Here is a 288,358-nt window from a genome sequence, read left to right on the forward strand (position 1 = left end):
AGTTCATCCATTTTTTGGGGGGGGGAATCCCTCCCACCTGCACCTATTTTTACCTATAACCAACCCCCCAACCACGTATCTGCCCTTTCCCATCCCCCATAAAAAACTCTGTTGAACTGTCAAACACGTTTAAACGGCAGGCTTTGAAATGCCGGACGATGAAAGAACGCTGTACCGCAAAACTTCTGTATTGTTGCTCATTTCATGTCTAGGGTACAAATAACATCCGGTGATATTAACAATATTAGTACAAAGTTATTAATCAAATGATTCTGTTTGCTAATCAAAAACATGTTAATTAGCAAACTCCGCTAATCAATTTTTTAAAATGAATGTATGCCATGTCATTGTATTTTCCCTTGTTCCCTCCCTTGCCTTGAAGCGCTTTGAAACACATTGTGCATAGGCGCTATATAAATCAATTATCATATCATATCACATCATCCTGAAAAATAGTAAAGACTTTCCTTTTTCAAACCAACACTGTGGAAAAAAATACTTTGTTTGACAATTGTGAAAGATCAGGAGAGACTGCCTCTTTCTCTCATCAGTCTCATGGAAAGAACATTTGTTTAAGAACCTTGGGGAGAGTATTGGGAGAAAGAGACAACTTTCAGCTCTTCCTTCTCAAAGGAATTCTCCCTTTTCTCACTTTTCCCCAGAGGCTCAATGTTACCCGAGCCCTAGTTCTCTCTAGTTCAACTATTGCAATAGCCTCCTCCTGAATCTACTTTCTTCCACTCTGTGACCCCTCCAGCTAATTCAGAATAGGGTAGCAAGACTTATCCTTGGCCTTAAGCCCAGGGACCGCATCTGTTCTGCCCTAAAATATCTTCACTGGCACCCGGTTGCTGCACAGATTAAATTCAAATTCCTCTGCATCATCCACAAGGCTGTCTGGGCCCAGGGACCATACTATCTCCAACTTTATCTCACTAAATACTCTCCCTCTAGACCTCTACGTTGCTCCGGCACCAACTCTTTGTGTGTAAAGTGTTTTGCTAAACAGAGTGTAGGTGGTCGATTGTTTTCCTCTGCTGATTCCCTCCTATGGAACAGTCTCCCCCTCCCTTGCACCTTGAGCAGGACCTTCTTAAATTCCAGAAGTTCAAGACTTTCCTCTTTACCTCCTCCTTCCTTTCATCTCTTGCCTGCTAATAACACAGTTGTTGTGATTGGTGTCCTGGGCCCTCAAGCATCCCCAGGCCCCTGTCCTCCCACACCCAATCGCCCCAACCCCTGTCTACCCTTTGCACTTGCACTGACACTCCCTCTGCATGGTTGCTCGCACTTATACCCAACGCAGCTCCAGGACGCGTAGCACTCTCCATACCATGCACTTATTTGTGGCTCACCCACGAGCACGGACACTCTAGCACTTCCCCCCTTTGCCCTCTTCCTTGTTGCACTTGCACATTCCAAACACTTACAAGACATAGTAGGTTTGTCCTTTCTCTCCACCGTTTTCAAATCTTTTTTGTGTTTTTAGTGTGTTTGCTCCCTTGTTCACTCACTTTGCCCAGTGGGCGCTTTGAAACAGTATGCACTTGCTGTATAGACGCCTAACAAGTGAACAATACATAAATAAATAGTCTTTAAGAGACTGGTCTTGACACAGAATATTGTGAATAGTTTGCTTGAAATAATCCAGGGGAAGGAAGCCAACACTGAGGAAAATAAATGAGTGTTTTGAAGTTATATGTTTGAGTTATTGCAATTTTCTGTTGATTTGAACTTTTAAAAGATTGCCCTTGCAAATTTCTTTTGTATGTATTAGTGGGAGGATCAGATTAAGTTTGGACACAAAGTAATCTTGCTTTAGTTTTAGTTTCATAGGAAGGGACATTCTTGTTAGGATAGGGAAAGTTAGGCCTTTATCCAAACCCCTTTTCATTAATAAAATGGCTAACGTTGAGAATGATACCTCTTTGTGTCCGAGTCTCATTTCTGTCTCCTCACAGTACCATCTCCCTGCAACATTCAGACAAGAATGGGACATGGATTATATGGCAACAGTCATGCCACAGTAAGAAAGGGCTAGACTGGCTGCCCCAAAATGCCAGACTAGGCAGGTAATATACCATACTTAGTTGATCGTGGACGCCCAGAAAAAATGTCTCGATGTGAGGCTGGAAATGCATTGGAGGGACAGGGCCTCCCTATCCTTGTTCTGTAGTCCTTTTTCCATGTGGGTCTCCTGGCAGTGCGGCTCTTCTTTTTGGTTTGGTGTACAGACCCTTGGGATACCCTTATGGCATCCATGGGTGGGGGTACAACCCTGTACCCCTGGAGTATGTTTTTGGGCACCTGTGTGTGACCCACGGAGCAGGGTATGGGCTGGTGGCAGTTCCATGCTGAATTTGACAGGTGCTCCGAGTATCCTCCATTTTGGGGATACCCAGGCACTGCCATTGGAATCATTTGATTCCTGATAGAGACAAGATGGCCCTTGTGGCCTCTTACTTTCTATTGCCTGTTACCTTGTTTTTCCCAAAGTCCTGGGAATCCCTGACTCTGTCCCTTCCCCTGACTGGCTGTTGGGGGGAAGTTCTATATATGATGTTGTGGGGAAGTCCAGGCCAGACCGGCTGGAGCCTTGCCACTGACTGTATGTTGTGTGTATGCCCTTGGGGTGGGACCTGGCTGAATGGAGTGTGTGACCAATATGCACTTCATGTTATGGGTGTCTGGTTTCTAGTATGTGACACAAAGACCGAGACAGCCCTGCCCGAAACTGGTATGAATGCAGTGTGGAGTACTGAATGGCTGGGTACTTGTCCCAATACGAATTTCTTGTTGTGAGTGTCTGGAGGGAGGACAATGGCCTGAATGAACTCTGAGCCAACTGCCTGCATGAATTCCCTTCTGAATGATTGGTTGTCGGAGTCTGACCCAGCAGAGTGAATGAGAGACCAAACAGTATATCTGGGGACCTCTCACTGTTGGAAATTGTTCAGAAGCTGAAGTTGATACTTGATGCTTAACCTTGATGCCCACTGGAAGAAGAATTGCTGCTGCTGTCCTTCGCCAATCTGAAAGCTGCTGTGCCTTCAAGGAACTGATCCAAGAGAGGACCTGGCTAGGAGACCTCTTCCCGAGCTACGAGTGACCATTGTGCACTTCTAACCTTCGCCAAAGTGCCCTGGAAGCCAGCCTTCGAAAGACTGTCAACCGGAGACGGGACCGCCGAGGAGAACGAAGAGAAGCACCGGACAGCCGTCCACAGTCGTCAACCAGGGATCGCAGGTTTGCTATAACCGCTGGGGCCCGTCGAATCCGCGTTGCCCAGAAGTGGGAACTGATTGACACCGAGCCGCTGACTACGGGAGCCGCAACGCTCCATTGATTAAGACGCGTTGAACGAGACTCCCTCGCTCATCACTGACGACCGCTTTGTCCCGCCGGAGAATGACAAAGTCGCCGACTTTCCAAGGAGAATCTGCCGGTGGGTTTCCCGCCACCCAAAGACCACAAAGACCCTGACGACCTGACGCCTATGCTGGGCCAAAGTTCTTCAGTAACTCTTTGCGGCAATGAACTATCGTCGTCAAGGCGCCCAGCATGCCTCATCTTTGCAGGACGTCCTCGACCGATCATCGACGAGCACCGCCAGGACCAAAGCTGCTGCCTCAATGCCTTTGTTCACCATTTCCTCGTGGGATCTAAACGATCTGTGGCTCCTGCCTTAAAGGGAGCAGCTCAAGAAGGATCTGTCGACAACCCGATGTCGAACTCTGCTATTTCAGGTACATTGGGGTGGTAGAACCTTTCTAGGGGGGGAATAAGACTAATAGACAATATATGGACTGGGCTTGTCTTATATCTTTATTTACAGCTTGCTTAGGTGGGGTGATCCTCATACAGAACTGTGCTTAGTTGTAGGGGCCCAGTATTCTGCCAATTGTTTAACCAACCTGCTTTCCTTCAATGTTTATTGTTGGTTCACTTTATTAACTGATGTGTATCACATTTTAATTGAGTATAGTTGATTCATTTGAATGGAATCAAAGAGTGATTGTGGTACCACATAGAAACTGTTTATATTTACCATTTTAGATTAACTTGAGCACAAAGTGTGTGATTGTGTACATACATTGAGCCTATTTATATAAAGAACTGTGTTTTCACTAACATAGGGTGTGGACATTCCTTTATGGGTGCTTGGGGACTACACTGTACTTAAGTACCAGCCCGCATCATCTTCTGAGTGCTTAAGACTTGATTGCTTGTCCACGATACTAAATGGAGAATCTTGGCTGGGGTACCCTGTGCCTCTACTCTGCCATATAGAGAGCAGGAGTACAGACACCCCCCTCCAGTCTTTACACACGCTACAGTAAGAAAGGGCTAGACTGGCTGCCCCAGGCCCGACTGAAGATGTGCAGGGGCACATTTCAACATGATGATTGGGGGCCCCCTGCTTAGAGCGAAAACATTCTAAGGCACCAGTTGGGTGCATACATTGCAATGGTGGAGATAAAGATAAGGTTAATAGCTGCCGATTATCCCTCTACGGCCAGCCAGTAGGAGCATAAACATTAAAGGCCCATTGAAGAGCTCTAAAACCCTTCTTTGTCAGCAAGTGGCTGATGTGAAGGATCCAGTGTTAGAAGGGAATTAGGTGATAACACTTTTGTATATCCTGTGGGAAAAGAAAGCGCAGCTTGTAAAGCGAGCTCTGCAAAGCGCACTCTTAAAGCCCCAGGAGGAAAATAGAGAAATTAATATATTGCCAGGTTACAAGACTGCTGACGGGCAACATGGCAGTTGCTGGAGGCTCCCGTGAGACTCAAGGATCCTTTCATTTGAAAAAGTTGAAAAGCCCAGACGCCGTCCCGGGCTGTCCCCAAATGCAGTCTTGCCAAGAAATAACACAAATCATACTTGGTTTTAAACCAAGTATGCTAGGCGTCATTACTTGGCTAGACTGGCATTTGGGGGCAGCCAATTGTTATGTCTCCTGTGGAATCATCATTGATTCCCCGGTGATGATCTCCTCCCCATGGTAAAGACCGGTCTGCAGTCAGGGCCATCACTATCCCATCCTCTTTGCCATTTATTATAGGACCCCCACCTGCGTGCTCTCGGGAGTTTAGAGGTGGAGCCAAGTATCCCACCCAAAGGTCCTCCCACATGATGCCTATTTGTTGGGAGTTGTGTGAGACATGTGCAATACCAGTAAGGCTACCTATACCAAATAGAGTCTTGGAAGTAAGGTTTCCATTGAGAAAGCCGTACATGCATATACAACAATATGATGGTCTTTTGAATGAAATCCCGGAGGAAGTGGGAAAACCGAGCAAAAGAGCAAATATGTGACATCACAGAGAAGCAGAGTTGATGCACCTAGAAGAGATGCAGAGGCGAGAGAACATAGACATTCTATAGGCTCTAAAGAAGAGATGACAAAGATGAGCAACATTTCAAGCTCAAGATGAAGCTGCTTATGCTACAGAATAAATAAAGAAGATAGGCTGGCTATGTAGTGAATAGATTGCGGCGATTCGCCAATGTATAGGTATAGGGAATAAATAGACTTCAGATATTCCACAATGCACTTTTAGCAGAGTTGGATTCCATGAACAGAAATACTTTTTCAGTGTGTCGCAGTAAGAAATTTAAAGCTGAACCATGGAGGTGAATCAAAAGAAGGGTTTGGCTGGATCAACACCAAGAAGTCAATGCTACCTTAGGCCTGGATATGCGTGCAAACAATTACAGAATGTGTGAAAGAGCAGAATTCCTGTTTCCGGTGAGGGGCGAGAACATTGAAGACGTCAGAGGTTCATTGAATAATAGTATTTTAAAAGCAGCAAGACTCAAAATTCGTGGTCTACGTCACAAGGTTGGATGAAAATAGACACGAGGACGAGTTGTACCGAAAACAAGAAGACAGAGTATGCTATACTCACTCTTATTCTCAAGCACAGAGAACAGTTCCAAGGCCAATCTTCAAAGGGCTAATTGACTGGCAAACTGCAAGAGTGATGATGAAAGACAAATTAATTGGTGGGAAGCTATGGTTAGGTCCAGCCCACTAGCACCTGGATGCCAGCCTGCGTGCTGCTTACGCATGTGGAATTTTACAGAGGGGTACAAGGGTGCCAACCTATTATAGCGGGACACATAGAGGACCCTATAGTTGTGTAACCAATGGGATGTTGTGTATTTGATGACGTTCAGAATGACCTGCAATAGGGGAGGGCTTAGTTGCCCACCTGATGTTAGATACCCAATCACTTGCTCTGACCAGCATGAAACGTATACCTAGATGTTCCTTGTAAGCCTATCACCATTCCAAATAGGTTTTTGTAGTCTGCAAAGTAGGTAGATGTCAATGATGACGAGTTTAAAGTACATAACCTGTTTTTTTAATGTGTTGAATTGAGTGTGAAGATCGAGCAAACGCGTTGCAGTTAGTTGTAACTCCCTGTTTTAGACAACTGATATTGAAACAGTCTTATTTTGCCAACTATCTGAGTCCGTTTTGATTATTGATGTTTGAGTATATTCTGCATCTCCATCCATCTCAAAGTATTGCTACCTCGTCTTAAAGGGATGGGTCGGTTACCCCAGTTCAGGAGTAACACACAGGAGCCTTGAGTTTCAGTGATAACTGGTACACGGGAAGCTGTGCACCCCTTTTATGGAGACCAGGAGAGGGTGCACCACATGCCAGTGACACGTGACGGTGCAAGAGCACTGGGTGGGGCCAGAAATCATAACATACTCCAGATCTAATGAAAATCTATTCTCCAATAAAGCATACATGCCAACATTTCAACGCACGTAGGAGAGAGATTTTGAGTATGAAATAGGGAGAGGTTATTTTCCCATAGGAATTCATTGGAATTCTTTTAGGCGGAGAATGTGCAAAAGAGCAATATTTTTCACTGAAAATTCAGGAGTCTGCCACCTAAATCGGGAGGGTTGGCAGTATGATAAAGAAACTTTTCAGATTAATTATTTGAGCTGAGCATCTAATCCCGGACTTGGGAGTCCCTCAGTTCCAGAAAACATACTTCTAAACTCACACGTTTTTTGGCGGATGTCACCTGTCCTGTAATCCTTTTACTCACCCGTCAAGCCCCTCATGTACGTCAGTTGGCTATCACCCGCCAAAAAAACAAAACCGGGTGTTTCTATCCGCCTTGGGAACACATCCCGTGAGATCTCTGCTCCGTGGGCCTCACGGTAAGCTAGCTGGAAGGCGGAAGCAGGAGAGAGCTGGAGCAGGACCTGAGTGAGAAGGACGTGCTCTGGCGCTCCTCTTCCAGAGAGGCTTGCTGCCTCTATCCGTCAGCCAGAAACCGGTAAACACTGACACACGAAGCCAGCAGAATGCCACAGCCTAGCCCCAAGGCTGCTGTTTGCCCCATGAGAATTTGGTACGTGAGATTCCACACCAGCATACATAGTCCCAGAGCAGTGACAATAACTGCCTTGGTTGTGTGTGGACTTGTGCTTCGTATTGCGAATACCCTGTTGATAGCCCTGTAAATAAAGCCCACCACTCTAAGGTGATCGTATCCAGGGACCATTGGGCCTGTAAACATTGATACACAAAAGGTAATTACGATGATAATCTGTGGCTAAGGGCCCCAAGACAAAGGGCAGCTCCAACAGAGGTGGCTCCAGGTTGTGTCTGCAGGTGTCAGTAGGAGAAGCCAGTGAAGCTGGCCGTCAACAACAAAAAAGTGAGTGTGGCAAAGGTGGGGAGTAGAGCAATCATCGGTTCGAGACAGGAGTTTATTTGCGCCTTGCGTCGCATCTACACATATTTGTGCATGTTAGCAAGTTCCACACTCGCATAGAATTTCGAGTTTTAGTAGGAACCATATTAAACAGAACTGTGAACATTAGCCTGCGTCGCATCTGGATAGGGTTGTGAATGATGCATGTGCCACACTTAGCAGGAACCACGATTGTTAGAACATGTCACACCTAGGTAGAACTATGAATGCCAGCATGTGCAACACTTAGCTGGAACCATGACTGTTAGACACCTCTCAAACTAGACAGTGATGCCAATAACCAACCCACTAACAATTTCACCCCTCTGCCTACACCTCTCAAACTCCAACCAAACACAACCACAACAAACCGCACAAACTTCACTGCACGACAACAAAACAAACTGCAAATAGACTCACACAACAGCACACAACGTTTATCGACCGGAAAACACCCCAAGCCCAGCAAACAGTGTTAACCAGGTTGAGGCTGCCAACAGCACATCACTGCTCTCTTGCACTTTTTCCGCTTATTCCCATTAACTCACCCTCCTTCACTTTTCAGAGCCGCCAGGGGGCCACTCCAGTGGTGATAGTGCACCGTACAAATATCCTTTAACATTATGATGGACTCATTGTGAACATTTCCACAGCTGCAAAGTGATCCCACTTCCTCAACTAAGCCCCTATGCTCTGAAAGGATGGAGGGGGTGCCTGCGGTACTGCTTTCTCCTTCCCCTCACCCGAGTGCAGGATAATGATTTATAAGGACATGGTCCGTCCACCAGAAAGATGGCTGCTCTTCAACCCTCAGGAATGAGCAGTAGTAAGTTGCTGTCTAAAGTACTGTACAGGACAATTTTAACAGACGATTGTGGCACGAGGAGTTGGTATACCAGTATACCGCTATATGTCAGTGTCGGAATTCGTTGAATTGGAAAACTGTCCCAGTCACGCAGGCTTGAGTAACCGGATTTAAAGAAGATGGACGTAGAGGGGCCGAGGGGGACGTCATGTGCTTTCGAAGAATTTGCTAGCCAACCATACATCGACACTTATGGAGATGCGAGTTCAGAAATGCGGAGAATATCTTCGCGACAAAAAAAATGCGTGAGCAGAAATGGCGTCCATTTATTACATCAATCGAAAACCGCGATTTCAAAATGGCCGCCGAACCAGTCAGACTCGGCTCTTTAGGCAGAAATGCACACCGCCTATGTCATTTTTCCTTCTATTGCCCCTGCTCAGTATGAACAATGTCGAGTCGTCATTGAAAATGTATTTAAGAGAGTAACAACACAAGAAAGGTGAACATGTCAAAGGTCCATGAGCTGCCCTTCCCAACAGTCTGTGTGAAAATGGTAACTGTTTTAATTGATATATTTAACAGGTATCACCTAAGCAAGCACTCCAACCATAACATGGTTAATGCCAATCTAACCTTTACCTAAAAAAACAAGTATTACAAGATGTATACATACGAACTAAGGAGAAAATCATTTTTTGTACAATCTTTGTGTTGAAACAGGTTCTTGAGGCATTTACTGTGCAATAAAAACAGCTATCCGACATTCAAACATGTCTACCTTATTTGCACAAACAGCCACGATTTTTACTTCTTTATGTCTATGATGACGTACACGCCTAGTAGCGGGTTTTCTCAACGTAGCCGGCGCGTTCTAGTTTCTCGCTACTGGATAGCAGTATCGTCGCGCCTGCCTCGTCCTTTCTCTATTGTTAGTTTTCATTCTATCGTGCGATTCTGAGCTTGGCTCCTCTCTCACGTCCCCGACGCACAGTGAAGAGGACCCCTAATTGTAGCTGCCCCGAGTTTCCAGGAGTCAACACCCTCCCCTTCTACAGGCGCAGCGCCGGGTGAAAGACCACCGGAAATATCAGGTGAGAGACCCTCTACAACCAGCCACCGGGTATTGAGGCCGACTGTGAGAAGATACGCCATGTCTAATACCAGCGGCCTCTAGCGCGCCTACCAACGGACAAAGAAATATGCGGCCCAGGCTCCCGCAGTAGCGCAAGCCACAACACGCTCGAGCTCTGTTGCACCAACTGGGTCGTGCTACGGTTTATCGGTGCCGATGGCCCTCGCTACCCTCTTCCTTTTAATCGCGCGGCCTTTCTTGCAGTTCATGTTGCATGCATCCCCGTAAGCTACCAACGGGCCCGTCGCCGTTGATATGTTATCGTATTTGTATCGCTCCCATATTCAATTTCAGAGCTCGACGAGGCAAGGGAGGGGATGTTTTAGCCCATTCCGTAAGTTTCCCGGAGACGCACGTTGCGTGCCCGCAGCCCCCAACGCCCCGATTCATATTTTAATGTTTTTCAAAAGGCCGTAATATTAACTGTTATTACCCAATTTATTTTTCGATTTCCGAAATTGGTATAATAAAGGGCGGAGTAAGCTCTACTGCAGAGGTTTGAAGTGAGCACCCAGCTCACTGTCACATGTTCTGTGTTTGGGAACGGGTGTACAGAGCATTCGGACCATTAACGTGGGAGATGGTAGGGTACTGAAATAGATTTGAACCCGTATATATGACTTCACCAGGTGGTTTTTTTTTATAAAAAAAGTCAAGACACATGCACCACAGGAAGGTTGCATAGAAGGCACACTTTTTTGGGCAAATTTTAGTAAATGTTCTAGACGGCCGTTAAGTTCACTTAAAGATCCAAGCATGATCATTTGGAGGGATTAATATTGGCGAGTCCCTTCCTCCCCTGAACATTAGTCTTGTGACCAAGTGTTGATGGGCATACGTGGGTGATCAGAGTATTAGAAACTCATGATTATGTCAAAAGGCTTTACAAATACGGAGGGGGGGGGGGTTACAAAGTTGTGTGTAAAAGGGAGGGATTGGGGGAGGTTAAACCCCCGATTTAGGACTATTTAGTGGGAGAGGTTGCGGAGGGAGCAGTCCTTTTTCGGCATTTTTAAGAAGGCACAAACGGCTGAAAAAAAATCGGTCATTTTTAGTGTGCCACACTTGAATGCGAAAATACGACGTAGAACCGGGTATTTACATGCGATTGGAGCTAAAATCCACTTCATTTGCTTCACAGGTGGTTTTTACAAAGAAATTATACACCGCCTGTAATATTGTAGAGATTCTTGTGTTTAGATGGCATTGAAACTAATTTGTCTAACGGATTCCCCCAATGTTTGACAATGTCGGGTATCCCCTGAAGTTCCTATTGGATTTCTGGATTGGCAGAGTGAAATATATAAAAGTCAGATACATATTTCATGTTGAATGGGCAGACAATTTGAAAATTGTTCGTAATAAGAAAGTACAATCCGGACTAAGAACATTGCACACGTTTGCGTATTTCGAAGTGTTTTTTCTATAAAAAAAGGTGTATTATTGCGCGCACACACCACCCAGTGAGTCATTTAGAGGAGTTCAAATATTTGTCGTGGAGGTGCATTGGGACGCATGCAGAAGCACGAATTACATACATTAAATGTACAAGAGATGCATGTGGAAGTTAATTTGTGACTGACTTTGTACCAGTTCTTAAATCCTGGAGTTGGTTCATAGCTTCTCAGTGTTCTTAAATACCCAAAAGCTGTTTTTAGCTCCTGCCAATCAGATCAGGATTGTCATATATGCATGCTGAGCTAACTGAGATCCAGAAGGGTGTGCTTCTTGAAATCACGAAGGAGACGCAATAGGCATATGCATTTCCCCTCACAATGATACTACAAAAAAACCTCTCCACCTCTCACACTCTAACCAAACACATCCACACCTCTTAAACCCGCACGCACTTACCCAGATCGCAACCACACAACAGACCCCCAACCACACAACACAGACCCCCAAACAGCACGCAGTAGACTCTAAACTGAATAACGCACCACGATGCTCGGCGAACAGTGAGCTGCCAACAGTACTTGACAGCTCCCTTGCTCTTTTCCAAACTTTGTCCTACTAACACGCCTAACCCCCTTTCTTATAGATCCGTCAGAGGACCACTCTGGTGGTGATAGTGCGCAGTACAAATATCCTTTCACGTTATTGTCCTAATATTTTTAATGCCACAAATTATTTGTGCCCAATACATAAATGAACATCAATACAGCATTTGTGTACCACTGAAGTATAACATTAGTGAGAGGAGTGCCTTGCACTTAAAAATTCTGCTAGATCTGCAGGTCGAGCAACTTGGTTCACCTACTCGGCCTAAAAGAAATGCACTTGACCCATGGCACCGGGTGACGCCACAAATGTGTTTTCTGTAACATGGTGCATGTCAACATAAACCTGCTTGGAGGTGTAAAGCTATTGTTACTTTTATCGTACTCTTCTAGTCTGAGCAGCAAACATTTGGTGATCTCTAACTGGCAATGTCCGGTAGGTAAATTAGCATAATGCCTGTGTCGACAATTGCATTAAACGTAAAAATGTGGCCCTCTAAAAGCTGAAATGTTTTATGAATTGCAGTGTCATTTTTCAATAGCTGTTTACTGGGTAGTTTGAACCAAATACTCAAACTGACGCTTTCCTTCTTGGCCTTTATACTGTATAAGTAAGTTTAAAAAGGGCATATCAAAATGGGGGAAACAATAGATTTTAGAGGGGGCAGTGATTTCTACCCTCTGGAACTGGATCCCCGTGTTTGCTCAGAATGTCCCCACAAATCTCCAATTTTGCAAATCTCTGTAAACTCTTGACCAAGGGCTAATTCCAATGGATGTATAGGACTCAACTCAAAGTACTGCACTACTGCTAAAAGATGAAAGACCAAATGCTGGCTACCCACGCTGTACAGCACTTGCAGCTCTCGAGCTAGTTCCGTGCTTTAAACAATGAAATTTTTTCATTTCTTGTGAACTAGTAATTCTTTCCAATGCCTCCCTATCAAGCTGTGATATCGTCAACCAGCCCCCCTGGCTGTCGGGACGTAGGGTATAGTGATTGCTCTGATCAAATATATATGCAAAAATTATGCCTGAAAAAGAAGAGGAACCGTTATTACTGGTCTTGCATGCTTGGGAATGTATCATTTGCCATTAAAGGTCCCAGAAATTCCTCTGGCCGAACCCCAAATTACACCTAAAAACCAGTGTTCCATTTGTCCCGAAATGTACTGTCCAAACATTTGCACTCATCAAAACATTCATTTGTGAAACTGAAGCCCCTAGTGATTTAGTCCTAGCATTGTTTTGAACAACTTGACTGGCCGCATCTGGCTAAAAATATCAATTTCTTCAACATTTCCTGTAAACAACCACTTGACGTTAAAGGCCATTGCAAATTTCCTTTGCTAGAATTGTACCTGGTCTAGATAAGTACCGCAAATTACAATGTTCAATTAGCAGTCTTGAGTCTATTACATTTCTATTTTGTGTTGCAATGTTTCCACCAACTGAGCAATGTTATGTTAGGCCGAGCAGATGTTGCTTACCATTTCATTTGATATGCGCATTTTGCTCTTTGCGCAAGAAAGGTTTTGCGATCCCTGATATGAAAGCTCTGAAAACATTGCCCAGCTCTCTCCTGCAGGTTGTAGTATATGCCATCCTAATCGTAGAGCAACATGACCTCTGGAGGTACCGTGTATGGTATTGCAGTAGATCTGTAGATTTACAGACTAGATGGAACTATTGATCTACGTAAACCTTATCTTGTGTATTCCTTATGTAAGGGACTAAGCAGAGTAGATGCAGTAGCAGGCAGAGAACTGGGCAAACTGTCATTTTGAAGTTGGCTGCCCTCTTTTCCAGGCTATCTGGTATTATGCAACAGGATAAGATAGGATGTCAAGGGGTGGGATCAGCTCATGGGTTGAGCACCAGTTTCACAGATGTATACAACCAGAATGCGAATGAACTGTTAATGATCCATGCTCCACCCCCCCCCCCCGGTCTTGTTGAGCCATGAAACACGTGCATAGGAACAATATAAACTCCAATAAATAAAATAAATCTCGTAGTTACCCTAAAGTCTTAATGACATGTATACACCCAATCCTACTAACTGTAGCTACCCTGATCAGATAACTCGGGGGCAACACGCCCGCCTTGGAAATAAGAATGTTGAGCAATACAGGTTCGACCCCCAGAATCACGCTTCGAAACATGTGGGTTTTTGCCACCAAAAGCATTTGACTGTGATTGTATGCATTTTCAAAAGTGCTTACTTGACAATGTTAGATCTTCCCCAACACAATGAAATAGTTGACTTTGAAATTTGGGTACTAAACTTTGATGTAAAGTATTGAGACACTTCTGCAATTCCAATTACTTCTGGTTTTCAGTTATTTGAAAAACAAAATCTTGCCTAGCACAGACTTTTTATAAAAAAAATGTATAACACGCTTATTACCCACATGTTTCGAAGTGTGATTCTGGGGATCGAACCTGTATTGCTCAACATTCTTATTTCCAAGGCGAGCGTGTTGCCTCCGAGCTATCTGATGAGGGTAGCTACAGTTAGTAGGATTGTATTGTGAGAATTAGTTTCGATGGTAAACTCGTCTCCCTCTGGGTGCATACATGTCATGAAGACTTTAGGGTAACTACGAGATTTATTTTATTTATTGGTGTTTATATTCCTATGCATGTGTTTCATGGCTCAACAAGACTGGGGGTGGGGGGCATGGATCACTAACAGTCCTACTAGGCCTTGTGATGTTGGGATTGTGCAGGGAAGAGGGGATTGGGCGGTGCGAGTGCCCATGAGAAAGCGAGTGCCCATGAGAAAGTTCACAAGGCAAGGGGCTGGAAGGGCTCAAGGGGTGCAGGATAGTACAGGGTGCCCAGAAGGACAAGGGCAAGTTCAAGGGTGGGGCACAGGTTTAAGGGTGGGGGCTATCAGGGACGACAAAGTGCAGGGGTAGAATGGACGGAGAGGGCCTGGTGCCCTTGTTAGACTCTAAAGGAACCAGGCAGGTAGATGGGGACATTAGCAAGGAAAAAAGGATGCTCTTGGGCCTTCAGAAACTTGAGGAGATCCGGCTCAAGTCTGGGGGGTGGGGTGGCATTCCAGAAGGAGGCATCTGCGGAGGGGAGATCTGCCTCCATTATCTGCTTGGAAATGCGTCTGATCTGCAGAGTTGGCACTAGAAGACCGTAGGACTCCAGTGGGAATGTATGTAGGGAGAGGAAGTTGGATGTAGCAGGCCCCAGCAAGCCTTGTGGATGTTGCAGAGGTTCTTGAACTAGGTTCTCGCAGCAACTGTGAGCCAGTGGAGATATTTTGGGGCTGGATAGATTCAGTCCCTGTGCTTGAGCCCCGGGATAAGTCTTGTAGTCCTATTCTGGATCAGTTGAACAGAGCGAAGGGAGGAGTTGGGCAGATTGAGGCAGAGGCTGTTGCAGTAGAGAAGAGTACCAGCTGTGTTTCTGGGGGAAGTTGAGGAAAGGGAGTGCCTCTGAGGAGGTGCAGCTGAAAGTGCAACTTCTTGGCCAGGTCCGTGATGTGAGGAGAGAGAAGTCAGACGCCAAGATTTTTTGCCTCATGAGATGCTGACGAGAGGGGGCATGGAGGGCGGCCAGAGGGAAAGGGGGAGCAGGGGTCCAATAAGGATCCATCTTACTGACATTAAGGCGGAGTTTGTTAGCAGTGCACCATTCATCAATAGCAGGACAGACAGTCTAGAAAGAGAGGCAGAGGAGAGAAGCTTGAAGGAGAGCTGTGTGTCGGCCGCATAACACTATGGGGAGATGGTGGAGATCAAATGGGCTACAGGGGCCAGGTAGATGTTGAAAAGGCGAGAACGGAGACCTCGGGCAGTGGGGAGTACTCTGCGGGTGGAGAGTGAGATGGAGGGGAGCTCTGAAGCCAGACTGATGATTGTGGAGACAACCCAACAGATTCATTGTGGTGGATAAACTGGGAGATTGCAAGGTTCTCCAAGAGTTTGCCCAGGAAGGGGTTACTGGAGATGGGCGGCAGTTAGCTGGACAGGAAGGGTCGGCAGAGGGATTTTTAGGAGATGGTGCACAAAGGAGTGCTTGATGAGTGAGGGGAAAGGATCCAGTCAGCCAATGCAGGAGCCAGGGAGAAAATGTTGTCTTTGATCAGGGTTCGAAATAGCCAGGTGCTGGGAGCTGGTTAGCTCTTGGGTCTAACCAAGAAGAACCTGAAGTGGTGACGTAAAAAAAATAAATAGCTGTGACATTAACTGTATAGGTTTGGGAATGTGTATAAAAGAGTACAGGCATAAGGGACTTTATTGGATATATAATTGGGGGGGGGGAGGGGGGGGGGGTTCGCGTTTCTAACTAGCGCACAAGTTAGTTTGCTGCTCACTGTGTACTTCCCCAGTGGTAGCTCCTGCCTAACAGGAGCTGTTTTTTGCTCCTGGTCAACAATTCCTAATTTCTAGCCCGGTTGGTCCTAGACGAGCAGGGAGCACCTGTTTCGTAGATTGAACTTGTTAACCTCATTGGTTGATGCAGAAGAGGGAGTGCAGTGGGCCAGGAAGGCAGAGGAGAAATGGAGACTGCAATAGGATTGTCGAGTTCCTTGTAGGTTTTGAAAAGTTTAGCTTTGTTAGTGGCCCCAGAGATTCAGGCTTGGTTATAGGTTTCCATGTCGTTATTTTGATTTTGTAGGTCGTTTGTGTCTTGGCTTTTTTAGAGGGCTTAACAACATGGAAATTACATTTGTTGACCCACCCCACCATCTTCCTGGTTTTACACCTCCCCTCCAAACCACCACACCAAATGCACACACATACCCTTTCTCCCTCGTGGCTGCTTTGGGATCCGGGGTGCTTTTCAGTGCGCACTCGAGTATCTGATTTTAGAACGGCCGCTCTTTGGTCAGAGCGGCCTTTCACATTTTTTTTTAGTTTTTTTTACTGGTCTATTGGCTCTATACCAGTCTTCCTAATACACAATACAATTATAAAAATAACAGAATATACCCATTAACACGCAGAAAAGGGAACGCTTTTCCAAACTCATCCTCCCCATGCTGTACAATCACTTTTACAAAAATGTCCAGTAATTTGCTCAGCGCTAGTATTATAGCTTGATTATTGGTCATCATAAGCCTATCCCATAATGGATCGTTCAGGACCAATTCCATGAAGTGTACAAAAGAGCCTAACAATGTAATTCCGGAAAGGCTAGACACTTTAGTACTAGGTGAAGTGATTCCATCTCCGAGTTGCCACGTGCCAACACCCGCACAACGTTCTTGGCAATTCCAGTGTTTAGCCGTAATTTAAAATGCCAGTTCCTGTATTTTTTGGGAAGGGAATATTCTTGGGTCAGATTCTGACATTTCAAGCAAGGTTAACTCCTCAAACAGTACAGTGATGCAAAGAAAGGACACAACTCAACTGGTTTGTTAAACCCTCACTCAGGTAAAACCCCAAACTAGGCTCTTCTGCCAATAGTGGATTATAGAACAGTCAAACTGCGTTTCATATTCTGTGCCCATAATGATGAATTGCACTAATTGGTGTTGACTTGGTGTCCCAGGACTGTCCTGCAAGTTCCAGAGTCTAGATTTTTAAAGGCAATCAATTCACATCCATATAACATGGTTGATGTTGTACATTTCATTTAAGTTGAGTCTACACAATTTCCTCTTCAAAACCTTAATGAGAGAGATGCATGGCTGCACCTTCATTTTCTTATTTTGATTCTTGACTAGGCATTTAGAATAGACCAGCAAACCCAAGTAGCTTATGGTTACCCTGGTAACCGATTGGTCATTCAGTCTTCAAACAAAGTTTATCTTACTTTTAAAAGGTCATTATGAAAGATTTCAAGGGAAGGGAATCTTTCTACCCCCTCCAGTGTTATCTGTAATCCTGCCTGTGTGCCCTGCTTGCGTGTAATCTATCAAAACAAGATAATCTGCGTAAGCAAGGATATTGACTGATAAATCTCTCCCTTTTGGTGCGAAACTCTCCACCCATGACTTCCTCCCAGAGATTTGCCAGTATAAGGGGCCATGGCTTACCCTTGTCGCACACCTTTAACTCCAATAGCACTGGACTGAATTTCCTGTGTTCAATAACTATCATTTCGAGAAGGTCCTTGTATACATTCCACTTTGATTTTTTTTAGTCTATTAATATCAATATTGTCAAAAGTTGTCTGACTGCAATATAGTGATTTGCCAAATTTCCTGCCTATGCAGGCAGTGTTGGCACACTCATGATGGTCCCAATCCCTTTTTCGAAAGCCAGTTTGCAAAGGGCTAACTATCCTGTTTGACTCCACCCAGGCGATCAGATGCTTGCATATAAATTTAGGCAACATGTTTGCAGAAGTCAATTGGGGTGATCGGACGATAATTAGCTGGCATTGGAACAATCAATGCTCTGTCAAGAAATAGGACAAGCAGTACCTTCTGCATTGTGTGTGAAAGCCTGAATCAGATGTCTGACCACAGCCCTGGATTTGTTTTTATAGATGCAATTTGAGATCCTATCCACTAGCTGAGTTCTTTAGATCTCAGCCATTTCTAGATCAGTTTTTCTCAAATAGAAATTTCCACCCAATCCTCCTCCTGGGGCTCTTAAAAGGATTTAAGATATCCTGGATCCGTTTTAAATTTGTTGGTCAGATACTCCACCCAGGCCCTCTGGCATGCAGCAACTTTGTAGACTAACTTGTAGGTCATCTGTCCCATTTAGGGTTCTTCAGATAGCCTGTCTCCTTACTGAAGATATTAAAGTGTGCCTGATTTTTCTTAAATGTGTATCAAATTTATGGAATTTTAGCCGCCTGCAGTAAGCCTGTCTTGCCCATTTTATTCCACTTTTGAGCTCTAACCTACTTAAACTTGGGTTGCGCCCAGACAGTGCCTTGATGCACTTTTGCAGAGCTTTCCTTTAACATTTAACTTTTTGACGCTTATGAACGTTCGGATCTTCTCCTTATATAGCAAATGATGGGTCAAGCATACCATGCTAATGTGACTTGTGCTGCGCAGTGTTGCTGCTTGCGCGGTCTCTGACAATCAGGTGGGTCTGCAATGGAAGGGGGGTTGTTAGTGGGATTGAGAAGAGCAAGAGCTTTTATGTGCTGTTGACTGCTTCAGTACGCAGACACCGGTCACTGAGCATGGGTGCATTTTCGGTTGGTAGCAGTCATGTGCTGTGGTATGATTGTTTTCTTTTCATGTTGGTGGTTCACAATAGGTATGGTTCTATTTAGTTACATTTGGGGGTGTTTATGCAGAGTTTTTTTTTTTAGTACAGTTAGTGGCGATACATTTCCTGCAATCCATCAACGTGACATTCCCGTCCCTAATATTTCATCCAAGTGCTGCACAAATTCTGCCTCAAGTGTGACGCACTTCTCACCCCCTGTGCAACGCATCTCCTCGCCCAGCAACCCATCCAGGTGCAGCACAATTTCCAGCACCTACAGTCCATCGCATGTGTGATAAATGTCCTGCCCCCAAGTCTATTAAGGTGCATTGCATTTCCCACCCCAACAATCCCATCTCGGGGAGCAGAACTCGGCATGGTACAGCTGTTGCACAGTGCCTGTCTCGGGGCGCAGCAAAGTACATAAGGCTTAGAAAATTTTGCATGGTTTAGTGAGTTGGGTTCATGGTGCTAGGTCCTTTTGCTTGGTCCAAGTTGGGTGTGTTCGATTTTGGCACTGGTTTAGTTGGATTCCTTTGCATTAATTTTGTTTTATTTCAGGGCCCTTTTGACTTCTTTTTGTCCATGCATGCAGCTAACATTTTAGACACTCCTCTCACCTAAATCTTCAGTGGTACACAAACTACAAAAACAACTGCTGACGTTTGAAATATTATACAAATTGTTAGCCAATCAAGAAGACTTTAATTGCCAAATTCTGTTATCCATTTTTGAAAAAAAATTAGTGCTATGTCAAGCATCCATAAGTTCCAGAAAGAAACGACTGATCAGTGAAACCTCCTTTTTCACATTAAGCAAAGGCACTTTGGTGTATAATAAGACTTCTTTAAAGCCTGTTCTTGCAGATGCTGAGATTGCTGTTGTGGGTATTTGGAACTCTCTCCCCCTCCCAATCCGCTCTTCCTCTACCCTCCCCTCATTTCGCACTTCCCTTAAATCCCTCCTTCTCCATTCCCCACCTTGAATCCCCCCTATCCTCTCTACTCCCCCTCCGTTTCTCCCCTCTTTTAATTCCTCTCTCCCATTACATTCTTTCTCCCTTCCTTCTACACTTATTCTATCCTTCTCCTGCCCCCCTCAGCACTCCTATTCCCACTCCCCCCCTCAGTTAATTGCTCTTTGCACTGTTTTGTAGAATGATTCAAGTTGTAATCTTGCTCACAATGTTAATTGTTATTTCTCTGTATTTGTTGTTCCATTGTACAGCGCCTTGGTGTAAGGCGCTCAATAAATCAATCCAACAATCAAAAATGAATCCTAAGTTGAATTGTGGAGTAAAGGGCCCATGCTGCCCCGTTGAACCAATTAGTTCCTGGACCGAGGTGCGTTTTTAAAATCTCCATTTCACTGCAACCAATTTCACTATTGCCTCCTCTTGCGATTGGGGCGGAAGTACTGTGACTTATCTTCAACCTTGTCATAATTGATGTTGCCTCATATCTAGTGTGGTCAAAATGTTGGGTCATTGGTTTTTGTGCATATGAAGCATCTTGCCCCATTTCTGATTTCTGCTTTCCTTAGGTGTTTAGTGTTATATATATATTTTTTTTTTTTTACACGGGTTTTTTCTTTTTCTGGCATACGAGCAATTAAAGCTCAGGTTTTTATAAAGGTGAGATGCAGCCAACCAGATTGGGGGTTACAAACTAAATATATCGTCTGATGAATTCAGGAATTGCGCATATCGATGCCTGAAACAGTGCAAAATTTCAAGTTGTAAGCTACTAGCCACGCAAGTCACTTGCCCTTATTTGTTAAAGGCCATTGCATGACGTGAGTGCGTGTGCACTCGACCACAAGTGTAGTCCTAGCACCATTGTGAAGTTTGATGCCCCGATTGTCCTTGTAGGCATGGGGTGGGCCCCATCGGCCGCAACCAGCCAGTCTACACAAAGATAAAAATCCTGCCAAGCCAACTGATTATAAAATAGACATCCAGTTCATGGGCAGGATTTACACCAGCAATGGGTGTAAAATTGTGTGCGTGAGCATGCATGCCACTCTTCAGCAGCCATGTGAGCGAGGTTATATATAGCCGAACATTTATAGATGAACGACAGTTAAAGAAATTACTTCCTGTGTCCCAACATTAACATGTTCCTGTGGACATTCACTAATTTTAGTCTGATGGACTGGTTATTGTAAATATGTACCCATTTTCTGCAGGGTTTGTTTCTGTGCACTGTTGCCACCTGCGAGGTTGGCATTCTGGCAGATCTGTAAAAAAAGGGGAGGGGGTGGGATAAGTTAGTAGGACAAAGCGGGAGAAAAGAGCAAAAGCTGTTCGGTTTAGTTTGCTGCGCGTAGGTGTTCCGGTTCGTAGCTGTCATGTGCTGTTGGGTGAAGCTTTTTTGCCTTCAAAATGTGTCCGCCCCTGCCCTCACATGTAACAGCGCCTCAATGCCCTTGGGCTGTTTGCGCGCTATATAAATGTGTAGTTTGTTTCGTTGTTGCGGCTTACTGAATTGCGTACTGTTTGTTGTGCTGTAGAGGTATGGTTGTGTTTAGCTCAGAGTTTGAGCGGTGTATGCAGAAGCATGATTTATTTAGTAGTGTTGGTTAGTGGCAGTACTCTATCCTCTGTTTTGATTGCCTCTGACTCATATCTATACCCCCCTCTCGTACATTCTGGTGTTCTACAATAATCGCTCCTAATATGTGCAGAAGGCTGGGTCCTCACCGGGCTATTCGGTGGCTGCACCCTCTCTACCCCCAGTGTTGACCAATTGCCGCTGACAGCTCCCCGCAACTAGCACACCCGGTTGTGCAACAGCCACCACCCCCACGGGCTCCTCCGGCGTGGCATGTGGTCCATTGGTTCTGAGGTGTCCTGACCCTTCACCCCTTTTTCATCTAAGGCCCTCTATCTGTGGTCCAATGTCAGTTCCATCTCACTCCCGAATCCTGTTTGACCCCCTATGGATACAGGTATACCTAGCTCTCCCACTCATTCAGATGCTTCTCCACTTCCCATCACTCCACTCCTCCGGTATTTGTTTCCAAAATGCACGTGACCACAAGCCAAACATGTCTCTAAACGAGTTGTATGTCTTTAAGCAAAGTGCCAGTCATCTGACGAATGTCCAGGACTCTTGCTGATGGGACGTTCATTAGTGGTAGAGTAACAATAGCGTATCTCTAGAGGGGTAAACGTGAGCTGTACAAATGAAATTCGTAAATAGAAGTAACACTTACACTCAGTTTCTGTTATACATTTATTCAATGAGCATCATTTTTTTTAAATGAGCGTGCTTTAAAGGCAGTTCATGTAATGTAAATGTACTTTAAAAATACTTTTCAGAATCAAGACAAGTTGGTGGATAATCTTTGGATATGCTGAGGTGACTTCAATCATAAGGACAGTGATGGCATTTCTACTTTGCAGATTCTGAGGTTGCAGAAAGGTTTAAGGAAGGAAAAAGGTTCAGTAAATATGACATCACTTTAAATCTTCCAATGAAATCTAGACCAGCCTTTCCCAGCAATAAGTCCAAACCAAGTTACCACCTATGAGGGATAAACAATAGCAAAGTCAATGGGCTCGAAGAGTCTTCAGGAAACTAGGACAGCCAAAAATTTGAAACAGTCTATGGAGCTGAGGCACTTCTTAGAGTTTGTACAAAAATGTGTGTTTCACCTAATTGAAACCTTTTGACTTGAGATTTAGCATTGCTACCAGCCCTGATTTGAAAAAGACACTGGTGTGTCGAAACATGTCATCCGTAAAGGGCATTTTCAATTCAATATAATAAACCAACTTACCCTTCACAAATACCTAGTGTGGCACTTTTTGGAGTGTGGAGAAGTACTTTCAACTTTTGCTTCAAGGGGTCGGGGTCACTAGTGTCCCCTTTTTTCTTGCTCCACACAACCTGCAACACCTTCTCGAATTGGAATAATAATCGGGCGCATGGTAACTTTGTAAGTTGGTACCAAACAAAAAACCCCGGAGTTGTGGTACAGCCTGTTGTGAGATAGAGTTGGAATCAACTCTAGAAAGTAAGCCAACGCAATTCCCACCTGCTGAAAGACAATGAGGTAAGAACCCTAAGCCTAGACAGTACCTCTGGTTTGAAGAAAGTGGTCCAGCTGGTTTCTGTCTTGCTGCAGCGGTGCAGGCCCTGTGTTCCTGAGCCTCAGTCGTGGGGACAAGAGGCAGGACATCTAGAGGGCTTCTGTGGGGGCAATTGTGAATTTGACAGCTACGGGTTCTTTTTGGTTCAGCAGCACATCGTGGTTTTAGCGCTTAGCGAATAGCATCGTCGCAGATTTCCTGGTTAGGCTTCCTGCACTCTTTTGAGGGGACTCGAGCTCTGGCTGTCCTGCTTCTGGAAGGTCCTTAGACTCCTGGAGCTTCTGGATGGATTTCAAACGTTGCACTTGACTACGGATTACTCGACCCATGGCACTCTGTTCTTGCAGCAATGAAGTACAGCCAGTCGGGGAAGATGGTCCAGTGGAGTTTGTCTCAGGGTTAGTTGGTCCCACTGGGGAGAAGTCGTCCCTTCCGACGCTTCTGTCGAATTGAAGTTTCAGCACAGCATCAGAGCTTCACTGGGCAATTCTGAGTTCCACCAGGACTCGGCAAGCTTTGTTCAGCTTCTTTGGATCTTTCTCACAGTGGTCAACTCACTCTAGTCCCAAAAACCTCACCTTTTAAGCAGATTTCTCCCATTCATGCTCAGCCTAGGCTGTCAATCACACAGCAGGTGGCCGTCTTGGAAGGACAGCTAGCCAGTCCAGACTGGTTGCATTCCTAGAGACAAAGGACATGAGTTTGTGGAACCTCGCTCACATCTGCCTTGCCGCACAGAGTAAAACCCAAGAAAGACCCCCACAAACGGAAAATGGTGAGAAGAAAGTCATGCCATTTTGACAAAATGGTCACCCATGGGTGCTGTTCTGCAGCTTGAGGGTTCAGCCTGCGGTAGAAAAGCACATTGGTAGGAAAATTAAACCACTGCCGTCAGCCTTTTAAAACAGTGAGGGGTAACATAGCAAAAAGTTACATGAAAATGTCAACTAGGGCCCCACTTGCCCCCACACGTAATGTCAATTTCACGTAACTTTTTTTTTTTTTATTGACCCACCCAACCCATTCCCTCCCTTCCGAACAGAAGTGCTTACAATTTACACATTCACAGTATAGCCCTTTGTTTACATCCTAACATTATTTGGACACCATGCTGTACAAAGTCCCCATTAAGATATTCCAGCACAACAGCCCAGTGCTGCTGGAATTTTCCTTTTTCTCCTTGCAAATTGTCATCCACTCCAAGGCTACAAACCCCCGTAGCTTAATCGGCCAATCCCGAACGCCCAGCGGCTTCTGCTTCCAGGCGGTCGCTATCATTAATAACTTGGCTGTCGCCATCAGCATAAAGGCCTTCCACTGCATTTTAGTATGTATGTTATTCTCTTGGTCAAATAAACCACATAGCCACACTTTAGGAGACCATTTATCTAAATGAGGAAAAGATTTAGTTACCCGTTGCGTAATCTCTCCCTGAAAATGTTCCAATTTTGGGCAATCCCCCCAAATATGCCACCCCCTTGCCAACATTCCTCTGAAGAAGCTGTAAACATTTGTATGGAGTTTTTAAGGCATATAGTGCCATTGATGCATAACCTTTACCATGCCTCTTTCTCTGTATAGATCTCGTTAGCTTAGGTATATTTTTCTACAAAAGTTCACAATATTCCTTCGGTAGGGCTGTCCCCAAGGTTTTCTCCCACTTGTGCGTGTATCCTCATCTGTTCCTTTTTCTCTTCCAGAAGGATTTTTAAGTTACTGCGACATCCTAATACATACACTGTACGCAAGTTTTGCATACAGGTAACCACGTTTCAGCCATCCCATGAGTATAGTAAAGGAAGAACCTCTCATTTCAGTAGTGGGAGTAGCTTATCCCTAATGTGCATTGCGGCCACTGTAATTACTAAAGACTCGGACCCCATTATAATTTCCCAGAATTGGTCTTATCTATACTTTTGATACACACCACCTATGGTAGCTATCGAAGTAGCATCTCTGCAAACTTGCATCTGGCTGGTATGACTCGTGTCAATTTCTTGGCTGCATAATCGGCACAACCTACATTCTAAAGGTATACTATACCTCAGTCAAGGGGTGAGCAGAGCTCACTGTACACTGAATCGACAGGAAGGGCTCTTGCGAGCTGGAATAATCTCGCCTATTAGTTTTGTGCCGAATTACTCTATCGTATAAGCGCTGTTATAGCATTTGTTCATTGTATGCAACAAATTGGCTCTGAATGTCGGCAGAATAAATGGGTGAGTTTGGCTAGCAGCCTGTGAACACAAATGAGCAGAAATATATGGGCTAATGCGTAACGCGCCTAACTTGCCTTCAGCAGTGACCACAGTTAATATAAACTCATTCAACGCCATGGAGCAATGTTTTTTTTCTCACATTTTAATGGGGTATTGGTGAAACACTTCGTGCCGCGTCCCGAGGATGAAGTCGTTGTGACAACTAGGAAAGGTATACCTTTTTGTATTACTCAGTTCAATGCTAAGGCAGTTTAAAGTTTCAAATACCAAAATTGGATGCAATTGCTAGTCACCGAAATGCAAGCATGAAGGGCCAGATAGGAAATATGCATGTGACTAAAGATGGTTCCAGTTCTCAGCAGTGAACGCTAGACTACTGGCTATCGCATTACAAGCCCAGGGTGGGGTTGGGGAGTGGGTAGCAAGTAGGGGTCTGACGATTGGATGTTGATGGTCACAAGCAGTTGTGTGGTGAGACGGGTGGGGTGTCGGTTGGTTGTTCAATGGGAAAGGTCATCTGCTGCCAACAGGATCCCTGGGCATCTTGCGCTCTCTGCTTTGACAGCTATTTAGATTATGGCTATTTAGATTATGGTAGATCTACAGAAGTGCAGGCCAGAGCAAAAGCAAGCAGCTGCCAGTATAATATGAATATGGAAATGGTGGATGCCCACTGTCTCATACTAGGCATGGCGGGGGTTGGGGTGGGGGGGGGTCCCTGAATTCCCCTTTCCCGGTGCACTCCATTGCACCAGTGCAGTGCTACTCTGCAATGTCTGAAGACCTTTCTTCAGCCAGGGGTGCACAGACGGGAGGGGGCGTTAGTTGTCCCATGTTTTTTTTAACTCGAGATGGGGTGCCTATGATGTTGCCAAAGCAACCTCTTGTTACCTCGTTAGTCGTGTGCATCTCACGTCCAGATAGCTCTGGCTAGCTGTGATTGGCTGGGGTCATGGCTTGTTTCAACTAGCATCTGCCTGCCCCTACCACAGGCGACATCAAACTAAGCACTATGCATTTCCAGCCCATCTGCCCTAACATTGCCAAAGGGAATAAACCACTGGTCCCAGTCTTATGCTAAACCCTTAAAGAACACTTAATCACCTATGCCTCCTGCCTTATGACTTGCTGTTTTCAGTTTTTACCTTGGTCTGAGTACTGTTGCTATTTCTGTCCGAATCACGTCACCGCGAATTCCTGGTTTTACGTTCTCTTACGATTTTGAAATTTCGAAGGAGGCCCATCCGTACCTACTGTAAATATATACCATATATACTTCGTCTTTTTGGTGTTGGCCATACATTTTTCTAATTGGTTTATTGCATTTATGCGCAAAGTTTTTCCGATCTCGCCATTTTCGCGTTGCAAGTAGTATTTTAGTCGTACTTTTCCGTTTGTAAGCCCAACTTGGACTGCTGGGAGCTATTGTATATAAAGTAGCTGTCTTTTTTAAAATCAGTTGATTGCTGATAATTGACGGGTGCAGTCTGTGGAGCATGTGGTGGGTTGAGCACTGTTCATCTCCTCGAATTCCTTAATCTCTAGTGCGAGTACACATTTTGCAGCCTGATTTAAATTGTATGATTTAGAGATTACCTTATACCCGTGCTTGTGGCACGTTCTACAACTTTTATTCAGCCACCAGTATTACATTTTGTACAGTTTTCTTAAATTGCCATATGCCAGCTCCAGAGATGTTATGATGTACGTTTTTCTTTTTAGCTTTTTTTTGTCAGTGGCATGTAATAAAAAAATGGCCCAATCAGGATTGTAGCGATGCATTTTCAAATTGGCTTATTTTTACGTGAAAGTGCTGTGACTTGGCGTAGATGGTATGGGAGCTTACTAAAGTCTACTCGACCCCATAAGATCTGTGATAACCAATTTGTGTTAATGTATTTTGACATTTTATGACGTTTGCTATGGCTGGAATGGAAATTTGCTTATATACTGGTTTTACTACTTTTTTTTCCTCCACTCTTGTCTCGTTAGGACTTACCATGTCCTCCTGGGTGAAGGTCACTCGGGGACAAACTCAGAAGACGCCTGCTATTGAGAAAAGGTGAGTGGTAGGTTTGTTTGAGGTATCATTTTTTTTTTTCCATTCTTAGTTGTGCCATGCAGTGTGACATGAAGATTCTGCTAATTGGTGAACTAATGCAGATAGTATCCTACTATAAATACGTTCTTTTATGAACAGAAGTTGCCATCCACGTTTGAAGTACAATATATTGGTTCCTTTTGTTTCAGGCATAGACCAGGATGGATTCCAAGACTTCTTGAGTAAGTAGTTACATTTAAATGTCCATAATGAATATTGGAGATTTTGCGCACCCCATGTCTCCCAGTGGCCACTTAGATTTGTCGGCCAGAGGGAGACTGTAGAACTAGGGTGCTAATTCTCTGGTTCACTCGCTTCATGATTACCAGAGTGGCTTTCACAAGGATTTCAAATGGGAGCGTCCAGCATCTCTATTTGAGGCTATATGTCTTGCCTCTGTTGCTGGATATGTAACATACAATGTTTATGGCTGCATGGATTTGTGTAGAAACACAATTGCACCATGGGTTGTAGTGGTTGGCCAACTTGTTTTGTGTGCACATTAGTAATGTGAGAGTCCCTTGTACTTTCATTTTGCTGTTAGTTTGTAACACAGTTGCATATATATTGGGTCAGTTATCGACACCCCAGCTGATTACATTTTGCGATCCTGGTCTTACTGGCTATCAAATTATGGATTCATGAATATCCGACATTAAAATCATTATTTTGAAAAGCGATTGATGTGGAGGTTTTGATTTTGAGCAACAATCCCAACAATTGTCCCATATCTACCAATCCTTGTACAGGATACAGTAAGCTACAAAGTTCATCTAAAATAAGAGCATGTTGCAAAATGATCTCCTCATGTCCTCAGCCATCCATCTAGATCTCGGTGCAGCACCCTGGCTGATTAACCTGCTATGTTAAATATGGGTTTGACCCTCTACAATCCCTCATGCCCCTTCAATCACTACCTTCCAAAAGCATGATCAGTGTCCTGAGAAACACTTGGGCATATTGCTTTCCCTATGTGTAGCTTAACGGCGCTACAATTGGGTTGCTGCAATGAGCGCCTGAGGCTTTGTTTACTCCTACAATTTCCCAGCAGTGTTACTTTGGCGGATATTATTGCAAATAGATTTTTTTTTCTGGCAGCAATTCAGTGTTTCACATCCATGATACATTTATAGGCATTCATATAAAAGGAAATTAGAAGAAACATTCTTTCATTAAGTACATGTTTAAAAAAAGTTAGCAGGCGCCCCTCTCCAGAAAGAACATGGCATGATAACCTGTTCTGTGTGTTTTCCCACTTTCGAGTTTGCAGCAATCGCTTTTTGCTCACTGTACTCTTCACAGATGGGGAAATTAACATCTGCATATCAGTCTTTGGCCAGCACCGAAATGCTAAGGCAATTCCCTTCTGAACAATAGTACCAACAGCAACCCCATACGTGTTTCAGCCTTGTTGGGCCTAATCAGTGAGGTGGAGCCGTGCTGAGCAGTAAATAAAGCTGCTGTTTGAAATGCAAGCATGTCCTTTATGTTTCTGTCCTGTTAGTTTAATTGATTTTTATTTATTTTTTCCCCGCCATGCTAGTGGAGTACTCTGCCCAGATAAAATGATCATTTTGTGAAACATTTATTGGTAAAAATGGAGTATACTTGCATGGTTTTGTTTACAACATGGCATCACTGCGGCCCTCACTCTAATTTGCTGTCCAGACGTACCGTTTCCCCATGCAAGCTTCTTTCGGCTGGCCCTCAATCGGCCTCCCAGCTATTCTGGCATAAACTGTCATCATTAAGTAATTGTGTGCAGAGGGTGTTTATCATTGACCTTGATTGTTGCTATAATGATGCCTAGTGATGTAGCAGTAAGCACCGTTATTCCTTATCTGAGTGCCCCAAGCACGGTTTACTACGCTTTTGACCTGGGCTACGATCCCCGAGAGCGTCCCACCCACAGCGCTTTGAGATAATAACGATGGCATATAAGGCGCTATACAAACGAACAATAACTAACATAGTTTGCTTCACTGACTCACTTATAAGAAACGTATTTGAACGTGGCCTGTGGTAACACTCAAAGCCAGTGTGGAGATGTATGCTACTTGGAGCTCTTTCACCTACTTCTGTGTTTTGAGACACACTATTCTAGTCCATAATTTTCCCAGTTCTCCCCCATACCCTGCATGTGTTGAGTTTATATTGATGCAGAAGAGACACATGATGGGCCCCATAGCTCCCCAGGATGAACCCGTATTTTGCAACATATCTATTGTTGCAAATGCTCCACGAAAAGCGATATGACGAGCGGGGGAGTAAGGGTATGCCCAACAATTTACCGAAGTTATCAGTAGTATAACTATTCTGCTTCTGTTTTTTTCTTTCTTTTTAGTATAAATCCGTACAAACCATATCCGAAGAGTGAGTTTTCTGGGCAGGATGGCTATTCAAAGGAGTTTGAGGAAGTCAACAGGTATGACTGGTTAAATAACTGCTTTTGTATTGGTTTCTTTCGCTATTTTGTGACCTCTAAAACTAAGTTATATTTAATTTTTCTAAACCTTGAACATGCTGAATGAGAATCAGCACCGGGGAAACATTCTGAAAGGCCACCCCTAATGTAATGAACAGGGGACACACACTAAATTGTACCGAAACTATCAAGTTAGGTGACTGAGCAGTAAGCCCTAGACTAGGAAGGATGTGGAGGTGGTGTATTGGGTCATTGAGACACGCACCGATCATTCTAATATTAAGTTGGTTACAAATACATATATTAGGCCTGAACACCCTTTGCAATGAGAATTTTACTAAATCCACAATATGCACATATATTCCCCCTGCGGCTTTTTATTTAAGAATACCAAAACTTTACTCCTAATATAGTTAGGATGGCAGTAAAAAACCAGCAACCTGTATGCAGTAAAATAAGTGAAAACAGGTAAGCATTGTAAAAGCAACGGCAAGTATTAAGGGAAACAGCAGAAACATTGATACTGTCTTCTAAAGTAAGACCCACGCACTTCAAATTCTTACCTATGTAAGAAAATGGGGCCTTGTACCTTAAAAGCCACAAGTTCCAGTGTTCACCCTTTGTAGTAAGGAGTCGTCGTACAGGTTAGTGTAATCGTTAAACGAATGCAAGAGAAGAGGTAAGTTGTTAAAGGTGTGTTTTTCAATATCCCACCCACGGAAAGCTACGGAGATCCTTGGTCTGAACTCCAAGAATAGCAGCCAGGCAAGGGAGAGTTTGTGTGAGGACGTTATTCCTGTACAACCATAAGGAAGGGTAGAAATTGGTATGCCAGCTTGGCCCTTCAATACCAACCCTGTAGTTTCTGAATCCACTGGCTGCACATACTGTGTTGTGTGAGACTGGGGTGGGGGGCTAGAGGGCGTGTAGGTGCAGTGGTTACTCTTGGCATCTGGATTGGGTCTGGCTAGTCAGTGGTTTTGCGCTGTTGAGGCTGTTTCTGTGGTTGTCAACTGGAAGCCTCAGGCATGACTGAATGAAGACTAGCATGACTGAAAACCTTAGGAGATCCCCTGGGTACATTGTGGGCAGTCTGAAGCAAAGTTCGCCATGCTTGGTCCTGCAAGCCTCTCTCAGTTCAGGAGAGCAGCAACATCAGGGGGTTGTGCTTCTCGTAAGCAGAGTCTCTGCAGAGTTCCAAGTAGGAACGTGTGCTAGTCACTCCACCACAGGCTGGTCCCAGGGCATTTCTGAAGGCTTCCAGGGGCGGCTGTCTGGACAGAAAATTCCTACTGGTCTAGATGGTGAAGCACAAATGAAGGACTTAATTGGTGTGCTGCAGCAATCTTGTGATCTTCAGTGAGCTGTACCCCTCAGTCGGGGGCTGTCCTGCTACGACCATCTGAATGGCTGCAGGAGTCATCCATTTATTTAAAACCAGCTACAGTTGCCCCCAAGCCCACTGATAGTAAGCATCTGCACCATTCAAACTGGCAGGAGCTGTCCATCGTCGACCGCCTCTGGCTCTCGCCCAGCAATAGAAACCAATTGACCAAGATTTGGACTTCAGACAGTCCCAGCTCTCGTAGCCAACCAAGGATGTGTGCCCCTGCTTTTCCTGGGAAGGGATTTGCTTGGGGTTTCCAGACTGCAGGCAGGTGGCCAAAGCACAGGGAGAAAACAGTTTGGAGTATGTGATAGTCCAAATGCCATTTTGTGGTAAAGTTCTTGCAAGAATAATAAAAACCAGTTTAAAAATAAGGTCGATTTGGTGGTTCCTTCCATCCATAGACTTAAATGGAACACCGCCTTTTTATAAACCTGTTCTAACTTTTGGATGCCAGTGAAGTAGTTGGGATTTCACTGGCCGCTGTACTAGGCACATCTGTTTGGGGGACACTTGTGGCTATACGTGCAGGAGAACTGTTCTCCATAGCAACATTCTGTTTGCACACCGCCCCTGAAGTGACACTGTGAGTGATTTGTTACTTGATGGTTGGTTATTTGATCTGTCCAAGATGGGCCAGTGGCAGCGGATACTGCACTTTTGTCTCGTGCACTGTTTCTCTGCTAGTGTGCCATATACAAGTGGCATGCCATGATCATTTAGCCAGTCTTATGTATCCTTTTTATTTTATTTTTTTTGGCTTTCTTCCTGCATTTGAGCCAGAATTGCCACATATGGAAAGCACTTTGATGGATAAAGCTTCTGCTTTCCTGAGAAAAGTTGGTTGGTTTGGCTGTATTTGCAGGTGGTGGGGACACCGTCCAGGTAACAACCATACCAAGTGTGCCTGTTGCTCGGTAGATTTTGGCAAGACACGGTCATGTATTATACAACCATAGCCCCTGTCTGTTTGGTGCACCCCTTCCCCACTTTTATTTTTATAGGTCTTATGACCAGGATGAAGAAGTACAATAAACTATGCAACTGCAAGTTACAATTCTGTTTTTTTTTTTTTTAAATTTTTAAACCAATCCGCCCCAAACCAAAAAAGGTATTCAAGCCATCCCACTCTTTTTACAAGCACGTGTGGCCATCCCACCCTTTTTACAAGCACGTGTGAATCCCATGTGTTCTACTATTCAACATTAATGTACTTTTCATATTGATATTTTATTTATCACGTTCGTAACCAAGTGTTTAAGAGCGCGGCAAGGGAGGGGAACAAGGGAGAACAAAACCGCGATCTTGCTAGGCCCAGTGATTTGAGAACGCGCAAGTGCATGGGGAGGGGAAAAAGTGCATGGAAGCGGGAGAAGTGGAAAGTGCGAAGCAGAGGAGAAACGGATAAATAATACATAATAAAGGCAACAAACAATGTTAGTGCAGCCAGCAATTTGCAAGTGCTACGTTTAAGGCAGCAGATAGGATAGGTCTGATAGTGCAGGAAGAAAGGGGGTGCACGGTGCCAAGAGAACAGATCAGCAGGGGAGAGGGGAGGAGCGAAGGCAGAAGGAAAGAGGAAGGTCTTGAGGTGCTTCTGGAACCAGAGATGGTTCTCCTAAAGTTTTGAGTGGCATGGAGGCAGGCCCCAGCCGAAGACTGGGCTAACCCCAGCTTGTTTCTTTGAAAGCCGACTGATCCTGAGGGAGTTGGAGGTAGAGGAGCAAAGAGCCAGAGAGGGGAGGTATTTACGGAGCGATAGCTGAAGGTATTTTGGACCCAGGCCCCAGAAAGCCTTGTGGACAATGCAGAGGGTTTTGAATTAAATACTTGCATCCACTGGGAGCCAATGGAGAGATTTCAGAGCTGGAGAGATACGATCCCAGGGCTTGAGGCCAAGGACAAGTCTCGCAGTCCTGTTCTGGATTAGTTGCAGAGGGCGTTGAGTAGAGGCTGTTACAATCGTCCAAGCTAGAGAGAACCAGAGCTTGGGATACCATGAGCTTCTGGGGGTAGGGGAGGAAAGGCAGAGTACCTCTGAGGTGGTGCAGTAGGAAACTTGACTTTTTAGAGACCTCAAATGTGGGCGGAGAAGGAAAGGGAGTCGAAGACGACCCCGAGGTTCTTAGCCTCGCAGGTGGGGGTAAGAGGAGGGCCAAGGGAGGCCAGCCAGAGAGTGAGGGGAAAGGATGAAAGGTGTGCCGATGAGGAGGATCTCCGTCTTTCTGGCATTCAGACAAAGATCATTGGCGGCACACCAAACTTCCATGGCAGTTAGGCAATCATAGATGAGATAAGGGGAGAGATGGCCGAGGGCAGCCTGAAAGAGTCGTCAACATAACACTGGAAATTGGAGCAGAAAGTAGCAATGCAGTGGGCGAGAGTTGCCAGGTATTGGTTGAAAAGCCAGGGCGAGAGGTTAGACCCCTGGGGAACACTACATGTAGAGAGGAAGATAAATGAAGGGAAAGACCAAAGTTGGAGCTGGGAGGGTCGATCTGAGAGGAAATAGGTCAGCCAGGCCAGAGCCTGATCAGTGATACCCAGGTTTTCACAGACGATTGAGCAGGATGGTATGGTTGACCGTGTCGAAGGCAGAAGAGAGATCGCAGAGGATGAGGAAAGAGGGAATGTTAGGCAAGGTTGGAGAGCAGATCTTCACTGATGTTCAGGAGAGCAGTTTCCGTGCTTTTGGCAGCTCTGAAGCCAGACTGGTGGTCATGGAGACAGCCAACAGAATTGGAATGAAGGTTAAGCTGAGAGATGGCCAACTTTTCCAGGCGTTTGCCCAGAAAGGGAGTAATGGAAATAGGGCGATAGTTAGCTGGACAAGAAGGATCAGCTGTGGGTTTCTTGAGAAGAGGATGCACAAAGGAGTGCTTCAGAGGGGAGAGGAAGGATCCTGCGGCAAAGGAGTGGTTGCAAAAATCAAGGGCCGGAGTGTCAATGTGGTCCTTGATTGTTTTAGAGGAACTAGGATGAACCTGTTTTGATGAGGCTTTCATAGATCTGACTTGTCTAACTACCTCGTCGGGGGAGAAAAGAGGAAGGACGAGAAGGATGGTGGGGGGGTGGCTAAAGGAGGGTCAGCAAGCACAGATGGAAAGGGGTGAGTGGAGAGGGTGCACAGGATGTCCTGGTTTTTTAAAATGAAGTGAGGGGCAAGGGCATTGCAAAGAGCCTTGGAGGCAACAGGAGGGGTAGAGACTGCAGCAGGGTTGGCCAGCTCCTTGCAGGCAGAGTTTAGATGCCGCAGAGACACAAGCTTGAATGTGGACTCTCTTCTTGGTGAGGACAGAGTCGGTATTGCCTTTGTAGCAGGCGACAGGCCAGTTTGTCGGAGGATGAACAGGAAGTCCTCCATTTCCTCTCAGCCGCCCTACACTTGAGTTTAAGTGTAGCTAGGTCCGAGTCATACCAGGATTTGCACTTGGCTTTGGACTTGAAACGGATCCTCATGACGTGGGCAAGAGCATCAAGCGTATCAGAAATTGAGTAGAGCAGAGGCAGGGCTGTGTCAGGATGTGAGACAGCAAAGGTGGATTGGGTAGGCGAGAGAGAAAGCCTACAGACCAGGCATTCAAAAGACTAGTAGGCCTGAGTGGGAATGATGGAGGCAGGAATCCACTCGGGGAAAGATCAGGGCTACACCCCCCACACCCTCAACTGGACCGGGAGGATCTGGGTGCTGAGAGGCCATGTCTCTAAGACAAAGGCTATCAAGGTCTAGTTGTCGGTTGTCTACTTTGGTTGTCAGGACTCCACTGTTCTGGCCCCTCCAGTGTTAACCTCTTCCAAAGACCGATATATTTATTTCTGGCATATGACGCATAGGTTTTCTATTCATACTTAGTCGAGAAAGGGTGTCCATGTGCAATGTATTTGGGCATGGTGTCTGATATTGCCGCAGAGATTCTTTCCATTGCTTATGATCTCACATATCTTCACCTACAAGTATGAAATTATTGGACCCCTCTTGTTTCCCAGAATCTCAAGATGCCTCGCCCCTACCCACCCACAGGCTAACGCTCATCAAACCTCCGCCCCCCTCCGATGCAAACCTTCTGCTTTTTCTCTCCCATCAGAGTTCACCTCGCTCGTAGCACAAAGCAGCCCGTTGGGCTCCCTTGAGGATCCCTACCCACCTCAAAAACATCCTAACCGCTACCTGTGCAATGTTTACGTACTGCCTTATTAGCAGTACATGAAATTAGTCACCTTTGATGTACTAACCCACCTATATACATAATCATTTCACGATTTGTTTGTTTTCTGTGCCAAGGATGGCATATGTCGCTGTTTTAAAACATTACTGAAAAATTAATAAATTGCAACTTTTTATGTTTGTAAACATTCTAATTTTCCTTGTGTTTGTTTTTAAAGAAAATCTTAATTTCCTTGTGTTCATGTCAAGAGCTAATTGATGGGTGCTACTTTAGCTCCACTGTTTTCTGAAGAACCCTACCATAATGACAAGGGTAGCTTTTGACTCCACTCTCTTCCCAAAAAACCTTTGCCTTACCCTCTCGAGTCAAGCCCCCTTAAAAAAAAGAGGGTTCCTTGCCTTATCCCATATGAGTTTGATTAGTGGCATCAGCTATATATTGAAGAGCAATGGGGAGAAGGATGATCTTTGTGGTACTCTGCAGTTGGATTCCCTTGTAGTAGATTTGAAAGGTTTGATCCAGACTGTTTCTGTCCTGTTAGGAAGGATTTAATCCATAGTAGGGCTGTCAGTGATTCCCGTTTCTTCTAGTCTCTCGATGAGGATTTTATGGTGGACTGTCAAATGCAGCAGAGAGGTCTAGAAGGATCAGAGCTGTGCTTTTGAGTCTGCATTAAACTTTAGATCATCTCCGATTGAGAGCAATGCCATTTCATCCCCCCCTCATCGGTCTGAAGCCTACTTGTGCTTGGTGTAACAGTTGGTGCTCCTCTATGAATGATTGTGGTGTTCTGTAATCGCGAGTAGTTTAACTGGGTAGGGGATTTTGGATATGGGTCAGTAGTTGGAGAGGTGTTCCACTTTTCCTGCTGTGTTCTTGAGGAGCAACTTGATGTATGCTGCTTTGAAAGATTGCTGTACTTTCACTGTTGAAAGTGATTGCCTAGGTTTCTGTAGTATTCCATGGGTGTTTTGTGAGTATTGATTTGTGTATGTCTGAGGGGGCATGGATTCATGGGGGTGCATGCTTTGTTGCTTACCAGCTTTACTAATATCTCTGCTGATAATTGGGGGAAAGTCCTGAGTTTGTTTTGGTGATCCTCGGGTGTCTGGGTGTGTCACATGTAACTTTTTTTTGCTTCATTTTTGTTTCATCCCCTCTCCTAATGAGACCGCGAGCACTTTTTGCTGTACTTCTGGACCTCTTTGCTTTAAATCCTGAATGAGTGGATCCTTTTCCACTTTCTTGTGGGCAGTCTTTTGGGACTCTGTTCGATGGAGCTGTTTTTTACTACTGCAGCACACAGCTCCTTATCGGCAGTGTTGCGGGGGACCCTTGGGGTCCTCCTTTAAGATTCTGTATCCTTAAGTAACTACAGTTAGTATCTGTCCCAAAACTCTATAGTTTGAGATAGGCACACACCACCTTCAGTGAGTGCCAAAGGGATACCTAGTAGCCCCCTTCTCTCTAATCCTGTGACTTTTTAGACAATCTTCTAGTTATGGCTGGTGGCAGTGGATGTGTTCTAAAAAAGATTGTGCAACATGTTATACCCTCCGGCTATGTACCAACTTGGAGCCCTCTCATTTTACTCGCCATTACTAGCGTGGTTATCCGTTGTTAGCCCATGTACCATTCTGGGAGGGGGAGGGTCTGTGTGTTGTCTGTGGCAAGAACCCTTGGGTATCCCCTCCTAGGCTCCAGTGTCTAGGCATGAGTCTTCCCCCCCCCCCCTCCCCCCTGTCCTTTGTCTGAGTGCCTGAATAGGACCAACTCCCACAGGTGGTCTGGCTGTCCTGAACTCCCTTTTCTGTTTAATGCTGATATATTGCAGAGGAATGTGTGCTGGAACTTCATAAAAGGCGAGACTTCTGGAGTGAAAAGGAAGTCCACGAAGCTGAAGTAACCGGCGACGCCAGCAGACTCTTTGCAACACTGTGAAGTGACCACTGCTGTCCTGACCCATTTTCTTAGCGACAGAGGAGCTCTGAAGAGGGCGGCTCCTTCCCTTTGGCTGGTGGGAACAGCCAGTCCCAAGACTACTTTTGATGTGTCCGGAGGTCCTTGGAGTTTCCAGAGCCGCAGAACCCCAATACCAGTGGACCTGCCCATTTCGAGTGCATAGTTGTGGAAAGGTCGATGTCCATATTTGCTGAACCCGTAAGGACCCTCCAGAGATCCGATCCAACTCTCCTAGACTCCTTAACCAGAGTGCAGGAAGCGAAGATTGACCGGACGATCTGTGTCCCTTGGTGCTGCAGAAAAGCCACCAAAATCGCAGTGAACAAGTTGCTGAGTTGTGCCACAGGTCCTCCCTCTAGACTGCTGCTGAGGGATGCCATCAATTGGCCTGCCTTCAGTCATCAGGCCAACAAATCTGGAGGTCTGGTCCAGAGCTGCAACATCGCAGACCATCCAGCATGAACATTTTCTTCAAACCTAAGGTACTGTGGGTAATAAGGTATTGCTTACCTGATTCCAAGAAGTCGCTCCAGAGCGTTCAGTGCACCCCCTCTTACCTCCGACTCAAGCCGCTGCTTGTGTCACTTCATAGACTCCTTTTACAGGTCTCCCTTGTTAATTGGTAACTTGCTGCTTCTATTATAGACTAGAAAAAATCCTCCGGAACCCTTTGTATTCTGCTGCTCGTCTCCGAACTGCCTTTAGCTAGGGTTATTGGACTTAAAAGACATGCTGTGCGAAGAAACCCTCTGTAGAGCCTTGAACCAACTGTTACACTAACACGAAAGTGTCCTTGTGTGCTCAAGTATTCCGACGTGTTCTCGGTCCTGAGATAATAGACTGCTGTAAGAGATGGAGATGTACAAACCACTGGGATAGCTTACTACCGGTATGACTTTAGGTAAATTCTCTTTAACTGCAAAGAATTTGAAAGGCTTGTAGCATGTGTGCTCATTAACCTACATCCCAGAGAACACAGCCCTACATTAAGTCCTCCATTGGCTCCCGATTGATAGACTCACTACCTTCAAAGCTATGTGCATTACCCACCGGGCCATCCACAACACCGGCCTGGAATTCCTTCAAGACAAAATCACTTGCTACCACCTCAAGGGTTCTTGGACCTCGCACAGCATCTCTAATGGTTCCACTGTATAACTCCTCATGACTGGGTGGATCATTGTTCTCTGTCCAAGCGCCAATCTTGAACTCCCTACCTCTAACGATTCGCAATATTCAAAACCACCTGGCATTCAGAAAGGCCCTCCAAACCTGGCTGTTCCATCCCTCCTCTTGAACCCTCCCCCTATAAACTAATCGCCAAACACAACATACCTATCTACCGATGCTGGCAGCGGCTCGCTGACTCCTGCCTATCGACACCCAGGGATACCACTAGCTTTCACTTGGGCACACTGTAATAAACTTTGGTCCTCCAGAGAAACACAACACTCCTACCCACCAATAACTTACAAATGCAAGTAGCTTTCCCTGAGGCACTCTGTAACATTGTCGTCCCTATCATCCTCCCCTCGTTCTCCCCCCACACCCACTCCCCGGCTCTCCTCCCTCCCGGCCCCTCTCTTGCTGCTCAAACTTTTAATCTAGGGAGAACTAGATAAGCGAGAACAGCCGTCCTCATTGGACAAAGAATACTGCAGTCAAATTCCATCCAAGCATACAGTACACATCTTACACCACGTCTGTGGACATAGGCCACAGGCACGGCCATTCATCCATGCACCTTAGCATGCAGCTATGGCTATGTCATTCTGGTCTAGCAGCACACATGGCCGCCCACACAAACCCCTGACGTAGTTAAACTCAGTATACAGCCACAATAGCGCTCGTTCCTCTAAACTGCCAACAGCACCCACCCACGTGCCTGACCTCCAGGCTGCTTACTGGAGCCTAGCCAGCTGAAGTCCTAAACATGGCAAAAATGCACACAAGCATCTTTAAATTAAACTCTTAAACTCCTATATATGGGCTGTGGTCACAGAGGGCGTTGCAACCACAAGCGCATTGAGGCCATACTAGTGGGGAACGGGCGCTATTTAAATGGAATTATTCTCGCTGCCATGAGCAAGTGGGAGATGGTTCTGCTTTGGTCCCTCGACATAGGGTGAAGTATCGTCCTCTGGTGCGTCCCCAATACTATTATTTTTGGAATCAGAGTAAGTGCAAATGTCCTTATTTTTGCCAAAATGTCCTTCCAGTAGACTTGTATTGTTGGGCAACTCCACCACTGATGCATCCTTCTTTTGACCAGTTATGCCAGCAGTAATCTGTGTTTTCGGGATAGATGAGTCTGGGGGGGGGGGGGCAGGAGGGGTGTCATATACCAAGGATGGCATTATTATGAGCCACCTTATCTGGCTGCACCTTGAGCTTTTATGGGCCCTCTTCCAGATGTGATGCCAGGGATTCACATGGTATGTCCCATTCCCAATTCTTACCATTTAAGCATATACAGGAGTTGCTCGCCCTCAGATCGATTTTCTAGAAGTCGACAAATTGGATATCCTTTACTCTCAATCTATCCTGCATTACGAATTCCAACTCAGTTGGGACCCTGGTACCAGCTTTCTTCGCCCCTCCATTAATAATCCAGCGTCTAATTTGCATACAATGGAAACGTTCAGTCTCTGGAAGAGTTTTTGTATAGTTACTCGAAGTATCAGCATTCCATGTCTCTCCCAATTTGCAAAAGCCCTCTTGTTCAATCCCAATGTAAAATTCCTGGTTCTGGCTGACCCGTTGTAAATCCTCCTGAGCCTGCTCCTCGGTCGCAGTGTTGTAGAGTGCAACTAGTAGTTTGGAGGCCTCCAGCCTATCTAGCTTCCTTTGAAAGGAAGGGGAAGGGCTTGAAAGGAAAGAGAAGGGCGATAGGGGAACTCACATGTGTCCAGTCTCCCATTTTGGATCTCTCCTCGTTTGTTTGGGGGGGGGTTCATAGAGAAATAGATCGCCCGGACAGACTTCTAGTAGGCCCCTACCTCTGTTCTGAGAGCCTGGAATACATAAAGTAATTTCTGGAGTAGGGTTAACTTCTAGTACACCACTCAACCAGGAAATCTGTGTCCAAACGTGTCAATTGTTCTTTGGCCTCTTTCCATAGTATAGGAAGATTGGCTTTTATCCTTGTTGAATTTTGAATCCTTTAACTCTCAGGAGTCCACCGACCATCACTTTCATGTCGGGGATTTTAAAGTTGTACATAATGGATCTAGAGATGCTTGGGCCCAACACAAACGCCTTCACTAGAGTTTCCAGGTATTTCCAGCCTATGCTGGCAAATGCCCTATGAGCATCTAATGCAGTGCGATCGGATGATATCTGCACTCCTCAGGGTCTTTCCCTGGTTTCAAGAGTAAAGTAGTTCATGATTGAGCCATGGATTCCGAGTTACTTTTTTTAAAAAAAGTAAATAAAGTGGGAATTATTATATGGGCAAGAGTCTATTATTTGTGTAGCCATCTCTGCCTGTGGCTTGAACATTTGGATGTGAGCTGTGATATAATTACGCATGGATAGTTTGCTTTGCCAACTGTAGTTTATTGGCTTTATAGCCCTTGGTGTAAAAGTGCTGTTTCCTGTGTGTATATATAGGATTGTCTGCGCCATTTTCTCTCGTCGCGTGAGCCAACGCCGTTCTCGCCAGCCGTAAATCTATTGGTTCTCAGATTCTGTTTGTGCTATTCCCCTATGTGGCCTCCTTTAAGGGAGCCCAGTGGGCAGCTTACTCCTTCTGGTAGTCTGTCAATTGCCCCTGCGTCCCACTGTCCAAAGGTGAAGGTCTCCCATGTGAGTCGCTGCAAAATAATTACACAGAGTTAGTGATGTGGGTTTTGATCGCTGTATCTCACAGGAGAAAATCATTCAGTCGCCAAGACAGTCTGCTAGGCTTGACTATTCTCCACAGATATGTTAAAGGTATTTGTACCGCGCACCGTCACCAACGGAATTGGTCCCCAGGTGCTCTGGCGGATCTGTAAACGATAAGGTGGGATGTGTTAGTAAGGTGAAGGAGGAGTAGGATAGCGAGAAGAGTGGTGTTCTGTTGGCAGCTTCAACTCAGTATACACCGGGTGCTGAGCTTTGGTGCGAGTATTGGATCGGTGTCAGTCTGTGTGTGCTGTTGGTCCGGTTTATGTGTTGTAGTGTTGTGAAGTGTGTGTGGCTTGTTGTGCGAGAGATGGTTGTGGGAGTTTTTTGATTGAGATAATGCAGAGTTTGAGCTTATATTGGTTAGTGGGTTACCTGACCTTTAGCATGCTAACATTCATAGTTTTGTCTAATTGTCTATAGCAATATCTTCACACTGGAATGTTGTGAAAGACCCATTGGAACGATCTCTATCGCCGTTACGGTATTATATAACAATAGCAAATCCGGCCTCGAACCCCTTGTGAACTGCTGATGTGTAATCCTGCTCCTTTGGGTCAAAAAACCTCCAGGCATCCATAAGTATTTTTTTAGAGCCCCTACTTGCAAAGTAAGCAGTGGGATATATACTCTAATTGAATAGTTGTGCTTGGGAGTAGATGAGTGTCCTGAATTACTGTGGCATCCTGGGACGACTATCTATGGATCACTGACTTTTGTTTGATTAGGGAGTTAAGCCCCTGAACATTCAAGCTAACAATTGCTAGGTCAGGAATCGCTATATGCACTTCGGGTTGGGACTATGCCAGTCCCAAAACTTATATATGGTGCACACAGTGCCTCAGTACGGCTCCATTGCAAAACCAAACACATCAATCCTTGTAAAATACCATTGACAAGGAATAACCTCATATGATCTATCACATTTTAGGGAAGGGCTTTTTTAAAGTTTGCCTTAATTTTCAGTTTTTTGTTTCTGAACTTCAAAGTATCCATTCTCTTACTGATAGCAATTTACTCAATTGCTTATTCAGTTAAGGTATTCAACTGCCACAATGTACTGAAAGTGCTAGTGCTCGAAGATGAGCACACCACGGTGAATGTTTTACTTGCCTCTGGTTTTTCATTGGTAAGTTTGTATACAGCCTAAATAAATATTTGCAGATGTTCTACTGAACTTGGAGTAAATAGTGCTCTGTGTGCTTAATTGAACCTTTCGCTACTCTCTTCCTAAGTGCGAGCACTGCTGTTCAGTCACATTATTGGTGCCTTTTTTTACCCGAACAGTGTAACCTCAATCTGTCCAAGGGTGTTTCTGACATTCCATCTCAAGTTATTAAAAGAGAATAAAAAATGCCTGTGCCGCACCCCATTTTAAATTGACGAGCAGCTTAAACACATTCTAATGGATCAGGCCTCCCTGTACTGACGCCATAGGGACTGATAAATGCCCAGAGAATAGATGAGGTGAATGTTGGGGAGAATTTTCATTTCTCCAGCATTTCTCTGACATGGATTCACGTGCTCATGAATATTCCCCGTCAGGCTGGGGAATCCTTGGTAAAAGAAAAATCAGTTTCATTTTGAACTTTCTCCTAAAAACCAATCACTGAGCTCTCGGTCATTCTGCCCCAGCCAATGAGTGTCCTCTACCCAAGCCCCTCTGGCAGCCATCTTCAGATTTTTACAGCACATTCAAGTGTTGGGAGTCCTTGTTCTTAGCTCGCAAGATTTTAGTGAGATTTCGCTTTTCGGTCAATCGAGCCTGTGTGCTCCAATCATCCTTCCGATTAGCAGAGATCCGTTTTGTGGATTCTTCAGTGCCCCTCGAGCGTATTTCGAGTTTCTATGTGGAAGCTTCCAGAAGATGCTTCAGGCCTATACCATGTGGATCATGTTGGGACGAGGATTCTCCCCTTCCCAAGCTTTGCCTTGACTGCGGTTTACAGAATGTCCATATGAACGACAAACCTTCCCAGTACCTGTACCCAACGCATAAGGAGGAGGATTGTGCGTTTTGCCGTGCTATCTCAAAACGCACATTGAAGGAGCAGCGTAAACGGCTGGAAGAGTGGCTGCAGGCCAAGGCCCTGCACCGGGTGGTTCCCAGGGGCATGCCTGTCCCCGATCTGGTAAAGCTGAGCAGGCTTCTAAGTCCTTTGAGGGCGCCCCTCCCGTGGGAGTCCAACAAAAGGTCAAGCACTGCGAGTCCGCTACCGTCGGGAGAGCTACTGCGGCGGGCTCTGCAACGGACAGGACGCACTGGACATCCCCCAGCTGAATCAGTCTCCAGTCAACGCTCTGGGTCCTCGGATCACACGGTTAAGCTAAAGGTGACCCCGGAGGCAAGGAGGCCACCCAAGGGTCCAGCCTACCCTCAGCAGGGAAGGCCAAAGGGGATTGAGGGTCCGTTCTGACCCTAAGGAGAAGCCCAAGCAGGACAAAGGTGTCTTGAAGGCCAAGCAGGACAGCTCCCCGAGACGTCCCCTCGATGTGAAGAAAGGGGTGGGGGGGTGTTGAGGGCCTCCTCTGCTGAGGAAGATGAACTTGTTTACCTCCAGATCATCCAGCAGGGCGATGGCAACAAGGGGTTGTACATAGTGGCCCATTTGGGGGGGACCTGAGTGGCTGTGCACCCTCTGGCAGCAGGGATCAGTCTCGAGTTGGCCCTACCATGGAGTAGGCTCCCCGCTCACCTGATCCCATGTTCCCATTGTTTGTTTTTACCATTGTTTTTTGGTGGTAATAAAGCTTGTGGCCAAAGTTTTTCCACCTTACCTGGCTATCTGGTCTCATTATTATGGTACTGTCATTAGTGTCACTTGTCACTCACCAGCACTGCTTCCATGCACTAAAACACTTCCAGGCTTTGTCACATGGGCCCCGGAGATGGAAGGCCCAGAGACATCTTTCTCTCGACCCTTAATACTCTGGTATCCGAGATAGAGGAGCGCTGGCGACCCAGCCACCCACTCCTCCTGCAATGCAGGAGCTGGCCACCCTGCGGAGGAACTGCCTGCCAAGAAGAGGCACCCAATGCCTCCTTGCCACCCTTTACCTCCTTCTACCCCACCCTGCTCAGGGGAGACAAAGGACGAGATGGTTCCACGCCATGATCTCCAGGGCTTCAGAGCGTTTCCAGCTTACACCGGAGAAGGAGAACTTCTTGTACCAGCACCGCGAGGCAAAGAGGAAGACCATCCTTCCGCTCCTGGATGACATTTGGGATGATGGACAGACTCGTGTGAAGAACCCTTCTACAGCCCAGCAAAGAGACTGGCTGAAGTACAGGGAGCCGGACTGTCTTCGGACTCTGGTCTCCGCAGCGGCCAAATAGAAATCCATCGAGCTCGACGTCTTCTGCAGCGTCCATCCCTCCCGACACCGAGGGGAAGAAGTTGGATGCAATGGGTAGGAAGCTTATCTGCTCTGCAGCGACTACCGTCAAGGCCGCCAACACCCATGCTATTGTGGCAAGATCCGACCAGGAGCTGTGGTTTTAAGCTCGCCCCCCTCCCATACAAGAGGGTAGAGGCCTTGGAGATTCTGGAGGGCTAAATGGCATCGGACCACGCCCTCAGGGTGGCCATGGACATTGCAGACACACGTTTCCGCCAGATGGGCAATGGCATTAGCCGTCACAACTTTCGACATGAGGTCCAGACAAGGGTTTTGGACATGCCCTTTGACGGGGACAATCATTTTGGGAAAGCTGTGGATGAGTCCCTATAGGCCCCCCAGGTAGACATGGAGATGGCTACAACAGCGACTGCTGTCTTTTGGTACTCGGGGAGGCAAGTCTAGCTGATCTTCGAGAGGTTTCGGCGGGGGCTCCTCTTACTGCCAACCCTCCCACTCCTTGGCTCAAGAAACCAACCTGGGCTGCTCCAAGACTTTCAGAGGATGTCGGCGACCGCAAGGTGGCCAGTCGACTTTGAAACAAGAATGAGCCAGCCAGGACGTCTGGCCTCTACCCGTGCACACCAGGCCCCCACCATGCACCCTGGTGGCAGGCCGGTTGGCGGACTTCCGTCAGCGTGTGGAGGACCATCCCCGCCGACTGTTGGGTGCTTGATGCTCTCGCCCAGCAACACATGCTAGAGTTCCAACTAAGTGTCCCCAATACCACTGGTGGCCCGGTACCACGTCCCTCAGCTGCTGGAGGTTTTGGCCATGTTGAAGGGGGCGATGGTGCTAGTTCCACATCGGCTATGGTGTACCAAAGGTTCTTCCTCGTACGAAAGAAAACCAGGGGGTGGAGGCCCATTCGTGACCTGCGGCGACTGAACAATTGCATAAAGTCCCAAAAGTTCCGAATGGTCACTCTGCAACATTTGCTCGGACAGCTGGAAGAGGGGCGCGGAAGTTCTGTCGTTGCGTACTTCCACATCCCCATTTACAAAGGACACCAAGTTTCTGCGCTTTGTCGTTCATGGGAAGCATTACCAATTCAAAGTCCTCCCATTCGGACTGAAGTCAGCGCCCAGTCTCTTCAAGTGTCTTGCGCTGGTGGCGGTCCATCTACGACTGCAAGGGATCCACGTCTACTCTTTCTTGGACGACTTGATGAGGACCGTCCGCCTACTGACACATCTGGGGTTCTCTGTGAACTATGCAAAGTCCTGCTTTACTCCATTGCAGGATGCACTCTTCTGGGCTCCTGGCTCAACACTGTCATGCCTGGCTTCACCGTCTGAAGAGGATAGCGGCCATCCTTGGCATGGTGCAGTGGCTGTTAGCACTGAAGATCGCCACAGAGAGGGCCATCAAGTCACTGCTCGCCATGATGTCGTCAGAAGGGTTTCCGTTGAGCGGTAAGGTGGTGGGGCGTGATGGACGCTTCCCTGGAAGTATGTGGAGCCCACACAGAAAATCTTCACGCCTATGGCTGCCGGAGGAGATGACGTTGCACATCAATGTTCTGGCGCTACGGGCGGTGTTTTGGGCCCTCAAGTCATTCCTGCTGTCCCTCGGGGGGCAATGTGGTGCGAGTTTTCACATACCACACCACCACAATGTTTTACATTCGAAAACAGGGGCACCAGATACCCAGTGCTCTTGCCACGAGTGGGAGTTTCAGCAGGACCAGGTGGACATCCTTTTCCTCAAATGAGGCAGTCCCCGTTTGCGACGAACACCAATTGCCGAGGTTCGCCAGCAGGTTCCCTAGCTGGGGAGCATGGGGGACGCATTCTCATTTCTTTGGGAAGACTTGTTTCTGTACAAGGTCCCTCTTTTGCCGTTGCTTCTTCGAGTCATCAACTTGACACCTCCAGTCAAGCAGCTGCCAGTGGTCGTGGATCTTCTCACCGGGAAGGCGGCTCCAACGATCCAGGATCTCTGAACCTGAAGGCCTCGCTCCTGCAGCACTAGAAATCGGTGGCTATGATCTTAGTGGACTGCAAGGAAGTCCTCGCCAAGGCTAGAGCATTGTCTACTCTTAAATGCTACGGACACAAATGGGAAGCATTTTATGATTTGGTAACAGTCACAGAAGATTGACCCCTTGCGGGTCACAGCTCAAGTGCTGCCATATTTGCTGTCATTGGCAAAATCGTGACTGGTCCATGCCTCCATTGTGCATCTGGCAGCTATTTCCCACTACACCAGGTCTCCAGTATGGTCTGCTCTGTGGTCGCACCGTCTGGTGAAGGTGTTCATCAAGGTACTGTTCCGCTTGTTCCCGCTGGTGAAGGCTTCGGCCTCGGCGTGGGAACTCAATGTGGTGCTGACCAGGCTTATGGGCCCTCCTTTCGAGCCTATGCATTCAGCTCCACAGGTTTGTTGTGGAAGACGGCTTTCTCGTGGCCATCACCTCTGCACGACGAGTGGGATATCTAGGCCCTGTCATGCAAGCAGCCTTGTCACGAGCCATGTGGCTCAGGCCTGAAGAACCTTCAGGAAGCCTCCAGAAAGAAATTAGACTAAATCCACCCTTGAGGGGCACTGAAGAATCCGAAAAACGGGTCCCTGTTGATCAGAAGGTTGATCGATGGAGCACAAGGCTCGATTGAGTGAAAAATAGTCACTCTTCCAAAAAGACAACTTAGTAAAAGCTTGAGAGCTAAACACAAAGACTGTATAGGATGTGGTCACGGTTGCCGCTGTGTACCTTAATGTGCTGCTCATGTAGATTTTGCCAGAACGTTCGAGCAGCAGTCATTTGCTGATAACTTTGTATTCTGTACAATTAACCACGTTCTCATTGCAAGCAATCTCTTGGCTTCTTTCCTTAGGGGGTTGTATTCATTCTGGCGTGAGCTTAAACAGGGACTTGCCTTCACTAGTCAGGAAAAACCACAGGAAGGTGTGAGAAAAATGTCCCACTCAGGAGATAAAGTCCTAAATCCAGCAAAAGGGCTGGGGTCTCTATGGTGGCAGGAAATTGGCACATAAATGAAAATTCTCCCAACACCAAGGCATCACAAATATTGTTCTTTGTAAAAAAAAATACATAGAAAGTGGTTGTGTTGTCCAAATTAAATACCATAATGCGTCTTGCCTCACGTAGTGAGGTAATCCCAATTGCCTATTCCTTACCAATGTAAAGCAGCAAATTAGGGAAAACTTTGGTCCTTGTATAACTACTGTACAGCCCTGTTGCCACGCATCCCACCAACCAATAAAATACTTGCTCTGGAACACAGTCCAAAGGCTTTTGAACTTCACTTTAAGAAATAGTTTTTTATATGTAAAAAGAGAGCTAGCACACATGGTCATATAACACATTTTGAAATCAAGGGTGTTGCAGGGGCACACCTACCAAACGGGTACTTACGACAACCATCTTATCTGGCACCCTTTGACGTAACAAGGTTCCTAACTTGTTACCTACGCCATGGGTCTCTTCGGAATGCCATAGCCATATACAAAAGTGTCCACCTAGGGTGTAGTTGTTCAGGAGGGGCATACTATCAATGTTTGCAGCAATCTGTCGTGCCTGTTGCAGAACAGCAAAGACGCAGGATTTCATGCCCCCATGTTGGTGCTTGTGCTTAGGCTGCTGCTCGGTACCAGCCACAGTGCTTGGGGACTCAACAGCACACCTAGGCCAGATGGTCAAGGCTTGGAAATCTCCATGCGTACACAACTGTACAAACTGCGGCAATATTGAAAATGTGTTAATATTGAGAAGGAGCCAATATTGTTAACTTGCAGAGGGTAGTAGATTGCAGTAGTGCTACCTTTACAGCTACAGGGCCTAATATGCTTCGACCAGTCTAAGAATGTTTGTTTGCCGCTTTCCAGAGGCATCTTTGAAATTCCTACTTGGTGTGATGTTCACTGTTAAGAATTAGTGCAGTTGAACTGGTATGGGACTACACAATTAATCTCTTGGTATTAGGCAACCCACCTTTAATATAGGCAATTACTGCAACTGAGCAGCCAGGCTCATTTTAAGAGGGTTAATATTAGCTGTAAAATTAAACCAGTAAATGCAAGTATCCAATTAAACACTAACATACATATTTTACACAAAGATATTTAAAGCACTTTAAAAAGCAGTAATTGGCTGTAACAATTCTCAGGTGGATTCAATTCAAAAAGAATAAAGCATGTGGGTAATTAATTCATGTTACACATGTTCCAACGCCTGGAGGGGATGTCATTTGAGGTCAGTATAGCATATATAGTATCACTTTTGCAATATTGAGTTTGTCAAGGAAGGAACAGTTGCGGTTAAATCAGAACAGACTTATGAATTAAGATTCTCCCAGAGGGATGCAGGCAGTTGTTATCCCAGCATTAAAGTGTTCAGCATTTAAAACATGTAAAACATGGGAACAAGCGCTGCCAATAGGTTCAGAAGGAGACCTTTTCCGGAGCCAGGACAGCCAAAGTCAATGGACAAAGTCAAAGTTCTGATGCTCTTCTGTTCAATCACGTTCATAAGAGAAATCGCAGCATCTCAGGAGAAATCAACTTTACAAAGCACAAGCTGTAAGGCCACTGTAGGTAAGTTGAGGTCAACTTAGTGTAGGGTTAAATCGCACTCCCAAAGATGGGAAGCACACCAAATGGCAAAAGTAAAAGTACCACAGTACCTTCAAAATGAAGTGTTCCGGCACACCAGCCTAATGGAGAAAGTCTTCCTTTATGGGGTCTTCCCTGTCGATTCAAAAACGGGGTCAGCACAGCTGCAGGGCTTCACCGGGCACTTCGTGGTCAAGGAGGGTAGGGCTGGTGTCTTCTCTTGTCTTCGGCTGTTGTCCTCTAGTGGTCTCTCCTAGTCCCAAAAAACCTTGCTTTTTATGCAAGCTCCCATTCATGCTCATCCCTAAGCTGTCAATCACCCAGCATGGTGGCTGCCCTCCAGGCCAGCCAGCCAGTCGGAATGGGTTTCACTCGGGCACACCAAGAGACCAGGGCCGGGAAGTTTCTGGACACTGCCTCACGTCCTGCCTTTTCTGTCCCACTGGAGCGTGGGCTGGCTTCAGGGCTGAAGCCCGCCAAAGAAACTACACAAAGGACTCGCACCTGATGCAGAGTAAAAGCCCATAAGAAACAAGAATGGCAAAGACCAGGGCCATTTTGAGAAAAAATGGTCCCCCTTGGGTGCAGCATTGCAGCTGAGGCATCAACCTGCAGATACATGTCACTAGGTAGTAAAAAAAAGAAACCACTGCCACCAGCCATTCAAGTGAGTTAGTGTAACAATGTTACACGAGGAATGGGTTAAAGGAATTACTAGGTAACCCCAGCACTCTATGGGTCCAGCACACACAACCCTAAAGTAAAGCCAGACGGGGGTTGTTTTACTATTCTTGGGAACAGTAGTTTACCCAAGAACATGTAGTTGCACAAGTCCAAGGGACCGCAGTGGCACTGCACAAAAGATGGTGTCAATGTAAAAGCAGATGCATATGGAGTTTACCAACTCCATAAAACCGTAAGCAACATAGAAAATGATAGTCAGAAAAACATGAGTGAGAAAAAGGTCACCTAGGAGTAAAAATTTAAAAGCCCTGAGTCCAGCAAGAGCTGGGGTCTCTAAGGTTAAAGGCAATTGGGCACAGAAGGAACAAGTTAATTAACTGTAACTGTTCTCCAGCATGGGTCTGGCATGGATTCACATGCTTGTGAATATTCCCCGTGGTCAGGCTGGGAATCCTTGGTGAAAGAAATCACTTTCTCCTAACAACCAATCACTGAGCTGGGTCATACTGCCCCCCACGCCAATGACTGTCCTCTACCCTCCTCTGTCAGCCATCTTCAGATTTGGTAGCATGTAAAGTGACAGTAGGACCAAGAGAAAAGACGCAGAGGGGTGGGCGGGAGGGTTTGCATGTGAAACCATGCCAGACCCATGCTGGAGAACAGTTACGGGTAAATAACTTGTTCCTTCTCCAGCTTGGGGTCTGGCATGGATTCACATGCTCATGAATAAAGAAACATAGCAGTACACGCACAACCACAGGAGGTGGCAAGGCTCAACAGAAGTAATCTCTTATCTCACCAGGCTCACCTTCAAGCGAACAGTTTGCGCAGCACTGCTTGGCCGACTCTGGACTCCTTCCTGTTGATGCAGTAGAATTTTGCGAAGGTGTCGGCCTCCACGTCACAGCCCTGCAGATGTCCAGCTGGAGAGCCACTTGCAAACGGAAGCCTTGGACAGGGCCTTCCCATGATTCACAGGACCAAAGTTCACAAAAGTTGACTAGTGTTACCGGAAACCCTTCGTGCGGGCCACGTAAAACTTCAGCGCTCTAGCCACATCCAGCGAGTGCAGGTAACGCCAAGGGCTCGTTGGGGTGAAATTCAGACAGAATCTTGGGCATGAAGGAGGGGTGCATCTGCAGCACCACCCTTGTTGTGAAAAGTCAAATAAGGTGGCTTACAGGACAGGGCCTGAATCTCACCCACTCATCGTGCAGAGGTGTGATGGCTACAAGGAACGCTGTCTTCCACGACAAGAACTTCGGTGGAACTGTCTGCATGGGTTCGAATGAAGGGCCCATGAGCCTAGTCGGCACCACATGGAGTTCCTGCGGCGGGGCCGGAGCCTTCACTGGTGGGAACCAATGGAACAGTCCTTTAGCAAACTCCGTAACCAGACAGTGACATAACAACTATAAGGTTGTAGCATATCTGTGTGCCATCCCAAATGGGTATGTACTGATTTACAGAAAGTGTGTATTCTGAAGTATATTTTGGTTACATATATTTGCTCCCTTCTAAAGAAGGCTTATTCAACTGACAGTTAAATAATTGTTTAATCAAAACTTGAGTGTAAGTTTATTTGGATACTTGTCACTGAATCTCATGTGTAACCCTACAGCTCAAATTGCCCCCTCTTGAGATGAGCCTGGCTGCTCAGTCACTCTAACAACTTGTGTAGTACATGCTTATACCAAAGGGTGTTTTAACTATTGCCAAGAGGACAAGGCTGGTGCAGTCTCCCACAGGGTACTGCATACAATCTTACTTAACACCCGGCTTGACTTGGCTCTACTTCAAATAGAGCCTGTTAAGCACTGCATCCAAACTGTGCCTAGCAACAATTTGAACCTGCTTGATGCCCACTTCCTTTTGGGCACACAAATGCAGCATATCCGAAAAGTTTGATCCGCTTGCATCATTGATTTCAGCTGGGTACAACTGAAACGGCCTGATGCCAAAAAGCAGTGATGTCAAGGTCTGGGAACACAGCTCGCCTGTGGGGGCTGTTTGGCTCTGTTCCAGGACACCTGGAAGTGCATTTTCAGCAACCCATGCATACAATATGTAGTCTCCACTGGCTTGTCTTCTTCCTTTGCCTCTCTTCCTCTTCGCCAGATTGGGTCCCTGGCTCGTTTACAGGAGGTCCATTTGCTCTTCGATATGCAGGTGATGGAACCGGTTCCTCTTGTAGGCAGGGGCTGCGGGTACTATTCCAGGGTGTATGCAGTATCCAAGAACAACCAGGCTGGCCTGATGGTTGCCTTGAACCTGTCATTTCTGAATCTCTTTACTGCTAGAACGCTTCAAGATTACTCCCATGCTCATTGCAGTCTCTGTGCAGGGGACTGGATGTGTCGCCTGGACCTCAAGGATGCATCCCTGCATTTTCCCATCTTCCAACTGCATTGAACATTTCTGTGGTTCACGATTGGTGTACCACTTTTAGTACAAGGTGCTGCTCTTTGGCCTGGACTCGGCCCCTCGTGTCTTCACGAAGTTGATGAACACAGTGGTGGGCCTTCTCCGCCTTGAGATGCCATCCTCTGTATCCTTATTTGGATGACTGGCTGGTGAGGGCAGGGTCACCCAAAGGGGTGGTGCACTGCTGCCAGAGATTGGCAGATATCCTTGATCAGCTGGGGTTCTCCCTCAACCAGACCAAGTCAGTTGTGCCCATCTCAGGGACTGGTCTTCCTAAGTGTGCTTTGGAACACGGTTTCCTATGCCCGAGAGGCTTCTGTCCCTCCGCAAGGTGGTGGGGCACTTCCTGGCCAACACAACCAGCTCAGCATGGTGGTTCCAACTCATACTGGGCCTGATAACCTCCTGCGTGTTCCCCTTTCTGCCAATCGGACAGTATCGCAATTCCCCCGCTCATACTGCCCGATCTTTGCTGGTGGCTGGATGGCAATGTTTCAGTGGGAGCCCCCTTCACCTGACCAGAGCCTACCCTGGTGATGACGACTGACTTGTCTCGTGCTGTGGGGGCTACTCTGGTAGCACACAGGACTGTCCTTTTGTCTCGGCGCCGGTTGGGACAGTTTTTCTGAAGTCCAACTAAGGTCTCAGTAAAACCATTTTAACTGAGGCAGTACTAGACTCTACTCTTAGTACAAGGCTGTACCCCCTGAGTTCATGGTAGCGGGCAGCCAGGCTTGTTTTAGGAGGGAGAGAGGGCTGTAGAATCAGTACAAAGAAATTGTAAGACAAATGTAAGACAAATGCACGTTATGTATTGTAAAAATAAATGGTTTATATTACATGTAGCTACAAATAAAAATGGGGTGGAAATATATATCTTTCTGAATTTTGTTAATCTGCTTAGAATCACATGCTGTGCATAGGTCCGACATCCAGTGGTCACTGCGGAGTATTGCATTTTGTTTTTCGTAGTCGAAAAGGGGGTGTCGACAAGGCGTGTCTGTAACACTATCCCTATAGTGACGTGCGTTGTACCCAAAATCCCTCACGCGTCGAGGTCCCTCAGATTGTTTTTTTCCGCCCAGTTTCTGGTCGCCTTTCGCGGAGCTCCTAGAGAGACATTGCTATACTTGCCACGGACCTCGGTCCTTTTGTCATAACTTAATATACTGATAACGATCCCTCACCCTCGACGTTAGCTGTGAAGCTGTTTCTCCGCCGAACTGATTTTCGACGGAGAATAAGAGCGGAGGAGATCCTTCGGCGCTGCCGAACACGTGGCCTGGCCTCGACGGCCAACTTAAAGTAGGGAGAGTGGGGGTTAAAACTTTGTCTCTTCTCTTTGAGAATGTCTTTCTTTCTCCCCTTTCTTTCCCTTGGGGTTGTTATCGCCAGCTATTATTGCCTCAGCTATGGAGAGGACACCATTTAAGTTTTGCCCACGCTGCAGGGGCAAATATACTTGGAAAGATAAGCACAAGCTCTGTAATCGTTGCTTACCCCTCGATCACATAGAGAACAGCTGCGCAGCCTGCAAGCTCTTAAAACCCAGGACTCTTAAAGAACGTAGGGTTAAGAGGTGGGCGGACTACGCGATGTCGAAGTCAGTTTCCTCACCCGCTGTTACTGAAAGTGACGAGGAGTGCGATAACTCGACGTCCGTTACGGAAGTCATGAACCCCCAGAAGGAGCGCTCCCGCTCCTCGTCGTCCGTCCCCGGCCCCGACGGGCTCGGCTCACGCCCTGCTTATGGGGATGAACACCCCGGCGACAAGGACGCACACAAACCCCATAAGGCTAAACACACTACCCACGGCTCTTCTTCGTCGAGAACGAAGGATCCATCAGCGCCGAAGGGGACGCAGGGCACTCCGGCGTCTACCGCAGACCGTAAAGGTCACAAGCCCCACCCGCAACCGCGACCAGCGATTGGGCTTCCATCTAACACGGGCGCTACCCCAAAAACATCCGACGCAACGCTCCATAGAGCGACCGTCGAGGTACAACGTGCAACGCACACAACGTCAACACCAGAGCCCTCGACGGACAAAATCGTGGTCGAGAGCCTAGCGAGAATTGTCGCCGAAGACAAACGTACGCGGACGACGAAACAAACGTCGAATACCGCGTCGAAAAAACATAAAAGTAGCCAGGAACTCCCCCTTTCTCCAAAGGACGCTTCCGAACTACCTGAAGGCTTTTCAGAAGGAGACGGGAACCTCTCGTCGACGTTGTGGGAGCGTTCGACACGATTCGAAGGCGAAAACACTAATTTCCCCCCTCTAGACTATTCAGGGGTACCCCATGAGACCCTTGAAAGACTCCATTCTTGCATGGAGAAAATGGAAAGGTTTCTAGGAAACCAAGACCCACCCACTCACAAAAGACAAAGAGAATGGCCACAGGATGACCCTAGAGTCAAGATTCCTAGGCTGGTTGACCTCACTGAGGAGGAGCAATACCTCCAAGAAGATGAGGAGTGTTTGGGTGGAGAAGAAGAGGTAGAATTTGAGGAAGAGGGGTTCGAAGAAGATCCTTACACCACTGCTACAGGGTTTGAAGAGGATACAGCTACCTCGCAGCCCTGGCATTCACCGTCAGTGCAGCCTTGGCAATCCCCATCAGTACTTTCAGACCCTGATGCCTTTCTACCTTCTCCTCTCAAGGATTCACACGGGAACTCCTCTCCCATAGATGACCAACCTTCCCTCAATGCACTATTGCGCAAGGCAGCAGCGCATTTTGAGATTGATACAGGGGAAACTCTTCCAGACATTGACTTTGTAGAAAAAGTCATCAAAGAAAAAGCCCCTGTTAGCCAATCTATTCCACTTCTGGCTTCTATTAAAAGAAGAATTTCTCCTTCCCTTACTAACTCAGCTTTAGTAAGAGGGGTCAACCCTAGAATAGAAAAGCTCTTCAGCCCTTCATCCTCTGACCCTTTATACATCAGAGGACACTCTATTCCGGACTCCCTTGTGGTTACCAACACAAGAAAAAGAGCAGGGGTGCCACTATCCACTAGTGAAGCACCTCCAGACAAAGAAGGCAAAAAACTCTACGCACTGGGGAAGAGAATCACGACCTCCGCCGCCTTCTCTACTAGAATTGCTAATAACTCACTTTTAGCTAGCTACGCAGATGCACAGTGGAACAAGCTGCGTAGCGAAGCAGAGGAAGCACCTGAACCTCTGCGTTCTCGCCTGCTAGCTATAATATCAGAGGGCACACTGGTAAACCAGGGCATCGTTAAAAAATCCCTAGATGCCGCTGAGACGGCTGGCCGCTCCCTAGTGCAGGGAATACTTCTCAAGCGCCACGTTTGGCTACGCAATTCAGGTTTTAAGCCCGAAACCCAAGCCTCCCTCATAAATAAACCCATTGAACAGACGCATCTGTTTGGGAAAGCAGTAGATGAGGCCCTAGAACATGCTAAAAAAGAGTTTGATACCATCAAGACTCTTGATCAAATTTCTAGGCCCCCTAACAGGCGAGGCTATGGTAATAAACGCTTCTTTCGTGGCCAAAGACAGCAGCAGAACCAACAACAACAATATTACTCTGGCTCCAACTGGCCCACTAACCAGGGTAACACCCAGTTCAGTCAAAGAGGCCAACGCCGTGGCAAAGGAAGAGGTCGTGGCTCCAGCCCCAGAGGTTCCACGCCCAATACCAGCAAATGACCCGATAATTCGGGTCCCCTCCCATGCATCACCGGTCGGGGGCCGGCTAACATCGTTCCTTTCAGCATGGGAGGGAATCACGTCAGACCGTTGGTTATTATCCACCATAGCCCACGGATACTGCATCGAGTTCAACGGTTCCCCGAAGTACAAACCCCCACGGAACCGACGCATGACACCGCAACACCTCTCCATTCTTCTTCAAGAGGTGGAAGAACTACTGAAGAAAGAAGCTATAGAGCCCGTCCCCCTATCACAGGTAACAGAAGGTATTTATTCAGTGTACTTCCTTGTACCCAAAAAGGACTTAACCATGCGCCCTGTATTAGATCTGCGCCCAGCGAACATATTTGTCAAACCCCAAAAGTTTCGTATGGTGACCTTACAGGAGGTAATCCCACTGTTATCACAAGGGGATTACATGACAACACTGGACATGAAAGATGCATACTTTCATATTTTAATGTTGACATCGCACAGAAAATACCTCAGGTTCAAAATAGAGGACAAACACTACCAGTTCAGAGTACTACCCTTCGGGATAGCATCTGCACCAAGGGTATTCACGAAAGTACTGGCAGTGGCAGCGGCCCACCTGTGCAGATTATCCATCCCGGTATACCCTTACCTCGACGACTGGCTCATAACAGGGGATTCTTACGAAACATGCTTCTCCAATACCCAAAAGACCGTAGACCTTTTGTCCCAACTGGGCTTCTCCATCAACGAAAAGAAGTCCAGCTTAGACCCCAGCCAAACCAAACAATTCCTAGGGGCTCTAATTCGAACAAAGGACGGCCTCGTATTCCCCTCCAACGAGAGGGTCCAAAACATGCTGTTTCAAATTCCCCATTATGTAGCAGGCCGAGAGGTGACGGTACGCAAAGCAATGCGCTTGCTAGGGATGATGGCGTCATGTATTTATTTGGTACCTCACGCGCGCCTGCGCATGCGCCCAATGCAAGAGTGGCTCTACAGCCAGTGGTGTCAGGCCAGCGGACAATGGGACGATCTAGTGGTGGTCTCGCAGGCCTTGGTTCTCTCGCTACGGTGGTGGACAAAAGAAAACCTGTTATTAGGGAAAACTTTTGCCACACCCGCAGTGGAAGCCACTCTAACCACAGACGCATCCCTTACAGGATGGGGGGGCTCACCTATTCCATCACACGGCCCACGGAGTTTGGACTCCGAGCTTAGCATCCAAGCATATAAACCTGCTGGAACTACTAGCGGTGTTCAAAGCACTAAAAGCCTTTCAGAAACAGCTACAAGAAAAGACAGTGATGGTCCTCACAGACAGCACCACAGCCATGTACTACCTCAACAAGCAAGGAGGCACTCACTCTCCAGGACTGTCCAAACTGTCCCAGAATATATGGAAGTGGGCTCTCAGACACAACATGTTCCTACTGTCACAACATGTACCAGGGGAACTCAATCTTCTAGCAGACAAACTCAGCAGAGACTTCCCCCTGCCCGGAGAGTACGAATGGCAATTACACAAAGACATCGTCTTAGACGTCTTCACTCAATGGGGTTTCCCGGAAATAGACCTGTTAGCAACTCTGGAAAACTCACAATGCCCGCTCACTTGATGGAGATGTCCCTATCTCCCCCAGTGAAACTACAACATGCTGTCACAAGACAAGGGCAGAACACTGCATCCATGCCCTCAGACCATGAACTTAGCAGCCTGGCTCCTGAGATTGTAGAATTTGGACATTTACAACTCCCACAGAGATGTATGGACATCCTCAGGGAAGCCAGAAAACCTAATACTCGACACTGCTATTCTAGCAAATGGAAAAGATTCGTTATCTGGTGTAGAGGTACTAGCATCAACCCAGTTGACTGCTCTCCTACTGACATTATTCTGTACTTGACCCATTTACTGGATTCAGGTTTAGTGTTCAATTCCATTAAAGTCCACCTAGCGGCACTTTCTGCATACACCACTTCCCAACTTAAAGTGTCGTGGTGGAAGATACCAGTTATCAAAGCATTCATGGAGGGGGTAAAGAGGATACACCCTCCGATAGCTAACCCAGCTCCCGGATGGGACTTAAATGTGGTACTTTCCAGACTCATGGGCCCTCCCTTCGAACCCATGCACAAGGCAACTCTTAAAGATATCACCCTTAAGACTGCTTTCCTAATAGCTATCACCTCCATTAGGAGAGTAAGTGAACTACAGGCTCTTTCTGTACTAGACCCCTTCGTAACAGTTCACAAAGATAAGGTGGTTCTACGCACACACCCAAGGTTTGCACCTAAATTCATCTCGAAATTTCATGTAAACCAAACTATAGAACTACCAACGTTCTTTCAAAACCCTTCCAGCTCGGGAGAAAAAAGTCTGCATACACTAGATGTACGCAGAGCTGTCATGTTCTACATGGAAAGAACCAGACCACTGAGAAAGACTAATCAGTTCTTTGTCTCGGTGGCAGCAGGAAGAGAAGGAGATGCGGTCTCAAAATCCACTATATCTAGATGGATTGTTCAATGCATCACTCTCTGTTACACTCTTGCTAAGAGAGAACTACCCTTCAAGCCAAGAGCACATTCCACTCGAGGCACGGGGGCTTCCATAGCATTCATTGCAAATGTTCCCCTTGAGTCCATCTGCAAAGCGGCAACCTGGAGTTCTGTGCACACATTTACAAAACACTACTGTCTAGATGCACACTCGAGATCTGACTCCCAGGTTGGGCAGGCAGTATTAAGACATCTTTTCTCTACTGTTCCTTCTCATAACCCACCGCCAACTCCGGGTACTGCTCGCTAGTCTATGCACAGCATGTGATTCTAAGCAGATTAACAAACATCAGAAGACGATGCATTACTTACCGTAAAAGCATTTCTGATGGTTGTATCTGCTTAGATTCACATGCGCCCACCCTTCCTCCCCGCTCGGATGGAAGGAACATAGACATCCTTTTATATATATTTCTCTTTTCTGTACTCACTCACGGCTAAAAGGCTCCCTCAGGGCAGAAAAATACAGAGGGACCTCGACGCATGAGGGATTGTGGGTACAACGCACGTCACTATAGGGATAGTGTTACAGACACGCCTTGTCGACGTCCCCTTTTCGACTACGAAAAACAAAATGCAATACTCCGCAGTGACCACTGGATGTCGGACCTATGCACAGCATGTGAATCTAAGCAGATACAACCATCAGAAATGCTTTTACGGTAAGTAATGCATTGTCATACTCGTTCACAGACCAAAGCATACAACTTTATTTGGAATATCTAGCAGTAATTGGTCAAAACCAATAGTTACTTTTGGATTACTTACAGTGATACACTGTTAGTAGACCACTAACAGTTGTACCATGATTCTCTGCAAGAAATCATAGTAAGTCAACTGGACAAAATACTTTTCAGAATAGTTATTGCAGGAACAGTATGAGCCTATAACTCTGATTCAGGATGTTATTTTAGGGGAGTTCGACCTTGGGGTGTAATACTCAGTCTGTGCACTGAAAAGCAACTACAACTAAGGGAAGCAATAACATATTTTAGCATAACATTTGTGCTCAAGGTAAGTAAACTCTTTTGATGTAATCCATTGCAGTTGCTTTTCAGTTCAGTCTAAGGGAAGCAGTAACTTATTTTTTGGATGGCACACTGCTATGCAAGGTAAGTAAAACCCCTATATACTTGTGTAAGGAGCTAACAGCAGCCTAAACGTTGGGTATGTCCTAGGCACACTTATTTTGGACAGGCTCACTTGTATAATTATCCTAAGCGGAATAAAGTGAAACCAGCAGCATTAGTTTTGGGAAGAGTGGGGGACCCAATTCACAGGTGAGTAATATAACCTTGTATCTAATTTCTGTTAGAATGACTAGACCGTTTCTAAGGAAAGTAAGACTTGAGAATACTAGATACACCGCTTATTCGAGGTAAATCCTGTATGTTTTTCAGAATGGCAGAACATATCTGAGGTAAGTCACTTTTTGTAACTTCACTCTTCAGTTTTATAGTTGCCAACTCACCCATTCAAAAGTAAAACTTGTCAACACGTGTTTTACTTTAAGGCAGATCCCTTTTTAGTATTCAGTGTATAGTATTCAGCCCTTCCCAATGAGTTCTCTCAGATGCAGAAGAGGGACCCTAGTGGTCTAAGATCCAGCAGTAGGCAGTGTCAAATAGGGCAGAGGAACACTGCTGAAACAAGTATTTTACTTTAGTTAGTTGAGGTTCTAGGGTCTTCAGAGAAGACACCTTAGGGGATTCTAGCAGCGAACTAGACGGAAGACCTCACAATCAAAGAAAATACCCCATAACTTGAATCACAAGAGACTTAAGTACCCAAGTCGGCACAGTATCTCAGCACAGAAGATTTTGCAGCAGGAAGACTTGGGACCTGCAGCCAAAAACCCAGTAATTGAATTCCTTCATCAAGAAGACTACACTGTAAGGACTTTGGCAGCAAGTAGACTCTAGGCAAGGTTTTCCTCGCGGCTTTGTGGATTTGTCCCCTTTTTCAGCGGCACAGAAGACCTGATCACTGGTTGGATTCTTGTTGTTTGCAAGGTCCAGCACTCTGGTGATTCATGTCTCTGGAGCTCCAGCAGGGTGCCCATAAAGTTTCTGCGAGATTTGGAATTTGGAAGACTGTGTACTGCACAATGGCTCTAGCCTAGCTCCCAGGGTATTGCGGCCCTGCAAGGTCACAGCATGGGATGGCTCAAAATCTGTCTATTGGTTCTCGCCAGGCTCGAGGTTGTTGTTTTCGTAGTCCCCAGGTCAATTGGAAGGAATGGCCACAGCAGACTCTCCGGTCGCTGGAAATCATCTCTGCCGCGTTTCCTTCATCCTTCCTGTTTTGGTTCCAGGGGTAGACTACTTCTTCCGCTTCCAGGATCAGACTTTCTTTTTTGCATGAACCCAGCCAATCAAACAGCCATGCAACATTCAAACTGGGGGAGATTCGCAGTCCTTAGCACAGCCAGCCTTCAAGTTTGAACTGGATTCTCACATTCAGGCTGGAAGACACAGCACTGCAGAGTTTTGGACTCCTCCCTCGCTTACTGCCTCCTGGGCAGGGAGTCCTCAGGACTCCTGCCGAATTTGCAACTAGAACACATCTATAACCCTGATTAATTCGGCCTAGCTGTTAACATTCAATTATGACCCTGTGAACACCATCACGGTTCCATCTGCAAAAATATTTCCATACAAAAATGCTGCCATATTTATGCAGCGATATTTAGGCATGGAACCTGCGGGGGAAACACCCCTGCAGTCCACGCTCCCAAAAAACCCAAAAATTATTTTTAGTAGCAAGCTGAGCAGCCAGGCTCGTCTCAAGAGTGAATGTGAGCAGTACAAAAAGTTAGGGTATTACCCAAATTGTTAGTTTACAATTGTTCGAATGAACAATTGACCGCATTTAAAGGGTCACAATTGACCTTGTCACAATTGACCATATATTATATATATATATATATATATATATATATATATATATATATATGTATGTATGTATGTATATATGTATGTATGTATGTATATATATGTATATATATATATGTGTATATATATATATATATGTATGTTTTGGGGGGGGTTTGGCGTTAGGTGGGGGTTGTGGGGGGGTTTCCCCCCACATGTTACAATTGACCTTCACAATTCGGTCAATTGTGAAAAGGTCAATTGTAATTCGAGCAATTGTCAAACGAACAATTCGTATACATCCGAAGTTAGAGGTCTTTCAATTACAGTGGTTAAAGTAGACACTTGTACTCAAGGTTTCTTGGTAAAACAATTTATTAGTCATTTAGAAAACAATTTACTAGAAGAAGGAATCTTAATATTATATACCAACAGTTTGAGCTCCCCTGAAATAGGAGTCAAATGGCAGTTCAGTTACTTGTAAGTGAGCAAAAGGGATAAGGTAAGTAGAATAGATCACATACTTATTCGACAGTGCAAATAGTTTCAGTTCACCAGAAGAGTTCAATTCAAGTCAATAGGCCAAAGTCAATGGTCTAGTGTTCTGGTATCAACCGGTAAAGGCTTTGCGAAAGTTCTCAGTAGTTTAGGCGAAAAAGAATCATTTGTTGGGTCACAAGCTGATTAGGCCTGCAAGTTGGGAAAGTTTCACAAACTTTCCTCGCAAGAGTGGCATTCTCTTAATCTGGTTGGCACAGTACCTTTAGTATGAAGAAACAAATGCAGCTGAAGTCATTGGTTCCTGGTAGTTGCTGCAGATCTCACTGTTCCTGAGCCTCAGTTGTGGGGAAAAGAGGGGGGGCGTCGGACTCCTGCACTGCACAGGATCGTCGAAAAAGCAAACCATATGGAGTCACTTCAGTTCCAGTAGCTGTAGATTAAAGCACACAAGCTGGTGTTCCTCTGCCTGGTTAATCCTAACCAGCCTTGAGAATGGTATGCCGGTGGCTTGCGAGTTGATTGGTCCCACCAAATCAAAGGAAGAAGTCGTCCTTGAAGGGGCTTCTCTGTCGAAATTAACTTGGCACTTCGGACCTGCAGGAGGGCTTCACTGGGCAAACCAACTGTCCAGGAGTTGCAGCAGCCGCCTTCTTCCAGCTCGTCTTTGGTTCTTTCGCTCCAGTGGTCGACTTGTGTTCCAGTCCAAGACTCTCCTTTTAAAGTTTTCTCCCTTTCATTCCAGCCTAGCTGTCACTCAGCCAGCTAATCATGCCAGTGCATTGGGGTCTCCTAGGAGACTAAGAGTTTCCGGCACCTCCCTCACTTCCTGCCCACCCCAGACACTCAGACGCCAGAGATGGTTTTCAGTCCTGAAGCCCGCCAAAGGCATACGTGGCTCCTGTGATTTAGCTACCGGTGTTCGCAGTAGGGAAAAATCATGGTAGTTTGTTGTAGTACCACTGCCACTAGCCTTTTCAGTAGGAAAGGGTAGCATTTGACTGCTACATGAGTAGTTGTACACAAAAATTAGTAATAATAATTTTTTTTAAAATCTTCCAAAAGCACATGAGTAATTTGTTGGCATTGTAAGATGGTGTGTGCTGGGTCTATACATTTGGAAAGACTAGTAAAGTCAATTTCAAGGTATTTAAACCTTTGGGAAGTCTAAAGAGACATCCCTGTGTCACTGCACTGAGGGTGCTGTGTAACACATGAAAAGATGCCTATGGAGTTATCTTAAAACTCCATAATCCAAGAACACATCAAAACACATGAGTGGAGGGGGGGGGGGGGGAGGATCTCTCTTTCCAGGTAAAAAAATCCTCATAAATCCAACAAAGTTGCTGGGGTTCTCTAAGGTGAAGGAAATTATCACATTTATGAGAATTATCTCGAACACTGGCAATATTTTTGGTGGGGTTTATATGTAATGATACCCTCATCACCCTAATAAAACGCAGCTAGCTGAGCACATTCCGGCCTTGTTGCTCACATATGCGTCCTTCAGTCCTAACGCAGCCAGAGCCCAGTCTGGGTGTCCACCCACCAGGCTGCACACAGCCAACTGATTTCTTTAGCATCACACCCAACGCTAAGATGCAGCCACAATCTGACATTTACATCAGCTGCTCACCTATCTGTTGCACCCACGCACCCTACGACTCTACCTCTACTGACCAGTACTACGGTTGCCGAGGGCGTTCAACCTACCAGCGCTTTGAGGTCATACCAATAACATATAGAGTTCTATATAAATCCCAAGTAACAACATAAAAATCACACAATTTCCCGCCCTTGCTGTCTGGGGAAGGAACAAGAAAGGACGAGGAACACTAAAATGGAGAAAAAAGGTGACTGGGGCCCTTTCACTGCCACCAGCCATTAAAGGTAAGTTTGTCCATTAAAATGAGAGGGGGGGATACTTGGCATCTCCCCAGCACTCCAGATAGGGTGGGTGGTGCTGGTCTCGCCTAATAAAATGTAAAAGGATCCAAAGATCCTTTTTACCCTTGGGAACTGTAGTTCTTAAGGTTAGCCAGAGAAAGTTGAGAGGAGCGCCTAGGGCAACCAATCACCAATAGGCACTTAAGTTTTCAGAGGATAATTTTAAAGAGACTATGGAGTCTCTTAAAAAATGAAACCCATAAAGAGTAAAAGTTTCTGAGTGTGGAAAAAGGTTCCCACTCAGCGGTATAAGGGAAAATAATCGGTTGGTAAAAGCAAAAAGTTCTAGGGTTGACCCAGGTCAGCAAGATTTATTATTGGCTAAGATTTGCGACTGCTGACTATCTGCTTCCTGAGTCTACTACACAGGCCTAGCTGCCTCCTGTGCCATCTCCCCGACTACAGCTATCATGAAAGGCGAGAATCTATTCCGGAACAGTGGACTCCACATCCACTCCAGACACTCGGCTCTCCTATCAATATGCGCACTCTACTCTACAACACACAATAGAGCGCAGCTATGCCCCTCGATCAATTTCGGCCTAGCTGCTCGCATACGAACACTACTAGAACACCTCAACATCCTGCTAGAACACAGCTATACACCACACAATGTCCTATATAAGCCTAATGCCGCCAGAATGCAGTCTGAGACCAACCACCAGATTGCACACATTCAAGTGATCGCTCAATACCACCACACCCTAATGTTATGCAGCTACCATCAGGCAAGTGTATCGGCTGCTCATATTGAGTGCACCCTACTCTACTCTTTCGACTGACCTGGACGAATGGTCCCTGAGGACATTCAACTCACTGGCACTTTTAGGTCCACCAATGAGATAGAGCGCAATATAAATGCCAAATAACCTAACATTGCTATGAAAAGCTTGCCTGACAAAGATGAGAAACCTATTTTGTGGTGTGGGATGTGATGGAGCCATATGGTATGGGTTTAAAGTTTGTTTTTATATTTTCGATTGGTAAAATATCAGGAAGTATTACCTTTTGGGTTTCAATCGAGGGAGTTTTGGTTGCCACGCCGGGTTCAGTTGAATAAAGTATGCCGTGATCTCCCAACCTTGAAGTGTGTTAAAGGGGGTTTTGTGTGAAGAGGATGAATCTTTCCACGAATAAGGGGTCGCTAGAGGAAGATGTCTACTGTAACCTTGTGGTTCCAACGTCGATGTAAGGTTGCTCTCTGGGTGTTTGTGTTGCAACTGTTCTTCCTGGGGATGTTCTTGTGCACTTCAAATTTACATGGGAATTTAATATTTAGTTATAGGTGCAGCTTTTTGTATACCACTTACACCTTTTTTTTTTCTTTTTCTCAGCTTCAAAGACTTATTTGGGCAACAATATAATTATTCGTCGGGGAGCGATGCTTATTATGAAAGATATCAGTATTCACAGAAAGGTAAGGACTTGGGAAAATTTCATACTTGGGCAGTACTGTATTACTCTAGGGTTGTTCCTATTGTATTACTTTGTAATTTAGTATTTTCTGTGGCTACATTTTTTTTTTCTTCTCTGTAGGTGCAGAAGACCAGTACTCAAAGGCTAGTCGCAGAGAGAAGTTGTATGTGCAGTTCTACGAACAAATACACAAAGAATATACTAAGGAAAGACCATCCGACTGTGTAGTTGTGGGCATAAACAAGGAACAAACGTAGGTTCTCATACCCCACTGCCACTCCTGAATTAATGTCTTGAGTCAAACTCTGAACTTACCTTTACCAGCCTTACATTTTGTTTGCACCATTACCCTGTGAAGCATGCGTCATGATCTGCACTTAGCCATTGATGATCAGGCTGGATGGGATGACCATTGCTCGGTTTAAAAGTTGTTTCAGTCTGTCTTGCTCACTTCTTTTTCTAGCAATAGTTTTACTGTCGTATAATTTAATAATGCAAAATTTGTTTTGACCCCACCCCAATTCCAACTGCAATTGAACTAATTCTGTTTGTTATTGGGCATTTGTATAGCGCCTTAGCGCTGTGAGTTGGGGTTGCAATTGCTTATTTGTGTACTTTGTTGGAGGATGACTGCCAGATCTAGCCCAAATCATATAGTTTCAATACATGTCCTGGAGGTTCTTGGTTGGTAGTTTTGCTAGATACCTTCCCCGATAGGATTAGCAAAGATCTAATCCAATATTTCCAGTCGAGTAAGATCTGCAAAGATGGGTGTCTCCTGGAGTGATATCGTAGTGGCCCCTGCCACTACTATGGCATCAGTGCAATCACTAGGACTCCCTGCCCCTGCTAAATCCCCTTTGACACCTGCACTAGCACCCACCCACTCATGTAGAGCTCCACGTCACACCATCGACCCTCCACCAACACGCACTCCATCCACCCTTAGTCCCACGCCTCCACACCACTGTTAGGCAAGACTGTATGTAGTAACCCTATGGGAGACTACACCAGCCTTGTCCTCTTGTTAATGGGTAACTCACCTATTGGTATAGGTCTGTACTACATAAGTTGGTAGTGACTGAGCATCCATACTTATCTCGAGAGGTAAATGTGAGCTGTAGAGATGCAACACAGATTCACAATTACAAATATCCAAATAAAATAACTTGTACTCAAGGTTTTCTAGTAAAATAGTCTGTTTTTATATAAGCCTTTAATATGCAACAATACACTTCACAACATTTCCTCAGATTAAAGAGTAACCCTTTTGAGAGACACACACATCCCCCCCCCGGGGACTTCAATTACTAGGACACTGTGGACATTGATATCACTCAACACTTAATGCACTACTGAGGTTGTGGAAAAGGTTAACACGTTTTCAGAGCATGTGAATACTTTACAATTCCCCAATGAAGTCTGGGTTAGACCTTTCCCAGCAATACAACTTATGTACCACCTATGGCGGACAGTTAAAACCAAAATCAATGGGCCGGAATAGTCTGCAGGGAGCCAGAACAGCCGTAGAGCTGAGGCACTTCTTTCAGATAGCACAAAAGTCTTGCACAAGGTTATTGAGTGTTTGTAGGAAAGAATCCATGTTGGGCCACAAGCTGTTGGGCTTGTGGAAGGCAAAGCTGCAAGCAACTCTGCAAAAAGCAGCTACTGCAAGTCTCCAGTGAGAACCAGCAAGCTACAGACAAGTGTTAGGCAGAGTTTGTATGCAGTACCTTTTGGGACTACTACACACAACTAAGACTACAGGTGTAAGCAAAACAAAAGTTTTGTGGTAGCGCTGCTGAGCAGTCGGTCTCATCAAGAGGGAATGTGAGCTGTATGGGTGTTACACAGAGGTCTATAATTAAGAGTATTGAAATACTCTTGTACTCAAGGTTTCTTGGTAAAACACAGAGGCGCTCAACCTCTCCCTGCATACCACAGGTCCAACCCACTCTGGTGGTCACACCCTTGATCCAATCTTTAGCTCCTATGACCTAGTCTCTATATCTAACTGCTTATATGGACAGACCACTCTGCCATCTTTCTGTCCACACACCAGCCCCTCCACCCATAGCCCTCCATTCACACATGATCACAAATGCTGGAACAAAGTCCAGTTGCTCCCCGACCTAGCTGAAGCCCTGCTGCAGTCTCCCAGGACCGCTGACATCTGATAGACCCTTAACGGAATGAAGTGCTCAAAATAATTGTCCCAAAAAATGGCAATAATCCAAAACATGCATTAAACCTAATTTTAATGAAAGTTCCTATGTAAACTTTTGAGCAAACGAGAAGCGTTTACATGGAAGCCTCCATTTTGCCATTTCAGGCAGCCTCCTCGGCTCATGTTGAGCTCTGCCCTGGCGGCACTAAACAAGCAGCAAAAGCCCCCTAATGGCAATCATAAATACAACATTGTATTTGCTTTGAGTCTCCTGTGCGCCCCTATGTGAAAGCCGCCACAGTCAGAAATACGTTGTTGTAGTTAAATATGTTGCGGTTATCTTTCTAAGTTTCCCGGAGCCCGAGAAACTTGTTGTATTTAGGTTTGCTGTAGCTTCAGCTTTGTCTACTGGGCTCCCCTGAACTGTCAGGGGAGCCCAGGAGACCCAAAGCTGAAGCCACAGCAAACATGGACGTTAAAAATGGTGTGGTTTTCTTTGTAAGTTAGCAAGAAAACCGCAGCATTTATTTTGCAGTAATTTTCAAAAAAGAAATGTGAAGCACTTACCAGCAGCAGGTTGTTACTTAATCTCTGCCCTCTGCCACTAATGAAGCAAAAGCCACTGGAAGCTTTTGTGTATTACAGCGGGCTGGCTTCTGCTTCATTAGTGCCGCAAGGGCAGAAATTAACACAAGCACAGGAAGCTCATCCATTTCACAAAATGGATGCCTCCTAGTGCTTTGAATCTGTGCCTTTGAGCCTCATTTGCTCAAAAGTTTACATAGCAACTTTCTTAATGAATATTTTTTATATATATTTTTGATGGCCCATCTTTAGGGCCAATACCATTTTTGATGGCACTATCCCTTTAACAGTTGAATCCTTTGACTCCTGGCTTAAAGAATCGCTACTTCCTGCAGCCTCCCGCAAAGCACTGTCCCCTAAATGGTTCACGCCCCACTTGAAGACGTTCAAAAGTCAAAATCACTCTCTTGAGCACAAATGGCAAACATCTAAAACATCTCTCCAGCAGGTTTGCCCACCACCACCGTAATTACAAATCCGAAAGGCCCAAAAGCCCGATTACAATAAACTAATCCTGAACTGCTGCAGCAAAGAACTCAACAGGATCATCTAGGAATTTGTGAAACCCATCTGCACCTCTGCCAAGACCATGCAAACTATCTGCAACTCCTCATTTCTACAGCACTAGACAGGATTGCAACCCTTAATACCAAACTCTCCACCCTCACTCCTGCCCCTCCTGATTCTGTTGCTGTGACTACTGCAATGCCACTTTTCGACTTCTCAGAAGTTCTTGGGTCTAGTATCCAGCAGCAGACCCTCCAGATGACCCCTGACCCACCTCTCTTCTGAAAGAAATATTCTCCTTCACTTGTATATTCTCCTCCACTTGTGCAGTAGAACAAGCAAGGTCCATACTAAATGACTTCTTCACATCTGGCATCTTTCCAGAGGCCTTTAAAACAGCGCATGTCCAACCGCTTCTAAAAGTAATCGGTAGAACCACCCCCTCCACCCCCACACTTGACCCCAAGAATTATAGGCCCCAAGAATTACAGGCCAATCTCCCAACACCTGATTTCAGGCAAACTTGTTGACCGCATTGCATACACTCAGTTAAACCGCTTCGTAGAAACCAACAAACTACTCAACCCCGCTCTGTCAGGCTTCAGAGCACGGCATGGAACAGAAACCACCCTGATCTTGGTCTGGGATGATCTCATGGTCTCAGCAGACTGAGGGTTGCGCAGCACTGATTCTCCTTGATCTGTCTGCAGCCTTTGACACAGTTAACCATTCTATCCTCCTTGACTATCTCCACTCCCTAGGAATGCGAGGTGCGGCACTCAAATGGATTGCCTCCTTCCTCAACAGGAAACAAATTGCTCTCTCCTCCCTCACCCCTTTTGTCTCAACCACTCGCACCGTGAACAAGTGCCCCAAGGGGCATGTCTCTGCTCTCCTTTTTCAACCTCTATCTGACCACTCTACCAGAATCATTTGTGCTCACAACCTCACCTGCTACAAATACACTGATACCCAAATTATTTTAAGAATTACCAAAACAAGCTCAAACCCACATCCTGACCTTGAAGCTTGCCTCGGATACTGACCGATGGATGACAAGAAACCACCTCCTTCTGAACCCAGATCAAACTGAGATCAAGGTGAGCAGCAATACTGCCATTCTCGTGCAATGGCCCCTGTCCCTTGGCACCCCCACCCCTCCAAAATAGTGAAAAGCCTTGGCTGCACTATAGACTCAAATGACAGAAGGATAATTGTTAACAGTTATTCCTACAGCTGGGTCCCTAGCGATATTTGGTTAGCCCTGTGTAAGGAACCTCCTACAGAGGAGATACCAGCCCTAGTATGTGCTGGTGTGCTGCCTACAAATGAGGTGTAGAGGTCCTGACCCTTTCCTCCCTCACTACTTTCCTAAATTCTAAAAAGTGCACGCATGATGGGGGTCGGTGTTAATCTTTAATGGTACCGCCTCCAGTATGTATGTCTTATCGAAGATAGTACTATGACCCCATGTGGTCAAAGAATATTTTAAAAGCTAGTTTTCTATTCAACAATCAGTTGATTAGATATAAGTATCTGTGATAATTTCCTTAAATGAGCCCTTTAATCTATGTATATGGGGGGGGGTATAGGAGCCTGGGTTATCAATTCAGTACTACTTGGGTAAAAGTCAACCGGTTTCAGCGGGATTAGTTTGTAGCCGCTTTCTTCAGGACGAATATTTGTAATTGTGGTATTCTACGTGCAATCTCCAAATCTTAAAGGTTGAAGGAGCAGGTCCTGCCTGGCTTCCGTTGATACAAGAAGGCTGAAAATGCAGTAGCATTAATCTTGTAGTACAAACTAAGGGTCATCCAAGTTCCAAAGATGCACTCTGTACGGTGACTGCTGCAGTGGGGTAGCCCAAAATAATTGGTCCAGGGACTCGTCTGAAACCACAGATCTTGGAGCATGACTCGAGACTGGCTGTTCTCATCGGGTTGCCACCAAGCTTTTCTTCTCTGTAGAGGACTTGGCTCCACCAAGCTCTACAATGGCTGCAGGAGCCCTCCTTTTGTCCAATATCTAGGCTGGGAGCTTGCCAAAGTCCAGCAATTTTAATTATCTGCACCATTCAAACTGGCAGTGGCTATCCAATTGCAGCTAGCCATTGGACCAGACAGTCCCAGCCCCCACATCTGGCCACATGCAGAGTTCACCCCTTAGCCTGCAAAAGCAGAAATGTTCCCTAGGAAAGAATTTCATATAAAGCATTCTGACCTTGAGGACAGGAAGGTCGAACAATATGGCCATTTGCGCTAATTGCAAATGCGGACGAGAAGTTCAAAACACTGTACGAACCTATCCGTTTCCACCAGCCCATTCTGGACACGTTGCATTTGTAACACAAGTTACAAAAGCTTAACCTTGGTTCAGTTTGGGAGATGTGTGCATTTTTTTAGGAACTCCATAAAGAGAAGAGTTGATATCTCGCCATTTATAGTCATATGTACAGGTCAGTCTCCCCATAAAAATGACCACAATTCAAGTAAAGTAAAGCAGGTGGCATTGCTTGCCTGCAAAAAGTCATGTTGGGATCAAAAAGAAAGGGTGTCCCATAGAAGCTTATGGGTGGAAAGGAGCAAAAAGATCTCTACCAACAGTCAGGATGTGTCAAGTGATGTTGGCTTGATTCCAACGAGTAGCAGGGTATACACCTCTTGTAGGGGTCTTGGCTCCCAGCAAGAAGAATGGCAGCAGCAGTCCCCCCCTCAAACACCTATGATTAATGCTGAAGTCCATACCTCCACCAATGGCAAGGATCTGCATCATTCACTGGCACAGGATATCGAATCCTACACGGCACATCTGATGAGCAGCAGACACGTTTGCATGGATGTGCAGCTTACCCTGGCTTAGGGCTTTGCATAAGTTGCAGTTCCTACTCTTCGAGAGGAGGAAGAAGGCCAAACAATATGGACAGCTAGAGGCACAGCCAGTGCTCCAGATGTACTCACTATTTTTAAACTGAGGTTAAATGCAATTTCTAGGGATTACAAATGAGCTCTCGCCTTCACAAGAGTGAAGTATCTGTCTTTCAGACGATGCATGTAATGAACTGTGTGGAAACATTCTCGATGGCTGTCCACATGATAAAGCAGGTTTTGCTCACAATTAATAAAGCGGAGTGCAGTAGAACCAGTACCCTCTCTCCAGTGGGAAATATGAGAACCAAGACTCTGAACTTCTCGTGCATGTAACGAATCTCATGGTCAAATGCTCCCTTCAGATGTCGGTGAATTATTTACTGAGTGGGAGAATTTTAATTTCTGTGCTAATTCCATTTAACCTTGGAGACCCCAGCTCTTTTGCTGGACTCAGTGCTTTTTGATTTCAACTCAAGTAAGTGGGACTTTTTTTCTCACTCGTGTTTTTTCTGACTAGGATTTTTGTTTCTTACTGTTTTATGGAGTCTGGTAAACTCCATAGGCATCTGATTTTTGCATTGACCTTTAATGCAGTGGCACTGAGGTCCCTTGGACATCTCTTAATGTTTAGCAAAATTGTCTTGGGTGAACTACTGTTCCCAAGAATAGTAAATTGCCCTTGTCGTTTGTAGGTACAGCACACACCACTATAGAATGCAGGGGGGGGGTTACATAGTAACTCCTTCATCCCACCCCAGATGTACCATTCTGTTAGACTAACTCACTTGACTGGCTGGTGGCAGTGGTTTCTTTTTTACTTCCTTGTGCCATGTATTTGCAGGCTGAATCCTTGGCTGCAGTACAGTGTTGGGAGAGATTTCCCTTGGGTGCAACTTTCCCTCCATTTGTGAACCCCCCCACCCCAAAATGTTTCCCTTAGTCTGCCATTTCTTGGTAACTATGTGCCAAGTGGAAGAGTACTTTACAGTACCGCACATAGGGGTCCTAGCCACCCTCTAAGGATTTTTTGGTGTTGGTACAAGTGTGCCTACAGTGAACCGGTGGCAGCAGTTTGCTTAAGTATTTTTAAATGCACACAGCCCGCGGTAAAGATGCTCCAAATTAATCACTGCCCCCAGCCATTAAAGGTAAGCTTGTACCTGTAACAGTTGTTAGTTTTAGTGTGTTAGGGGATGCAAGGTGTGCTGGCTTCACCAAATATGTAAAAGGATCCAAACTTCATTTCTACCCTTGAACTGTAGTTGGCCAGATAAAGTTAAAAGGGGAGCCCAAATAGCAACCCAGCAACAATAGGCAGTATGTGCCAAAAGTTGTCAAAGGCGATAGACTTAAAAAGAATGTGTGGAAAAAGGTTCCCACTCGGAGGTATAAAGAAAAAGAATCCACCAGTAAAGCAAAAAAGTGCTGGGGTGGACACAAGTCAGGAATAGTTATTACTAGGAAAATCTTCCCTAACACAAGGTCCTTAGCTCACAGGAGCTTATGCTAGCAAGTAGCCACATTAGTTGTGCTCATTACTGCCTGCCCATCCTGTTGGTTTGAGTAAGTTATCTCTGCAGCTGGACTAACCTGAAGAATTGTGTTCTACAAAGAACCTTTTTTATTGCAACATCGGTGGAGTATTGAGGAACTTTGCCCATCGCTTTACCACAAACTATTCGTCAGTCCATCAGGTTGCCAAGATGGAAATCAATGGGCACAGTATCCTGAAATCACATCTCCTGTGACCACAAATCTGTTCATATTGAACACCCTTAATTATTCTCCTCTTCCACACCCAGGCACTAGGCTCAACATTTTCCTTTGCAAAGTGCCCAGGCGCAAGGATCTGTTCCCTCAATCATGAAAACTTGTCCTATGCAATGGGTGACTTGCCACTCAACAGTACAAACCATGTGGACTTAATGGACTTAATCGAATTTGTGGTATAAATCCAACTCTTAAGGCGGCGGTTTGCTGCAATTTTCTCAGTGAGACCTCAGTCCTACCCCTCCTCTGATATGCTCAGGAGGGGTGGGTGGTCAATTCACCCTATTGCAAGGGCTGACTAGAGGGAAATGAGTAAACACCTGCCCTTTAGTTGTTTAAATCGCTCCAAGCTGACTGTTCTAAAATGTCAACTTGGATCAAGACCTACTCGCTTGGGATTCTTTTGTCCCTTACACCATGCACATTTTCTTTTATACCAGTCTTCCACTGATGAAGTTAAGTAAGTACAGTCTGTTCTTATGCCACTAATGGCAAAGCCTTCACGGTAACCTGTTGCAGCACTTGGACAAATACTTGGGGGCGAACGCTTTCTTGCAAGTACATTTTTCAATTTGTGCCAAGCACGGCTGTTCTTTCCAACTGTGACACACATCGCAATCTTAACTTCGTAGGTTAGCAATAACCAAAGTAAAATGTACTCCATGCAGTGAAATCCAACACCACCGATTTTTCTTCAGGTGGTGATCATCATCTCTGATACAGGAAAAAGATGTTGGAGGTGGGTATACTTAAAAGCATTGAGGTGTTTTTTTTTTATTTTTTGTCAACTACCTTGCTGACTCGACTGTTTTCGGTTACTAGACTGCAAGTGTGCCTCTTAATCAGTGGGAACCCATTATCTTATAACCTTTCTTTCTGGCTGAAGAAAATCCATTTTCATTTCACAGTAACCGCTAGCTTTTAAAATTGATGTATATCGTAGAGCACTTGATTGCATTGCAAAATTCCTGATTAAATGATACAAAGTTTTTCAATGGGCATGTCGTGATCTTTTGTGATGTTTGAGCTCTAGCACAGTTACAGCTTGGAATCTTTCAGATCAGCCATCCCATTTTGATATGAATATACAATATTGTGTTTTGTCCAAATGTTATCTGTAGTTTACTTAACATATGTGCCAGTTTAAATGTACCAAAGGACCATTCAATTTTACATCCAATAGTAAAAGCCTCAGTGTGCCATAGGTTCAAGTAACGACCAGTGTGGCATTCACCCAGTGTGGCCAGTCCTCACTGCTACCTCCTAGTTGTATGAAAGCCTACTTTCAATGCGCTCTTCATTTTGCTTTAGTCAGATCAGGCTTTCTGCTGTACATTAAAAAGTAACTGCAGTTTCAGTGTTATGTTTACTACTCAGTATCTGAGCTGCATTTGTTTTGGTTATGTTTAATGGGTTCTAAGGGAAGTGTGCCAAATTAAATGCTGCCTTGATAACGGCATTTTGCTGTTATAATTGAGTGATTTATTCAATTAGCTTTGTTGGCAAATTCCACATTTGCTACCCATTCCTTTCATAATTAATCCTAACCAAATATCACTGATCACAGGATTGATGGGCTACTTGTACATTTGGGGTGGAAACAGGTTTGTGGCTCATGCCGAAATACCTCCATGGATGAGTGAAAACCAAAATTATGCAAATAGGCCTATCGAATGCATAGGCGTAAGATGGTCCTTAAAGTTTAGTAATTTTTTGCCACAAAATATCAGTCCTGTAAATAACTCGGTGGAAAACCTTTCCCACCATACATGTCCAAATATTAGTGACCATTTTAGGAGCTTCCCCTATGCCGCCCTCTCCTTCGGTCAACCTATCTAATGCTAGGATGAAACTCTGCAAGTTGTCAATTCAAAATCTCACTATTGTACGCCCACTTTACCCATAAAATCAACCTCGTTTAGGGCCTTACTATTTAAAAAAACATTGGTAATTTTCCATCCAAACAACCGTCCTTGTAACCCATAATTTGTAAGGACCCAAATACATAAAGGCGCATCATGACAACTTCATTGCTACACATTTCTTTGTTTGTAAATAACCAGCCTTTTTTTTCTTTAAGGGAATATGCAACTGTCATAGGCCACCAGTTGCAGGATCATGGCCTTGTGGTGGAAATGATATACCTTGCCTCCGAGTCGGGTCTCACACGCGCGCTCCAGGAAGTTAAAAATGATGGGTCCCCATTTTGTATTCTTGTTGAGCAGTCCAATGTAGCGCTCTCCTCTTGCACCGTAATCATGCTTCATGAGTCCATCAAAAGTAAGTTTAGCTTCATTCAGATGTCACTTAAAGTAACACCCCCATTCAAATATACAACATACATTTCTCGATACACCTAAATGCTACACAATACACTGCCACATTTGCCAATTAATATACATTGAATGTACATAGATAAACCTGAATGCTTTCATAGGATCACACAACTACATTATTTCCGTTTCACGTTTTTAAAGTTTTTTTGGTTACAAAACAAGTCTCATTAAAGTTTATTCAGTGACCCATTACTTTTTTAATGGAGAATCAAATCTCAGCTCTTATTGATAACACACTTAATCTTTCACTTTATCAAAAAACATTCACTTCACTAATGTACATATTCTGTTCTTGCATCATTTCTTGTTTGCATTTTTTCTATTTCATTAAGTTGAGAAATGTCATTCTGGTTTACTTGTTTGTCTACTTTTCTACTTCGAGAAGTTGGTGAAATGTTAGTTTTGCAAATTCTAGTTTTAGCATCCTTCCATTGGTGAAGTTGGCACAGACTGTTTTGTTGAAAGTGTAAGATTAACATCCATAGTGGTGTATGTATGTTGGGTAGATGCGTCTCAATAGTGTATATTTTAATTCTAAGTGCTGCATCTTTTCTTGAGTTGTCCCCTCAATCCTTTAACTCTGAATTTTCTTTAGACTACCCCCTGTTTAGATCTTGACACCTATGGGAAGATGCTTAACAGCCTTCACTGTTTTCAGGCAATGTTTTTCCAACTACATTTCTGGTAATTCCATCGAATTAAGGTAACTCAGTTGCCATGCGTTTTGTTTGGTAACGGAGCAAGCGCTACACTTCCTTTTTGTAATGAAGGTAGGAGTAAATCGCTGCTCTAATAAAATATGGAAGAAAGTATTTGAAGCAAGTGGTTTTGGGGCTGTTTTTAACCTCATGGTTTGTTTGGGCTCTACCAGAAATATGTGGATCAACATTTAATGGAAAGGAGTGGTTCCCCTAACATTTGTGGTGCACTGAGACAGGCAAATGGCATTTTGAGTAGCTAATAGTGGGAACAGACAATAGGTCAAAAGGCATCTACTCCACCTAAAAGCTTGCACCTGATGCCCAATGCTTTTGCTTAATTTTGTTTTTTGACTGCAATGCTGTGAAGTATCGCTAGGCCAAAAAACACTAGTGTTTGGTAGGTTAGTAATGGTAACTAACACTTAAATTGCTTTCCCGTACCCTTTCGTCCATACTGTATGGGCGTCCCTTGCTAGGGATGGGAGACTGATCCTTTTTCACCTTCCCCTCTAAATTCCCCTTTAAATTTAGAGGCATGCAGGGGGTGCAGCCCTGGGAGCATGCGCTCACCTCACTCCACCCACTGGTGCCACTCTTCAGTCCCCTTTTCCGCATCGACCGGACTGCTTTCACCAGCACTCTTCGGCCTTGTAATTCCACGCGCTCTTTCCAGATACTGTCTTTTGTCGAATCCTTAATCGGTCTTCTGGCGCATGTCGACGTCCTTTGGCTTCAGCAGGTGTCCAGCCTGTGAAGGGCTCTTCCCCCACACTCTGTGCCTTGTCCCTGACCACGGCTGGGAAGGTTGTACTGCTTGCGCGCTTGCACCGCACTATCTGAAAAGGTTAGCTCGGTGGAGGCATCTCTTCGAGAAGTCTCCTCCAGAAGACTTGAATAGCTTAGTTGAACACAAGTCCAGGCCCAAGGTAGGGACGCTTTTTCCCATCGCACCCCGCAAGGGCGACTCCTTTCCTTTGAAACGTCTGGGTGGGAGGGACCGTTCAGGTTCTCACACCAGCAAGGATACCGAGGCTCATTCAGCCGCCAGGCCGAGGGGGGGTCACTAGCTCCTTCCGGAGACGGTGCTGAGGGGCCGCAAGGTTATTTTATCAGGCTTTGACCTGAGGGGGACACCCTATTATGGGACAAATGTCCAAGAGGGTGCCAGTACGCAGCCCTAGCAGTGACTCAGCCAAGGGTACCAGGCCTCGAATTGAGGTGCAGGGTAGGCCTCATGTTCTATCTCCAAGAGTTTGGGAAGAGGCCAGCACCAGTGAGCCAGGCACCACGACCCAGGCATGTGACATGCAGCTCGACAAGATGGCCACTCGTCCGACACATCCCCCTTTCAGGGAATGGGTAGGAAGTGTCCAGGTGGGACTGGTCTTCGCCAGGTACGTGGCCTACAGCTTACCCTTCAGCACCCCAGGGCAGATATCCCCTGCAACCAGCAAGGCAGAATACTCGCAGGCAGAAGCCTGCTACTCTGTCAATACCACCAGCAACCCCACCAGCCTGTCGACGGGTTTTTGAAGAAGTTCCTTGCGCTTACTCAGATGAGCTCCATTCTTCAGGATATTATGAGATGGCATTTATAACGCACCTATGCACAAGTGTTTCGAGGTGCGAGACATGAGAGATATGTCTCCAGTCCCTCCGCCAGCACCTATAGTCATTCCTCCTATGGCTCCAGTGCCTCAGGACGCTGCACAGCCACAGCTGCCCACGCCAGGTCCTTTGATTCCAGCTCCCCTACCTCCTATAGTTCAGGCAGTTCCACACCAACCGCCACAGCACTCCGACTCCTGTCTCCACACCTCAGCCTTCAGCACTCCTCCCCTGGTACCAGACCAGCCGGACACCCTGGTGGACACCGGGGAGGAGGACCCTGACACCTTCAGCCAAGGCCTTCCATGAATAGCTTGTAGGTTTGGCTGAATACTTGGGGCTTCCACACCCTGAAGTGGCGCAACCTGAGGCGGGGGTCCTGGCCGAGGTCCTCCTTGGCCAAAAAGGATGTCTGAAACCCTTTCAGCTCAGCCCAACAGGTGCGTCGACACCAAGTACAGGCAAATGGAGAGGGGATACACCCTTGTCGGCGCAGTCTTCCACACCACCTCAGTGATTGCCGTGGCCTCTATCTACTCGAAGCCGCTGTTTTACTCAGCCATGTCGTCCTCTGCGCTGCAAGAAGATCTTGGCGGCGTATGGAAGTCTATTCCAATGTCTCCCTGCACTTTCGTCAGTCTAACCCGGATGCCATGCTCACAGGTATTAACCAGAAGCTTTGGCAGGAAATAGCTGAGTTCCTTCCGGAACTTCTGGTACATGCATGTTTAAGGTGGGGCTGGCAGAACGATGGTGGCTCAAGACATCATGGAGTCCAGTGGCACGTATCTACACCTCTGGCTGCGCCATCTGTATAGCCACAGACATGAGGACGGCCTAGCTCCGGGCTACCGAGTTCAACCCGGACATACAGGAACGCATATTGGACCTTCCATTCTAGGGAAGTGACCTCTTTCCACCGCAGACGAGGAATTGGATAAGAACAGTTCCCATACTGCGAAATCTTAATCCATCCTCGGTCTATGCCCAAGACCCGCAGTCAGGCTTTCCGAGAACAGTCCAGGCAGCCGGACTGATCTGAGTCAACACTGCTGTAAACAGCACAAGGCTGGGAATAAGGGCTTCTTTCAGTCCACCTCCGCCTCAAAGGGAAAGGCATGACACGCCCCTCCGGGTCCACGTGTCTCCAATAGGGGGGCTTGGCTAAAGGGGGGGGGGGCAGTAGTGTCCTCGGGTTGCCGCCTACCAGTTCCTCCCTCTGCCAGAGATTGGGGCGGCAACTCTGTTGGTGGAAATTCACTCGCTGGTACAGGATCAGGCAGTGGAGGGAAGTCCCAGCCTCCCAGCGAGGCATGGGCTTCTATTCCAGTGTTCACCACACAGAAGAACCAGGCTGGCCTGAGAGTTGAGTTGGACCTTTCCACCCTGAACCTTTCCATTCGGCTTCAAAAGTTTCAGATGGTTACCCCAGCCCTTATTGCGGTGACACTGCAAGGGAGACTGGGTGTGCTCCCTGTATCTGAAGGACGCATACCTGCATGTTCCGATTTGGCAGCCCCATCAATCCTTCATGAGGTTAAAGATCTGCTTTCATTTCCAATACAGGTTCTAGCCTTTGGCCTCACTTCAGCCCCCAGGGCCTTTACCAGGCTTATGAATGCAGTGGCCGTTCTTCTAAGGGCCACCATGTATATCCATACCTCAACGACTGGCTTGTCAGGGCGAGAGGCAGTACAACACACCTCCTCCACCCTCGTGAATCCACTACACAAATTGGGATTCTCCATCTCAAGAAGTCACATCTGGAGCCTATGCAGAGCCTGGCTTTCCTGGGACCCAAGAACCGAGGGTTTTTCACTTCGGAAGACAAGATTGCAGCCATCAAGAGGGCTGCAAGCCATTTTATCGGCAGAGCGGTTACCTCAGCTTGGTGGTACCAGCACCTTCTAGATACCACGGCAGTATTTATCCTGGCAGTGCCTGACGGAAGGCTCAAAATGAAGAGATTTGCAGCTGCACTTCACAGCCGCATGGAATCAGGAAGTGGATTCCCAGGCGGAACTATCGGCATTCCTCTGGTTCTCCCCCCCAGGACCTGCTCTGGTGGAACACGGACTGCAACTTGAGGATTGGCAGGCCATTCAGACAACCAGCCCCGCAGGTTACCATCACCAGACTCTTCCTTGGAGGGGGAAACCCTGGACAACCACAGCATCAAGAGTTTAGTCTCTTCAGGAACAGGAGGCCCATATCAATTGGCTGGAGCTTAAGGCCATCTGGCCGGCTCGCAAGGCCTTCTCGATCGTCGGTGGCAAAACGATCCTCATTCAGACGGACAACTTCACCAGCATGTATTACATCAACAAGCAGGGTGGCACCAGGTCCCCTCTATGCACCCTAGCAGTCCGCATGTGGGAATGGGCCCTGGTGAACGAGGGGAATCTAACCTGGAGGCAGACGGGTTCAGCAGGTTTGGTGCAGACAATTACGATTGGGCATTGAACAATTGGGTCCTACAGGGGATCTTCAACAGATTGTCACCCACAGGTGGACCGCTTAGCCACAGGGTACAACAGAGTGCTTTTAGTTGGGATCATGGCAGGGTCCCGGCTCCCTGGGAGATGCGTTACAGATAGTGGAACAGCATGAACGCATATGCGTTCCCTCCCACTCCCCTGGTACACAAGGTGATCTGCAAGATAAGGGAGTCCTGGCACCTCTGCATCATTCTGGTAGCTCCTTGGTTCTCAGCTTGGCAGACCAACCTCTGCACCCTCCACTGGGCCCAGCTCATCTACTATCACAGCAGGGGGCACTGTCATCCACCCCAAGTGGGCGCTTGCAGCGTTTGTTCCTGAACAGGTCACATTAAAGTATCGGTCTTTCGCAGGCTAACCTAGACATCGTACAGGGTGCTAGGAGCGATGCTACCTGGAGCACAAAAGTGGACTAGGTTTTGCCACTGGGCAGAGTCAAAGGAGGTCGATCCCCTCATGCTCATTGGACGATGTACTTTTCTGCTGTGCACATCTCGCGCACTCAGGAGTGCAAATGGACACGTCTCGCCCATTTGGGCCATCGGAGCCTACCTGAACTCGGAAGAGGTGTTTTCATCCTCCAACCTAGTGTTTAAAAGGTATCTGGCGGGCATCACCAGGGTCTAGCCACCTATCAAGAGGCCGCACCCTGTGTGGCACCTTAATGTAGTGTTGGCGCACAAACCTTTTCGAGCTAATGGCATCCACTGACGACATGCTGGTCACCATCAAGACCGCCCTCGTGGGGGGGGGTGGGGTGCTTATGTCTGCACGCAGGGTCAGCGAAATTCAGGCACTAGTCGCTTCAGAGCCTTGGACTACCTTTCACAGAACGCACCCCTGCGTTCTTGCCTAAAATAGTCTTCGTTCCATCTGAATGAGTAGATGGGTGTTACCTACCTTTGCGGACCCGAAGGACGATGCTTGGAGGGTTTTGCACAGTCTGGATGTCGGGCGCACCCTGAAATTCTTTCTGGACAGGACCAAGAGCTTCCTCAATTCGAAGGCTCCATCTTCAGGGGCACAGGTGGGAGCGGTCAAGGCCAGTATAGCAGGCATCTAAGGCCTAAATAGCAAGGTGGATGGTTTCGGCCATCAAGGAGGCCTATGAAGGTCAGCACAAGCCACTTTCAAACATGCATGCTCATGCTGTCGGAGCCAAGCCCACGGCAGTCTTGTTCCAGTGGTATGTTCCGTGGCAAGTCATCAGCAGGGACAAATACTACTGTGTGGATGCTGGCTCTAGGTCAGATGCGGCATTTGGACAGGCAGTACTAAGGAACTTTTCTGTATGGAGGAAAGGGGACGGGACGTAGGAGTAATAAGTTACTCACCGTAGTGACTAATGTACTGCTAGTCCATAGTACTCTTTCCTCCATGCGCCCCACCATCCTACCGTAATGAAAATGGTGTAATTGGGCAGTGGTAATATTGTCGACAGGTCAATGGGGAGTCGGGGAGCACATGCTCCTAGGGCCACGCCTCTGCGCACCCCTTAATTTAAAGGGAGTAAGTGTTTCTGGTGAAAAAGGTTGTCTCCCGTCCCTAGCGAGGGACGCCCATATACAGTATGGAGGAAAGGGGACTATGGACTAGGAGTACGTTAGTCACTACGGTGAGTAACCTCTTATTTATGCTACCCAGTTGGAGGTAGTGTTGATTGGTGGAACTGAAAGAAAGGGATATGCCATCTCTGGGGATGGATTGGTGCTTAATTGACAGATTTGACATGGTCACAGCCTTCCCAGCTACAAAAAAGCTATACAGATCATGGTTCTTAATGTCTCCAGTTAACGGGATGATGCACCCTTCAAAATGGAGCTAGTTTTCTATCGAGTAATCTGAACTGGCAGTAGTGTTGGATGCTTTGTTCCATACCCATTTAGAGAAGGGTCCCTTTCATAAGCTACGTATCAAAAAGGAAGGAAGCTAAATGTGAATTTCGTTCTATGCAGACAAGCTAAAATAGGTTTGAAGTCTTCAAACAAAATGTTTAGCTACACTTCAGTTATACACCCTGATCCACTGGCTTTCCTTCCGCTACTTCCCCCAGTGGTGCTGAGCTTCAGGAGATCCCATCTTGCTACATTTTATGATGCCTTCATGCAGCCCTGCAGTGTAGAATTGCAATGTTTGCACCCAGGTTGTTTCTGCTCTTGTGCAACTCCACCGGCTAGAACAGTAGACCATACAGCTTGGATGGTGCTTGCTCTCAATGTAAATCCACTCTCTTCCCGGGCAACCCTTGTTTTGCAGCATGTCTGGTGCAGTCTGCTGCTGGCTGTATCCACACTTTGTTTGGAACAGAGTTGATATCTGTGGTATAAACTGATGAGACCACTGTGTTTAAAATCTCACAGGCTAAGTGTTCACAAACCCCATTTGTTTGGATGATTAAAGGCCATAATTATGTCCCGAATAAGAGAAATGTTCTCCAAGTGACTGGCCATGTGTCTAATGTTGTAGTGGTCTTATTCTTATCTGTAATACTTGTCCTGTTTCACCCACATAGTAACTCCCAAATGGCCTTCTCGTGCAAATGATGAGATAAACGGCATTGGAAGAGAAGCAGGTAAAAACAGTACAACATGGATTTTATAGTGTTTATTTTGTTTAGTATATAGATTGTGCGTACAAGTTCCCAGATTAGGGTGGATCCCACCTTTTTTTTGTTATGGTGGAACGTATTCCTTTTAGAATTGATACGCATTGGTCTGCTCTCTCGGCCTGCAATTTCAGCAACCTTGAAAGCATAATGGATTGCAATGAATTTGTATTGACTATTCGTTTTGAGTTTCCTGATGCATACTAGTTTATAGCTTATGAGTACAACACTTTGAAACGTCTCATTTTAGTGGGTGAGATGGCCAGACTTTATTTGTAGACTGGTGGGGCAGAAGTGAAATTGTAGGGTAGTCTGGGAGAAGGTACAGCAAAAGTTTGACCGTTATTACTTTGCATGGAGGAATTTCTTGAAGGGTAGGGTTGCATTGATGGCAAGGTGGTATATCGTTTTGACTCTGAAGCACTCGTGAAGGTATGCAGTGCACCAGTACAGGTGCTGCTGAAGTGATCTTAGAAGGAATATGCAGAAATGGTGAAGTGTTAGCAGCCGCATCTCTTATGACAATATTTAGAAGTAATTGTGTTTGTATTTTCTTATTTCACAGTACCCGCTTATCGGGTAGGGGGATATATAGATGTTGCAGCCAGGGCTCAGTTTGCACTAGCCAATGATTGGCTTTTGGTGAGTGAGAAATGGTGTGCTTTGCATGTAAAATTGACTGAGTCACTTAGCTTGCAAATTGAAAATGTTACCTGTCTCATAAAATAATAGTATCTTAATTTAGATTTGAGCTTGCCACAGCCCCTGTAAATCATTCTTTTTTTGGGATTATAACTGCTAAAGATTTTATTTTTTTATTATTGCTTTTGTCCCTTGCATGATCAATCGGTGCACCATTTCTGCTTGGTGCTTTTGTAATGCCCCAAGAACAGTGAACAGTAACCACATTGAGTGTCCTTTAGTGATCGAAGGAAAATAAATGTGAAGGTCAACTTTTCCTTTCTTATAGTAGAAATATAAATTGGAGGTTTTGAGAGCCCAGCTTAATGGAAATGATGCAGCACTTTTTGTCTTGATAACATTTCCCTTTGAATTGAATTGTGCAAATGTGGGAAGTTTTCCTCTTCCAGGTTTATTGGTACGAATTTGACTTTGAATTATGTGAATATACAGTACTTTAAAGTATAGCAAATGATTGATAAAGTTGGTTGTTTCTCTCCTCTGTAGTACATCGCAATATGCCCATGGCGGATGCCTTGACACTGGTTGCAAATTCGTTCGGAAAAATATTCACAGAACGGGAACGGAAGGAGCGTAAAGAGATTGCACACAAGGCGGCAGATCTGGCAGATGACTACCTAGAACGAGAGCTCTATGAGACTTACACTGTGCCATTGGGCATTAGACATCTTCTCTTTCTTTTAAGTGAGGGCAAATATGTATATCGAGAGGAGTTGAATTCAATAAGTGACTACTTGAAGACGAGGAAAAATGAGCTTGAAGGTACTTTCCATGACTACCTTCTCTCGTACACTACATATGTAAGCAAAAAAGATGCCTATCTGCAACACTGCCTGCCTTAAGTGCATGTTTACCCAAGTCAATGTGCAAGATAGTCTATTATTCACACTCAACCACCATGTGCTCAAACTGGGCATTTGTAACCCATAATTACCCATCGTACTTAATTGCAAGCCTGTTATTGTTTTAAATGGATTTACAAAGGTGCTTGCTAGATTTTCTTTCTTCGAGAAGAATTTATTGCACGGAAGGCAGAATATTTCGAAATGCAAACTGTTTAACACTTACACAACGGAGCTACGGTAATAATTAAACACAATAGATTTTGAGTTGCATCATTCGCTTGTTGGTAGCGTATCTCTCCTGTATTAACTGGAACCTAAAAGCGGCAGGGTAGTGAGCCATGTTTCCATTGATCTTGCTGTTTGATTTGCTTACTCTAAATATGCCTGACCCTATTCTTTGTTCTTTCATCCCAGGCTTTGAGCAACCAGTTCCTTCGACAGAAGTTGATAACACATTGTATCCATCAAATGCAATGGCAGGCTCCAGTTCTGCCACTCACACCTTGAGTAAACCGCCGCCTCTTCTACCAACACCTGGCGCGACCCCTCTCTTAGGCCATGCACCCCTTTCTCAGGCTAAACCTGCGTTGCTGGGTGATAGGCCAGCAAATCTTCCAGTACCAGGTTAGCACAGTTTACGGTTTCCCATTCACAAGTAATGCTTTGACATTTTGGCACTGACCTTTCATGTGGGAACTGACTACATTTCAATTGTTTTTAAATTTTATTTTGTACGGTTTTTAAATGCCACTTCTGCTTTTTTAGTCTCTGCCATTTTGGTAAAATCAAGGTTCGTATTCACTTAACAGTATTCGTCCTGTTGGTAAAGGAGGTATTTGATGCTTTTACTTGCAGTTTGAGATTTTAACTAATTTGGTGCAATACAATATTTAAACCAATTAATATTCCAAATCCCTTCTAAAATAGTGCCTTTTTGTATATTTGTGAAATCCTTTTCTGCCACATTTTTCATATTTAAGTGTTGGCAAATTTTAAAAGTATCACTAATACGTTTTTCAACCGATTCATTTTTGGATTTCTTTTTTTCGTATACACCATGACAGTTTATAAACAAATATCACCACCTTAATAATACATTGCATACAAATCACATCTATTTGGCAATGGATTTATTTCCAACTGGCCTTGATCTCCTTGCACACCCCACCTCAAAATGAATTCATGTTCTATTTGAAATAATATAAAAATGCGCAAACACCATTCCAAAATACTATTGCTACCAAAGAGGACGTTGTTTGGCAGACTTGTTTTACAATCTTATGTGTTCCATAGTTTTAGAGAATTCTGAACTTAAAACTAAAATTGAAATGCAATACAGTATATAAATGAATAAAATCCGACCTGGCAAGCGGATCATAAGGTTGTCACTTAAACATGGAGTCTTGTCCTGCTGACTCGGGCAGATTTAAGCATTTATAAGAACCAGAGTTGTAGCAGGGTTTTCAGAAGGTAAACAATGTAATTTTCAATTTTTTTAATGAAATGTTACTATTAAACGGTAATAGTTGCAAGCTGCAAAGGTTATTAGTGCCATAATTGGTACACTGATTATTGAAGGTGCTCTTATTCCCATCTCACTGGACTTAAAAAAAAAAATGCTGCTTACTCACTGGCTCCTCCACGTGGTTTGTTACATCTTAATGACATCTTCATGTATACATTCAAAGGACCTCTATTTAATGTTGCTTCTTAGTGGATATAATGGCCCTTAAAAAAACTGATGGATTGTGCCTACTGGTTAGGGACCAATAGCAAAGCTTTTTAGCGTTCTGTTTTGATGCCCACCCTCTTCATCCTGCAGATGTGATCAACCCGTTTGCTCCAATGGTGAAAACACAGCCTCCATTGGATCTTTTTGGTGGAGGCATCCCATTTGTGGGGCTGCGGTGCAGTAGCTGGTTCGACAGTGTAGAAGCTGCTAGTTATCTTGGATAGATATGTAGAGGCATTAATGGGCATAGGGCTGGGAAGGGTGGCATGATTTACAAGCAGACCTTTTTCCTAAGTCTTTGCTTGATGTAATATGAGAACAATAACTGCGTTTTTAAGCGTTCAAATGTGTTCACTTTGTAAATGGACATTGAGTACTTTGTCAAGTGTGTTCTGGGATTCTGAAATCACTAAGTCATTCTAGTAAATTCCTTTTGAGTGCTGACAAATGTGCAAGTTCAGTTATGTACACCATCACATTACGCATAAACCTAGAAAGACCTTCACACTACAATGACCTTTCTGCAATGTATGATTAATGAAATGTGCAAAGCTTAATGTGCACGCTTTTGCCCATTACATGTTTTCTTACATAGATAAATACTGGTCCATTAGGACAACTCCATCACAGTAGTATGCTGGGTTGGGGGATTTGTCTTGCACAGCAGGAAATCCATTTCTGGACGAGGGGACCATTTTTGAGTTATGGTTTTGGTAGAACTGGCCAGATTGCACTTCTGGGAAATGGTAGTAACATTCACTCCTAGTTCGTACTGTTTTGCACCCTTAAGATGAAATATTTTGCTGCTATTGACCTCAAGCACTGTTGAAACCAAATAATCGATGTAGTTGGATTATTTACATGCTTGGTGAACGATCCCAGAGTGTGGCAGTGTGGCACTTAACCTCCCTACTTGAAGGCACGTGCAGCAGCCACCTGCTTCATTTTTCTTAGTTCATCGAAGTGCAATCTGCACTTCCTCTGCCCTCTCCCCTGTGCCCGCATCCCTGTTGGGGATTGGCCACACAGCCACCACGTGACCCGAAAGCCATCATATCCTCCAGCCCCCCTAGGAAGCCTTTCCAGCGCAACCAGCTGAGGGCTCTTTCCTTGGCACCTATCATGCTAGGTTTCGTCCTTAGTCTGCAGCTACAGTCAAGTGGGAGACTACATCATTTCTGTACTTTTAAGTTTTGAATCGTGCTGTTTTGTTCCACCCTGCTGCATTTTGTCCCCAGTGGGATTTTTTTTGTTGTGTTTGCATTTTATTTGTTTGGCGCTTATACAATACGAATATACTGTTTCAAAGCACCCGCAGGGAGGGAAATAAATTTAAGCTGAGGGGGCATCCTACTATGCCTTGTGAGTACTCCGTACATGCAAGTGCAGAAAGAAAGATGGAAGAGAGGGAGTCGAGCCCATGTGTGAGCATTGGACCAAGTGCTAGAAATGTAGTGCTGCCTGGGCTGCTGGAGTTGTAAGTGCGAGTCTTCAGAGCGGAGGGTGTGCAGATGCAAAATGCTGTGTAAAGGCAGGAGCTGGGAAGAATTGGTGTGGGAGGTCAAGGGCCTGAAGATGCATAAGGGCCAATAACACTGATTCAGCAACTGGGGGATAAGAAGGGAAGCATGAGGAAGAGAGGAAAGTCTTGAGGAGCTTCCAGAATTTGAGAAGATACTGTTAAAAGAAAGAAGGCTATTCCAAAGGAGGAAGCCTGCAGAGGACAGTGAGCGTCCCCCCTCCAGCCCCCCTCCACTCCCTCTTTTTAGCAAAACTCTTTACATAGAGTTGGTGCCAGAGGAGCGAAGTGGTGTGGTGCCTGGGCCCAGACAGCCTTGTGAATGATGCTAGGGGATATGAATTTAATCCGTGCAGCAACTGGAAGCCAGTGAAGACTTTTGTGCAGGAGAGATGCGTCCCTGGGCTGAAGGCCAAGAGTAAGTTAGGCTGCCCTATTCTAGATGAGCTGGAGGGGTCGCAGAGTAGAAGCAATATTCAGGAGGATGCTGTTACAGTAGTCTAGAAGGAACCAGGGCTCGAGTCACATTGAGCCTCTGACGGAAAGTGAGAAGGTAGAATTCCTTTGAGAAGGAAGAGCTGATAGTTTGACCTCTTGGCAAATTCCTGAGTGTGGTTCCACTGCACTTTGCTCCCACAGGGATATGCTCTGCGAGACCATGTAACAATGAGAGTCTTGATTCATAACTGCTTGACTTCACCAACCCAAACACATCACCACTTCCAATAGAATGCAGCTGAGCCCCACAAAATAAATGGCTCCTTCTGTACACATTGATTTCCTTGACTCTCCTGCTAGTCTGTCACAGCACCCATCCTCTCTGGTTTCCATTGGCTGTTAACGGGGACCTGGCCACCCCATACCTACCTTTTTGTGCTGGCTACAAATGCACTCATTTTAGAATCCTACCTTCACATCTCACGTCTTGGACCACAGTCCTCAAAGGGGGGTGGGAGGGGCGGTGGAGGAATCGTCTCCACAGCACTTCGAGGCCATATCAAGGACAGGTGCTATACAATGAATGTAACCTAATTTCTGAGGCTTGTGGATCAGCCTAGAATCTCATGCTTTGCATAGGCCTACATCTAGTGCTAGGTGCTGAGTATTGCATTACTTGTTTTTGAAATTCGAAAATGGATGTCAACTGGGTGTGTTTTGTAATACTATTCCCTAGTGAGACAGGCACTGTACCGATGTTCCTTCACACGTCGGCACTTCTGTTTTTTTTTCCCATCATAGTGGTTGGTCGCTTTATGCAGAGCTTGGATCGTTGCTACTTAATCTTTATTTTTTTTTATTATAACACTTAGGTTTTTCATACGAACAAAAACCACATGAACAGAAAATAGAAATCAAAGGCAGCAGGGTCAAGTGATGTATCCAGCATAACAATGTTAAACAAATTCTTAATAGCCCCAGGACTTCACAGCTGTCCCGGAGGAGAAGGGGGCCGAGGGGGTAATTCAATCGTCCATTTCCCCCATACTTTCTGGAACTTTTGAGGGCAGCCTCTCGCTCTGTAAATAGTATTCCATGGATGCACACCTGCTCACTTCATTAAACCATCTGTTTGCCGAGCCACAGGTTGCAGCAATTAGTCTTTTCCCCACACCAAGTACAACAGCCAGAAGCAGTTTCTCTAATTTGGTGAAGTCAACCTCCCCCATAACCCCAGCAATATCAGCTGTGGGTCCATTGGTATTGGGGACCTCAACATCTTATAAACTGTCAGTTTATTTTGCCCAAAAGGTTGGCAGTATGTCACATTCCCAGATAGTATGGAAAAGAGTGCAATTCTCGTGCTTGCACCAAAGAAACCCCATCCTCCATTCCTCCCCATTTGGCTAACGTGTGAGCGTAGTAGGAACAGTGCAGTATTCTGAGTTCTATCAACCTCAATTTTGCATCAATGCCAATCTTGGAAACATTAATGCTTCCACCCATTCCTCCGATTCCAGCCTGCCCAGGTCCCTTTCCCATTTTTCTTTCAATCTAGTGAGTTCTTTAGTGCCGAAACAGTTAAGTGTCTTGTACACTGTGGAGATGACCTTGGAGGGATTGGGCCTGGGAGAACGTTGGTTTCCAGGGGGAACATCAGTTTCGAAGGCCTTCGCGGCGTGAGCAAGCAGTGTTTCTGAACCGATCAATGGGTTGCAAAGCAAATTTTTCTTTCAGGGCGTCAAATTCGAATAGGCACTTTTCGTGGACATGTGCTGGCGTGCATATACCATGTTTTTGCCAGGTCTCAAAGCATCCCATTCTCTGTATTTCAGTGAGATGTGCATTGTGCCATAGGGGTTGGCTAGTGCTCGTCTGTTTCCAGCTGATGTCTGTGCTTCCCTCCAAGTGCAGCAAACATGAAGTGATGGTCTTGTCATGGTCTTGTCAATCCCACCCCCTTTCTCATTTGTGTATAGAACCTGGAGGGGTGAGATAGAATTACCCGCTGTTCATCCTATACGGACCTGTGGGAGTGCGGGATCGCCATGTAGCCAATCATTTACCACTCCTACTTGTGCAGCAAGGTTGTATGTGTGAATACACAGTAACCCTATGCCGCCTTCCCATATTGAACGCTGCAAAGTTGTAAGAGCAATTCTAGGTTCTCCCCCACTCCTCCCGAGCTACATCCAACGGTTGCTGTCAATTATTGCAAAAGTTCAGAGGGGGATGGGGAGTGGAGTATTTTGTAGCACATAAGAGCCTGGGGAGTGTCAACATTTTGAACATTGTCCCAACCAATCAACTAGAGCGGGAGGGCCTGCCAGTACGAGACGTCTCTAGCAAATCTATCCAGCACTGGTTGCAGGTTAAGCCGGAGAAAGTCGTCCAGAGTCGGGCTTATACGAATGCCTAAATACGTGAAGCCACGGGTGGAGACAGTACGGACAGGGTTCAAGAATTGCATAATCTCCCCTTGAACCGGGAAGTAGTCTGCCCCCGAAGTTCTGGTATTCTCAACGGATCTGGGACACAATCTGGCAGGATATCTCAGGGTCGCTAAGATAAATTGGAAGATCCTCCGCATACAGTGGAAGTTGGTCTTAACCCCTTTTTCGGCCAAGCGAATCCAGACCAGTTTGTGTCCGTTCCGAGTTTGATCGCCAATGGTTCGATGGCAGGGAAGAATGGCAAGGGGCAGCTCTGCCTAGTCCCGCGACTCCAAGGAAACGTCCTTGATGACCTGCCATTCACTCTCACCGTTGCTTCAGGGTATTCATAAAGGATCTTGGTCCAGGAGATGAAACCTTGTCTAAAATTCATACGGCGCATGATTTCCAACAGGGCATTCCACCCAACCGAATGCCTTTTCAAAATCAACCGCCAAAAGGCCAGTGGGTCATCTCTGGTGCCCGTTCTATAGCTAGTGATAGTCTACGTGGGCATGCGGGTGGACTTGTTAAGCATGAATCCGCATTGCTCTGGGTGGATGACTCATCACCCCCGTTGGCTAGGGTTCACGCAAGGACTTTTGCCTCCCCATTTATCAGCGATATAGGTCTATAAGATGCGCAAAGTTCTGGGGGTTTCCCTGGTTCAGGGGTCGCCACTATGCTCCTTCAGTCTAGGTGGAGTATGCCAATCTCTTTGCTCCGAAGAAACATACGATGCATGTGTCCGGTTAATGTGCCGCCAAGATGGTTCCATGTTTCTACTGGAAAGCCATTGGAGCGTCTGGCACCTCATTCTCTGATTTCAGATCAAGTTCTGTCTGCTCTGCCAAGAGTCGTGTAATGTCGACCGAATTGTGAAAGTTGGGCTGGTCGAGTGCATGGTCTCCAACTGGTGGCGAGTGGAGTTCATAGTAGTTAGCGAAGGCCTCCACTATATCGGAGTCTTCTGTCAATAATTCCTCCTGTCGATCTGGCATCGGGTCGACCAGTGGGCGGTTCGAGCCTTGTCCAGTGCGACATTTCGTAGGGCTTCTTGGGCTGCTTTCAAGGCTTCCTGTGAGGCCGTGGTCCCGAGCTCTCGCAGTTGCTCCTCCCGCTCGACTTGTCTTTCTGCCTCCATGATCTCTTGATGGTGGTTTTTACATTTGGCCGACACTAGGAGATGGCCTCTCAAGAAGGGGATGAAGGCAGTCAAGTCTTGAAAGTGACTTATGTACAGTGGAATAAAACGAGAACCCAGTATCAGTGATATGTAGTGTCCTCCAGGGGTCCAAGAGCCCCATTGCTTAAGCAAAGGTGTATAGTGCAGTCTGAGCACCCAGGATCCTATTCCCCCTGTATGATCTGATTTAGCCACCTCCATAACCTCAGTCGCCACCTAGTACCCATGAGTCTGCTCATTTGACCGTAGCGCCCCAAGGAGTTATTTTGTAAGTGGGGGGGGGGGGGTGGCATACGTTGTGATAAAACGGCCACGGGGATCAGACCGTACTTCATGACTTGAAAGGGAACTCTTGTGAATCAGTATCATCCTGCCCCTAGCACACCTCGAGAACCCAGCCTGGTATGTGAGTATTTTGATCTTCTCTTCTGAAGAAGCCACAGCTTGTGCCCATCAGATGGGTTTCTGAAAATAAGGCCACATCGGGGGAGTAGCGATTAAGGTATTGAAGCACTTCCTTTGATATCACAGATGAGTCTGTTAACATTCCACGACAGGATGGACAGTTGACCTATTTGCAATCGAATAGCGTGTTCCGTGTGTCATGATTCTAAGGAGGATCATGTCGTATAGGCCCCCAAATGCTGGGCATCCCCCTCGGCCTCGCATCCCGGTACATCCACCACTCCGATGCTGCCTTGTAACTAAAGAATTTGAACCCAAACCATCAGAGTGCACCAGTGAACTGCTTTTTAGGGGCCATGAAATCTGAGAGCCAGCTTTCTAGGAACAGTTCCATGGATGGTCCCTCTTCTTTTTCTGGAAGCCCCAGAATGCGCAGGTTATTGCGGCAGGATTTGCCCTCGCTATCTTCTGCTCTTGCTTGCAGGGTTGTGAGTTTCTTCGTGTTCCAAGCATTCTTCTAATTTCTATACTGTATCCTACATCTGCCGTTTGGTTTCCCTCACTCGGGACGTCCAGTTGCGCAGGAAGGAGACTTCAGAGGTCAGGCCATCCAGTTTAGTCTCCACTGATGTCCTAGACTCTCCAATGGCTGCCATGATATCCGTGAGTGACGAGGACTGGCTGATCTCCTGAGTCACTGTGCCGGTTCCCGCTCCATCTGAGGAGCCGGGGAGCCTAGCCGGGGCACTCGTGTATCTGTCAATTTTGTTCTTTGTTGATGTGTTGCAGGGCTTATGGTTCCTCATCTGTGTGGTCCCGTGGGCCAGTTCGGGGACCAATATCGTCTTGATCCCTAGGCCGGTATCTGTTGCCCTATGCTGCGGTAGAGAGGACAGCTATCTCCGTGGGAGGCACGTGGAGGGATGAGTAGAGGCCACACCTGAGTTGGAGTATAGGATGTGGGGTCCCTGGAGCACCTCTTTATATCAGGCTTTGATGGGCCAATTCTGATGCATGTGTGCACTGGGAGGGGCAGGCCTCATAAAAGTAAGTAGTGCAAGGCACATCTTACCCCCTTCAGACGGGGCCCCTTAACATTAGGCTTGCAGTGGTAGTCCCTGGGTCACCCCTTCCCCAGTGTTGGCCAGAAGTTGTGCAGTGCCAGTGTCAGCACTCCATGGGGTCCCTGATCGAGGCACAACCAGCCCGCAGATCCCTGGGTTCACAGGCGCCGCCTGTCACTCCCATTAACCCAAGTGTGTTCCTCCGCTTCGTGTCTTGCTCCCTGGCATTGTTGGTATTGGGGAGGCCAGGGGGTTGAGCACAGTCCCGTGCATACAGACCAGCACCTCACAATTCGGGTGCCCCAAGAGCCCCACATTGCCACAGCCAGGTTGAGTTCAGCGGGGGAGTGGCGGTATCGGCAGTTGCCAGCTGAGGCACAGGGTTGATGACTCGGCTCAAGCAGCAGGCCTCTCCTCCAGCCATAGCTGTCCAATGCTGCCTCTCCCATGCAGGCCGCACGGTTCCTCAGCCCTCAGAGCCATGGCAAACTTTAAGCCTGTGTTGGAGGCACAAAACAGCTCTGATTTTCGCTGGAATTTCAGGAGAATGGTGCGGGTGGAATTCCCCTTTCTGTGGGGATCGTTACAAAATGATTTTCTTTCCGTAGGCGGCAGGATAAAGGCAGCCGCGATGGAGCAGTGGGAAGCTACGACTGCATCAGACGGCTGCTCAACAGCGCTCCCCTTTGCTACTTAATCTTGACCTAATCGTAACTTGTATTCTGCCTTTCGACGGGCGCTTCTTACACCTCGATGGAACTAATCACCAGTAGAAAAAGTAGGTGAATTGATCAACTACCGGGTTCGGCTTTACAGTAATGGGGTTTTTCAACATTCTTACATTTTCTTTAGAGAATGTCTTTTCCCACTTTGCTTATACTGGTCTAGCTGCCTTTAATATTTACCATCATGGAAAATGTTAAAGTTCCTGTGTAGACACCAATCAGGTCTGTAATCACCATCTACCCTGTGATCACTCTGAACAGCATTGACTGTCATTGTAGGCTCCTTCACCCTAAGACACTCAAGGAGCGACACACGAAACGTGGGCGGCCTACGCTATGAAGACTGAAATCGGTGTCTTCCCACCAGCGCTGATGACTCAAAGACTAGCAAGGCGGCAACTGCTCCCTTTCGGGAGCCAAAGGCACAGGAGTAGGTTGACTCCTGCATGTCTGTCCCCAACGCCACAAGGCAGAACACTCTGCTATGGGGAGATGTTCTTGAGACAGGACACTCTCACAAGGGGGTATTCATACGCACACAATTGCACGCGAATCTTCAGTTTAGTCGTAGAAGGCTCTAGCGGCAACTGTTTCATCGAAACACACATCAATTTTTAGAACCTCACGTTCGGACCCTGCTAAGCTTCCACATCGCATGGCTCCAAAACCAGATTAAAGTTGCCGCACATAATCTCAACGGCTCCGCTTTCTGTGCTGCCGAACAGCTGTCAACATTTACTTCCAAAAACAAAGGAAAAACACAAACTTCAGAACTGCCTTGGGCTATTGGGTCTCCTAAAGCAACATCTACATAACAAAACGGCTGTGGACCCAGAAAAGTGTCTTCACTTTTATGGATAAATTCCCAATTAAACAAAACACTACTTTCAGGTAATCCACTTACAAAGTCATCTAGACTCCAGATATCTCCTATACATTCAGTTATTGATCTCAGATCACCCATTCAGTATATTTCAGGATGACCTTTTATATGACTAATTACAAGATCAATGAGGTGGTATGGGTATATGGGCAGATAAGACTAATTCGGATCAGCCCGGCGACACATCTTCTATAGATGGCCTGCCTATTTTTAATAACCTTCTCAAAAAGGCGACTGAACATTTCCATATTCTGACTGTAGCAGGCTCTGTAGATGACATATTGAAAGAAAAGAGGCCAATCAGCCAGCCAATCTGTTACTTTACTAAACTCCATTAAGAGACTTGCCCCTTTGGATTTTCCTCACTCATATTACTCATCTTTTAGTATATCCATATTCAGCTTTAGTTGCCTCAGAACAGATGTTCAGCACGGGGCACTGCGCATCGATGCAGGTCGACTCGATGTCCATGTCACCACCAGTACTTATAACGCGTCCAGCGACCGTTGGATTAAGTTCTGTTTTTCCATGAGCGCTATTGTTTCAGAAGATCGGCGTGCTTCGGTTCTTTCGAGAAACCTATAGAGTGAGTAAATTGCATAATAAACTCCAAGAGCAGGGTTTAAAAAAATACATGACTCCATGTCTGGTTTTTAGGATCGATCTTAAGACTGTATGGACCCTGCCTTCAGATGACTGAAAGCGTAACGTGAACTTGGCTGCAGGTAGGACACACATCTCCTTTAAGTGTCAAGGCGAGACTCTCCGTCAGAAGCAAGCTATAGGATCGTGATCCAGGAGTCGAGACGATGAGCGAAGTAAAGACGTTGCAGGCAGCTGTTAGGCAAAGTTTGCATGCAGTACCCTTTGGGTGCACTATATACAAATGACTCCAGGTATAGGAAACCCAACCTTGGGTTTAAGCTTGTACTACAGTTTTGGTAGTGTTGAGCAGCCAGGCGTATCTCCAGAGGGGGTCAGTGTGAGCTGTGGGGAGTTACAGATTCACAGTGACAAGTATTCAAATAAACTTACACATAAGGTTTCTTTAATAAACAATTATTAATTTATCAGTCAGAATAAGCCTTCAGAATGGAGCAATATAAAAGTAACACACAAATGCACTTCAATACTGTACACTTAGATTCTAAATCAGTAAATACCCTTTTGGGAAGACCCACAGACGCAACCTACACCCATCGGGTGACTTCAATGGCTAGGGTGCTGGGGACATTAATAACTTACTGTTGGTGTTTAGAATACTGTTAGAATTTGATAAAAGGAAAAGATTATTAGAACCAGAGATCACAAATGTTCTTAAGCAGGCAAATACTTTGGTTTCCCCTAAGAAGAGTCATTCGATACAACCGGCTAAGCCAAAGTCAATGGACCAAAGTCTTGTTTAAGATGAAGCACTCGGGTAGGTAAGTAGAAAAGTCTTTGCACAATGTTTTAGAAGTCTTTGAAGCAAAGAATCAAATGTAGGGCCACAAGCTGATTAGGCTTGTGAGTAGTAGAAGATGCAAGCAAAGATGCAAGCAACTCTACAGTCTTACCATAGGGTGCTCGAGGGGTTACTTGGTATCCCCGTTGTCTAGTATCTCATAACGTTTTTGTTAACCTTTCTACAATTAATGGCTGGTGGCAGTGGTTTACTTTTTTACTATCCTTTTGTGCTTTTACCGCGGGCTGCATTCGCAGCTGCATTAAGGCACCCATGGGTGCACATTTTGTCAAAATGGCTCAGTCTTGTGTTTTTGCTGTTGGAAAGGTCCTTGAGATTTACTCTGCATGCCAAACCAGGTTTGGTCCCTTTTTGTCTTTGGCGGGATTCACGAGTGAAGCCCGCCTCTGGCTCCAGCGTGTCTAGCTGGGGCAGGAAGTGAGGTGTCAAACTCCCGGTGCTTAGTCTTGTTGGTTACAGGGCTGCACCAAGGGTGATTGGCTGGAGTGATGTCCTTGGAATACAGCCACCTTGCTGTGTGATTGGCAGCTAGGCTGGAATGAATGGGAGAAACCTGCATAAAAGGTGAGACTTTTTGGTTTGGAAGGCAGTTGACCACTGGACGAAGAACAACTTGGAAGACACATGCTGCAACTCCTGGACCGTTGGTTTGCCCGGGGAAGCCCTGCTGCTGTGCTGAAGCTCTGAATTCGTCTCGACTAGAGAAGCCCTGCAAGGATGACTTCTCCCCTTGTTGGTGGGACCAATCAACCCCAAAATGAACTCATCTGGACATCCTCTCGGAGCTGGCTGTACTTCGGCTGCTGCTGGAACCAAGTGCCAGGGAAAGGAATACCAGATTGAGTCCATCGCCCAGTGGCTGCAAGGATCAAATTCAAAACCCTCTGCATTGTCCAAAAGGCCTTCTGGGGTCTGGGCCCCCATACCTTCAACTCTTCCTAAATATCTTCCCTCTCAAGCTCTCGTTCATCCGCCTCCAACTCCCTTGGTCAGCGGCTTCTCCAGGCAACGAGTTGGTGTTAGATCTTTCTTTGGCTGGGGCCTCCCTCTGGAACAGCCTCCCTGAAACTTGGAGAACCACCTCCAGTTTCGGAAGCACCTCAAAAGCTTCTGCCTTTTCTCCTACTCTACCCTGCTGACTCCTGGCTGAAACTGAATGTGCACTGGCTACCTGGCCACCCTCTGTTCTCAGGCCCAGGTCCCTCTGTCTCCAGTCACACACACCTGCACGGCAACCCCCGCTCTTGCGGACTGTTTCTGTATCCCTACAGTCCCACTACCAGCACTTACCCCTGATGTACGCACTTACCTCTGCACTTGCCATTTGCTGGCCGTTAGTATACTCATGTACTGCACTGTTCCCCCCCCCTTCCCCCTTCTCATGCACTTGTATGATCTGATTGACACCTGGCCTAGTAGGATCGTTGTCCATCCTCCCTCACTTTGTTCCCCCTCCCTTGCCTCGTTGCGCCTTGTGTATAGGCGTGTTATAATGCCACATATCAAGGCGGAACCGAGCTCTAGGAAGATCCTTTGGACTCCTAGGAAGCAGGACTGACCAAGCCCTTGACCCCAGATGCGAGAAGTCTAGAGTGGTATCAGTCCGTGGTGGTGCTTTTTGTTGAGAAATGAGGAGCTGAAACCATGAACTGCCCCTGAATTGAAGTTTGACCTTTGCTGCCGCCAACCTCCCCAGTGTGTTGCAGCGTCCCCACAAGTCCACCCTCTTGTCCCCAAGACTGAGGCACAGGAACAGAAGCCAGCTGGAACCACTTTTTCTAACCAAAGGTGCTGTGACCCTAAGAGCACTTCTTGTTGTATAGCCTTACTTGTTCTCAGTTGAGACTAGTCTTGGTTGCCATTGCAGAGTTGCTTGCAGCTTTGCCCCTCACAAGCCTCCCAGTTTGTGGCCCTTAAAGTGAATCTTATTTCTATTAACTTTTCTAAAAACATTGCAAGACTTACTTACCTGCAAGAAGACCTTCAGCTCCCCTAGACTTTGTTCAACCAACATTGACTGTCCTGGCTCCCCGAGAGACTCTTGTACCTCTGACTGGTGCTTTTGCCTTTCCTCCAGGAAAGGGTATGTTTCCTTTGCATTGGAGGGTTTAAAAAGTAATTACCAATTTATGAATGATTTGTTAACCTTTGTTTTCCCCTATCAAATCCTTTACACCAAACTCAGTATTGCTCTAAATGTACCATTGATCAATGTCCTAGCTATTTGTCACCTGAGGGTGTAGGAAGTGTTTGCCATCCCCAATGGGTATTGTGATTTAGAGAAATTGTTTTGAAGTGTACTAGTGTTACATGTTTTGCTTTCTTCTGAAGGTTTATATAACTGACTGTTAATTGTTTAATCAAGAAACCTTGAGTATAAGTGTTTATTTGAAAAACTGTCTGTGAAAATGTTACAACCTTGCAGCTTACATTGACCCCTCTTGAGAGAAGTCTGGCTGCTCAGCAACACTACTAACCTGTGTAGTACAGATTTATACCTAAGGTTGCGTTCCCTATTGCCAGGAGGTCAAGGTTGCTGTAGTCTCCCAAAGGGTACTGCACACAATCTTGCCTAACACTTTAGTTTCTTTATTTGTACCACACGCTGAACCCTGAGGTAACTTCCCTTCCATATAGCCTTGCAAAGGCAGGTCGGTGCACTGGGATATGCCAGAGCAAATTCCAGCAGTGGATAAAGAATTGGCAAGTAAATAGGATCCGAGTAGCAATCTCATCTATCAAAACATCCAACTCCAGAAATCCTGGTACTACACGCCGCTACATCTACTTCCCAACAGACTGCCTACCCAACGATTCCCGAGACAGGGATGACCAATGTTATGCCTTGGCAAGAAGTCTTCTCGGCTCGGAGTATACCCTGAAGTCTGCAAAAGCTGCATGCAAGTTCACATTTGCCCTATGGGACTATAGCTATGGCAGCTGATCATATTCCCTAAGGGGAAGAAATAGACAGATTTTTGAAAGTTCTTAAAGATGGGAAGGAGGCTATGTGCTTGTCTCTTCAAACTGGTCTCGACTCTGCAGATAGTATCAGCAGAGCAATGGCGGGCTAGAACTGTGATGTGCAGATTTGCATGTTTAAAATCTGGGTTTACGTCTGATGTGCAATCAAGGCTTCTTAACATGCTCTTTGATGGCGCACATGTATTTGGCAACAAGGCTGACTAGAGCCTGGAGAAGCCGCAGACCTCCAAGTGGCAGCCAAATCCCTTGGTGCTGAAGTCAGCGCCAAGGGTGTTCACGAAGTACCTGACACCAGTGACGGCCCTCTGCATCTACAAGGGATCCATGTGTACCCATACCTCGACTGGCTCGTCTGCGCCGAGTCCAGGAAAGTAGCCGTTAAGCACACAGCGGACCACCCGGCTGCGGACGGATATAGGGTTCTCTGTCAACTTTCCAAAATCCTGTTGGATAACATCGCAGAATGCACTATTTCTGGGGGCCAGGCACAACATGCTCTCCTGCCTCGGGCCCCCTCTGAAGAGAGGATGGTAGCCATGCTGGGCAAGGTGCAACGGCTTTTGGCACTGAAGACCACGGTGCGGTCCATCAAGTTGCTGCTCAGCATGTCATTGTGCATTATCTGATCCGGCTTTGCAGGTTGCGGATGCGACCCCTTTAGGAATTCCTGTATGCTCTGTGGATCCAGGTGTCGGGTAGTTTCGCAGACAAAATTGCTCTCACCGAGGAGTTCTGTTGAGCGAAAAGGTGGTGGGGGGGGTCTGCTCCCAAATCAGGGGTACAGATATCCAAAGCCCCCAATACCAGGAGATTGTCACCACGGATGCTTCCTTGGAGGGCTGGGGAGCCCACAGCGGACGTCTCCACACCAGAGGCCTTCGGCTGCCGGAGGAGTGGGATCTCCACATCAAAGCTGCGGGCAGTGTTCTGGGCCCTAAAGTCGTTCCTTCAGTCCCTCAAGGGCAAGGTGGTGAGGGTCTTGACAACATCGCCGCTGCTCTACATCAGGAAGCGGGGGGGGGGGGGGGGGCTCTAGGTCCCCAGTGCTCCCGAGAGAGGCACAGGACTTGTGGCACTGGGTCGTCGTCCAAGAGACGTTACTCATCCCTTTTCCTTCAATCGTATGCATCAGGACTTTTGTTCCTTTCGTGGAAAATGCCACAAGGAAAGCAAATCTCCTCTGCCAGGGGGGTAGGTGAGATCCAGGCCCCATCTTGCAAACATTTGACTTTTCACGACACTAGGGTGGTGCTGCGGATGCACTCCTCATTCATGCCAAAGGTTCAGTCGGCATTCCACCTCAGCGAGTTTGCTGTTGCCTGTGTCCTTTCCGAAACTTTCACCGGCTGAGAGGGACTTGCACTCGTGCTCAGAAATTCTGTGTGGCACGCACAAATAGTTTCCGGAGGACAGCTCAACTATTTGTGTGCTTTGGTCCTGTGGACCATGGGAAGGCCTTGTCCAAGGCTACCATCTCCAGGTGGCTCCCCAGCTGTATCAGTGTCACCGATTGGCAAACTGACAGCTGCCTGGCCGCTGGAGCCCATTCTACCAGTGTGATCGCTGCAACGACAGTGTTCCTGTCTGGTGTGCCCCTGCTGGACATCTGCAGGACTGTTAAGTGGAGGTCCACTCACACCGTCAGAAGATTCTACTGCATCAACAGGGATTCCAGAAAAGAGTCCAGGGTCAGCCAAGCAGTGCTATGCAACCTGTCAGCTTGAAGGGGAGCCTGTTCCAGAGGTAAAAGTAATTGCTTCTGTTTAGCCTTGCCACCTCCCATGATTGTGTAATGTTGTACTCCTATGTATTCTTTATTCATGAATAAACGAAACACAATCTTTCAGGGCGAAAGGTCCCTCAACTCCCAAATCTCAATGTGTATATATATATATAACTACACATACAGTATTTCACATTGTTGTATTTTAATAATTTAGGGATAGAGTACCAAGGGGTATTCTGGAAAAACAATACAAATTAGTATGATCCGTACCAAGAGAGGATCTTAATGTACAAACATATAACAACCAAAGAATATTGTCAGAACAGTTGTGAAATGAAAACAGAAATCAACAATTATTAAACAACTGAAAGAATCACAATAACAACAGTATTTAAATTGTGCACTGTTCATGTGAAGTATAGTCGACACAACAGTGTTTCGGCCTAAAATAGCTGTAAATAGCTGTAAAGTGCAGCAAGGTGAGCAGGCCTTCATCAGGACGTGTAGTGAAATGATATTAGTCCCGAGGTATCTATCTAGGAAACACAAATAGAACACAGTGAGTGGAGGAGGACCTCAAGATTAAAATGGTAATTCAAAAAGCTCCAATATGGATGTTTAAAGATATAAACACAAGATCTCCAGCGTAGAAACTTGTATCTTACCAAGTGCTGGAGCGTAACCAAAGGAAGACGGATCCAGGCTGAGTGCCGGACCACAGCGGTCGTTGGTTGAGCCGAAACACTGTTGTGTCGACGACTATACTTCACATGAACAGTGCACAATTTAAATACTGTTATTGTGATTCTTTCAGTTGTTTTTTAATAATTGTTGATTTCTGTTTTCATTTCACAACTGTTCTGACAATATTCTTTGGTTGTTATGTTTGTACATTAAGATCCTCTCTTGGTACGGATCATACTCATTTGTATTGTTTTTCCAGAATACCCCTTGGTACTCTATCCCTAAATTATTAAAATACAACAATGTGAAATACTGTATGTGTAGTTATATATATACATTTTGAGATTTGGGAGTTGAGGGACCTTTCGCCCTGAAAGATTGTGTTTCGTTTATTTAAGTTTACCTACCTGGGCATTTCAGGGTTTTGCCAGGCGCCCTAATATTTAAATTGAGTTCTTTATTCATGAGCATCCGATTCCATGCCAGACTCCCATGCTGGAGAAGGAACAAGTTACTTACCTCTACTATTCTGCAGCATGTGTCTGGCATGGATTCACATGTGAATCCACCCTCTACGGCTCTTGGTCATACTGCCGCTTTACATGCTACCAAATCTGAAGATGGCTGCCAGAGGAGGGGCTCAGGGAAGAGGTCAGTCATTGGCTGGGGCAGTATGACCCAGAGCTCAGTGATTGGTTTAGAGGAGAAAGTTTGTAAGTGACTGTTTTTCGAGGATTCCCTACCTGACTGGGAATAGTCATGAGCACGTGAATCCATGCCAGGCCCATGCTGGGGAACAATAGTTACAGGTAAGTACCTTGTTCCTTGGGTGAACTACAGTTCCCAAGAATAGTAAGGTGAAATTTACCTTTTCTCTTTGTAGTTTCAGCACACACCATCTTATGTGGAGGGTTACTTAGTAGCAGCCTTATCCTACTTTCCCATGTAAACATTTTGTCACGCTCACTACTTTAAATGGCTGTTGGCAGTGGGTTACTTTTTCCTACCATTGTCCTTTTCTGCTGCAGGCTAAACCCTCAGCTGCAATATAGCACCCATGGGTGTCCATTTTGGTCAAAATGGCCTGTCTTTTTTTTCGGCATTTTAGGTAAGGTCCTTCTTGGCTTTTACTCTGCGTTAGACTGGTTTGAGCCCTTTGTTTATCTTGCCTTTGGCAGGCTTCAGCTCTGAAGCCCACCCCTGGCTCCAGTGTCTGGGAGGACTGAGTGAGGTGGGGGTCCCTGTAAAGACTAGAGGGGGGTGGGGTATCTGTACTCCTGCTCTCTATGTGGCAGAGAAAGAACAGAGCACCCCAGCCAAGAGTCTATTTGGTAACGTTGGGTGAGCAATCAAGGCTTAAGCTCTCGGGAGGTGATGCAGACTGGTTCTTAAGTAGTGTAGTCCCCAGGCCCCCCACCCCCCCCCCCCCACACAAAGGAATCTCTGCACACTGTTGGTGATAAAACAGTTCTTTATATAAATAAGGTTCAGAATATATGCACACAAACGCACTTTGTGCTCATTCAATCCTATAATGTACAATTTCTATGTGGTACCACAATTGCTCTTTCACTCCATAAAATCCTCCACCAACTGACAGTTTCAAAGGGCACACATCAATAGCAAAGGTATCAACCATAGACCTGGGAGGAAGACGAGTGGTTAAACAATTGGCAGAGTACTGGGCCCCTACCACTAGGCACGCTACTGTGAGGACCCCCACCTCGGCAACCTTTAAAAGTATATTGACCAGCCCAGTCCCTTTAGCAGTCTTATTCCCTTCTACACATGTTCTACTACCCAAATGTACCTGGTTTCGCAGAGTGACGGGTCGTCGATGAATCTTCTTGTGGGAACTCCCTTTAAGGCAGGTGCCACGATTCGTCGAGATTCCTCGGAGAAAAGGGGTCAACAATGTTGTCGAGGCGGCAGCTTCGGTCCTTGCGGTGCTGTTGACTATCGCTCGCGGATGTCCTGCGAAGACGAGGCGTGCAGGCACCTTGACTAAGATTGTTGCCGCAAAGAGTCAATTTCGGCGTCTGGTGTCGGTAAACGGGACGTGACCACAACTGTCATTTGGAGCTGCGTCGGAGGTCTTCAGGTGGCAGGAAACGCACCGGCGGATTCTCCTTGGTTTGTCAGCGATCTGGACTTTCTCCGGCGGGACAAGCGGTCGACTGTGATGAGCAAGGGAGTCCTTCATTCAAATGTCTTAGGCAATGGAGTGCTGCGGCTCCGGTCGACTGGTCGGCGATGGACTTCAATGTCCGGGTGCTTTGCTTCAGATTCCTCGGCGGTACCAGTCTCCGTTCGGCAGCCTTTCCGGGACTGACTTCCCGGGAGCCTTGGTGAAAGTTAGCTGGTGCACAATGTTCTCTCGTAGCTCGGGAATAGCTCTCATAGCCAGGTCATCTCTTGGCTCGGTCCTCAACGGCACGACTGCTTTTAGTCTGCGGTGAAGGAAAGCAGCAGCAATTCTTCTTCCGGCTCGGCTTTGAGAGTAGGCATCAAGTTTCGACTTCAGCTTCTGAGCAATTTCCATCATTGAGGGGTCCCCAAATATACTGTTTGTTCTCACATTCACTCTGCTGTGTCACACTCGGGCAACCAATCATTCCGAAGAGCATTCAGGCAGCCAGCCAATCGGGCTCACCATGCATTCTGGCCAATCTTCTCCCTCCAGACACTCCAAGGAATGTGGATTGGGACAACTACCCAGCCATTCAGCACTCCACACTGCATTCATACCAGTTTCGTGCAGCGGTGTCTCATTCTTTGTCACATGAAACTAGACACAACATGAAATTCGTATTTGTCACACACTCCATTCACCAAGCCCCCATGTGCCCCTGGCTGCTCAGTCACACTACCAACTTGTGTAGTACAGACCTATACCAAAAGGTGGGTTACCTAATACCAAGCAGAGAAGTCTTGTGGTGTTCTTACCTAACAACCGCCATTTGTCAAAGTAGTGCTTGTCTTTGTTTGCCTCGAAGACCTGAGGTCACTTTTCCCTCTGATGTGCATGATGACCATCATTGGCCACTGGATGCCTGTATCCCTGGGTTAGTGGCTGTAGTTTTGACAGGCCAATGCCTGCCTGGGACAGTGTATGCACGTCCTTCTGCACAAGAGCCCTTTCTTGCATGGGTGTGCTTGGAAGTAGTCTTCCATTGGCTGGCCACCCTTCTGTTTGAATCATGGTTTGTGTGTGATTGCTGAATTGTCCTCTCCACTACCTTGATTGGCGATTTTGGCTAAACTGTCAGAGCTCCCTGTTCTCCATAACTAAGGTGGCCTCCTAATATTCCACCAGGCCAGATTTTAGAAATATTCAACAAGCTTTGACCTAAGCACTGACCTAAGCACTGATTTTTTTTTTTTTCAATAATCCTTCCTAAGGTTCTTGGGGACCCTCTGGCAATAATCACTGGACCCTAAAATGGTTGCTAAAAATGCACAGAAATCACTACCTCAGAACTACTAATCGGGCCATGTTTTGAACTGACTCTCCAGCGCTCTTGGTGATTTCTTTGCACATTTCATCATACCAGGCTCCCTCTTCATTAACCCCTTAAATGCTGAGCTATATGCATTTCTATGCAAATGGGACTTGCATACTCGTCCTAACATAATTGGGTTAGGTTTTTTTTTTTTTTTTTTTTTTTTTGAGAGAGACCCACAGTTCAAATTTCTCCTTGCAACATTTTAAATTTTGCTGCTAGACTGTCCCACATCCACACAACTGGTTCTTTGGTTTCTTGAAATGTTTAGTCCTAGATGGAAAAGTATTGCTACCAGTACTGCGTTTTTATTAAGTAGGAAAGAACTTTTACTGAACTCTGAAAACCTATTGAAACTGTTTTACTTGTGTGTTATGTTGTGGCACTTTTAATTTTTTGTATTTTACTCTGGGGTGGGGGCTACTAAACCAGACAGATTAAAACATAACTTGCAGGGGAGGGGGGGGAGTTAGGGGAACAATGCACATGTTTAACATGCATTCAATTCCTTTTACGGGATGACATTTTGAAGATTCTAGTGCAAAGTGATGGCTGCCAATCATAAAAGCAGGGAATAGTCAGGTTGTTATATAGGTTATTTGAAAAATATGCTGGTCATTACTTGATAATCCAATGGTTTTGGGGCAGGTCCTTGCCTTGATTGCAAGTGGCCTTTTCTGCTGCTTAGAAGTTAATTTCTTTGATGCAACTTATTGTATTTGCTCATAGGCAAACCTTATGGGCGTATTTGACTTGGCTTTTCACTTTTTACTAAGGGATTGGAGCTCCTAAAGGAAAACCACCTCCACTGCTTGCTGCACCACCTTCTAAAAGACCTGGTCTTTTGGGATTTTCACCCCATCAACCAGCAAAACGGCCTTTCCTTGTTGAAAAATCATCTGGACTTCTGCCAACACCGGGTGAGTTGTTGTGGTAGGTAACCAGTTAGTATGTGGCAATATCTGCTACTAAAATGTAGAAAGCATCTGCATAGATATACATCACTGTGAACAGCGTGTATGTTGGCTTAGTGTATCCAGGAATCATGACCCCAGCCTGCATCACACAGACCGGTCCATTTGTCAGTCACTGACCTAGCAGTCCTCTGTACCTGAACACATTGCGCTGCATGGTTTTTATGTTAACTAGTCCTCTGCTAGTAATGAGTCACAAATTCTAACTACTATTCACATGCAGTGTAATGTTCTTAATTTCATGTTTGCACAGACTATGGCCATCCAAAGCCAAGACGATGGCTGGCGCTATACAAATATACAACACACTATTGGATTTTCATCTTTTGTTTCATCCCCTCTCCTTGTGAGATCCCCAGCACTTTTTGGTGGACTTCTGGACCTTTTTTTTTCTTCCTGAATGAGTGGTGCCTTTTACCCCTTATTCATTCTTGTGGTCTCTGCCTTTTGGCACTCTAGTCTTTGTATTCTTCCTGTACTATGGAGTCAGTCTGCTCCATAGCTCTTAAAGGCATCTGTTTTTACTATTACAGCACACAGCTCCTTTTGGGCAGTGTTGCTGGGGACCCTTGGGGTCCTTTAAGGTTTTTTTTTCTATATCCTCATCTACAGTTCTTAAGGATAGAAATTTAGTATCTCTCACCAAACTCTCTAGTTTGAGATTAGCGCACACCACCTTCAGTGGAGTGCCAAAGGGATAGCTAGTATCCCCCTGCTCTCTACTCCTGTGACTTTTTAGTCTCAGACAATCTCCTAGTTATGGCTGGTGGCAGTGGACGTGTTCTCCAGCATAGGGTTTGGCATGGATTCATATGCTCATGAATATTGGTTTCTGTCCACACCATCCCGGAGGAAGGTGATTACTATGGTGAGCATGTCGGCAGGGGACGACCTAGTTGCTGAGCCTGGTGACCCTGTTCCCAGGCACCACCCACTGGTGTCAGAGATTCAAAAGAAGATGCCGACGGCTCCCCTAGCGACACCACAGCGACATCCCCATTGACACCAGGGCCACCACTGCCAAAGAAAAGACACATATTGATCTATTTGCGACGAACACCAAGTGCCAGAGGTTCACCAGCAGGTTCCCCCAGCTGGGGAGCATGGGGGACGCATTCTCCTTCCCATGGGAAGGCTTGTTCGTGTACACGTTCCCTCCGTTGTCACTGCTGCTAGTGAGTCATGTAGACTCAGTGCCGGATGATCCTCGTCGCGCCAGCGTGGCTGAGGCAGATCTAGTACCAGGACCTGCTCAGCATGTCATCGTCCCCTCCAGTCAAGCTGCCAGTGGTCGTGGATCTTCTCGCCAGGGACGGGCGTGCAATCCTGCAGCACGACTCGGGATCACTGAACCTGAAGGCCTTGCTCCTGCAGCATTAGAATTCAGTGGGTACGAGCTGCCTGTGGACTGCAGTGAGGTCCTTGCCAAGGCCAGGTCGTCTTCGACTCTGAAGTGTCAAGGAAACAAATGGAAGTGGTTTGCAACTTGGTGTTGGTTGCAGAAGATTAACCCTCTGAGGGTCACGGCCCCCCAAGTCCTCCCCTACTTGTCGTTGGCTAACTTGGGGCTGGCGCACACCTCCAAGGTGCATCTGGCGGCTATCTCCTGCTACACCAGGTCTCCGGAAGGGTCTTTGCTTTGGTCGCACTGTGTAGTGAAGTTTCCGCCAGTGGAGGTGCCTTCCACCGCGTTGGAACTAAACATGGTATTGACTAGGCTCTTGGGGGAGGGGGGGGGGTGGGATGGGGCGGGGTGGGGGAGGGCGCATTGGAGCTGATGCATCAAGCTCCGCTTAAGTTCCTGTCTACTCTCCTGGCCATCACCTCTGCCAGGAGAGTAGGTGAGATCCAGGCCCTTTCCTGCAAGCAGCCTAACTTGACGAGAAGAGTGTGGTGCTGCGGACTCTCCCCTCCTTCATGCTCAAGGTTCCATCAGAATTTCATCTCAATGAGCCCTTGGTGTTACCTCTGTTTTTTCGGACTCCGTCGCCTGCTGAAGGGACTTTGCACTCACTGGATGTGGCTTGAGTGCTGAAGTTTTATGTGGGCCGCACAAAGTTTCTGGAAGACTTATCAGCTTTTCGTGAACTTTAATCCTGTGAGCCATGGGAAGGCCTTGTTCAAGGCTTCCATTTCCAGGTGGCTCTCCGGCTGCATCAGTCATTGTCACTGGTTGGCAAACCAACCGCTGCCTGGCCGTCCGAGAGATCACTCTACCAGAGTGATTGCTGCGATGATGGCTTTCTGTCTGGTGTGCCCCTGCTGGACATCTGCAGGGCTGCTACGTGGAGGTCCATGCACACCATCACGATATTCTACCGTGTTAACAGGGATTGCAGGGAGGAATCCAGAGTCGGCCAATCGGTGCTACGCAACCTGTTTGCTTGAAGGTGAGCCTGGTGAGGAGGTACGAGATGCTTCTGTTGAGCCTTGCCAACTCCCGTGGTTGTGTATGTACTGCTATGTATTCTTTATTCATGTGCATCCATGCCAGACCCCATGCTGGAGAAGGAACAAGTTACTTACCTGTAACTGTTGGGCTCCAGCACGGGGTCTGGCATGTATACACATGCGAACCCTCCCTGCCCCTCTGCATCTTTTCCTGCTCATACTGCCACTTTACGTGCTACAAAATCTGAAGATGGCTCCCAGAGGGGCTTGGGGAGGGGGCAGTTATTGCCTGGTGTATGTACACAAGGGGTGGTCCTGTCAAACTTTGGGGTACTGCACGTGGTTTAGGGCAGTAAATTCTTAAACCTTCCTGGGTTTCTAATGTAAGGCTCAGTGGATCCCTACCATGAGGTGAGAAAACAACCGTAAACAATTCGTAGGTTTTTTATGGTAGCCTTTTTAATTTCTTAAGTGGCTTTTTTTTCTTTTTTTAGATATTAATAGAAAAAGCAAGCATTCAGTTCAAATCCAAAATAAAAGTGAACAAGCATGTGAAAGCATGGAAATGTACAGTGAAGTACCAGGATTTTAACATATACATAATTTAGTCAAAAGGCTGGTCTAGGACTGTTTTTTTAACAAAAGAGGAGGTATACCATTTCCAAATTTAACCTTACATAGATCGGTATATACAGTGTGTCCCAACTTGTGTTTTTAGAAAAAGTCGGTAGGAGGGGTGTACATTATTTCATAACAAAACCTATCCTCCTAGTAGCATTGCTGTAGTTTTTCAAGTGATTGACATTTTCTGTGTTGAGGTAGTATAGAAATAGTAATGGTGGCCAGCGTAGGCTGGTCCAAGACCGAGAGAGACTGGGACCAGTCATTTCCATGCTTTCACATGCTGCTTCACTTTTATTTTGGATTTGAACTGAATGCTTGCCTTTTCTATAAATATTTAAAAAAAGAAAAGCCACTTAAGAAATACAAAAGGCTACCATAAAAAACCTACTAATAGTTTACGGTTTTCTCACCTCATGTTAGGGATCCACTGAGCCTTACATGAGAAACCCAGGAAGGGTAAAGAATTTACTGCCCTAAACCATGTGCAGTACCCCAAAGTTTCAGAGGACAGGACCACCCCTTGTGTACATACATTTTGAACCTCAGCCCACCATATCCTGTCCGATACTAGGGCTGTCCCTCCAGTTACAAAAAGTTATTGCCTGTTAGTAGTATGACCCCAAGCTTAGTGATTGGTTTATAGGAGAAAGACGGTTTATAAGAAAAGTGAAATTGTATTTTACTGAGGATTCCCAGACTTATGACTGGCAATATTCATGAGCATGTAAATCCATGCCAGAGCCATGGTGGCAAACAGTTACAGGTAAGTAATTTGTTCCTTCTACCAACATAGCCTTGGTAGCGCACAACTTAGCGAAAAAGGGACAACCCATTACTAGCATGGTGGTTCTTTGTTAGCCCTTCTACCATTCTGGGAGGGGGAGGTCAGTGTGTTGCCTTTGGTAGGAACACTTTGGTATCCCCGCCTAGAGTCCAGTGTCTGAGAAGGGAGTAAGTGGGGGAGGAGCCTTCACCACATTCCCTTCACCCCCTCCCTTGTCTGCTAGAGGTCCTGAATAGGACAAGCTCCCACCCGGGGCATTCCTGATTGGACAGCCAAAAGCCCCTGTCTGTAAAATGCTGAGAGATTGCAGGAGTGTGCTGGAACTGATAAAAGGTGAGGCTTCTGGAATGAAAAGCAAGCCGACCACTGGAAGCTGAAGTAACCAAAGAATCCGACCAGGCGCTTGCATACCCTTTGCAACACTGTGGAGCAGCCACTGCTGTCCTGACCAAATTTTCTAAGCGACAGGGGTTCTCCAAAGAGGGCAGCTCCTTCTTTTTGGCTGGTGGTAACCAGTGTTATGCAAGAATTGATGTAGTAACCCTGTGGGAGACTACACAACCCTTGTTCTCTTGGCATTGGGTAACCCACCTATTGGTATAGGTCTGTACTGCACAAGTTGGTAGTGTGACAGAGCAGCCAGTCTTATCTCGAGCGGTAAATGTGAGCTGTAGAGCTGTAGCAATGAAATCCACAAATACAAGACAAGGTTTTTCGTTAATTAACTGTCGTTAAATGCAGAACCTTATGATTAAATCTGAGTCATAGACTTTTTAAGACTGAGATTTAATTTATGGCCCACTCAAGAGGTGTTAACCTTGCGTTTTATCGCAACACAGGAAAAATGTTGCCGTTACTGCAAAGTTAAGTCCACCTGAGACTTTGTCGTCTTCTAGTAGAATGCAGAGCTTTGTGCGACAAACGTCCCCTACAGGAGAATACACAGAAATAACATCTGATACATTGTGGCTGATTATGTGCAGATTGTCCACACCTCTTAGAATAGGTGCCATCAGATTTTTAAAAGAATTGAAGTTACAGGTAGAATAATGTAATGAATTGTGATGTATAATAGTTTAAATTTTTTATTTATTTTTCTCTATGTACTTTTAACTATTGTGATTTATTATTGTAAAGTTGATATATTTCAGCTTAATCAATAAAAGAGCAATATATGTTGCAATCGGATATACTTCAAAATACTTGTTCAGAATTTACACAAAGTTAGTAAGTACTCTTTAGAGTTGCTTCTTCCACACTTCCTACTCCCTGAAGTGACTTCACTAACTAGGACAGTAATGGCATTTATTTATCACTTTTACACTTTGTAAATTCCGAGGTTGGTAGAAAGGAAGTGAGGTGACTAGAGCGCTGGTCGGCCTACTTCGGTAGGTTCTCGTGAGACTCCTGGAGCTCTTGGCCGGCTTAGACATTGCACTGAACTACGCATTTCTTGACCCCTTGCACCCTGTTCCTGCAGCAGCAAAGCAGTATAGCCAGCTAGGGAAGGTATTCGGTGTAGTTGGTCCCACTAACCCAAGGGAAGAAGTCGTCCCTTCTGGAGCTTCTCTATTCGATCAGAAAAAGGTGTTTTCAGCACAGCAGTAGGGCTTCACCGGGCAGTTCAACGGTATAGGAGGATGCAAAGCTTCCACCAGCCATTTAAAGTAGTGAGGGCAACATAACTTTTTTTTTTACGTAAGTAGGTAAAGGGGCTACTAAGTAACCCCCAGCACTCCACATAAGATGAGGTGTGCTGGACCCACCAAGAGAAAAGGGTAAGTAAAGTCAATTTCACTTAAATTACACTTTACTATTATTGAGAACAGTAGTTCTCGCAAGAAAGGGTATTTAAACCTCATGAGAAAGTTAAGAGGCCTATGGAGTTTGTCGGGCTCCAAAAACGGTGGAAAATACAAAATCCAAATCTGGTAAAAACACGAGTGAGAAAGGTCTCACTCAGGGTTAAAATTAAAAGTCCAGTGAAAGAGCTGGGGGTCTCTTAAGGTTGAAGTGAATTGGCACAAATGAATTCTTCCTAACGTGGACGCTGACTGTTGCAGCGTCTGGCAAGCCCATGGGATGGTTCCAGAACTGCTCTAAGCAGCTTTATCTTTGAGAAGAGGTTGGGGACTAGTTGTCACACTGGTCCAGGGGTCAAAGCACCAACAGAGGTGGTCTTGAGTTATGCAGTGAAAGGGCTTTGCTGGCAAGTCAAGAGGGCTTCTGGCTGTTTTCATTAGTAGGTCTTTGATCCAGCAATGTGAGGAATGACTGCAGAAGCCCTCCTTTTATCCCAAATCCAGGCTGGAGTGACTCGCAGACAATCGATGGCAAGGATCTTCACCCTTCAATCTGGCAGTGGATGTTTTTTTTACCGCAGGCTGAAGCCTCCACATGCAATATTGCACCCATGTGGTCAAAATAGCCCTTTTGTCGCCTTTCACCCTTTCTTGCTTGTGAGGTATTTTTTGGGTTTTACTGTGCGCGCCAAACATGGTTTGGTCCCTTTGTTCCTTTGTCTTTGGCGGGGTTCACTGGTGAAGCCCGCCTCTGGCTCCAGCATGTCTGGCAGGGCAGGGAGCGAGGGAATTTCCTGAAACTGCCTGTGCTTGGTTTCCTTGGTTACAGGAATGCACCCAAAGGTGATTGGCTCGCTGTCCGTCCTTGGAGGACAGCCACCCTGCTGTGAGTGGCAGCTAGGCTGCAAATGAATGTGCTAAACCTGCTTAAAAGGTGGTCTTTTGCAAGGAGAGTCAACCACTGGACGAAGAAACTGGGAGAAGCTTGCTGCACCTCCTGGACCATTGGTTTGCCCAGTGAAGCTCTGCTGCAGTGCTGATGCTCCAATTTTCGTATCGACTAGCGAAGGCCGGAACAGACTTCTTCCCTTGGGTTGGCGGGACCAACTGACCCGAAGACTAACTTGACTGGAATACCTCTCCCTGTACTTCTTTGCTGCTGGAACAGAGTGCCATGGGACAGGATCACCAGGAACGATTGCATCGCCTTTAAGCCGCACCCGAGCTCCAGGAAGAGACTAAGCATTCCCTTGAAGCAGGACAACCCAAGCCTGAGCCACCTCAGAGTGCTGGACCCCAGAAGTAAGGGGAGCCCACAAGGTGTCCAAGAACCGTGGTGGTGCTTTTTGCAAGTAGGTGAAACTGCAAAGTCCCGCTGATCTGGAGTACGCCCATTACTCTCTATTATTGGGCAAGACTATTGTGCCATCTTCAACAAGTGCCTCAGTTCCCCTAGACTTTGCTTAATTGACATTGGCTGCCCTGGCTCCCTGCAGACTCTTATTACCCTCGGACTGTTTCTGTCCTTCCAAAAAGTCATACATAACTCACTTGTATAGCTGGGAAAGGGTTCACCTATACTTGGGAGATTGTAAAGTACTTGTACTTTAGAACTTGTTAAATGTTTCCTTCCATAACCGATTCCTTTTCCCGCAACTCCGGTATTGCATTGAAATGCCAAAGTTGATGTATCAATGTCCAGTGTCCTAGCTAGTGAAGTCACCTCAGGGTGTTGGGTGAGTGACATCCCAAAAGGGTATCTTCCTAAATGAAACTAAAGAATTGTATATTTGAAGTGTATTTATTGTTGCCTTTTGATTTTTCTAAAGAAGGCTTATTTTAAAACTGTTAGATTTTAATAAAACTTGAGCATGTTATTTCAATACTTGTTACAATAAATCTGTTGCACCTACAGCTCACATTCTTCCCTCTTGAGATGAGCCTGGCTGTTCATACACTCTACCAACTTGTGTAGTGCAGGCCCACACCAAAGGTTGGGTTGTCTATTGCCAAGAGGACAAGGCTAGTGTAGTCTCCCGAAGGGTTACTACATAAATCTTGCCTAACACAGACCAAGTCCCCAACATCTGTCCACACATCTCTGCAGTAAAGGGCTTGCCATATGGAAAATCTGGCCACTCCAGGATTGGAAGACAGTCCAAGGCAGGAAGGCACAAATCTTGTGGCACAGCCATTTCAATGTATATGGTACTCAATGGCATTAGAGGTGAAAGGCAAATGTGTGCAAGAGTGCAAAAAAATCCTGTAAATGGATCTGCTACTCCCATTCTGAACGCATGCAAGTAACCACAAAGTAGCTAAAAAAGTGCCACACTTCGCTGAAGGTGGTGTGCAGGAAATATATTTAGAATGCAGAACAAAGTTTCCCCCCTCCACTGATGGTGCTAGTGGCTGATCAGTGCCCCCAAAACAGGTGGGCTTAGTAAAGTGGAGCAAAAAGGCTTCACTCAACTCCAAAATCCAGGAAAAGTTTGAGATAATAGCCAAACAATTGGTCCCTGATGTCTTATGTACAGAAAATAACAAAGTTAAATCTTTCTCAACTGGGTGTAAAGCCTGTCCCAAATGTGTTAGCTTGGCAGTTGAGTTCTTTCGATCATCTAGAGCATGGAGGTAGATTTCTTCACGACTGCCTCACAACCAACCTCCCCCCCACCCCCCCCCCCCCCCCCCCGCCCCCCAAATTGCTGGAGAAACCGGCTGAAAAATTCTACAATTACTTTTTGCAAGAACTTGTTTGGAATGCTGCAAACAGGCTGTAATCTTACACGCATTTCCTTGCGTCAGTAACTCTATTTTGGTGTCCTACTGTATCCAAATTTTATTAGGGGGCAGAACAGTATTGAAAGAGCCACTCAAAGTAAAGAACTTAATTGCTTGTTAAATCTGTCACAATTGATTGCCGTAAGATTCATTTTGACCTCACCAGAACACATTTTACTCAAAATGTTTGTTTTTCAATCAAGCTTGCTTCTAACGGTTTCATTGTTACTTAGATGGAATGGAAAGTGCCATGGAGGGTAGGCTGGAGAATCCTCCAGCACCGCTTCCTCTCCTGATGGCAACTGACACATCAAAGGGAATGATGAGACTGATGGGTCCAAGAAAAGAAAACGCTCCGCGACCATCTCAGATGAACTTTAACCCATGGAGTTTAAACAGTAACCCGTATGGTGTGTACAGATTTTGTGTATTGTTTAATGAACCGTCTCGATCTCTAGAAATGTACTTCTCTACCCACACTTTCACCTCTTGAATCATTTTTTTAATTGAGATTCCCTGTTGAAATTGTACATCACTTAGTGACTCTTGTATTGCCTTATGACTTGCTTGGCACATAAATGCATGCCTTCCAATGAATGCACATATGGAGCTTGCAGTTGGACTCCACATGTAATTAACACTGCATCCTTGGATCTTCATAAACCTGGAATTTCGAATGGATCGTGCCCTCCCACTGATTCATCTTCTTAGATATACATTTCTTCAAACGCAGAGGGCACTGTGGCATAAAATCATTGCCCCCCTGACGGTTACCATTCCTGCGTACAGACGTGATGTCGAGTATAAATGGCATGCACTGTCTGTTGCCTCAGTTCTGTTATTCTGCATGCTCTCGAACAGTTTGACACGCCTTGGCTATTCTAACTTCGTAATTCTTGGAATTCTAAATATCTGTGCCGTAAACCTGCTTTGAGATGTGCATTATGACTATCATTCACTGATCTGCAAAGGATGTGTCTCTGGTGCCTCGGCAAGGACCACAGTCCTAGCGTGCTCATGCCAGTTGATGACCAGCAAGGCCTTGAGCAGGTTGAAATTCGTCTGTTTCAAAGTCTGTCTTCCACTCCTTTGAAGAGAAAATCTTCCAAAGGTAGAAGCTCTTAAAGAGACTAGTCTCCAGAAAGGGCCAAGAAATGTGCAAAACATAACAAGCGGTCGAGAGCCAGGAGGGATTCCCATTAAGTTTTCTTCCTCTTTACTGCACCTTTCCTTCCATTTCTATGGACCCAGACCTTTTGTTCTCATTTTTGTATCTCACCTGTTCTTTTTACTGTGCAGTGAAGCCTTAAGCTTCACTACACTGGCTTTTGCTCAAGCTGACATGTCCCCCAGTCTCAGTACTGGGAAACATTGTTTCCCCTAATCTAGTTACTTACTACTTTTAGTAACTTATCACTTGTGGTAACTTTATCATTGTACGATGGCATACACTTTTTGTTTCTCCCAGACTAACATTCAGAGGATTTTCGGTTACTCTAAGTGTGCTAAATGGATATGCTGGTGGTAGCAGTGACTTTTTACTATTTTAATACTTTATTTTGCCTTACTGTGTTTGGCTAACTGTGCCTAGTGGTCAAACCTGGCCATGCCACAAGATTTTTTTTCACCTGTCCTTTGGCCCCCTGTCTTTTAGCTTTCTTCCTGGCCTGAAGCCAGGAAAATACTTATATGGACTTTCAGTGCCCGGGAAAGCAGAAGCTTTTGGAGGGCTGTACGTTTGCTACCAGGAAGTGGTCTGGGACTGTCCGGTCCCAATCCACAAACTGGTGCCAGTGCGTGAGTGGTTCACCACGTAATGTCACAGGAACTGCCTTTCACCTTGAATGCTCTTTGAACCACGCCTCTTGTGTATATATGTGCTTAACACAACTCCAGGCCTGTAAATTTAAAATGCAATTGACTGCAAATGTTGAACATAATGCTTTGCTGAAGCTTTTTCGAATGGTATCAGTTTGTCTTGGAGGTTAATTATCTATTGTGACAGTCGATTTAAGAACTTTCTCGATTTATGTGACACGACGTGCAGAGTTAATCAGTGCCTTAATAAAATACTGTGATAAACTGATTACACAAGCTCAACCTATTTTTCACCTTTTCTAGATGGAGCAGAGTCCAGTTACAGGCCTTCCCTACTTGGTCATGGCATTCATTTGGATCGTACATTAGGTGGGTGAGCGATGAACATGTGAGTTCAAATGCCTTAATTTAACCTACAGGTATGAACCGCTTCACTCAAACATTTTTTCTCACTGTCCCAGATGGAGCAGAGTCCAGTTGGCGGCCTTCTTTACTTGGGCATGGCATTCATTTGGATCGTCCTTCAGGTGGGTGGTCAACATGTTCGGTGTGAGGAATCCCTTTTTGTTTTTGTTAGTACTTTATTGAAGTCTAGCCTCAACATGTTAAACTGCTCTGAGAGCAACTACCTGAAGTGCATTATCTTTGATGAAATCAAGCACCCTGACACATCTGCCTTTCAGAGGCCCTTTGTCCATCTGTTTCCTGGCATCCAATATGCATTTACTTCTCTGCCACCAGAAAAGAAGGCGTACTGCGTTGCGAATGTGGCATTTCAGCACCAGAAACACTTTGGTACAGTAGGAATCTACTTGAACATCTAGCCACCTAACAGTAATTCTAGGGATGTCAGACCGTATACACATTTAGTTTAGATCACAGCTATTCATGGGGCATAAAACCATGTTACTTTCTGATTACTTTCACTAATACAAGGGTAGAAGACCCCGTCAGTTATGCAGTGACAATCTGCAAAGAAATTGCGTAATCAACCCTGATACAGGATACTTTTCTGAATAGTGTTAGAGGAACAGTATTTCTGATGCTTGTTAATCTGCTTAGAATCACATGCTGTGCATAGTCCGACATCCAGTGGTCACTACAGAGTATTGCATTTTTTTTTTTGTAGTCGAAAAGGGGACGTCGACATAGGCGTGTCTGTAATACTATCCCTATAGTGACGTGCAGTGTACCCAAAATCCCTCACGTCAAGGTCCCTCATTGTTTTTTTCCGCCCAGAACACTGGTCGCCGTAATGCAGAGCTCGTTAGACAAATTGCCAATACCATTCATTCGACCCTTGGTGGTTTTTTTTAAGTTATCATTAAAACCTACCCTCCTTCGGCTAAGCTGTTTCACCGCCAACCAGGATCTTCGACGGTGGTGATTTCGACGGAGGTGATCCTTTCGTCGCTGCCGAACACCTGGCCCGGCCTCGCCGGCCTATACCGTAGGGAGAATGGGGGTCGTGGGACACTTCTGTTCTTTCTAAGAATGCCATTCTTTCACCCCCTTTCCTTCGGGGTCGTTATCACTTATAATTGTATCCTCAGCTATGGAGAGGACTACTTTTAGATTTTGCCCGTGCTGTAACGGCAAATTCACATGGAAGGATAAGCATAAGCGGTGTAACTGCTGCTTACCCCCGACCACAACGAGGACGGCTGTGCGGCCTGTAAACTTCTTCGCCCAAAGACTTAAAAGGACCGCAGGGTCAAGAGGTGGGCAGTCTACGCTATGTCTAGAGCTGATGCCTCACCCGCCGCCGAATGTGACGAGGGGGACGGTGATAACACTACCTCCGTATCGGAGGTTGTTGACCTCTATAAGGCAGTGGTCGAAGTGTACGAAAAGAAAGTAGTGGAACTATGTTCCCTGCTGGCCTGCACACACTCCCCACAAACCCCATCATCACGTCCCCTCCCACACACAATACACACCACCAAACACTTGCACCTGCTGATTAAGGGAATGTTCAGTGCAGTGCACTGAAAGGGCAAGTTTCAACTTCCTACTTTTATTTTAAAATGAAACCATTCCGCAACAGTTTCTTTTTAAAATAAAAGTATAGGAGCTGTAAAAGGTAATTTAAAGTAGAGGAGCATCGCTCCCGACCGCTCCCACTCACTTCGACAAGTTCGGCTCACTCCCTACTTAGGGGATGTACACCCTGGCGACACTGACGCACATAAACACACAACCCACGGCACTCCGTCTAAGTCGAAGAAGGCCCTAGTGCCAACGGAGACGCCGGGCCTACCGGCAGCCTCCGCCGACCGTAAGGGTCACAAGCCCTCCCTGCAACCGCATAAGCAACTAGCGACTGGGCCACCACCACCAAAACGCCAGACGCGCCTCGTAAGAGCGCCTGTCGGCGAAGAGGTCTCAGCACCGCCTAACACTGTGCGAGACGAACCCTCGACAGAGTTTAGTCGTCGAGAGCTTGGCGCGAATAGTCTCCACTGACGCCCAAGAGATGGGCGGCGAAAAGAGCCGCCGAGCCCCACTCACAAGGCCAGGGAGACGCCGAAGCAGACGGAAGGCAGGTACCTCCCACTCTGTCGAAAGGACCTAGTCCATGAGAAGGTTTCTCAGAGCGAAGGGTGTATATCCTCCACGCTATGGGAGAGATCTCGACGGCTACAGGCGGAAGAGCTTCCTTTTACGCCTCCAGACCGTTCTGGGTTACCCCAGTGGACTTTAGAAAGATTCCAATCATGTATGGACAAACTAATTAGATTTATGTCCACTCCTGAACAGGTAACGCCCAAGAGATCAAGAGTTACTTCAGGAACACCCCAGGGCCAAATACCCAAGACTCACTTTCAGGAGGCTAAAGAGGTCCTAAATATTGAGGATAAAAAAAAAACCCCGGAAGGTGGTTTTGAAGAATACCCAGACATGGGTCGAGGGGGCTTCGAAGAAGACCCAGACGGAGGTGGCTCACAGCCTCGACAGTCTCCAGGAGCGTCAACAGACCCTGACGCTCTGGAGCTGTCCCCTCCGCAAACCACACCAGTCAGAAACCCGTCACCTATAGACGACCAACCCACTTTCAATGCGCTACTACGTAAAGCAGCAGCACATTTTGACATTGATACAAGAGAAATTACTCCAGAAATAGACTTTGTGGAGAAAATCATTAAGGAGAAACCACCTACTAGCCAGGCCATTCCCCTTCTCGCCTCAGTTAAGAGAAGACTTAATCCATCTTTATCAACACCTGCGTTGGTTAGAGGGGTCAACCCGAGAATTGAGAAACGTTTTAGTCCCTCACACTCTGACCCATTATACATTAAGGGTCACTCAATACCTGATTCCTTGGTATTAACCACCACACGGAAAAGGGCAGGGGTTCCGCTATCCACTAGCGAAGCACCCCCAGACAAGGAGGCAAAGAAGCTTTACACCTGGGAAAGAGGATTACAGCCTCTGCAGCTTTCGCCACCAGAATTGCCAATAACAATACCTTACTGGCAAGCTATGCTGCTGCCCAATGGGGAAAGTTACGATAAGACCTCGAAGTCCCTGAGCCCTTACGAATTCGCTTGTTAGCCACTGTAACAGAAGGTACTCTGGTTAACCAGAGCATCATTAAGAACACGCTAGATGCTGCGGAGACGGCTGGCCGGTCTTTAGTTCAGGGGGTACTTCTCAAGCGTCATGTCTGGCTCCAGAACTCCGGTTTTAAGCCAGAGACCCAGGCGTCACTCATCAACAAACCAATTGAGTACTCAAACCTGTTTGGTAAGGCAGTGGATGACGCACTGGAGACAGCTAAGAAGGATTTCGATACCCTAAAGACTCTAGACCAGATCTCAAGGCCACCCAATAAGCGAGGTTACGGCAATAGATGCTTTTTTCGTGGCCAACGACACAGCCAGCAACAGTACTCCTCAGCAGGCAACTGGTCCTCCACTCAAGGAACCAGCGGACAATACGCTCAAAGAGGACATTGTGGCAAGGGAAGAGGTCGACGCCCCACTCCTAGAGGCTCCCCGGCTACCAACACCAAATGACCCGAAGGTTCGGGTCCCCTCCCATGCATCGCCGGTCGGGGGCCGGTTAACATCTTTTCTACCAGCATGGGAGGGAATAACAGACCGCTGGGTATTGTCAACCATAGGCCGCGGTTACTGCATAGAATTCAGTCGGTCCCCTACGTTCAGACCCCAAGGGGAAGGCACCTATCACCAGAGCACCTCGCCATCCTTCAAGAAGTTTAACTGCTACTAGAAAAAGGAGCAATAGAGGTCGTGCCTCTATCACAAGTAACGGAGGGTATTTATTCAGTGTACTTACCTTGTACCCAAAAAGGATTTAACCATACGCCCTGTACTAAATCTTCGCCCAGCGAACAAATTTGTCAAACCTCAAAAATGTTGTATGGTGACTTTGCAGGGAGTAATTCCCCTATCTCGGGGATTACATGACAACACTGGACATGAAAGATGCATACTTTCATATTTCAATGTTGCCAGCGCACAGAAAATACCTTAGGTTCATGCTAGAGGGCATACACTACCAGTAGTGCTACCCTTCGGCATGGCGTCAGCGCCGAGGGTATTCACGAAAGTACTGGCAGTAGCAGCGGCCCACCTGCGCAGGTTGTCCATCCCAGTATACCCTTACCTCGACGATTGGCTAATAACAGGGGATTCCTACGAGACGGGCTTCTCAAATACCCAAAAGACTGTAGACCTTTTGTTCCAACTAGGCTTCTCCAACGAGAAGTCCAGCCTAGACCCCAGCCAGGTCAAGCAATTCCTAGGGGCTCTAATTCGAACAAAGGACGGCCTCGTCTTCCCCTCCAAAGAGGGTCCAAAATATACTGTTTCAGATCCCTAAATATGTAGCCGGTCGATAGGTGACGGTACGCAAAGCAATGGAATTGCTAGGAATGATTGCGTCATGTATATATTTGGTACCTCGTGTGCGATTGCGCATGCATCCACAAGCAAGAGTGGCTGAACAGCAGTGGTGTCAGGCCAGCGGACAATGGGACAATCTAGTGGTGGTCTTGCAGGCTTTGGTTCTCTCGCTACGGTGGTGGTCGCACAGTTTGGACTTCAAGTGTAGCATCCAAAGACATACATTTGCTGGAACTTCTGGCACTGAAGGCTTTCCAGGCACACCTTCAAGGGAAGACAGTGCTGGTCCTCAGACAGCACTGGTCCTCAGACAGCACCACAGCCATGTAATACCTGAACAAGCAAGGGGGCACTCACTCTCCAGGACTGTCCAAGCGGTCCCAAAACATCTGGAAGTGGGCTCTCAGACACATGTTCCTGTTATCACAACATGTACCAGGGGAACTCAATCTGCTGGCAGACGAACACAGCAGAGACTTCCCTCTGCCCGCAGAGTACGAATGGCGATTACGAGAAGACATTGTCTCCGTTTCGCACATTGGAGCTTCCCAGAAATAGATCTGTTCGCAACTCTGGAGAACACCCAATGCCAAGACTGCGCCTCCAGGTACCCCCAGAACCGCTCCAAGGGGAACGGTCTCTGGATAACATGGTCAGGGAAATTTGTTTACGCTTTTCCCCCCTGACTCCCCTTCTCAACAAGATGCACCAGGAACAAGTTAGCATGATACAAGTGGCCCCGGCAACCCTGGTTCGCTCACCTAATGGAGATGTCGCTGTCTCCACCGTTGTAACTACCTTGCCTGTACAACATGTTGTCACAGGACAAGGCCAGAACGCTGCACCCATGCTCAGACACTCAACTTAGCAGCCTGGCTCTTGAGGTCATAGAATTCGGACATTTACAACTCCCTCAAAGATGCATGGACATCCTTAAAGAGGCAAGGAAACGAAACGCTCGTTACTGCTACTCTAGCAAGTGGAAACGGTTCGTCATCTGGTGTAGAGCAAAGACCATCAACCCCGTTGACTGCTCTCCCATACAGATTGTTCTTTACCTGACTCACTTATTAGACTCGGGGTTAGTCTTTAATTCTATAAAAGTTCATCTAGCTGCACTTTCTGCATACACCACGTCTCAACATGAGGTGTCATGGTGGAAAGTTCCAGTTAAAAAAGCCTTCATGGAGGGAGTAAAAATAATCCACCCTCCTATATCTAACTCTGCTCCTGGATGGGACTAAATGTGGTACTAACCAGGCTTATGGGGATCACCCTTTGAACCCATGCACAAAGCAACACTTAAGAACCTCACTCTTAAAACTGCTTTCTTAATAGCCATCACCTCCATTAGGAGAGTAAGTGAACTACAAGCGCTCTCTATACTAGACCCCTTTGTAACAGTTCACAAGGATAAGGTGGCCCTACGCACGCATCCTAGGTTTGCACCGAAATTCATTTCTAAATTCCATGTCAACCAGTCGATGGAACTACCAACGTTCTTTCAAAACCCATCAAACTTGGGAGAAAAGCCTGGATACACGATGTGCGCAGAGCGGTCCTGTTTTATATGGAAAAGAACTAGACCACTGAGAAAGACTAATCGGTTTTGTCTCGGTGGCAGCAGGAAGAGGAGATGCAGTTTCAAAATCCACTATCTAGATGGATTGTCCAATGCATCACTCTGTTTCTCTCTTGCTAAGCGAGAACTACCCTTTAAGCCAAGAGCACATTCTACTCGAGGCACTGGGGCTTCTCCAGCATGGGGTCTGGCATGGATTCACATGCTCATGAATATTCCCCGTCGTCAGGCTGGGAATCCTCGGTAAAGAAAAAACCAGTATCAGTTTCGTTTATGATCTCTTTCGTAGTACTAACCAATCACTGGTCTCTGCGTCATACTGACCACAGCCAATGACTGCCCTCTACCTAAGCACCGCCTCTGGCAGCCATCTTCAGATTTTTACCGCACGTTCATGTGTTGGGATCCTCGTGCTATTGCTCTCGAGCGTTAGTGCTATTTTTTCACGTTTTTTCTCAAAAACTTCGTTTTTTTCGGTCAAAAGAGCCTCAAGCTCCACCGACTCTCCATCCGATCAACGGGGACCCGTGTCGGATTCGTCTGCGCCCCTCAAGGGTGAAGATTTCGTCGAGCTACGCTTCTGGAGGACTCCAGAAGTTTCTCAGGACCGGACATGGCCCAGGAGAAGGGAAGCTCGACGCCCGGAAAGCTTTTCAGGATCTGCCCTGGATGCCAGCTGCAGAACGTCTTTAAGGAGGACGAACACTCCTTTTGTCTCTACTGCTTACTTGAGGACAAGACGCACGTGGAGAAGGACTGTGCGTTTTGCGGCAACATGTCGGAGCGGACCATGAAGGACCGCCATCAACGTCTCGCCAACTGGCTGGAAGGGAAGAGCCCGTCAGGCGAGAAGAAGAGGAAGAAATCCGAGCGGTCTTCTAAGACCTTTGAGGACGCCCCGGCAACGGGGGTCCAACACAAGGCCAAGCACCGCGAGTCCGCTGGCACCGGGAGCGCCGAACGGTCGGGCTCTACGGGCGCCAGGCAGGGCGCACCCTCCCCGGCACCTTCAGCCACGAGCCAACGCTCTGGGTCGGGTAAGAGGAAGGGCGAGCACCCGGCGAAGCTCCTGGAGAGGCCCCGGTCGAGCTCGAAGGCCCCATCGGAGGGGGAGCGAGGCAGTGTCCCCCCCCCCCTCAAGGATAAGGCGGTGAAGGCCTTAATCCATCCGGCCAAGCCCTCTATCGATACTGTCGCGGCGGCCCTGGCTCAGCCTGTGGAGGCTACACCAGTGGTGGCGACCTCGGGGCTCAGAGTCTCCCTGCCACCTCGGAGGGAGTCCTCTTTTGTGCCCATCGATAGGACCCCCGTGAAATCCCCGGCGGGGAAGAAAAAGGGGGGGCAGGGCGTCGTCGTAGATTCGGCCTCAACCTCAGAGGAAGAGCTGATTGAGGTCTTAAGCCACGGCCTTGGCGTGGAAGAAGACCGGCCCGTCGGGATGGATCCCGACGCAGGCGACGACGACATCGTCGAGTGTGCCGACGGGGCCCCTGATCGCCCGTCGGATTCCCCTCTGCCAGCGCCGCAAGACAACTCAGCGGCCATTTTGTCGGCTATACAGTCCTTATGTTCAGAGATAAGGACGAGACTACCGTTGCCGACGGAGGAACCTCTCCCGTCGGGGGATCCGGGACCTTCTGGTGTTCCCCTGCCCAAGAAAAGGATTCACCCTCCACCTCCTTTTCAGCCGTCGCGCCCCGTCCAGCCCTCCTCCCCGTCCACCCGAGGGGATGATACGGGGACTGACACGGCAGCAACGGGTACGGACGCCGAGGTATACGACGAGGATCTACCGTCGTCACCTCCCACCAGGGCTTCTCCGCCCGACGAGATTGGATCATTCCACTCCATGATCGCCAGGGCATCCGAGCTTTTCCAACTCTGCCCTGAGGAGAAGAAAAAGGAAGGATTCCTTTATCAACGGCGCGAGGCCAAGAGGAAGACTGTCCTCGCGGTGCCTCTACTGGACGACATTTGGGATGAGGGCCTCGCCCTCCTCAAGAACCCTTCCACGACGCCAGCTAGAAGAGACCGGTACGAGAAGTACCGGGTCCCGGACGCGGCCCCCCTGTGCCTCCGGGCGCAGCCTACCCCGGACTCCGTCGTCTCCACGGCGGCCAGGAAGAAAGCGGGGGGGGGGTGCGGCCTCCACATCGACTTCCCCACCGGACGGTGAGGGAAAGAAATTGGACGCTATGGGACGCAGGGTCATCTCGTCTGCAGCGACGACGATTAAAGTGGCCAACGCCTTGGTTATCGTGGCCCGCTACGACAGGGAGCTATGGTACAAACTGGCTCCCCTGCTGGACTTCCTACCGGACGACAAGAGGGCAGATGCCCTGGAGATCCTACAGGAAGGTGGTGAGGTGGCGTCGGACCACGCCATCACTATTGCGACGGACATCGCCGACACTGGGTTTCGCCAGTTGGGCAACGGCGTGTGCCTTAGGCGGCGTGGATGGCTCAAGGCTACGGACTTCCGTCAAGACGTACAGACCAGAGTCCTGGACATGCCGTTCGATGGGAACAACCTGTTTGGGAAAACAGTGGACGATTCCCTTCAGGCCATTAAAGCGGACACTGAGACGGCCCGGGCCCTTGGGGTTCTGCAGCAACGACGGATGCCCTTTCGGAGCAGCGGAGGCAAGGGCGCCTCCAAAGGTTCCGGCGGCGGTTTCTCCACCTACCGTCAAGCGGCCCGCTCGTCGTCTAAGGAGGCCTACAGAGGACGAGGCAAGTCTGGCGGACCCCGCCGTCGTCGCCAAGGAGGTCAAGGCGGCAAAGCCTCGTCGAAACAGGATTGAACCGGCCGTGGGGTCGGGCCCCCACCGAAGCACCCCGGTGGGAGGCCGGCTGGCGAGCTTCGTCAGCGTGTGGGAGTCCATCTCCACCGACCGTTGGGTGCTGGACGCCTTAGCCCGGGGCCACGCGCTCGAGTTTCAAAGAAGGTGCCCGCGCGTCCCCCCCGTGGCCAGGAAAGAGCTTCACGTCCCTCAGCTTCTCCTGGAGGTAAAGGCGATGCTCAGGAAGGGCGCCATCGAACTCGTCCCAAAGAGGCTTCGGGGCTCCGGAGTTTACTCGAGATACTTCCTCGTGAAGAAGAAGACGGGAGGATGGTGCCCCATCCTAGACCTGCGACGTCTGAACAAGTTCATCAAGGCGCAGAAGTTCCGGATGGTCACACTCCAGCACGTCCTGGGTCAGCTGGAGGAAGGAGACTTCCTGTCGTCGTTGGATTTGGAGGATGCCTACTTCCATATTCCCATCCTAAAGGGGCACCGAAAATTCCTCAGGTTTGTGGTCCAAGGGTGTCACTACCAGTTCAAAGCCCTCCCCTTCGGACTACGGTCGGCACCCAGGGTATTCACCAAGTGCCTTGCACCGGTGGCGGCGCAGCTGCGCCGCGAGGGGATCCACGTCTACCCCTACCTGGACGACTGGCTCATCCGAGCCAAGACGAAGGAGCTCACCGTGGAGCACACGGCAAGGACCGTCCAACTTCTCACTGTCTACCCCTACCTGGACGACTGGCTCATCCAAGCCAAGACGAAGGAGCTCGCCGTGGAGAGCACGGCAAGGACCGTCCAACTTCTCACGGACCTGGGATTCTCCGATACGCCAAGTCCCACCTGGTACCCGCGCAAAACGCACTGTTTCTGGGAGCGAAGCTCGACAGTGTCCCTTCTGGCCTCCCCGTCGGAGGAAAGGACCAGGTCCATCCTGGGCAAGGTACAGCGGATGTTGGTTTCCGACGCGGCCAAGGTGAGGTCCTTCAAGTCACTCCTCGGAATGATGTCTTCCTGCATCTACCTCATTCCCATGTGCAGGCTCCGGATGCGCCCGTTGCAGGAGTTCCTGGACGCGCGCTGGATCCAAACGACGGGCAGCTTCGAGGAGAGGATCACACACGACGAGAGTTTCCGCCGAGCGGTCCGGTGGTGGGGCAACCGCGCGCATCTGACGGCGGGCATGGACTTCCAGACCCCAGACCACCAGGAGACAGTGACCACGGATGCCTCCCTGGAAGGGTGGGGAGCGCACACCGAAAATCTGCACGCGAGAGGCCTTTGGCTCCCGACGGAGAAGTCCCTCCATATCAACGTCCTGGAGCTCCGTGCAGTGTTCTGGGCCCTCTGGTCCTTCCTTCCGTCCCTCAAGGGCAAGGTGGTGAGGATCTTCACCGACAACACCACCACCATGTTTTACATCAGGAAACCGGGCGGAACCAGGTCCCCAGCGCTGTCCAAGGAGGCGCAGGACCTGTAGCATTGGGCCGTCGCCCAAAGGATGTTTCTGGTGCCGTTTCATCTGGCAGGGATAAAAAACACCATCGCCGACTCACTCAGCAGGGAGCTGCGCTCGTGCCACGAGTGGGAACTACGGCAGGATCTAGTGGATCGCCTCTTCCGACGGTGGGGCACACCCCAGATCGACCTGTTCGCGACGGCGACGAACTCCAAGTGCCGGAGGTTCGCCAGCAGGTTTCCCCAGGCGAGGAGCATGGGCGATGCTTTCTCGTTCCCCTGGGAGGGCCTGTTCCTCTACGCGTTCCCTCCTTTGCCACTGCTAATCCGGCTCGTCAACCAGCTCAAGAGGTCACGGTGCAGGATGATCCTCGTCGCACCTGCGTGGCCGAGGCAGATATGGTTCCCGGACCTTCTGGACTTGTCAGCGTCCCCGCCAATCAAGCTGCCGGTGGACGCGGATCTACTCTCCAGGGAAGGAGGCGCCATCCTCCACCACGACCTGAAATCGCTGAACTTGCAGGCCTGGCTCCTGCAGCGCTAGAGTTTGGAGGATACGACATACCGGCCGACTGCAGAGAGGTTCTTGCAAAGGCCAGGGCGTCCTCGACTCTTAAATGCTACGGACACAAATGAAAGAGGTTCTCTGTCTGGTGCCACGCACAGAAGATTAACCCTCTACGGATTACGGCTCCCCAGGTACTGCCGTACCTGCTGACGCTGGCCAAAGCTGGACTGGCACACGCGTCCATCAAGATTCATCTTGCTGCGATCTCCCGATACACCAGAACCACGGGCCGGACGTCCCTGGTGTCTCATCGTCTGGTGAAAGAGTTCATGAAGGGACTGTTCAGATCGTTCCCGCCGGTGAAGGCTCCGGCCCCGGCGTGGGAGCTCAACGTGGTGCTGACCAAGCTCATGGGACCTCCGTTCGAGCCTCTGCACTCGGCCCTGTTGAAGTTTCTGTCGTGGAAAACAGCGTTTCATGTGGCCATCACCTCCGCACGACGGGTGGGAGAGATCCAGGCCCTTTCATGCAAGGCCCCGTACTTGACATTTCACGACACGAGGGTAGTGCTCAGGACGCACCCCTCCTTCATGCCCAAGGTACCGTCGGACTTCCATCTCAACGAACCCTTGGTGTTGCCTGTGTTCTTCCCGTCTCCTTCGTCGCCGGCTGAGAGGACTTTGCACTCGCTGGATGTGGCTAGAGCGCTGAAGTTCTACGTGGACCGCACGAAGTGTTTTCGGAAGACGTCCCAACTCTTTGTGAACTTTGGACCTGTTAATCAGGGGAAGGCTCTCTCGAAGGCTTCCATTTCCAGATGGCTCTCCGGCTGTATCATGTACTGTCATCGGTTGGCAAACCGACCGCTGCCTGGCCGTCCGAGAGCCCATTCCACCAGAGCGATCGCAGCTACCACGGCGTTCCTTTCTGGTGTGCCCCTGCTGGACATATGCAGGGCTGCTACGTGGAGGTCGACGCACACCTTCACGAAATTCTACTGCGTCGATCGGGATTCCAGGGAGGAGTCCAGGGTCGGCCAAGCAGTGCTGCGCAACCTGTTCGCCTGAGGTGAGCATGGTGAGGAGGTAAGATGCTTAATGTTGAGTTTGATGTACTGCTTAATGTTGAGCCTTTGCCACCTCCCGTGGTTGTGCATGTGTGTACTGCTATGTATTCTTTATTCATGAGCATGTGAATCCATGCCAGACCCCATGCTGGAGAAGGAACAAGTTACTTACCTGTAACTGTTGTTCTCCAGCATGGGTCTGGCATGGATTCACATGCGAACCCTCCCGCCTACCCCTCTGCGGCTCTCATACTGCCACTTCTCGTGCTTCCAAATCTGAAGATGGCTGCCAGAGGCGGTGCTTAGGTAGAGGGCAGTCATTGGCTGTGGTCAGTATGACGCAGAGACCAGTGATTGGTTATTACTACGAAAGACAGATCAGAAACGAAACTGATACTGGTTTTTTCTTTACCGAGGATTCCCAGCCTGACGACAGGGAATATTCATGAGCATGTGAATCCATGCCAGACCCATGCTGGAGAACAACAGTTACAGGTAAGTAACTTGTTCCTTCCATAGCATTCATTGCAAATGTCCCTCTTGAGTCCATTTGCAAACTGGCAACTTGGAGTTCTGTACACACCTTTACAAAACACTGTCTAGATGCCCATTCTAGATCTGAGTCCCAGGTGGAACAAGCAGTATTAAGACCCCTTTTCTCTACTGTTCCTTCTCACAACCCACCTCCAACTCTGGGTACTGCTCGTTAGTCTATGCACAGCATGTGATTCTAAGCAGATTAACGAGCATCAGAAGACATGCTTTACTTAACGTAAAAGCATTTGATTGTATCTGCCTAGATTCACATGCGCCCACCCTTCCTCCCCGTTCGGATTGAATGAACATAGACCGGAACATGGACATCTTATTACTTTCTCTTTTCTGTACTCGCGTCTAAGAAGGCTCCCTCAGGGAAGAAAAAATACAGAGGGACCTAGACGCGTGAGGGATTTTGGGTACACTGCACGTCACTATAAGGATAGTATTACAGACACTCCTATGTCGACGTCCCCTTTTCGACTGTGAAAAACAAAATGCAATACTCCGCAGTGACCACTGGATGTCGGACTATGCACAGCATGTGAATTTAAGCAGATACAATCAGAAATGCTTTTACGGTAAGTAATGCATGTCATACCTACAACTACATTTATGATAAGTGTTATACTAGGTGAGTAAGACCTTTTGGTGTAATATTCAAGTAGTTTCTTTTTAGCTCAGTGGAACACAGACTAAGATGAGCAAGAACTCTACACTAATTGCACCTGGCAGACCAAGATCAGCTACACCTAAACTCTTAAGAGGGGCACACGGCTATTCTAGGCAGGTAAAACCTAAGGATGTAGCATACTACATTTGCTTTTCAGATCATTGGAGCACAGATTGAGGTAAGCCATAGGATGGCACACTCTTGGGACAGTTTTTCTGAAGCCCAGCTAAGGGCTTAGTAAAGCCATTCAACCAAGGCAGTACCAGACTCCACTAAGGCTGTACCACCTGAGTTCAGGGTAGCGTAGACTGAGTAGCCATGCTCATCGTAGATTGGAGAGGGCTGTAGAATCGGTACAAAGAAATTGTAATACGAATGGCCAAACACTATATTGTAAAAATAAATGTTTTATTTAATCTTGGAGGAAAGGAGTACCATCATCAGATCATATAAACACTTAGAAAAACACAACACTATGGTTTAGGGTACACAGACCAAAGCATATGACCTAATTTTGAACAACTAACAGTAGTTCTAGGGAAGCCAAAACCCATAGTTAATTTTGGATGACTTTCTGTAATACAAGGGTAGTAGACCCCATCAGTTGTACCATGACGCTCCGCAAGAAATCACATAGTAAGTGAACTGGACAATATACTTTTCAGAATAGTGGAACCCTTATTGTAAGAACATTTAAACGCCTATTACTCCCATGTCCCGTCCCCTTTCCTTTGGGACATTCTGTCCTTCAGGAGGGGACCGGAGCACTTTTTATAAAAAGATCAAACAGAAAAATGTGTGGTCCTCCTTTTTACGCGGGGTACTGCATGCAGCCGTAACCCCACCCTCCTGAGCTCCGCATCGCCCTTCAGTCCTTTTCTCCGCACGGTCGGGGCTGGACACACTTGCAATTTTTCTTCTTTACTGTTGTCCTGCTCTCCTGCTACAGGTCTGCGGTCGTGTAGTCCTACATCTATGCCGGATCGTTTGGGATTTCTTTTGTTACTCTTGCGAACGTAGTTTCACTAGGGCGGATCCCCACTCTGTTGGAGTGTCTGGGACTGGATCACTATTGGGTATTTCTACTGCGACTCCCTTTCAGTCCGTCGTTTTCGTCGATGGGAGGAAGTCTTCCAGCGCATTCCTTCACCGCATTTTCAACTCTTCGTTGACTAGAAGTTCCTTACTTTTTAGGGCACTCTGGCTGGTGGACACCTTCCCGGTGTCCTACTGGTCCTGGAGGGGCTTCAAGAGCTCTGCTACCAGGGTTTCCCCTTAGGTGCCTAATGGGCGTACCAGGGTTTTCTGAGGGTTCCCGTGAGGGGCCTGCCGACACTGGATTACGTTCCGAGGTTCACTGATCAAGTTCTGATGCTTTGGGTACTGGAGTTCATGCCGAGGTCTCCTTGTCTGGAGCTTCCCATACAGACACTGGGGTGCGCCCTGAGGCCTCCATTGAGGCTTTCAGTACCGAACCACGGTTCGAGGCCCCTCTCGGGGGAGCTGTTCAGACCAGACTGTTCTGAGGTTCCTCTTTGAGGCTAAGGTGTGTACCGACAGAACTGAGACCTGTTAGGGTCTTGTCTGTGAGGTGGATTACTCAACATTCCTGCACTCGCGGTGATGCCGGTTCTGTTGCGGGGCAAAGGGAGAGACTAACTTCTGTTACCAGCTTTGCCGAGGTTACTCTCTTGGAGGCTAATTCAAGGGGCCATGTCAGGATGTCCAGTAAACATGCATGGCCCCATAGTACCGATCCTAGTGTCAAGGCTAAAGTTTCGATGAAGTCCCCTGTCCAATCTGGAGATGCCTGCCTCATCCATGCATGTGACGCAGTTCTCTTCAAATAATAAAATTGCGGGCCTTCCCATGTGGTCTACGGTGGCCATTTTGGATTCTTCCCTCACACCCACGCTATCGACAGCGGGTGCTGGGAGCCTTCTGTTTGACAGACAACCTTTTCCACAGGACAGTGTGAATCCGTTCCGCCCCTCTTATGATTGGTGCATTCGGATGCCACTGCTGCATACAGTCTCGCTTCCTCCTGCCTTAACCTTAGCTTGTCACTTCTAGATAGAAATGTGAGTGTTGGCATGTGCCACACGTATCTGAAAGTCTTAACCTTGGCTTGCGTCCCATCTAGACAGGATGTTAGCATGCGCCACACTTAGATGGAATAGTGAAAGATGGGAGCCTCCACAACCAGACAATAATTGCAAGCACAGCAATGCCAACTAACCAATCCACTAACCCTCTGCATACACCTCTCAAACTCTAACCAACCACAAGCCTTAAACGCAGCAAACTTCACTGCAACAACAAAACAAACCGCACATAGACTTGCACAACAGCACACGACGACTGGTCTGAGGCTGCCAACAGCACATCACTGCTATTTTGCGCTTTTCCAGCTCATTCCCACTAGCTCACCCCCCGCCCCTCCCTTTTTCAGAGCTGCCGGAGCATCACTTCGGTGGTGATGGTGCGTGGTACAAATATCCTTTAACAGTCTGCCCCATTGGTCTATGTAGACCTGGTTGGTGGCGGGCCATCTTGGCAGTCTTCCTCATTATGTTTGTGGGGGTATGCCCCTCATGAGCGGCCTCTGCCCACTCCAGTTCCTAAAACTTCGTCAGAGGATGCCTTTTTTTTGGAAGTCTTATGAACTCTGACCCCATGAGGGAGTACTTTAAGGGTCTTTTTAGGGAGATCTGCCCTCCGGTGCCGCATCCTGCCCCGACAGTTCCAGCCACAGCACCTGTCGCCCCGGCAGCTGTACTGCCTCTACCTCCCGGCCTTCCTCCAACTCTTCTGCCTCCTTTGTCTACGGTTGGCATTGCAACCATCTAATCCTGACATACTGAATGACCCTCAGGCATATCAGGATAGTGAGGACCAGCCCCATTCTGTCAGGGCATTCTATGGCCGGGTCCTCGACATGTCTCTTTGACATACCAGCACCTGATGCACCCGCTCCGCAGGAAGGGGTGCTTTCGGGGTGCTCGCCTTGTCTCTGCAGGAGCGCACCGGCCTGTTCCTTCAGAAGGATGTTCTGGCCGAGGCCCGCAAGGTCTGGGATAATCCCCACACTGGGTTGCTTATCAAGAAGAATTGATTCCAGTTATAGGCTTCACACTTCCGAGGAAGTAGCCTTGGCGTCCTGGCCGCTCCCTTCCTCAACAGTGGTAGCTGCCACCACTCTGCAATCCAAGCCGGTCTCTGCGACCTCTGCAGCTGCGGCTCAAGTTCTGGCCTAGGAAGACAAATTGCTCGCTTCTTTGGGCAAGAAGGTTTTTGCCAACTCAGCGCTACAATTGCCTTCAGGCTAACACAGAGCTCATTTTGGCGGGGAATATGAAACTGTGGAGGGATTTGGCTGATTTCCAGGAGTTAATTCCTGTGGACAGGCTGGAAGACTTTAAAGGCGGTTTGTCAGACACCAGAGTATTGACGCAGGATATACTGGAAGCTGCTGTGCACTATGTTGATGACTCAGCTCGAGGCCTTATGTTGGTGGTAGACACCTCATCAAGCTTGGCTTCATGCAACAAAGTTTTCGAAGGAGGTCCAAGATAAAGTTCTGGACCAGTCTTTTGAAGGCAAAGTTGTTTCATTCCTCAACGGATGACAAGCTCACAAAGATTGGCGATCACTCAAACTGCCAAGTGTCTGTCAGTGCTAGTGAAGGCCCTAGTCAAAGCTCCGATCTGGATCCATGTCTCAGTCCTACTCGGGCTTCAGGGGGTTCCAAGACCGCAGGTCACGCAGAGCTGATCTGCCGACGGGTAGCTCCTGTCGGAAACAGCAATGCGGTCGATTTCTCTCGTCTTCAGGAACGTGTAGTCTCTCTGCCGAAAGTCTGCAAAATATTTGTTGCCGCTCGCATGAGACTCCAGTGGGGGGACTGATTTCGTCTTATCTGGAGACATGGCAGACCATCACCGAAGACTGGTGTGTTTTGTCCATCACTCAGGCGGGCTTCCACCCCCCCAACCCTTCAATCCTCCCTTCCTTTCAGCAGTCGGCAACACCCCCCCACCCCCCCCCCTCGGAGCGGAGGTCCAGAAGCTTCTAGACCTCAAGCGGTGTAGTACATTCCTCTAGGGGAACGAGGGGAGGGCTTCTACTCTCGTCTGTACAGTGCCCAAACCCAACCAGGCTACCTTTCCCAGTTCAATCTTTTCTCTTCCCCAAGAGATTCAAGCTGATCACGCCCTGCCAAATAAAGTCCTCTACGGAAGGGCGACTGACTCAGAGTTGTGGACCTTCAGGACTCATATGCATATCCTGATTTGGAGCCTGCATCAGAAATCTCTGCGGCTCTCCCTGGGGAGAGGAGCATTTCAAATTCAGAATGCTCCCTTTTGGTCTCGGCTCAGCGCTGCATGTCTTCACAAAGATGTCGGTCATTGCAGCTTTTCTTCGGCTACAGGGTATTCTTGTGTATCCATATTTGGACTGGCTTCTGCGCAGTCCTTGTCAAGTGAAGCCTTGCACAGCCTTCATTCTCTCCTACAGCTCCTGTTCTGCCTTGGGCTGTCGGTGAACTGGTGGAAATCCTCCTTGCCGATCTCTCGGGGCCTGATATTCCTGGTTTTCTGTTGGCACACTATTGACTGCAGGAACACTATTGATTGCAGAGTGTACCCGACTGTGGACTGAATGACGGATCTGTTGGCCACATGTCAGTTTTTCATTCGGTCAGAGCATGTTGGCCTGGGGGTTCCAGAGACTTCTAGGCCGCATGCATGCTTGCTCTTTCCCTTGCGCGTCTCGAGATGAGACGCATGCAGATGGCTCTTTGGAGCTCCTGGCTTCAGGTAGTGGACCCGGACGCCAAAATGATTCCGGTTCTGTCCTGCATGTCAGATCTCCTATGGTGGTCATCTTCCAGCAATCTGTCAGTGGGTGCTCCTGTCCAGCTGCTCTGCCCTCAAACGACCATTATGATGGACTCCTCCCTTTTAGGGTGGGGCGCGATGTTAGATAATCTTCAGGTTTTCGACCTATGGTCGCCACAGGACAGACAATTTCAGATAAATTATTTGGAGCTTCTGGCGCTCAAAGCTTTCAAGCCAGTTGTAAACAAAGTGGTCTGCATCCGCACAGACGATGCAGTATCAATGTTTTACATCAACAAGCAGGGGGGTACCAAGTCACCTCCCCTTGTGGATCTAGCCATTCAGATTTGGAAATGGGCCGTTCAGCATGGTGTTTGGCTGCTGGCAGTACACATTCCAGGCCAACTGAATGTGACTGCAGACTCTCAGCCGACGAGCGGTGGTCAGCTACGAGTGGGAACTGAACGCGGAGATCCCCTCCGACCTTTTTAGCCATTGGGGTACTCCAGGAGTCGACCTCTTTGTGACGTCGTCCAACAGGAAACTTCCTCTCCGTTTCTAGGAACGACTCTGAGCTTCTTCCCTGGTGGATGCTCTCTCAATTCTGTGGCACATGAGGGCCTAGGCCTTCCCGCCTCTTCCTCTGATTCACCGGGCGCTGTGCAAGCTCAGGAACGTGACAAATTGCACTCTCCTGTTCATAGCTAGCCATGGTGGCCAGCCAGGTTCTGGTTTTCGGAGCTTCAGCATCTGTCGGTGTGCTCCCCAATCAGGCTTCCGCTGATTCCTGACCTGCTTCACCAGAGTGATCAGCAGATGTGGCACCCCTCCCCACAATCATTCAGCTTGGCGGCCTGGTGCCGGAGTTCAAATCCTTAGAGTTTCAACTTGTCCGCAGATAATATGCATATTATCCAGGCGGCTAGAAAACCTTAGCAAGGTCTCAGTATAGGAGCAAGCGTCTCCAGTTCTGTCACTGGTGTTCAGTGAAGCAGGTGGTCCCCAGAAATGCTACCATTAACACGGTTATGTCTTTAGTTTCTCATCTGGCATCTTCAGGCATTCATGTTTTGTAGGAATGATTTGTCGGCTATCGCCGCTTACCTGTCCACGACACTTGCTCTTTTTCTTTGACAAACCCTGTCATTAAAAGGCATTTTGCAGGGCTATTGCATCTTTATCCACCTGTGCGCAACCCGCATCAAAAGTGGGGAACTGAATGTGGTCCTCACTGACTTATGCCATAAGCCCTTTGAGCCCATGGCTACGGTGGACTTGAGGTTCCTTTCGTGGAAAATGGCTTTTCTAATTGCAGCGACTTCGGCAAGACGTGTAAGTGAGCTTCAGTCCTTGTCTGTAGAACATCCTTTCCTCACTTTCATAAGGATATGGTTGTCCTCTGGACTAATCCTTCTTTCATTCCAAAGGTGGTATCCGATTTTCATTTGAATCGGTCCATTTTGTTACCAGTTTTCTTTCCAGACCCGGCATCAAATGCCGAGAGGATATTGGACGATTTGAATGTCAGACCAGCTTAATTTGGACAGAACATCTAAACTTAGGAACTCTTCCCAGTTTGTGACCTTCGGAGATCTGGAAGGAAACCCAGCCTCAAACGACTATCTCCCGATGTATTGCTTCCTGTATATCAGAGGCTTATACCGTTCAGGGCCTTCAGCCTCCAAAAGGAATTCATGCCCATCTTGTGCAGGGCAAGGCGGCTGCCGTTGCCTTCCAGAAATGTTCCTTGGGAAACCATTGCCAGAGCGGCTACGTGGGCTTCCCCGTTGGCTTTTTGTAAGCATTACTGCTTAGACCTGAGCTCTAGAGCTGATGCTCAATTTGGTCATGCTGTTCTTAAAACCCTCTTTCAGTAAAGGAGTTCCATCCACCAGTTTTTCTGTGAGTGCTTGGTAATCTTCCAAAAGTATGGAGGAAAGGGGATGGGACGTAGGAGTATAAGTTACTTTCCGTACTGACTACCTTACTCCTAGTCCATAGTCCCCTTTCCTCCATACGCCCGCTCGCCCTCCCCTCTAAGTATCCTCTATTATTCCTTAAAGGTCAGACCTGGCGATGGAAAAGGACTGAAGGGCGATTCAGGGGGGCAGGGTTAAGGCCGCGTGCAGTACCCTGCGTGAAGAGGACACATTTTTCAATTTGCTTTACAAAAAGTGCTCCGGTCCCGTCCCTAAGGACTGAATGTCCCAAAAGTATGGGGGAAAGGGGACTATGGACTAGGAGTAAGGTAGTTGATAAACACTGATACAATATAATGGTTATTCTAGGGGAGCTGGGCCTTTGGGTGTATTATTAAATTGTATTATTGTTTTGTTCCCAGAGTAAAGGAAGCAATAACTGACTTATTTTAGGATGACAGTAATACTCACGGTAAGTAAAACATGTGCTTTTGTCTGGAGCTACCAGGAACCAAAAAGGTAAGTATGACCTAGGCACATTTTATTCTCCAGCATGAGGTCTGGCATGGATTCACATGCTCATGAAAATTCCCAGTCGGGCTGGGAATCCTCTGTAAAGAAAAAAATCAGTTTCACTTCTGAACTGTCTTTCTCCTAACAACCAATCGTTGGTCTCTGGGTCACACTACCCCCAGCCAATGACTGCCCTCTACCGAAGCCCCTCTGGCAGCAATCTTCAGATTTTTACTGCAAGTTCGAGGGCTGGGAGTCCTCGTGATTAGCTCGGGCTTTTTACTGCGTTTTGCACTCTTGAGTTTCATAGAATTAACGGGGACCCGGTTTCGGATTTTCCAGCGCCCCTCAAGGGCTGAATCTCGTCGAGTGAAGATTCCAGAAGATTCTCCGAGGCCTACCCTGCGTGGACATTGCAGAGAAGGAAGACTTGACGCCTCTGTTCAGGATGTGGCCTACGGAACATCTACTTGGACGATGGGCAATCCGTATAACTATTGCCTGCATGCGGACCAAACGCACGTGGAGGAAGACAAGGAGTTGGTCGCCTGCACCGTGAAGGATTGGGGCAGGCGCCTCAGAGTGGCTACATACCAAGGCCCCAGCTACAGGCGAGTCCTGGTAGTATGCCTCCACCAGCCACAAGAAGAAACCTGAGCTGTCTTCTAAGACCTTTGAGTGTGCTCCGGTGACAGGAGCCCAACATAAGGCTAAGAACCGCAAGTCTGCTGTCAACGGACGGCCAGGGCGAGCAGTGTCTCCAGCCCCTTCGGCCACAAGCCAACGCTCCGGTTTGGCGAAGAGGTCCTCGGCCCACCCGGGTAAGCTTCTGGAGAAGCCCCGAACGGGCCAGGTGGAGAAGGCCAATGGCACGCAGGGTGCTGACCCTACACCGCTCCTACCTCAGCAACCACAAACTCCCAGCGGACATTTCGGTGGATGTTCTCCATGCACTGCACACCTTGTGTTCAGAGATTCGGCCGAGGATGCCCCTTCCACCGGTGGGAGATCCTGGGCCATCAGGTGAACTCCCCCCGCCCTGTCGCCTTTGCTTCCAGTCACCCTTTGCCTCCGTCCCCTCCACCGACGGAGAATATGGACCAGGATATGGCAACAACGGGCACGGACTATGGCGGGTTAGGAGACCTCCCGTCTCAGCCGTCCAGAGCCTCACCGCCCGACGAGAGAGGCTTGTTCAATGCCATGATCTCTAGGGCCCTGGAACTGTTTCAACTGACCCCCGAGGAGAAGAGTGTTTCCTGTACCAATGCCGTGAGGCTAAGAGGAAGACCGTACTTTTGACCCCACTATTGAACGACATTTGGGACGAGGGACTGTCCCTTCTCCAGCATGGGGTCTGGCATGGATTCACATGCTCATGAATATTCCCCGTCAGGCTGGGAATCCTCGGTAAAGAAAAAACCAGTATCAGTTTCGTTTCTGATCTGTCTTTCGTAGTAATAACCAATCACTGGTCTCTGCGTCATACTGACCACAGCCAATGACTGCCCTCTACCTAAGCACCGCCTCTGGCAGCCATCTTCAGATTTTTACCGCACGTTCATGTGTTGGGATCCTCGTGCTATTGCTCTCGAGCGTTAGTGCTATTTTTCGCGCTTTTTCACAAAAAACTTCGATTCTTTCGGTCAAAAGAGCCTCAAGCTCCACCTATCCTACATCCGATCAACGGGGACCCGTGTCGGATTCATCTGTGCCCCTTAAGGGTGAAGATTTCGTCGAGCTACGCTTCGGAGGACTCCAGAAGCTTCTCAGGCCCGGTCTCGGAGATGGCCCAGGAGAAGGGAATCTCGACGCCCGGAAAGCTGTTCAGGGTCTGCCCTGGATGCCAGCTGCAGAACGTCTTCAAGGAGGACGAACACTCTTTCTGCCTTTACTGCCTTCATGAAGACAAGACGCACGTGGAGAAGGACTGTGCGTTTTGCGGCAACATGTCGGAACGGACCATGAAGGACCGCCATCAACGTCTCGCCAACTGGCTGGAGGGTAAGAGCCCGTCTGGCGAGAAGAAGAAATCCGAGCGGTCTTCTAAGACCTTTGAGGGCGCCCCGGCGACGGGGGCCCAACATAAGGCCAAGCACCGCGAGTCCGCTGGCACCGGGAGCGCCGAACGGTCGGTCGCGGAGGGAGTCTTCCTTTGTGCCCATCGATAGGACCCCCGTGAAACCCTCCGTGGGGAAGAAGGGGGGGGGCAGGGCGTCGTCGTAGATTCGGCCTCAACCTCAGAAGAGGAGCTGATCGAGGTCTTAAGCCACGGCCTAGGCGTGGAAGAAGGCCAGCCCGTCGGAATGGACCCCGACGCAGGTGACGACGACGACATCGTCGAGGATACCGACGGGGCCCCTGCTCGCCCGTCGGATTCCCCTCTGCCAGCGCCGCAAGACAACTCGGCGGCCATTTTGTTGGCCATACAGTCCTTATGCTCCGAGATAAGGACGAGGCTACCGTTACCGACGGAGGAACCTCTCCCGTCGGGGGATCCAGAACCGGGACCTTCTGGTGTTCCCCCCCACCAAGAAAAGAAGGATCCATCCACCACCTCCTTTTCAACCGTCGCGCCCCGTCCAGCCCTCCTCCCCGTCCACCCGAGGGGATGATACGGGGACTGACACGGCAGCGACGGGTACGGACGACGAGGCATACGACGAGGATTTTCCGTCGTCGCCTCCCACCAGGGCTTCTCCGCCCGACGAGATCGGATCTTTCCACTCCATGATCTCCAGGGCTTCCAAGCTTTTCAAAGAAGGTGCCCGCGCGTCCCCCCCGTGGCCAGGAAAGAACTTCACGTCCCTCAACTTCTCCTGGAGGTAAAGGAGATGCTCAGAAAGGGCGCCATCGAACTCGTCCCAAAGAGGCTTCGGGGCTCCGGAGTCTACTCGCGATACTTCCTCGTGAAGAAGAAGACGGGAGGATGGCGCCCCATCCTAGACCTGCGACGTCTGAACAAGTTCATCAAGGCGCAGAAGTTCCGGATGGTCACCCTCCAGCACGTCCTGGGTCAGCTGGAGGAAGGAGACTTCCCATCGTCGTTGGATTTGGAGGATGCCTACTTCCACATTCCCATCCTAAAGGGGCACCGAAAATTCCTCAGATTCGTGGTCCAAGGGCGTCATTACCAGTTCAAAGCCCTCCCCTTCGGACTACGGTCGGCACCCAGGGTATTCACCAAGTGCCTCGCACCGGTGGCGGCGCAGCTGCGCCGCGAGGGGATTCACGTCTACCCCTACCTGGACGACTGGCTCATCCGCGCCAAGACGAGGGAGCTCGCCGTGGTCCACACGGCAAGGACCGTCCAACTCCTCACGGACCTGGGATTCTCCGTGAACTACGCCAAATCCCACCTGGTGCCCGCGCAAGTCGCACTGTTTCTGGGAGCGAGGCTCGACAGTGTCCCTTCTGGCCTCCCCGTCGGAGGAGAGGACCAGGACCATCTTGGGCAAGGTGCAACGGATGTTGGTGGCCGACGCGGCCAAGGTGAGGGCCATCAAGTCCCTCCTCGGGATGATGTCTTCCTGCATCTACCTCATTCCCATGTGCAGGCTCCGGATGCGCCCGTTGCAAGAATTCCTGGATGCGCGCTGGATCCAGACGACGGGCAGCTTCGAGGAAAGGATCAAGCTCGACGAGAGTTTCCGACGAGCGATACGGTGGTGGGGCACCCGCGCGCATCTGACGGCGGGCATGGACTTCCAGACCCCAGCCCACCGGGAGACTTTGACCACGGATGCCTCCCTGGAAGGGTGGGGAGCGCACACCGAAAATCTGCACGCAAGGGGACTCCGTCTCCCGACGGAGAAGTCCCTGCATATCAACGTCCTGGAGCTCCGTGCAGTGTTTTGGGCCCTCAGGTCCTTCCTTCCGTCCCTCAAGGGCAAGGTGGTGAGGATCTTCACCGACAACACCACCACCATGTTTTACATCAGGAAACAGGGCGGAACCAGGTCCCCAGCGCTGTCCAAGGAGGCGCAGGACCTGTGGCATTGGGCCGTCGCCCAAGGGATTTTTCTGGTACCGTTTCATCTGGCAGGGATAAAAAACACCATCGCCGACTCACTCAGCAGGGAGCTGCGCTCGTGCCACGAGTGGGAACTACGGCAGGATCTGGTGGATCGCCTCTTCCGACGGTGGGGCACACCCCAGATCGACCTGTTCGCGACGGCAACGAACTCCAAGTGCCGGAGGTTCGCCAGCAGGTTTCCCCAGACGAGGAGCATGGGCGATGCTTTCTCGTTCCCCTGGGAGGGCCTGTTCCTCTACGCGTTCCCTCCCTTGCCTCTGCTAATCCGGCTCGTCAACCAGCTCAAGAGGTCACGGTGCAGGATGATCCTCGTCGCACCTGCGTGGCCGAGGAAGATATGGTTCCCGGACCTTCTGGACTTGTCAGCGTCCCCGCCGATCAAGCTGCCGGCGGACGCGGATCTACTCTCCAGGGAAGGAGGCGCCATCCTCCACCACGACCCGAAGTCGCTGAACTTGCAGGCCTGGCTCCTGCAGCGCTAGAGTTTGGAGGATACGACATACCGGCCGATTGCAGAGAGGTTCTTGCAAAGGCCAGGGCGTCCTCGACTCTTAAATGCTACGGACACAAATGGAAGAGGTTCTCTGTCTGGTGCCACGCACAGAAGATTAACCCTCTACGGATTACGGCTCCCCAAGTACTGCCGTACCTGCTGACGCTGGCCAAAGCTGGTCTGGCACACGCGTCCATCAAGATTCATCTTGCTGCGATCTCCCGATACACCAGAACCACGGGGCGGACGTCCCTGGTGTCTCATCGTCTGGTGAAAGAGTTCATGAAGGGACTGTTCAGATCGTTCCCGCCGGTGAAGGCTCCGGCCCCGGCGTGGGAGCTCAACGTGGTGCTGACCAAGCTCATGGGACCTCCGTTCGAGCCTCTGCACTCGGCCCCGTTGAAGTTTCTATCGTGGAAAACAGCTTTTCTTGTGGCCATCACCTCCGCACGACGAGTGGGAGAGATCCAGGCCCTTTCCTGCAAGGCCCCGTACTTGACTTTCCACGACACGAGGGTAGTGCTCAGGACGCACCCCTCCTTCATGCCCAAGGTGCCGTCGGACTTCCATCTCAACGAACCCTTGGTGTTGCCTGTGTTCTTCCCGTCGCCTTCGTCGCCGGCTGAGAGGACTTTGCACTCGCTGGATGTGGCTAGAGCGCTGAAGTTCTACGTAGACCGCACGAAGTGTTTTCGGAAGACGTCACAACTCTTTGTGAACTTTGGACCTGTCAATCAGGGGAAGGCTCTCTCGAAGGCTTCCATTTCCAGATGGCTCTCCGGCTGTATCATGTACTGTCATCGGTTGGCAAACCGACCGCTGCCTGGCCGTCCGAGAGCCCATTCCACCAGAGCGATCGCAGCTAACACGGCGTTCCTATCTGGTGTGCCCCTGCTGGACATATGCAGGGCTGCTACGTGGAGGTCGACGCACACCTTCACGAAATTCTACTGCGTCGACCGGGATTCCAGGGAGGAGTCCAGGGTCGGCCAAGCAGTGCTGCGCAACCTGTTCGCCTGAGGTGAGCCTGGTGAGGAGGTAAGATGCTTAATGTTGAGTTTATGTGATGCTTAATGTTGAGCCTTTGCCACCTCCCGTGGTTGTGCATGTGTGTACTGCTATGTATTCTTTATTCATGAGCATGTGAATCCATGCCAGACCCCATGCTGGAGAAGGAACAAGTTACTTACCTGTAACTGTTGTTCTCCAGCATGGGTCTGGCATGGATTCACATGCGAACCCTCCCGCCTACCCCTCTGCGGCTCTTCACTTGGTCATACTGCCACTTCACGTGCTTCCAAATCTGAAGATGGCTGCCAGAGGCGGTGCTTAGGTAGAGGGCAGTCATTGGCTGTGGTCAGTATGACGCAGAGACCAGTGATTGGTTATTACTACGAAAGACAGATCAGAAACGAAACTGATACTGGTTTTTTCTTTACCGAGGATTCCCAGCCTAACGACGGGGAATATTCATGAGCATGTGAATCCATGCCAGACCCATGCTGGAGAACAACAGTTACAGGTAAGTAACTTGTTCCTTATGAAGAACCTGTCCTCGGCTGTCATGCCTACCTCCAAGGAGCCAGGTCCGACCCAGCAACCCCAGAGGCAGGCATTTCCCCCAGGGAAGTGCCAGCGGGCCCAAGCTGGGGCCCTTTGGACACAGTCCTGGCGCCTTAGGCGCCAGGCTCATAAAGCTAGACATGTGTTCAAGTGTTTTAAGGTGCACTTACCTGCTGCAGACCATGCTGCTACATCAGGCCCTCTTGAGGCCTGAATGGAACTACTTTACCTGTGGAACTACTTTCCTTTGGGTGTGGTTGGGGAAGGGTACATACCTGATCGGTGGAAGGATACATTCCTGGAACTTCTACCAAAGCTATTTAAACCACGCCCGATCAGCAACTCACACTTCGCGTTGTTCTGCTCCTCGCAGCTGGACGCTCACCGTGTCAGCTCCTGCTTCTGGACTTCAGCCACGCCTGTCAGCATCCTGGGTCACCTGCTAAGAGAGAATTGGAGAGAAAGAAGACCTTACCTGCTAAAGCTGCATCACAGACTTCACACCGACGATCCTGAAAGGGAAGACATCATTTTAAAAGCATTTTGCTTCGATCGCTGCAGCGCTGCATTTCACTCACCTTTCCTGGGCACCTCCATCTTCAGCAGCGATCATCCGGATCCGCAGCCACATCCCAGAGCCTACAGAGAAAAAGACAAGAACACAAGGTGAGAGAAGGAAGGGAATAGGAAAAGCTCAGTTTCCTTCTAAGACTTACCTGTTGGGTCATTCCCATTTCATTTCGGGTCCTGCCGCTTCCTGGCATTCCGGACCCCGGCCCCTATGGGGAAAAAAGACAGACATTGAATGAGCGAATGCAAAGACATTACCCGAACGCTCATCCAGAACTTACCTGTCATTTACTGGAACTGCACGTTTCACTTCGGGTCGGCGCCATATCTCCGGCATTCCGAACCCCGGCCCCTAAGGGGAAAAAGACAAGCGTTAGCGCTTGCTGCAATAAGACAATGAACATTATTATTAAGCTTGAACTTTTGAACTTGCTACAGAACTCTTACAGCGCCTTACCTGAATAGTCAAGCTTATTTGAACTCCCATCAAACCTCAATCCAGTGAAGTAACTGGGTTTCAACGCGCCCCTGCATCAGAAGCAGGATGGAGAACTCATCCTTCCAGACCCTAAGGTGAGACTTCACGGGGAATCGAGGAAGGGTATCGTGGAGGGTTGGAAGGGAGTGGGAGGCTTGAGCATTATTCCGTCAGTAGGTAATACTCCCTTTTCACGCACAGGGGAATATTCCTGCGAGCCAGTGAGTCCATCTTCAGAGTCCTGCGCTTCACCATAGAAGAAGCATCAGCACTCGAAGCCAGACCTGCGCCTCCGTGGGAATCCGGTGAGCGTGACATCGGCCTCGGCGAAGAGCGGCCATTACGAGAAAAAGTACAGGGTGCCGGACTCTGCACCCAAGTGTTTGAGGTCCCAGCCTTCCCTGGATTCGGTGGTCTCGGCGGCGGTGAGGAAGAAATCTTCTGGCTCTTCTGCATTAACAATCCCACCCCTCCCGCCGACAGTAAGGGGAAGAAGCTAAACGACATGGGACGACGAGTCATCACGTCGGCAGAAACTACCATTAAGGCGGCCAACACCCTCGCCATCGTGGCGAGCTACGACAGGGAGCTCTGGTTTAAGATCGCCCCCCCCCTGGACTTCCTTCCCAATGACAAGAGAGCGGAAGCGTTGGAGAGCCTGCAGGAGGGCGAAGTTCATTGGACCATGCCATTACAGCGGCCAGACATTGCCGACATGGTATTCTGCCAAATGGGCAACGGTGTTTGCCTTCGTCGGGGAGGATGGTTAAGGGCCACTAAACTTTCACCAGGATGTGCAGTCGAGGGTGTTGGACATGCCGTTCAACAGGGACAACTTGTTTGGAAAGACCATGGACGAGTCCCTTCGGGCCATCAGGGCAGACATCGACACAGCTCGTGCCTTGGGCACGCTTGAACAGTGACAGCTGTCCTTTTCGGACTTGCAGAGGTAAATCCCAAGGTTTCTCCAAAGGCTTTGGTGGAAGCTCTTCGTCCTACCGTCAACTGTCCTGCTCTTCTGCCCAGGAGTCCTACAGGGGCCTCAAGTCTGGAGGAGGTCCCCAAGGCGGCGCCTCCACATCGAAGCGAGATTCAGCTGGCCGTGATGTTGGGCCCCCAGCCGCACACCCTGGTGGGAGGCCAGCTGGCAAACTTCGTCTGCGTTTAAGTCCATCTCCACCGACTGTGATGCTCTGGCCCACGGATACACCCTGGAATTCCAACAAGTGTCCTCGCATACCACCAGTGGCCAGTCAGGAAAACCACGTCTATTAGCTTCTGCTGGAGGTGTGGGGCATGCTGAAGGGCGTGATGGAGCTCGTTCTAAAGAGGATCTGGAGTGTACTGTGTACTTCCTCATCAAGAAGACGGGGGTGTTGGAGGCCAATCCTAGACCTCTGCCGTCTGAACAAGTACACGAAATCACAGAAGTTTCGGATGGTCATCCTTCAGCACGTGCTAGGACAGCTGGAAAAAGGGGATTTTGTATCTCCGAGGCTTCCGTTTCCAGGTGGCTCTCCAGCTGCATCACTCATTGTGACCGGTTGGCAAACCGAGATGCTTCATGTTGAGATGCTTATACGGTTCTGGCTTCGCCGATGACTAATATAACTCAAGACAAGGCCTTACCACGGCTGAAAATTACAGCGTTGAAGGAAAAGGTGGCTGATGGGGGCAAAGTCCCGGCTCCGCCCAAAAAGACTCCCTTACAATCGTTGGCTGTACCTACACGCCTCCCGAATGAGGACGTCGACAGCCTGGCAAGAATTGTGTCCGCCGATTCTCAGACGGCAGGCTAGGGACTCTTTCTGAAAGGCCCAAGGATCCACCGAGATCTAAGGAGAGCTTTCATAAGTCGAGAGGACAGGGATGCCCCACCTTAATCAGTCCCACCAGACGAATTCTCTGAATGAGGACTTTCTTCGATGTTAAGGCAAAAATCTCTACAGGTTTCAACGGAAGAGTGAGACTTTTTCGACCAAAGCCAGTGAGGGAGAGGCTTTTCCATCTTTAGACAAGTCTAGGTTGTCAGTCTGGACTAAAGTTTGACTGCATGGAAAGGCTGGACAGGTTGGTTTCACGTTCAAAACAACCTACAACAAGGCGGCCACTGGATGAAAGCCCTTTTAACCCTAGAGCTAAATTCCCATGACTTTTTGACCACTCTTTAGAAGAGGATATATAAAATTATGACCTTACTGAAGAAAACATTCCACCAGTTACTGCAGAGGAAAATCCTTTCTTCAAAGAAGAGGAACATGAGCCCATTGAAAACGAGCCCATTGAGGGCTGGGGGAGGACCCAGATATGGGTGACCCTCAACCATGGCAGTCCCCAGATCCACAAGATCCAGATCTTCTGGCTTTGGGCTCCCCTCAAAACACAGCTACAAGGAACCCCTCTCCAATTGATGATCAGTTGATGTTTAACGTAATGTTGTGTAAGGCAGCTCAACACTTCAAAATTGCCACTGAGGAGGCAGCTCCTGAAGCCGACTTAGAAGCTGTCAACCAGCCAGGCTATTCCTCTCCTCAATTTGATTAAAAAACGCCTGGCTCCCTCCTTAGCAACACCTGCTCTCACTTGAGGTGTAAACCCAAAAATTGAAACTTTCGCCCTTCTCCCTCAGATCCTCCATGTATTAGGTCATTCCACCCCAGATTCTTTGGTAGTCACTACCAGAAGACAAAGAGCCGGGGTCCCTTTGTCAACTGGCAAGGCACCCCCTGACAAATAAGGGAAAAGACTTTACGCCCTTGGGAAGAGTGTTACCGCAGCAGCATACTCTACGGTATTGCCAATAACACCACTTTATTGGCCAGTTAAGCCGATGCACAATGGGCTTTAATACAAGAAGGCCTACAAGAGGCTCCAGAACCTCTACGAACCAGTCTCCTTACCACAGTCTGAGGATAGGCAAGTTAACCAAAGCATTTTAAAGAACACTTTGGATTCTGCCGAGACGGCCAATCGCACCCTGGCTCAGGGCATACTCCTGAAAAGACATGCATGGCTTTGAAACTCAGGATTTAAACCTGAGACACGAGCGTCGCTTATAAACCAACCTGTGGAGGAATCCAACTTGTTTGGGAAGGCGGTCGACCAGGTCCTAGAAACCGCAAAAAAAGGAACATGACACCCTAAAGAGTCTGGACCAAATTACTCAGACCCTCCATAAGATGAGGATTTGGAAACAGATTTTTTCGTGGCCAACGCTTAACTCATCAACAATACTCTTCAGGAAACAACTGGAACTCTACAGGGAACCAACACTTGCACCACCCCTTACCTCCAAAGGGGACAGCGCTGTTAAAGGAAGGGGCAGGAACCCTACCTCCCAGAGGTTCTCCAGCCTCCGGTTCCAAATGACTTGAGGATTCGGGTCCCCTCCCATGCCTCCCCGGTCAGGGGCCGACTTGCATAATTCCTTCAGGCATTGTAGGGAATAACCACGGGCCAGTGGGTGCTAAAATCCATAGCCCACGGGTACTATGTAGAGTTCAACCGGTCCCCAAAATTCAGACCTCCAAGACAACGAAGACTAACGCCAGAACATCTTTGCATGCTTCTTGAAGTCGAGATACTGGAACAAAAAGGCGCCATAGAAATCATACCTCTATCACAGGTAAAAGAATGTATTTATTCAATGTACTTCCTTGATCCGTAAAAAGATCTAACCATGCGTCCTGTTCTAGATCTGCGCCCAGTGAACAAATTTGTAAAACCACAAGTTCTGCATGGTCACCCTGCAGGAAGTAATTCCCCTGCTCACACAGGGATTAAATGGTAACTCTGGACATGAAAGATGCATAATTTCATATTTCGATGTTGCCAGCGCACAGAGTACCTCAGATTTATGATGGAGAACAAACTATCAGTTCAAGATACTACCCTTCGGCATAGCAGCAGCACATTTGCGCAGGCAATCCATTCCATTCCAGTATATCCTTACCTCGACGACTGGCTCATAACAGGGGACTCTTTAGAGACGTGTGTCAAATACCCAAAAGACAGTAGATCTTGTATTCAGTCTGGGATTCTCTATCAACGAGAAAAAATCCAGGCTAGACCCAAGTCAAACAATTCCTAGGGGCTCTAATTCGAACAAAGGACAACCTCGTCTTGCCCCTCCGAGAGGGTTCAAAACATGTTATTTCAAATCTCTCACTATGTAGCCAGTCAAGAGGTAACAGTACGCAGGGCTATATGTCTGCTAGGAATGATGGCGTCATGTATCTACCTAGTTCTTCACGCGCACCTGCGCCCCCTGCAAGAGTGGCTAAGCAGCCAGTGGTGTCAAGCCAATGGACAGTGGGAGGATTTAGTTGGTCTTGCCGGCCCTCGTTCTCTCGCTGCAATGGTGGTTGAGGGAAAACCTCTTGAAAAGGAAATCCTTCACCACCCCCATAGTTGAAGCCACTCTAACTACAGACACCTCCCTTACAGGGTGGGGAGCCCACCTGCTTCAGCAAACGGCAATCTGAGTTTGGTCATCAGACACACCGTCAACCACATAAACCTGCTGGAACTGGTGGCAGGGTTCAAAGCACTAAAAGCTTTTGAAACAACTTCAGGGAAAGACTATCCTAATCCTCAGACAGCACCACGGCCATGTACTATCTGAACAAACAAGGGGGCACTCATTCTCCAGGGCTGCCCAAACTGTCTCGGAACTATTGGAAGTGGGCTCTCAAACGCAACATGTTCCTGTTATCACATGTTCCAGGGGAACTCAATCTTCTGGCAGACGTACTCAGCAGTGCGTTTCCGCTGCTCGGAGTACGAATGGCGATTACACTGAGACATCGCGGCCAAAGTTTTCGCACAATGGGGCTTTCCAGAGATCGATTACTTTGAAACTCTGGAAAACGCTCCATACCAAGATTACGCCTCCAGGTATCCCCAGAACTGCTCCAAGGGGAACAGACTCTGGATAACCTGGTCAGGGAAATTTGTCTATGCCTTTCCACCGACTCCCCTTCTCAACAAGATTGTGCACAAGATCCAACATTAACCAGTCCAATGATATTGGTGGGCCCGCCGACCCTGGTTCGCTCATCTGATGAAGATGTCCGATCTCCAATCATACTGCCTTGCCTGTACAACATGTCACAAGACCGAGTGCAGACACTTCACCCATGCCCCAAGACAATGAGCTTAGCGACCTGGCTACTGAGGTCATAGAATTTGGACACCTGCAGCTCACTCAAAAAGGTATGGACATTCTCAGGGAAGCAAGAAAACCTAACACTAGATATTGCTATTCTAGTAAATGGAAACGGTTTGCCATCTGGTGTAACTCAGAGCATCAACCCAATCGACTGCTCTGCCATGCAAATTGTTTGATACCTCACTTGACTCGGGCCTAGTCTTCAACTCAAATGTGCACCTAGCTGCACTTTCAGCATACACAACAGAAGGTGTCATGGTGGAAGATACCGGTGATTAAGGCTTTCATGGAAGGAGTAAAAAAAATTCACCTTCCCATTTCTAACCTGGCTCCCGGATGGGACCTAAATGTGGTGTTAACTAGGCTTATGGGAGCTCCTTTCGGGCCCATGCACAAAGGAAGTCTTAAAAACTACACCTTCAAGACTGCTTTTTAATAGTGATTACCTCCATTAGGTGGGTAAGTGAACTACAGGCACTATCTATTCTAGATCCCTTTGTAAAAGTTCACAAAGATAAGGTGGTTTTGTGCACTCACCCTAGATTTGCGCCTAAATTCATTTCCAAGTTCCATGTGAACCAGTCAATAGAGCTACCAACATTCTTTCAAAATCCTTCAAGCCTGGGGGAAAGAACCCTACACACACTGGATGTACGCAGAGCTGTCATGTTCTCTATGGAAAGAACTCATCCACTAAGGAAAACAGTTTTTTGTTTCAGTGGCCACAGGAAAAGGAGACTGTCTCCAAATCCACTATTTCTAGATGGATTGTCAATTGCATTATACTCTGCTACAATCTTGCTAAGAGAGAACTGCCCTTCAAGCCTAGAGCACATTCCACTCAAGGCACTGGGGCATCCATAGCATTCATTGCAAATGTTCCCCTTGAGCCCATTTGCAAAGTGGCAACCTCTGTACACACCTTTACAAAACATTATTGCCAAGACACCCATTCTAGATCTGATTCATAGGTGGGACAGGCAGTATTAAGACCTCTTTTCACTACTGTTCCTTCTCACAACCCACCTCCCACTCCGGGTACTGCTAGCTAGTCTATGCACACATGTGATTCTAAGCAGATTGACAAACATCAGAAGACATGCATTACTTGCCGTAAAAGCATTTCTGATCGTTGTATCTGCTTAGATTCACATGCGCCCACCTTCCTCCCTGCTCGGATGGAAGGAACATGGACTTCTTTCTACTTTCTCTTTTCTGTACTCACTCACGATAGTCATAAGGCTCCCTCTTGGCAGCAAAAAAGTACAATCGGAGGGACCTCGACACATGAGGGATCTTGGGTACACTACACGTCACGTAGGGATAGTGTTACAGGCATGCACATGTCGACGTTTCTCGAAAGACGAGAGGCAATACTCTGCAGTTACCACTTGATGGCAGACTATGCACAGCATGTGAATCTAAGCAGATACAACCATCAGAAATGCTTTTACGGTAAGTAATGCATGTCTTACCCTTGTAACATAAATGTTACATTAAATGAGAAAGGGGATACTCTCTCCAGCACTCCAGATAAGGTGGGTGGTGCCGGTCCCACCGAATAAAATGTAAAAGGGGTCCAAAGATCCTTTCTACCCTTGGATAACTGTAGTTGCCATTTATTTTTATTCACATGCGCATGAATTCCCGATCAGGCTGGGAATCCTCGGTAAAAGATAAATGTTTCACTTACAAACTGTATTTTGCCTCTAAACCAATCACTATGATCTGGTGGTCATACTGCCGCTGCCAATGACTAGTCTCCCTAAGCCCCTCTGGCAGCCATCTTCAGATTTTTACCACTCATTCAAGTTGAGCTATTCTACGGTTTTTCATGCTTTTTCATGGAAGTCCTATTTTGTCACACTGAACCTGTGTGCTCTTCATCGGCAGAGAAGCAGGGATCCGTTTCTCAGTGAATTTCAGCACCCCTCAAGTGCAAGGATCGTCGAGTTTCATCAATTTCCAGAAGTCCATCTGGCCTACTCTGCACCTCCGACCATGACTGAGAAGTAGGGAAGTACACTCTTCAAGCTCTGCTCCAGATGCAGACACCGAACATGTTTGTAGATGGCAAATGCCTTCAATGCCTCGATCTTCTCCCAGACCACAAAGGGGATTGCAAGATCTGCCTTGGATTCTTTAAGAGAACGATGAAGGATAGTTACAGTACTCTGGCGGCGTGGCGAAGCGCCAAGGCCTATGGCCCGAAGCAGGGTCATGCCTCAACTAGGACCGGCCTCAAAGAAAATCACCCAACCCAGCTAAGCTGCGCAAGAAACCGAGGGTGCCCAATAAGTCCCAGATGGCACAGGACAAAGCGACGATTGAGATGGTAGCGGCAGCTCTCGAAGGCCAAACGGATGACCCTTTGAAGGTAGCCCCAACTGCACTCTGGGTTCTCACCTCCACGCCCCCCCCCACTCACCCCTCCCCCCCACACCCCCTCATAGAGGTGGGAGGCCTCAGCTTGCCCGATACTGTGCAAGACTTTTGTGCTATCTTCAAGAAGTGCCTTTTAAGACTGCTGAGGAATAGTGTGGAAAAACCTAGAACCGAGGTGACGTCGTCAGACTGTCAATAACTGGACTGAGGCCATCGAAGGACCACAACTCGCTGACCAAATGCTATGGAACACATTCGAAGCTGCAACCAGACTTGCGAACATTTCAAAGATGGAATATACGGGAGGCACACGCAGTCAAAAAAATATTACCAGGGGTGAGTAATTTGAGTATGCCACTTGGTGTACAAGGGCTACTCTAGTTTGTATTGCCTTTATATGACATTTGCAAAGCTGCTCCTTGCACAGTAATTCTTTGAATAGAACTCCATCAAAATTCACAAGTTGACGCACACATGCATCAGAAGGTATAGCACCAAAAAGATGTTTTATACCACTTTTCACCCTACCACCTTAAGTACTGCTGGCTATTCTATGGAAAGCATGTGATTCTAAGCAGATCCACAAGCCTTGGAAGACACATTACTTGCTGTAATCATATTTCTGGTGCTTGTATTTGCTTGGATTCACATGTGCCCGCTCCGACTCCTCTGATTTGAAGTAGCACTTTTTTTTACGTCCTGTACTTGCGCATGCAATTCAGGCTCCCTCATGGCCAACAAAACAATCGGCTGGACTTTGATGTATGAAGGACCATGGGTACAGTACACATCACACTAGGGATAGTGTCTCACACCTAGTCAATGTTCCTTTTCGAATTCCAAAAAACTATGCAATACACTGCACCTACCACTAGATGTTGGACTGTAAAACATGTGAATCTAAGCAGATGCAACCATCAAATAAGATTCTGGTAAGTGATGTATGCCATATGTTAAAGGACATTTTATACCACACTATCAACACCAGAGTGGTTACCTGGTGGATCTGAAAGTTAAGAGGGTAGGATGGGATAGTAGGGCATTGCAGTATCCTTTTTCCGCTAAGGTTGTGATGTCCTGTTGATTGCTTCAGTTCGCGGAACGTTCGCTGAGCATGGGTGTGATTTACGGATCAGAGAACTCCCAAGTCCTGTTGTGCGGGACCACGTGGTTTGTTTTGTAGTGTGAAGTGCGTGCATGCAGATTGCTGTGCAAAGATATGGTTTTGTTTAACTTTTGAGGTGTATGCGGATTTGAGGTTTTAGCGTTTGTTAGGGTTTATTTCTTACCTTGTTGCTTCGGATATCTGTTGGGTGTCTCTGCTCTTAGTATATAATGGGGCGGTTCGTGGTGGGTCACTAGCCGTGTTCTGTGCATAGTGGTGGCACGTCTCCAATGGTCTAGTGGTCTGTGGGCAGGAGGGTGGTGAAGGCCTCCACCCACCTCTGGGTAGAGGGGTGCGGTTGTAGGGTTTGCTCTTTGGTTGTCAAAGGGTGTGCCCATATAATGTGAACATTTTATGTAGTGGTGTTCACATATTTTGTATATGTGAAAAAAGTTCAATGAACTGACTAAATAAAAAGCATCTAGTCTCCCACCTGCTAAATTATCTAGTCTCCATATACCAAGTAAGTATTGAGCTATTTTTGGAATGAGTTGGTTACCATATTCTTGTTCGGTCTACTCCCACTTCCAAGTGCATTGATGTTAATCTAGTCAGTTAGATTGGTTTGACTGGTGTTATCGAATTTGTAGCACTCCGTTACCCCTATTTGTTAAAGCGTCTGTTCTGTAAATCAATATTTGGATTTCAGTGACTTATTGGAAAAGCTGCGACTTTATTTTAACCTGAACTTTATTTTACAACAGCTCTTCCCCTCCCACATCAACGGTCTGCAAAGCCAAAGCCTTTGATGAACTGAACATTCTGAATGGTGGCATGAAAGAGCTGATTATCTCTCAACCAGCACAGAAGAGGACTAATGTTTTAATTGTGTTCAACAGATGAGAACCCTTGTGTATCTTCCCTTTGTCAGATTTTCTGTTATAATGCACATTCCTGCAGGAACGTTTTAAGGCTTTCCTTATGTAAAAACCTGTTTCTAAAAGTTATTTGTTGTCCTGTAGATTGTCATACTTAATTTAGTCGTTGAGGTGACCAGGGTAAGAGCATGGTCACAAAATAAAAGTTGTTTTACATTATTGCTTATTTTGACGTCCATGTTTTTTCCATGTTGAATTGGACTTGGAATGCATTTTTCTTATGTTTGAGGTGAGATTTGCAGTGCTATAAACTGCCACAGATATCTTGTTGCAGCAGCTTACTAAGTGAATGGGGCCTCACTGGTTGAGCTGCGAACACAACATTGATGCCAGACTAGTGGGGCACAATGGATAATGATCGTTAACCAAAGATCAAATTGTATGAAGATGCATATTCTGAGTAGCGGGGTTACTTTTCCAAAGCTACCTCCTTCCCCAGTTTCTCATCTCTCAACTGTTCATGCTCTAGAAAACAGCAATCTGTCACCACACATCTGGTGTCATGCCCCATGTTATGTCCTCCGACCATGAACCACAAGCCAACTACCCCCCCCCCCCCCCCCCCCCTGGTTCAGTATCTCCCTCCACACCTCTTGGCCGGTTGCTCCCTGTTGAGATGGATTTTCAGAATCTGCCCTATGGAGACATTCTGAGGGGCCACCCTGGGACAAACACGGTTTAAACTATCTGGGTAGTGTGCCTTCAAAACCAGGCTTGGTGAAAGGTAGCCCACAGGTACCCCTAATCACGCTCTCACCAGATCAAAGTGCACCCCTCTAGGGAATTAAGGCCAAGAGTCTTTATTTTGCCAGGGTAACAAGTTTAATCTTTACTGAAAACTAGGATTGGGTGGGGCGTTCAAAGAACTCTGCTCCCTGAGTGGCATTCTGTCCCTGACCGTTCCTAGCTCCGGCAGACTGGTGCCAAGCAGGAGCCTTATACAGTTTTCCTTCCTGCATGTCTGGGTTTCAGTTTAGGTCAAACTACTTAGCATAATGCTAGCCTATGCAGAAATACATTGTAGCTCCTGTTTATCATTTTGCTACATTATGAACATTTACATATACACATTTTTCCGTCATACTCTCCATACTTCACTCAATATACTCCTATTTTATCGGGTCCAGTAATTTCCTTTAACGTTATTTTTCATAATTCTGCATTGAGCCTTTTAGCCTGCATGGGTTTTTGATGGACAGGAAAGAGCTGCTGAGTTATGTTGTGCACTCTGCCAGCCTTGGCAAACACCACAGTAATGCATGAGTCTATTTTTTAGCAAAGGCTGCATTCCTATTGGCACAGAGCATGCTGCTCTTTACCATGCTTTGAGAAAAACTAAATACAATTCAGCTAATAATTATTTACACCTTATATTTAAATACGGACTACTTTCATTTAGTGGCCACCCATGTCTGTTACTATACTTGCATGAAAAAGGCTTTCTCAGTGCTATAGTGCTTTAGAAACAGTCAACGGAAGTCTTGCCTAATTGTAAAGCGGCTGGGGGGGGGTGGGGGCAGGCGGGTGCTAGCTCATCCCCAACATTCACCTCCTTTCGTTAATTCTACAGTAACTAACTCCTGCCCACCAGACAAATCTACAACCCCAGAAATATTAGTTTGTTTCCTTTTGTATGGCAAGGTAATTTAGATCCCCCCAACCCCCCCAATTGATACGATTATCTTTGCACTATTAGGGACTATATGACCACAACATCAGACACCCAATTGGCACGTGCAGAAGAGGACCAAGAAGAATACTAGAACAAGGCAATCGATAGCCAATCCGTGTTCTGAACACCACCTTCTTTCTTCATTTGAACACATAGATTGTGCACCACTTCCATGATGTGGGATAGTCACCCTTTCTCAGCATCCTCCGGGGGTATAAAAGTGCAGCAGCTGCTTGTACCACAGATCCAAAAAAAGGTCTCTGCGCTAAAGTCGATGCTCATCCACACTGCTCAGAGGAATTACCGGAAGTCTTTTGGTCCTTTTTCTGGCAGCATACCAAATTCTTGTCTGATCTGCAAGCTGCTTTCTGCTTCTTTAGGTGGTCGAGTGGCTGTTGGCACTTCGACAGTAATTTCTCCTTTCAGTTTTCTGGATTACTAGTAGCACTGAGCGCAGTGTGGCCAGTCAACACTTGCCCCTATATGAGGGTGGGAGGTGCACATATGCTTGTTGGCCACAAATGTAGTAATACATCACTGCTGCCGTACCTTTGGTCATATCGGGGATCACAAGTATGGTTGCAGTGTGCATTTGCGCCAACAGGAACGGTTCCTTCATTGAGTCTATGGCTCTATGTATTTGCACTGGCTTCTTCATTGTTGTAATCCCTGTCAGCCTTGTAATGTGTGGGACCATATTTGTGCACCCATAGTCTCTATTTGGATACTGCTTCTCTGCTGTATTATCAGTCCATCTGCCTGGCAAGTCACACTGGTGCCCTGCCATTTGCCATTGTCATTTGAGTAACCTCCCAAGGAGAAATATGGTCCTTGTAGACACTGGTGGTATTTCGTGTTGCCATTGCATAACGCCAAGTATAGATCAATGCTCCTCAACTGCACGCTGTGTGCCTGGAATGTGCCCTTTCTCCAGCATGGGGTCTGGCATGGATTCACATGCTAATGAATATCCCCAGTCAGGCTGGAAATCCTCGGTAAAGAAAAAATGAGTTTGTTTCACTTCTGAATGGTCTTTCTCCTAACAACCAATCACTGGTCTCTGGGTCATACTGCCCAAGTCAATGACTGCCCTCTACTTAAGCCCCTCCTCTGGCAGCTATCTTCAGATTTTTTTCCACACATCCAGGTGTTGGGGGTCCTCGTGTTTCGCTCTTAGAGCTTTTGTGTTTTTCACATTTTTTGCTAGTAAATTCCTATTTTTGTTCGAGCCTGTGTGCTCTATTGTGCCTTCGTATGGCCAACAGGGATCTGTTTGTCGGCATCTTTCATCACCCCTCAAGGGCAGAATTGTTGAGGTTTTTTCCTTTGACATTCCAGAAGGCCATTGGGCATACACCGCACGCCGGACCATGTTGGAGGAGGACTGATTTTCCAGTGCCCCGCAAGGGCTGAATTTCGTCGCGTGAAGATGTTGGAAGATTATCAGAGGCCTACCCTGCTTGGACATGTTAGTGGATAAGGAAGACTAGACTCCTCTGTTCAAGATTTGCCCAGAATGTGCCCTACGGAACATCTACTTGAACAATGGACATTCCCTATTCCTCTATTGCCTGCATGTGGACCAAACGCATGTGGAAGACTGTTTTGCAAGGAGTTGGTCCCACGCACTACGAAGGATCGGCGCAGGCGCCTGAGTGGCTACAGGCCAAGGCCCCTGCTACAGGTGAGTCGCGGCAGCAAGCCTCCTCAGCCACAAGAAGAAATCTGAGCTGCCTTCAAACACCTTTTGAGGGCATGCACCAGTTGCGACGGGCTCCAGGGCGAGTTGTCTCCTGTACCCTCAACCACGAGCAAACGCTCCAGTTTGGCAAAGAGGAATTGGGACCACCCAGGCAAGCTTCTGGAGAAGCCCCGGACGGTGCAGGCGGAGGCCAAGGCCCCACCCCCCCCAAGGTGAAGGCCTCCAGCTCGACCAAGGTCTTACAGGCCCAGATTCACCAGGCAAAGCCTTCCATTGAAGGAGTGGTGGCGTCCCTAGCAAAGGCCTCTGATGCGGATTCGCAGGGTGTTGCCAACAAGGCGAGTTTTCCCTGCCTGCCAGTAGGGAATCGTTGTTTTAGCCCATTGAGAAGCCAATGCCAATCATCTCCTAGAAACAGTCTCACCTGGTCGAAAAGAAGGGGAGGGGCACGGTAGTCCGGCAGGGCACAGACCTCTCTGAGGAGGAGCGTTCTACTCTCCAGACCATTTTGGACAAGAAGTTCGTCGAGGCGAAGTCCTACGGGAAGGATCCCAACGAGGGAGACGTCTAGAGTGGCGACGAGACCGACAAGGAGCAGCAGGCCGTGGAGGAGTTGGAGAACCGTACACCGCTGCCTCTGTCGCTCCCACTTCTGCCATCTCAGCAGCCACTTCAACCCCCAGCAGACATCTCGGTGGACATTCTCCAGGCACTCCACCTTGTGTTCGGGGATTTGAGCGAGGATGCCCCTTCTGCCGACGGGAGATCCCACGGCACCAGAAGATCCTGCGGCACCAGGGCCATCAGGTGCGCCCCCTCCCAAGAAGAGTTATCCCTCTACTGCCTTAATCGGTCTCCCCCCTCCCTCCTCAGAGGGAGGATACAGACCTGGACCCAGCGACACCAAGAACTGGCACGGACGACAACGGTGGGTTAAACCTCCCGTCTCAACCGCCCGACGAGATAGGCTCTTTCCATGCCATCATCTCTAGGGCCTTGGACCTGTTTCAGCTGACCGAGGAAAAGGAGGGTTTCCTGTACCAGCTCTGTGGGGCAAAGAGGAAAACCGTGCTGTTCAGTCTGCTGGACGACATTTGGGACGAGTAGCTGTCCCTTATGAAGAACCCGGCCTTGGCCTAAGAGGGACCAGTACGAAAAGTACAGGGTGCCGGACTTTGCACCCAAGTTGAGGTCCCAGCCTTCCCCGGATTAGGTAGTGTCGGCGACAAGGAAGAAATCTTCTGGCTCTGCTGCGTCAACGACCTCCTCCCCCAAGGACAGCAAGGGAAACGGACGCCATGGGATGACGAGTCATCACATCGGCCGCGACAACATCAAGGCGGCCAACGCCCGCACCATCGGTTAGCGCTATGACAGTGAGCTCTGGTTTAAGATCGTTCCCCTCCTAGACTTACTTCACGATGACAAGAGAGCGGAAGCGTTAACCTGCAGGAGGGCGAAGTGGCATCGGACCATGTCATCAGTGGCCACGGACATTGCTGACACAGGGTTCTGCCAAATTTGCAACGGCATTGGCCTTCGCCTGCAAGGGTTAAGGGCTAGTTCGCCAGGATGTGCAGTCGAGGGTATGGGACATGTCCTTCGGGGACAATTTGTTTGGCAAAACCGTGGACGAGTCTCTTCAAGCCATCAAGGCGGGCACCTAGAGGGCTCGTGCCCTGGTCACGCTTCAGCAGCAAGGGCTGTCCTTTCGGAATTCTGGGGGTAAACCCCAAGGTTCCTCCAAAGGAAGTTCTTCGTCCTACTGTCAACCGTCCCGCTCTTAAACCCAGGAGGCCTACAGGGGCCGCAGCAAGACTAGAGATAAAGGTCCCCAAGGCGGCGCACCCACGGCGAAGCAGGACTGAACCGGCCGTGACGTCTGGCCCCCACCTGCGCACCCTGGTGGGCGGCCGGCTGGCCGGCCAACTTAGTCAGCGTGTGGAAGTCCATCTCCACTGACTGTTGGGTGCTGGACGTGCTGGCCCACGGACACACCCTGGAGTTCCAACGAAAGTGTCTGCGCATACCACCAGTAGCCAGACAGGAAAACCATGTGCTTCTGCTGGAGGTGCGAGCCATGCTGAAGGGTGCATTGGAGCACATTCCAAAGGGGCTCGGAGTGTACTCTCAGTACTTCCGAGTCAAGAAGACTGGCGGTTGGAGGCCCATCCTAGACCTCCGCCATCTGAACAAGAAAATCAGATCCTAGAAGTTTTGCATGGTCACCCTTCAGCACGTGCTGGGACAGCTGGAAGAAGCGGATTTTCTATAGTCACTGGAGGATGCCTACTTTCACATCCCCCATTCACAAGGGACACCGCAAGTTGGGCAACATTACCAGTTCAAGGCCCTTCCCTTCGGATTGAAGTAGGTGCAAGGAAGTTCGCCAAGTGCCTGGCGCCAGTGGCGGCGTGGCTGCGTCTACGTCTACGAGGATCCACGTTTACCCCTATCTGGACAACTGGCTCATTGAGCGAAATCGAAGGAGATCGCTGTCGAACACACGATGAAGCCCGTCCAGCTGCTAACGGAGCTGGGGTTCTCGGTGAACTATGAAAAATCTTTCTTGGTGCCATCGCAAGACTCAGTTTCTGGGGTCTTGGCTCAGCACAGTGGCATGCCTGGCGCCTCCGTCAGACAAGAGAATTGCGGCCATCCTAGGTAAGGTGCAACGGCTGAACCTGAGGATCGCAAGGGTGAGGTTCAAGTCCCTCCTCGGCGTGATGTCGGGCATATACCTCATTCGGCTGTGCAGGCTACGGATGCGCCCGCTGCAGGAGTTACTAGACTCCTGTTGGATTTGGGTATCGAGAAGCTTCGAGGACAAGATCCCTCTGAACGAGAGTTTCCGTTGAAAGATAGTGGTGGAGAGTCCGCATTTGTCGGCAGGCACGGCCTTCCAGACACCACCCCATCAGGAGACGGTCACGACGGACGCCTCCCTGGAGGGTTGGGGCGCGCACACTGGAAGTCTCCATGTAAGAGGCCTGTGGAGAAGTCGTTGCATAGCAATGTACTGGAGCTGCGGGCAGTGTATTAATGTTGCTTAATTTTGAGCCTGTTGCCACCTCCCGTGGTTGTGCATGTGTATACTGCTATGTATTTTATTCATGAGCATGTGAATCCATGCCAGACCCCATGCTGGAGAAGGAACAAGTTACTTACCTGTAACTGTTGTTCTCCAGCATGGGTCTGGCATGGATTCACATGCGAACCCTCCCACCTACCCCTTTGCGGCTCTTCACTTGGTCATACTGCCACTTGGCGTGCTACCAAATCTGAGGATGGCTGCCAGAGGCGGGGCTTAGAGAGAGGGCAGTAATTGGCTGGGGCAGTACGACCCAGAGATCAGTGATTGGTTACTACTAAGAAAGACAGATCAGAAACGAAACTGATACTGATTTTTTCTTTACCGAGGATTCCCAGCCTGACGGGGAATATGGATTCCCAGCCTGACGGGGAATATTCACGAGCATGTGAATCCATGCCAGACCCCATGCTGGAGAAATACAAAATGGCTCCCTTTTTGCCAGACACCCCTAGAAGTTTAGACAAATGAAACCGGAAGTAGGAAGGACGTAGGATTTATAAACTGGATTGGGCTTTGAGGTAATTTCTGATAGAGTACCCGGAACAGTTACAGGTAAGTAACTTGTTCCTTATCCCTCCATAGTGCAAGATGTAACGGACACTGTGCCTCTAATTGGGACTGGATGTGGAACTAAAACCTTAGGAGCCCCTGATGCGTGCGGGTTAAGTGCACACGTAAAGTCTTTAATTGATTATTCCTTCCTGCAGTGCGCATCTCGGAGTACCAGCTATTGGAGGATTCTCCAGCATGGGTTTGGCATGGATTCACATGCTCATGAATATCCCATCAGGCTGGGAATCCTTGGTAAATAAAGCAATGAGTTTCACTTCTGAACTGTTTTTCTCCTAATAACCAATCACTGGTCTCTGGGTCATACTACCCCCAGCCAATGACTGCCCTCTACCTAAGCCCCTCCTCAGGCAGCCATCTTCAGATTTGGTAGCACATAAAGTGGCAGGAGGACTAAGAAGAGCCGCAGAGGGTAGGCAGGAGGCTTCGCATGTGAATCCACGCCAGACCCATGCTGGAGAACAGTTACAGTTAAGTAACTTGTTCCTTGTCTGGCATGGAATCACATGCTCCTGAATAAAGAATACATAGCAGTACACATGCACAACCACGGACGGTGGCAAGGCTCAACATTAAGCATCTTACCTCCTCACCAGGCTCACCTTCAAGCGAACAGGTTGCGCAGCACTGCTTGGCCGACTCTGGACTCCTCCCTGGAATCCCTGTCGACGCAGTAAAACTTCGCGAAGGTGTTTGTCGAGACCACATAGCAGCCCTGCAGATGTCCAGCAGGGGCACACCAGACAGGAACGCCGTAGTTGCGGCAATCGCTCTGGTCGAATGGGCGCTCGGACGGCCAGGCATGGTTGCTTTGCCAGCCAGTGACAATGCATGATGCAGCCGGAGAGCCATCTGGAAATGCAAGTCTTCGAGAGAGCCTTCCCTTGATTTACAGACCCAAAGTTCACAAACAGTTGTGATGTCTTCCGAAAACTCTTCGTGCAGTCCACATAGAACTTCAGCGCTCTAGTTACATCCAGCGAGTGCAAAGTCCTCTCGGCCGGCGTCGAAGGCGACGGGAAGAAAACTGGTAACACCAAGGGCTTGTTGAGGTGGAAGTCAGACGGCACCTTGGGCATGAAGGAGGGGTGCGTCCTCCGCACTACCCTCGTGTCATGAAAAGTCAAGTATGGAGGCTTGCAAGATAGGGCCTGAATCTCTCCCACTCGTCGTGCAGAGGTGATGGCCACGAGGAACGCTGTCTTCCATGACGGGAACTTCAAAGGCGCTGAATGCATAGGCTCGAATGGGGCTCCCAGAAGCCTGGTCAGCACCACATTAAGCTCCCACGCCGGGTCAGGGGCCTTCACCGGCGGGAATGATCGGAATAGTCTCTTCATAAATTCCTTTACCAGGCGATGAGACTACAAGGACGCCCGTCCCGTAGTCCTTGTATATCGGGAGATGGCAGCCAGATGTATTTTTATGGAGGCGTGAGCCAGTCCAGCTTTGGCCAGCGACAGTAGGTACGGCAGCACTTGAGGGGCCGTAATCCGCAGAGGGTTAATCTTCTGTGCACAGCACCGACAGAGAACCTCTTCCATTTATGACCGTAACACTTGAGAGTTGAGGACGCACTGGCCTTTGCAAGAACCTCTCTGCAAGCAGCCAGGATATCGTACCCTCCAAACTCTAGTGCTGCGGGAGCCAGGCCTGCAAGTTCAGCGACTGTGGGTCGTGATGGAGAATGGCGCCTCCTTCTCTGGAGAGAAGATCCGCGTCCGCCGGCAGCTTGACTGGTGGGGATGTTGACAAGTCCAGAAGGTCCGGGAACCAGATCTGCCTCGGCCACGCCGGTGCGACGAGGATCATCCTGCACTTCTTGAGCTGGTTGATGAGGCGGAGTGGCAACGGAGGGAACACGCATAGAAACAGGCCGTCCCAAGGGAACGAGAAAGCATCGCCCATGCTCTTCGGCTGTGGGAACCTGCTGGCGAACTTCTGGCACTTGGAGTTCGTCGCCGTCGTGAACAGGTCGATTTGGGGTTTGCCCCATCGTTGGAAGAGTTGATCCGCTTGGTCCTGGCGCAGTTCCCACTTGTGGCACGAACGCAGCTCCCTGCTGAGTGAGTCCACAATGGTGTTTTTTATTCCTGGCAGGTGGAAGGGAACCAGAAACATCCCCTGGGTGACGGCCCAGTGCCACAGATCCTGGGCCTCCTTGGATAGGGCTGGGGATCTGGTGCCTCCTTGCTTCCGTATATAGAACATCGTGGTGGTGTTGTCGGTGAACATCCTCACCACTTTGCCCTTGAGGGACGGAAGGAACGACTTGAGAGCCCAGAACATTGCTCGGAGCTCCAGAATGTTGATGTGAAGAGACCTCTCCTCCGGGAGCCAAAGGCCTCTTGCGTGGAGGTCCCCGGTGTGGGCCCCCGTGAGAGGCGTCCATCGTCACTGTCTCCTGAAACGTCGGGATTTGAAATTCCGTGCCTGTCGTGAGGTGAGCACGGATGCCCCACCATAAGATCGCCCGACGGAACTCCTTTTCGAGAGGGATCCTGTCCTGGAAACAGCTCCTCGCCTGAAGCCAGCAGGTGTCGAGGAACTCCTGTAGCGGACGCATCCAAAGTCTGCAAAGGGGTACAAGATAGATGCATGAGGACATCATCCCGAGGAGGGACTTGATGGACCTCACCCTGGCCACGTCCGTGGCTAGCAGGCGCCGCACCTTGCCCAGGATGGTCTTAGTGCTCTCCTCTGAGGGGAAGGCCAATTGCCCCACTGTATCAAGCTTCGCTCCCAGAAACAGTGCTATCTGCGATGGAACCAGGTGGGATTTGGGGTAGTGGATGGCGAACCCCAGCTCCGTGAGCAACCGGACAGTCCTCGTTGTGTGCGACGGCGAGTTCCCTTGTCCTTGCCCGGATTAGCCAGTCGTCCAGGTAGGGGTAAACGTGGATCCCCTGCAGACGCAGACGCGCTGCCACTGGTGCCAGGCACTTGGTGAAAACCCTGGGTGCCGACTTTAATCCAAACGGTAGGGTCCTGAATTGGTAGTGGCGTCCCTGAACCACGAACCTGAGGAACTTCCTGTGCCTTTTTAGAATAGGGATGTGGAAGTAAGCATCCTCCAGGTCCAAAGAAGATAGAAAGTCGTCTTCCTCCAGCTGTCCCAGCACGTGCTGGAGGGTGACATCCTGAATTTCTGCACCTTGATGTACTTGTTTAAGCGACGCAGGTCCAGGATGGGGTGCCAACCACCTGTCTTCTTGATGAGGAAGTACCTTGAGTACACTCCGGAGCCCTCTGGGGACAAGCTCGATGGCACCTTTCTTGAACATCGCCTTTACCTCCAACAGTAGTTGAGGGGCGTAATTCTCCTTCCTGGCCACGGGAGGAATGCGAGGGCACTTCTTTTGGAATGCCAATGAGTGCCTGTTGGCCAGGGTGTCCAACACCCAAAGGTCGGTGGAGATGGACTCCCACATGCTGACTAACTTCGTCAGCCGGCCTCCCACCGGGGTGCTTTGGTGGGGGCCCGACAACCTGGCCAGGTCAGTCTTGCTTGGAGGCGGCCTTGCCGCCTTGGCCTCCTTGGCGACGGCTGCGGGACCCCCCTTACTTGCCGTGACCTCTGTAGGCCTGCTGGGAAGAGGAGCCACCGCTGGATCCTTTGGAGGCACCATGTCTGCCTCCGGAGCTCCGAAAGGGCCGTCGCTGTTGAAGCACTCCCAGGGCCCGGGCTGTCTCCGAGTCGGTCTTGATGGCCTGTAGGGACTCATCCACCGCCTTACCAAAAAGGTTGTTGCCGTCGAACGGCATGTCCAACACCCTGGTCTGGACGTCCTGGCGAAAGTCTGTCGCCTTGAGCCATCCTCGTCGGAGGCAAACTCTGTTGCCCAGTTGGCGAAATCTGGTATCGGCAATGTCCATTGCCAGCGTTATGGCATGATTCGACGCCACCTCGCCAGCAGAATTTCTAGGGCCTCTGCCCTCTTGTCGTCAGGCAGTAAGTCTAGCAGGGGAGCTATCTTGAACCAGAGCTCCCTGTCGTAGCGGGCCATGATCGCTAAGGCATTGGCCGCCTTAATCGGCGCCGACGAGATGACTCGTCCCATAGAGTCCAACTTCTTGCCCTCGCTGTCCGCCGTGGAAGTGGAAGTTGAAGCTGCCGCACCCGCTGCCTTCTTCTTAGTCGCTGCCGAGACGACAGAGTCCGGCGTGGGCTGGGCCCTAGGGCACAAGGGGGCGGCATCGGGGACTCGGTACTTCTTCTCGTACCTGTCCCTCTTGGCTCGTGTCGTGGAAGGGTTCCTGAGGACAGCAAGCCCCTCGTCCCAGATGTCGAGTAAAGGCACCGCGAGGAATGTCTTCCTCTTGGCCTCTCGTCGTTGGTACAGAAACCCCTCCTTTTTCTGTTCTTCAGGGCATAGCTGGAAGAGCTCGGATGCCCTGGTTATCATGGCATGGAAGGAGGTCCGTCGGGGTCTGTGGTAACCTCGTCCTTATCTCGGTGCATAAGGATTGGATTGCCAACAAAATGGCCACCGAGCTATCCTGGGGCTCGTGCAATGGCTGCGACGGACAGGATGGCCGCTCCACTGGGCCCTGTTCGTCATCGTCGCTATCTTTGATCACGTCAGCAGGGTCCGCCCCCTGGGATCGAACCTCTCGTTGAGGCCCTTCTCGGTTTCCTCCTCAGAGGCTGATTCCGAGTCTGTAATGGCCACCGGCCCCCCCTCTTTTTCAGCCAAGGGCTTCACAGGGGTTTTAGCGATGGGCTGGAAAGAGGGATCCCTCCGCGGTGGCAGGGATACTCTGGGCCCGGAGGGCATTTCCACATGCGTAGTCTCAGCCGGCTTCGCCAGGGTCACAGCGACCACTTCGGTAGAGGCCTTTGCCGGGTGGATCAAAGCCCTCACCACCTTAGGTGCGTCCTGGGCCTTCGCCTTGGGGGGGGGGGGGGGTTGGTCAGCGCCTCGCTCCCCCTTCGAGATCGACCGGGTCTGCTCCAGCGGCCTACCCGGGTTCTCGGACTTTCTCTTCCCCGAACCAGAGCACTGGCTCGTGGTCGAACGTGCCGTGGAAATAGCGCCCTGCTTGGCAACTGAAGAGCCTGACCTTTCGGCGCTCCCGGTGCCTGCGGACTCACGGTGCTTGGCCTTCTGTTGGGCCCCCGTTGCCGGGGCACCCTCACAGGACTTGAAAGCCCACTCAGACTCCTTCACCTTATCACCTACTGTGCCCTTCTCCAGCGAGGTGGGAACGACTATCTTGTTTAGTCCGTTCCGAAAGGTTCTTACAGAAAGCAGTCTTTCTCCACGTGCGTCTTGTCCTCATGAAGACAGTAGAGACATCGCGAATGCTCGTCCACCTTGAAAACGTTCTGGAATCCGCATCCAGGGCAGCACCTGGACAGCTTGGATCCGGGCGTCGAGCTTCCCTTGTCCTGGGCCATGTCCGTTGAGGTAGGCCGCAGATCTTCCGGAATCCTCCAAGAAGTATAAACTCGATAAACTTCACCCTTGAGGGGCGTATAAGAATTCCGAAACTGGTCCCCGTTATCGGAAATAGAAACGGTGGAGCTTGAGGCTCGATTAAACCGAAGAGATGAGATCTGAAAAAAAACATGAAAACGCAGTAAAACTCGAGAGCTAAACACCAGGACTCCCAACACTTGAGCGTGTGGTAAAAATCTGAGGATGGCTGCCAGAGGCGGGGCTTAGGGAGAGGGCAGTCATTGGCTGGGGGCAGTATGACCCAGAGATCAGTGATTGGTTACTACTAAGAAAGACAGATCAGAAACAAAACTGATACTGATTTTTTTCTTTACCGAGGATTCCCAGCCTGACGACGGGGAATATTCATGAGCATGTGAATCCATGCCAGACACATGCTGGAGAACAAAAGTTACAGGTAAGTAACTTGTTCCTTTTTTTATAGCCATATTTGCATTATTTTCCAGCTGTCCACCCCCCCCTTATATGGGCACGCCATATAACCGACATACCATCAGCCACTCGCACAAGCGGTGAGAGGGACGGAGAACCTTTTTCCACCAGGGCCGACTGGGTTCTGGTTCTTGTCGAGATGCACCCAATATCTAACTGCGAGTGGAGTACAGAACACCACCTAATGGACCTTAAAACCTGGGGCTGATCAGTTCCCCAGGTAATAATGGGCCAGTAGTAATGTGAGCAATGCTGTGTATGGAACTCTGGTCGCGCTTTCTACAGGGGTGGTCACTATTTGTCCCCCCCACCCCCCCTTACCGTGCCCCACTACCAACCCCGAGTGCCTCGGTCCCGTCCCCATGTCAACTATTTATGACCCCATCAACATATAGTATATCTCCTTCCGTCAATGCATGAGCCGTTCATCAGAGGGAAAATAAATAAAACTTGTGTATAATCCGGAGTTGCTAAAACAGGCCATGCAAATAGCTTCTTTTGAGTCCTCAAATTGTCTAATCATTTCGTCAGTCCATTCCAATTTACTTTACGTCCTCTGCTCTTCCCTGAGACTTTGTAACAGTGTTCTTGTGTAGACTGCATAGTCTAGGATCCATGTCCTACATTTATTACATGAGCCCAAAAAACTGCTCAATTTCATTCACAGTACTGGGCCTATGGGTTGCACGTACTGCTGCTGCCCTAATTGGTAATTTTTTTTCCGGTTTGAAAAAAATGAGTTGTCCCAAGTATAGTACATCCTGTTGGCAGTATTGTAGCTTTATCTCCCTTGTACCCTTTGCGAGCCAGCAATTGCAATAATGCAACGGAATCCCTCATGCACTGATATCAATTTTAACTACATACCAACCGATCCTCCACATATTGGATGATTGTGCTAAGCACCCGACTTCAATGTAATGTGTACTGGAGTCACATCTCTCAGTAACCCAACATGTGGATAACAGTCCATAATTGTGCTGGCACATATGGCATGTCCTCCCCAATAAAGGGCTGGGTCACCACTGCCATCAAGGGGGCACTGTAACTCCCTATACTGCACCATGATATCACGGGGATGCAGATTTCCAAAGGAATCTCCCCATTTTGCTGACTGTCCTCAAATAACACGTCCATTTCTTTAAATTGTACTATCGGGTCTATACAGAATACTGTAGCCACTCTCATCCAACCTGGTCTGTTCCAGTCAGGACTAGTAATGTATGACACTAGTAGTTCATGTAAATCTAATGACAATTGTCCCCGTCACCATCTCGGGTGGCACAATGGGTTGGAAAATAAAATCTGTGGGCACTCGCCAACACTTTGTCGCAATTGGTCGGCACTGCTTTTACTAACCCCTTAATACCATAAAATAAATTTCTGATGTTTGTTAATCTGCTTAGAATCGCATGCTGTGCATAGGTCCGACATCCAGTGGTCACTGCGGAGTATTGCATTTTGTTTTTCGTAGTCGAAAAGGGGACGTCGACAAGGCGTGTCTGAAACACTATCCCTATAGTGACGTGCGTTGTACCCACAATCCCCCAAGCGTCGAGGTCCCTCAGATTGTTTTTTTCCGCCCAGCTACTGGTCGCCTTTACGCGGAGCTCCTCGAGAGACATTGCAGATTTCATCTCCTCGACCTTTGGTCGTTTTCCTATTAATATATAACACATAGATCCCTCCCTCGACGCAGTTGTGAAGCTGTTTCTCCGCCGAGCAACATCTTCGACGGAGGGGGGCGAGCGGAGGAGATCCTTCGGCGTTGCCGAACACGTGGCCTGGCCTCGCAGGCCAAATACAGTAGGGAGAGTGGGGTCGTGGGACATCTGTTTCCTTTCTGAGAATGCCTTTCCTTTTCCCCTTCCTTTCCCTTGGGGTCGTTATCACGATTTACTGCCTCGGCCATGGAGAGGACACCCTTTAGGTTTTGCCCGCGTTGCAAGGGCAAGTTCACTTGGAAGGACAAGCATTCACGGTGTAACCGCTGCTTGCCCCTCGATCACAAAGAGGGTTGCACGGCTTGTCGGCTTCTTAAGCCAAAGACTCTAAAAGACCGTAGGGTCAAGAGGTGGGCGGCCTACGCTATGTCAAAGGCCGATTCCTCACCCGCCGCTGCCACCACCGACAGTGACTAGGAACGTGAACACGACCTCCGCTACGGAAGGCGTAGACCCCTCTAAAGAGCGCTCGCGCTCTTCGTCGTCTGTCCCCGGCCCCGACGAGCTCGGCTCACGCCCTGCTCATGGGGATGAACACCCCGGCGACACTGACGCACAGGATACCACACATAAGCACACAACCCACGGCTCTTCTTCGTCGAAGACGAAGAAAGCATCAGCGCCCAAGGAGACGCAGGTTGCACCGGCAGCCTCCTCGGACCGTTCAGGTTCGAAGCCCCTCTCGCAGCCGCGACCAGCGACTGGGCTTTCGGCAAATAAGGGCGCCGCCCCCAAACCATCGGCCGGCGCGCACCAGCAGAGCGCACGCCGCCGTAGAACGATCGACACCGGTAACGTCGAAACCACAGCCCTCCTCTGACAAACGAGTCGCAGAGAGCTTGGCGAGGATCGTTGTAGCCGACGCCCAGAAGCGTACGCTGAAAGACACGTCGAGCGCTACGCAAAGGTGAAAGACACGCCAAAAAAGCCCGAAGAAAGACAGGGACTACCCCCTTCAGTCGGGGGGGACCCCCAGCACACCGGAAGGCTTTTCGGAAGGCGACGGGACACTTTCCTCGACGTTATGGGAGAGGTCGAGCCGTTTTCAGGCGGAAGACACTAATTTCCCCCGCTAGACAGCTCAGGGGTACCCCATGAGACCATGGAAAGGCTCCATCTCTGCATGGAGAGGTTTATGAAGACCCAGAACCCTCCCACTCCCAAGAGAACAAGAGAAGAGCCTCAGGAGGACCCCAAGGCTAAATATCCGAGACTATTCAATCCCCAGCAGGACACAGCCTCAGATTTCCATAATGTATATGACCTCACTGGTGAGGAACAATACTTGGAGGAGGATGAATTTGTGGACGATGAAGAGGGACAGAACCAGGAGGAAGGTCTGGAAGACAGCCCAGACATGGTAGGAGAAGGCTTCGGAGAAAATCCAGAAGAAGGGCCTTCACATCCCTGGCAATCCCCATCAGTATATTCGGACACTGATGTCCTGAACCTAAATCCTCCTGACAATTCACCTGTTAGGAACACGTCTCCCATAGACGATCAGCCCACATTCAATGCCCTGTTGCGCAGAGCAGCAGCACATTTCGAACTGGACACTGGGGAGATCTCTCCTGAAATACTTTGTGGAAAGAGTAATTCAGGAGAAACCCCCGGTCAGCCAGACCATTCCCCTCCTCGCTTCAGTGAAGAGAAGAATCATCCCTTCGCTATCCACGCCCGCACTAATCTGAGGAGTTAATCCAAGAATTGAAAAACTTTTCACTCCTTCACCCTCAGACCCGCTGTACATCAGGGGACATTCTGTTCCTGACTCCCTTGTAGTAACTAATACAAGGAAGAGGGCAGGGGTGCCGCTCTCCACCAGCGAGGCACCACCTGACAAGGAGGGCAAGAGATTATATGCCCTTGGAAAGAGAGTCACATCCTCGGCTGCTTTTTCTGCAAGAATTGCGAACAACAATTCTTTGCTAGCTAGCTGCGCAGACGGCCAAACTGCGCAAAGACGCCAAAGAAGCGCCGGAACCACTACGGACACGCCTGCTATCAACTATTGGCGAAGGAACCCAGGTCAACCAGAGCATTGTGAAGAACTCTCTGGATGCTGCAGAGACAGCGGGACGTTCCCTGGTTCAGGGAATACTCCTAAAACGCCATGTATGGCTGCGTAACTCAGGGTTCAAACCGGAGACACGGGCGTCTTTAATAAATAAACCTATTGAAGACTCAAACCTCTTCGGGAAAGCGGTGGATGAGGCTCTGGAGATGGCTAAAAAAGAGTTCGATACTATCAAAACTCTTGACCAGATCTCTAAGCCCACTACCAGACGCGGCTATGGCAACCGCTTTTTTCGTCGCCAACAGCAGAATCAGCAGCAACAGTACCCTGCCACCAATTACCAGACCAATAGTGGGCAGTACAGCCAAAGAGGCCAGCGCCATGGCAAAGGGAGAGGTCGGGGTCCACCCCAGAGGCTCCCAAGCCCCCAACAACACCAAGTGACGTGAAGATTCGCGTCCCCTCCCATGCAACACCGGTCGGGGGCCGGCTAACATCCTTTCTTCCAGCATGGGAGGGAATAACGTCAGACCACTGGGTACTTTCCACCGTAGCCCACGGATACTGCATCGAATTCAACGGCTCCCCAACATACAGACCCCCGAGGGGACGACGCATGACACCAGAACACTTTGCCATCCTTCTCCAAGAAGTAGAACAACTGCTGGAAAAAGGAGCCATAGAGGTCATGCCTCTATCTCGGGTAACGGAAGGTATTTATTCAGTGTACTTCCTTGTACCCAAAAAGGATCTAACCATGCGCCCTGTATTAGATCTGCGCCCAGCGAACAAGTTTGTCAAACCCCAGAAGTTTTGTATGGTGACCTTACAGGAAGTGATCAACTTGCTATCACAAGGAGATTACATGACAACACTAGACATGAAAGATGCATACTTTCATATTTTAATGTTGCCAGCGCACAGAAAATACCTCAGGTTCATGATGGAGGGCAAACACTACCAGTTCAGAGTGCTACCCTTCGGCATAGCATCTGCACCAAGGGTATTCACGAAGGTACTGGCAGTGGCAGCGGCCCACCTGCGCAGGTTGTCCATCCCAGTTTACCCTTACCTCGACGACTGGCTCATTACAGGGGATTCTTACGAAACATGCTTCTCCAATACCCAAAAGACTGTAGACCTTTTGTTCCAGCTGGGCTTCTCCATCAACGAAAAGAAGTCCAGCCTAGACCCCAGCCAGATCAAACAATTCCTAGGGGCTCTAATTCAAACAAAGGACGGCCTCGTCTTCCCCTCCAACGAGAGGGTCCAAAACATGCTGTTTCAGATCCCTCAATATGTGGCCGGTCGAGAGGTGACGGTACGCAAAGCAATGCGCTTGCTAGGCATGATGGCGTCGTGTATTTATTGGTACCTCGCGCGCCTGCGCCCAATGCAAGAGTGGCTCAACAGCCAGTGGTGTCAGGCCAGCGGACTATGGGACGATCTAGTGGTGGTCTTGCAGGCCTTGGTTCTCTCGCTACGGTGGTGGACAAAGGAAAACCTGGAAAGAGGGAAACCCTTTGCCACACCCGCGGTGGAAGCCACTCTAACCACAGACGCATCCCTCACAGGATCGGGGGCTCACCTATCCCATCAGACTGCTCACGGTGTATGGACTCCGAACGTAGCATCCAAACACATAAATCTACTGGAGCTACTAGCTGTGTTCAAGGCGCTAAAAGCCTTTCAGGAACACCTACAAGGCAAAACAGTGATGGTCCTTACAGACAGCACCACAGCCATGTACTACATCAACAAGCAGGGGGGCACCCACTCTCCAGGATTGTCCAAACTGGCCCAAAATATATGGAAGTGGGCTCTCAAACAAAACATGTTCCTACTGTCACAACATGTACCAGGGGAACTCCATCTGCTGGCAGACAAACTCAGCAGAGATTTCCCCCTGCCCGAAGAGTACGAATGCCGACTGCACGAAGACATCGTCTTCGACGTCTTCACACAATGGGGATTCCCAGAAATAGACCTGTTCGCAACCCTGGAGAACTCACAATGCCAAAGTTACGCCTCCAGGTACCCCCAGAACCAATCCAAGGGGAACGGTCTGTCGATGCAATGGTCAGGGAAATTTGTTTACGCTTTCCCCCCCCCCCGACTCCCCTCCTCAACAAGGTGGTGCACAAGATGCACCAGGAACAAGTGACCATGATACTGGTGGCCCCAATGTGGGCCCGACAGCCATGGTTCGCTCACTTGATGGAGATGTCTCTATCTCCCCCAGTGAAACTCCCCTGCCAGTACAACATGCTGTCACAAGACAAGGGCAGGACTCTGCATCCATGCCCCCAGAACATGAACTTAGCAGCCTGGCTCCTGAGATCATAGAATTTGGACATCTACAGCTCCCGCAGAGATGCATGGACATCCTCAGGGAAGCCAGAAAACCTAACACTCGCCACTGCTATTCTAGCAAGTGGAAGAGATTTGTCATCTGGTGCAGAGGAAAGAGCATCAACCCGATTGACTGCTCTTCCACACATATTGTTCTATACCTGACCCATTTATTGGATTCAGGTCTAGTGTTCAATTCCATTAAAGTCCACCTAACGGCACTTTCTGCATACACCACTTCCCAACTCAGTGTCGTGGTGGAAGATCCCTGTTATAAAGGCCTTCATGGAGGGAGTAAAGAGAATACACCCCCCCGATAGCTGACCCAGCTCCCGGATGGGACCTTAACGTGGTACTTACCAGACTCATGGGCTCACCATTTGAACCCACACACAAAGCATCTCTTAAAGACCTCACTCTTAAGACTGCTTTTCTAATAGCTATCACCTTCATCAGGAGAGTAAGTGAACTACAGGCTCTTTCTGTTCTAGACCCCTTTGTTACAGTTCAGAGATAAGGTGGTTCTACGCACGCACCCAAGGTTTGCTCCGAAATTCCACGTAAACCAGTCTATAGAACTACCAACGTTCTTTCAAAATCCTTCCAACTTGGGAGAAAAAAGTCTGCACACACTAGATGTGCGCACAGCGGTCATGTTCTACATGGAAAGAACCAGACCACTGAGGAAGACTAATCAGTTCTTCGTCTTAGTGGCAGCAGGAAGAGAAGGGGATGCAGTTTCAAAGTCCACTATTTCTAGATGGATTGTTCAATGCATCACTCTCTGCTATACTCTTGCTAAGAGAACTGCCCTTTAAGCCAAGAGCACACTACTCCAGGCACGGGGGCGTCCATAGCATTCATTGCAAATGTGTTCCCCTTGAGTCCATCTGCAAAGCGGCTACCTGGAGTTCTGTGCACACCTTTACAAAACACTACTGTCTAGATGCACACTCGAGATCTGACTCCCAAGTGGGACAGGCAGTATTAAGACATCTTTTCTCTACTGTTCCTTCTCATAACCCACCGCCAACTCCGGGTACTGCTCGCTAGTCTATTGTAACGCTCACCTGATTCCCGTAGAGGCGCCGGTCTTGACTGGGCGTATACCGTATCTGCAAAGGTGATGTGTAACACACGGCTGGCTCTTTGGGCTGGACCTCTGTGCACTGTATGTCTGACTTGAAGGGTAAGATGTCTGCAGACAGAAAATATGGGATTAAGGAACTGGGTTATTGAATGTTTCTCTCTTCTTCCCTTTCTCTTCTCCTGTAGAACCCCAAAGGTTAACGCTCTCACCTTAGGTAAGTGAACGCTGTGCTCTCCATCTGCCTCGGGGCAGGGTGCTGTAACCAGTTTCTTCACTGGATAAGGGGAGCAGGCCTCTTGACTTCAGAGGACTGCTGTCCGTCGTTTACTGCACGAACGATAAGTTTCGAGTAATTCTAATGTCTTTAAAGTCTTTAGTAATGATGTTTCTTGTTTTGCAGGGTTCCGGCGATGGCGGATGACGGGCTGAAGTGAGTTGAAGATGGAGCCCGTGTGATGAATAGAAGCGCCTGGAAGCACGTAAGTAAGCGCTTGTTGCCTGCTTCACGATGCGCTCTAACTGTCTTTTTATTTTGCAGGTACAAGTTCGGAGCGGCTGCAGGGTGCCGGAATACCCACTGGGTTAGATGTGGAAAGGAGTAATGGCACGTGAGTATTAAAGTTCCCCAATGTCTTTAAACGCACCTTGTTTTGTCTTTCAGATGCCGGAATGCAGTGTGAAGACCTCCGGAGCGCAGAAAGAGTAGGTAAGCCTTTGTCTTTCAGATGCCGGAATGCAGCGCGAGGCGTTGGTGACAGCCGATGGACCAGGTAAGTGAAGAGCTGTCACTGAAGACTGTAATGCTAACCTGTTCTTTCTTGTCTTTATAGGTGTTGCTGAAGACTGGATTCAGGATGGTAAGCCTTTTTCCTTAGGCCCAGGATCAGATGCAGAAGACACGATGAGCGTTCTGCTGCAGAGGATGCAGAATAACGCAAAGCAAGATTCATCCATCGGGTGTGGTTTAAATAGCCTCCTGTAGTGCTTAGGTATCTCCTTCCACAGCCACGCCTAGGAAAGAAAAGAGTTCCTGCTTTCCAGAAGAGTTCCAGTGTTCTGAATCTAGGGAGTGGCTCCTGCCCCACCCAACAGGAAAAGTAGTTCCAAACAGAAGAGGATCAGAGGCTCAACTGGCAGGCAAGTAAGCAGCATGGTCTGCTGCAGGTAAGTCCACCCCAGCATTATGAGCCCGGCGCTTCCAGCGCTGGGACTGGGCATATTTATGAGCCTGGTGCCACTGGCGCCAGGACTGGGTCCAAAAGGTCCCAATTGGGACTGGTTGGCACTCGGAACCTGGGTTATGGATCTGCTTCCAAGGGAGTTGGGAAAACCCTGACCTTTTGGAAGCAGAGATCATGACATCTATGCACAGCATGTGATTCTAAGCAGATTAACAAACATCAGAAGACAATGCATTACTTACCGTAAAAGCATTTCTGATGGTTGTATCTGCTTAGATTCACATGCGCCCACCCTTCCTCCCCGCTCGGATGGAAGGAACATAGACTTCCTTTTATATCTCTTTTCTGTACTCACTCACGTCTAGAAGGCTCCCTCAGGGTGGAAAAATACAGAGGGACCTCGACGCGTGAGGGATTGTGGGTACAACGCACGTCACTATAGGGATAGTGTTTCAGACACGCCTTGTCGACGTCCCCTTTTCGACTACGAAAAACAAAATGCAATACTCCGCAGTGACCACTGGATGTCAGACCTATGCACAGCATGTGAATCTAAGCAGATACAACCATCAGAAATGCTTTTACGGTAAGTAATGCATTGTCATATCTAGGACCACAGGAACCCATGGACTACAGACTCCCTTGCTATTCTGTGAATGATAATTGCATTTAGTTCACTGAGCAGATCCCTAGCCAACAAGTTCACAGGAGAACTCTGAATATAACAAGGGGGCTTTTACTACCTCCCCTCCCACTTTTATATCCAGCTCCTCAGTGTATGGAACCGTAGAAATGGCCCCACAGAATCCCTGCGTGTAAACCTGATAATGGAATGTTCCCCTCTGATGCATGGTTTAGTTGCACCTGAATCTACCATAAATGGCCCGTTTCCTATTTCCTCCTCCACCAAGGGTTCCTCTTCAGGGTGTAGGATGTGTGGTTGTGAATAGGATCGGACATGCAAGTGCTCTCTGGGCTGTCTAATCAGAATATGGATTTGTCCCGGGGAATGAAAAAGGGCCGCCCCTGCCATAACTCCTTGGAATAGGGCATCTGTTCCCCCTGCCATCCTGATAAAATGTTCCCTCACCCTGCAGTAGTTGCCTACGTTCCCCTTGCCTGTCGGCCCTATAAGGGAACTGATTTTGATTCCCTTGCCCAAATTGCTGTTGTCCTATTCCTTGAGGCCCTTGGAATCCCTGCCCTGGAGGTAATGGCCCATAATTAAATCTCATCCCCCTGTTCCTACATTCGAGGGGATTGGGTCCTCCAACGTATTCCATATCTATGACAGTAATCACCACAGCTGTGCTGCTTCGGAAAATCTTTCTGCGTCCTGCGTTGATACGCCACCCTCGGACCTCCTCCGATGGCCGACGTCACTGGATGTTAATAAGTAGGACGCACGACGCCCGTAGCCTCAGTTCCGTTTTTTCTGCGAACGTATTCGCTTCGGAGATCTCGGCACGCCTCGACTCTTTGGAGTTTCTGTTCTTTATCGGTTCTTCGAACCTGTTAGTTTGGTTTTCCTTCGTAAGATGTCTACCTCGTCTTCTACCCCGCGTCCGGGCTTTAAGTGCGGAGACTGCGGATCCAAGATGTCGGTGACGGACTCGCACTACGCCTGCCTCGGGCAGGCCCATGACACAGGATGTTTTTCGACTGCCAGTCGCTTACATCCAAAGCCTTGCAGGAGCGCAAGAAGAAAATGTCGGTAGGTAAGATGTCCAAGCCACGGAAGTCGAGGTCTGCGGGGCTTTCGACGGACGATTCGAGTGGCGACTCTCCGCATCGTCGGAAGTCCAGTGGGTCTTGGTCCCGGACTAGGTCCCGCCACTCCTGTGCCTCTTCGAGGCACTCCCGGAAGCACAGTCATCGGTTGCCTTCCCCGTCCTCATCCGAGGACTCCGCCCGTCGGCAGGTCGCTTATCCCACCAAGCATGCGACGCCGGAGCAATGGGCTTCCTTCTGGAAGAAAATGTTAGCGATTCTCGAATCGCAGGGCACTGGTCCGTCCGCGCCTCCGAGTGTGGTCGGTCGTGATCGGTCGAGACACAGCTCGTACGCTTTCGGGCTCGGGTGGTCGGCACGATTCGCGGGAAAGGTCCCGCTCGGACAAGGAATCTTTCTCGTCATGCCCGGTCCTTGACGCGCCCGAGACCGTGTGCACCTGTGGTGTCTTGAAGGAAGACGTCGACGCCTGTGGCACCGAGGCGCCGACTGACTTTCAAGGCTCTGCCTCCGAAGAAGTCGTCGGCGCCCAGGCCGTCTAGGGACACGCTCGGGGCTCCGCCCTCGAGGCCTGTGTCGACAGTCTATGCTGTCGGCGCCGCGTTTGCCGATTCACTCGACGCCTTTCGAGGCTGTTTCGACAGGGGTACCCCGGGGCACGGTGGAGCCCCCTAGAAAGGCTCTGGCCAAGGTAAAGCATGGCATTGTTCCACATTCTGTGCTTTCTTACTGCCATCGTGAGTTTATTTTGGAGGTGGATGAGTGCTCTGGTGATGGCATGGTTCCTGATACAGTGCCAGATGAGATTCTCTCGGGCCATAGTCAAATTGAGGACCTGCGTCAGTCCCTGCACGACGCCAGTGGTCTGGACACCTCTCTGGAGGTGGAGTTTTGTAGGCCTGAGCCTGGCACTCATGCCGACTCCTCGTACCAGCGCCTTATGTCTAGGGTCACTGAGTATTTGGGGTGGTCTGCTCCCCCAGGGGATTTTCTTCAGGATGACCTTGGGGATATCCTCGACCACGGTCCACCAACTGACCCGGTACTGCCGTTCCATATGGCTCTACAGAGGAGGATGGCGGCGGATTGGACTGCTCCGAGAGTCTCCCGGCAGTGGCCAAGTCTTTGCCGCGAGAATACCGCCTAGCCAGTAGCGACCCCTGCTACTTTACCAAGCACCCCACTCCCGAGAGTTTGGTGGTGCAGGCGGCTACGGCCCCAACAATGCAGGCGTCGTATCCTAGCATCCCTCCTGATAGGGACGCAAACCTTTTGATGGTTGGGCAAGAAAGTGTTTTCTTCAGGGGGTATGGCGCTTCAGGTGGCCAACTCCGTATGTGCCTTGTCTCGTTCCACGCACACTCTGTGGAACTGTTTCTTTAGCGGCTGAACATATTCCCGAAGGGGACGAACGGGATGGTTTCCTTGCTATGGTCCAGGATGGCAAGGATGCCATGTGTGAGGCCGTTCAGTCGGTTTTGGACATGGCAGATTGTGTCAGCCGGTCCATGGCGGCGAGCACCGTAATACAGAGGTTTGCGTGATTGTGGAAGTCGGGGTTTGCTCCTGATGTGCAGGCCCGGCTCCTCAACATGCCCTTTGACGGGGAACATCTTTTTGGCAGCAAGGCTGACAAGAGCTTTGAGAGGTTGCAGACCTCCAAAGCTGCAGCGAAGTAGTTGGGCGCTGCAGTTCGACAACCTCTGCCTTTTCGTCCTAGGGGACAGCAATGGCGGGGGAGGTTCCTTTCGTTATTACTCATCCTTTGGTAAAGCGAGAGGAGCTGCCAGTCAAAGGGGCCACCGTAGGAGTGCCAGAGGTGGAAAACGAGGTACTCGAGCTGCCAAGGCCGCTCGGGCAGCTGCCTCTTTGCCCTCAGGCAACGCCGCTTCAGCTCAGTCATGAGGCCATGTCCCATGGTTCGCCGGTTGGGGGAAGGCTGGCGCAGCATCTTGTGGAGTGGCGTGCCATTACTTCAGATGTGCGGTTTCTGGAGATCATAGCCCACGGCTTCTGTCTTCCTTTCCAGCAGAGGCCTCACGACAATCCACCGGGGAATCTCTTTGAAGAGTCCGGGTTGGCTCCTTGCGCAGGAAATTCAATCCCTGCTGGAGAAAGGCACCATAGAACTGGTGCCTGTAGCGGAGAGGGACGAGGGATGGTATTCTCCTTCTTTTTTTGATTTCCAAGAAAGACATGGGATTGAGACCCATCATGGACTCGCGCGGTTTGAACAAATTCCTCAGGAAGGACAAGTTCAAGATGGTTACTCTCGTCCTCCAGGCCCTTCAACTTCAGGACTGGTTGGTGTCTCTTGACCTCAAGGACGCTTATTTTCATGTGCCGATCCATCCAAAGCACCAGTACCACCTGAGGTTCGCGGTTGGCGACTCGCACTTTCAGTTTCGGGTCCTGCCATTCGGATTGACCTCCACCCCGAGGGTCTTCAAGCTCATGGTAGTGGTGGCAGCGCATCTCGGGAAAGCGGATTCACGTCTACCCCTGCCTGGGCGATTGGTTGATCAGGGCACGCTCTCCCGAGCAAGTCCTGGATCATCTGTCGGTCACCTGCCACTCCCTCCACAAGCTGGGCTTCTCCCTCAACTTGAAGTCCCATTTGACACCAACTCGGAGGCTCCAGTACATCGGAGCAGTGTGCGACATGTCCCTGGGGCAGTGTTTTCCTCCCCAGGTGAGGGCTCATCACATTTAGCAGATGGTGCACAAGTTTCAGCTTGCATGGTCTCCCAGCGTTCGCGTTCTTGAGATTGCTCGGCCTCATGGCATCCTGCATTCTTCTGGTGCCAGAGGCCAGGTTGCGGATGAGATCTTTGCAATGGGCACTCAAGCTCCAGTGGTCTCAGTCCTCCGGCAGGATGTCGGACCCTGTTCAGGTGCTGTCCTCTGTCGCCCAGGACCTTCTATGGTGGGCCGTCGAAGACGGTCTGATGAAGGGGGGCTCCATTTTGGCTACCTTGGCCGGAGGGGACTATTGTGACGGACGCATCCCTCATTGGATGGGTAGCTCATGCCAATGAGTTGACCGTCAGCGGTCGTTGGTCTCCGTCGGAGTCCTGACTCCATATCAATCTGTTGGCCGTCAGGCTAGCCCTGAAGGCTTTTCTGCCGACTGTGCGAGGGAAGAATATCCTCATCCTGACGGACAACACGGTGGCCATGCACTACCTCAACAAAAAGGGGCTGGCGGGGTCACTTCCTCTGTGCAGGGAGGCAACCCCTCAAGTGGATCTCTTCGCCTCCAGTGTCAAACAGAAGTGCGAAAGGTTCTGCTCGTGGGAATTTCCTCCAAAAGGAGCCTTAGGAGACGAGTTTGTGGTGGAGTGGTCGTTCCCACTGCTATACGCGTTTCCTCCAGTCCCCGTCATCCCGCAAGTGCTGCGGTGGTTACGAAGTTTCGGTTCCCGGATGTTGGGGAGAATTCTCTATAAAGGCTAATTTCCCAAACCAAGTGAGTCCCCCAGCAGCTTTGCTGGATTTTTGGGGTTAATTTTTTTCTCCTGCTAAGAGTGAGACTCTTTTCCTCCCACTCTTAGACATGATTTGAGGTGTTCCTTTGACTTTGTATGTGTTTTATGGGCTATGGGGTCCTTTACCCCATAGGGCTTCATGTGTTTTTGGTATGTGGGTTACACAGCACCCTCCGTGCCGTAACCCAGGGGTGTCGTAGCGACCCCCAAACATAGACTCCATCCCCTGGGACTGACTACTGTCTCCCAGGGCATGTAAAGTCACCATTGGCTTTACTAGTCTCAAATTGTGAACAGAACCAGTACAAACCATCATATTGTGGACGTACTGGTCGTGGCAATTTGATTGACTTGGGGTCTGTTGTTCGAGGGGGCACTGTCCAGTTCCCCCCGACCGAGTTTTGGCTGGTGACAGTGGATACTACTTTTATATTCAACCTCAAATATATTCCTATGGGATTTTCCCATTGTTCGAGGCTACCACTTTTTAATATAGCCTCGAACATACCGCCGGTTTATTATATTAATATTAATTCACCGGTTGGTAATTTTTGCCGAAACTTGGTTCCAAAATGGCGTTTGTATTTGCTTCTGTGACTCCAACCCAAGTCGAGCCCTTTTTTCCACTTTTTGGCAAGCTTCTCCACAGAAGCCTCCAAGTGGTGCCACTCTGGGTACCACAGGGGGTGTGGGAGGAGGTTTAGGCACCCTGGACTGAGTTGCCTCGGCAACTCAAGTCGCACTCGTGTGTGATTGGCCCAAGTGGTGAGCCACCCGGCTCACCACCTAGCATGCTTGATTGACAGCTAGGCTGAATGAATGGGGTTTTCTGCATAAAAGCAGGGCTTTAGGGACTGGAACTTCAGAAGTCGCCACAGGACCTAAAGAATCCGTGGAGGGAGAAGCCGAGCCGACCTGCAAATGACACCACTGGTGGAGCCCTGCGGAACAGTCTCACCACTTTTCCCGACGACAGGCCCGGAGAGTCTTCTTCCTTTGACTGGTGGGGATAACCCGTTTGCCGGTCTTTTCGCCTTCTGGGACCATCTCGTGGCCGCCTTGCCCATGCCAAGCACCCCGGCAACCGGAATACCACGGATCACCACTACCGCGAAGAACCGGCTGGTACCTTGTAACCGGAAAACTCAGCGGCTGGTTTCTTCCCTGGCAGCGCAGCTACCTTCAGCTTTCCTCCGCGTTGAGACCTCCTCTTCCTCTGGACGAAACACCGACTTGCACCTGCTGCCAGGAACAACCGACCCCGCTGGAGCGTTTTCCCACTTTCAGGTACTGTGTTCCACCTGGCTTCCCTTGCGACAGATTGTTCGGGGTGACAGTAAATCCTCGACTTTCTTTTTTTTTTAAACTTCTTTTTATTGACTTGACAGCAAAACAAGGAAAAAACAAACAGAGGGAGCCACATGGCACCAGTGCAGAAAACGCGCAGGGAAAATTTTTTTAGGCAATACAATTCGTATCAAAAAAGTGACCTTTTAGGAGAACAGTGAATACAGGTTATTAACATATACATTTTAAGATGACATCCACTATGGGGGACCGCCTGGGGAGGCAGTGGCGGAAGTTGATGGTGAGGCCAGGGCAGCAATGTAGTCTCGAAATTTCAGCCAGACATCCCTCGGCCTGGAGCGGGAGCACTGCATCGCACTCCAGGACTGCTCGGTATCGTGAGCCCATGTGACCGAATCAAGCCATTGTGTATAGGTAGGAGCTCTAGGACGAAGCCAACATAATAATATACAGCGAACTGCCAGCAGCATACAGAGACCTGCCAGTTTCCTAGAGTCACGAGACAACTGAGGGAAATCATGGAAAAGACAATGCAGTGGGGTAGGGGTTATCGGGTGTTCCAGAATGTCAGACAATGTAGAGCAAATATCTAGCCAAAATTGGGCTAACCGGGGACAGAGCCACAGCATGTGCATGTAGGATGCCTGGTCTGCGCCACACCTGGGACAGGAGGGGGGGTTTAGTGTCGGAGATACGATGAAGTCTCATAGGTGTATAATGATATCTGTGCAGGATTTTGAATTGGATGAGTTTGAATTTAGTGTTGTAGGAAACCTCGTGAGTGCGGGCGCACATACGAGTCCACCTCTCATCAGTGATTTCCGAGCCGAGATCCCTCTCCCATTTGTGACGAAGCTCGGTGAAGTGGGGGGAAAATCCTCGACTTTCTAACCTGGGCTATCCTGGGGCCTGTTACCTAACTTTCCCTGACTTGATTTCAATCTTTTGCGAACTTTCTACAAAGACTCTTTGGGCATAACCCCACTGTGTGATCCTGGACACATTTTGCTTGCTCTCTGAGTGGGCCTGGCATTTGAACTTCCTTGTTCCCCAGTAGACTTTGCCTAACCTGCCTCACTGTGGTTCTTTGAAAAGTATTGAAATTTGTGTGCTTTCATAACTCTGCCTTTTTCCCCTCCCTTTGTTAATAATTTATTAGAGTGCCATCTTGTGTTAAGCGCTCACCTCTGTCTGAAAATAAGTGGTGCTTCTCATTATTACTTGTCTAATAAGTAATTAGGGTTGTATATATATATAATAGTGACTGCGTGTTGAATTTATTTACCTCTTTGTGCTAGTGTAATTTACAAGTGTCTTTAAATAATTATATACTTTTACACCAAAGCTCTGGTCAGTGTTTGCTTGTGCTACTGTGTCTCTGTACCTATTGTGTATACTCTATATACTGCCTAACTCATCTTGAGAAAAGTCTAACTGCTCAGCCACAGCTACTAGGTAAATCTGGGTGATACAGACTGCTACCAATTGGGTTTACTGCCAACCAACTGTAATCCTAAATCTTTTCCAGTGGTCCCTAAGGGAACTGCACAGGTTTCTGCCTAACACCGGATGATCCTCATTGCTCCGGCGTGTGCCCGTAGGACGTGATACCTGGACCTTCTCGACTTGTCCATCTGCCCTCCACGTCGTCTTCCCTACCGAAACGATCTACTCTCACGGGAGGGGGTCAGGTTCTCCATCCAGAGGTCGGCTCCCTCAACCTTTACGCTTGGTTTCTGAAAGGTTGAGGTATAAGGATTGGGACCTCACTAAAGACGTGATGGAGGTGTTGCTTTCGGCCAGAAGGCCTGCAACAAAGTCCCTGTACCCTTGCTGTTGGTGAAAGTTCTGCGACTGGTGCAGGGTTAAGAATGTGGATCCTTTTGCATGTGGCATTCCTGTGGTTCTGTCTTTTTTGCTTTCTTTAGCCCACAGTGTCAGACCTTGCTCCTTCCAGGCGTAGAGGCAGCACAAACGCAGCTAAAACGCCTCCCTCCCCGTTAGGTCGCAGTACCTGGAGATAGACAGCACAGGAAACCTTGACCCTTCGGGGAAAGAGGGTTAGGGTCCGTTGGTTGGATAGGTAAGGAAGTTAGGAACACCGGAAAGAGGTTGAGGTAGAGGTTCTGGATGGGAAGGGGGATGTCAGGGTCACATGCTCCTCGGCTCCTGTTCCATGAAACTCCACCCATGCACTCCTGCTCTCATCTCTCACTCTTGTACTGAATGCTTGAGTTCACCTCGGGCTTTTGTACTGGAGCCCCTAACCAGGACATCACAAGTAACACATTGACTGCAGATTACCCCCACATTACAACATGCGGAATTCCAGAACTGCATTACTTCATGCAGCATCTGTAGCAATTGCCCAACTGCCCTCCCAAACCTGCATTCACTTCATGCAGTACCAAATAGGTCTTGCCCAAGCAATAAGGTACTTAGCTTCGATTTCAGCTTCTGGCCTTTTCGTGTTGATTGGCCACGAACTTCTCCCAGATTTCCTCTCTCTCTGCAAGAGCAAAACTAGAGTCAATATTGTGCGCGCTGTGCGCGTGATTGGTTAGTGGGTTCAGAATCCCCTGCACGGCGAGAAGCGCCGATCCGGAGTCATGCGACTTTACTGTTAACCAAAATAAACATGCGGGCGTTGTTAGTTCGAGTCTCATGCGTGATTAGGGACGTTTTAACTTCTAGCGTTCCCTGCAGGAGTTTTGTGCTCCGGCTCGCGGTGGGGGCTGGTAGGCCTCTGCGCCGCTTCTACTGCGTGACCCCCCTCGGGTATGAAATGCAAGGTAAGGCTTGGTACTTATCTCTGCCTTGTACGCGGGGCCTGGGGTTTGCAGGCATCGGGCGGAATCGCCCCGCGTAAGCTTGCCTCCGGAGCTCTTGAGAACGCGTCTTTCCAGGACGCCGATCAGTATTGCGAGCGGCTCCCCACGGGCGCGGCTCGCGCATGCGCGCTGATGCGGGCGCGGTCAGGGGCGTGGCAGTCTTCCTCCGAGCGGCCCGAGTTCTCGGGCTGTTCTCCATCCCTGGACCACGGTCCTACAAAAAGGGTGGAGAACACGCCTGGAGTACTTGGTGGGGTGCTTTCTGGTTGCTTGCCCGCCCCCCAGGTTAACCATAAGGGCATTTACCCCCAGACTAGCCCCACCCCTGACACACAGGGGCTTGCAAGTGGGTACTGTTAAAGGTTACTTGGCAGCGCTGTCCATATTTAAGCGCTCGTCTGAAGTGTTCTTATTTTAAAATTCCTTAATTTCTCAGTTTCTCAAAGGGCTCACTAATGTGTTTCCTCCGTCACCTTTCCAGGTGCCTGGTTGGGATTTGAACCTTGTCAAGTTTCTGATGGGTGCTCCCTTTGAGCCTTTGCATTCATGCCCTTTGAGACTGACTCTTAAAACTGTATTTTTGGTTGCGGTCACTTCCACTCGCAGAGTGAGTGAGTTACAGGCACTTTCAGTTAAGCCACCCTTCACTGCATTTCAGAAGGACAGGGTTGTCCTTGGAGTTCGTCCTTCCTTTCTTCCAAAGGTGGTGTCGGAATTTCATTTAGGCCAGAAGGTGGTTATTCCGGCATTTCATCATCCTCCACATCCTGGTAAGGAAGAGGAGAGGCTCCATAGGCTCGATCCTAGGAGAGCTTTAAGCTTTTATATTTCACACATGTCCCGGGTCAGAGTGGACGATCAACTCTTCATTGGTTACGCTGGAAAGTGTTTGGGACAAGCTGTGACTAAGCAGACTTTGTCTCGCTGGATTATTCTGGCTATTTCTGAGTTATCGCTTGGCGGGTAAGGACCCACCGGTAGGCTTACGGGCCCATTTTACCAGGGGGTATGGCTGCCTCTACTGCCCTACAGAGGGGTGTTCCTATTCGTAACATCTGTGACGCAGCCTCCTGGGCTTCGGTCCATACTTTTGTATGTTACTACTCCCTCGATTCCATCCGTTGGCAGGATCTGGCCTTTGTTAAGGTGGTCCTTTGCTCTGCAATTTGATTAGGCATTCTAAATTTCTTGTTCTAAATTCTTTTCGCACCTCATTGCATTGGTACTGCTTTGGGAGTCTGTCATAGATATGGAATACGTCGGAGGACCCAATCCCCTCGAAGAACAAGTTACTCTCTTACCTGGTAACATTCTTTCGCTGGAATGGTCCGACGTATTCTCCAGCATTGGATCTTTCATGGATTCACATGCTTAGAATATTCCCCGTCGTTAGACTGGGAACCCTCGGTACACTTATAAAGCAGTTTCCCATAGGACACAGAAGTGTCGGAAGTTTTCTTATCTACGTCTTTTTCGGGGCCGCTTATGCATGCCCCAATAGGATGTAGCGGTATAAATGCCCCGCCCCCGCGGCTCCCTTCAGATTTCAACCGTCTCCAAAGTAGTGGGATCACCTCGCGTAGTCTATTTTGTCAAGGTTGTGTCGTTGAGCTTCGTCCTGATGTCTGGAAAATCGCTGTTCCGCCCATACGCTACGTGCAGGTTGAAGAAAGTGTATGAGGGGGATAACACATGGATTGCATATATTGTCTACACCCTCACCATTCGGCAAACAAGTGCAACATATGTAAAGGCTTCTCCCAAAAGACTCTTAAAGACCGAAGTCGGCGGTTAGTGGCATGGTTGAGCGATGGAGCGGGGGCATACCCGCCTTCGGAGGTGGGCTCCACGCGCAGCGTGGCCTCAGCCTGAAAATCCTCAGGGGCCCCGCGCCGCTCGACATCGGTGGAACCCCCAATGAAGAAATCACGGCCGGCGGAGAAAGGGTCGTCAGGAAGCCATTCCGCGAAGGAGTCCTCTTCGAAGAAAACATCGTTGAAGGACAAAAGGGTCGAAATCCTCCTCAGGCGATCACCATAGATCAGCCTGGAGTCGAGAATCGGAGAAACGTAGGTCAAGTTCAGAAAAGGCGGGAACGCCTCAGGGACCTACTTGACCGTCATCGACGGCAGGACAGTCGACCCCCCTTCTCTACCATTGACACAGTTGGTCTTGTCTATTCTTGGGCCGCAGTTGGTGACGACTACAGGTATCGGCTTTAGCCTCGTCGACGGAGATTTCGCAGGAGGCCTGGCGACCAGAAGTATTCGATCCGGTTTTACCAGAGGCCTTGCTGCAGCAAGAGGCGGCCTTGTCGGTGTCCTCGCAGGGAGGGGGGGGTGAGTGAGAGGGTAGCTGGCCCTGCAGAACTCGGTTTACGAGGAATTAGCAAGCCTCTCTCCGGAGGAACTGGCATTCCGGTGTCTACCCCTCTTCTGAATCCGCAGTCTATCTTATCGCCGGAGGTTCTATCCATGTTACAGACCCTATTGAAAACATTGGAGAGACTACCTCAAGCAACTCCAGCCAAGTCGACCATCGACGAACCGGGCCCGTCCCGTCAGCCAACTCCGACAGTGCCTACGACAGTACCAGCAAGGGAGGACCTTGCAGGTGCACGTCAGGAGGAGGGAGAACTACTAGATTCGGACTCGGACAGAAGGACCCTATCGGAGGTTTCATTATCCCCCTCCAGGGATCCAACCTGGGAGTCAGAGGCTGAATTAGAAGCCCAGCTCAGCCGTCTCCCCCGGACGACATTGGGTCATTCCACGCCATGATGAGCAAATCGTGTACAGAATTCGGATTGGCCCAGGAGGAAGAGAAAAAGGACGGTTTTCTTTTCGACCACATGGGAAAGAGGTCAGTGTTCTCAGTACCCATCCTGGATCATGTGGCAGGAGGGTTTACAGGCGATGTGTCACCCTTTCTCGGAGCCTGCAATAAAAGGTCGGCTGGAGAAGAAATTTAAGGCCCCAGAATCTACCCCCAAGTGTCTGTCCTCCCAACCAACCCCTGACTCGGTGGTGGCAGCGGCGAGAAAAGCGAGGGCCCAGCACAAATGCACGATCTCCCCTGGAAAACGAGGCCAGAAGACAAGATACCTTTGGCAAGAAGGTGTTGTCGGTAGGAGCAACCACAGTGAAAGCGGCCAACTCTCTGGCTATACTAGCCAGATATGACAGAGAAATGTGGCACCGGCTGGCACTTATGCTGGAGCATCTTCCGGAAGAGCATAGGAAGGCGGCGATGTTACTCGTCTGGGAAGGTGAGGAGGCCTCAAATCATGCTATAAACATCGCTGTGGACCTTGCGTAATCGGGGGTTTAAACAGGTCAACAACGGGGTGGTTCTACGAAGGCAAGCATGGCTTAAATGCACCAACTTTAGACCAGTGGTGCAATACAAGGTGCTGGATATGCCTTTTGAGCGAGACCTTCTGTTCGGCTAAAAGGTGGATGAGGCCCTGAAGGGCATGAAGGAGGACTCTGACACGGCGCATTCCTTGGGTGCCCTCCAGAGTGGTCGGAGTTTTCGGTCTTTTCGTCCCTTTAGGGGAGCATCGGGAAACTCCAGATTCTCAGTGTCGAGAGACAGATCTTTCAAAAGGCCAGCGTACTCCTCCCAGGGGTACAGATGTGCTTCTCAGGCGGCAAAACGACGCCGGGACTACAGACCTCCAGGAAGAGAACGGGCTACTCGTCGACGAGAGATGAGAAGATCCAAGACCAGCAATGACTGGCGTCGGAACTTTCTGGGAGGCAGGCTATCGTGCTGCGTCGACGAATGGGAGTAAATAACGGATCAGTGGGTGTTGGACACAGAAAGGTATGGACATTCCCTGCAATTCAAAAGCAACCCTCTGCATATTCCACCGGCATTTTTAGCTCAACCCCATCTGGGTGTGTTGCAGCAGGAAGTAGCACTTATGCTACAAAAAGGTGCTATAGAATTGGTTCTGGCATCGCAGAAGGGTCAAGGGGTTTATTCCCGATACTTCGTGGTGAAAAAGCCAAACGGAAAATGGCGTCCCATTCTAGACCTGCGTGATCTCAAGATGTTGAAAAGCCTAAAATTCAAGATGCTCACGCTCCAGGAAGTGATCTGGTCCGTTCAAGAAGGGGATTTTCTGGCGTCTCTGGACCTGCAGGATGTGTACTTCCACATACCAATGCGTCGACGACACAAAGTTCCTAAGGTTTGTGGTAGGTGTGATGCTTACCTTAAACTCTGCGGGGACACCACTCTCAATGTTGATGACTCTCTTCTCTGGGTGCGTTGTACTCAACTATTTCTTTTATCCCTACTCTCCTTCCTGAACCTTGTATCTAATGAGAGAATACAGGGACAACTAATTAGAAGGATCCTTCCCATTAACCAGGATATAACTATTAATTCCTACTGTTCTTTTATAATTACCTTAGGTTTGTATGGGGGGAGCTCTCCATCCTGCAACTGGCAGGGGCGCTAGTTCTGAAGACTGAAGAAACGGAAGGGCTAGAAACTTCAGTGGACGGAAGGCGCTGACAAGAAAACTGACAGGGAGTTCTGGGTGGAAAATACTAGACCAGCCTCTAGGACCTACACTTCTAATTCTCACTGAACTGCTGTGTCAACAATGCATTAGTTCAAAAAACGTTAGTAAACACACGCCTGAAGAGAAATGCTTAATGAAGTGTCTCAAAAATTTCTTCACAGAAAAATGCGCGCCTAATGAGAAGCAGGAAAGAATTCTGTACATAGACTAGTCATAAAAAAAACATGTGCGCATGGTGCGGAATGAACACTTGCATGTGACGCATAAACTAATTCCTAAAATGCGCGTGCCTAATGAGGAGAGCGAATTCACTGAGTGTCAACAACTTGTCACAAATGAACAACTCTGGCACATTTCAAGGAGTGGAGCGTATATATTCACTGGTTCACCTCCAACACTCAAAAACTAACTCCAACCCAAGGTACCTTGATAAATCTTTGTTTGCATAGCAAGAAAACTGTGCCTACAACACGACACCCAAGAAGGAAAGCAATACCTGGGTGACTGTGGAAACTTCAGCACTATGGTTTCAACGGAATTCGACTGACTTGCTCTCAGTGAAACTCGAACGGAGTAAATACCAGAATAACAATGACATGGGTAGAACTAAGGGGGAACAAGGACTGGGAATATCACTACGGACGATGAAGGGAAAATGCTGAGGGAAACTATGCAGGAGTTCCGAACCGTGGTAAGCGTCTCTGAGGAAAATCGGACGCGAAGCGTGGAACAAAAAAGGGGAGGGGCTTAAATACCCAGCGAGTGACTGCCACTAGACTGCGCATTCTATTACGAGGAATTCAGGGGGCAGCCATGTTGAAATCTAATGAAGTGTTCTACAAGTAACCACCACGTCCTTTTACCTTTAACCCATGAATTTACCCTGCTGAACTAGGAACCTAGGAATATCTCTGAAGGAGAACCCAGTGATCATGACAGTTGGACGGACTCACTACCAGTTCACAGTGCTTCCTTTTGGGCTAAAATCCTCCCCCCAGAACGTTCACGAAATGTATGGCTCCAATGGCAGCCTGGCTGAGGAGGGTCCTCCCCTATGTCAATTCGCACAAGTTTGCAGGCCACCATGCAACTGTTACAGCGGCTGGGGTTTGCAGTAAACTTCGAGAAATCTTTGTTGACGCCGTTGAGAAGCTGTGTTCCTGGGCTCACAGTTCGAGACCCAGTCAGAGTTAGTGAGGCCATCCGTCGACAGAATCCCCAAACTCAATCGGTTGGCAAGTTGGTGGAGGATCAATACCAGGGTATCGGTGAGATGTGTCGATTCTGGGCGCTATGGCGTCTTGCATTCCTCTAGTGAACTGCCCCCTGTTCATGAGGCCAGTTCAAGAGTTCCTGGCGGACTGGTGGACGCAGGCCCAAGGGCTCTGGTCGGACAAGCTGACCGTCGATGATGATGAGCTCCTGCAAGCTCTTCAATGGTGGCAGAGCTTCCGGAACCTATCCAGAGGGGTACCCCTACAGGAGCCGGAGTTTCCGCTGACCATAGTGACGGATGCATCCCTGACGGGTTGGGGAGCACACATGGGCACTCTCCAAACACACGGTCGATGGTCCTGAAGGGAGTCACTCCTGCACATCAACGTTGTGGAGCTGAGGGCAGTGCGCTGGGCCTTGAAGTCTTTCCTACCACACATCAGAGGGTCAGTAGTGAGAATATTGACGGACAACACGACAGCAATGTTTTACTGAAGGAAGCAAGGGGCTACGCGGTCCAGAACCCTTTCCATCAAGGCTCAGAAAGTGTCATTGGGCTCTGAAGCACGATATATCCAGCATAGTTCATCATCTCCCTGGAGTAAGGAACGAGCAAGCGGACTCCCTCAGCAGGAAAATGGACCAAATACACGAATGGGAGATAGCGATCAGTTATCGAAGGTCTTCGAGAAGTGGGGACAACCTCCGCTGGATCTCTTTGCAACGGAGGGGAACAAGAAGTGCAAGCTGTATGCCAGCAGGTGGCCACAAGAAGGCTCTCTGGGGGAAGCGTTCTCCTTCCCGTGGACGGACAAGTTTCTCTATGCCTTCCCCCCACCCCCCGTTCCCTCTTATACGGAGAACCCTGCAGTGGATACGCAGATACAGGTGTCGAGTCATCCTGGTGGCCCCGTATTGGCAGAGGCAGCCGGGGTTTTCCGACCTGCTTCAACTGTCAATAGAACCACCAATAACATTTCCGAAGGTCCCGAACCTCCTGTCCTGGGACAAAGGGACAGTGTGGCATCACAGTCTCAATCTCACAGCTTGGCTCCTGACTTTTCAGAATTTGGTGCCCTGAGCAAAGATCCTGCAGGCAGCACGGGCCCCTTCCACCAACAAGTACGTATGTAAGTAGAGAAGGTTCTGTGCGTGGTGTCAGTCAGCTGGGAGTGCAACCTCTAAGGGTAACTCCGGAGCAACTTCTACCATATCTGCTACACTTGGCCAAGAGCGGATTGTCTTTTTCATCAAAGGTACACCTGGCGGCCATCACTAGGTTCAAAAGGAAAAGGCAGTCGTCTCCCTTGTTTAGTGACAGGCTGGTAAAACACTTCATGAGGGGTCTGTTCCGTACATTCCCGCCGATTAAACGTTTTCCACCAACGTGGAGTCTTAATGTGGTGCTAGCAGGGTTAATGAAAGCCCCCTTTGAACCGATGGCTACCTCGTCGATGAAATTCTTATCGTGGAAGTTGGCTTTTCTAATAGCTATTACGTCAGCTAGGCGGCTCTCAGAATTACAAGCATTGGTCGTAGATCCGCTGTACCTGTTCTTTAAAATCAAAGTGGTGCTGTCGACTAATCCTCGTTTCATCCCGAAGGTTCCTACGGCTTATCATAAACACGCATCAATTGTCCTGCCTACCTTTTTCGTGACCCCCTCATCTGCTGCGGAGAAAGCCCTCCATACCTTGGACGTGAAGAGAGGTCTAAAATTGTATCTCCATCGGACTCAGCAACTCAGATCTACACAGCAACTCTTCATTGCATAGGGTCCGTCGACGAGGGGAAAGGCAATTTCAAAACAAGGACTGGCTCGATGGGTCTCGTCGACGATTGCCTTTTGTCATTCCAAGGTGGGAAAACCGCTACAAGGGCGTCCGAGAGCTCATTCCACGAGATCAACTTAGTCTTCGACGGCGTTGTGGCCAGGAATTCCGCTGGCGGACATTTGCCAGGCGGCGGCATGGTTGGTGCCTCACACATTTACCCGCCATTACTGCCTCGAATGGCAGCATGCGGACGAGGTACAGATGGGAAGGGCAGTCTTGCGCCATCTGTTTCAATAAGGTAAGCCCTATTCGTAAAGGGTCTTTACTTATTTTATGCAGACATATATATCTATATATATATATATATATATCTATATATATTCGCAGTTGTGTGCTTGTATATAGACATGTATAGGTAGATAAATACCTGGATGCATATGTTGGTTATATGTGTGTGTGTGTGTGTGTGTGTGTGTGTGTGTATATATATATATATATATATATATGCTTAGGAAGGTGTTGGAATGCATTCACACCGCCTTTTTTCAGGATTACTGCTATACAGTCTATTCTAAGCATGTGAATCCATGAAAGATTCAATGCTGGAGAAGGGAATAGTTTCTTACCTGTAACTCCATTTCTCCAGCATTGGTATCTTTCATGGATTCACATGCGCCCGCCGACCTCCCCGGAATGCAATGCATGTACATAACTGTTTTACCCCATTCTACTTTGGAGGGGTTAAAATCTGAAGTGTGCTGCGGGGGCGGGGCATTTATACCGCTACGTCCTATTGGGGCATGCATAAGCGGCCCCGAAAACGACGTAGATAGGACTCAGACGTGTCGGAAATTTTCCTATGGAAACTGCTTTATAAGTGTACCGAGGGTTCCCAGTCTGACGACGGAGAATATTCTAAGCATGTGAATCCATGAGATACCAATGCTGGAGAAATGGAATTACAGGTAAGAAACTATTCCCTTCCATATTGCTCCCTCCCTGCCTTCCCCGCTACAGAATTTCTTATGCGATTGCAGCTTACGTTTCTGCAAGGCTTTGTGTGGTCAGACTCGCAGAAGACTGGTGCCACACGTTCTGGGGAAAAAACTACAACTGAGGCTACGGGCGTGGTGCGCCCTACTTATAACATCCAGTGACATCGACCGTCGGAGGAGGTCCTCGGGGGCGGTGTATCGATGTCATCGACGCAGACGCCAAAAGATTTTCCGAAGCAGCACAGCTGTGGTGATTACTGTCATAGATATGGAATAAATCGTCGGACCATCCCATCGAAAGAACGTTACCAGGTAAGAGGAACTAGTTCTTCCCTTGCGAAATGTCCCCATTTCCCACAATACCAGCACTGTGATGTTCCCAATCCTCCTCGGGGCCCTAGCCACCTGTTTCTCAATCCTCTTCCTCTTGGTGCTCATTCATACTGCCACTCTGTTGGGGTACTGTCCCCCACCCCATTGTCCCTGTCCTCCTTCCTTCTATCTAGTGCCTTCTGGACCTCTTTTGATAATCCCCTCTTTACGATAAAATAGAAAAATGCCACGGTCTCAACTCTCCACATTTCACCTAACAACCAATCACTGATCTCTGGGTCATACTGCCCCTAGCCAATGACTCCACTCTACCTAAGCCACTCCTCTGGCAGCCATCTTCAGATTTTTACTGCATGTTCAAGTGTTGGGAGTCCTCATGCTTAGCTCTCAAGCTTTTACTGCGCTTTTTGGAAGAGTTTTTCTCTATTTTTAAGTCAATTGAGCCTGTATGCTCCATCGATCAACGGGGACCTGTTTTTCAGATTCTTCAGCGCCCCCTCAATGGTGGATTTCATCAAGTTTCTTCATGGCTACCAAAAGATTCTTCAGGCCTACACTGCGTGGATCATGTCAGACGAGACGATTCCCCTTCTCTTTTCAAACTTTGCACCGACTGCAGTTTGCAGAATGTTCACATGGACCGCAAACCTTGCCAGTGCCTGTACTGCCAGGACCCAACAAGGAAGAAGATTGTGTGTTTTGCTGTGAACTCTCCATATGCACGTTGAAGGGGCGGCGTAAAACGGCTGGGAGTGGCTGCAGGACAAGGCTTCTGCACCAGGTGGTTCCCAGAGGCATGCCTCCTACAGACCCGGAAAAGCTGAGCGGGCTTCTAAGTCCTTTGAGGGTGCCCCTCCTGCAGGGTTCAACGAAAGGCCAAGCACTGCGCGTCCGCTAACGTCGGGAGCAGCGGGCTCCTCACGTGCTAGACATCCCCCAGCTGCTTCAGGCTCCAGTCAACGCTCTGGATCTTCATCCAAGAGAGTCTGATCACCCAGGCAAGCTAAAGGTGGCCCCGGAGACTGCCAAAGAGAAGACCAAACAAGGTACGGCGTCCGGCCTACCGGGACCAGGCTCTGACCCCTATGGAGAAGGCCAAGCGGGACAAGGTGTCTGGGATGACCACAAAGGCCAAGCAGGACCAGGGGACTGGCCTGACCATGAAGGCCCAGCACCAGACAAAGGCGGCGCCTTCCATCGAGGTGTTGGTAGCGTCCCTTTTGAATGCCTCGGGGATGAACCCGTAGGCTGCCCTTCCTAAGGAAAGTGTCCTTCCCTCCCAGAAGGGAGGCTCCGTACCAGCCCATTGAGAAGACCCCAGAGAAGAGGATGCCGATCATCTCCCAGAGACGGTCCCCTCTGGGCATGAAGAAGGGACGGGGGAGGCGTTTAAGTCCTCCAGGGCACGGATATCTCCTTATCTGAGGATGAACTAGTCTACCTCCATACCATCCAGGAGGGCGACTAGGGAAATGTAGAGTCGCTCCCTACTGTGAGGGCGACTATGAAGACTAAGATACCATCTACGAAGGCGACGGAGGGCCTCTGGACAACGTGGGCCTTGACTCTGCTCCTACGCCCCAGCCTCCTACATCTCAGCTGCCACCTAGAGACCTGTCAGTAGTGGACATTCTATCAATTCTACATACACTGGTATCTGAGATACAGAAGAGTATGCTTGTGACGCTGCCTGCCTCCGCTGAAGGGGGATCCGCCATCGAAGAGGCACCTGCTGCCTCCTTGCCACCCTTTGCCTCCTTCTCTGCCACCCTTCACGTGTGAGACTGGATCGGACCCAGCAACGACGGGCAATGATGGCGGGATGGGGGGCGAGGGGGGCCTCCCATCACCTCCGCCCAGATCCCCTCCGCTGGACGAGATAGTATTGTTCCATGCGATCTCCAGAGCATCAGAGCTTTCCAGCTCACGCCAGAGGACTTCTTATACCAGTGCCACGAGGCGAAGGGGAAGACCATCCTTTCAGTCCCTCTTGGATGAAATTTGGGATGAAGGACTGGCGCTCCCGAAGAACCCTTCTACAGCTCCAGCGAAGATGGACTGCCTAGAGAAGTACAGGGCCCAACAGTCGCCGGACTTCGTGGTTTCTGCAGTGGCCAAGAAGTAGTAGTTGGGTTCTACTAAGGCAGCGTCAACCTCCTCCTGACAACGAGGGGAAGAAGTTGGATGCAATGGGAAGGAGAGTTATATACTCTGCAGCGACGACAATCAAGGCCACCAACAGCCTTGCTACTGTAGCGTGCCAAGACCGGGAGCTGTGGTTCAAACTCGCACGTCTGCTGGAGTTCCTCCCCGATAAGGGGTCAGAGGCATTGGCGAGTCAGGAGGGCGAAGTGGCATCGGACCACGGTGGCCAGACATCGCAGACGCAGGTATCCGTCAGATGGGCAATGGTGTCTGGCTTCACCGCCGTGATTGGCTGAAGGCCACCAACTTTTGTCAGGAGGTCCAGACCAGGATCTTGAACATGCCCTTTGACAGTGACAACCTTTTCGGGAAAGCTGTGAATGAGTCCCTTCAGGCCATCAAGGCGGAGACAGCACATGCTCTGGGCACGCTACAGCAGCGACCACCGTCCTTTCAGTCCTCAGGAAGCAGGTCTACCCACTCTTCGAGGGGTTTCGCCAAGGGCTCCTCTTACTCCCAACCCTGCCATTCCTGGGCCCAGGAAACCGAGGGCACTCCAAGGCCTTCAGAGGAGGATGCCGTCAGGGACCGCCAGGCGGTCCGTCTACCTCCAAGCAGGAACGAACCAGCCAGTCTCTACCCGTGCACCCCGGTGGGAGGCCAGCTGGCGAACTTAGCGCATGGAAGTCCAGCTCCACTGACTGCTGTGTGCTGGACACTCTCATCCACGGACACTCGAGTTCCATCGAAAGTGTCCCCAAATACCACTGGTGGGCCGGCAGGAAACCCATGTCCCTCAGCTGCTGCTGGAAGTTCGGGCCATGTTACAGAACGATGGACCTAGTTCCAAAGCGCCGCCGGAGTGTACTCAAAATACTTCCTCGTACGAAAGAGGACTGGGGGCTGGAGGCCCATTCTCGACCTGCGGCGACTGAACAAATATATAGTCCCAGAAGTTCCGAATGGTCATTCTTCAACATGTGCTCAGGTAGCTAGAAGAGGGAGACTTTGTCATTGTTGGCCCTGGAGGATGCATACTTGCACATCCCCATTCACAAGGGACACCAAGTTTCTGCGCTTTGTTGTTCAGGGGAAGCATTACCAATTCAAGGCCCTTCCCTTCGAACTGAAGTCGGTGTGCAGAGTCTTCACCAAGTGCCTGGCGCTGGTGGCGGCCCATCTGTGACTGCAAGGAATTCACGTCTACCCTTACTTGGACGACTGACTCATCCAGGCCAGATCAAGCGAAGCTGCCATCGAGGACCGTTCGCCTTCTGACGGATCTGGGGTTCTCTGTGAACTATGCAAAGTCATGTTTGACTCCATCGCAGGACGCACTGTTCCTGGGGTCCCGACTCAACACGGTGTCATGCCTGGCATCACCGTCTGAGGAGAGGATAGCGGCCATCCTGGGCAAAGTGCATCAGTTGTTGGCACTGAAGATCGCAACTGTGAGGACCATCAAGTCTCTGCTCGGCATGATGTTGTGCATTTATCTCATCTGACTCTGCAGGTTACGGGTGCACCTACTGCACAAGTTCCTCAATGCCCATTGGATCAAGTGTCAGGAAGTTTCCAGGACAAGATCACGCTCGACAAGAGCTTCCGTCGAGCAATAAGGTGATGCATGCACTCATCTGTCCAGAGACACGGATTTCCCCAGACCCTGCCGCACCAGGAGCCGGTCACAACATACTCCTCCCTGGAAGGGTGGGGAGCCCACATCAGAAGGCTTCATGCCAGAGGCCTGTGGCTGCTGGAGAAGACGTTGCACATCAACGTGCTGGAGCTACGAGCAGTATTTTGGGCCCTCCCGTCGTTGGTTCCCTCCCTCAAAGGCAAGGTGCTGCGGGTCTTCAGACAATACCACCACAATGTTTTACATCTGGAAGCAGGGGGTGGGGGGCACCAGATCCCTAGCCCTCTCCAGAGGTGCAAGACCTATGGCACTCGGCCATCGCCCAGGCTATGTTCCTCAGTTTCATCTGGCAGGAGTAAAGAACACATTGCCAACTCTTAGCTGGGAGCTACGCTCTTGCCATGAGTGGGAGCTTCGACAGGACCACCTGTTCTGCAGATGGGGCAATCCCCCAAATCGATCTATTTGCGACAGCGATGAACACAAAGTGCCAGAGGTTCGCTGGCAGGTTTCCCCTGCCAGTAGAGCATAGGGGACGCATTCTCATTCCCCTGGGACGGCCCGTTTCTGTATCCGTTCCTTTTGTTGCCGTTGCCTCGAGTCATCAATCAACTCGGGCAGTCCCGGTGCAGGATGATCCTCGTCGCATCAGCGTAGCCGAGGCAGATCAGGTACCCGGAGCTTCTCAGCTTTTCGGCATCCCCTTCGATCAAGCTTCCAGTGGTCACCAATCTTTTCGCCAGGGAAGGAGGCGCAATACTGCACCATGACCCATGATCACTGAACATGAAGGCCTGGCTCCTGCAGCATTAGTTTGGGGGTTCGATCTCCCAGTGGAATGCAAGGAGGTGCTTGCCAAGGCAACGTCTGTTTAAAATGCTACGGACACAAATGGAAGAGATTTGTAGTTTGAATAGAAGATCGACCCTCTGAGTCAATGCTCTGCAGCAAGTGCCATATTTGCTGTTTGCCAAAGCGGGGATGGTTCACGCCTCCATCGTTCACCTGGCGGCTACACCAGATCTCCGGTTCGGTCATCGTTACCCCTCACCCAACTTCGCTCCCCCCATCCATCCCGCCCGCCACCACATTCTCAGCCCACTCGCTGTCCAACCCTCAAGCCAGAAGAACCATCCCAATCCCGTCCACCCTCCACAATGCCCCCACCCCTATCCAAACACCAAGCCAGAGGAGCCCGGTGGCGAGCCGTCCATCCTAAGACCCCTGTTCTTCCCATCCCCTCCACCCGCCCACTCATGCCCGCACCCCAGCCCCTCCAACTAACGGCACACCCAGCCTCCCAGGCACGCCCCGCCGCCACCACCACCCTTTGCCCCTTGCTCTCATCAGCTCCCCCAATCATACTCCTCCGTCCCCACTCCTTCCCCTCTCTTAAAAAATGCACGTCTCGCCCTGGCAAGTACAGTAGCCGCATCCCCTTCACCCTCCAACCGCCCTACCCTCTCACACTCGCAACTGCAACAATCTCTCTCCCTCAATCTCTCATTACTCTTCACTACTTCTGTCTCGACCCACCACCTCAATCACCACCCTCCTCCCCTTCCTCGCCCTGCCTTAAACCCCTCTCCCTTGAATTCTCTCCAACCACAACTGGAACTTCTAACCCCCTACATCCCAACTTTGAGTCTGTTGACCCAAATCCAACCATCCTCACACACCTGTCCAACCCCACCCCCCCACCTCAACCACCCACCTACCATCGACCATCCCCCTTTTCACCCCGTTTCCACGCTCTCCCCTCACCCCCCTTCACCCACCTCCCTGGCACCCCCCACCCAATCCCCCCCCCCCCCAACTGACACCTCTGCAACCTCCACATCCTCCTGTACCAAAGTAAGATGCATCCTTTTTAATGCCTGATCTGTAGCAAGGAACAGACACAGCATCTTTGACCTCCTCGCCTCAAACACACCAGACCTAGTCTTTATCATGGAAACCTGGTTCTCCGATGACTTTGCCCCTATCACCAATGAAGCTCCCCCACCCCCCGACTACTCCCTCATCCCACTCAACCAACCCTCTAGAGGAGGAGTAGGAGTAAATAGGCAGTATTGTGCCTTCAAGTCACATTTCTCCACCTCAATCATTGAGGGCAGCCAACCATCCCTTCCTGCGAATTGCTTCTCAAACGATCCCTGCCCCCAATGTTCTCCCTCAGCTTCCTAATCTACAGACCTCCTGGCTACGACAGACAATTCTCAAGCAACCTCTGCAATTTGATAGCCACCATCCAATTAAACCATCCCACGCTCACTCTTGTAGGAGACTTCAATGTCTGGCTTGACATCCCCACCAACCCTATGACCCACTCGCCGATCGACTCCCTAGATGTGATTAACCTCAGCCTCCACACAAACGGCCCAACTCACTATATCGGACACACCCTTGATGCCATCTTCAGCTCCCACGACCAGATGCATCTAAACCCCCCCCCCCACCCCTATCATCTGGTCCGATCACTTCCTTGTCACTTCAACATTCGCTCACCCGCCCCTCCTCCCCGTACCTGAACCAGAACCTACAAGTATACCCAAATGCTGGAAGAAACTAAAAATCCTTCCCAACCTAGCCGACACTCTTTCGGTCTCCCCTTACCTCCCCTCGCAATGAACACTTAACCACTGACGCTTTTGACTCATGGCTCAATATCTCATTAATCCCGCTCACCCCCACTTGCCAATCATCTGCTCACCAAGGCCCTTTTCAAGATGGTTTACACCAGAACTGAAGACTGCAAAACTATATAAATCCCTCAAGCAGATCCATCCTGACCCGGCACCATAGCCACTACAGGGCCGAAATCCGGAAAGCAAAACAAACCATTACAAGTCTCGAATCCTCAACTGTGAAAACCCCAGCAAGGAACTCCACAAAATCATCTCTGAATTCACCAAACCACCATGTACCACCACCCAATCAACCCCATCTCAGTCACTCTGCGATTCACTCTCTCCCCACTTCTACACCACTGCTCTCGAAAGAACAAAACCTCTAACCAACAAACTGACCCTCTTGGACCCACCACATAATCCACCCACCCCCAACTGCCTGCAACAGCAACCCACCCGACATTCGACTCGTTCACACCAATATCAACTGACCAATTTATCAAACTTCTCTGCCCGGAAACCATCCGGCTCCCCGCTAGACCCCTGCCCAGCCTCAACCCTCAAAGAAATATTTGCATGTACCTGCGCAGGAGAATATGCGAGAACTATCCTAAATGACTCCCTCTCCTCGGTAATTTTTCACCCCCGACATGTTCAAAACTGCTCATGTCAAGCCACTTCTTTTAAAAAAAAAAAAATGTAAAAAAAAAAAACTCCCTCCCATCTCAAACACCAGGTTCCTTGCTAAACTCATACTGCTTACTCCAACTAAATGCCTTTGTCGAAGCCAACAATCTTCTAGACCCCGCTCAATCAGGTTTCAGACCCCGAAGCAACCAAAACCACCCTGACCTCAATCTGGGATGACCTTAAAAACACTGCAGATTCTGCGGGTTGCGCTGCACTAATCCTTCTTGACCTATCCGCTGCCTTTGACACAATCAACCACTCAATCCTCCTAGACTGCCTCCACTCCCTTGGAATCTGTCGCAGCGCTCTCGTGGATGGCATCCTTCCTCAACAATAGCAACCAAATAACCCTCCTCTCCTCCTTTGCTTCTGCCGCCCGACCAGTCAATACCGGAGTTCCACAAGGAGCGTGCCTATCAGCCCTCCTGTTCAACCTCTATGTCCACCCTCCCACGAATAATCCGCTTGCACAATAGCCTGTGCTATAACTATGCGGACGACGCGCAACTAATCCTAAAACTCTTTAACTCAAAACCCAGCTGCCAGCCCGACCTCGCTGCCTGCCTCCTTGACATTGATCACTGGATGACCACAAACCACCTCCTTTTAAACCCCACCAAAACTAAAATCATGGTGTGTGGCAACACCAAACTTCTTCCACACCCTTTACCCTGGCCATCATCCATGGGCAATCCCTCAAGCTCAGTAAAAAACCTTGGATGCACTCTTGACTCTGACCTAACCCTCTCGCACCAAGTCAACAACGTCTCTAAGTCCTGCCACTACCACCTCAAAATTCTTAAGCGCATTTTTCCATACCTCTCCTTTCCCAACAGACTCCCTGCTGTCCAATCAATTGTAATGTCAAGACTGGATTATGCTAACTCCCTCTACCTCGGTGTCCAAGCATACCACCTGATTAAACTACAAAGTGCACAAAATGCTGCAGCCAAACTGCTACTAGCACTTGGCCCAAGAGATCACACCTCTCCAGCTCTCAAAACTCTCCACTGGCTCCCGGTTGGCCTAAGGGTGACCTTCAAAACCTTGTGCATCTCTCACCGAGCAATGTATAAAACCAGACCTGAATACCTTCAGGACAAGCTAAAATCCTACCATCCACTGCGCACTCTAAGATCAAGCTCTGCCCACCTCCTAGTGATACCAAACACTAACTCAGTCAGGTCGATCATCATTCTCAGCCTTTGCCCCCACTCTGTGGAACTCACTTCCACCCCACATTCGACTCACCGAAGACCATGTCTTTCTGCAAATTACTGAAAATGTGGATCTTCCCTTAAAAATCGACTCTTATCACAAACAGAATAAACAACCACAATAAACAGAAACCCAAGGTTGCTGAACAAAGATAACAATCCAGCATAGAGACCCGATCGATCAAACAGGAAACTAAAACGGCCAGTGTAAATAAAACGGATGAAGTGGGTGTAACGGGTGAAGTGGCCGGAACAGATGGAATGCACAGAATGGACGAAGAGGGGGGAATAGAAGTATCCCGATCAGATAAAATGTAGAACGGATGAAATGTAACGAACAAATGAAGTAGACGAAACAGAAAAGTAGATTGAACGCGTGGAAAGGATGGAGTGGATGGATAAAGGAATGAAATGGATCGAAAAGGGTGAATAAACTGAGCGGAGGGAGTGAATGGAACGGATGGAGTGGATAGAACAGATGGAACGGATAGAATGGAGAGCTGGCCGGAATGAGTCTACTGGTCAGAACGAACAGATGGAGTGGATGGAGCAGATTAATCAGATGGAACGGGATGGACGTACTGGCTGGAGTGGGTGGTTCGGAGTGCTAGCTGGAGTGGATGCACTGGCTGGAACGGATGGAACCGACTGAGTGAATGGACTGGATGGAACGAAGTGGACGCACTGGTTGGAATGAATGGAACAAAAGGAATAGTTGGAACGAATGGAAGTTGGAACAGATGGAGCAGATGCGAACGGACGAAATGGATGCAGTGGAAGGAACGGACGCAGTGGATGGTAGGGATGGAACGGATAGAACGGATAGAACGGATAGAATGGATGAGTAGATTAATGGATGAGACGAACAAGCAAAATGAACGGATGGAAAGGATGAGTAGATTTAATGAATGGAACAGATGAAAAGGATGGAATAGATGGAACGAATCGAGTGGATCGAACGGATGCAGTGGATGAAACGGGTACAGTAGACGGAACAGATGGAGTTGATGAAACAGGTGGAGAGAATGGAACACAGTGGATCGAATGAATGGGAAGGATGGAACAGATTGAACACATTAAACGGATGGGAAGGATGAAATGGGTCTACGGAATGGATGAGTAGATCATATGGATGAAGGGTTGAGTGGATGGAAGGACTAGTAGATGAAATGGATGGACAGAGTAAATAAAACTGATAGAATAGATGGTACAGATGGAGTGCTCGATCTCAAGCGCTTTAGGGATAACCAACAGATCAAACTACCACGCTTACTCTCTCATATACACCACCACTCAACTAGAACACAGCGATACTATGACAAATTCGGTATAGCTGTTCTCATGCTAACACCCGCCACATACTCCTCATCCTAATTATACACAGCTAGCTGAGCACACACCGCTAGCTTAAGCGTCTCCTCAGGCCTAACGCAGCCAGAAATCTGTCTGGGTGTCCACCCTCCAGAATGAACACATACAACTCACCTCCCCACCACCACACCTACCGCTAAGAAGCAGCTATCATGCAACTGCCACACCGGCTGCACACACATATCCGGTGCACCTACGCACCTTATGACACTCTACTGACTTGAACTACGGTTCCCGAGGGCGTTCAACCTACCAGCGCTTTGAGATCATACCAATGATACATAAGGCGCTATATAAATGCCAAGTAACATAACATGTTAACACCGTCTGGTTAAGGAATTCATCAAAGGACTGGTCCGTTAGTTCCTGCTGGTGAATGCTCCGGCCCCGGCATGGGAACACGTGCTGACTAGGCTTATGGGTCCTCCATTCGAGCCTATGCAGACAGTTCTGCTGAAGTTTTTGTCGTGGAAGACCGCTTTCCTTGTGGCCATCACCTCTGCACGACGGGTGGGTGTGATCCAGGCCCTGTCCTGTAAATCACCTTACTTAAGTTTCCACGAGACCAGGGTGGTGCTGCGGACGCACCCCTCCTTCATGCCAAAGGTGTCGGAGGACTTTCACCTCAATGAGCTCTTGGCGTTGCCTGTGTTTTTCCCCTGACCCCTTTGTCACTGGCTGAAAGGACTTTGCACTCTCTGGATGTGGCTAGAGCGCTGAAGTTTTATCTGGACCGCACAAAGTTTCCAGAAAACGTCTCATCTCTTTGTGGCGTTTGGTCCTGTAAACCATTTGAAGGCCCTGTCCAAGGCTTCCATTTCCAGGTGTTTCTCCGGTTGCATCACCCATTGTCATCGGTTGGCAAACCAACTGTTGCCTAACCGTCCGATTGCCCATTCAACCAGAGCGATCGCTGCTACTACAGCATTCCTGTCTGGTGTGCCCTTGCTGGACATCTACAGGGCTGCTATGTGGAGGTCGACGCACACCTTCACGAGATTCTCCATCAAGGGATCTGGCTTGGATTCACATGCTCATGAATATTCCCCGTCAGGCTGGGAATTGTCGGTAAAGAAAATCAGTTTCATTTCTGAACTGTATTTCTCCTAACAACCAATCACTGAGCTCTGGGTCATACTGCCCCCAGCCAATGCCTGCCCTCTACCTAAGCCCCTCCTCTGGCAGCCATCTTCAGATTTTTTACTGCACGTTCAAGTGTTGGAGTCCTTGTTAGCTCTCGAGCATTTACTGCGTTTTTTGCTTTTTGAAAGCTTTACTCTATTTTTTCGGTCAATCGAGCCTTGTGCTCCATCGATCATCTTCCGATTAATGGGGACCCGTTTTTCGGACTCTTCAGCGCCCCTCAAGGGCGAATTTTCATCCAAGTTATTCGTGGAGGATTCCAGAAGTTTCTTCAAGGCGTTGGCTGCATGGACATGTCGGAGGAAAAGGATTCTGCTCCCCTTTTCAAGATTTGTTCTGACTGCGGCTTGTGGAATGTCTTCTCGGACGACTGGCATTCCAAGTCTCTGTACTTCCTGTACCCGTACCCAACGCACGTGAGGACTGTGCGTTTTATCAGGAGATGGTGCCCTGCACGCTGAAGGATCGGCATCGGCGGCTCAAGGAGTGGCTACAGGCCAAGGCCCCTGCCCTGGGTGGGTCCCAGCAGCATACACTTTTCCTTGTGGCAGCACGGTGAGTTCATATCTCCCCCAGCGCCTACTTTGTCATCCATAGTGCCTCCTAGGCCCTTTTGGCCCATCTCCCAGTCCCCGCTCGCTTGCCCCACCGGCTTCCTGGTTCCCTCCCGCCTCCTGACCCACCCACCAGCCCTGATTGTTCCCCTTTACCTTGTGTGCGAGGTCTATTGACACGCTAAACTCGACCAGGTCCACTTTCCTCGTGGCAGCACGGTGAGTTCATATCCCCCCAGCGCCTACTTTGTCATCCATAGTGCCTCCCAAGTCCTTGTGGCCCATCTCCCTGTCCCTGCTCGCCCCACCGGCTTCCTGGTTCCCTTCCCTCCCGCCTCCCGACCCGCCCACCAGCCCTGATTGGGCCCAGGACATCTTACTCAGGCCATTACCGACCTTCCTAGGGCAGCCCTCTGCCCTTGCAGCCCCCGGCTAAGGACCCCAAGGGAAAGGACATCTCCAATGTGACGGCTCCGGAAAGTATCTGCAGGTATCTGCAGGAGAAGCAAGAAGCCAACAAGAAGTGTGGCAAGGACAGGGACTGAAGCAAATACTTCACGCCATACTACCTTACCACTCCACCCATTGAAACCTACAATGCACACCTGTGGTGTTGTCTATACTTTGAAGTCTGCCTAAAGCATATCTGTGGTTAGAAAATCAGCCTAACTCCAGAAGTACGCTTATTAGCATGCCCTGGTGGAATTAGAAGTGTGCCTAATAGCGTGCCTTAGCTTAATTTGGAAGTGTGCCGAATAGCCTCTGTCCAAAGTTGAATTTAGAAGTGTGCCTAAATATTCTCTGTCCAAAGTTGAATTTAGAAGTGTGCCTAAATACCATCTCTGTCCAAAGTTGAATTTAGAAGTGTGCCTAATAGCCTCTCTGTCCAAAATTGAATTTAGAAGTGTGCCTAATAGCGTGCCTTAGCTTAATTAAGAAGTGTGCCTAGTAACGTGCCCTGGCTGAATTTAGAGTTATGCCTAATAGCCTCTGTCCAAAGGTTGAATTAAGAAGTGTGCCTATAGTGTGCCCTGGTTGAATTTAGAAATGTGCCTAATAGTGTGCCTTAGCCTAATTTAGAAGTGTCTAATAGCCTCTCTGTCCAAAGTTGAATTTAGAAGTGTGCCTAATAGCGTGCCCAGGTTGAATCTTGAAGTGTGCCTAATAGCCTGCCCTGGTTGAATTTAGAAGTGTGCCTACTATCCTCTCTTGCAAAACCTGAATTTAGAAGTGTAGCCAATATCCTCTCTAAGCAAAATTGAATTTTGAAATGTGTGTAATTGCTTGCCCTAGTTGATTTTAGAAGTGTGCAGAATATCCTCCCTGTGCAAAGCTGGTCTTAGAAGTGTGCCTAATAGCCTCTCTGTGCTAAATTGTATTTGGTTGCCTAAACATCCTCTCTATTAAAAGTTGATTTTAGAAGTGCCACTAATAGCGTGCCTTGGCTGAAACATAGAAGTGTGCCTAATACCCTCGCTGTGAAAAGCTGAATGTAGAAGTGTGCCTAATATCCTCGCTGTGCAAAGTTGAATTTGAAGTGTCCCAAATAGCGTGCTTTGCTTTAATTTAAAAGTGTGCCTAATAGCGTTGCCCTGGTTGACTTTAGAAGTGTACCTAATAGCATCTCTAAGCAAAACTGAATTTTGAAATCTGCTAATTGCGTGCCCCAGTTGATTTTAGAAGTGTGCTTAATATCCTCTGTCCAAAGTTGAATCTGAAAGTGTGCTTGAATCTAGTAGTGTGCCTAATACCCTCTGTGCAAAGTTGCTTTTAGAAGTGTGCAGAATATCCTCTGTGCAAAGTTGAATTTAAGAAGTGTGCCTAATAGCCTCTCAGTGCCAAATTGTACTTGGTTTTGATTGCCTAATATCATCTCTGTGCAAAGTTGATTTTAGAAGTGTGCCTAATAGCGTACCCTGCCTGAACATTGAAGTGTGCCTAATATCCTCGCTGTGCAAAAGTTACTTGAACTTAGAAATATATCACTTTGGCATAACAGAATTTAGACAGTGTCCCTACTAACGTCACCGTGCCAAAGTCTAGAAAGGCTGCCCGATAGCTTATCTGTGTCATAATTGCTTTTAGAAAGTCTGCCCTATAGCTTATCTGTGGCATAATTGCGTTTACAAAGTGTGCCCTATAGCATATCTGTGTCATAATTACAATCCGAAACCCTGCCCTATTGGTTTGCCTATATGGAGACTGTAAATAACCTCACCAGGTGGTATAGCTGAACTTAGAAAGTCCAAATATAAAGTATAATTTGCATCTGAAACTGTACCAATAGCAGTAGTTACAACTGGATAGACCGCCTAATACCATATTCAAAGCCTAAATAGACTTCAAAACCATAGGCATCTCTGCAACCTAGCCTGCAATTAGTACATTAAAACTTAGAATAAGGGAATAATATCACCCTGCTTAGTTCAACCCAAGAAACCGTGAATATTCTCACCTGTGGTATAGCTGAACCTATAAAGTCCAAATATAAAATATAATTTGCATCTGAAACTGTACCTAATAGCAGGTACTGCTGTAGAACCGTTAATCACAGAAAGAGTGAACACTTAACATCCGATACAATAGCTAAAGTGGGATGGTGCAAACGAAATCTGACAACCCAGCTATAGCACGGGTACTAACCATGAGTGCTCCCAATCCACCAAGGTCTGCCGGAATTGCCCCCCATGTACTGCCCTGCCCTCCCCAAATCACCCCACCCTCCATCACATCCCCTGTCCACCCCCTCTCCAAACACCAAGCCAGAGAGGCACGATGGCGAGCCAACCACCCTAAGACCACTGCTCCTCTGAACCCCCCCCCCCCACTGATCACCCTACTTTGATCATACCCGCTTCCCTCACTAGCCTCCCAGGCACACCCTGCCCAGCAATCATACACCCCTCGCTTTCCCCTTCAACCCCCGCCGAGCACCCCACTTCCCCTCCCTAAAGACTGCACTCCTTGCCCTAGCAAGAACCATAGCCGCATCCCTCTCCCCCTCCGACACCCCCCACTCTCTCCCACACACCTATCACAACAAAAGTACTAAAGAGGAAACGTACCGGATCCCCCTTAATCTCTCAGCACTCTTCGCCTCCCCTCTCTTGACCCACCATCTTATCCCTCAACCACCACCCTTCCCCCATGCCTCCCCGTGCCTAAAACCCCTCTGCCTCGATTTCTCACCAACCACAACACCATCCACTCCCACCCGAAACCCACCAACTACTCTGCTCGCCCACTCTTCCGATCGACCATCAACCACCCCACCCCCATCACTCTCCAGTTTCCTCCCTCTCCTCCCCAACCCCCCTCCTCTGCAGCTCCAACATCATCCTCATCGACCGAAATTAATTGCATCCTATTTAATGCCCGATGCAAATAACAGATGCAGCATCTTTGACCTCCTCACCTCTGACAATCCTGACCTGGTCTTCATCACCGAAACCTGGTTCTCCAATGACTTCGCCCCTATTGCCAATGAAGCCTTCCCCCCGACTACTCCCTCATCCCACTGAACCGTCCGTCCAGAGGAGGAGGAATAGCTTTCGCCTTCAAGTCTGACTTCCACGCCTCAATCATTGACAACCACCCTTCCATTCCTTCCTGCGAATCACTCCTAGTTAAACTATCCCTTTCCCCCTCACTCTCACACAGCTTCCTAATAATCTACAGACACCCTGGCTACGATAGGCCATTCTCAAACAACCTCTGCGACTCTATTGCTACCCTTCAACTAAACCATCCCAACCTCACCCTTCTAGGAGATTTCAACATATGGCTCCACATTCCCACCAACCTTATGACACACCCTCTGGTTGAAGGCCTAGACGCGATTAACCTCCAACCCCACAAACGGCTCGACTCACTATAAAGGACACACTCTTGATGCCATCTTCAACTCCCACGACCGGATACATCTAAACCCCGATCATCTGGTCCGATCACTTTATTGTTTCTTTCACCATTCGCTCACCCGACCCACTTCCCGTACCCGAACCTCCAAATCTACACAAATGCTGGAAGAAACTAAAAATCAATCCGGACCTAGCCGACGCACTCCTCCAGTCTCCTCTGCCTACCTGCCTACTCGATAATCAACTAACCCCCGACGCCTTTAACTCGTGGCTCTCAACACCCCACTAATGTGGCTCACACCCTCTTGCAGACCATCATCCCTCCGAGGCTTTTCCCTAGATGGTTCACACCTGAATTGAAGATCAGTAAACTACTATATAAATACCTATAACGCAAATGGCGGAAAGACAAAACTCCCCTGAGCAGATCCACCTTGGCCCGGCACCTTCATCAGTACAAGGCCGAAATCCGGAAAGTAAAAAAAGCCCATTACAACTCGCAAATCCTAAACTGTAAAAAACCCAGCAAAGAACTCCACAAAATCATCACCGAATTCACCAAATCATCATGCACCACTACCGTCCCGACCCCCTCACAATCGCTGGGTGACTCACTCTCTTCACTTTTACAACAGAGCTCTCGAAAGAACAAACACTATAACCAACAAGCTAGCTCTTACACCATCCAGCAAACCCACCCCCCATACCGGCCAGCCCACCGCATGCGACCACTACCCAACCAACATTCGACTCCTTTAGTCCAATATCATCCGACCAATTTCTCAAACTTCTCTATGCCCGCAAACCATCCGACTCTCCGCTAGACCCTTGGCCGGCCACAACCCTCAAAGAAATTTTCGCTTCTACCTGTGCAGGAGAACACGCAAGATCCATCATAAATGACTCCCATTCGTCTGGAAATTTTTCCTGACCCATTCAAAACGGTTCATGTAAAACCTCTAATAAAAAAACCTTCCCTCGACCCTCTCGAGCACAAAAACTACCTCCCCATCTCTAACAGCAGGTTCCTTGCCAAACTCATCGACCGAACCGCCTACTCCTAACTAAATGCCTTTGTCGAAGCCAACAATTTCCTAGACCCCGCACAACCAGGTTTCAGAGCCCGACACGCAACTGAAACCACTCTAACCTCAATCTGGGATGACCTCAAAAACATGGCTGACCCCTCGGGATGCGCCGCATTAATCCTTCTCGACCTATCCGCCGCCTTCGACACAATAAATCACTCAATCCTCCTTGACCGCCTCCACTCCCTAGGAATTCGTGGAACCGCTCTCAATTGGATAGCATTCTTTCTCAAAAACAGGAAGCAAATAACCGTACTCTCCACCTATTCCTCCCAAGCCCGACCAGTCGACACAGGAGTTCCACAAGGAGCATGCCTATCAGCCCTCCTGTTCAATCTCTACATGGCCACCCTCCCACGAATAATTCGTTCGCACAACATCCTGTGTTACAATTACGCTGATGACGCAACTAATTCTAAAACTCCTGAACTCAAAAGCCAACTGTCGACCTGACCTCGCTTCCTGCCTCCTCGACATAGAGCTCTTGATGACCTCAAACCACCTCTTGCTAAACCCCTCCAAAACTGAAATTATGGTATGTGGCAACTCCGAACTTCTTCCACACCCACTGCCCTGGCCATCTGCCATGGGCAACTCACCGACTCCTAATTCAGTAAAAAAACCTAGACTCGGGCTCGGGCCTAACACTCTCGCGCCAAGTCAACGTCTCAAAGTCCTGCCACTACCACCTTAAAACTCTTGGTCGCATTTTTCCATACCTCTCCTTTCCCAACAGACTCTCCGCGGTTCAATCGATTGTTATATCAAGACTGGGCTATGCTAACCCCCTCTACCTCGGAGTCCATGCCTACCAACTGACCAAACTACAAAGAGCACAACGCTGCAGCCTAACTATTACTATCGCTCGGCCCGAGAGACCACATCTCCCCAGCCCTCAAAACTCCAAAACTGCACTGGTTCTGGTTGCCCAAAGGGTGACCTTCAAAACTTTACGCATTTCTCACCGAGCACTGCATAAAAACGGACCTCAATATCTTCAAGACAAAACTAAAACCCTATCACCCTCCACGTACTCTTAGATCAAACTCAGCCGGCCTCCTAGTCATACGTAAAACAAACTCAGGTTAGGTGGATCATCATTTTCAGCCTTGGCCCCCACGCTGTGGAACGCATTCCCACCCCATATCCGACTCACTGAAGACCTCAAGTCTTTCCGCAAATTACTGAAAACTTGGCTCTTCCCCTAAAACCGACCGATTGCAAACCAACTTTCACGGGATAACAGCATCTCAATAACTTTACCAATTACTAGATCATAAATAGAAATGCAGAAACATGATCCAAGCGAGAAATGAAAGACTAATGAACCTCTATTGGTTTGCTAAATGTACAAGCAAAATATAATGGGTTAAAAGGACCAAACCCGTGAAGTTGATAAAAAGATCACCTTGTACGAAAGCAGTAAAGTGTCTGAAATAGGGAAATGGAGAAAATAAATGTAATGGACAAGTAGATCAATGTGGGCGTGAGGAATAAAGTGGTTAACAATGCAACTAACCATGAGGAATAAAGTGGATAACAATAATTACCCAAACTACTAGATCTTGCATAACAATACAACATCATGAACCAAGCGAGAATTCGACAACTAATAAACGCTAATGTAAAACTAAAAGGACAACAGAATAGAATGAGTAAAGTAGACTAAAGCAGCGAAGTGGACAAAAAAAGACTAAATTGTACGAAAGCAGTTAACCGGTTGAATTAATGAAATGGATGTAATGATTACAATAGACGAAAAGAACAAAAATGGATTAAATGAATAAAGCGAAGAGGATGAAAAGATGAACACACGAGACGGATGAGTAAACGGCAAGATGGCATGTATGAGTACATGGTATAAATGGAAAGTACAGAATAGACGAGTCGCATACATGTGACGGGTGTAGTGCATGGGACAAATGGAGAGCACGGAACGGATTGAGTGTGTATGACAAGTGACGTGGGCTGAACCGATAATACAGGACGAACGAAGTAACTGGACCGGATGTAGTCAGTGGAGTGGATGATGCGTGTTGATGAATGCGTTGAGTGGATGAGTGTGCGGAGCAGTTGAGTGTATAGAACTGTTGAGTCTGTAGTGCGGATGAGTGCTCACGAACGGATGAGTGCTCACGAACGGATGAATGCTCACGAACGGATGAATGCGTAGAGTGGATGAATGCGAGGGCGCGGGGCGGGCGAGTGCGTGGAGCGGATGAGTGCACGGAGCGGATGAGGGCGCAAAATGAATAGGGCATAGAGCGGATGAGAGCGTGGAACAGATAAGAGCATGGTGCGGATGTAGGTTGTGTGAGTGGATAATAGATTGGAGCGGATGTAGGGCGTGATGGTGTTAAGCAGATGTAGGGCGTGAAGCAGATGTAGGGTGTGAAGCAGATGTAGGGCACAGTGGTGTTGACCCAATATAGCGTGTTGAACGGATATTGAATATGGGGCGGGTGCGGAGCAGATGCAGAATGCAGAGCAGTGAACATGTGTTGTGAGCAGAGCAGGTATAGAGTGGGGAGTGGAGGTAGAAAGCAGAGCAGGTATTCGAGTGTGGAGCAAACGGGCGATGTATGTAGACTGAACAATGGGTGAAGTGGTTGGAAGGAACGGCTGTAGTAAGAGGAAGAAATGAGTGAAGTGGTTGGTAGCCAAGGACGAATAATCTGTAACGCTCACCTGATTCCCGTAGAGGCGCCGGTCTTGACTGGGCGTATACCGTATCTTCAAAGGTGATGTGTAACACACGGCTGGCTCTTTGGGCTGGACCTCTGTGCACTGTATGTCTGACTCGAAGGGTAAGATGTCTTAGGTAAGTGAACGCCGTGCTCTCCATCTGCCTCGGGGCAGGGTGCTGTAACCAGTTTCTTCACTGGATAAGGGGAGCAGGCCTCTTGACTTCAGAGGACTGCTGTCCGTCGTTTACTGCACGAACGGTAAGTTTCGAGTAATTCTAATGTCTTTAAAAGTCTTTAGTAATGATGTCTCTTGTTTTGCAGGGTTCCGGCGATGGCGGATGACGGGCTGAAGTGAGTTGAAGATGGAGCCCGTGTGATGAATAGAAGCGCCTGGAAGCACGTAAGTAAGCGCTTGTTGCCTGCTTCACGATGCGCTCTAACTGTCTTTTTATTTTGCAGGTACAAGTTCGGAGCGGCTGCAGGGTGTCGGAATACCCACTGGGTTAGATGTGGAAAGGAGTAATGGCACGTGAGTATTAAAGTTCCCCAATGTCTTTAAACGCACCTTGTTTTGTCTTTCAGATGCGGGATGCAGCGCCGAAGGCCTCCGGAGCGTGCGAAGAGTTGGTAAGCTTTTGTCTTTCAGATGCCGGAATGCAGTGCGAAGACCTCCGGAGCGCACGAAGAGTAGGTAAGCCTTTGTCTTTCAGATGCTGGAATGCAGCGCAAAGACCTCCAGAGCGCACGAAGAGTAGGTAAGCCTTTGTCTTTCAGATGCCGGAATGCAGCGCGAGGCGTTGGTGACAGCCGATGGACCAGGTAAGTGAAGCGCTGTCACTGAAGACCGTAATGCTAACCTGTTCTTTCTTGTCTTTATAGGTGTTGCTGAAGACTGGATTCAGGATGGTAAGCCTTTTTCCTTAGGCCCAGGATCAGATGCAGAAGACACGATGAGCGTCCTGCTGCAGAGGATGCAGAATAACGCAAAGCAAGATTCATCCATCGGGTGTGGTTTAAATAGCCTCCTGTAGTGCTTAGGTGTCTCCTTCCACAGCCACGCCTAGGTAAGAAAAGAGTTCCTGCTTTCCAGAAGAGTTCCAGTGTTCTGAACCTAGGGAGTGGCTCCTGCCCCACCCAACAGGAAAAGTAGTTCCAAACAGAAGAGGATCAGAGGCTCAACTGGCAGGCAAGTAAGCAGCATGGTCTGCTGCAGGTAAGTCCACCCAAGCATTATGAGCCCGGCGCTTCCAGCGCTGGGACTGGGCATATTTATGAGCCTGGTGCCACTGGCGCCAGGACTGGGTCCAAAAGGTCCCAATTGGGACTGGTTGGCACTCGGAACCTGGGTTATGGATCTGCTTCCAAGGGAGTTGGGAAAACCCTGACCTTTTGGAAGCAGAGATCATGACAGTACCCCCCCCCCCTCAAGGCCCCTCCCAAACCGGGCTTCTCCGGGGGTTTTGGCTTGTCAGGAAATGTTCGGTGAAATCTTTTGATTAGGCGAGGAGCGTGGACATATTCAGCAGGTTCCCAGGATCTCTCTCTTGGGGGCCGTAGCCTTTCCAGTCAATTAGGTGAAATAGTTTAGATTTGGAGATCTTGGAGTCCAGAATGCTTTTGACTTCAAACTCTAGTTCTCCATCAACTAGGATGGGTTTTGGAGATTTAGTTAGTCGGGTTTGAGGTTGCACGGGTTTTAATAGAGAGACGTGGAAGACCGGATGTATCTTCATGTGCGGGGGCAAGTCCAACTTGACCGCTACTGGGTTTACTATGGTAGTGATGGAATAGGGACCAAGGTATCTTGGGTTGAATGTGCGTGGCCCTTTTAGAGGTAGATATTTGGTGGATAACCAGACTTGATCCCCTACTTGATATTGAGGGGCTTCCTTCCGATGTTGATCTGCTCCTTTCTTGTATTGTTCTTTAGCCCTTTGAAGGTGAGAAACAGCTTCCTTAAAGGCTTGGGTGATTGTAGAATGCAGGTAGTCTACTGCTGGTGTTTCAAGATCTTGGAGGGGATCCAACTCCGAGGTTCGAGGGTGACTGCCGTATAAAAGAAAAAACGGGGTTTTCCCAGTTCCCGAATGGACAGAGTTATTGTAGGCATATTCGGCTATCCAAAGGATGTCTTTCCAATTTTTTTCAGTTTGTTGCAGCATGCAGCGTAAATACTGTTCCAGAGTTTGATTGGTCCTCTCGGTTTGTCCGTCGGTCTGAGGGTGGTGACTGGTCGATAGTCTCACATCAATTTGAGCCGACCGACAGCAACTTCGCCAAAAATGAGAAATAAATTGACTACCTCGATCCGAAATTAGAACCGAAGGAAAACCGTGCAGTCGGACGATGTTTTCGAGAAATTCTCGGGCCAGAGTTGCTGCTGTTGGCAAGCCTTTGAGCGGAATGAAATGCGCCATCTTGGAGAATAAGTCCACGATTACTAGAATCGTATTGTATCCGGAGCATGGAGGTAGATCGGTGATGAAGTCCATAGAAAGCGTATGCCAAGGGCGAGGTGGGATGTCAATAGGGCGTAAGAGGCCTGCTGGTCTTTCCTTTTGACTCTTGTTTTGGGCGCATACTCCACAGGACATTATAAAGCCTCTGATATCTTTTTTCCAAGACGGCCACCAGAAGTAGCGCTTGATCTTTTCTGAGGTCTTGGCCATACCGGGATGTCCTTCCATTAAAGAATCGTGATAACAAGAGATTACTTTTTTCTGTAAATCTGTGCTGGGCAGGTATAATCGTTCTTGGAAATACAATAAGTTGTCCTTTACTGCAAAGTCCTTTCCCTGCAGATGCCAATTCTGTATGTCTGCTGGAGTTACAAGTTGCCTGGCTTTATCCTTAACTTCCTCTATGGATTGTGTGGCGATTACACCCAGAATTCTTTGTTCGGGAATGATTGGTACAGGTTTAGGGTGGATCAAGTGTTCTTCTACTCCCATCCGAGAAAAGGCATCAGCTTTACCGTTTTTTGTACCAGGTCGATAGGTAATTATGAAGTCAAACTCGGCAAAGAATAATGCCCAACGGAGTTGTCTAGAGGATTGGGCTTTTGCGGTTTTCAAATATTGCAGGTTTCGGTGATCCGTAATCACAGTAACGGTGTGTCGGGCCCCCAGCAGATAATGCCGCCAAGCCTTAAAGGCAGACTTGATAGCCAGAAGTTCCTTGTCAGTAATCGTGTAATTGATTTCAGGAGGCGAGAATTTGCGGGACCAAAATGCCACGGGATGCAACTGATTGGTTACCGGGTCCTTTTGTGATAGAACTGCCCCCATGGCAAGGCTTGAAGCATCAGTTTCCACGATGTAGGGGAGTTCGGGGCGAGGGTGTTTTAAGATTGGTGCAGAGATAAATTTAGTCTTCAAATCCTGGAAAGCTTGTTCCGCCTCGGTAGACCATTCAAAACGTTTGTTTTTCTTTAACAAGGCAGTGATGGGCTGGACTATTCGAGAAAATTCGGGGATAAACCTGCGGTAAAAGTTAGCGAAGCCTAACATGCTTTGCACACCTTTTACGGAGGATGGTGATGGCCATTTGAGAACTGCATCGACCTTCTTTGAATCCATACGCACTCCGCTAGGTGATAATATGAATCCCAAGAATTCAACTTCAGTCACGTTGAAAACACATTTTTCCAACTTAGCGAAAAGTTTGTGTTGACGCAATCTTTCGAGGACCATTTTCACATGTTTCCGATGTTCAGATTCCAATGAAGAATAAACGAGGATGTCGTCAATGTAAACAACAACACACACGTCTATGAGCTCTCTGAGGACATCGTTCATAAAATATTGAAAGGCGGCCGGGGCATTGCAAAGTCTGAAGGGCATGACCTGATATTCAAATAGCCCATATTTGGTGCGGAAGGCCGTCTTCCATTCATTGCCCTCTTTTACTCGTACCAAGTGGTAGGCTCCTCTAAGATCCAGCTTTGTATATATGCATGCTTTTCTGACCTGGTCCAGGAGTTCAGGGATCAAAGGTAACGGATATCTATTCTTGACGGTGATCTGGTTCAGGGAGCGATAATCTATACAAGTTCTAAGGTCTCCTTCCTTTTTTGGAACGAAGAACAAAGCTGAAGAAGCAGGGGACTTGGAAGGACGAATAAACCCATTTGCCAGGTATTGATCCAGGTATTGTCGAAGGTGAAGGTTCTCAGGCTCGGTGAGGGCATAAATTCTACTACGAGGAGTAGATCCAGGTATCAGGTCTATCTGGCAGTCATAAGACCTATGAGGAGGTAGAGAGTTAGCCTGATCCTTCCGGAAAACATCTTGGTATTCTAGGTATTCGGGAGGTAACTGGGGAGTCTCTGAAGAAATTGCTGCCAGTGCAACACCAGGTGGAGGGTGACAAGTAGAGACACATTCTGGAAACTGGACCGTTCTTGCTCGCCAATCGATCAGAGGATTGTGTTTCTCTAACCAAGGTATTCCTAGAATAATCTGAAACCGAGGAGCCTTGATCACATCGAACACGATCTTCTCATGGTGTCCATCTTGACTTACTAGCGTCACTTCTTGAGTGGTATGCGTTACTGGTCCGGAGGCTATCTCCGTTCCATCCACCGTAGTAATGACGTCCTTTACAGTAAGGGACAAAGAGTTAGATTCATCCTCAAAACCATTTCATGATCCACATAATTGCCGATGGCACCGCTGTCGACGTAAGCTTCAATTGCATGTAATCGATCCGGATTATCAGGGCTAATGAGGACCATAGGTATCACGAAATGCGAGGTCACGGAACTGGTTTTCACGCTCGGCAAGAGGACCTCTATTCTTGTCGGGCGAGGTTGTTTCCCTGCTCAGAGTTTGTAACTTTGGTAACTGCAGCTCCTACTGCCTTCTTGGCAGGTTTCACCGGACAGTCTCGAAGAAAGTGCCCTGAGTTTCCGCAATAGAGGCATAATTGCAACTGTTTTCTCCTTTCCCGCTCCTTTTGTGTTAGAGGACCTTTCAGGCCCCCTATTTGCATGGGTTCCCCGGAGTCTACTCCTTTGGAAGGAGTTGGCGGTTTGGAAAATACTCGAGCATCAAACTTGGAACGATCGGCCTTCCTGTTCTGCAGTCTGTGATCTATTTGAACGACTAAGTCTATATAGTCCGAACAATCTTGTGGGGGATTCACTACTTGGGCTAACACATCTTTGAGCTCTCCACGTAGACCTCTATAAAACAGCGTAATCCTTTTATCCTCAGGCCATTGAGTTTCCACTATCAGTCTGTTGAAAGACGCAATATAAGCCAAAAGGTCTTGATTACCTTGTCGCAACGAAAGAAGCTCATTGTCCAAGGCCTGCCCCTGTGAATGTCTTTCGAACAGTTTTTCCATACTGAGCTGAAAAGCTTGAAAATCATGGAGAACCGGATCATCTTGATTTACTAGAGGGATCGACCAGTCTGCCGCATTGCCACTATGGTACGAAAGCTACTTTAGCTTGATCAGTTGGAAAGGCTGCTGGCCGGCATAAGAAATGCAACCGGCACCGATTGATAAATACTGCAAACCTCTTTGGGTCACCAGAAAATCATTCGGGCGGAGCCAGAGGTACATTCCCAGGTAGGTTGATCTGCACTGGATTCATAGAGGATGTAGAAGGAAGATTTCCCCCAGATGCGGGTAACGGGGTCTGTCCGGCTTGTGACTGTAGCAATTGTCTAGCGAGATCATCTGTTCGCTCCTTGGAAATAATCAGTTCCCTTCTTAGAGCGTTCGTTTCCTGACGGGCTGCATGCACTTCTGCCCTTAGTTCCCCAAGTAACTGGGCTAGCTGGTCGGTATCCGAGGTTTCCATAGCGCCTGTACGGGAGTTTTGTGGTAGGCTTTGCGTTCTGTAACGCTCACCTGATTCCCGTAGAGGCGCCGGTCTTGACTGGGCGTATACCGTATCTTCAAAGGTGATGTGTAACACACGGCTGGCTCTTTGGGCTGGACCTCTGTGCACTGTATGTCTGACTCGAAGGGTAAGATGTCTTAGGTAAGTGAACGCCGTGCTCTCCATCTGCCTCGGGGCAGGGTGCTGTAACCAGTTTCTTCACTGGATAAGGGGAGCAGGCCTCTTGACTTCAGAGGACTGCTGTCTGTCGTTTACTGCACGAACGGTAAGTTTCGAGTAATTCTAATGTCTTTAAAAGTCTTTAGTAATGATGTCTCTTGTTTTGCAGGGTTCCGGCGATGGCGGATGACGGGCTGAAGTGAGTTGAAGATGGAGCCCGTGTGATGAATAGAAGCGCCTGGAAGCACGTAAGTAAGCGCTTGTTGCCTGCTTCACGATGCGCTCTAACTGTCTTTTTATTTTGCAGGTACAAGTTCGGAGCGGCTGCAGGGTGTCGGAATACCCACTGGGTTAGATGTGGAAAGGAGTAATGGCACGTGAGTATTAAAGTTCCCCAATGTCTTTAAACGCACCTTGTTTTGTCTTTCAGATGCGGGATGCAGCGCCGAAGGCCTCCGGAGCGTGCGAAGAGTTGGTAAGCTTTTGTCTTTCAGATGCCGGAATGCAGTGCGAAGACCTCCGGAGCGCACGAAGAGTAGGTAAGCCTTTGTCTTTCAGATGCTGGAATGCAGCGCAAAGACCTCCAGAGCGCACGAAGAGTAGGTAAGCCTTTGTCTTTCAGATGCCGGAATGCAGCGCGAGGCGTTGGTGACAGCCGATGGACCAGGTAAGTGAAGCGCTGTCACTGAAGACCGTAATGCTAACCTGTTCTTTCTTGTCTTTATAGGTGTTGCTGAAGACTGGATTCAGGATGGTAAGCCTTTTTCCTTAGGCCCAGGATCAGATGCAGAAGACACGATGAGCGTCCTGCTGCAGAGGATGCAGAATGACGCAAAGCAAGATTCATCCATCGGGTGTGGTTTAAATAGCCTCCTGTAGTGCTTAGGTGTCTCTTTCCACAGCCATGCCTAGGTAAGAAAAGAGTTCCTGCTTTCCAGAAGAGTTCCAGTGTTCTGAACCTAGGGAGTGGCTCCTGCCCCACCCAACAGGAAAAGTAGTTCCAAACAGAAGAGGATCAGAGGCTCAACTGGCAGGCAAGTAAGCAGCATGGTCTGCTGCAGGTAAGTCCACCCAAGCATTATGAGCCCGGCGCTTCCAGCGCTGGGACTGGGCATATTTATGAGCCTGGTGCCACTGGCGCCAGGACTGGGTCCAAAAGGTCCCAATTGGGACTGGTTGGCACTCGGAACCTGGGTTATGGATCTGCTTCCAAGGGAGTTGGGAAAACCCTGACCTTTTGGAAGCAGAGATCATGACATAATCAGGAAGAACGGGTGGTATATATTGAATAAAACAATTGAAGTATGTGGATGGAACGGGTGAAATAGATCGATCAAGTGGAAAATGTGGTTGGAACAGAGGAAGTATTGGGTTGGAACGGATGAAGTATGTGAGTGGAACGAATGAATTGGGCGAAATGGATGAACTGCGTGAAGTATGTGGATGGAGCGGGTGAAGTATGTGAGTGGAAAGAATGAATTGGGTGAAGTACGCGGATGGAGCGGGTGAAGTATGTGAGTGGAACGAATGAATTGGGTGAAATGGATGAACTGCGTGCAGTACGCGGATGGAGCGGGAGAAGTACGCGGATGGAGCGGGTGAAGCATGCGGATGGAACGGGTGAAAAGTGTGGGGCCGACTGGGGTGCATGGGACAGACCAGAGTACTTAGAAAGGCGTAACTTACATGGAATGGTCTGGTGTGCATGGAATGCGGATTTGAAAGATCATGGAAAAGAACGATTTTGAGTGCTTGATATGGTCGGAATGCATGGAACAGGCAGAATACATGGAACGGATGGAATACATGGAACTATTGGAGTGTGCCTGATCCCAAACCTCGAAGGTAAACCACCATATCACATCTACATGCTTACTCTCCTCTTTACACCACCACTCAATTAGAACACAGCGATACTATGACACCATTCGGTATAGCTGTTCCCATACCACCATCTGCCTCATACTTCCCATCACCCTTACTAAACACAGCTGGTTACACACCCTCCAGGCTAGGAGTTCTCCTCAGGCCTAACGCAGCCAGAATCAGTCTGGATAAATACCCGCCAGAACGAACATACACTTGACCTCCCAACCACCACACTTACTGCTAAGAAGCAGCTATCACATGAATGCACCAGCTGCACACATATCCGATGCGCACACGCACCTTCGGCTCTATCTACTCTCTCTACTGACCTGAACTTCGGTTCCCGAGGGCGTTCAACCTACCAGCGCCTTGAGACCATACCAGTGGTACATAAGGCACTATATAAATGCAAAGTAACATAACATAAGATACCTCCCCTGTTACCAAGATAGCTGAGCGGAAGTCTAAGACCTTTGAGGGTGCTCCTCCCACGGGTGCCCAACAAAAGGCAGAGCACTGCAAGTCCACTGTCACCGGGAGCGCCGTTGCAATGGGCTCCTCGGCGGCCTGGGTGAGTACAGCGTCCCCACCGGCTTCGGTTATCAGCTGACACTCGGGATCTTCATCAAAGAGGAAGTCAGACCATCCAGTCAAGCTCAAGGAGAAGCCCAAGCCCGGCCTGCTAGAGAAGGCCACGGTGGAGCGGGGTGCTGAACTTCCCCCCCTAAGGAGAGGGCTGCAGGTTCGGCCATGTCTGTCAAGGCTCAAGTACATCCGACGAAGGCCCTGGGGTGGTGGCGACACTCGTGAAGGCTGCCGTGGTGGAACCGCAGGACGCGGCCCCCAAGACTAGAGTATACCTGCCTGCCAGGAGGGAGTCCTCTTTTCAGCCCATTGAGAAGACACTGGAGAAGATGCCAATAATTTCACTGAAACTGTCCCTGCTGGTCGCAGAGAAGAGGGAGACCCGGTAGTCCTCCAAGGCACAGATATCTCCTCAGAGGAGCTTCACTGCCTCCAGACCATCCAGGAGGAGAGGAGCATCGAGGGCAAGCCCTCCGGCAAAGATTCAGACTGGGGAGGTGATGAGGGAGATGACTAGGAGACCGAACAGCAGTACGGCGGGGGCCTTGATGGCCAGCCTGCGCCTCAGTCTCCGGTCTCGCCTCTGTCACCGTAGCCGCCTCATCGGCCACCTGGAGATCTCTCAGCAGACATTCTCTCCGTTTTGCATACCCTGGTCTCAGAGATCCAGATGAGGATGCCTGTTGTACTGGTGGGCCCTCCCGCGGCGCCAGTACCGACGGGGGAACCACCGACCAAGAAGAGGAAAGTTCACCCTCCAACTTCTTGCCACCCTTTGCCTCCATCCAACACCCCCCTTCCCGAAGGACGAGACGTATCCGGACACAGTTACAATGGGCACGGACAGCGACGACTGGTTGTGGGACCTCCCGTTTCCACCTCCAAGATCTTCGCTGCCCGACGAGATAGGTTTGTTCCATGCCATGATCTCCAGGTCTTCTGAGCTTTTCCAGTTCGTTCCTGAGAAGAAAGGTTTTCTATACCAGCACCGTCTGGCCAAAAGGAAGACTGGTTTTGTCAGTCACACTTCTGGATGGCCCTCATGAAGAACCTTTCCACGGCCCCGGCGAAGAGGGACCGTTATGAGAAGTACAGGGTGCCGGGTTCTGCACCCAAGTGCTTGCGGACCCAACTGTTGCCAGACTCTGTGGTTTCGGCATCAGCCAAGAAGTAGTCTTCGGGCTCCTTCTTTGGCGTCCTACCCCCCAACCCTACACCCCCTGGACAGTGAGGCGAAGAAGTTGGATGCCATGGGGCGACGAGGCATCGCATTGGTGACTACCATCAAGGCCGCCAACGCTCTTGCCATTGTAGCGTGTTACGACCGGGAGCTGTGGTTCAAGATCGTTCCCCTCCTGGACTTCCTTCCCGATGACAAGAGATTGCATGCTTTGGAGATCCTGCAGGAAGGCGTATTGGCATCGGATCACGGTGGCCACGGACATCGCCGACACAGGGTTCTGCCAAATGGGCAACAGCGTTTGCCTTTGTCGACGGGGCTGGCTGAAGGCCACCAATTTTCGTCCGGATGTTCAGTCGAGGGTGTTGGACATGCCCTTCAGACAATTTGTTTGGGAGATCCGCGGATGAGTCTCTTCAGGCCATCAAGACGGACACTGAGACGGCTGGTGCCCTGGGCACGCTTCAACAGTGGTGGCCGTCCTTTTGTCCTCAGGCAGCAAATCCCAAGGATCCTCCAAAGGATCCTTGGGAGGTGCTTCGGCTTACCGTCAACCCTCCAGCTCGTCGACCCAAGAGAACAGGGGCCGTTCCAAGGCCTTCGAAGGACATCGTTGTCGCCAGGGTCCCCAAGGCAGCCCTTCGATGTCAAAACAGGATTCAACCGGCTGTGGTGTCAGGCCCCCACCCATGCACCCCGGTGGGAAGCCTGCTGGCACCCCGGTGGGAGGCCTGCTGGCAGACTTTGTCAGCGTGTGGAAGACCATGTCCACTGAACGTTGCGTGCTGGATGCTCTCGCTCACGGACACACCCTGAAAGTTCAACTAAAGTGTCCCCGAATACCACCAGTGGCCCAGCAGGAAACCACTTCCCTCAGCTGCTGCTGGAGGTGCAGGCCATGCTAAGAAAGGCCGTGATAGAGCTCGTCCCAAAGAGGCTCCGGCGTGTACTGTCGTTACTTCCTTGTCAAAAAGACCGGCGGCTGGAGGCCCATCCTAGACCTCCGTCATCTGAACAAGTACATAGTCCCAAAAGTTCCGGATGGTGACTCTTCAACACGTTCTAGGACAGCTAGAAGAAGGGATTTCCTATTGTTGCTGGACTTGGAGGATTCTTACTTTCATATCCCCATCCACAAGGGACACCAAGTTTCTTTGCTTCGTGGTTCAAGGGCACCATTTCCAGTTCAGGGCCCTTCCCTTCGGATTGAAGTCTGCGCCAAGAGTCTTCACTAAGTGCCTGGCGCCAGTGGCAGCACAGCTGTGTCTACGAGGGATCCAGGTATACCCTTAACTGGACGACTGGCTCGTCTGGGCAAGCTCAAAGGACATTGCTGTCGACCACACAGCGAGGACCGCCTGGCTCCTGACGGATCTGGGGTTCTCGGTTAACTATGCAAAGTCCTGCTTGACTTCATCGCAGGACACCCTGTTTTCTGGGATCCCGACTCAATAGTGACGTGCCTGGCGTCTCCAGAGGAGATGATAGCAGCCATCTTGGTCAAGTTACAACGGCTGTTGTCCCCGAAGATCGCAAGGGTGAGGTCTATCAAGTCTATGCTGCGCATGATATCATGCATATACATCATTCAACTGTGCAGACTGTGGATGAGCCCACTACATGAGTTCCTCGACGTCTGTTGGATACAAGTGTCGGGAAGCTTCGAGGACTGGATCACACTAGACGAGAGTTTCCGTCGAGCTATACGGTGGTGAAGAGTTCACGCACATCTGTCCGGAGGTGCGGATTTCCCGACCCCACCTCACCAGGAGACGGTTACGACGGACGCTTCCCTGGACGGATGGGGAGCCCACACCGGAAGTCTTCACGCAAGAGGCCTGTGGCTACCGGAGGAGAAGGCGTTGCATTAACGTGTTGAAGCTGCGGGCAGTGTTTTGGGCCCTCAAGTCTTTCCTTCCGTCCCTCAAAGGCAAGGTGGTGCGGGTCTTCATGGACAACACTGCCACCATGCTCTACATCAGGAAGCAAGGGCGCTCTACAAAGAAGTGCAGGAACTGTGGCATTGGGCCGTCACCCAGGGGATGTTACTCATGTTTCACCCGGCAGGAGTGAAGAACAGTTGCCGACTCCCTCAGCAGGGAGCTGCATTCTTGTCACAAGTAGGAGCTTCGTCAGGACCAAGTAGATCACCTGTTCCGTAGATGGAGCAATCCCCAGATATTTGTGACAGTGACAAACACCAAGTGCCAGAGGTTTGCCAGCAGGTTTCCCCAGGTGGGGAGCATGGGTGATGCATTCTCATGCCCCTGGGACGGCCTGTTTCTGTATGCATTACCTCCATTGCCGTTGCTTCTTCGACTAATCAATCACCTGACTGTCCCACTGCAGGATGATCCTCGTTGCACCGGCGTGGCCGAGACAGATATGGTACCTGGGCCTTCTCGACATGTTAGCGGCCCCTCCAGTCAAGCTTTCGGTGGTCGCAGATCTTCTCGCCAGGGAAGGAGTTGCAATTCTGCATCACAACCTGGGATCTCTGAACCTGCAGGGCTGGCTCCTGCAGCGCTAGAATTTCGGTGGCTACGATCTCCCAGCGGACGGAAAGGAAGTGCTTGCCAAGGCCAGAGCATAGTCTACTCTTAAATGCTATGGACATAAATGGAAGAGGTTCGCCGGTTGGTGCTGTGCACAGAAGATTGATCCTCTGAGTCACAGCTCCTTGGGTACTGCAGTATTTGCTATCCTTGGCCAAGGCTGTACTGGCCCATGCCTCCATCAAGGTCCATCTGGCGGCTATCTGCCGCTACACCAGATCTCTGGGACGGTCGTCGCTGTGGTCGCACTGTCTAGTAAGGAGTTTGCGTTTCTTGTAGCCATCACCTCCGCACAACGATTGTGAGAGATCCAGGCCCTCTTTTGTAAACCACCTTACTTGACATTTCACAAGACGAGGGGTAGTGCTGCGGACACACCCCTCTTTCATCTTAACAAGCCCTTGGTGTTGCCTGTATTTCTTTCCGACTCCGTCGCTGGCTGAGAGGACTTTGCACTTGCTAGATGTGGCTAGAGCGCTCAAGTTCTATGTGGCCTGCACAAAGAGTTTCCGGAAGACGTCACAGATTTTCGCGAACTTTGGCCCTGTGAACCATGGGAATGCCCTCTCCAATGCTTTCATTTCCAGGTGGCTGTATCACCCATTGGAAAACCACCCATTGCCTTCCGTCCGAGAGCCCATTCGACCTGAGCGATCGCTGCAACTACAGTGTTTCTGTCTGGTGTGCCCCTGCTGGACATCTGCAGGGCGGCTACGTGGAGGTACACACACCTTGATGAGATTCTACTGCGTCGACAGGGATTCCAGGGAGGAGTCCAGAGTCGTCCCAGCAGTGCTGCGCAACCTGTTCGCTTGAAGGTGAGCCTGGTGAGGAGGTAAGAGATGCTTAATGTTGAGCCTTGCCACCTCCCGTGGTTGTGAAATGTGTGCACTGCTATGTATTCTTTATTCATGAGCATGTGAATCCATGCCAGAATTGTGCTGGAGAAGGAACAAGTTACTTACCTGCAACTGTTGTTCTCCAGCATGGGTCTGGCATGGATTCACATGCAAACCCTCCCGCCTACCTCTCTGCGGCTCATCTCTTGCTCCTGCTGCCACTTTTATGTGCTACCAAATCTGAAGATGGCTGCCCGAGGAGGGGCTTAGGTAGAGGGCAGTCTTTGGCTGGTGGCAGTATGACACAGAGACCAGTGATTGGTGGTTGGGAGAAATGAGAACTGAAATGAAACTGATTTTTTCTTTACCAGGGAATATTCTTGAGCATGTGAATCCATGATAGACCCATGCTGGAGAACAGTTACAGGTAAGTAACTTGTTCCTTCTACTGCATCGACAGGGATTCCAGGGAGGAGTCCAGAGTCGGCCAAGCAGTGCTGCACAACCTGTTAGCTTGAAAGTGAGCCTGGTGAGGAGTTAAGAGATGCTTCTGTTGAGCCTTGCCACCTCCCATGGTTGTGCAGGTGTACTGCTATGTATTTCATTCATGAGCATGTGAATCCACGCCAGACCCATGCTGGAGAACAGTTACAGGTAAGTAACTTGTTCCTAATTCCTATGAGTACCATGGGTGATAATGTATGTAAATATGTGCTCTGTAAAGCGCTTTAGATAAAGGCGCTATATAAATAACACAGTATCATTAACATTACGTTATGTGAATGTGGCATCATTTTGTCGTCTACCCCTTTTTTCTTCTGATCTTGTACTACCACCATTAAATCTGGTCTATTTCTTGGTCTGTCCCTCCTCACTGCCTCCTGTGGCAGGGACTGGTTTCTCACTGCCTCCTCTCGTTCTCCTTGCCCTGCCTCCTCATTATTTCTACTACCTTGATCCTTCCTCTCCATTTTCCCTTGCTTGGTCTACTTCTTATCCCAGGACTGTCCATACCCTCTGCCCATCATCTTTTTCAACATAAACATTTCTTATTGCCCCAGGGTTAAGCCTAAACAAAACAGTTCCTGACTTCCAATCCCCTATTTCTCCAGCATTGGGTCTTTCATAGATTCACATGCTTGAATATTCCCCGTCGTCAGACTGGGTCTCCAAGGATTTACAATAATTACTAATAATTAAATATAAACTATTTCCATAGAAAAATGAATAGGGATAGCCCAATGAGGCATTCACTTGTATAGTTCCTCCACCTCACTTCGGTCCTTTCTGACCCTAACCAATGAGGTGGCAGGGCTTAAGCTCCACCCCAGGCAGCCATCTTCAGATTTGTCACCGCAGTCTAACAGAGGGAATCCTCAAGCTCTCTAAGCTTTTTGATTTTTTTTTGTTTGTTTTTTCCAGCTCTAGCTGTACAAGCTATTTCTCAAAATGTATCCTACATTCTTCTACTCAAGGACTACTGTTTGTGTTTTTCTGGGGCCAGGAAACACAAAAATTCAACCAGTTTTCGTCGAGTGAAAGACTACTTCACACCATGGCTGAGGCACACCAACTGCCAAGAAGCCCTCCCTGTTCAGGGAAGCAGAAAAAAAAATGTGTATATATGAGGGATCCACATGAGCAGTGTATCTACTGCTTATATTCTCATTACATCCACAAGTGTGAAATTTGTAGCACCTTCACAACAACACCAAGTGTCACTCTTCAGACGAAGAATCTGCCAAGACAGCTCCTGTTCTATCTCAAAAACCATCTGAGAGAAACTTCTAAAAGAATGGCCTCTTCAGTGGAAAGGAGCACCTCCCCGTACACAAGGGCAAGAAGAAGTTAGAAAATACTTCCATCACACCTTCCCTGAGCTGTGGGGACCAGAAAAACATCTTTCTGAGGAAAAAAACTACCTCCAAAGGTAAGGAGGTCTTTCTAAAACTTTGTGGGGGTGGGCAATTGTCCATGGAACTGTCTACAGGCGGTAATGAGGATAAAGGTGTGTCAACGACTAAACAGTCGACGAAAGAAAAGACGCCTATGACCACTCTCCAAACCTCGATAAGTAAATCCTCATTGAAATAGTCTACGAAACAGTCGACTAAGGAGACTCGCCATTCGTCCATGAAAATCTCATAGATGGAACCAAGATCTCAACACTCCATGAAGTCATCAAAATCTGCATTATTGATGAAACAATCTATTTCCATGTCGGCTGGTTAAAAACAAGATGGAAGCACCATCCACGAACATCCCAGTAACTGCGAAAGATGCCGTCCCTGGAGGATAACACAAATAAACCAGGAGACACGACCCCAAACAATCCATGGGGTCCTGGAAGAACCACTGGTATCACAATTGTCACCAATAAGAGATATGGCAGAACTGCCAGTTATCATTCTGCAAGAAGACTTCTCTGACACTGAATTCATACCAGAACAACCTATTCTCACCCCTACGTAGAATAGTCCCCCTTGGCAACCCACTACAGAGGATGTCATGGATCCATATGCCCCTATGCTGATGGAGTCCATGCAAAGAATTATTGATGCACTCAATAGACGCCAGAGATCCCAACTATCTGTACCAACTGGCCCCAGACATAGAACTTTGTCTACTAACTTGAGGAACACAAGATCGCCCCGAGAGACAAATCGCCACATCACAGCACTCGTACAGGCTCTCCCATCAGTAACATAGCTCATAAAAGGCCATACTCACCAGAACCTCCTCACAGACCTAGAAGCAGAACAGTGGGTCACCCACGAGAATCTCACCATCGAGATCTTCACCTAGACCAAGGTCACACTCGCCAACAAGGGACCCAACTAGAATACACTCAACTACTTCAGTTTCAGAATGGCAGGAGGACCCATTTCAAGATTTTTTGGCCCCAGAGGAAGGGGCGATAACTCACGACCCAGGCACACACAGTGAATGTGACTACTTAAAAGAAAAACTAAGGAAAAGGGATTTGCTAGGGGAAACTTCACCGCCGGATGACTTGGCATCATTCCATACCATTATTGGCAAGGCGGCAGATCTTTTCAAGCTGCACGTAACGTCAGAAGAAAAGAAGTCAGTTCTATACAAACACAGGGATAAACGCAGAACTGTCACGATGCCTCTTTTAGATACAGTATGGGATGCAGGAGTAAAAATACTATCTGCACCTGCGCTCGTATCGCGGCCAGAGAAAAAATACAAGACCTCAGACACGGCCCCATTATGCCTGAGGGGGCATATGAAGCCAAACTCTGTAATCACATTGACAGCTAGAATCTGGCAAACCCCACATCCCCATTGTCAGCACCCCCTGAAAAGGATGGACGAAAATTGGAAGCTATGGGCAGGAAAGTATCATCAGCTTCCCTGACCAACAGAAAAGGTAATGCTTTGGTTATGACAGCGTGCTTGGACCGGGAACTATGGCGTCGCATATCAAAACATAACTAAAAAACAAACCTACCTGCTGAATTCCAAGAAGAAGCAAGGGCAAAAATAACAGATGGGGAAGCCACATCTGATCACATGATTGACAGGGTGGTAGACATTGCAGAATCAGGCTTCCGTCAAATTGGCCATGACACGGTCTTGAGACGAGTTTGGGTGAAGGCATCAAACTTCACACCGGATGTCCAAGCGCAAATCCTGGATATGCCCTTTGACGGGCATGATAAGACGGACACAGATACGGCTCGAGCTATCAGCTCGCTGAAAGATCAGGACAAAGAACGCTGCACTTTTCGATATTTTTTAGGCTCATCCTCCAAATACAGAGGATTCAACCGTCCTTACAATCAAAGAACACAAGGCAGTACCTTTCAGGATAATAGATACAACCAGTCGATGGTCAGGTTCAATACACAGAGGCAGACATGGCTCTAACCATGCTAAAACACAATCCAATCCAAACAAAATGGACTACTAATACCCTTCCCACCCACAGCACACCCTGGTGGGAGGAAGAATAAGCCGGCATTACCACCACTGGCGAAACATCACATCTGACAGGTGGGTGTTGCAAGTAGTTCGCGAGGGACACAATCTCGTGGAGCATATGACAACAGAAATTCACAAACTGCTCCAAAAAGCGGCCATAGAACCAGTTCCTGCGAAACAACGGGGAAGAGGCTTCTACGCCCGGTTTTTCCTAGTCAGAAAAAGGAACGGTCAATGGAGGCCAATATTGGACTTAAGAGCGCTGAACAACTTCATCAAGCACATCAAATTCAAGATGACCTCATTGTAAAATGTCCTCCCTTGGTTAAACAAACACGACTTCCTAGCAACCCTGGACTTGCCTACTTCCATGTCCCCATCCACGCAGCACACATTTCTCAGATTCGCAGTAGGAAATGCCTACTTCCAATTCCGTGCCCTCCCATTTGGCCTAAGATCAGCATTAAGAGTCTTCAAGTGCCTGGCACCGGTGGCAGCAAACCTCAGGCGAACAGGAACAGCTTTTTCCCTATCTACTCTGGTTAGTAAGGGCAAACTCGTTCAATCTCGCAACCAACTCTGTCAAGAAAACAAATCTACTGAAGAAGTTGGGCTTCTCCATAAACCAACCCCAATCCTGCCCGATACCTGCCAAAACAGTACTCTTCCTGGTAGCAGAGCTCTACACCAGCATACCCAGGGTATGGCCCTAGGCAGAAAGAATATCCGCTATGTTACAACTGATATCGTGGTTCTGCGACAGCAAAACCACGGTACAATGTTTCAAATCACTCCTGGGCATGATGTCCTCATGTATATTTCTCATTCCAAACTGCAGGCTACATGTGAGGCCAATACAAGAGACCTTGGACCACCAATGGGCACAAGCACTCTGGTCATGGGAGGACATCATCCAGCTTCCAACGAGTTTCCACAAAGCACTCCAATGGTGGAGCACACCACAAAATCTGTCGCAGGGAATGCCATTCCAAACTCTGACATCAACACTCCCCAGAACAGATGCGTCTCTATCAAGCTGTAGAGCATACATTGTAGATCTGCATACAAAGGGCACGTGATAATGCCAAGAGTCCCAACTACACATCAATGTTCTGGAACTCAGCAATACACTGGGCATTAAAAGCTTTCTTACACGTACTAGCACGACAAGTAGTAACGATCCAGACTAACAACACAACCTCCATGCATTATACCAACAAGCAGGGAGGCACGAGATCGGAGATGCTGTCCAAGGAAGCACAAACTATGGTCATGGCCGTTACAGCACAAAGTTCAGCTCAAAGCAGAACACCTGCCAGGAGTGGAGAATGTCCTAGCAGACCAGCTGAGCAGAGACTACACAACCACCCATAAATGGGAATTAGAAGTAAGAGACTCAACGGATATTCCACAGGTGGGGACATCCGGGGATCGACCTCTTTGCCACCAAGGAAAAGAAATGTCACCTGTTCGCATCGAGACACCCAGAGGACTTATCACTAGGTGACGCATTCTCAGTAACTTGGGCAGACAAGTTTCTGTATGCCTTCCCACCGATTCGGCTGATAGTTTGAGTACTACGCAGGGTGAAGGAGCAACTGTGCAGAATGATTCTCATAGCACTGGAACGGGCACGGCAGGTGTGGTATCCGACCCTCCGGCCCCTCTCTCAAGGACCACCGATTCGCCTCAGGGCTCACCACAGCATACTGACGCAGCAGAACTACAAGGTTCTCCACGACCCAGCGAGCCTATCGCTCAAAGCATAGTTCCTGAACAGCAGAGATTAGCAAACCTAACTCTTCCTGCAGAATGCTGGGACAGCATGTTTCACCAAATGGTGTGAAACTTCACTGTTGGACCCACTCACTGTGTCAGTGGATCAAGTACTACCATACCTAATACACCTAGCAAAAGCGGGTCTCTCCCTAGCCTCCATTAAGGTACATCTATCTGCCATATCTGCCTATATGACAAATCCTAACCAATCTTTACTCACCAATCCAGCGATTTAAGATTTCTGAAAGGGTTACTGCATACTTTTCCACCAGCGCCGGTGCCCTCTTGGAGCCTGAACACGGTCCTGGCAGCACTCCTGGAACACCACATGACCCCATACATAGGTCTGACATGAGGTTTCTATCCTGGAAAGCTGCATTCTTGGTAGCCATCACATCGGGTAGAAGGATCAGCGAACTGCAAGCCCTATCATCGGAACCACCATTCATGTTCCAGAGAGACTGTGTCATCCTTAAAACGTTTCCTCAATTCCTACCCAATGTTCTATAGGAAATGTCGTTCTCAAAGCGTATTGTAAACCCGACTTTTTTCAGCAACCACACTTCAAACGCAGAGAGAACATTGCACTCGCTAGATATTACTAGACTCTTTAAATTTTACATTCAAAGGACCAAAGAGTTCAGTACTTCTGAGGCTTTTCATGGCATTCTCAGGTTGCACAAAGGGACAACCTATTTCTAAGCAAAGTCTTGCACGCTGGGTGACTAAATGCATAAGTCACCGCCATCGGTCTAAAGGTGACCCACTCACTAGACCTCCTACAGCTCACTCCACCAGGGGAAGAGCAGCCTCATTCACTTTCCACGCAGGGGTACTGATAAAGGACATCTCCAGAGCAGCTACCCGGAGCACGCTGCACACATTCGCCAAGCATTATTGCTTGGCTGAGGACACCAACCGGGAATCAGCGCTCCTCCGCAACCTTTTTGTGTAAGGTAGGAACAGTCTTTTCCCGCCTTCCCTAGTAAATGTGACCTAAGCTGAGATGCTATACACTAGGTATACTGAAGATTAACCTTCAAGGTGTCGACATGCGCCGTGGAGGACCGAGTACCTATAGATAAGACAAAAAAGACAAAGAAATATCCGCGCAGGGAATTACATGGTCGAAGCCAAACCCAGGAGCGCTGGTGAATTTGGCCCGTTCCCGTGGACGCAGAAAAGGGGACTGAGGTGTGGCGCCAGAGGGCAGGGCAGCACATGCTCCCTGGGCTCTGCCCCGCGCACCTCATAATTTAAAGGGGAAGAAGGTTTTTTTCTGGTGAAAAAGGTTCCGTCTCCTGTCCCTTGGAAGGGACACCCATACAGTATGAAGGAAAGCGGACGCGACATAAGAGTAGTAATGTATATAAAATAGAATAAGAGTGACATAATATGCAAAATACAAATAGTAGCCATTGAATGATTTACACGTTTTTAAATGGTTTCTCCATACTCTTTCACGCTGGTCTCTTGTACATTTGTAGTATATTTTTCTCTTTCTGTTCAGTCTTTTTAGTGACATTTCCTCTGGTTTATACGAAATAATTAATTGAACAAAATGTTTGTGAAAAGAGAATGAACATGGAAGTTATGTGCATGTGAAGTTAACCCAATTGTATCTCACTCTGTAGGCACAGAAATGGCAGAAACGAGGGCCCTCGATACCAGCGACTCTACTGTAGATGGCAATAGGAGAAATAAGTAGCACTAGAATGTACTCCTATGAGTGTGGGATTGGTTTTACTGTAATTTTGTTTCTCATTGTTTGGCCTGGTACTATACTGGGTGATTTCTTTCATATCTATAGATATAAAAGGCGGGGGAGGAGGAGTCAAACTGATACAAGAAGGTTCCCACCTGATTTGGGATGGTTTTAAGCTAATATGGGCCCACAATGCCCCTACAAACCTCACCACCTTGTACAAGAATAAAACTGTTAGAGCCCAACTGTTGAACTATTCTATAGCCGATTATTATGAATAAGAATTCAACGTTTGACATGAATTACCCTAATCCCGATGCGCACACATTGTCATATGTCAACACCTATACAACCACGCATGCTACATTAGGCAGTGATTACGTAAATGATGAAATGCAAACACCCGCTCTGGGGAGTGACAAAATGGATGTGCAACAGAATGATGGGTGGGGGGCAGAGGTAATTACCGGGATATTCCCAATCGAATATCACGAATTAGTAGAGACCCAAAATGGTCCAGGGGGGAGCAGATGGCGGAAAAGGGGGGGGGCAGGACGGAAGAGCTATGAGTATCACTGTCTAGGTTTAGACACAATAGAAGATCCACTACACCCACATCATGTGTGCTCTTTAATACCCCACGCCTCTGGAACACTTAAGTGCGGTTACCCCAAGAGGCGCCTATTGCGGAATCCCAGTGTCTGGTTCACCTTGGACTGTCGAATTAAGAGCACCTTTCAAGCACACTGTTACCCTACAAACCCTGCAAAATGAAAAAAACCTGTCATAACCAGCTTCAAGGAACCTTTTTTGACCATTCAAGGGACAATGTTTTCTGACAACAAATCGCATGAAGAGCAAATAATGTGCAAGGCAGAAGCGCTGCGAGGACTGTCAGATGAGAAGCTGCAATGGATCGAAAAAACATGCACTCCAATCTCGTCTCAGCACATCGCCAAACTAACGTCGGTTACAGCTCTCGCGAAACCAATAAAGGTGCAACACAAAATACAATACGAACTGTGCTTCCATGGAGAAGGAAAACAAGAACTGTAGCAAAATTGTCATTCCAGAAATGAAAAAAGGAAAAGCAACTTTGTTGGACACTTACTGGGTGTGTGTCAAACAGGTGTATTTGCACCTTCCACAGTCATGGAGGGGCACCTGCACTCTAGCAACGCTGCACTCAGCCCCGATGGTAATACCAGAAAGCCACATCCAAGGGGAGAGGGCGCCAGCAAAGATGTCCCAGACGCCCCTGTAAACAACCGAAGAACCCCCTGTGTATAACATTCTATCCGAAGAGCAGCGCAGAGCACAGTATCCCGAAAGCGGAGATAATCAAACTATCTCCGCTTCATCCTCCGAACTTTTGGCAATAGTTCCTGACAAGCTTAAACTCTTTACATCAGCAGAGATGTTTTTCGCGTCCCTTGTCCCAAGCATTCAAGCTCGTGCAAACGCGAAATGGCTGCAAATAACCCGCTGGGAGCTTATCCAACTGGCCAACTACACAGAAGGATTCAATGTCATCAAGGTAGAGCTGAGAGCCCTGCGACTGATGGCAATGCAAAATCGCTACGTCTTGGACCTACTGACTGCAATGGACGGCAGTGTTTGCCGAAAAATCGGGAGCGCATGTTGCACTTTCGTCCCCTCTGCCGACGCGGACAATGGGACACTTTTGCATGTGATAGCAGCGGTGCGCAACCTCGGCGAAATAATGAAGCAGGAAGGAGGAGTGCAGCCCAGCACATGGTTCGACAATCTGTTTGAGTGGGTCCCGTCATGGCTTGGAATGACGGTGAAGCTACTGATACCCATCATCGTCTTTTTTTCTTCTGATTTTTTGTGTGCCCCAACTGGGTCTCAGGTGCTGTGCAAAAAATATACCTAACAGTGCAATGATGATGGTGACAATAGGTAGCGCGCAGCAGGAGTAGTACAGATGACACATGAGGCCCAGGTGCAGACAGGAGAAGATTCAGAACCCAATTATAGAATGACGGCAATATACAACACTGGGTACATTGTAGATCCATTATGGTATACTACAATTAAGGAGCCCCGGGAATTGTGATGTTATGAAGTATGGGTAGATCTAGAGGGGGATGGGGGTTGTATTTCCATAACTTGTACCTCAGATGAATACGCACAAGCAGGGGAGAGCCTGAGGGTGGTGTGTCGGACCAGGATGCCAAGAAATGGAACTCCGGCTTGGGATGAGGCAGTAGCAGAGTAAGCCGAACTGAGACGTTTGGAAGATTTACATTATTTGTTAAGTAACAAAAGGGGGGAATGTAAGGGAGGAAGGGTCTCCTAGGCCCCCCCTTCATGCCCATGTGAACACACATGATATGCTCATTCCGCGGGACAACGCACCTCTGACCAAGGTGTGCGGTACCCATTGAATGACACAACTGTGTATGGCCTTTAGGTCACGAGACTTCATTTTGTTTAGTTACTGACTCCATTTTATATTAGGTCACACTTAAAACGTTAGAAGCGAGTGTTCGCTCACAGTCAGCAAGCCAACCCCCACCTCCTTCCCTCTGCCTTCTCTTTGGCTGTCCTGTTCTCACAGAAGCCTGGGCATGAGAAGTATCAAACTAAACACTATCTCTCGCCTTCCCTTTTACATCACTGCCCTGTGAATGACCGGTGCCGGAGCCTGGTCCTGGAAAAAAACATTTGTCTCCACAAGCCTGCCTTGCACCCACAGACCCCGTTCAAAGAAATCTAGACTACAAGCCCCCTCACTCCAAAGCCTTTTGATCTAACAGTTGCATGCCCCTTGCCTGTGTGCTACCCCAGTTCACCCCCTAGTACTGATCCCATGTGTGGCAATATATTCTTCTTGTACTAAAACAATATTCTCTCGAAATCTAAAGGAATATTTGTTATGTTATTTGGCATTTATATAGTGCCTTATGTATCATTGGTATGACTTCAAAGCGCTGGTAGGTTGAACGCCCTCAAGTCAGTAGAGGGGAGAATCATATGGTGCGTGGGTGCACCGGATATGTGTGCAGCTGTTGTGGTTGTGGGATGATAGCTGCTTTATAGCAATAGGTGTGGTGTTGATTAAATCAGTTGGATGTGTTCAGTCATGTGGGTGGACACCTAGACTGGGTTCTGGCTGCGTTTGGCCTGAGGAACGCCTAAGCTAGCCGGAATGTGCTCAGCTAGCTGTGTTTTATTAGGGTGATGAGGTGGTCGTGTTTGTATGAGAACAGCTAGACCGAATTATCAGGGCGTAGCTGCTCTAGTTGAATGATGGTGCATAGAAGAGTGTAAGCATAGTGGTGTGAATGGTGGATATCAGTACCATTGCCCGAGGCCGGCACATGAGCAGGACAGTGGGGGACATATGTAGAGACAAATATGTATATACTCCATCTGTTCCATCCACTCCATCCGTTCCACCACGCACTCTGCTTACGTTGCCTTGGCCCAGACCACGGTTGGGAATCATGTTCGGCATGTGACTCGCTGTCCTCTAAGGCGCTGAAGAACAGACTAGCAAGGTGGAGGGAGCTCTTCCAGAGGTCGCCTCCTGAGGATCTCAAGTACTTCGTGAAGCATGGAACCAGGCCCAAGGTAGGGATGATATTTTCCAGCGCACTCCGCAGGGGAGACGTCTTACCAGGGACTCTCCCGCGTGGGAGGGACCAGCCAGGTCAATCTACCAGCACATGCACGGAGGCTGCTACAGATACCGGCCTTCGGGTCGAGGGATCCTCGGATCCTCCCGGGTGCAGTGATGAGGGACCAGAAGGTTCTTGTACCGGGTCTACAACCAAGGGGCTATGCACTTTTACCGGCACAATGGCTGAGGGGCTACGCCTTAACACCGGCAATACATCTGAGGGGCTACGCCCTAATATTGGCAATACGTCAGAGCGGGCACCTAAATGCAGCTCTACCAACCCCCGGGTCGAGGGTGTCGCACCTACTGGGCCTGAGGCCGGAGGAGCAGGGTAGGCCTTGTGATCCACATGCAAGAGTCTTGGACAAGGCCGGGCCCAGCAGGCTGAGCAACACATCGCAGGCACATGGCAGGCAGCTCAACAAAATGGCCGCTGCGCCAGAAAGGTGCACCCGTCTGACGCCATTCCATGAATTCGGCGAAGGAGTGTCAAGGTGGGACTGGCTTCAACCAGGTACGTGGCCTACAGTCTAGCCTTCATTTGCGCAGGGCATCTTTCCTTTGCGTCCATATGGACAGGGTACGCAGCGGCTCCATCAGTCCCCCACCTCTACCCCGTCGGTACCCTCTGCCTCCTCTTTGGTCAGTGAGGAGGTGCTCTTCGAGAAATTCTTCGGCCTCATGAGGTCTCCTCAGATGGGGCTTATCAAGGACGCACTCAGGGAAGTCCTCCCCGCCATCCTAACAGCACCACAGACGCCTCAATCGGGTCCCCAGGCCCCAGTGCAGCCGCCTCCTCTGGCTCCATAGCCAACTCTGCCTCTGGCTGCCGTCCCTGTGCCCCAGCATCTGGCGCCATCTACTCCTCCACAAGATCCTCCCGATCCACAGGATACGGACAAGGAGGAGAATCCGGACACGCCATCCTCAGCCAGGACCTTCCATGAACGTCTTGCTGGCCTGGCGGAATACCTGGGCCTCCCCCAACCCGAGGTCGAACAGCCGGCAGAGGGGGTTCTGGCTGAAGTCCTCACGAAACACCCCTCTGCCAACACAGGGATTCCAATGCAAACCGATGTAGTCTCCCTGCCCAAGAAGGGTTGGTTCAAGCCCCTTTAGTCAATCGACGCCTGGACGCCAAGTACAGGCAGATGGAGGGGGATACACTCTTGCTCTCGACCCATCCTCAGTAACACTCCTCAGTGATCGCTGCAGCATCACTATACTCCAAGCCTCGGTCATCCTCGGCCTCCTCCTCTACGGCACTGCTAGGCAAGGAAGAGAAGATCTTGGAGGCGTATGGCAAGAAGATCTACTCCAACGCCACCTTGCATCTGCGTCCGGCCAATGCAAATTCCATGCTGGCTGCCACCAACCAACGGTTATGGCGGGGAATTGCAGACTTCCTCCCGGAACTCCCCCCCCAGTGCCAATCACGCTTTAAGGCGGGGCTAGCGGAAGCCAAGCTCGTGGCACATGACCTCATGGAATCTGCAGTGGCTCATAGCGATACCATCTGTATCGCCACGGACATGAGAACAGCCTGGCTCCGGGCAACGAAATTCAGCCCGGATGTCCAGGAGTGCATTCTAGATCTGGACAAGAAGAACCGCTCACAAACGGCGAAGTCTTTATCCATTCTTACAAAGACTACACCCAATCTTAGCAGCGCTCGGAAAAGGGTCGTACATATGGAGCGTTCCGCGGCTTCCAGGAACGCAGATCCAGGCAGCTGGACTGCTCGCCGTCTCGGAACCGGTGCAAACAACGAAAAGGGGGGGGGAGTAAGGGCTTTTTCCAGTCCCCCTCCTCAGTGCAGTGTCAGCCTCCGAGGGAAATAAGGCATGACACGGTCCTTCGGGTACACGTGTCTCCGGTAGGGGGCAGGCTTGCTCTCCAATCACAATTTTGGCGCCAGAATTTCACGGACCCCTGGATCCTCTCCGTAGTATCCACGTGGTACCGTCTTCCTATCCCAGCCTCTCCTCCCTCCTCCCCTCCCACAGGTTGGGACAGCAACTCTTTTGGCGCAGATCTGGTTGCTCGTAGAGAGCCAGGCAGTGGAGGAAGCTTTGGCTTCTACTCCAGGATTTTTGCCATTCAGAAGAACCACCAGGCGGACCTGAGTTGTGCTGGACCTTTCCACCCTCAACCTCTCCCTACCCCTGCAAAAATTCAAGATGGTTACGCCAGCTTTCATAGCAGAGACATTGGACAGGGGAGACTGAATGTGCTCCCTGGACCTGAAGGACGCGTACCTACACGTCCCGATTTGGCAGCCCCATCATTCTTTCCTACGGTTCTAGATCATGGGCTACCATTTCCAATGCAAAGTCCTTCCATTTGGCCTCAACTCGGTCCCAGGGTCTTTACCAGACTCATGAACACTGTGGCGGCCCTCCTCAGAGCGCAGGGCCTCCACATCTACCCATACCTCGACAACTGGATCATCAGGGCTACATCTCCGGAAGTAGTTTGCCACTCTTCCCATGCCCTTATGAACACACTGCGCAACCTGGGCTTCTCGCTCAACCTCAAGAAGTCACGGCTGCAGCCTACGCAGACTCTGACATTCCTGGGACCCATTTGGGACACGTGCTCAGAGAGGCTCTTCCCATCAGAGGACAAAATCTCGGCCATCAAGAGTGCCACCGCCCACTTCGTCACCTGAGAGGGGACCTCAGCATGGTGGTACCAACATCTCCTGGGTCCACTGGCGACGGTCCTATTAGCCGTACCACACAAAAAACTAAGGATGAGAAGGATTCAGCTGCACTTCGCTGCCTCACGGAATCAGGAGCGGGGCTCGCAATCCGAGATCATCAACCTTCCTCCATCTCTCCACCTGGACCTAACTTGGTGGTCCATGGACTGCAACCTATGGACGGGCAAGCCCTTTCGGTCGTCCTCTCCGCAGGCCACCATCACCACAGACTCCTCGCTCGAGGGCTGGGGAGCCACCCTGGACGATCTCTCGTTCCACGGTACCTGGACTCGACAGGAGCAGGAATACCACATCAATTGGTTGGAGCTGAATGCCATCTGGCTAGCGCTCAGAGCATTCCTACCACTTCTCAAGGGAAAGGTTGTCCTCATCTAGACAGACCACTCGACCAGCATGTACTACGTCAACAAGCAGGGAGGCACCAGATCCCCTCCTCTGTGCAGACTGGCGATCAGGATGTGGGAATGGGCCCTGGAAAACATTTACCTCTCGGCAGTCCACCTCCTGGGGGAATCCAACCTGGAGGCGGACAGGCTCAGAAGGCTGGGAGTGGACAGTTACGAGAGGCATCTAAACAACCTCGTTATTCAGGAGATCAACAGGTGGGGTCAACCCCAAGTGGATCTCTTTTTCACCTGGCACAAGAAGTGTCCTCAGTTTGCATCCTGGTAGGGTCAGGGCCCCGGCTCTCTGCGCGACGCATTTCACCTCCAGTGGACCGGCATGAAGGCCTACGCCTTTCCGCCTACTCCCCTGATCCACAGGGTAATTTGCAAGATCAAGGAGTCTCACCAACTCCTCATCATTCTGATAGCCCAGTGGTGGTCGGCCATTCCATGGTTTTCAGAACTACTCAGCCATTCGGAGGTGCCCCCCCATACACCTTCCGACGGGCCCAGCACATCTTCTGGCGCATCAGGGGGGCAGAATCATCCACCCCGCACCAGGGAAACTAGCCCTCATGGCGTGGTACCTGAGCAGGTAACGCTTCGGCACCTTAGCCTCTCACAGGCCAATCTGGAGATCTTACAGGACGCCAGGAGCAAAGCCACCAGCGCCCAGTACAAAAGCAAATGGACCAGATCTCGACACAGAACCAAAACCACTGTGACCTCAATCTGGGGCGACCATAAGAACAGACTCTGCGGGATGCGCTGCACTATTCCTTCTAGACCTCTCCGCCGCCTTTGACACAATCAACCACTCAATCCTCCTCGACCGCCTCTACTCCGTAGGAATCTGTGTCAACGCTCTCAAGTGGATAGCATCCTTCCTCAACAATAGGAAACAAATAACCCTCCTCTCCACCTTTGCTTCCGCCGCCCGACCAGTCAGTACCAGAGTTGCACAAGGAGCATGCCTATCAGCCCTCATGTTCAACCTCTATATGTCCACCCTCCCAGGAATAATCCGCCCGCACAATATCCTGTGCTATAACTATGCCAATGACACCCAATTAATCCTAATGCTCCTCAACCCAAACCCTAACGGTCAGCCCAACCTCGCAGCCTGCCTCCTTGACATTGATCGCTGGATGACCACAAAGCACCTCCTCTTAAACCCCACCAAAACTGAAATCATGGTATGTGGCAACACCGAGCTTCTCCCCATCCTCTACCATGGCCATCATCCATGGGCAATCCACCCACCACTTCGACCACAGTAAAAAACCTTGCATGCACTCTCGACTCTGACCTAACCCTCTCTCGCCAAGTCAACAACATCTCTAAGTCCTGCCATTACCACCTCTCTCCTTTCCTAACAGACTCGCCGCTGTCCAATCTATTGTAATGTCGAGACTGGACTATGCCAACTCCCTCTACCTCGTGTCCAAGCATACCACCTCATTAAACTACAACGAGCACAAAACGCTGCAGCCAAATTGCTTTTAGCACTTGGCCCAAGAGACCACACCTCTCCAGCTCTCAGAACTCTCCACTGGCTCCCGGTTGGATGAAGGGTGAACTAACATGGATAGTCTGAGTGAAACGGATGGAGTGGAGGAAACGGATGAGGGAGATAGAACCGATGAAGTGAATGGAACAAATGGAGTAGATGGAATAGATGAAGAGAACGGAACGGATGAAGTTGATGAATCGGACGAAGTGGATGGAAAGGATAGAGTAGATGGAATGGATCGAATGGACGGAACGGATAGAATGGACGGAACGGATGAAGTAAATTGAACAGATGGAATAGATGGGGTGGACGAAGTGGATGGAGTGGGTGGATGGAACCGGTGGAATAGAGTGGATGGAACCGACGAACGGTAGAGTGAATGGAGTGGATGGAACGGATGAATTAAACTGATTGGATGAAAAGGATACAGTGGATAAAGGATAGTGTGGATGGAGTGAATGGAAAAGAAGGGAAAGGATGGAATGGATATATCTCTGTACCGCTATTTATGCTATGTATATGCTAAATTCCTGCATCCCCATGTTATCTGTATCACATGTTTACCCTATCCATCCTGTTGCTTTATATATGTATACCACTATGTACACCCTCTGTCCTGCTCTCGTACTTGGTCGCAGGCGCTTTACTGATATACACCATATCCCACTACTACGCTTACTCTTTCCTATACACCATAATTCAACTAGAACACAGCTATACTATGACACATTAGGCCTAGCTGTTCTCATACTAACATGACCCCACGAACCAGCACATACCGGCTAGCTTAGGCGTCGTCTCAGGCCTAACGCAGCCAGAACTCAGTCTGGGTGTCCACCCTCCAGACTGAACACACCAACCGATTTCCTCAGCACCACACCTACCGCTAAGAAGCAGTTATCATGCAACAACCACACCAGCTGCACATATATCCGGTGTGCCCACGCACCATACGACCCTCTCTCCCATTACTGACTTGAACTGCGGTTCCCAAGGGCATTCAACCTACCAGCGCTTTGAGGTCATACCAATGATACATAAGGCGCTATATAAATGCCAAGTAACATAACCTAACAGATTCTGCCACTGGGCAGACTCCAAGTGAATTGATCCCTTGGCCTTCAATTTGGACGACGTGCTCTCCTTTTCAGCACACCTTGCTCATTCAGGCGTACAGGTGGACACATGCCGTACATACCTTGCAGCCATTGGGGCTTACAGGAGCTCAGAGAAAGGCATATTTTCCTCCTCCAATCCTATAGTCAAGAAACATCTGACTGGTCTCGCTAGGCTCTACCTGCCCGTCAAGAGACAGCACCCTGTGTGGGACCTTAACATAGTCTTGGGCGACTTGGCGCACAAATCTTTCGAGACAATGGCGTTCGTGGACATGAGGCTGGTCACCATCAAGACGGCCTTACTAGTCGGTCTTACCTCGGCTCGCAGAGTCAGCGAGATCCAGGCGCTGGTCGCCTCTGAACCATATACCACCTTTCACAAGGACAAGTTAGTCATGCAGACGCACCCGGCATTTCTGCCCAAGGTTCCATCTGCATTTCATTTGAATGAAGAAATAGTCCTTCATATGTCCTTTCCCGATCCCAAAGACGATGCACAGAGAGTGCTGCACTGCCTGGATGCCAGGCATGCCCTAAAATTCTACTTGAGCAGGACCAAGGGCTTCCGCAAGTCGGACGCTCTGTTTCACGTTCAGAGGCTCGAGGCCAGGCAATCGGGGGGAAGGGGGTCTAAGGCCTCCATATCCTGCTGGATGGTCTCTGCCATCAAGGAAGCATACGAGGGCCAGCGCAAGCCGCTCCCGGCCAACATGCATGCCCACACAGTCAGGGCCAAGGCAACGGCCATCGCCTTCCAGCACCACGTCCCTTGGCAAGTCTTAAGCAGGGCGGCCACTTGGGCCTCTCCCTTGGCTTTCTGCAAGCATTACTGTTTGGATGCCGACTCTATATCTGATGCGGCGTTCGGACAGGCGGTTCTCAGGAACCTATTTGCTTAAGGAGGGTCTCCTCTCCACCCTGGGGCTACAATCAGTTGTAATCGCCCATACAGTATGGAGGAAAGGGTCTGGGACATAAGTGTAATTATAAGTTACTCACCGTAGTGACTAACGTACTTAGTCCATAGTCCCCTTTCCTCCATACGTCCCACCAACCTCCCCCCTAATAATACTGGTGTCATTAGGCAATGTTAAATTTATTGTCGACGCGTCAATGCAGACTGAGGTGTGGTGCCGGAGGGCGTAGTCAGGGCAGCGCATGCTCCCTGGGCCGCACCTCCGCGCGCCTCTAAATTTAAAGGGGAAGAAGGTTTTTTCCTGGTGAAAAAGGTTCTGTCTCCCGTCCCTTGGAAGGGATGCCCATAGATTATGGAGGAAAGGGGTCTATGGACTAAGTACGTTAGTCACTACGGTGAGTAACTTATAATGGCCCTCATTACGACCCTGGCGGAAAGTGACTGACCGGACCGCCACAGCGTAAATAGCGTTTCCGCCATTGCACGATGGAGCAAAGTGCGGCCCATTCCGACCCATCGGGCACGAGCACCACGGCATGGCGGAAGTGCAAAGTCCGCGATGGCGGAAATGACCCCAAAACGGCCCACACCGCCGCCGTACGGCGCCCTAGGTGCAATACCGCTACCCATCACAGCGGACACCGCAGTGAGCGCCAACCGGAAAGTACGGTGACCGTAAATATACGGAAACGGAAGTAAAAACATGGGCCCGGAACGGGAAACATCCCGCCGTACACCTATAAAACCACAAAATCCACACAACCACTAAAAACACTACCCTGAGACACACCCCAACCCGTCATCCACCCTAGCGAAACCAAAAAAAATGGGAAAAGTAGCGAAGAAAGCGTGCGACCGCAAGCGGCAGGTCCACTTCTCCCGTGAGGAACTCACCGTGCTAACAGAGACCCTCCAGGAGAATGCTGCCGTCGTCTTCTCCACGCAAATGACCAGGACGGCACTTGCGAACAAGAAGGCCATATGGGCTCTGGTGGCACAGCGGGTAAGTGCGGTGGGGACCGCACCCCGCAACCCACAGCAATGCAGAAAGCGATGGGACGACCTGCGGATACGCGTCCGCAGCATACTTTCTGCCAACCGCAACATTGCCACAGCCACCGGGGGAGGTCCTGAATCACCCATCAAGTTGACCCCCTGGGAAGAAATCTGTGCCTCCACCATCGGAATGGAGAGCATAGAGGGAGTCGGAGGGATGGAGAAAGGAGTGCAGACATCCGAAGATTCAGGTAGGTGGGCCAAATAAAACAATGCTAAATCCACAATGTCCAATCATGTGAAGTACCATGTGTCCACATAGTGCAACAGAAACACATGTCCAGGAGAACGTCCACACACATCGGCCTGATAGCGCACTTTAAAACTCACAATAAATACATAAATAATTAAAAACCCCTAAAACACCCACTACACGTGCAGCAGGCACACCCTAACTGCAGGCTGCCAAACAACTGCACCCTCACTCCACACACAAATGAAAGCACCTCCAAGGCCCCGACCCAAATCACCCTCAGGTACCACCCCAATGCATGTGATACAATGCCATTCCAATACCCACAGACCCATTAATAACCCTCGCCCTCCTTTACTCCACCACAGGGTCCGATCCAAACGACGAGCATCAGGACACCCCTACCAGCACACCTGCAAAGAGGGCCAAGACCAACGGCCAAAGACCCTCCACCTCAGCTGCACGCATCAAGACACGGCAGCAGCACAAATCAGGTGGCAGCACAGAGGAGGGAACATCAACAGGCACCCCAGCAGCCAGCATGCCCACAACACCACCACCACAGGTCCCCCCAACGGATGCCACAGAAGGCACTGCCTCTGGTGGCAGCAGCACCATAGGTGACACCCCATTGATGGCAGCATGCTCCGACACAGAAGACGGGGATGTCGAAGTCAGATCCATCCATGACCTGTCCCAATCCCCCTGTCTGTCCCATCCCGTACAACATGAGGATACCACGCAGGGGCACCCACAAGACGACGACTGGCCATCCCCCACAAGCCCTGTGGCAAGGCAACATGAGGTCAACAGCCCCTCTGTGACACCCCCGCAAATGGCCATGGCCCAGCAGAGGCAACAGTCCCTCGACCAGTTAATCGTGCAACAGCAGCAACTGGCCACGCTCCTCAAGGACCATGCCGATGAATGTGGGGGCACTAAGGCAGACATAGAAACATCAACTGAGACACTTAGGGCAGAAATGGAGAGAAGTACAGAGACACTAAGGGCACAAATGGAGAGTAGCACCGAGAGCCTGAGAGTCCAAATGGAGAGTAGCACCGAGAGCCTGAGAGTCCAAATGGAGAGTAGCACCGAGAGCCTGAGAGTCCAAATGGAGAGAAGCACCGAGAGCCTGAGGGGGGAACTGCATGCGACGTCCAAAGACGTATGTGCCGAACTTGCCGCAGTGCGCCGTGTGCTCACTGAGCTCTCACAAACCCTTAGGGACATGCATGGACGTGAGCAGGCAGAGACATCATCCGTTGCAAGTTCCGTCCAGATCAACCCCCAACGTAGATCTGGGAGGAACCTGCGCTCCACAGGCAGGGGTGCCCCTGATACCCGCAGAGGGGGCTTGCAATAGCGACAGCCCACTGACAATGAGCATCTTTGGACACTGGTGTTCGGGGGGGAGGTAGGAGGGTGGAGGGGGTGTGTTGGGCTCACTTGGGTGGCGGGTCGATAGGGTGTTCAACATGATATCACATATGCCATAAACAGTGCACGATCAACCAATGAGATGTGTGGACAATGATCTTTGTGTACTAGGCCATCATAGGCGTACAGTCCATATTGTGCATGTACCAGACACACACAGTGCCACGAGTCCCGTGTCCATGTATCAGCCACCAGGCGTGAGTGCTAGAAGCATGCATCAATGAGATGCTGACGAATGTCACGGCCCTCCGGTGCCTCGCAGACTCCTTGAGGTGCTGCCACATCCCCACCCTCATCATGACCATCTTCAGGTGCTTGCAGTTCTGCGTCAGGGGGCATGGGCACATTTCTACGTACGCACATGTTGTGGAGCATGACACATGCCATGACCATCTTTGCAACCTTCTCATGGCGGTACAGGAGTGCCCCGCCAGACCTGCTGAGGCAGCGGAAACGAGTCTTCAGTAGGCCGAATGCCTGTTCAATGACTACACGGGTACGTGAGTGGGCATGGTTGTAGTCCTCCTCATGCTGGTCCCGTGGGTTCCGGACTGGTGTGAGGAGCCATCTCTTCAGTGGATACCCAGCATCACCTGTATGTGGACGAGAAACGTATGATGTGGAATGCCATTGCTACGTACGCACACCCCCCCCCCCTTCCTGCCAGGTCATTGCCGAATCACATACCCCACATTATCATGCATGTAATGAGACTCACCGAGTAGCCAGGATCTGTTCCCTGCATGTCGCTCCATGTAGCGTGGTATTGTAGAGTTCCTCAAGACCATAGAATCATGGGTTGATCCAGGGAATCGGGCACAACAATGTGTAATGATCCTGTTGGAGTCACACACCATTTGTACATTCAGGGAATGAAATTGTTTTCGGTTGCGGTACTGGGCCTCCATGGCATGTGGGACGACCAATTCCACATGGGTGCAGTCGATGGCACCAATGCAACCCGGTATGCCGGCAAGTGCATGGAATCCCACTTTTGTGTTGGTAATTTCCTGCTCCGAGCGTGGTAGAGAGATGTAGTCGTCTGCGTGCTGCAGGAGGGCATCGAGCACTTGCAATAGTGTCCGTGAGAACAGTGGCTGAGAAATGCCATGCAACTGTCCGACTGTGTGCTGGTAGGTGCCTGTGGCCAGGAAGTGGAGTACAGACACCACCTTCAGTAGGGGTGGGATGGCGGTTGGGCTATCTATCATGCTGACAAGGTCAGCCTGTTTCATGTCCACAATGGCGGCTATGGTGTCCCGGTCCAAACGGTAGAGGGTGTGGATCTGCTCATCAGTGAGGTTGAACGGATGTGCTCGGAGGCGTGGGATTGCGGGCTGCCTGCGTGGTGGTAGTGGCTGTGCTGGCGGCCCTTGCTGGCCCTGCCTTGGCCTCCTCCTCCTCCTGCGTCCCCTCCGTGCAGCCGGTTGTAGTTGGTGTTCGTCTTCTTCTTGGAGTTGGAGTACTTGCAGTGCTATCAGGTCCCCCAGGGCCAACATCGCGAGTCCTGCCGGTAGCATTTCGGAGTGGGTGTGGTTGTGGGAGGAGACCGGGTGTGCAATTTATGTGTTTTCAGGCTGTATGGCCTCCACCTGTGGTGATTCATTCCACCTGTGCAAGCTGCTCTCCCCTTTGGCCGAGCACGTCCCGCACACAACGCTGCAATTCGAGGAATGGCATCTTGCTATTGCAATCATGTATTTGTACCCGATGGCCGTGTAACATTTGTTGATATGTACATTCGGCTATGGTCCCATTGTTTCACATACAATCTTTGCAGTCGCGAACAGACTTGTGATGGGTCAGTGGAACGTAGTACTCGAGTAACGGTGGGCCCTCATGCATCACTGTACCGAGTTGCACCGACGGGCGGGGCGTCCCATTTGTGGGTGAAGGCAGTTGCCATTTTCACACACAGCCGCACTAGATGGATTAATTTGTGATTTCAAACGGCCACAGATGCCTTTTCGACGTGATGTTGCAAATGAGGAATTCGAAGGGCGGCGCTTTCGGTTTTCAGCTAGCGGCGAGGAGATGCCCACAGGTCTGACTGCAAATGTAACGTTCTATTGTTCAATGTCCTTGAGACAGGGGCCATGGCGAGGATGCAATGATTGATATGAATAGTTTGGGATGCGCAATAGCGACGTGGGCGATGAGGCCGGACGTTCCCAAATACATGTTACTTCACAACACTGGAATTACGGGCTGGGGCACTGTGGATTTTGCAGGCTGCATAACGCACAGACTCAATGGATATTTCTAATGTTATGTGAGTAAATATTCAGGAGTTCTTATACCGGGATGAGGGAATGATGAATGGATGCATGGGCAGATGATTTGATACAGAGTTTGCCATGTACAGGGCTTCTTGGAATCTATCCGCCTCCCCTGCGCTATGTGATGCAGGGCTGCCATAGTGGGACCATCGTCTATCTGGCCTTGTTGAGCCCTCCCTGTCTCGACGCGCCTTCAGACACTTGTGTCCATGCACGTTAACATTCCCATCTGATGGATTCTGTGTTGACAGACGCATGCACAGGTACACTTGTTTGTGATGGTGTTTACACCTCGATATAGATGGTTATGAGTCGCAAGTGGTTTTGGGGTGGTGATGATCCTTTGGAGTGGGCTAGCATGCATATGGCTGTGGATTTAGTGTGATCATTGAAGTGAGTTGTTCGAATGTAGGTCTGATGGCCATTCTGTTCTTTTTCTTTTCTTTTGGTTGACAGGTATCTCCTCCCCTTTTGCCACTGCCATCTGTATGCCACTCCTGCAGATGGCTTTTACTCCCGACACCTGCTGCTTCGTGTTAATCAGTGGAGCAGCATTACGATCTTATGGGACGATCGCCAATGGGCCACATGCCCTTACGCAGTACTAGTGGCTCGGAGCAACATTTCGGCCTTTCAGCTGGACTAGTGCCTCCCCATTGGGACGGCCCTGTGGTTCTGTGCGCTTCCATGTTGCCTTTTCGTACGTGAATGTGGCTCTGTGTACCATGATGGAACAGGGCGTCACACAAGTAGTAGCTGGTCATTTCTTGCGGATGCAGCCCACAATGGTGAAATGTGTTTTGGAGTTCATGGCCTAATGGCTGTATGGGCTTGGTGATTTTGTTGTGCATTAAATTTCTATTCTGATATGGGCCGTGTAGCGTTCTTCTTTGCGAGTGATGTGGCATATTCCTATTTGGGGAGCGATGTATTGTGAGGAGATCTGCATTGGGTTCCAGCTTCGGAGTTTAGTTGCGTGGTACTGTGCTGGGCGCGTTTGCCTACGAAGCCCAGTGAGGTCAGGGATGGGGGCTGCCAATATGACTGTTTGAATGTTGTCATGCTCAGGGGCGGGGGATTGGGTTTTGTGTAACAGATGCCGGTCAGCCAGGTGGACTGGTGGAATGATGTGATTTTCGGAATATTGCTGGTCACAGGTGCCTGTGTTTGCGTGCGTTTCTGGGGGGGGGACTGTGGTCATGTCCATTGGAATGGCTTCTGTATTCGTGCCATCTGTGCCCTGCAGCTCCCATTGGCCCCTCTTGTGGATCTTTTGTTCGTTGGCATGCATGGGTGACTTGTACATTTCACTGGTTGCATTGTGACTTCATTGCACCTACGGGGAGTTGTACTTTGTGGGCAGGGAGCGGTGTACAGGCACTCAGTGGGGCCGTTTACGGTTGATTCGCGATGCCGTACTTCTCACCATGGCGGTATGGTACTTTCCGCCATGCTTGATGGCGTTAGGTACATGTCCGCTAGGGTCGGAATTCGCGTACCCTTGCGCCATGGTGGTATTTACGGTTTGGCATGGCGCGCGCGTACTTGGTGCAGTTAGCGTTGGCGTTCACTACGGTGTCGCTAATGGCTTCGTACTTTGCGGTGACGGGTCATAGTCGCACCGAGCGCTATTCGATGGCGGTATTGCATTTCCGCCATCGTTTTTCGATTTCCGCGAGGGTCGTAATGAGGGCCAATATCTTTTAGTATTTACACCTTTTTCTGCTTATGTATTTACCACTCACTGTTTCTTTTTTCATCATTTGTACTTCCTTTGTTGCAGTAACACCATATGACCTCCTTTTCTTATCTCTGCTGTTATGTTTGCGGAGTTCTTTCCTGAACATTTTCTCCCTCCTCAGCTGTAACACTATTATGTGCTTTATGCATGTCCGATAAATGAATCTAATATTTCAGTCCCTTTACCTTCACTGCTGTGGGTGTACAGTAGATTACCTCGTAGGGGCCGTGAAATCTTGGAACATTCCATCGTCTCACAAAGCTGCGCACATATACTGTCTCCCCAGGCATCAGTTGGACATTTGCGCTTTCATTTGCTGCGGTTACTGTATCACTTTCACTATCTCGGGTGAATGGTGGCGCTATTTGCTTTGCAATTATTCTTGCTGCTCTGGTCAGTTTTCTTAAGTACTCTTGGAACTCCTCACCCAATACTGTGGCTGTTCTGTGTGCATCTGACATTCTTCAGATGGGTGACAGTGGTGTATGCATGCGTCTCCCTGTCACTACCTCGTGGGGTGACAAGTGGTGGTCTTTGCTGGGCTGGTTTCTTAGTTCAAATAGTGCCAACGGCAAACACCCAGTTCTTTTTTAGGGTGTGACACAATTTAGATAATCTGCTCTTAAAGAGGGCGTTGACTTTTTTTCTACAACGCTGTTTGCTTGGGGGTGATAAATCGAACACAATTTGTGTGTGATCCCCAGCATTGCAGTTACTGCTTTGAACATGTCATTGACGAAATGCGTTCTGTTGTTTTAACGTATGGCATCACAGATCCCCCATCGGGGAAACACCTCTCTCACTAGGAATTTCGTAGTGCATTTCGCATCCGGGTGGGCGCAGGGTCCTGCTTCCACCCAAAGGGAAAAGGGGCAGACCACCTGTAACGCTCACCTGATTCCCGTAGAGGCGCCGGTCTTGACTGGGCGTATACCGTATCTTCAAAGGTGATGTGTAACACACGGCTGGCTCTTTGGGCTGGACCTCTGTGCACTGTATGTCTGACTCGAAGGGTAAGATGTCTGCAGATAGAAAATATGGGATTAAGGAACTAGGTTATTGAATGTCTCTCTCTTCTTCCCTTTCTCTTCTCCTGTAGAACCCCAAAGGTTAACGCTCTCACCTTAGGTAAGTGAACGCTGTGCTCTCCATCTGCCTCGGGGCAGGGTGCTGTAACCAGTTTCTTCACTGGATAAGGGGAGCAGGCCTCTTGACTTCAGAGGACTGCTGTCCGTCGTTTACTGCACGAACGGTAAGTTTCGAGTAATTCTAATGTCTTTAAAGTCTTTAGTAATGATGTCTCTTGTTTTGCAGGGTTCCGGCGATGGCGGATGACGGGCTGAAGTGAGTTGAAGATGGAGCCCGTGTGATGAATAGAAGCGCCTGGAAGCACGTAAGTAAGCGCTTGTTGCCTGCTTCACGATGCGCTCTAACTGTCTTTTTATTTTGCAGGTACAAGTTCGGAGCGGCTGCAGGGTGCCGGAATACCCACTGGGTTAGATGTGGAAAGGAGTAATGGCACGTGAGTATTAAAGTTCCCCAATGTCTTTAAACGCACCTTGTTTTGTCTTTCAGATGCGGGATGCAGCGCCGAAGGCCTCCGGAGCGTGCGAAGAGTTGGTAAGCTTTTGTCTTTCAGATGCCGGAATGCAGTGTGAAGACCTCCGGAGCGCACGAAGAGTAGGTAAGCCTTTGTCTTTCAGATGCCGGAACGCAGCGCGAGGCGTTGGTGACAGCCGATGGACCAGGTAAGTGAAGAGCTGTCACTGAAGACCGTAATGCTAACCTGTTCTTTCTTGTCTTTATAGGTGTTGCTGAAGACTGGATTCAGGATGGTAAGCCTTTTTCCTTAGGACCAGGATCAGATGCAGAAGACACGATGAGCGTTCTGCTGCAGAGGATGCAGAATAACACAAAGCAAGATTCATCCATCGGGTGTGGTTTAAATAGCCTCCTGTAGTGCTTAGGTGTCTCCTTCCACAGCCACGCCTAGGTAAGAAAAGAGTTCCAGTGTTCTGAATCTAGGGAGTGGCTCCTGCCCCACCCAACAGGAAAAGTAGTTCCAAACAGAAGAGGATCAGAGGCTCAACTGGCAGGCAAGTAAGCAGCATGGTCTGCTGCAGGTAAGTCCACCCAAGCATTATGAGCCCGGCGCTTCCAGCGCTGGGACTGGGCATATTTATGAGCCTGGTGCCACTGGCGCCAGGACTGGGTCCAAAAGGTCCCAATTGGGACTGGTTGGCACTCGGAACCTGGGTTATGGATCTGCTTCCAAGGGAGTTGGGAAAACCCTGACCTTTTGGAAGCAGAGATCATGACAGTACCCCCCCTCAAGGCCCCTCCCAAACCGGGCTTCTCCGGGGGTTTTGGCTTGTCAGGAAATGTTGGGTGAAATCTTTTGATTAGGCGAGGAGCGTGGACATATTCAGCAGGTTCCCAGGATCTCTCTTGGGGGCCGTAGCCTTTCCAGTCAATTAGGTAAAATAGTTTAGATTTGGAGATCTTGGAGTCCAGAATGCTTTTGACTTCAAACTCGAGTTCTCCATCAACTAGGATAGGTTTTGGAGATTTAGTTAGTCGGGTTTGAGGTTGCACGGGTTTTAATAGAGAGACGTGGAAGACCGGATGTATCTTCATGTGCGGGGGCAAGTCCAACTTGACCGCCACTGGGTTTACTACGGTAGTGATGGAATAGGGACCAAGGTATCTTGGGTTGAATGTGCGTGGCCCTTTTAGAGGTAGATATTTGGTGGATAACCAGACTTGATCCCCTACTTGATATTGAGGGGCTTCCTTCCGATGTTGATCTGCTCCTTTCTTGTATTGTTCTTTAGCCCTTTGAAGGTGAGAAACAGCTTCCTTAAAGGCTTGGGTGATTGTAGAATGCAGGTAGTCTACTGCTGGTGTTTCAAGATCTTGGAGGGGATCCAACTCCGAGGTTCGAGGGTGATTGCCGTACAAAAGAAAAAACAGGGTTTTCCCAGTTCCCGAATGGACAGAGTTATTGTAGGCATATTCGGCTATCCAAAGGATGTCTTTCCAAGTTTTTTCAGTTTGTTGCAGCATGCAGCGTAAATACTGTTCCAGAGTTTGATTGGTCCTCTCGGTTTGTCCGTCGGTCTGAGGGTGGTGACTGGTCGATAGTCTCACATCAATTTGAGCCGACCGACAGCAACTTCGCCAAAAATGAGAAATAAATTGACTACCTCGATCCGAAATTAGAACCGAAGGAAAACCGTGCAGTCGGACGATGTTTTCGAGAAATTCTCGGGCCAGAGTTGCTGCTGTTGGCAAGCCTTTGAGCGGAATGAAATGCGCCATCTTGGAGAATAAGTCCACGATTACTAGAATCGTATTGTATCCGGAGCATGGAGGTAGATCGGTGATGAAGTCCATAGAAAGCGTATGCCAAGGGCGAGGTGGGATGTCAATAGGGCGTAAGAGGCCTGCTGGTCTTTCCTTTTGACTCTTGTTTTGGGCGCATACTCCACAGGACATTATAAAGTCTCTGATATCTTTTTTCCAAGACGGCCACCAGAAGTAGCGCTTGATCTTTTCTGAGGTCTTGGCCATACCGGGATGTCCTTCCATTAAAGAATCGTGATAACAAGAGATTACTTTTTTCTGTAAATCTGTGCTGGGTAGGTATAATCGTTCTTGGAAATACAATAAGTTGTCCTTTACTGCAAAGTCCTTTCCCTGCAGATGCCAATTCTGTATGACTGCTGGAGTTACAAGTTGCCTGGCTTTATCCTTAACTTCCTCTATGGATTCTGTGGCGATTACACCCAGAATTCTTTGTTCGGGAATGATTGGTACAGGTTTAGGGTTGATCAAGTGTTCTTCCACTCCCATCCGAGAAAGGGCATCAGCTTTACCGTTCTTTGTACCAGGTCGATAGGTAATTATGAAGTCAAACTCGGCAAAGAATAATGCCCAACGGAGTTGTCTAGAGGATTGGGCTTTTGCGGTTTTCAAATATTGCAGGTTTCGGTGATCCGTAATCACAGTAACGGTGTGTCGGGCCCCCAGCAGATAATGCCGCCAAGCCTTAAAGGCAGACTTGATAGCCAGAAGTTCCTTGTCAGTAATCGTGTAATTGATTTCAGGAGGCGAGAATTTGCGGGACCAAAATGCCACGGGATGCAACTGATTGGTTAGCGGGTCCTTTTGTGATAGAACTGCCCCCATGGCAAGGCTTGAAGCATCAGTTTCCACGATGTAGGGGAGTTCGGGGTGAGGGTGTTTTAAGATTGGTGCAGAGATAAATTTAGTCTTCAAATCCTGGAAAGCTTGTTCCGCCTCGGTAGACCATTCAAAACGTTTGTTTTTCTTTAACAAGGCAGTGATGGGCTGGACTATTCGAGAAAATTCGGGGATAAACCTGCGGTAAAAGTTAGCGAAGCCTAACATGCTTTGCACACCTTTTACGGAGGATGGTGATGGCCATTTGAGAACTGCATCGACCTTCTTTGAATCCATACGCACTCCGCCAGGTGATAATATGAATCCCAAGAATTCAACTTCAGTCACGTTGAAAACGTATTTTTCCAACTTAGCGAAAAGTTTGTGTTGACGTAATCTTTCGAGGACCATTTTCACGTGTTTCCGATGTTCAGATTCCGATGAAGAATAAACGAGGATGTCGTCAATGTAAACAACAACACACACATCTATGAGCTCTCTGAGGACATCGTTCATAAAATATTGAAAGGCGGCCGGGGCATTGCAAAGTCCGAAGGGCATGACCTGATATTCAAATAGCCCATACTTGGTGCGGAAGGCCGTCTTCCATTCATCGCCCTCTTTTACTCGTACCAAGTGGTAAGCTCCTCTAAGATCCAGCTTTGTATATATGCATGCTTTTCTGACTTGGTCCAGGAGTTCAGGGATCAAAGGTAACGGATATCTATTCTTAACGGTGATCTGGTTCAGGGAGCGATAATCTATACAAGTTCTAAGGTCTCCTTCCTTTTTTGGAACGAAGAACAAAGCTGAAGAAGCAGGGGACTTGGAAGGACGAATAAACCCATTTGCCAGGTATTGATCCAGGTATTGTCGAAGGTGAAGGTTCTCAGGCTCGGTGAGGGCATAAATTCTAGTACAAGGAGGAGTAGATCCAGGTATCAGGTCTATCTGGCAGTCATAAGACCTATGAGGAGGTAGAGAGTTAGCCTGATCCTTCCGGAAAACATCTTGGTATTCTAGGTATTCGGGAGGTAACTGGGGAGTTTCTGAAGAAATTGCTGCCAGTGCAACACCAGGTGGAGGGTGACAAGTAGAGACACATTCTGGAAACTGGACCGTTCTTGCTCGCCAATCGATCAGAGGATTGTGTTTCTCTAACCAAGGTATTCCTAGAATAATCTGAAACTGAGGGGCCTTGATCACATCGAACACGATCTTCTCATGGTGTCCATCTTGACTTACTAGCGTCACCTCTTGAGTGGTATGCGTTACTGGCCCGGAGGCTATCTCCGTACCATCCACCGTAGTAATGACGTCCTTTACAGCCTTGGGACAAAGAGTTAGATTCATCCTCAAAACCATTTCATGATCCACATAATTGCCGATGGCACCGCTGTCGACGTAAGCTTCAATTGCATGTGATCGATCCGGATTATCAGGGCTAATGAGGACCATAGGTATCACGAAATGCGAGGTCACGGAACTGGTTTTCACGCTCGGCAAGAGGACCTCTATTCTTGTCGGGCGAGGTCGTTTCCCTGCTCAGAGTTGGTAACTGCAGCTCCTACTGCCTTCTTGGCAGGTTTCACCGGACAGTCTCGAAGAAAGTGCCCTGAGTTTCCGCAATAGAGGCATAATTGCAACTGTTTTCTCCTTTCCCGCTCCTTTTGTGTTAGAGGACCTTTCAGGCCCCCTATTTGCATGGGTTCCCCGGAGTCTACTCCTTTGGAAGGAGTTGGCGGTTTGGAAAATACTCGAACATCAAACTTGGAACGATCGGCCTTCCTGTTCTGCAGTCTGTGATCTATTTGAACGACTAAGTCTATATAGTCCGAACAATCTTGTGGGGGATTCACTACTTGGGCTAACACATCTTTGAGCTCTCCACGTAGACCTCTATAAAACAGCGTAATCCTTTTGTCCTCAGGCCATTGAGTTTCCACTATCAGTCTGTTGAAAGACGCAATATAAGCCAAAAGGTCTTGATTACCTTGTCGCAACGAAAGAAGCTCATTGTCCAAGGCCTGCCCCTGTGAATGTCTTGCGAACAGTTTTTCCATACTGAGCTGAAAAGCTTGAAAATCATGGAGGACCGGATCATCTTGATTTACTAGAGGGATCAACCAGTCTGCCGCATTGCCACTAAGGTACGAAAGCACGAAAGCTACTTTAGCTTGATCAGTTGGAAAGGCTGCTGGCCGGCATAAGAAATGCAACCGGCACTGATTGATAAATACTGCGAACCTCTTTGGGTCACCAGAAAATCGTTTGGGCGGAGCCAGAGGTACATTCCCAGGTAGGTTGATCTGCACTGGATTCATAGAGGATGTAGAAGGAAGATTTCCCCCAGATGCGGGTAACGGGGTCTGTCCGGCTTGTGACTGTAGCAATTGTCTAGCGAGATCATCTGTTCGCTCCTTGGAAATAATCAGTTCCCTTCTTAGAGCGTTCGTTTCCTGACGGGCTGCGTGCACTTCTGCCCTTAGTTCCCCAAGTAACTGGGCTAGCTGGTCGGTATCCGAGGTTTCCATAGCGCCTGGACGGGAGTTTTGTGGTAGGCTTTGCGTTCTGTAACGCTCACCTGATTCCCGTAGAGGCGCCAGTCTTGACTGGGCGTATACCGTATCTTCAAAGGTGATGTGAAACACACGGCTGGCTCTTTGGGCTGGACCTCTGTGCACTGTATGTCTGACTCGAAGGGTAAGATGTCTGCAGATAGAAAATATGGGATTAAGGAACTAGGTTATTGAATGTCTCTCTCTTCTTCCCTTTCTCTTCTCCTGTAGAACCCCAAAGGTTAACGCTCTCACCTTAGGTAAGTGAACGCTGTGCTCTCCATCTGCCTCGGGGCAGGGTGCTGTAACCAGTTTCTTCACTGGATAAGGGGAGCAGGCCTCTTGACTTCAGAGGACTGCTGTCCGTCGTTTACTGCACGAACGGTAAGTTTCGAGTAATTCTAATGTCTTTAAAGTCTTTAGTAATGATGTATCTTGTTTTGCAGGGTTCCGGCGATGGCGGATGACGGGCTGAAGTGAGTTGAAGATGGAGCCCGTGTGATGAATAGAAGCGCCTGGAAGCACGTAAGTAAGCGCTTGTTGCCTGCTTCACGATGCGCTCTAACTGTCTTTTTATTTTGCAGGTACAAGTTCGGAGCGGCTGCAGGGTGCCGGAATACCCACTGGGTTAGATGTGGAAAGGAGTAATGGCACGTGAGTATTAAAGTTCCCCAATGTCTTTAAACGCACCTTGTTTTGTCTTTCAGATGCGGGATGCAGCGCCGAAGGCCTCCGGAGCGTGCGAAGAGTTGGTAAGCTTTTGTCTTTCAGATGCCGGAATGCAGTGTGAAGACCTCCGGAGCGCACGAAGAGTAGGTAAGCCTTTGTCTTTCAGATGCCGGAACGCAGCGCGAGGCGTTGGTGACAGCCGATGGACCAGGTAAGTGAAGAGCTGTCACTGAAGACCGTAATGCTAACCTGTTCTTTCATGACTTTATAGGTGTTGCTGAAGACTGGATTCAGGATGGTAAGCCTTTTTCCTTAGGCCCAGGATCAGATGCAGAAGACACGATGAGCGTTCTGCTGCAGAGGATGCAGAATAACGCAAAGCAAGATTCATCCATCGGGTGTGGTTTAAATAGCCTCCTGTAGTGCTTAGGTGTCTCCTTCCACAGCCACGCCTAGGTAAGAAAAGAGTTCCTGCTTTCCAGAAGAGTTCCAGTGTTCTGAATCTAGGGAGTGGCTCCTGCCCCACCCAACAGGAAAAGTAGTTCCAAACAGAAGAGGATCAGAGGCTCAACTGGCAGGCAAGTAAGCAGCATGGTCTGCTGCAGGTAAGTCCACCCAAGCATTATGAGCCCGGCGCTTCCAGCGCTGGGACTGGGCATATTTATGAGCCTGGTGCCACTGGCGCCAGGACTGGGTCCAAAAGGTCCCAATTGGGACTGGTTGGCACTCGGAACCTGGGTTATGGATCTGCTTCCAAGGGAGTTGGGAAAACCCTGACCTTTTGGAAGCAGAGATCATGACACCACCACAATCGGACATTGTGCTCCATTACACCTCTCTCCCATGTCTGCATAGTCCATATGCAATTCACGGAATGGTCCGATGGGGCGGGGCAGTGTTCCTGTGTTCTCAAAGTAATTCATGAATTATTGGTTTGACACATTGTACATTCTACCACTGGTTTTGTCACGTGTTCCTGCAAGCTTGGCACAAACCAATTTTCTTGGATGTCTGTTGCTATGTGCCGTTTTGCTGTATGTGCAGGAAAGTGCAATTGTTGGAATGCTACCTCTAATAATTCCACTGGCATCACTAATGGGTGATTGTGTGCATCCTCTTTGCCCATAGTTTTTGTTCTTCCACCGGTGCTCTTTTTTGAAAATCAATAATCTGTGTCACTGACATTGAGTTGTACCCCTGCCCCCTTTCTTCCTCTGTATTTCCTTTCATTATGTACTCTCCTTGTGCTGCTCTTTCTAGGTGAGATGCTTCTTTGGCAGCAGTGTCCACTGCCGTATTGCCCAAAGAGATGATGACATTGTTGTTTGTGTGGGCTTGGCACTTGACAAAGGCCACTATTGTTGGCTCTGTCAATGCCTCTATAAGTTGCTTTAGAAGCTCAGCATGTTGTACTGGGGTCCCGTCTGCTCTCCTGAACCCTCTCCTCCCCCAACGTGACAATCCTCCATGCACTGTAGTGGCTATATAAGCGGAGTCTGTATAAATGGTAACTGCACATCCTTTTGCTGTGTGTAATGCCTCAATTGGTGCTACTAGCTCTGCTGCTTGTGCCGAAAAGTGTGGTGGTAATCTTTTCTGTACTATTGTCTCATAATTCCCCATCTTCCATCCTTACCACTGCCCCATCTCAGAATTTGACACTGATCCGTCCACAAATTACACTTCCCCTTCCTCTAGAGCATTCTCGTTTGCTTTGGGCATGTCATCATCCTCCCCGTGTATGTGGCACAGTCATGACTTTGCATATCTTCTACAGTACAGTTTTCAGTGAGGAACGTGGCTGGGTTCACTGTCTTGCATCTCACTGTATTTTTGCGCTAGACAGAATGATCTCATAGGATGTCGCTCTGTGTTGTCACTGTTGACTTTGCTCTTTCAAGTATGGCAAACAGCGAGTGCTCAACGAACAGGGTCACTGAGCATCCCATTACAATGGTGGCGCTTTTCGCAAATGCGGCGGCTGCGAGAGCCTTTTTGCCCTTGCATTACAGCATCAAGTATTCCGCTGTAGTATGCTAGAGGCTTGTGCCCTAGTGAAGTTTTCTGTTAGCACTGCTGTCATCAATGTTCCATTACAGTGTGAGAACAGGTAGAACTCACGGTCATAATCAGGTGTCGCTAGAACAGGTGCTGTTGAAATCAATAATTTTAATGTGTCAAATGCTGTGCTCATTTTTGAAGTCCAAACCAGTGTTTTCTCTCTGTGCCTCTTTTAGTGCATGCAATAAGGGTTTTGTGTATGCCGCGTAATCTAATACCCAGGCGCGGCAGTAATTGCACATGCCCAGACATTTTTGCATTTCCTTAACTGTGTTTGGTCTGGTATTGTTTGTTTGCCATCTTTTGATATGAACTGTCCTAAATACAACACTTCCGTTAGGCAGTATTGCAATATTTTTTTGTCTACTTTGTTCCCTTTGTGGGCCAGCACAGTGTGAGCAATTTTATTGAATCGTGTCTGCACTCTTCTTCATTCTCTCCACAAATTAGCAAATAGTCTACATATTGAATAATGGTGCTCTTTGTGTCAATGTTTCCGAGATCTTCATGCAGTATCCTGTTGAAAATACTTTGGCTTTCACAATATCCCTGGGGCAAACTACAATGCTCATCTTTCCCCCCCCCCCCAGGGTAATTGCTGTTAAATATTGCGACTCTGGGTCCAGTGGTACAGAGAAACGCATTTTTCAAGTTTACCACTGTGAAACATGTTGCTGTCTTTGGGATGCTACACAAAATGGACGCAGGGTCCAGGACAAGTGGAAATTCTTTTTGTATGATGTCATTAAGAGGTTTCAGGTCCTGTGTCATACTCCAAGCCCCGCCCTTCGCTTTTTTGAATGGATAAATGCAAATGTTACATGGTGAATTTGAGGGTACAATGATTCCTTGCTCTGATAGGGCATTTATTGTTTCCTTCATCCCCTCCTCTGCCTCTCTAAATAGCAGGTACTGCTTTACACAGGGTAGTATTGCGCCGGGCTTAAGCTTTATCTTAATGGGAGTCACTTCCTGCACCAGGCCCACATCATGGGGCCCTGTGGTCTATAATATGGATGGTACCGCTTGTATGTCTTCATTAAAAAATGCTGGCAGTGCACTGACAATGGCCATGAGGGGCATTGTCACTTGATGTATTGGATCATTATTTCACACGGAATGGAAATCTCCATTATTATTTCTCCATCAGTGTCATTGTCAGTGAACAGCTCCTAGTCTGATATATTGCGCATCGCTATGTCGGGATCTATGCATAACACTGCCCGCCACTCACACCCATGCATGTCCATTACCGTAATTCTTCGTGCAGATACTTGCACACCGTGAAAGTCTATGGACACTATCGACCCTGGCACCACTACTGGTGTAGCTCCGGGGCGAAACACAAATTCTGATGGTACTCGCCACTCTTGGCGTGTTATCTCTGGCACTACTCTTGCCAGCTCCTGTATCCCTTGCACAAACATGTCTGGGTCAAAGGGTGTCCCGCGTGCTGTTAGTTCATTGGCTTGTGTGTGTATAAGTAAAATGGCCCTCATGGCGCATATCCCTGGTGTTGAACACACTATGCCCCTTTCTGTAAAGGATTTATTTTTTTTAACAATTTTTATTAGTTTTTACAACAACCAATCAACAAAACAAACCCAACAGTGCATGTCATGTAACTTTAAGCATCATATACAGTATTGTGAAACGTCCACTGCCGCCCCATTACCCTCCCCCTTAACTCGAGCCTACTCCACTTCGCCCTCCGCCGTTGTTTCCTCTAGGGGTACCTCCCCTTCTGTATTCCTGGAGGAATCCTGTTCACTTAGGCAGGCATGGGTGGACCCGGACAGTGTGGCCACTAAGTGTCTCCAGGCCGTCAGAGCTTCCGCTTCCCCATCCTCCCCCCTATTGGCCGCTTCATTCCATACCGCTGTTTCCGCTTCTGCCCATTTCTGGATATCGTGCCACCAAACGTCTACTTTTGGCCTATTGTTTGCTTTCCAACCCATGTCATTTCTGCGCTTGGCAAGTATGTAGGCCAAGTCCTTGAGTTTACTCACGTGTTTCAGTTTGCGTGGTCTAGAAAAAACCCCTACCATACATGCCCACACTGATTCCACATCTAGCGTGATCCCTTTTTCGGTTAGGCGGTGGGCTACTTCTCCCCAGAATTTTCCAATTTCTGGACATGCCCAGAACGCATGTATCATCCCTACGTTCGCTTCCCCACATTTGGGACAGGTTTGTGTTTCTGCGCTCTTAAATCGAGCAATCCTTTGGGGGGGGGGGGTCATGTACGCTCTGTGGGTAACGTATAGCTGGATCTGTTGCAGCCTCGCATTCCTAGACACTTTGCTATGGTATCTCTGGATCCTCTCCCACACCCCATCATTCACGGGTTCCCCGGCGTCGTCCTGCCAGTCCCGTCTCAACTGGGTCACTTCCTTTCCCACCCTGGACATCAGCAGTTCATATATTCGTGAGACCTCGTGCCCCCCTCTGAGATGCCATAAATTGTTTCTATGGCCCTGTCGGCTTGGTCTTCGAGCACTATTTCGGACCATGTCGTTCACCCGCCGTACCAATCTGGTGTAGGTAATATACTGCCCTAAGTGTAGACCCATTTCTTCTACTGATAAGTTAAATTCCATTACCTTCCCATCCTGCCATACATCCCCCAGCGTTGCAATGCCCACCGGTTCCCAATGCGTACGAATCGTCTTCCTCAGTTGATCGTCCCCTCCGGTCAATGCCACTAGCAGCACTTGCGTAGAACACAGGGTCAGGTTCTCCATGACCTGGCAAGCCTTACGCCACATATACCATCCCAGTTCTAGCATCCTCGTGCACCCTTTTAGCTCTGGTTTTGGCAGCCATATCCATTCTTTCAGGAAAAACGGAACACATTCAGACCTTAACAAACTGGACTCCGATGTTGATCTTTCCATTAACCACTTAGCCACATATTGTAATTGGCTGGCCAGATAATAGACCTCAAAGTTGGGCAATTTTATGCCCCCTTATCATACATGTTCTGCAGTTTCCACAGGGCTATACTATTTCTAGTATTGTGCCATATGAACCATCTGCATATGCTCTGAAGTTTAACAAAGAATTGCTTAGGTATCATGTATGGTATATTCCCAAAAAAATGTAACAACCTTGGCAATACCATCTTCAACAGTGCCACCCTCCCTATCATGGCCAGAGGGAGTTTAGCCCAGAATCTCATGCTATTCTCGATGTTTACCACTGCTTTTGCTGTGTTTATATTCAGCCTCCACCGTGTTATATAGATATCAATCCCCAGGTATCTAAAGGTTCTAGTCTCCCAAGGTATTTGTAATACTTGTAAATTTTCTTGCGGAATCCCTTTGTATCTCCCTAAGGGGAATATGCACAACTTCTTGGGGTTAACCGTGATGCCAGAGAGCAACGTAAATCGCTCATTACTTCTAAGATATATTGCAGGTTCTCCTCCGGATACCTGAAGTATAACAGCATATCGTCGGCATACATTGATATTAGATGTGGCCCTCCTTTTGTGTAGATTCCCACCCCCTTGTATTGTTGCCTCAGATATATCGCGAAGGGTTCTAATGCGAGGATAAACAGCATCAGGGACCAAGGGCAACCCTGTCTGGTGCCCCTACTGAGTTGCCATCTCTCTGAAATGATTGCTCCCATCTTTACTCTGGCTAGTGGCGAACTGTACAGTAATTTCACCCACTTCAGGTACCCAGGCCTTATTCCATATTATTTAAGGGCTGCCATCAGCCAAGGCCATTTGACAGAATTGAAGGCCCGTCACTGCGTCTAATGAGACAATTGCAACTTCTTGCGAGTCCCCCTCGTTTGCTCTATGACCCGGTGGAGCCTCCTGAGATTGTCAGATATGCTTCTGTGCGGTACATATCCGGTCTGGTCAGGGTGTATACGTTTCTTAATAACCTGTCTCGGCCTAAATGCCAACACAGCCGTGAGTATCTTGCTGTCCTGGTTCAGCATGGATAGTGGTCTATTCGACCCGCAGTCGGTGCTCGGCTTGTTAGGTTTGAGAAGCGGGATAATAGTTGCCTCTCTCATGGATTGCGGCAGTGTCCCTATTTCTAACGCTTCATTCAACATTTCCAGTAGCAGGGGGAGCACTTCCATTTTATACATTTTATAGAACTCACTGGGGAGTCTGTCTGTTCCCGGGGCCTTGCTAGTAGGTAATAGCTTAATTACTGCTTCTAATTCCTCTAATGCGATTGGGGCCTTTAGGTTCTCTCTCTTCAGTACTCAGTTTAGGTAAGCCAATATCTTTTAATGTTTCCATCATCTCGCTCCGTTTACCCCCTTCCACGTTTCCATACAGTTGTTGATAGAACTCAAGGAACCCCCTGTTCATGCCCTCTTGGGTGTTGAGTATTTGTCCATTCTCCCCCTTTATCGTTCTGATCGTTGGCCTGGGTGTCATTTTTATATAACCATGCTAGCAACCTCCCCGGCTTGTCCTCGCTTGCGTGCTGCCTCTCTACGCATTTCTTGTAATTTAAGTTGCATAGTCTCTCCCAGTGCCCTCCACACTCCTGCTGTAATTGGCTCATGGTTTCAGCATCCTCAAGGGAGTTATCTCCTCTCCACATAATTGCCTCTAGTTTCGCCTCAGCCTTTTGGAACTCCTGCGTTAGGCCTCCTAGCAACCCTTTGGATTTGGATATGGCTGCTCCCCTCACCACCACCTTAAATGCCTGCCGTAGAATGCCAGCTGATTCTATGCTTCCAGTGTTTTTTTCGAATTATTCTACAATTTCCTCTCTTAGGTCCTCCCTGACCACTGTCTTTCAATGCTTCGACTCTAAGCCGCCACGTAGGGATCCTAGCTCTAGGAGGCGAGTATTGCCATGTTAAAATTAGGGGCGAGTGGTCTGAGAGGACCCTCGCCTTGTATTCCGACCGCACTGGTTCCCCGTCAGCTCCGGAGTAGCAAACATATAATCTAGTTGTGTGTATAAGTTTTGTGGGGCCGAATAATGAGAGTAATGTCTTTCATGTGGATGGTGTAGCCTCCATATATCTTCCAGATTAAAATCTCCCGACAGGGTCCTCAAGGTTTTGGCTGCGGGGGTGGGTTTGTTTAACTTCCTATCTGATCTGTCCACCCTGGGGTCCAGTGTGCAATAAAGTCACCTCCCCATATCACTGCACCCCCGGGTTAACTTTACTATATAACGTTTTGCAATAGGCCACAGTATCTTGGTTCAGGGCATATGTATTAATGACACACAACTCTGTTTTCTATCAATCCCTGTATCAACACCATCCTCCCATCTGATTCCACAGTGGACTGTAATAGCTGAAAGGGGACATGCAGTGCTATCCAAGTAATCACCCCTCGGGCGTATGCAGAATACGTTGCCCCTATAGTGGTCCCCTTCCATTTCTTTCTTATCACATCCTGTTTTTTTGTGAGGTGCGTTTCTTGTATTAGGGCGACATCTATCTTCTGCCTCCTTAGATACATCATGAGATTATCCCTCTTCAAGTAACTATTGAGCCCCCTGACATTCCAGGTTGTCATCTTCAGGTCTCCCATCTTTCATCCATACCCGGTCCCGCCTCTGTCCTCCCTTGTCTTCCGCTCCATGCGCAGTAGCGCGTGGGTGTAAGCTCGTTCCCTGTCCCAAACTCCCCCTCCCCCCACTCACCCAACAAACTATCCTTACCCCCTCCCCAACCCCAACTGTTGCCCTCCTCCCAGCCCCCTTCCAACTTCCCCAAACTGTTGCCCAGCTCCATCCCTGGATCTCGGGCTACCCCGCCTCTAGCCCTTCACTCGATATAACCGATACTCAGTACTCAGCAGGGGGATACCTTCCTAAAAGTATCCAAACTAAACTACCTCTGGGGGGATTGGTAGTGGGTCTCCTGGTATTACCTCCTGCTATGCACTGACAGCATGTCGTACTGTAAGCTCCATGCTCTGAACCAACCATCCCATGTGCAATCCGCTATAATCTAGTCCCAGTGTCGGCATAACTGACGTACTTATCACTTTATATAGTCCTCTGATGTCCCCGTGCATAATTTACAAGGTTCTGGCTCTGATCTGCTGCTCTCGTCTGACAATTCCTCGAGTCCAGCCATGTCGTTACATCCTCTGGTGAATCAAAGAATAGAGCTTTGTTCTTTAGGAGCACCTTCATTTTTGCCGGGTATAGCAGCATGTATCTATATCCTGCCCCGCGCATCCTCCTCTTCACAGCCAAATAATTCAAGCGTTGCATCTGTACCATGTGTGTATAATCCGGGTATGCTGTGAAAGTTGCTGATAATCTGCTTATTGTTCCTCCCTTGCGGAAGTGTTCCAGGACCTTCTCCCTGTCTTTATAGTTCAGGATCTTTGCAATAATCGGCCGCGGTGGGGCTTCCGGTGGCGGTTTTCTTGATAGGGCTCTGTGGAATCTTTCTACTGCGAACCCTTGGCTTAGTGCTCTGCCCGTTATTTCCTGCAGCAACATGTTTTCGATGTAGTTTGTCGGGTCCGATCCTTCCTCCCCATCCAGAAGCCCCACAATGTGCACGTTGTTTCTGCAAGCCCTACCCTCTGCTTCTTCAGCTTTATTTTTGAGGTTTCGCATCTGTTGCACAACACGTGGACATCCATTGTGTTGGCCTTACATGAGCTTGTGTTGTCTTTCACTTCCCTTTCCAGGGTCCCTGTGTGCTCGGCCAGTGCATGTACGTCTTGCTGCAGTAAATTCACATCAATACTCGCAGCGTCAATTTTAGATTCCAGCACAGACCTTGGGTCAGAAATGGCTGTGTCCATCCTACTTCCCATCGATATTTTTAGTTCCGCTATGGCGCAAGTATCCGTTAGTTGTTGAGCACCATCTTCTCATCTTTAGTGCTTGGCTCCTTCCCACTGGCCCCTTCCGCGGCCTGCTGTGATTTGGCATACTCCTCGATGGTAGATTGTTTCCCCCCTGACTTTAGGCAATTTGGACGCCATCTCCCGTTTGTGAATGGGCTACAAGCAGGAAAATACCTTTGTCCTCAGTGCACTCTGTTGTGTGGGGGCCTCCTTCCCCGCACCAGAGCAGTCTCCCTTTGCTTGTTTCCTTGTATGACACTGGAGTATCTCTGGCTTCCCTTAACACCTCGGGAATACCTATAGTTTCAGGTGTCTTCCTGATCCCGTACTGCTCGTCTGGTTGGTGTGCGTGCCCCTGCTCAGACGTTCTCATCCTCAATCACTTTTGTGAGCCACCTCTTGCTGCTGGTGGGTACCACAAGCCCAATCTTTGTGTGATTGTTGATTTAGGGACAGCCGGCAGTGGTGTTTTCGCCTTCCTGCACATCAGCATCGGTAGTCATCATGTGTAGGGCTTTCCCATGCTTCCACATGTTAATTCTATGCAACCCATATTGTTCCAATTGCCATGCTTTTATTGAGGGGCTGTTTGCTTTTGGGATGTGTTCTCCTCCAGGGCACCTCCCCTGCCACTCTCTGGTCCCCCTTCACCTCTGCTTGATTGATGGTGCTGTTCCAGTGTGGCCCCCTGGTGGAGTCTCCAGCTCTGGCGTACACGTGCTTCAGTTAGTACACCTTCGACACTGTTTGACTGTGCTTTTAAGAGTGCCCCAGATCAAGTTTTGCATCTTGTGCCTTTTCGGTCTGGCCCTTAGAATGTAGCTTGGCATCCGGGTTTCCCATCACTGTGCGGCAAGGGCAGCTCTGTTAGGCTCGAGCTTTCCCCTCATTCGCACCATGTAATGCGTGTAACAGCTTTCCTCTACCTCTGTGCCGCAGCGTCATCCGTCGGCCGCTGTAGTGTCATACTATGTCTCTCTCGCCCTGCCAGTGTCTTGGGTGCCTGTCGGCACTGGGGGTGCTCTCTCCCACTCGACCAACTACCACTTTTCAGGGGCCTTGTCCGCAGCTCCTCTCCGTGCCTGCCCACCTTTCGCACCGGCCTCACGTCCTTATCCCTTTACAATACCTGGGGCTCCGGTGTCATTCAGTGCTGGTGTCCCGACGATTGCTGCAACTCCCTAGTTCAGAGAGTATATCCCCAGGGCACGACAGATCCACTTGCAACTCTCCTCGAGGGGGCTCCCCTCCTCAACTCTCCCACTGCAGCACTTATTATTCAGCCCTTCGCGTGCACAGGGCACGGGCACCCGCTGCCAGCTCCAGCCCACCACCGTTCTTTTCCGTCTCCTCGTAGAAGCCACTCCAACCTCAGCCCTCACTCCACACAATGTCGGAAGTCCTCATCCGTCCCCAATCGTCTCCCAAGTTATTATTCGGCAGTGTGGGCGGTCACCCGCTCTTCGCTGCTCCCCTTTATTGCCTGCGGCTACAGTGTCTCCCTTTGTTTAACTGCACCGGCTATCTTTATATATTGTCGCCACGCTGGACCCGATTTGCCGTCAGCTTGCCACTAGGTGTTCAGCTCCCATTCAGACTCCAGCTTCAGCATAGGTCCACCCAGTTGCTTTATGTATCTGCCGCTCCAATTCTGAGCTTAAATGCTCGCTGGTAACACTTCTTTTTGTTCCAGGATAATTACAGATCAGCAGGAGCGCACGATATGGCACGTCCTACTCCATAGCCCCTGAGCCACGCCCCCCTTTTCTGTAAAGGATATTGTCATATTAGGCTTGCTGAGGAGGTCCTTCCCCCACCAAGTTTATGGGCGATTCTTCATAGTACAGCAGGGGTGCTCGTACTGTTTTTGTCCCACCGTTATGTCCAAATCTTCAGTGTATGGAACCTCGACCACCGCCCCGAAAATCCCTGCGTCTCCATTTTTTGATCCGAAACCTGCCTTCTTTTAGACACGATTTTGCTGCCCCCGTAAAGATGAATTGTTTGTTTCCCATCTACGCCCCAACCAGTGGTTCCTCATCTGCGCGAAGGGTTGTTGACAGTACTGGACATGCAAGTGCTTTCTGTGGCCTGTCCTATGGTGTCTCATTGTATCATGGTTGTTGAAAACATTGTCCCCCACTACTGCTGTCCCTCTGAAGGGTGCCGGCGCTCCGTTCACTGTGGTTGCAAATGGGTTACCGCGTTTGTGTCATGTCGTTCTGTGATTGTGGGTGTTGCTGTTATAGCAATCTGTGCAGAAGGCTGGAGTTTCCTAAGGTCCGTGGAACACTCTTTCCCATTTCTGCATACACCCCAAGAGGGAATCCAGTTTGTTTGTACCTTTTATTTTCCTGCTACACTTGCCTACTCTTCGTTCTGTTTGAACTTCCCGCTGTGTGTGTATTTATCTGTTACCTTACATCAGCACAACCACCCAAAACCTATCTGGCTGCCCTGTGCCACTCTTGACAGTGTGGCATCCTTGACAAGATGTGACGCACGCTAATATTCACAATTATATCTAAATGTGGAACAGGCTAAGAATCACAATCCTGTCTAGAAGTGACGCAAGCTAATCTCATTTGGCTGGCGGGTTAGCTTATAAGGTGGGGTTGGTTGGAGGATGGTTGTCTTGTGAGCATGAGGTAGAAGTTGGATAGTGTGGATGCATGGTTGCATTTGGTTGGGTTTACCCATGGTTCATGTAAGTTTCTGTCAGCCTTGTTAGCTGCTGTTCTGTTCTGATTGGGTTGTTGCTGGAGGTTGGTTCCGCCTAGCATTGTATCTCCTGTTCTTTTGGGCATTCCTCTTTGTCGGTTCTAGGTGTTAGCTGTAGTGTCATGGGTTCTGTCAACTGATTCTCTTTGTATTTATGATTTTTATTATTTAAGTTGTTTCCACCTGGTTCTGAGGTGTTGAAGAGCTGCCAGGTTTTTAGTAGTTTTCTGAATTTTAGGTGGTCTTTGGTGTTTCTTATTTCTTTCGGGAGGTTGTTCCAGGTTTTAGCTTTCAGGTGGGAGAAAGAGGAGCCCCCATGTTTTTTCCTGGCGTATGGCTTTGGTTCCAGGCAAATTTCGTTGCTTGATCTAGGGAGTCTCATCGGCTTGTGGAGGGTTATTTTCTTTTGTAGGAATTCTGCTCCATGGCCGCTGATTGCCCTGGTGTGTTATGCACATGGTTTTGAACGTGATACGTTGTTTGATTGGAAGCCAATGTAGCATTTTTAGCGCTGGTGTGGTGTGATCTCTTCTGGATAGTTTGAGGAGTCTGGTCACAGCGTTTTGGATGCGTTGTTGTTTCTTCAGCAGTGTTCTGGCATTCCGAGGTAGAGGCTGTTGGCGTAGTAGATTCTTGACATGAGGGTGACAATTGTCAGTGTTTTGTGGTTGAAGGACAGGAATGGTAGGATTATTTTTGTTGAGTGAAGGAGGAAAAAGCATTTTTTTTATTATTGCGTTTACTTGTGGTGCCAATGCCCAGGATTTTGACTACGTTTGATGGTGTGGGCGCAGTTCCCGATTCTATCAGCTGCGGTATGTAGGTGGTGTTCTCTTATATAATCATGATTTCTGTCTTTCCTGGGTTGACTTTTAGGTTGTTGGTGTTCATCCAGTCATAGATTTCTTTGAGACATTCTCCGCAAGTTGGGTGTTCTTCTTGTGCATCTTCGATTTTGTAGATGATTTTAGTGCTGTCTGCGTAGTTGTAGCACGTAAGATTATATTTTTTGAAGATCTTGATTAGCAGAGTCTGGTAGATGTTTTTTTTTTTTTTTTAAATATGTTTATTTTAAACCAAGGCAGGACAATTTGCAAACAACATTGCATAAGGATTTCACACCTTTTTGACAATTCCGTTTAGCTTATATTCTTCCTCTCCCCCCTTCCCCGGGTCCCCAGGCTCCCTCCCCCCATACCCGCACTCCGTGGGACCGTCCACCTTTGCCACTCAGGTGGGCTCTTGATCCCTCAGGGCCCAACTGGTGTTGAGCGGTTTAAATGTTAAGGCGGGGAATCGCTGGGCGTAGTCCAGCACTGGGGCCCAGACATTGTGGAAACGATGCAGGACTCCCGCCCCCTTGCCGCGGTCACTTTTTCCGCGATCAGGATGTCCCATAGTTTACCCCACCAGTGGGCCATGCATGGGCCGTCCAGGGACTTCCAGAAGCGGGCTAGCACAGTTTTGCCAGCCAAGAGGCATTGCGTTACTAGTTTCGCTCTGTTTCCAGATCTGGGTTATACCCCGGGGGTCAGGACCCCCAGAAGGACCGTTTCGGGTTCCAGGGGGAGTGTCATTCCGGTAATTTGTTCGATCGTCACCAGGCACTGTTCCCAGAAGTGCTGGATCTTTGGGCAAGCCCACCACATGTGGAAAAAAGAGCCAGGCTGGGAGCATCCCTCCAGCAGGAAGGGTCTTCCCGTGGGTTCATGTGGTGTAGTCTAAGGGGGGGTAGTACCATCGCAGCATGAGCTTATATGCGCATTCTTTGTTGGTCACACAGGTCAATGAGGAGTGGGTACGTGTTCAGATGTCCACCCAGGACTGGTCGTCAATCGGGTGACCCACGTCGGCCTGCCATTGGGCCATGCATCATGTTCTTGCACTTAGGAAGTCCCCCAGGAAGTGTCTGTACAGGGTTGAGATCCTGCTCCGGGATGATAGGTCCTTCAGCGTCAGTTCAAGGGGGGGTAAGGGGGCGAGTGGCAGCCCGAAGGGTCTGGGGGTGCGAGCACCAGTGCCGGAGTTGGCAGTAAGTAAATCTGTCCCTTTCCTGTAGTTGGAACACGCCTTACATTGTTTAAAGGTGCGGGGTGTGTTCCCGGCGTATAGCTGTTGCAGGGTCTCGAGGCCGCTGTCGATCCAGTTCTGGAAGTTTCGAGGGTTCGTCCCCAGCGAGACGTTTGGGTTATGGAAGATAGGGGAGAGTGGGCTTTGTCCCCTTGGGATTCTTTCTTGTTTCAGGGCCCAGTCCCATGAGCTTAGCGTGTGTTTGGTAGTTAGCAGGAGAGTCTTCCAGTGTTCTCTCAGGGAGGGCTGGAAATGTGTGAGGAATCGCAGGGGGAGCGGTAGTTGAGCTTGCTCCAGTTCCACCCATCTAGGGCAGTCTGTGATGATCTGCCAAGCATGGATGTGTGCTAGCTGTGCTGCTGCCCTATAGGCCCGGAGATCGGGGACCCCCAGTCTCCCCAGTCTAGAGTTGCGAAGCAGAGTTTTGTGGGGGATTCTGGCTTTCTTGCCTCTCCATATGAACTTCAGCATTTTCTTCTGCAGATCCTGGAGAGCCGGCCTTGGGATGCCATGTCGTTACATCCTCTGGTGAATCAAAGAATAGAGCTTTGTTCTTTAGGAGCACCTTCATTTTTGCCGGGTATAGCAGCATGTATCTATATCCTGCCCCGCGCATCCTCCTCTTCACAGCCAAATAATTCAAGCGTTGCCTCTGTACCATGTGTGTATAATCCGGGTATGCTGTGAAAGTTGCTGATAATCTGCTTATTGTTCCTCCCTTGCGGAAGTGTTCCAGGACCTTCTCCCTGTCTTTATAGTTCAGGATCTTTGCAATAATCGGCCGCGGTGGGGCTTCCGGTGGCGGTTTTCTTGATAGGGCTCTGTGCACTCTTTCTACTGCGAACCCTTGGCTTAGTGCTCTGCCCGTTATTTCCTGCAGCAACATGTTTTCGATGTAGTTTGTCGGGTCCGATCCTTCCTCCCCATCCAGAAGCCCCACAATGTGCACGTTGTTTCTGCAAGCCCTACCCTCTGCTTCTTCAGCTTTATTTTTGAGGTTTCGCATCTGTTGCACAACACGTGGACATCCATTGTGTTGGCCTTACATGAGCTTGTGTTGTCTTTCACTTCCCTTTCCAGGGTCCCTGTGTGCTCGGCCAGTGCATGTACGTCTTGCTGCAGTAAATTCACATCAATACTCGCAGCGTCAATTTTAGATTCCAGCACAGACCTTGGGTCCGAAATGGCTGTGTCCATCCTACTTCCCATCGATATTTTTAGTTCCGCTATGGCGCAAGTATCCGTTGGTTGTTGAGCACCATCTTCTCATCTTTAGTGCTTGGCTCCTTCCCACTGGCCCCTTCCGTGGCCTGCTGTGATTTGGCATACTCCTCGATGGTAGATTGTTTCCCCCCTGACTTTAGGCAATTTGGACGCCATCTCCCGTTTGTGAATGGGCTACAAGCAGGAAAATACCTTTGTCCTCAGTGCACTCTGTTGTGTGGGGGCCTCCTTCCCCGCACCAGAGCAGTCTCCCTTTGCTTGTTTCCTTGTATGACACTGGAGTATCTCTGGCTTCTCTTAACACCTCGGGAATACCTATAGTTTCAGGTGTCTTCCTGATCCGGTACTGCTCGTCTGGTTGGTGTGCGTGCCCCTGCTCAGACGTTCTCATCCTCAATCACTTTTGTGAGCCACCTCTTGCTGCTGGTGGGTACCACAAGCCCAATCTTCGTGTGATTGTTGATTTAGGGACAGCCGGCAGTGGTGTTTTCGCCTTCCTGCACATCAGCATCGGTAGTCATCATGTGTTGGGCTTTCCCATGCTTCCACGTGTTAATTCTATGCAACCCATATTGTTCCAATTGCCATGCTTTTATTGAGGGGCTGTTTGCTTTTGGGATGTGTTCTCCTCCAGGGCACCTCCCCTGCCACTCTCTGGTCCCCCTTCACCTCTGCTTGATTGATGGTGCTGTTCCAGTGTGGCCCCCTGGTGGAGTCTCCAGCTCTGGCGTACACGTGCTTCAGTTAGTACACCTTCGACACTGTTTGACTGTGCTTTTAAGAGTGCCCCAGATCAAGTTTTGCATCTTGTGCCTTTTCGGTCTGGCCCTTAGAATGTAGCTTGGCATCCGGGTTTCCCATCACTGTGCGGCAAGGGCAGCTCTGTTAGGCTCGAGCTTTCCCCTCATTCGCACCATGTAATGCGTGTAACAGCTTTCCTCTACCTCTGTGCCGCAGCGTCATCCGTCGGCCGCTGTAGTGTCATACTATGTCTCTCGCCCTGCCAGTGTCTTGGGTGCCTGTCGGCGCTGGGGGTGCTCTCTCCCACTCGACCAACTACCACTTTTCAGGGGCCTTGTCCGCAGCTCCTCTCCGTGCCTGCCCACCTTTCGCACCGGCCTCACGTCCTTATCCCTTTACAATATCTGGGGCTCCGGTGTCATTCAGTGCTGGTGTCCCGACGATTGCTGCAATTCCCTAGTTCAGAGAGTATATCCCCAGGGCACGACAGATCCACTTGCAACTCTCCTCGAGGGGGCCTCCCTCCTCAACGCTCCCACTGCAGCACTTATTATTCAGCCCTTCGCGTGCACAGGGCACGGGCATCCGCTGCCAGCTCCAGCCCACCACCGTTCTTTTCCGTCTCCTCGTAGAAGCCACTCCAACCTCAGCCCTCACTCCACACAATGTCGGAAGTCCTCATCCGTCCCCAATCGTCTCCCAAGTTATTATTCGGCAGTGTGGGCGGTCACCCGCTCTTCGCTGCTCCCCTTTATTGCCTGCGGCTACAGTGTCTCCCTTTGTTTAACTGCACCGGCCATCTTGATATATTGTCGCCACGCTGGACCCGATTTGCCGTCAGCTTGCCACTAGGTATTCAGCTCCCATTCAGACTCCAGCTTCAGCATAGGTCCACCCAGTTGCTTTATGTATCTGCCGCTCCAATTCTGAGCTTAAATGCTCGCTGGTAACACTTCTTTTTGTTCCAGGATAATTACAGATCAGCAGGAGCGCACGAGATGGCACGTCCTACTCCATAGCCCCTGAGCCACGCCCCCCTTTTCTGTAAAGGATATTGTCATATTAGGCTTGCTGAGGAGGTCCTTCCCCCACCAAGTTTATGGGCGATTCTTCATAGTACAGCAGGGGTGCTCGTACTGTTTTTGTCCCACCGTTATGTCCAAATCTTCAGTGTATGGAACCTCGACCACCGCCCCAGAAAATCCCTGCGTCTCCATTTTTTGATCCGAAACCTGCCTTCTTTTAGACACGATTTTGCTGCCCCCGTAAAGATGAATTGTTTGTTTCCCATCTACGCCCCAACCAGTGGTTCCTCATCTGCGCGAAGGGTCGTTGACAGTACTGGACATGCAAGTGCTTTCTGTGGCCTGTCCTATGGTGTCTCATTGTATCATGGTTGTTGAAAACATTGTCCCCCACTACTGCTGTCCCTCTGAAGGGTGCCGGCGCTCCGTTCACTGTGGTTGCAAATGGGTTACCGCGTTTGTGTCATGTCGTTCTGTGATTGTGGGTGTTGCTGTTATAGCAATCTGTGCAGAAGGCTGGAGTTTCCTAAGGTCCGTGGAACACTCTTTCCCATTTCTGCATACACCCCAAGAGGGAATCCAGTTTGTTTGTACCTTTTATTTTCCTGCTACACTTGCCTACTCTTCGTTCTGTTTGAACTTCCCGCTGTGTGTGTATTTATCTGTTACCTTACATCAGCACAACCACCCAAAACCTATCTGGCTGCCCTGTGCCACTCTTGACAGTGTGGCATCCTTGACAAGATGTGACGCACGCTAATATTCACAATTATATCTAAATGTGGAACAGGCTAAGCATCACCATCCTGTCTAGAAGTGACGCAAGCTAATCTCATTTGGCTGGCGGGTTAGCTTATAAGGTGGGGTTGGTTGGAGGATGGTTGTCTTGTGAGCATGAGGTAGAAGTTGGATAGTGTGGATGCATGGTTGCATTTGGTTGGGTTTACCCATGGTTCATGTAAGTTTCTGTCAGCCTTGTTAGCTGCTGTTCTGTTCTGATTGGGTTGTTGCTGGAGGTTGGTTCCGCCTAGCATTGTATCTCCTGTTCTTGTGGGCATTCCTCTTTGTCGGTTCTAGGTGTTAGCTGTAGTGTCATGGGTTCTGTCAACTGATTCTCTTTGTATTTATGATTTTTATTATTTAAGTTGTTTCCACCTGGTTCTGAGGTGTTGAAGAGCTGCCAGGTTTTTAGTAGTTTTCTGAATTTTAGGTGGTCTTTGGTGTTTCTTATTTCTTTCGGGAGGTTGTTCCAGGTTTTAGCTGCCAGGTGGGAGAAAGAGGAGCCCCCATGTTTTTTCCTGGCGTATGGCTTTGGTTCCAGGCAAATTTCGTTGCTTGATCTAGGGAGTCTCATCGGCTTGTGGAGGGTTATTTTCTTTTGTAGGAATTCTGCTCCGTGGCCGCTGATTGCCCTGTGTGTTATGCACATGGTTTTGAACGTGATACGTTGTTTGATTGGAAGCCAATGTAGCATTTTTAGCACTGGTGTGGTGTGATCTCTTCTGGATAGTTTGAGGAGTCTGGACACAGCGTTTTGGATGCGTTGTTGTTTCTTCAGCAGTCTTCTGGCATTCCGAGGTAGAGGCTGTTGGCGTAGTAGATTCTTGACATGAGGGTGACAATTGTCAGTGTTTTGTGGTTGAAGGACAGGAATGGTAGGATTAATTTTGTTGAGTGAAGGAGGAAAAAGCATTTTTTTTATTATTGCGTTTACTTGTGGTGCCAATGCCCAGGATTTTGACTACGTTTGATGGTGTGGGCGCAGTTCCCGATTCTATCAGCTGCGGTATGTAGGTGGTGTTCTCCTATATAATCATGATTTCTGTCTTTCCTGGGTTGACTTTTAGGTTGTTGGTGTTCATCCAGTCATAGATTTCTTTGAGACATTCTCCGCAAGTTGGGTGTTCTTCTTGTGCATCTTCGATTTTGTAGATGATTTTAGTGCTGCCTGCGTAGTTGTAGCACGTAAGATTATATTTTTTGAAGATCTTGATTAGCAGAGTCTGGTAGATGTGTTTTTTTTTTTTTTAAATATGTTTATTTTAAACCAAGGCAGGACAATTTGCAAACAACATTGCATAAGGATTTCACACCTTTTTGACAATTCCGTTTAGCTTATATTCTTCCTCTCCCCCCTTCCCGCGGTCCCCAGGCTCCCTCCCCCCATACCCGCACTCCGTGGGACCGTCCGCCTTTGCCACTCAGGTGGGCTCTTGATCCCTCAGGGCACAACTGGTGTTGAGCGGTTTAAATGTTAAGGCGGGGAATCGCTGGGCGTAGTCCAGCACTGGGGCCCAGACATTGTGGAAACGATGCAGGACTCCCGCCCCCTTGCCGCGGTCACTTTTTCCGCGATCAGGATGTCCCATAGTTTACCCCACCAGTGGGCCATGCATGGGCCGTCCAGGGACTTCCAGAAGCGGGCTAGCACAGTTTTGCCAGCCAAGAGGCATTGCGTTACTAGTTTCGCTCTGTTTCCAGATCTGGGGTATACCCCGGGGGTCGGGACCCCCAGAAGGACCGTTTCGGGTTCCAGGGGGAGTGTCATTCCGGTAATTTGTTCGATCGTCACCAGGCACTGTTCCCAGAAGTGCTGGATCTTTGGGCAAGCCCACCACATGTGGAAAAAAGAGCCAGGCTGGGAGCATCCCTCCAGCAGGAAGGGTCTTCCCGTGGGTTCATGTGGTGTAGTCTAAGGGGGGGTAGTACCATCGCAGCATGAGCTTATATGCGCATTCTTTGTTGGTCACACAGGTCGATGAGGAGTGGGTACGTGTTCAGATGTCCACCCAGGACTGGTCGTCAATCGGGTGACCCACGTCGGCCTGCCATTGGGCCATGCATCATGTTCTTGCCCTTAGGCAGTCCCCCAGGAAGTGTCTGTACAGGGTTGAGATCCTGCTCCGGGATGATAGGTCCTTTAGCGTCAGTTTAAGGGGGGGTAAGGGAGCGAGTGGCAGCCCGGAGGGTCTGGGGGTGCGAGCACCAGTGCCGGAGTTGGCAGTAAGTAAATCTGTCCCTTTCCTGTAGTTGGAACACGCCTTACATTGTTTAAAGGTGCGGGGTGTGTTCCCGGCGTATAGCTGTTCCAGGGTCTCGAGGCCGCTGTCGATCCAGTTCTGGAAGTTTCGAGGGTTCGTCCCCAGCGAGACGTTTGGGTTATGGAAGATAGGGGAGAGTGGGCTTTGTCCCCTTGGGATTCTTTCTTGTTTCAGGGCCCAGTCCCATGAGCTTAGCGTGTGTTTGGTAGTTAGCAGGAGAGTCTTCCAGTGTTCTCTCAGGGAGGGCTGGAAATGTGTGAGGAATCGCAGGGGGAGCGGTAGTTGAGCTTGCTCCAGTTCCACCCATCTAGGGCGGTCTGTGATGATCTGCCAAGCATGGATGTGTGCTAGCTGTGTTGCTGCCCTATAGGCCCGGAGATCGGGGACCCCCAGTCTCCCCAGTCTAGAGTTGCGAAGCAGAGTTTTGTGGGGGATTCTGGCTTTCTTGCCTCTCCATATGAACTTCAGCATTTTCTTCTGCAGATCCTGGAGAGCCGGCCTTGGGATGGCCAGTGCGAGGGAGGAGCAAGCGTAGAGGATTTGCGGAAGCAGGTTCATTTTTGCGGCTGTGATCTGTCCCATTAATGAGATTTCCTGAGTGGACCAGCGCTTCAAGTCTCCTTCCAGTTCTCGGAATAGTCTGGGGAAGTTTGCCTGATATGTGTCTCTTGGGTTTGCTGTAATATGGACTCCCAAGTAGGGGATGGGTTGTCTCTTCCATATGATCGTGCATAGCCTGGTTAGTTCCTCTTGTTCCTCCTGGTGGAGGCCAATGCCCAGGCCCACTGACTTAGAGAAGTTGACGGCAAAGCCGGTGACCATCCCAAAGTTAGCTATTTCCGCCAGGGCGTGTTTAGCTGAGTAGTTGGGATCTGAGAGCGTCAGAAGAACGTCGTCGGCGTATAATGCAATTTTGTGTTGGGATGGACCTACCCGGGGACCCTTGATGAGCTTGTTCCGCCTGACTCTTTAAGGAAAAAGGCTCCATTGTTAGCGCGAAGAGAAGGGGTGATAGTGGGCAGCCCTGCCTTGTCCCACAGGTCATGGGAATTGGGGTTGATAAGGAGCCATTGATCCTTAGGAGGGTTTTAGGGGATGTATGGTTGGCCATTACCATAGATTGGAAGGTTGGACCAAAGCCAAAGGCCTCCAGGGTGAGCTTCATAAATGACCAGTCTACCCTGTTGAATGCTTTGATAGCATCTAGGGCCATCAGTGCAAGGCCCTGGGCGTTTCGGTGGGCGATGTCTACCAGGTTCAGGGTTCTCCTGATATTGTCCCCTGCTGCTCTGTTCAGGATAAAGCCTGTTTGGTCGGGGTGGATTAAGGTCGGAAGGATGTGCGACAGCCGGTTGGCCAAGATCTTGGAATAAAGGTTAGTGTCTATATTCAACAAGGCAATTGGCCTGTACGAAGCTGGGTCTCTCAGGTCCTTCCCTGGTTTAGGGAGGAGGATTGTTGTAGACTCCTGCATTGAGGGGGGTCACAAAGCCTGTTTCCTTAAATGAGTTGAAGAGTGTTACCATAGGGGGGATCAATTGGGATTTGAATACTTTGTAAAATCTCGTGGAGAAGCTGTCTGGGCCCGGGGCCCGTGTTTTTAGGGCTTTAATAGCTTTGTCGACCTCCTCATCCATGATCGGTGCTTCTAGGGTCTCTCTCGTTCCCGCGGGCAAGCATGGCAGGGATGCCCCCCGTAGGTATTCTTCCTGTTTGGACCGGTCCCGTGAAGGCGCAGTCATTACTTGGGTTAGGTGGTCCATTGCCAGCCGTTGTTTCTCTGATTCAGAGTAATGCATCCTCCCTTGTGGGTCGCAGAGCCCCGTGATGGTGTTGGTTCGTCTTGTTTTGGCCAGTTTGGCTACTAATAGCTTGTTAGCTTTGTTGTTCTTGGCATAGTAGAATTGCCTAGTCTTGGCCAGTAGATGCGCGTTGTGTTCGGCGTAGTGGGCCTCTAGTTTCTTTCTGGCTGTGCGGATGGCTCGTTGAGACCTGGGGGAACCACCCCTTCTTTTTTTGAGCATCCTCTGCTGCTTGTAGTTCCTCTTCGAGGGCTTGTCGGGTTTGTCGACGGTTCCGGTGGAATGCCACCCCTTGTGCTATCAGGGCTCCCCTGATCACTGCTTTCATTGCATCCCAATTATTTGCGGGGGAAGTATCTGTGGCTGGGTTTTCCTCGAGGAAATGTTGAATAGTGGTTGCGATCCTGTCCCTAACCAGCATGTCATTGAGAATCGGGTCGTAGAGCGACCATCTGCGGGTGAGGTTGGCTCTGGGGTCCTGGGTTCGGAGCTCCATGACTATTGGTGCGTGGTCCGATAGGATTATTAGGCCGATGGAGACTTCGTTGGCATAAGCGAGGGTTTGGGGCGAGGTTAGAAGGAGGTCAATCCTCGAAGGTTCGATGGACATGGGAGAAAAAGTAGAAGTCCCTCTCGGAGTCCAGCACTTCTAGGGTTCTGAATAAGCATAAGAGGCTAAGGGCTTGCGTGAAATATCCCGGGGACGGGCAGTGAGATTTATCTTTGGTGGGGTCCGGCACTCCATTGAAGCCCCCCCCATTATTGTCTGGCCTTCTGTGAAGCCCGAGAGGGCGGCGCCCAGGGAATCATAGAAGCTTGCTTGTCCCGAGTTGGGCACGTGTACTGAGACAAAGGTGTATAAATCTCCCAGTAAGAGGCATTTAACTGCCACAAAGTGTCCCTCTGGGCACAATATTGAGTCCAAGATCTGGGGATTTAGGTCTTTCCTAAAGACTATCGCCGTGCCCCCCCTTTTTAGATCCTCCTGAGGCGAGGAATTGATGTGGGTATAGACGGGATCGTAGGCGCCCAAAGTCTGCTGGGAGGAGGTGAGTTTCTTGGAGCATTGCCACCCCAGCTTCTTCATCTTGTAGTTTCTGTAGGATCGATTTGCGTTTAGAGGGGGAATTCAGCCCGTTAACATTTAGCGATAGGCACTGTAGTGTCTGATGTTCTCGGACCAAGGACCCAGGTGTGTTGAGCTCCGGCGGGAGGGGGCTGGAGGAAAGATAGTTAGTCGCCATCATAGGTGAAGGTTAAGTGAGTGTTGTCCTGCTCTTTGGGTTTTAACAGGAGCCCCCAACGGGAGGCCAACTTTTTAACTGGCGGGGTGGTCGGCATTGTGAGTGCGGCCAATCCCCAGGCCAACTGGGCCAATTGAGTCATTAAATTAACTTGGTTTTCCAAGGACATAGAGGTGGAACGTACCTTGGAATGGGCATGGGCCGTGGGCGAAGCCCGCCGTATTGAGCAGTAATAATCTTCGGATGTGTCGGAAGTAATGAATCGTTGTAAAGGAAGGCAGGGCGCCTAGTTTGACTGTGCGGCAATGATTCATGTGGTGTGGCCTGAGTGCCATTTACCTCCTCCTGTTGTTTCGGGAAGCTCTCGACCATGAGGACTGTCTAGGCTGTGGGGAGGGGGCGGATTCCCGATTCCCTGTCGCTTCTGAGACCGCCGAGGTGGCCTCTATGGGGAGGATGGGTGCATAATCTTGCTGGCATCCTCCTGATAGCTAATCCTCCGCAGGGTATCGTTGTATGAGAATTGCAGGGCTGTTGGGAAAAGCCTTCTATACCAGACCTGACGTTCTTGAAGGAAGAGGGCTAAGGGTCGGAGTGCTTTTCTCCTCTGGAGAGTTAGGAGCGAGAGATCTTGGTAGATCTGGAGAGGCGAGCCCTGAAAAGTGAGCGGCTGATGGTGGAGATGGCCTATTTTGTGGAGAAAAAATGGACCCTGGTGATGACATCTGGAGGGAGGTCCGATTCTACCCCCTGACGCGGGCGCAGTATGTGGGTGCGGTCTAGCAATAATAGGGATTTGTCCAGTTGTGGGAGAAGGGCTTAGAAGAAGTCCCCCACATATTCTGCAAGTTGTTTGCCCGGGACTGAGGAGGGAATACCTCGGATCCGAAGGTTGTTGCGGCGGGCCCTATTTTCCAAGTCTTCTTGCTTGAACTCCAGGATTTTGCACTTATCTTGAAGGGCTTTGACTGTTTGTTGGATTTCGCCTTGGTCCTGGGAGCGGTCTTCGATCTCCCCTAGCCTCTGTTCCACCTCAGTTACTCTGTTGTCGGTTTGTTCTAGTTTGGTGGAGAGTTCTGTCATGCAGGACCTGAATTCGGTCTTAATATCTGCCATGAATGCTAGTAAGTCGCCTCTGGTGGCTGGGGGATCGCCCTCCTTTTGATGGTCTTGCGAGATGGGCCCGGCAAGATCGGGTTTTTTCCCCCTATCTGGGGTTGTGAGCATGGTGGCTATGTCTGCGTTTTTTCTCGCTTTTGTTTGTTTGGCCATGGTGCCAGTTGTGGGGTAGATGCTATGTTAGGGCGGCAAGTTTGTGTTCTGCCTTGGAGGCGCTGCTTTGGGCTGGGGGTGTGTTGGTTCTGGAGTCTGATAGCAAGGGTCTCTCGGGAGTCGGAGATGGAGTTTGAGTGAGGAGGAGGTGGGCCGGGCGCCCCAGGAAAAGAGGGTCTCTTAGGAGCTAGTCGTGGTGCCCCAACCTCCTGGGCCAAGGATTGTGAGCTCTGCTAACGGCCTGGAGGGCCTGAGGGGCTAGGGCCACCGCCTGGTGGCTCTGGTTGCGTTTGGCGCAGGGTGGCTGTGAGTTCCCGCCAAAGTAAAGGTGCTGGTTGGGGGGGTTTGGTCCTCCAGGAGGGCACAGCAGGGTCCCCACTGTCCCCCAGAGGGAGTCACTGTAACGCTCACCTGATTCCCGCAGAGGCGCCGGTCTTGACTGGGTGAATGCCGTACCTTCAAAGGTGATGTGTAACACACGGTTGGCTCTTTGGGCTGGACCTCTGTGCACTGTATGCCTGACTCGAAGAGTAAGATGTCTGCAGATAGAAAATATGGGATTAATGAACTGGGGTTATTGGGTGCCTCTCTCCTCTTCCCTTTCTCTTCTCCTGTAGAACCCCAAAGGTTAACGCCCTCACCTTAGGTAAGTGAACGCTGAGCTCTCCATCTGCCTCGGGGCAGGGTGCCGTAACCAGTTTCTTCACTGGATAAGGGTGCAGGCCTCTTGACCTCAGAGGACTGCTGTCCGTCGTTAACTGCACGAACGGTAAGTTCTGGGCACTTCAAATGTCTTAAAAGTCTTTTGTAATGATATCTCTTGTTTTGCAGGGTTCCAGCGATGGCGGATGGCGGGCTGATGAGAGTTGAGGATCGAACCCGCGTGAGGAATAGAAGCGCCTGGAAGCACGTAAGTAAGCGCTTGTAGCCTGCTTCACGATGCGCACTAACTGTCCCTTTTATCTTGCAGGTACAAGTTCGGAGCTTTAGAGAGAAGCTGAAGGGTGCTGGAATACCCACTGGATTCGGCGTGGGAAGGAGTAATGGCACGTGAGTAATAAAGTTGCCCAATGTCTTTAAACGCACCTTCTTTTGTCTTTCAGATGCAGGATGCAGCACCGAAGGCCTCCGGAGCGTGCGAAGAGCTGGTAAGCTTTTGTCTTTCAGATGCCGGAATGCAGTGCGAAGACCTCCGGAGCATGCGAAGAGTAGGTAAGCCTTTGTCTTTCAGATGCCGGAATGCAGCGCGAGGCGTTGGTGACAGCCGATGGACCAGGTAAGAGATGCGCTGCCACTGAAGACCGTAGTGCTAACCTGTTCTTTCTTTGTCTTTACAGGTGCTGCTGAAGACTGGATTCCAGGATGGTAAGCCTTTGTTCCCTTAGGCCCAGGATCAGAAGCAGAAGACACAATGAGCGTTCTGCTGCAGAGAATGCAGAATAACACAAAGCAAGATTCATCCATCGGGTGTGGTTTAAATAGCCTCCTGTAGTGCTTAGGTGTCTCCTTCCACAGCCACGCCTAGGTAAGAAAAGAGTTCCTGCTTTCCAGAAGAGTTCCAGTATTCTGAACCTAGGGAGTGGCTCCTGCCCCACCCAACAGGAAAAGTAGTCCCAAACAGAAGAGGATCAGGGGTTCAACTGGCAGGTAAGTAAGCAGCATGGTCTGCTGCAGGTAAGTCCACCCAAGCATTATGAGCCCGGCGCTTCCAGCGCTGGGACTGGGCATCTTTATGAGCCTGGTGCCACTGGCGCCAGGACAGGGTCCAAAAGGTCCCAATTGGGACTGGCTGGCACTCGGAACCGGGGTTATGGGTCTGCTTCCAAGGGAGTCGGGCAAGTCCTGATCTTTTGGAAGCAGAGATCATGACAGTCACCCTAGGATGTGGTGATGGCGGCGTGGGGCCCCCAAATCCACTGGGGAAAGGCAGATCCTCCGCTTCTTCGTTTGGGGGAGGAGGCACTGGTTGGGAGAGTGGGCCTGGGCACCCCCGGGGCTGGAGGCGCAAGCCTTATGTGGAGCCAGCACCTACTGGATCAGCGAAGAGAGGGAGAGCTGTGGTTCTTTTGCTCCTTCAGCCAGGGGAGCGGAGCCAGGATGGAGATGGGCCGGGGCGTCCCCGGAGTTGGGCCTGCAGGTTATGCAGAGGATGGTGCTTGCCAGCGCGGAGCGGCTCGTAGCAGAGTTCGGGAGGAGGGGGACGGGGGAGAGCTGGAAGGAGCCGGTGTCACTGCCTGTTGCTCCACCGCCGGGGAGAGGGCTGAGATCCCGACCGGCGGGGGCTCAGGCATAAAGTGCTTCGGCCCCCACCCCCCAGCGGGACCCACCTAGATGAGTGCTTCCCGCACTGCCCCCCACGCAGAGGCTGGGTCCTCCACCCAAAGAGGGGTCGTGACATGCGCCACCTACTATGCCGGCGTTGGAGCTTCTTCTTCGCTCCGAGGAGAAGCCGCGCCCCGCGGGGCCACAGGCCCGGCTGGGAGGAACTACGGGGGTCTCCCCAGCCCAGAATGGCACTGCGGACCCCGCCGGCACCACGCTGGATGCCGGGGTTGCCGCCGGAGCTGCGCGGGATGAAGCGCGGGTGCCTCCCCCTCAGTGTCGGTGCGAGGCAGTCCCTGTGTGCTCTTCAGAGGTTGCGGGTCCCCGGATTGGGAATGCTGGAGCTGGGCGGCTGTCCTGGGGGGTCCTCAAGTGCTGGGGCCGCCCCAAGCACCCTCAGCGCCGTCCCTGGATTCGAAAGGTGAGTGCGCCCGCCTCTTGGATTTTCGTGGCGTCTGGGGCTGGGCAAAACCGGCAGTATTGCTGGGTCCTCGAAAAGCGTTATGCTCTCATCTTTGGCCCTTCGGTGCCCCGGGAGTTCCGACGGCCCTGGATGTTATTAGGGCCCCGGCAGGATCACGGGAAGCCGCATCTTTTTGACGTTATGACAGGCTTCATACGGCTGGCATCAGGGGAGCAGCCACATCGATGGCGCTCCAAGCCACGCCCCAGTCTGGTAGATGTTAAAGTACAGTGGTGATAGTGAGTATCATGGTGGAACACTGCAGTTGTTAACTTGCAGAGCAGATTTGAAGGGCTTTCTCCATACAGTTTCTGTTCTGTTTTCTAGGAATGATTTTATCCAGATAGGCAAAGACACCTGGCTATTTCAGCCAATTTCAAAGGGTAGGGTGGGGGAAGAGTAAAAAAGTCAGAAACAAAGGGCTACACCACAGATGCTGCATACCAAAGATGGGCGGGAGTCAACAAAAACACAAAAAAACACACAGAAAACCACAGGCTATGCAGAAGACTATTGCAAAAAACTCTCCCTCCACAAAGGCACCTAAACAGTTAAAAAATGTATTGAAATAAATGTGAAACTACTCACTGAGCACCAGCCAGCCCCTAAGACTGCTTATCAAGTGGTGTCCCTGCAGGATGCATCTGCAAAAAGTAGGATGTTCCTTTGTTGGCCTTGATGGGAAAGCAGCAAAAAGAACAATCTTTCCCAACACTCTCCTTCCCCTTAAGACTTGGAACTGGGTATCTAATCCACCCCTGGATGGATTTACTGTTCTGCTTGGTTATATGGTATATTGTGTTCTGATGTTTGTGAATCTGCTTAGAATCACATGCTGTGCATATAGTCTGACATCAAGCAGTAATTGCAGAGTATTGATTTTTTTTCAAAGATCGAAAAGGGACATCCACATGGGTGCGCCTGTAACACTATCCCTAACGTGACGTGTAGTGTACCCAAAATCCCACACGTTCCGAGGTCCCCCAGATTGTTTTTTCCGCCTACCGAGTTGGTCGCACATAATATGGAGCTCATAAGTTTATATTACTACTTCACTTGTCTTTGGCGGTTTCGCTTGCCTTCGACGGCTGTTCGACTGGTCCTGTCTGCCGACTTTCCATCCTGGGCTGATCGGCAACTATTTTCCACGTGGCCGTTGCCCTCTGGCCCAGCCTTTACAGTAGGGAGAGTGGGGCCTTGTTTAGTCTTCTTTTGATAATGCCTTTCCTTTACCCCTTCTCTTGGCCTGGCTGCTGCTTCCCTCTGCTATGGGCATGACACTTTTTAAATTATGCCTGTCTTGCAACGGCAAATTCCTTTGGAAGGACACCCATCGATGATGCAATCAACCCCCCCCCTCGTGACCATGATGAGATCTTGTTTAAAGCCTGTAAAGCTCTTTCGCCCCAAGACCCTGAAAGACAGGTGTACAAACGGTGGGCAGCCTACGCCATGCAGGCCGAGAGTCACTCCCCCACCGGTGCCGTAGATTCAGATGAGGAATTCATCGGTAGCCACAGTGCCAATTCGGAGGCAGTTGACCTTACTATGGAGCCCTTGCACTCACACGTGTCCGTCCCCGGCCCTGAAAGGCATGCTGCTGGCAGTGCTAAGGTGAAGTCACAAAAACACCTTGGACTCTGCGGGGCATTTCATTGCCCGGGGAACCCTGCTCAAACGCCACGCCTGGTTGAAGAATTCAGGGTTGAAAATAGAGACTCAGGCTTCTATGATCAACATGCCAGTGGAGGACCGAATTTGCCAATTTGACCGAAAAATAATGTACTGCATGGCCTAGTTGAGCAAATTTAGGCTGAATGAAATGATTGTGCAACCAAAAATGTGGTCAACTAGGCCATACGGTTCCATTATAGCGAACAAGGGGAACGGGGAATGCGGGGGTGTCTCCTGCTCCCCTTGCTCGCTATAATGGCAACAGGGGTTGTTGTCCTCCACACCCAGGATATTGGAAGCGGGGGACTTTAAAAGAAAATAAAGCTCAGAGCTGGGGGGAAATCCGCCAAAGCCATGATCTGGCGGACCCTTAAATGCGGTGGTAATAGCGCTACCGCCGCATTTAAGGGTTACCGCCAGACTCGTGATGAGGCCCTGTGTGCTCTATTGTACCTTTGTATGGCTAACGGGGATCTATTTGTCGGCATCTTTCATCACCCCTCAAGGGCAGAATTGTTGAGTGTTTTTCCTTCGACGATTCCAGAAGGCCATCGGGCATACACCGCACGCCGGACCATGTTGGAGGAGGAGGACGGGGGTTCCCTCTTCAAGCTCTGCACCGGCTGCAGTTTGAGGAATGTGTTTGTGGAGGACAAGCATTCCCAGTGCCTTTGTCTTCACATGACGCACAAGGAGGAGGATTGTGAGATCTGGTGTGGCTTTACCAAGCGCATCATCAAGGATCGGCACAGCAGATTGGCGGCGTGGCTCTACGCCAAGGCTTCTACCCCATGTGGTTTACAGGGGCATGCCTCCCCCAGATCCAGCCCGTCAGAGCTTCTTAGTCCTTTGAGGGTGCCACATCCGTGAGGGCCCAAGACAAGGCCAAGCTCTGCGAGTCTGTTTCTGTCACGCGCTAGCGGGTCCTGCGACAAGCCGGGCGCGCTCATCTTCTCCATCGGCCTCCGTCTCCTCCATCGCTCCAGTTCTTCATCGAAGAGGAAGTCAGCTACCCCCGGGAAGCTGCAGGAGAAACTGGAGAGGGCCAAGCAGGGTAAGTTGTCTGACCTGCTCGTGAAGGCCCAGGTGATCCAGGCTAAATCGTCCTCAACTATCGAGTTGCTGGCGCCTGCCCTTTCGAAGGCGAAATGGGCTGACCCGGTCCAGGGTGCCCCAACGGCTGCCAGAGTTGCTCTTCCTCCCAGGCGGGAGGCTTTGGCCAAGCCAGTGGAAAAGACTCCGGAAAAGAGGAGACTGTCCCTAAGCCTGAGACGACCCCCTCAGGACACAAAAAGAGGGGTGGCGGAGAATGGAAGTATTCCAGGGGACGGATATTTCTTCTTCCGACGAAGAGGACATGGTCTCTCTCCACATGGTCCCAGAGGACGTTGGGGACGACGGGAACATCGAGAAAGTCTCTGGAGGGGGCAACGACAACGAGGGACAATGATGTAGGCGCTGGGCCCAGCAAGCCTGCCCCCGTCGCCTCCAAGAGATTAGTCTTGGGACATTCTTTCGACTCTCCACACGCTTGTGTTGGAGATACAGAAAATGATGCAGACGGTACCATCGGCACTGGCCCTGTTGATACAGCGATGACAGACACAGACTGCGGCATCACTCCACCTCCAAGGGCTACCCCCCTGGACGAAGTGGGTTCATTCCACTCTATGGTCACCCGCGCATCAGTACTCTTCCAGATCATGCCGGAGGAAACTGAGGGTTTTCTGTATGAACACTGGGAGGAGAAAAGGAAGACCATTCTGGCGGTGCCCCTCCTGGACAATGTCTGGGATGAGGGCCTGGCGCTACTGAAAAACCATGCGACAGCCCTGTGAAAAAGAGACCGGCTGGAGAAGAAATACTGGGTGCCGGAGTCTGCACCCAAGTGTCTGCGGTCACAGCCATCAACAGACTCAGTGGTCTTGGCGGACGCATGGAAGAAGTCATCCAACCCATCATCATCCTCTGCCTCCGTTCCCCTGCACAGCGAGGGGAAGAGGTTGGACGCCGTGGGTAGAAAGGTCATGTACTCAGCGGCTACGATGGTCAAGGCGGCTAATGCTTTAGCAATCCTGGCCAGGTATGACTGGGAGTTATGGTCCGTTCGTTGGAAAGGCAGTCGATGAATCACTGCAGGCCATCAAGAACTACAGACGGCCTGGGCCCTGTGCACGCTGCAACAGCACCATCCTTTCGTTCCTCTGGAGGGAAGTCGGGTAGATCGAAAGGTTTCGTGGAGGATCTTCCTCGTGCTGCCAAGCCTCCTGTTCCACGACGCAGGAGGCTTACAGGAGTTGTTCTAAGGCCTTCAGAGGTGGCTGCCGTCGTCATCAAGGCTCCCAAGGCAGAGTGCAGGCCGCCAAGCAGGAATGAACTGGCCAGGACGTCGGGCCCCCTCCCATGCACCCCAGTGGGAGGCCAGCTGGCGAACTTCGTCAGCGTGTAGGAAAACATCTCTACTGACCGATGGGTGCTGGACTCTCTCCCGCACGGACGGGGTTTCAGCAAACATGTCCGCGGATACCACCAGTGGCTTAGCAAGAACACATGCCTCAGCTGAGGCTGGAGGTGCGGGCTATGTTAAAAAAGGGGGTGATAGAGCAGGTTCCAAAGCGGCTCTGGGGCGCCGCAGTTTACTCCAGATACTTCTTAGTAAAAAAAGACGACCGGGGGCTGGAGGTCCATTCTCAATCTACGACGAATGAACAAGTACATAAAGTCCCAAAAATTCAGGATTCTCA

The 288,358-nt window shown here is 49.0% G+C and overlaps 1 protein-coding gene across 4 annotated transcripts; it reads left to right on the top strand.

Annotated features, from left to right (window-relative positions):
• Positions 1-9,382: 9,382 nt before the first annotated feature.
• Positions 9,383-153,865, top strand: LOC138454413 (nuclear receptor coactivator 5-like). Of its 4 annotated transcripts, XM_069607038.1 has the most exons (15): positions 9,408-9,632; positions 27,126-27,195; positions 27,384-27,416; positions 29,579-29,659; positions 65,018-65,100; positions 65,220-65,352; positions 75,076-75,275; positions 82,651-82,710; positions 83,932-84,207; positions 84,705-84,914; positions 105,814-105,957; positions 114,630-114,806; positions 116,518-116,583; positions 116,676-116,741; positions 153,533-153,865. In XM_069607038.1, the coding sequence occupies exons 2-15, from the start codon at positions 27,134-27,136 to the stop codon at positions 153,583-153,585; spliced, it is 1,644 nt and encodes a 547-aa protein (XP_069463139.1). In that variant the 5' UTR covers positions 9,408-9,632; positions 27,126-27,133; the 3' UTR covers positions 153,586-153,865. The 4 variants fall into 4 exon arrangements, with proteins under 4 accessions (XP_069463142.1, XP_069463141.1, XP_069463140.1 ...); XM_069607040.1 differs by lacking the exon at positions 82,651-82,710 and having other exon boundaries at positions 9,386-9,632; XM_069607039.1 differs by lacking the exon at positions 27,384-27,416 and having other exon boundaries at positions 9,386-9,632.
• The last annotated feature ends 134,493 nt before the right edge of the window (positions 153,866-288,358 follow it).

Source organism: Ambystoma mexicanum, chromosome 1p (genome assembly GCF_040938575.1).
Source record: "Ambystoma mexicanum isolate Mex_15411 chromosome 1p, UKY_AmexF1_1, whole genome shotgun sequence".
NCBI lineage: Eukaryota > Metazoa > Chordata > Amphibia > Caudata > Ambystomatidae > Ambystoma > Ambystoma mexicanum.

Bases quoted from the DNA above. Each gene is read 5' to 3' on its own strand.
- LOC138454413 (XM_069607038.1), top strand. From the start codon at position 27,134: ATGTCCTCCTGGGTGAAGGTCACTCGGGGACAAACTCAGAAGACGCCT. The intron at 29,660-65,017 runs GTATGACTGGTT...TCTTTTTCTCAG, and splicing joins GAGTTTGAGGAAGTCAACAG to CTTCAAAGACTTATTTGGGC. The intron at 65,101-65,219 runs GTAAGGACTTGG...TCTTCTCTGTAG, and splicing joins ATATCAGTATTCACAGAAAG to GTGCAGAAGACCAGTACTCA.